Source organism: Chlamydotis macqueenii, chromosome 2 (genome assembly GCF_036417535.1).
Source record: "Chlamydotis macqueenii isolate bChlMac1 chromosome 2, bChlMac1.mat, whole genome shotgun sequence".
NCBI lineage: Eukaryota > Metazoa > Chordata > Aves > Otidiformes > Otididae > Chlamydotis > Chlamydotis macqueenii.
The window spans coordinates 161791842-162080199 of NC_141557.1; the positions used below are offsets into that span (position 1 = coordinate 161791842).

The 288358-nt window shown below is 43.9% G+C and overlaps 1 protein-coding gene across 9 annotated transcripts; it reads left to right on the forward strand.

Annotated features, from left to right (window-relative positions):
* The first annotated feature begins 254 nt into the window (after nucleotides 1-254).
* ADGRB1 (adhesion G protein-coupled receptor B1) lies at nucleotides 255-201466 on the forward strand. Of its 9 annotated transcripts, none has more exons than XM_086741346.1 (32): nucleotides 255-1138; nucleotides 41206-41364; nucleotides 50676-50783; nucleotides 56273-56437; nucleotides 57970-58134; nucleotides 61496-61660; nucleotides 64017-64181; nucleotides 68035-68136; nucleotides 69649-69755; nucleotides 71808-72002; nucleotides 73066-73134; nucleotides 75923-76031; nucleotides 76950-77093; nucleotides 80020-80095; nucleotides 84078-84180; nucleotides 85363-85406; nucleotides 113152-113293; nucleotides 132666-132769; nucleotides 133949-134044; nucleotides 140501-140603; nucleotides 144612-144762; nucleotides 149036-149105; nucleotides 156122-156188; nucleotides 160527-160612; nucleotides 166718-166816; nucleotides 174613-174784; nucleotides 175972-176067; nucleotides 178787-178841; nucleotides 182602-183281; nucleotides 184238-184273; nucleotides 186094-186198; nucleotides 200042-201466. In XM_086741346.1, the coding sequence occupies exons 1-32, from the start codon at nucleotides 391-393 to the stop codon at nucleotides 200237-200239; spliced, it is 4884 nt and encodes a 1627-aa protein (XP_086597472.1). In that variant the 5' UTR covers nucleotides 255-390; the 3' UTR covers nucleotides 200240-201466. The 9 variants fall into 9 exon arrangements, with proteins under 9 accessions (XP_086597472.1, XP_086597474.1, XP_086597473.1 ...); XM_086741348.1 differs by having other exon boundaries at nucleotides 178787-178826; XM_086741347.1 differs by having other exon boundaries at nucleotides 113155-113293.
* Nucleotides 201467-288358: the final 86892 nt, after the last annotated feature.

Consider the following 288358-nt stretch of genomic DNA (forward strand, 5'->3'; position numbering starts at 1 on the left):
CCAAATCTATGATAGGAATGGTAATGTGGGGCTCCATCTTCCTCCAACGAAATGTGCTGTGTGACCGGGAGTGCTGCGTGGATTCTCAGCCTTGCAAAGGGTTAACTAAAAATCAAAACAAAATAAAACGAAACAAACCACCACCAAAAAAACACCCCGAAATCTCAAATATGTTCTCTTTCTCTCCCCTCCTCCCCCTCTTCCCTTTTTTTTCCAGGTGTTGTTTATGGCCACAGGAGGGAGCTCAAATCCAGACATGGGAGGATTGGCTTAATTTTGGATCCAGAGCCTCTTAAACTCTCACTTTTCCTCTAAGCTGGTCCCTGTTATGTCCAGGATCTGGCGCCTGCTTGACATTTACTTTGAGTTCCAGAGGACCAGAGACCTAGGATGAGGAGCATTGGATCTGCCCTGAACCTGCTTTTGGTATCGCCACTCTACTTTGTGTGGACCGTGGTCGCTCTGGACCTGGCACAAACTCCCTGTACCACTTTGGTCCAGGGAAAATTCTTTGGGTATTTCTCCTCCTTTGCTGTCTTCCCGTTGAACTCCTCTCTCTGCTCTTGGATTATCCAGAACCCTGACCCTCGGAGGTACACCTTGTACATGAAGATTCTAAAACCTACTGGCGTATGTGACCACCAGCACATCCGCACCTACCAGTTCGACTCCTTCCTGGAGTCCACCCGCACCTACCTGGGCATGGAGAGCTTCGACGATGTGTTGAAGCTCTGTGATGGGTCCACTCGCTATGCCTTCCTCCAGTCCAACAAGCAGTTCCTCCAGATGAAGCAGACCGCACCACCAGGGGTGGAAAGCTGGCCCGTGCGGTGGAAGCCCACAAAGGTTCAGGAGAGGGACTTCTCGGTGGAGTACCTCGTGGTGGGCAACAGGAACCCTAGCAAAGCTGCTTGCCAGATGCTCTGCAAGTGGCTGGACGCGTGCTTGGCCATCAGCAGCAGCTCCCACCCGTGTGGTATTATGCAGACCCCGTGCTCTTGCTCAGGAGGGGAGGTCCTAGATCAGGCCAGTGAGATCCTGGGGCTCACGAGGAAGAAAGAAGATTGCTATAAGGATGGGATTTACTTGGAGAACTGCATGAGCAGCCCTAAGGACAGCAGTGGAGCGGAGTTCCTGGGTGAGTGGAGGGCAGCTGGGTGTGTTTGGGAGGGAGGGCTGGTTGGACTTTCCTCTCCTGGGTCTCACACTGTCCCCATCACTTCTGTACATCTGTAGATCCCTGGTATGAAAACCTCATTTGCTAAGTGATAGACAGATCTGATAACCCTTGGTGGCTCTTTACGAGCCTGGAATTCTAAAGCAGCTTCTCCTAAATATACCTCAAATTGTTTAATTCATTCCTGGGGCTTGTGCCTTGCTTGTTTTACTTCTGCAGCCTCAGAGCTGCTGAGGGGAGAGTCTTACCTGAGGGCAAACAGTTTTCCAACGTAATTACAGATGTCCTAGAAAAGGCAGGATCCAAGCTACCTCCTCAGGCATCTTGCACTCGGCAGCCCTATCAACCATTTTAATTCATGGGAAAAAAAACCTTAATTCCTGGGCTTGGTTCGAGGCGATGGCAACAGAAGGCACTCTCGTTTTTTTCTCAGCCCCATTTTCTTTCCAGAGGCTTTCAAAAAGAAAACTCACCGTGCTGCTTCTGTGGGGTTACTTGGTGTGTTGCTGAGGCTCTTTCCTAAGTACATCATCGGTGTTTTGATGATGATCTTGAGTACGGTATGGGCTGGAAATGGACCAGAGAGGTGGAAGAGACACGACAAAAAGGGCTACGAATAAGGGTGAGATGCTCCTGAGGTCTGATCTGGGCACTGGTCTGGGGAGGGAAATGCTCTTTGCAGAGATCCAACACCGGTGCTACGGTGCCATGCAAAGCAGAAGGGAATTGAGGGGCTCTGAAAGCAAATCCTTTATTTCAGTGCCTATGTCAGATCTGCTCTGATGTATTTTTTCTCAGCTCCCATCCCACCTGCCAGCAGACAGGTTATGTAAAGCAGAGGTGTGATGCTAAATAAGAATCTGGGCGGTGGGGAGGGGAGCCTCCAATTTGTTGAGGTTCAGACCTCCACCCCAGGGTCTCACCTTCTTCAGGGGCTGGACTGAAATGTCCTCTACCACTGGGAAAATGTTGGCATACATCTGGGTCTGGACTTTGCAGGTCCTACCTGGCTTTTTGCCTCCAACCAGGGGGGAATTTCTCAAGGCAGGGGGAAGGAGGCTAAATTTGCTTGTGGTAGGAAGGAGGTTACCAGGCACAGGTCCAACCTGTACAACGTGATTTTCTTGCAGCTGCAGTCTGGTGTTAGCTGAGAGATTAGTATATGATCAGGTATTAGTGCTTCCGTCAGTGTATTTTGGGGGAGATTTTGTTTCTCACTGATCTGTGAATCAATACATGAAGGCACACAGCCGAGTCATAAATCCTGTAAATTAGTTCTTCAGCCATGCCTCCCTCCTCAGCCACGAGCACACGGCAATATTCGCTCTCCAGATTTCAGAGATTTCTTTGCAGTGCCTTTTTCTCCTGCGTGAGCAGCTTGCGAGGAGCGTTGCATTGGCTGCCTCCTCAAAGTGATGCAAGCTTCGTTAAGTCATGTGTCACGCCTTGCATTTGCTGATTGGATGATTTATGCGTTCAACCCAAGGAGCGTGACCTTTTTCATTGCAACCAAAGGTGAAATTTGAGATAAGATTTTCAGCAAATCCTGAAGCATTCGAGCTTAATATTGGCTTTTGTAAAGATCTCTCTTAGTCCAGCTTGAGTGCTTGAATGTTCTCAGAAAATAAATATGAAAGAGGCTCAAAGGTGACTGAATCGAAATCCTTTTTGGGTGTCAAATATTTGTTGAGAGTGCAGATAATTTTTTTAGCTAGCTGCTCACATCTGCTCCATATTGAAGACACAGTATTGTCATCCTCACTGGTGGGATGCCATGGACACAGAAACAATTCTTGCAGGGTGCCCGGCCTCTCCATGTGCTTCTCTGTCTGTCACCGTGTCTGTTTTGATTTTTGCAAAGGCTTGATCAGGAAGATGGAGGCGAGATCCAATTTGGACAGAGAGCCAGCAATCCCTTAACAGCGTTTTGTGGGTGGAATATTTTGATAAGTTTCCCGATTTCCAAGTGCTGATGCTGGTTATCGCTGTCATTGTTGTCCTGATTGCATTTGTAGCATTTTTATTTCCTACAAGCCTTTTTTTTTTTTTTTCTCTTTTTTTTTTTCTGCTGCTTCCTGAGCTAAGTGTTGTTTCTGGACCTGTCTTGACACTTTCATCTTTGAACAAGGGTATGGGCGTGTGTTGTACTCGTCTAGTCTGATGACTTTCAAGGCACATAAAGAATTGCCTGATACCCAGATACCATCCCGAAATGTGGAGCCTGAGTTTTCCTGATGTACCTCTTCTGCACCCTGGATATTTCCGAAGGAAACGGGTGGGTGCAAATCTACAGAGATGATGCCTTGGAAGCAACAATGCTTTGGCTCCCAGTCTGTGGGTGAGATTGTTTTGAAAAAGTTCACTCCTCATCCCTGGGCACTGGTATACTGAAGGATGGAGAACACATGTACGTGGCTGCATGCTGGATTAGATAGTATGGGAAGACACTCAAGAGCAAGCTGAGAATAGATCTGTTGAGGTGGACATTGGTTTTGGTGGCTGAAGAGCAGAGCTGGGAAATGGACTTCTGCTACCCACCCAGATCACAGATCTCCTGGCCCTGACTGAGAAGTGGCCACACTGACCTCAAGAAACCTAACAGCCTGAGTCACTCACGGCCAATGATTTCACACTTGGTTCAGGTACATAGGGATATTTGTGGTCATTTACAAGGGACTTCACAAAGTAACTCTGCCAAAGTCACCCAGCCTTGTCTGCGGCGTCTATTCTTCAATGTCTGGAGGTAGGAGAGACCGCTCCAAATCTTCTTCCCTCTTTGCACTCACTGTCCCACGCACACATTGCAGAGGTTACAGCGGGTGGTGGTGGGGGTGGGAAAAATCTGTCAGGATGCAGAGGCGGCAGGAGGTATTTGGGTGTCTTGCTGCACATGGAGCTTGTCCTGGTGATCAGCAAGACACGCATGGAAATGTATTTGCAACAGCAGCCCACTCCCCACATCTCCCCTCCTTGCTGCGTCTACCTCCAGCTGCTACTCCGGGGAGGTTTGAACGGGATTTTTTCTGGAAGACAATTTAACAGGGGAAATATTTTTGGCCAGCATCAGATCTCCCTTGGCCGACTAGGGTAACATAAGAAAAAGGCAGAGACCGGTTGTAGGTCCTGATGTTTAGAGGTGAACTCTTTTTTAGGGATGCAAGTTGGGTCTCCTGGAATAGGCTCCCACATTGGTTCGAGGTAGGAGACCAGAGGGCTGAAGATGAGAAAGCTTCCTGAAACACAGACCATTGGGACTTCAAGGTCGGAAAATCCTTGTGATCCTCCCAGATGTGAGCTGGCTTCACTGTAGTCAGAGCAGTAGCTTTAAAAGGGATGCTGGTGTGACACTGTAATGAGAGAAGGTTAAATGTGTGCTTAAGTGCTGTGCTGAGTTACGCACTTAATGAATGTCTAATTAGTCTATTTCCACATAATGCGTTCCTGGAAGGCCATTGCAATGCTGTCACATTTTGGTGGCCTGAAGAGATAACCAGCATGCTCTGGTCCTTCTGCTTTTCATATTGCCATTTTGGATGTTAACTGCAAAACAGGATTAAAAGTGCACCCCTGAAATATACTATTTACTCCTTGGTAAAGTAGATTACTCCAGGGCTGGAGAGATTTTCATGATGAACGAGTCTGATTGGTTTCATGTCTCGGCCAGAGAATTTAATGAATTTATTCTAGCAAAGGTCTTGAAACTGAGATTTGAATGAAGTTTCTTAGTTCTCAAAAAAAAAACTGAATCAAGATATTTCTACTCTGAAGTGCTGGTGATTTTCCTGCCTTTTCTGTTAAACTTTTCCTTTTGTTTGCTGTCCCCATTGCTTCGAACAAATGTAGACTCTCCTTCCTCACAGGTGCTCATTGTTTCACTTCTATTTTGTTAGTGGTGTTTCACCTTCCAGTCCGTAGATTTTTTTTTCTACATCTGTCTACTGGATTAAGAAGTCATATAGCATCCATTCTCTACTGTTTGGAGAGGCATTTAAAGACCCATGAACAAGTTGCTGCTTAACCTCTCCCGCATTAAGTGGGGTGAACTCCATAAATCTCTCACTGCAGGACACATCCTCCAAACCTCAGTGGTTGCTGGGAAGCTTTGCTTCACACTTGGCCAGTTCTTGTGGCTGAAACGCGATGTCTCCTCAGTAGGGCTGAGCTTCTGCCTGGACTTATGGGTGAGTGACCTCTGAAGGGGGTCTGTGGTGTGGGAGAGGGGTCAGAGGCATAGGGACAAATTCATCAAATGCCATCCTCTGTGCTGCAGAAATCATGTTGTGTGGCATAGCTTTCCTCCCCTTGAATCTCCCCCAGGGCAGAAATAACTCAATAAATCATTTCCTGTGTTTGTGGTGAGCTTTAGTGACTGTGAAAGCTTGGAAATTGATAAAGAGCTGTGAGTAATTGCCCAAGGGCAGGATCTCAAACCTCTCCTTGACCTCTTCAGTTCCTTCTTAAAATACTGGCTCTGTTCCTCCAGCAAGAGTCCCTCAGGCCTAAACAACAGCTGAGCTTGCAGAGAAAAGTGTTTGGCTTTGGATTTGCCTCGGTTTTGAGTTTGCCAAACAAATGGCAAAGGGAATTGAACGGGTGCATTTTCGTTGCCTCTCCTTCCTCCTGGCATGGGCTTGCTGAGTGTGCTTGGGGAAGGTGTGCTCCTTTCCAGATCCTCGCTTTTCCATCTGTGTTTGCCCCTGCTGTCTAGTCTGCTCATCCTTGAAAGCAGAGCTAGGATACAGTGAGAGATCACCAGCAAAAAACATGGGGCAAGGAAGGCTCAGTTTCTGCTCACTTGTAAAAATTTTCCTATGTTACCCTGCTAAAAGCACTGGGGATTTTACCTGACATCTCCCCAGCTTAATTCCAAACCTACAGTGATCATCTAGTCCAACTGCCTGAGCAATTCAGGGTGACCAAAAGTTAAAGTCTGCCGTTAAGGACATTATCCAAATTCTTCGTAAACACTGACAGGCTTGGGGCATCCACCACCCCTTTATGAAGCCTGTTCCAGCACTTGACCAGCCTCTCGGTAAAGAAATGCTTCCTGATGTCTGATCTAAACCTCCCCTGGTGCAGCTTTGAAGCGTTCCCACGCATCCTGTCACTGGATATCAGGCAGAATTAAGCATCAGCATAAGATGTCCCAGGGTCCTCCCAGGGGCAGAGAAGATTTCCTGGGTCCCTGATACAATTTCAGCACTAAATTCACTCGTGCATGAGTCTGTATGGAGATGTCCTATTTGGAAGATGGGGCAGAGGCGGGGAGAAAAATGAGAAAAAATAAAGTGATCAGTTCCATTGTGAACCCAACAGCTTGTGGACATGATCACAATGCAGAAACATCAGCAATTACCATCCGAATGCATTATTGTTGTAGCAGGGAGACTGAAGGTGGAATTTACATCCGGTTGCCGAGGGAGTTTCACAGGCAACCTCTCTGATTATTGCTATGAGGGGGCTTTTATGGGTAATTTAATGAGTGCTAGCCTGGTGAAAGGCTCAGCTTTTCAGTGATATGTTTTGGTGTTGTTTGCTTTGCTTTTTTTTTTTTTTTTTAATTTGCATTGCATTTGCATTTGCATTTTTTAATTTTCACTGCATCCTCTTGTATTCAGGACCCATAGCAGCTGCCCCAAAATATTTTGTATGGGAATACAGGGTGAAATTTAGATGCAGGGAAATAAGGACGTCAGATTCAAAATTTTCACATCTGCAGTGTAATTTCACAACTGCAACTGCTGGATACGAGAATGAGGATGCTAATGTCTCAGAAGGGAGGGTGCACAGAGACACTCCTGGCCCTTTTCATCATCCACCCTGAATATCTGATGTATGTAGGTGATGGGAGCAGATTGAGAAATGGAAAACATTGTGGTTTCCAAGGGGAAATGGATCCATGGAATTTTTCAGCTGCCTGATTCATCTTTGAGATGCCTGACCTCCCTGGATTTTCTTCGCATTGAGCTCTCTGACTTAATGGATCCTGTCTCTCATGATAGATATAGTCCTGGGGTTTCTCCCAGGCTTCCTTGAAAGGGAGTTTTCCCTTTTTCAGTGCTGGTTTCCTCTATCCAGGTGCAGCTCCCAAAGACTTTGGGTGAAGCCAAGACTTAGTAGACATTGTGCTTAGCTAAGTCCTAGCTTAGAGACTAAATGACTTAGAGACTCCCCAGCTGCCTTAAAGATCTAGCAGACAACAGATCAAGGGAAAAAGGGCTCTGATTTTTGCCTAACAGGCTGGGAAGAGAGGCTTAGCAGTGTTAAGAGCTTATCTGTGAGTACTCTGAGAGTGGACATAGGCACTCTAAGCCACAGCAATCTCTTTCCATGTTGGGCAGTAGATTTCACGCCTCTTCTCAAGCATCACTATCACCTCTGCAAGTTATCTTTTCTCTCATATTTTCCTGTTCCCAGTCTGATAATCTGGGAAATTTGGAACATCTGTGATTGCTAATTCTGTCTCCTGTGAGCCCGTCATTGCCCAAGACAATACTGAAGCAAACTTGGGCTAAATAGGTTAGAAAACTGGTTTGGGATTCTCAGAAGGTGTTGTTTAGTGTGACTCTGTGGCCCTTCAGCCTGGAGAGGATTCAGCAACTGTGTGTCTCCGGGGTGGCTCTGCCAATGTCACCTCCAGTCATTGAATCTCCACATAGCACACTCATTTCTTGCGCTCGCTGCAGAAGGCAATCTGATACTGATATCTTACATTTCAGCTTTCCAGTCGGGTGAGACAACCAAGCTAGGAGAGGATGTCCTTTCTCATGTCATCAGAACTGCAGATCTGTTGAGTTTAAATATATTTCTTTTTCTTCCCTGGCTCTAGTTTTGATAGAGCAATAATTGCCACACACCTCATTAAGCTGAATGCTCTCAATAGGTCTGGAGTGGTCCGTGCCATTAAACAAACAGTTACTGGCTTGGGATATTCCCAGTGTTTAGAAGCAATAAGGAAGGGAAGAGACCTGGAGAGGTGAACGCTGCAACTCCAGTCTCCTGAAGAAACAAGGCTTCCCTGGCAGGGCGGCTGCTTTGTCCCATCATTTCTGGGGCACTTTGAGCTGTGTTCTCTCTGCAGCACACAGACTTCGATCTGCACAAACACTGTCAGCAATGGGGAACAGGCACAGAGAGAGGCTGGTGTGTTGACTCCTGTAAGGGCTGTAGCAGTTTGTGTTTTCATCACGACCTAGAAATGCAGCATCTAAACCTGGCTGACCACCTTCCTCACAGAAATGAGATGCTCAGAGTTGTCAGCCTCCCCAGACTCTCCTCTCGCATGTCTAGATGTTAAATTCTGAGGGTACCGTTTTTAATTGACCTGTAATTTAGCTAGCTAAGGCACATTAGGGACAGTCCAGACAAATGGGGTGGTGTGACTTGATATCAGTAATGGTTATAACAGACTTGATATCAATAATGTTTATAAGCAGACAGCAAGCAGCAGAGGAGCTGCTCAGAAATATGGTTGGCTTGCCAGGGAGATACTTGCTGAAGAAGAAAAGATGCAGGGACCAGGACAGTCCCCAGGTGACTATAAAGAGGTATTTAAAGAGATTGGTTTTCATGCTTCTGTGCTTTTGGGCCGTGGAGGAGCTCAGGAGGTCCCTTTGGGGAGCTTAGCCACCTGCCCCTGCAGACCCACTGCAGCTGAAGAACCGTCAAGGAGAACAAGAGACCTCAGGGGAGAGCCATGATGGATCCCACCAGCTGTCAGGGCAGGAATGGCTTTTATGGCTCAGCAGCTCGTGTATCCCTTGTACTCTTTGGGCTTTGCGAATAGTGGAAAGGATGAAGTTTGATTTCCTACTATGTGAAGTCCTGTATTCCCCTACTGTGACAACACAGTTCCTCTCATTGCTGCTCATACACAAATCCTTCATGATCCTCATCTTCCACCAATGCCTCTGGGCTTGTCCTGCTACCAGCACCTTCCTGGATGATGTGCCAAATAAACCAGGTAACTGCTGTACTAGCTATTTATTTGCTGAGTGGGATCGCTTAGGTTCACCACACACTCGCCAGAAACCTTCATGGACTGAGCATCTTTGGGGTGAGACTGGCCTCAAACATCACTGGTTGAAAGAATATACATATGTCGGGCAGACAAAAGCAATGATCTCCTTTCTTTGGGGATCTGTCTAGAAAGGAAACCCAGGCCAGTGTTTCAGTTTGTGTCCTGGGACTTCTCCCACATGGTGCCACTACAGCCATCAGGTTATCCTGGCTTTGAGGTTGCACTTTCTCTCCTGGGGTTGATGATGTTCTTGCACTGGGTGCTGGAGGCAAATGGACATGAAAAGAGAGAACTATCCAACCAGTATAGCAAGGGGAGAGCCAGAGCTTGCAATATAGAATCACAGAATAGTTTGGGTTGGAAGGGACCTTTAAAGGTCACCCAGTCCAACCCGCCTGGAAGAAGCAGGGACATCTCCAACCAGATCAGGTTGCTCAGAGCCCCATCCAACCTGGCCTGAAATGTTTCCAGGGATGGGGCATCCACCACCTCTCTGGGCAACCTGGGACAGTGTTCCATCACCCTCATTGTAAAAAATGTTTTCCTTCTGTCCAGTCTGAATCTACCTCCTTCTGTTTTAAAACCATTACCCTTTGTCCAAATATATGTGTTCAGTAACACACACAACACTGATCCATGGGGCTTGAGTCTCTCCAGAGAACAGCAGTGGGTTCTCAGAGATGCACATCAGCGCTTCAATGTACTTTTTAGGGGAGCAAGTAGCCCCTGACTCTGCGTGTTACAAATATGGGTAAATATGTGAAATATCTTTTTACTTATGTATCTAGGAATCACTCCATTCCTTGCTCCAGTATGATTTAACTTGTACTTCATTTAGCTTTTACTTCCAGCTGAATATGCTGCAGATCTAAACTGGGATAGGCAGAAAAAAGCAACAACCTCTTGTCCAAGCTTGCCAACTGCTTTTCCTCCTGGGGCAGGGGCCTCATTTCAGGTGGTGTGATGGGATGCATGATGGTGTGTGGCTGTGGGAGGGGAGCATCTCTCTGAGTGGAAGCCCTTTGAGTACAAGCCCACCAGGCTTTCCCATAGCTACAAGAATTAGTGGTTTCTTTAGCTAAGGGCTGCTCTGAAGTGTCTTCCTCGCTATGCAATGCCAGAAGCAGCTGGAGTGTAGGTCGCAGCCCTGGGGAAACATCTGGTTCACACAGCAGGAGTGGGTCTTGGAGCAGGGCTGGGTAGGTAGGGGTGAGCAGGAGGCCTTGGGAGAAATGCTATACACAGTGCTGGAGGCTTCAGAAGTATGTGAAGGAATATTTGTCTTGCACCTTTTCTCTCTGGTTCAAAAGAGAGCTCCTCTCGGTGAGAAATGGCTAGGGAAAGGCAGGCACTGTGCTCTCAAAGAAATGTTTTTTAGTACTTCAGTAGAAAAATAAAAGAAATGAAAAAGTGATGGGGGAGAGCCAGTAGCAGCGGTTATAAAATATGAACGGTGTAACTGCGTTTCCCTTGCTTGACTGAGGGCATGCATCAACACCAGGAGAGGAGGGAGAGGAGGAGGCAGCAGCCGGCAAGCGTCTATCCCTCTTCAAGGGTGCAACCATGAGCCTGTGGCACTCCCAGACCTATCCATGCTGTCACCGAGCTGTGTCCCACTGTGACTGCCAGTACACACCTATCAACATATCCAGGAGTTGAGACTCCCATGAGAAGCCCCATAACCAGATGCACAGAGAGATGTGGGTCATAGTGCTTCCCACTCAAGAGAGGCTGCAGGTCCATCGAGACCCACAGTGTGCAAACTCACTGCAGGAATGAGAGGCTGACTCATGCTTCATCCTTGCCATGTTTCTTCCAAAATGCACCATAAGATGTATCTGGGAACTGAGTGCCTCATGGTGCATCTCTGAAGAAGCTGGGTTTGTTTATACTTATGGGATCCTTCCTGTGAAAATTACAACTTCTGTTAATCCCTCAAGAACAAAAGCAAGCTGATGGATTCCTCAGTGTGACTTCATAGCTTGGTGGAAAAGGACAACCTACGTGTCTTGGCACTCAGAGAGGATAAAGCAAGGCCTTGCTTTGAAATTACAGTCATCCAAAGCTATCCCCAAGCCTATTGCTGGTGGGACATGCTTCCCCTTGCAATGCCCTCCCACAGCAAAGCAGTGCACTGCATGCGGCAGTCTTATCATAGAATCATAGAATCTTTAAGGTTGGAAAAGACCTCCAAGATCATCAAGTCCAATCGCCAACCTAACACCACTGTGCCTACTAAAGCATGTCCTGAAGTGCCACGTCTACATGTTCTTTGAACACCTCCAGGGATGGTGACTCCACCACTTCCATGGGCAGCCTGCTCTGTAAAAGCCTTCTGATCTGCTTAAAGTCCAGTACATGCTTGAGTGGTGTATTGAATCAAGGCACACCTAGGGATCAGCACTTCTTCCTTAAAGCTCTTTCTCCACTACCTGATGTGTGGCTTATCAACGGGAGAGCTTGCAAAGTCTATCGCTGCAGCATGCGCACTGCTTTTTGGAGGAGTTTTACTGGATGATTGTCGCTTTGGAGACTGTTGACTGCTCCTCAACATCTCCACTCCTGTCTTCCCCACATCTCAGCTCAGATGTGGGTACCTATGCACAAGGTCTGTGCAGCACATCCAGACTCATTCACATATCTCCAGTTGTGCACTGGTTTGTACATGCAGACATGTACCTCTGACTTCCATATGCACCATTGCCCTCTTGGTCTTGGGACCTGTTTCTCATTACACCAGGACCCTTTGATATGCTTTTGAGAAGCACAGACAGAACAGAAGCACAGAAGGTTGAGATGCTGAGCTTCATCTCACTATCGGCTCTTTTTGAGGTGTCAGAGCACTCTCAGTGCAATTAACAGTTGTGGCTGTTGTTTTGCAGGACTGTTGCATTGAGGAAGTCTCAAATTCAAAAGGCAACACTGACAAAAATGACATCTTTCCTTACCTCACATTATAATTAAAACTCCACCTATTTGCATTGGCCCTGCTCCTTCCCTCCATACCTTTCTCCACTCCAACCCTCTCGCTGTAAATGAACATCTGATGTCAGCTAGCGAAAAGGCATTCATTCAGAAATTAAATAATTGAATGCTCCTCTGGCAAAATGAACTTGTTCCTGCCTTTTTTGTTTTTTACCACTTTTTTTCTCCTTCTTATCCCGTGTTCTTTCTTCTTCCCTCTGGTGAGATAAGGCTGCCATTCTTGAAAGCCATTTTAAATATTCATGTTTTAATTAACAGACTTTATTGCATGAACTCTACATAAGATAATAAAAGGACTGCCTGAGGCACAACACATTTTTTTTGTTTGTTCTTGAAAGGGGACTAAGAAATAAAAAGCCTAATATGTTCCCTCAACAAACATTTGAAAGATACACAGAAATTACAGCCATGGGTCATTTAGCCAGTGGGCCCTCCATAATCCACGTGCTCCTCAATATCGCTTTATAATGTGTCTCTATAAATGTGGAGTATGGTATAAATTCACGTGCCTCTTGCAAGGACTTGTTCCTCCAGACAAGGACCAGCCTCTGCAATGGCCAGAGGAAGGCAGTGGTTTACATCCAGAGGATGTGCTGGTGGAGATGTAAGCAGAGCTGCAGCGACCAAGGACACTTCAGGGCTGTGACTGTTCGGGGCTGAATGTGATCTTTTGCTGAACCTGGAAACTGAATGCCTTGTTTTTAATTTGGATTATGGTTTTTGACAAAATAAAATAGAGGGAAGGCTTGGACCAGTCCCCTTCCCCAATATTTCTGTGTTGAAAAATGCAAATATTGACTACATTTCTGCAATGGATTTTGATTTAATTGAAGACAAACAAGTTGATAGAATGCATGAATTTGTGAAATGTCTGGTATTGCCAGTTTCGTATTTTTGCCAAAAAAAAAAAAGAAGAAAAATAACATTAGATGAAACTTCATTCTGTGTGGGTGTTTTCTTATGGTGCAGCACGCTGAAATTAATTTTATATTCTGAATGTGTCATCTGTACTGCGTGACATGGGCCTCTGCACCCAGTTTAGCTCTGGTCTTTTGCTGGGGTGAGGTCCTAAGGATGCTGGATCAGAACTTTGTAGGGAAGACTGTGTGCTCCTGCATCTGCTCACGACCTTGAAGAAATCAAAGCTTTTGTGCACATGGTGCACTTAATCTTGTTTTTATCCTTCTATTGCTGTTTCTTTATTCTGACTCAGATCTTGAGAGCAATTGGAGCTTTCTCAGAAAACAGATATACAGTGCCTAGCACCAGCACTCCCCAGCTGTGATGATAGGTCTTAGTAAGACTGAATATTTATAATCATAATAGTTAGTAAATACTCCCGTGGACACTATGGTTAAAGTTGGGTTGTCGATTTACTTCTTTTTTTTTAGGAAAAGAACCATTTCTTACAGGGTGACACCCTTGCACTGAGGCTGCTTGGCAGCTAGAGAAAGGGATGGTCCAGCATTAATGGAAGCAACTGGGTGGTGCAGAGAAAATATCTTTAGTCACCCAAAGTAGGCTTTCGGTGCTTCAGTGATAAACTATATTGTGCCCTGAGGATGTCTCTATCTATCACATTGATTACTCCCTTTGCTATATGCCTGGTACTGAATTCTTCCATCCCAAATCACAAAAGAGACAGAGTTCACAGTCAGCTGTCAAGGTGCGAAGATAAGGTCACTTTGCCTAGTTGAGTCGAAGGGCTCCGAATTTACACTAGGATGAGCAAGCACACAGGTAGGCTTAGATTAATAACAGATTGTCCGGTGAAGAAGTCTCCATTCTGCCTTCTGAAGGTGCCGTCACCTCTGTGATGCTCTGTTTCTGGAGGTGAAAATCTTGGACTGTTCTTGCCTGTATGAGCAAGTCAAAGTTATGATCTGATAAAGGATCCACACTCGTCTCTCGTACATTGGCAGAGCTGGTGGTGGTTTGACAAAGTCTAAAGGCAACTAAGCAGCTGGGGAGCCCAGTAAGAGTCCAAAGTGAAAATTCTTCCTCAATACTTGCAAAACTTCACTGACAGCACTGTGAGAGGAAGGAAAACCAAGATTCAGGCAGATCATGTAATGACAGGTCTTATGTATGTCTTGGGATGTACCATTGCATCACAGATCTCCAAGCTCAGTTTGATCATATCCTTCATTATTATGTCTGGGACATTCCCTTTAGTAACTGATTTCCTGATGTCTTTAAGCCATGAGCCCTGGCTCTCAGATCTGTTTTGAGTTGTCTGTCTGACTGTGAGCAGCACAGGATCTCAACACTTTGTGTCCCGTGTGCTGTAGTGACTAACTACAACTATCCCCAGTTGAGACATTCACATCTCAGCAAGTCACCCTGAGCTCCCTTCTTAGTCAACAAAGAGCTGCTCGAGATGGGTGGTGGGCATGAGAGCAGGCTTCATCCTATCCCAAAATAGACGTAAGAGGGAAGGAGTCAGGACCTTTAGCAAAGGGACTGGATAGTTGATTTGGAGGATGAGTGATCATTATGGATGGCATCGTATCTCAAGTGCAACCTTAGCACTGACTATGACTGAAGTCTTTGTGTTGAAACGGAGTACCCAGGTTACCTCTGATACAAACCTATCCCTGGTAAAAGCCACTTGACCTTGCTAGCTCCTCTCTATCCACTTTCCAGGAAAGGTTTTTCTGCAGGATCTATCTCTAGCAGCTGGAGTACAAAAGCGTTGCAGAGAGGATGCTAGTAAAGCCAGTGCATCCCAGAGTATTCCTCCTGCTGAAGCTGTCTCTTTCCCCAGCATTAAAGGAAACAAAGAAATCTCTCACAGGAACTGAAACAAGCCAACTCTATCAGAACTAAAATTAAAGTAAGTCTAAACCTTTGGGAGGTTTTCCATTTCATGGTTGCTGAGATCTGCTGTTACACCGTCCTCAACAAATCTTCAGATTATCCTTCTGCCTGCCCCATCTCCACAATCATGCCTAGTCCCTGCCCAGATCTTGCCTTCCCCACTCTCTGATTAGTCCCTTCCTTTCAAGCATGACCCCTTATTGAAAGGATGCCATGAGAAGTGGTCCTTGCCCACCCCCTCACATGCCTATCTTAATTTGAAGCTGAGTTTGGCCATGAGCTCTGGCTCACAGAGCAGATGAGATGTCTCTCCACCTGAGGTTCATGAGACACAACCCCGAGAGAAGGGTGAAGCTTGTGCTGGCACACCTGTGTCTGTTCACGCTTGGTTTGGACCAGCGTTGGAAGCCCGTTCATCCTCACTGCACATGATTTGCACACTGCAGGAACGGCTGGGACCAGCTTGCACAGACCCGTCCACCAGCCAGTATTATGAGCCTGTCTCTCTCACCCAGCCGTGAAGGTGGAAAGTCTGAATTGTGAAACATCATGGTCTTCTACTCCTTCATCCACTTTGAACTGGGAGGAGGAGAAACAACCATGCAGTGCTTGTGTTTTGCAGAATTCTGGAGCTGAGCATGATGCAGGCACATGCTCCTAACACCATATAGCCTGCACCCTTGGCAGAGAGACTGCCCAGAGAGCAAGGCTGAAGGTGGCCTGGTGGCAGTCTATGTGCTTTGACCCTCTTAGGTGATGCCTCCCACTGCTTTTTGAGACTCCTCTCCTCTGTTCTGAAGCCTCCCCTTCCTTTCTCAGCAGCACAGGAGGCACAGCTGCATGTGCAACCACCTGCAAAATTGGATGGGGAGCTGGCCCAGCTTAACAAGAAAGAAAGAATAAGTGTTTTTAATCACTCTAATAGGTAGATTCACTGCGTGGATCCACAAGCAGCCATGCTGTCACAGGAGAGGTGATGTGGGATGTGGGGTGAATGGCCAGGGGTGCAAGTTAAAGCCCGCACAGCACGTGGACCTGTATCCTTCAGTGCATTTCTGAGATCCAAGTGACCCAAACTCATCCTGAACTGGCCCTGAGAGGGGTGCTTTGGCCTCTCCTCCTCTCCCTGAATATGGTTTTGGTATCCCTCCAATGGATATCAGTGATATTGCAGTGGGTGGTGAGTAACTCTGCTCACTGATCCAGCTGAAAGCCAACTCCAGGAAAGAAAAACAGGGATGAATTTTAATTTGGATCCATGAGACGGCCCAAATCATGGTGCAACCACTCAGCTTTCAGAAAACGGGACACACAGTTCTGGCCACAGCCTGCCTTAAGGTCTGGTGAAGCTGCCTGCAAAGCCCCAGCTCTTGGCTCTACCCCTGAGTCTGAGTCACCAGTGATCCCTTTTGTTTGCATTTAGTGTAGATCTTGTTAATTGGCTGTTTCGTTTGTCTAATTAAACATAAGTGAAGAGCGGATCATTAAACAGGGATACTGGAGTCCTCTCTGAACAAAGCAGGTTTCAGTTGGAGGACAAAGCATAGGGAACAGGTTTTTCCTTTGCCCTTTTTACTCCAGATCTCCTCTCTCTGGTAGGAATGCTTTCCATCCCAAAGGAGCTTCTCTGCTCTTTTGCTGCCAAAGTTCTCCTCTCTTGGGTCCGCAAAGGATTTTCCGGGACAGGCCACAGCCAGAAGCAGTGAGCTGAACCTGGATGTCTTCCCTTTCCTTTGAAAACTTGTACGTGCCTTAGTATTTCTGCCTGAATCTTGCAGATCACCCCGCTTGGATGTGAAATCATCAGCGAGGTTGCAAGCAGCTTAATCAAGCGCCTTCTTAGATCTGTCAGCCCTGCATTACGCCAAGTCAGGGGCAATGGTCTTCAGGGTGCCCTGCTGCCTGGTTCTGCCCTGGCAGCATCATCCTTTTCAGGAAAGATGGGGGTTAAACGTTGCCTTGCTGGAGCCTGTCGCTAATATCTTGTGCTTGGCAGCGCGGTGACGTGGCCGCACAGCGTGACCGGATCTGTGGGCGACAGGAACAGATGGCATATGCTGTGCTGAAAGCAAAGCTCTCCCTTTGCTCAGGGTGTAAAGTGATGTTTTCTTTCCTGCAGGCCTCAAATCTGTCACCGGTGCGCCGCTTTTGGCCACCTTAGGACGTTAAAGGGGAGGTTTTGCTCCTGTGTGCCAATCAGTGCTGTGAAGCAGGGGATGTGGAGGGTAGATAGCATGGGGAGTTTGTCTAGGATGCTCTTCTGGGGCTCAGCAGGTATTTGGCATGAGTATGAGTGACCTGGCTTCAGACCTGCTTGGACTTCAAGGAGCTGAACTTGGCAGCTGGCCACTCAGTCTGGGACCTGCCAGAAGGTCTCCACCTCCCAGTGATCTGAAAGTACCTCGAATTTGGAAACCATTAGAGGTGGACCCCTGACTTTCAATCATTGTGACAGCCCCAGAAGATGAGTGCAGCTCCCCAAAGAGTGGAGGCATCGAGAAAGGGTAGGCAATGCATACGATAATGCTGCAGAGGCAGCTCGTGGTGGGCAGAGTGGGGTGGTCTGCAGTGGGCGTATGGAGCCAGGGAGAAAAAAAAAGGGGCTGGAGTGCTGGGTGAGAGGGTGAAAGCCAGGTGTGTTCATCTTTGGGGTCAGCCTGTAAAGCTTGGGAACAACAGGAAAGGACCAAACATCTGCCATGACCAGCTTAGGTCAACGCGGTTGTGGGGTCTCACAGAGAGAGACAGTTCTGACCTCCCAAATGCCACATCTCAGCCTAGGATAGAGGTTGCCATTTGGTTAAATGCAGCTGAGCTGCAAAAGGAATGAGTTTGTCACATTGAATCAACACAGCAGGAAAATAATCCCAGACCCCTGAAATGACACTGAACCTATGCAGTGTCCCCTCCAGTTCTCAGCATCCTGAGAAAACACGATCCCCCTCTTGCAAACCTGCTCCTGTGTCACAACCCATAAGGTTTCCCAGACCGGAGGGTGAGCTCAGGTCATGGGGAAGGGACTGGCTGGTTGAATTTCTTTTTCTCCAGGAGACAGGGTGAACGGGAGCGTGTGGCTTGTCGTCCCCCCTTGCTTTCTTCTGCTACATGCTGGCCCGAAGGGGTCTTTGCCTTTGTGTCCTCGTGTGGCCTGGTGGAATAAATATGAGGGGGGATGATGAGCCCAGGGAAGCTCTGCAGTGCCGCTTGGTGCCAGGGAGAGCTCTCCCTGCTTCCAACCTGGCGGGTAACAGGAGGGGAAACAGTTGACCTTTTTTTTCTGCTTGGTTGTGCCGTGCTCCTCCAAGCAGATGCTGCTCTCGCTCTAGGACACACAGGCGACCGGGAGCTAGAGTGTTCGAGCCAGGGCTCTGTAAACGTGGCTGCTCCAAGGTCATCACTGACGGGACCTAGCATCCATCCCTCTGCGTAGGACTGCCCGGATTTCATCCCCCGCAGTGCCTCTCCCTCACCCTGCTGTAATCACAAGAGGAGAAAGGAGCTTTAGGTGTCTGCTTATGTGTTTCTTCTGGGCAAGAAATGTAACCTGTCTGTGCCTCAGTTTCCCCACTTGAATAAAGGATTTAAACATCCTTAAGACTTTCAGATAGAGGTTAGTAAGAAAAAGCAATTTTTCTTTCTTTTTTTTTCTCTCTCTCTTTCTTGATGTCTTTTTCTCTTTCCTCCTTTCCTTTTTTTTTTCCTTTTCCCCTTGCAATTCCCTTCCATCCAGCCATGCGTGCTCACATCCAGACATGTCTACTCCCCTACCCAGGACAAGAGGACCAGAGAAGAGTCTGCTGCCCCACTGCCTCAGGGATGTGCCACTAGCTGGGTTTTTTACTGAGCCATTCCAAAGGCACGGGAAATCCAAGTGCAAGGATATAAAATCTTCTTTTCTTTCCGGAGTCTCAGATGGTTCACATCAGGATCTTTCATTCCCCTTTGAACCTTCCACCAGTTCTGAATTAGACATGGGGAGATATTTTCAGACACTTGAAAAGTTTTATCTAAAATTCCCTGCCTTTCATTTTTCTAAACCCATTAAAAATCTCCTCCTAATTCCCCCAGCAGTGACACGCTCCCTGTTCTTGTCTTCCTGCTCCCCTCCAAAACGGGTCTTGTGGGAATGTCCCACAGAGAACACTGAGTTCTAATATTCCTCTCTTTCACTAAAAAATACAGCAAAACAAGATGCTCCCATGGAAAATTTGTCTTTGGGTCAGAAAGTATTTACTGATTATAATAAAAAGCATCTTAAAGAACCCTTACCATCAAATACCTTGATGAAACCTCTTTGCTGTCGTCTGTGCTGAAGTCTTGGCTTCACTGGTTGTTAGATGACACTGGGGCTTTTTTAGGTTTTTTTTTTTGAGAGTTTGGGTGGTTTTTCTTTTCCTACTCCTGAGCAGGCTCTGAGAATAGAGGTGCTAGAAGCACGTCTTCAAATTGGAGATCCTGATAGCCCAGTGTAACAAAGTTATGGGGCAACGACTATGGAGCCTGGCTTTCCCCACGCCGCTGTGCAGTTGGCAGCTGGCGTGTTCCACATCAGAACCAGCTGCATTTTGGTGCTGGGTAGAATAAGCTTTACAGTCATCCTTTTAGCACAGCTGTGTTGTGTTCTGTGAGACACAGACAGATGCTGTTTAGTAAAAAATAATCTGATTTATCACTTATTAAACTCCTGCTCATCTTGTAAGGTCTTGGTAGCGCTTTCATATGCAGATCTTTAATTCTCACCTGCAGTATTGTTTCAGGATAGCTGGGAATTTGAGAAATGGTTTACAACTCCTACCTGAAAAGCACAGTCCAGATGAGGCCTGGGGTACTCTGGGTAGGGACTGTGGGTGTTGTAGATTGTGTGAGTTGGAGGGCTTGCCAGACAGAGAATGACTTATTCTTCCCACTTGTCTCAAATGTGTGATGTTCCTGTAAACTGATGCACATACAAATAGCAGTGATAACTGCTGAAAATGTGCGCCGTTGCTACAAACCCCTGGCATGACAACTACAAGTCTGCTTTCCATGTTCTCTCTTCCCCTTCTAGTACCAGGTCCTGTGGTCCCTCAGATGGGGTGGGGGTGCAAAAATCTAACTGAACAAATCTATCTTCAGAACAATCTGAAATGTGCTGTAACACTGGGACCAATCTTTTTTATTTAATATGTCAAGACTCAAGAATCAGAACCACCTTGGGACTCGCTAGTCCATCCCTAGGGTAGGAACTACTCAGCTCATCCCTAATCCTTACCCAGTCCATCCCTAATAATTTGTTCTTTAAAACTAGTGAGGGAGCCACCACATCCTTTTCAGAAGATTTATTCCCATGTCTTGTGGGTCTTTGGGATTATCAAAAAAGGGTACAAAACCCATCTAACTTGTGTCACTGTGTTGGCTCAGTCCTACACCACCAGCACTCTGAAGGCTCACTTCCCCCTTTTAAATTTATTAAAAATAAAGGTTTGTGTTTTAAGGGATGTTGGTTTCTCCTAGCTAGTTAATAGATACATGCTCCCACAACAGCTCCATCCCTGCCCTGTTTTCTGCTTACTTCTGTCAGTAGAGGAGCCTGAAGAGAGAAGAGCCATGGCTTGGGCAACCTTGGGTGCTTGCTGTGAGGTCACCACATCTCGAGTGCATCATTTTTTTCACAGCCTCCTTCGTGCTGAGTGCATCTGAAAGCTGACACAGCAGAAGCCTACCTTCCCTTCCATTAAATGATGGCTGGAGACTGTCACTGCTCTGGCGCATTAGCTGCCGAACTTAAAAAGGAACAAAGGAGTTATTTGCAAAATACATGTTGGGAAGAGATTAAACCTGACATCTCAGTTACGGAGCCTTCCCCAGGCAAGGAGAACATACAGAACTGAAATATGTTTTCCCTCTTCCCCGGCTGCTGGAGGAAGGATCTTCCCCTGAGTTACTGTTTTTTAACCCACTTCTGCAGACACACACTAAACAATCTCTCTTCCTAGTTAGCAAGGTCCCTTGGCACTCATCTTTCATGGTCATGATTTGATCATCAGGTGGGGATTGGGAAGAAACACCCTGTCTGCTGGCAGCTCTGCCTGTTGGAAGGAGTCTTTTCAAGTCTTGGCGTTACAGCAGCAAAGGAGGGAGAGGGATTGTGCTGGCTTTGTCATTGCTAAAGTCAGGAATAATAGCTGCGTTGCTCCAGCCAAGGGTTTTTTCATCCTTCAAAATATTTGGAGATGTATCTCATCTGACCTCCAAGGCAACACAGCCTCTCCTTCCTGCTGCACCTCTCAACTCCATCCGAGCTTGGGCAAGTGTCTGGACAGGGTGATAGTCACTTGATCCATGGGTAAGGGAAAAAGAAAGGATACTGCAGTAGGCTGCCAAACTTTTCTACCTGTGCTGGTTCTGGCTAGGATAGAGCTAGGAGCAGAACTTGAGCTGGTGGCCCCTATGGCTGAGGCACTCAGCTGGGAGAGTTTATTAATTAGCTAACAGCTGAGGTTAATTTACCCAAATTAGCCAAAGGGCCATTCCATTCCATGGGACATCATGTGCAGTATATCAGTGAGGATGGTGGTGAGGGGAGGCTTTTGCTACGTGGGAAGAAACTGGGTGTTGATATTTGTTGTGAGCCATTGTACTGTATTTATTTTCCGTCACTGTTTTGTTTTCTTCTGTTATCTCTCTTAAACTTACTTTTTATTTCATCTTAACCTCTGCATTTTTATTGCCTTTTGTTTACTAATTCTCCCTTGTGTCCTACTGGAGTGTGGGGGGAGTGAGAGAGAGACTGCGTAGTCTGGTCCCAATCGTGGTTAAAATACAACACTACCTTGCTCTAGAAAATCAGCTCTGATTTAAGGAAAATTATTGCCTTGTAGCCTTGATTGGCTAGCTCTTCTCAACTGAAGGAGCTTTAGTGAGGACACAGGCACCACAATCCTTATTTCTCCAACAGGTTAATCAGGCCATAGTGTGATGTTAAACAAGACAACCATTTCTCATCACTAGTGTCCCAGTTGGATGGTCTAAGTGGTGTTGGTCTGAAGTTGCTGAGGGTCATGTTATTGTGTGTGGGTCCTTGAGGGGGGAGGGATGGGGCAGACAACAGATGAATAGCAGGGGCAACATGAATCCTGGTGCCATTGTTCTGCCACAGTAATAGGTCTGTTACTCCAGACTGTCACCTACTTTGCTTGAGCCATTGGACCTGACTTCTAACACTTCAGACACCACTGGAGCAGGCAGATAAAGGATTTCTAACTTTATCAAGCTGCATTTCCCAGAGGATGTGAGTATCCAGCTGGTGCTAAGAGCAGACTGACTCTTCCTCATCCTGCAGATAAACTGTTTTCTTTTGAAATGGTACTTTAGAAGTCCTCTAGACTGCAGCCTGCCTAGGACATCTCACATGGGCCAGGGCAAATGCTTCCCTGCTCCTGAACTCTGGGCTTAGGGCCATCCTCAACCCCTGAGTGATCTGCTCCAACTCCCCCTCCCCCGGATCCACAAAGGTTCCCACTTGCGGATCGTTGTCTCCTTGGTAACTGAATAACATCAGATAAAAACAGACTGAAACACAAATGCCTGCAGAGCTTAAGCAGTGAGATGGGAAGGAAGGAGAAAGATGTGGGAAGCCTTGGTCTGGCTGGTGAGGTGCGTTATGCAGGCAGACCTACTGCCTCCACTGCTGCATGTTTTGTCCCAGCTTGTGCTACAGCTTCCATGTATGACCGGTCTTGCAGCACATCCATCCCTTCCCAACGCTCTCTTTTCAAGGAAAACTGTCATGTCCCCATACACTTTCTCTGCCCCATCCATTCCTGATGAAGCCCACACGTCTGTGGAGAGAACAAGCCTTGTCTCCAATTGCTTTGAGCCCTTCATGCTCCGACACAAAACTTTACTATGGGGTGCAGTGGATGTGCCCCAAAATTAAACCCAGAGTGTATGTTTGCTGCTAGCCCTGTGGCTGTGGGTGAAGGTTCTTCTGTGGGGAAATTGGTTGAGTATTTGAGTTTTCTTCCGCTCTCCGTGTTTGGTCTAACTTTGATCTTTCAGCGTCTTCGGCTGTTTACCTTTGCAATCATGTTTGGAAGATCTGCCTAATTTTGGCTTTAAATCAGTATCAATATTTCAACAGAGGAAAATAGTACAAAACAGTAAACAGTGAGTTTCCCCAGACAAAATTAATCACCCTGCTCCAGGGATCTTATCCTCTTTCCTACTCACCTCAGGTCTCCCTTCCTTCTCACCCATCTCTTGAGTCTGAATTTCCTCTTTCCCTATCCTGCCTGCCTCCTTTCCCTTTCAAAAAGACCCCAGCCCAAAGGTCACCTTATTGTCCCTGTCACCCAGACATTTAACATCTGGAACATCTGTCCCAAGACAGGGGAGAAAAAAGCCCTGAACATACTGAACTGGAATGAGTGTGCAACGGCCCGGTCTCCTCCATCTTTGGACGGGCTGGGCAAAGGGAGGGGGAATCTGATTAAAAGGCTGCTTTGCTTTTAGTTTAGCCTATATATATATATATATATATTTTTTTTTTCCTTGCAAAGATAGTAACGAGTTCAGGAGGTAAAAGACAGCATTGGCAGAGGTGGTTAGGAGTGCAGGGAACCAAAGTCCCAGCTCCTTCTGATGCAGTTCCTTTATAAGTAGCACCAGTTGTACTTTTGGAAGGACATCATTAGACAAGTATTTTCCCTCCAGTCTCTGGCAAAAAGTCAGCATTTGGATTTAAATAGTGCTTTTGCTACTGAACAGAAGCGTGTTACAGAATAGCTGCACAGAGATAAAGATTGCTTTAAGAGGGGATGGGGGGGAAACCTAACCTCACAGAAAGCCCAGCCCATCTCCCATGTGCTGTCAGCAGAGCAGAGATTATTTATGCATTTGAGAGTGTGCCCGCTGAGGTATAATTTACTGCTCTCGGGAGCTTCTGCTTGCTGGGGGTGGATTATAAGAATTAAAAATTACAAACATAAAACAAAACCAGACTAAAATGAAATATTACTCAGTGGGTGTAAATAATTCACGGGCAAAACAACCCTCCTGCGTCCCCCATCGATCTGTTTCACTCCACAAATATGAAGAGGAGCAATCTGTTGAAGGGGTGCCCAAAACAGAGTTTCCTCTGATAATGAAACCTTTCTCATAGCTGATCAAGGAATAAGAAAACACCATTCCGTGAAAAAAAAAAAAACAAAAACCACATGTTTTCCTCCTGTGCTCCTAAGCAGAGTATACCAGTAATTTAACCTGCATGTGCAGAGACAACCGAAGGACCCAGCAAAACCTTCTTTGGCAAATATTTGCTTTTCAGGACAATCAAGCTCATTCCCAAAGGCAAAAGCTGGCTTTTTGGGAAGGTTTTTGCTATGTTTGTGTTCTGGTTGGCCGTGTCTGAGGTTAGAGGTACTTGTGTGGCTCCGTTCTACACGGACAAGGCGTGGGAAGAACCTGCAAACCCCACATGAGCAATGCTTGGGACCATAATGGAAAAGGCAGCATGAAAGCTGGCCTTACTGCAGCCAGTTTGCTGCTTGAGAAGAAAGTTGACACCTAATGTTATCTCCTCTCCTCTGATGCACGTCCATACTTTAAAGATGACCACACTGAGAGATTGGACTAAAGCAGTTTCATCCGGGAGGGTTTGGCCATGTAGGAGGAAAATAATGAAGGAGGAAAAATGTCTTCAGTTGGTTGTATTTTCCTGGTACACATACATACAGGTATTTATGTGCAAAAGCATCTTTGGAGGCTTAGTTATGGTAGTAGAAAGCATCTCTCTGTTGTAGGACTTGTTCACAGACGGTGGTTACCTCTGCCCACCCAGAGCCATGCAGAGCCTCTGGAGCTGCAGCCTTTCTGTCCCAGCAGATCCAGCACATGCTGGTACAGTCTCCACAGTGGCTGGAGAAAAGGATGCATTTAAAGCAGTCTTTGTAAAAAGCTTTATCTTTGCAGTCTGTCCCCAAGCTGGCCGGAATTTGTATACACAGCTTAGTGTCCTACTGAGCTAATATATCCTGGCTTTCAGCAGGGCTTTCTGAGTGGTAGGAGAGCCCAGCATGCCAAGGCGGTGCATCATGAGTCTGTGGAACCACTCACTGCAGGACACTACCAGCAGTGAAGAGTCCATGGGTACAGAAACCATTTCAGTAGATTTAAGGAGAAAAAAAAAAATCCGTTTATGATGATTAAGAAATAAGGCCATCAGCTCTGAGCAGAAGAAACAGCTAACAGCACATATTTGGCTTGTCCATCAGCATGTCCATCACTGGTCCAAATGAGCCTCATTTACCTACAGCTTTTTTTTTTTTTAGCAGAAAACTTGATCTTATCTGATTATTTGTATTGCTCCTAATCTCTTCTAGTGTCTGTCCCTGCTAGCCTTTTTGGTTATGCTGGAGTTAGAGTGCTAGATCAGAGTGTTTTGTTCTGGGATGGTTTCATTTTGGGGTGATTTTTAACAGTATGTGCAGTTGTATATAGATGCATGAGAAATTCTGACAAAAGAGGCCCGGTTGGGGCAGAGAAACAAATTTTGGAATGCTTTATGGTAAAAACTCTGTCTCCCACACTGACATACTTATGGCAGGAAAATTTATTGTATCTGTGTGCTTGTTAACCATTGCCATGTTTGACACCTATCTCATGCACATCTCCGAAAAAGTGCAGTTATCTAGGCACATCTAACCACAACAGGGATCTTCTACGCAAAGGACTTGGTAGCTGGTCCTGCCTGGACTTACCAGACACTGGGCTTTCCTTAGTGCACACTTGGTGTCTTCCAATAATTCTTTTTTTTTTTTTCTCATTTTTTTTCAATTAGTTGAGGGTATTTCTCCACTTTGCTTTGCAGCCAGTATAGACGGAGAGAGGCTGTTTGCACTTGCAGGTGTAATTTGTCAGGTAATGTTGTGATACTGCTGCAATACATCTCCCCCCACTTCTTGGCAGCTTTGCCAAATTCAGCAGTTCAGAAATCGCTGCCCATCAGGGAAAAAAAAATTAGCAGACACTCTCCTGATTTCTCTGGCTCTGCAAAGCTCGTAAACTAGTATGAAAACAGTTTCCTGGAAGTCAGAGACTAATTCTAGAGACAAGAAAAGGTTAACTACTTCAGAAGGAATGGAAGAGCCACAGGAATTACTGTTTGGATACCTAAGGATGCTTAAAGAGCATTGAAAAAGGCAATAGGAAGAAAAGATAAGAGGAAAACAAGAAAGAAAATAAGACAGTGTTTGAAAGGAGAAGACACAGGTCTGGCTACTGGGATTATTCATTCTCATAGGAAACATAAAAGAGCTAAACAAGGAAAATGCCATGCAGAGATCACACACTGTTTTTAAGGACAGGCCCCTAGACATGATCCCCGCTGGCTAAGCTGTAACCCAGCTCCCAATCAATCTCTCCTTCCTGAAATGTCACTAACCTGCGCTTAAGTGCAATAAGACTTTGCAGACTAATTGAAATTCTGAGCCAGAGTCAGGAGACATTTGCTTCAAGTAGTGTTTTAATTGTCTGCTCCCTAGGCTGGTAACAGAATATTTTGCTCCTTGCATTATTCAAGGAGACACAAGAGCTCAACCTTTCCCTTTAGGTTAGTGCTCCTCCTGTCTTGGGTTTATATCCTGTTCTTTATTTGGCCTCCGCTCACGCATTACCTGCGTGCACCCTCAAGTGCCTGCTCAGCCAGGGATCAGAAAACCTCAACCACCCCATCTGCTTGGATGCAGCATTTTGATTGAACCTATTATCTAGAAATAGAGGCCAGCTGGGAAGTATGGGGCTGAAATTGGATCCCAGTGCTTCTGTAGCCAAGAGTAATCTTTTCTGTTAGACATAAGGGGGACTTCTTTCCGTGCACAAGAAGATACTTCCCCTTAAAACCTTCTGTGTGTTCTTTGCTGTAACCAGGAAATTACAGCCAGAACCAGGAGATTAGAGAACCAGGTCTAGCAGAGAAAGAAGGAAGACCCAAACTGTCTGTGGCCTTCCCCTGTTTTCCCAAGAGTGCCACGCTGAAGCCGTGTCTAGAAACTTGAGTGCGAAACCAGGTAGAAGTCACTGTAGTGCCCACAAAACATCAGAGAAGGCCAGGCATTGTCAGGAAGAAGGAAAATTAACATAAATGAGCATCCTGATCTTCCTGGTCCTGTTAAACTCTTGTTGTCCTTGGGTACGAACCACCATTTCTCTCTCCTGGTCCTGAAGGCAGTTTGGAGGAGCTGGGTGATCCATTTCACTATGAGAACTTGCTTGTCTTTCCCATGAGGTGCTGGGATCCTAAAAGGGCCCAACATGGACTCAGCTGTACCATCATCTATGGACCAGATTCAAGCAGAAGATCAGTCTTCCTTACCTGCCTTACCTGTCTTATGCTTATGTTGACCGGTACCATACCTGTCCGAAGTGTGTTTGGTTATGGTCCCTTTCTAGATGAACCTTTGAACTGAGGAGTCTGATGGAGTTTGGCCTGCACCAGGCTTAGTAAAATATGCACAGGATTGTTTCCGTCTGGGATCTATGTCTATAGATTATGGTCAAAAAGAACAAAATTTTTCTTTCCTCTCCCAGTTTCAGCACCCTCCTATGTCATCACATTCCCCATCATGATCAGAGACCCTTGCTAGCTTAGAAAACAGAGACAGAGGGAAGATAGCTCTTCTGAGATCATACATGAGACTTCTAGCAAGCCTGACCAGAAATCCTGACTCCTGTAATGCTGCTGATCTCTGCACCTTCAAAGGGCACAGGTCCCTGCAGACCTCAGACATCCTAGTTTCAACCTTGTCTGCAAGGAACACCTGGACACCATGTCCTCAAAGGAGACTGCCAAATGGATGTGACTGTGAGTCAGCAGACAAGACACCTATATAGAGCAAGTTCACCACCTGCCTGCAGCAGGCAGGCTTGTTCTTTTTCATTTTATACAGTTTTGGCTTGTGATTCCTGCTCATTTTAACCACTTACAGTTCTCTGCCATCTCTGAGTTATCTATGCTATGAGAGAAAGATTCCTCTGACCAAATGGCACCCTTAATATCTAAGGAGATCTTCTGATCTTCTTCTACAATTGACAGAGAGAAATGGGCATTTCTGGGGTGAGATTCATCTCACTCTAGGGCAAGATGGTGAAATGCAGACATGTTTTTACAAGGGCCTGTAGTGGTAGGCCAAGGGGTAATGGCTTTAAACTAAAAGAGGGTAGATTTAGACTAGATATAAGGAAGAAATTTTTTTACACTGGGAGTTGTAGAACACTGGCACAGGTTGCCCAGAGAGGTGGTGGATGCCCCATCCCTGGAAACATTCAAGGCCAGGTTGGCCGGAGCTGTGAGCAACCTGGTCTGGTTGGAGATGTCCCTGCTCCTTGCAGGGGGGGTTGGACTAGATGACCTTTAAAGGTCCCTTCCAACTCAAACTATTCTATGATTCTATGAAATAGTAGCCTACACTCTAAAAGTGCTTATTTCCCCCCCTTTAATTATGAAGTGCTGAGATAAACACATATGTACCAGAGACCTCTAACACTAGCTGAGATGTTGCTCATTCTGGCAATGCTTCGGAGGACTGTGTGTGCCCTTACAGTGAGCTCAGAATATAGATCAATCTGCTTCGCTCTTACTTTCCTTTAAATCTTGTTCTGCAGGGAGGAATAGCTCTCCTGAGGGTAGGAAATTCTATTTTATGTCAAATTTATTTGGAGTTCCTTAGAGCTCTGTTCACCCATCAACGCCCAAATGGCCCAGTCCTCCAGGCTGCAGAGAAGGAGGCATAAGTTATGCCTGTTATTAATGAGTTTTAGACTCAGTCTTCCTAATAAGATGAACTCAGAGTCTTTTTTTGCTTCCATTTTTTGGGTGCTGCTTCACCGATTTCTCTCTTTCATTCCCACACATTCCCACACTCACTTTAGAGAAGGACTGTGAAGGGAGAGCCTGAAGGTGACGGAGAACAGGGGCTGATAACACTGAGTTTAGCACACCTGGACAGACTCTTTTGGAGGGTGAAACCCCTTCCTCCTGCCTTTCCTTATAATTCAGCTTTAGTGACATCATTTGTTATGCTGAGCCCCTACCTTGAAATAGAGTAATGTGTGCTCTTAGCTTTCTCCCTCTACACCAGCAGACACGCTAACATGTCTAGCCTCCAAATTTGAACCCTTTATTTTTGATGTCTAATGTTAGACCACTTGAATACCCAGCACTGTAAATTTCTCGCAGCTTGGGTGGCAATAGATGGGCATCTACTCACCTTCAGATTGCTTCAGCCCAGGAAAACTTTATGGGACGTGCAAGAAGGACTGTGCTGTGAAGTTATGGAGATATACAGGTATTTACTGTCTACCAGGATGTGCCACCCAGGACACAGCGGGTTTGAACAGCAAATCTCAGATTAAGCGTAGATATGAGCTAGGTCCAGGTGTGCAGGACTAAAATATTTGTTTTGGTGACTGTTTCCACAGCTGGGAAGTGCTGGTGCTAACCGTTGTGTTTGGGTACTAACTAAAAATATCTCACAGATGTGTCATGGTCTGTACAGTCCATGGGTTGTGCCAGATCTACACTTGGTCTTACTAAATATTTGGCCAGTAGATGTAGCTCTTGGCTCATACTGATGTGCTCAAAAAAGATGTATCAACCTGAGACATTTGGGAACCCTCTGAAGCAATGCCGTGCAGATCTGTCCCTCACCTAGCATTCTACTTTTGGCCATCACAGACCATCCCACAGGACTACAGAGAAAAATAAAATACAACACAACTCCTCAGACAGCAGTCGCTTGTAATTGGTAGGTATAATCATTACCTGTTGTTTGCTTTGTGCTAAGTGAGAAATGCTGGACAAAGAGTCAATATTCCTAGGGAAGGTGTTGGATTGTACTTGTCAAAAAAGTAGTGTGGACAGCTGCAGAGAGAGAAATGGTGAGACTAAAACATGCTGAGGGAGGCTGGAGTCAAACAAGTATTGGTCTGGGGGCTGCGGAGGCTGCAGCTCTCACGTGGAGTTGAGCACCATGATCCTTTTGTGCTATGTGGAACAGGTGCCATGTGCCATGTGTATCTGATGACTTCAGATACAGGTCATGGAGAGAGGAATGGAGAGCAGGGCTGAACTCCTGGGGTTGTATTTGTGTGGTTGTTCAGATGGAATTTATCCACGTTTCTAGTTTCATGGAGTGATAGAGGAAAATGAATCACCTGGTGTACTGGCTCTCCATCCTGGATAGTCCTGGCAACCAATGGTAACCCAATCACTCCTGACTCCTCTGAGCACCAATGCTGACAAAAGGAGAAAAAAGATGCAGAAAAATCTCCTGCCGTCAGTCTCCATCCTGTGTTCGCGTACGGGTTAATTTCCACTCAAATCTGGGGAATGTGCTGGGACGAAAATAACATCCTTGGTCTGTTCAGAGTCCAGCCGTTTGTGCAGACAGCCTTGCAGCTCAGGGATGTTTGTCTGCATTTTCTCATAGAAAAAAATAGCTAATGCACCTGATGATTAACACTTAAGTACGGTCAATAACTTGTAAAGTAGTCTGAATCTGTGTATATCTGTTAATATACCCACTCTTCTCCTCGTCCCTCTGTGTGCACGTCTGCCTCTCTTGCTCTGTAGTACCAATCACAGCAGTATTTAGGCACTGCCTAATGCAGGCTCTTAGGATCAAGGACTGTCTGTGACTGTTTTGCCTGTAGAGTGCCAGTCCCAGGACAGCTCTCATCTTACTCAAGCCCTCTTAACACTGCTGGAATATAAATGGCAACTATGAAAAACAGAAAAAAATAATTTACAAATGCTTGGGTAAATACTGAGCCTTCATGGCATCTCCTCATCATTGCTGCTGATATAATCTCTCAATACTGTGCATTTCTTTTCTTAAGCAGGACCTCAGATCATGTCAGATTATGGGCATCAGGGTCTGGCTCAGCAGATTCAGGGTTAAAAAATGCTCATGGAGATGCTTCAGATGTTCATTAGGGAAAATGCTTTATTTTAGCGATCGTAACAGAATTCAGCAGGAGACCTCACCTGTAGCAAGGCCACACAGGACGTTCTACATCAATCTGTTATGAAGAACAAGAGCTCAACTCCTATTTAGTTTTCAGGACAAAAACCACAGCATAAGACCACAGGTCTGCTGCCTGCAGGACCAGGTGGAGCTGCATTTCCTTGTGTCACCCTGGGACTTTGAAGGGACATAACAGGCATGTGTGAGTAATCCTCTCTCTCCATTGATAGAAAAGATGATGACTTTGGGAACAGTTCTTTATGAATCAGGCTGAGAATTGCTTTAATCGTTATAATCCAGTGTCTCTAAGGGATCTGTGAGGGAACTGCTGGGCCTGCAGTTTGTTTTATAGTGCCCCATCTTCAGATTGCCAGCAACGACGCAAATGACTCTACGCACCTACCACACCTTAGCATCAATGTCAAAAAATCAATATTAACCTCTTAATTATAATGTTGATCAAGGTTGATGATATTGATTTCTTGCCCTTGATGCTAAGGCATGCTGCATACCAGTGGTCATTATCCCAGATGCAGAAGTGCTGCTGCTGGCTCCTTAAAGTATCATGAATCAATCTAGTTGCAGTTTTCATTTGGGTGCCTCCAATGGTTTGAACATATCTCTGCCTTCTCCTTGGACTGTACGTAGTGGTCTCAGTCCCTCATGGGACACACTGATGAACCCAATGACACTGACTGCAGATGTTTGGTCTATAATAAATCACCTTCACTCAGCTGCAGCCAGGATTCCCAAGGTGGATGTGCTCAGACCTCAGATTTCTGTTTCGTACTTTAAAAGCTGACAGATTTTAAAAGTTCCTTCACTTCCAAAATGCTCTGATTAACTTGGGCAACCAAGAGTGCTCAGTTAATGGTCAGAAAAGCACAGGCTGAGAGCAAGCAGAATGGTAATGTTCAGCATCAAATAAATAAAGGAGATCTTGCAAAGCCAATGAATGAAAGACTTCATGGCTAACTTCAAGATTTGTGATGCCAAGGGCCTGATTTCCTACTAAATGGCCCACTGTAATTGGTATCTCAGAGAAAAGAGAGATTTTTTTTTAGAAAATGACTAGCAACGGGATGCGAGGTGTTTCAGAGGCTCATAGCATACCTCAGATGGCCTTCAGAGGAGACCTGTGTGGAGGTGATACCTTTCGTTTCTCTGCAGTTCCATATTGTGTACAGGGAAAGATTTGCCCCTGTATGCTACACAGTGCCTGTGAATCGTGTGCGCACCCTTTATTACTGCTAAAATTTACCAGTATGTACAAACTCAGGGCAAACTCTGCCCAGGCCAAGGCAGCATCCAGTATAAATGTTAGGGTTTCAACTTAATCTGATCTTTTCCATCTTTCAGGTAATTAATACCTTTAAAGATTTCCATTTTTTTAAACACATTTGGGAAGAGCACATCCAGGAGGGAAATCTCTTCCCGACACAGTGGGGTTTGGAGTGGAAAGTTTCCCCCCCTTCTCACCATCGTCCAATCAAAGACCCCAAATCGCTGAAAAAGAGGAAGATGTCACATCTCACGGCCTATTTCATAGTTCTGTTTTGCTCCTTTGGGAGCTTAGGGTCCGGCAGAAGAGGCTAAAAAGCAGACAAATTCATCCCTCATCTTTCATTACCTGTCTTGGTGCAGTAACTCCATCACTTACTCTGGACACCTCACGTGCAGACATGGCACTACATTATTTCCTTCAGTTGTTGTCAAGGCTGAGACTGGATCCTACCTCACTTAGACTGATCCCAGGCATTAATCTATAATGTCATTCCTTATTCCAGTGAGAGTGGGATCTCTCTTGCCCAATAAAGGATCTCAGATGCTCACCAGTACAATGCAAAGTTCTAGTTCCAAGCAATCCAGTTCAGAAAACATGTCTCCCAAGGGCTGTTTTAACGATCTTTGGACAAGCTGGGTATCTTTTCTCAGCAAAGTGTCCTCCTGAGCTCCCTGGGCATGTAGTCCTTATTGACTCCCAACTTTGGCTTGCAGATAAACTCTTAGACACACATCAGCTTTTAATTCCTCTGGATTTTTTTCACTCACCTTGTCCAAGTGGTACATGACCTGACCATTCTGTCTATCCCCCTCTTAACAAGGAGACTTAATAAGAGATGGAGATAGAAACTACATGAAGAGGCAAGACTAAATCCTGCTCCCCTCTGCGATGGAAAACATGAACGATGTGTCAAAGGATGAGCTGGTGAAGGCAGCCTCTGCCGAGCAAGGCAGCCAGGATTAGCATCTTCCCACTGCAGGAAGAGCGTAACCGACAGCTCTGCGAAGGAGAGGACACCAAAAGCAGAAACGCCTGCTGACAACTTGCTTGTTCACCAGCCTTCCTCAGAGATGCACACACGCCGAGCGCTTTCATGTGGTTTTCAACCGCCTCCGTTCCTCTTCCAGGCAAAACCCTTATTACTGACATCTCTGTGTGAAGAGGGTTTGGCTGCACGTATCGAAATGTCATTAAATATTTGGTTTAATAACTGCCAAGGCGGCTGCCTCAGCATTGTGCCGGAGCTCACATTTCTGGCTCTTTCTTAGGAGCAGTTAGAAGAGCCAGGAGTGCTGTGAGCCATGAATAGAGTCTGCAGAGCAGCGTCTCCTTGGCAAAACTGCTCTGAGAGGGCACATCTGACTCCCGGGTTGTCCTCCCGGGTAATTTACTCTATGTCCTCCTGTAAGATGCTTACCTTAAGAAAATGTAAATCCTCTCTGCGCTGTACAGCAGATGCTCTCTGATATTGCGGACAAGCCTTTCAGCTTTTCAGCCCCTCCCTGCTTCATCTTGCGGAAACAATAACAGCGCAGCCCTGCCTTGCGCAGCTCTTGCAAAGAGAAAGACGTCGTAGCTGGTGGAGGACTGAGAAACTGCGGTCTTGGGGACCGTAGAAATCCTTCAGCTGGAAATGCTGTTCAGGAAACAAGCTGAAATTACATGGGACTTGCAACACTCTGGATATTACAACATGCCACTGCATTTATAGGTTTATGTAGTGCTCTGCGAGTGCTTTACATCTCTTCAAAGGTGAAAACACTTTTGATGAAACAGAGGCCCTTCAAACCAGGGCAGATGGAAAAAATTATCTTCTTTGATTTCCTTTTTGAACAAGCTTTTATGAAAATAGATAGTGACACTAGTATCAGGAATGGTTTCAATCAACTTGGGCAACGCAGTTAGATTTTAACGCTTTCATTTATTTATCATTGTAGAGAGGCACGCATGTGTCTATGCTAATACGTCCCCTCTGTGCTTTGCACCGAGGTCTGCAATAGCTTGAAGGAGCAAATAGTGTGTGAATTCGGCTCTGATGTGATTTATGCAGTATCAGAGAGGTTCGGGGCGGGAAAGCATTTCATTCCTCCCTGGTGGTGCATGCTGGATTTTTCTTCATAAGTCTGTTCTTTGATATTTTGCCTGCTCTGCTTTGAAACAAGTTAAGTGATTAGGCCTCTACGGCTTTCTTAGGGGAAGAGTTTTCCATGGTCTTATTTGATCTCCTGCTTCAGACTAAACATTCCCTTTCTCATTTCCCTGCCCACCTCCCCCAGTATTTCCACATAAATAATCTCTCTTTATCCCTAGAGTTTCATTTGCAGGGATTCGTGTAATAAGCACAGCTTTATGCTTGGGTTTCCTTGAAAGCTGAGCATTGTGGCCTGATTTCCATCCTCCTTAAGTGATTTGCAGAGCAAGGGAAGGTTGAAACTGGTCCTAATTTTTTGTCCAAATTGGGCCTCGTTACCTTCATTTGCAGGGGATTGCAAATGTTAATGGAAAACAATGACAGCTTTGGCCACTCAGCAGCCATGAAAAATCACATCACTCGTTTGAGTACTCAGAAGTGAGTGATCTGAGCAGCTTTTTGGATGGTGGTGGGGAATACTGGTTTGACCTTAAGCTGTCTGTGCTCTGAACACATCTCCATGAAAGAGAGTCATAGAAGTTAAGGTAAAAAGACTCCATGCAACTGGGAAAGCACCAGAAGCCATCTTGTTGGCCAAATTAGGTGTCTTTCCGCCCAATATCCTCTCGTTAGCAGTAACTGCCAAGGCAAAATATCACAACAAGACAAGCATACAGCATCCTTCTAGCCTCCAGCAACTTGCAAGCTAGAGACCTTCCGAGCAAGAGCTGCTGTCTTTGCAACTAATAACGTTTGGTGGGTTTCTCTTTCACGTGTTTCTCTAGCTACTTTCTGTACTCATAGAAATTCTAGTACCTTTTACATGCTCTGGCAAGCATCGTACATCTTGACAGTGCCCTATGTCTGTGAATCGTGCCCTTCATTGGTTTTGCACTTGTCTCCTGCTGGTTTCACTTGACACCGTTCAATTCCAGTATTGGAAAAGAAAATGAACGGCCATTCCCTGGTTACTTTTCGTTGGTCACTCAGAAACTTTTATTGCATCTTCATCATTTTGCCATCCCCACCACCCTTTCCATGGAGAAGAGTCCTAATGTTTGGTTATGGCTGTTGTTAATATACAGTTTGTCAGAGGTAAACACACACAGTACAGAAAGGATGATCCTGGCTGTGCAGGTCGATACCCCTGTCTAGAGTCTCCCTTCTCCTACTTGGTGGCTAGTCTAGCTTGAAGCTTGCTAGTGGTTTGTACATGAAGCAGGCTTCCCTTGCTCCACTCCTGAGAATCACATAAAAAGTTTTGTGGAATCTCCAGACTCTCATCCCTAAATTATCTTTTCTCTGAAGGACACTAATTCCTACAGACTATTAAGCAAGAGACCTTCTTGGTTTGCATGGCGTTCCCAAGAGTGTCTTTCACCATGACTCACAATAGTGACTTTCGCACCAGGGATCGCTTACTCTCCTTAGTAGGTACTCCTTGTGCGTGGTCCATTTTCACTCAGTAGATTACCAAGAAACCTTTGCCTGTTGTGTTTCTTTGATTATCTCTGTGTCTTTGTGTTTAATTAAATTTGCCGTTAGCCAGGCAACCTAACAAAGCTCATGACACACAGTATGGACAGTGGGCAGAAGGTTCTTATCCCCAGCCTTTTTGTTTTTCTCTAGATCAATAATGGGAGTGTCATGTCCGTACATCATTCATCAAAAGCTTTGATATCTGGAAGAGAAAGGCTGTACAGAACAGCTGGAATTAATGGTTTTGATTTTAGGGAAAGTAGGGGGTTGGTTTATATATTAGTGTGCATAATCCACAAAACAGCAAAGTGTTGCACAGGATTTGTTTTTGAAAGGGTGGAGAATGAACCACTGAAGCAATTCTGTTCGTCACATAGGGCATCTGGAGCAGATATCTTCCTGAAATATTTTTTCTCCTTTCTTCTACAGAAGTAGCAAACTGAATGCATGGCTCCCCAGGGAAAGATCACTGTTTTGTGTAATAGAAGGCTGTCTTCAAAATAGTCCCTTCTGGACTTGCTCTTTCCCAGTTTAGTGAGAAAGGACAGTGATAAAACCCTGTGGAGCATCTCTCTTGTTTTCCCCATTGTATAACAAATTCAACTTTGAGATGGTGTAAGACAATCTCACTCTTAATCTCCTTTCATCATCCTTCCCCCTATTTGCATAAAATTTTTTTTTCACTCATTTGCTAACTGCTGATGATTCTCAAGCCTTCAGATACTGTAATATAACGTCCACTACAAATATTTCCAGTGGTAGCACACAGAACTGTGGTGGCTTTATGTAGTCTTGTCATGTTTTCCAGACACAGGATGTCCTGGTCTGCCAAGTTTGAGAGAGCTGCCAACAAGAAGTGTCTGCAGCTGGGGTCAGTGGGAGGCTAAATCAGAAAAACCGAAATCGGAGATGGATATTGTGTGTCAGCAAAGACCCTTTTGCTGTGCTCTATTGATTGTTTTGTGTTGATTCCTTAGTTTTTGCTGTTGTCGCTGTCATCTAATTTAAGGCATTGCTGTTAAATTAAAAGGCATGATTGACTGACTGGCGCCTGAGACACATCACAGCTGTCAGCTGCAAAGATAAACTCCGGATTGGGATGCAAATCTTCCCAAAGATCAAGGGTGTTTGGACGAGGCATCTAAGCAGAGGTCTCTCAGTTAATTTGTAGTAGCAAAGACCTGTTCTTTTGGAATCTCTGCTTAAGATTCAGAACAAGAAATGCCAAATATGAGCTTGCCAGTTGACTCTGTCCATCTTGAAATTTTCTCCATTTAACTGTGGAGAATTAGAATGCATTGGGTCAGCCTAGCGTGAAAAGTAATTTGTTTTAGTACGTGATCATGATAAGAACTAACTGAGGAGGATCAAAAAGCCCTTTAGAAACTGGATTAAAGGCCTCCCTGAATGACAGTCTCCATGGCACTCAAGACAGTCCCGTGAGCAGCAGCCTCACATGGAACAGCCTCCTTTGCAAAACTCATGTTAGGAGCTAGGACTGTTCTCAAAAAATAAAAAATGCAAGATAAACTTTGCTATGTGATTGAGATGACAGCTGATGGTTGTGATGGGAGCCTCTGGAGCTGGAAGCATGAGCAACAGCTACTCAAATTAAAGGGAATGAAGAGCAAAGTGAGAAAGGTCTGCAGTTTTGCAAGGCTGTAGTCGAGCAAAACATTTCTAAGTGAAAACGGGTTGGGTATGTGACCTTCACAGAAGCCAGTGCCTTTGAAAAGCAAAATCCTTCATAAAGCAGTTGCAGCAGATTCATTATTTCTGGATTAAGGACAGATGGCAACTCAACCCGTATCAATCAGCAGGGTGCAGCAGTTTGTTGAGAGTTGATGAAATGGGACTCCAGGGGCAAAAGGGACTATCTGCAAAGGATTCCATTAACATTAGAGGGATTCTGTGTCGTATTTCAAGCTGGTTACTTGCTTCCCAGCGTCAGAAAGATCTCCTCCAACCCTATGCTTGAAAAGTAAGAAGAGGTAGAGCAGGGAATTGTGCAGCAGATGAGTGGAAAGGAATGTTTCCTAGAAGATGGGAAGTCCATGAGGGTTGCTGCAGCTCAACAAGTAATTCATGGTGAACTGAGTAATGGGGCATCTGTGCACCAATGTAGCGACAAAATCCCACTCGTGTCTCTTCTGCAGCATCTGCACTAGGCCAACTGTATCTGCATGTTGCCGCAGCTCAGCTGCTTCACAGCCATGATAGCTCATTCTCTTGTTACCCAGCCACCCCTTTCCACCAGCCAGATGCTTTCAAGTGTTGGACAGAAGAGCCAGGACTTTTTACTCATGGCACAGCATTTTTCCCCCCTCAAAGACAAGATGAGTGTAACTTCATATAATAGACCCGTAGCCGCTTGTTTACAGCACCAATAAAAAAGACAAATCACTTGAAACAGTGAATGACTAGACCCAGGAAAAGAAGGGAGATTTCAAAAGGTTTATCTGACAGCCAATAAACAGGATAAATAACATGCAGTATTTCATTTGTCAGGACATTGGGACAACCTGATGATAAAAAAGGACTGCTCCATAAAGTGGGGAATACCTTTATCTTGGCTATAAATGCCTGTGTTGATTTAATAAGTGCTCTGGTACTTCTCTAGCTTCTCTTTAGTACTCACAAATGGGATGGAAACTGAGGAATAAGGAAGTTATCTGTGCTAAACCTCATAGAGAGACTTCATTCCAGTTAAGCATTAGATCATGCTGGTTTCTGTCGTATTTTGACTGGTTCTCCTGTTTCTGAAAATAAGCAGTTTAAGAAGTCAAAGACTAACCTACACTATCCCCTACTCTTCCCTGCAATGAGACCAGGCAGCATCAATTTCTACATATTTTTAGGGGGTTAATGTCATCGTAACAGGTTGTGTCCTGAAATGCAGACATGTTTGAATAACCTGTCATCAAACTGGGAACACCATGACTGGCAATCAGTCTGATTAACCAATCTGTGTTTTGCTTACAAACACAATATAAAATAACCTTTTAAGACACTGGAGCAATTATGCATTTTGACTCAAAAAAATATCCCGAGCAAACAAGTTGCAAGCCTAACCAAGGCTTGTATGGAGCTGCTTTCTCCATTCCTCAATCTGCAAGGGAGTGAGAGTAAAGAAATATGTCATTAAAAGGGCAAGAAAAGAGTTGATTGGCTCCTAAAAGTGTCTGGTTACAGATACTTTAACGATCAGCTCAAGCGAGACATCAGGATACCTGCCATTAAGCCAAAGGCCTCTCTTGCAACTGAAACATAATCCGTCTGCCATTAGGAAATGGGAGAGACAAGCCTGTTTTCCCATTCTGTTCAGAAAATGAACCATCAGAGAAAGTTACTTTCAAGGGAAAGACAATCTTCTTCAAGGTCAAACATTTATTGTGTGCCAATAACAAGTCCATCCTCCACATTGCTGCCAGGATTTCTGAGCACCTTGCTGGCAGGTTCACTGGCCTGCGTTTCCATCCTGCTCTATTTCTCCATGTTGTTCTCTTTATTATGTGTTTAAGCAGCTTCCACTGCATTCAACAGTGTCAAAGTTGCTGAGCAAGTGTTTATTTTCACTCTGTCTCGGGAACAATAGTTAGAGGGCAACTAGGTTGGTGGTAGTAGAGTATGAACTCATGGCTTTATGCTGTGGAAGTGAATGAGTATCTGCCCACCCCTGTGTAATGGGTGCTGGTAAAGTCCCTATATTCTGATCTAGCACCTAGCTGGGCTGTTGAGGGCTTTTGGTTTTTTTTCCAGAAAGGGCTGATATCCTGCCTAGGGTATGTAGGGAGAAGCAGAGCCCACAGCTTAGAGGACAGCTGTCATCTCCATTGCCTCATAAACAGGGAGGCTGAGTCAGCTGAAATGGATCATTTGCATCTCTGAAATCTCTGGTGAGAAAAAGAAAAGAGGCTTTATTTCATTTTTATTTTAAAAAGCAGCATTTGTCTTTCTCACAATGTTTCCTCTCTTCAAAAAGCTACATCTTTATCTCATTCTTTCCCTGTGCCTGAGCACAGCACAAGGCTGAATTTCTTGGACCTGAAACATCTCCTAGGACAGCTGTGGGTAATGAAAGACACACTCATCTGAAAGTGGCCACCTCTGGGATGAAGGGCCACCTCTGCTCCTCTCCATGAGGTGGGCAAATGATGGGAGTGGAAGCAGCCACCAGCTGTAAGAAGCAGAGGCTTATTACAGCACAGATTTTAGCTTGCTGCATGTGACTAATGAGGAATGAACTGACCACTGAGGGAGATGACAGCTTATCCATCACTTGAAGAGCCTGGATGATACCCTGCCGTCTTTTTACAACTCGAAACCCAGTCTTGCTGGGCTCCCCGCAGGCACCCTGCCACAAGGCTTTGGACTGCGGGAGGCTGGCCAGATTCAGATGGTCTTCATGGTCCATCCTGCCATCAACGTTTATGGACATCCCACCAGGGCCAATTGTTCTTGGCAGCAAGCTGGAAAAATGCAGGGTGGAAAAGGTTGCCAAGGCTCAGCATTTCCCTTCTGCAAGTGGCAGGATCATCCCTGAAGCAAATGGTTTGCTGGCTCCATCAGTTTGCAAGGCTGTAGCTAGTGGTACAAAGCAGAAAGCTGCATGTTGCTGACACCAACGCTGAGCATGATTGGGAAGGGAAGACAGAAAAGCATCTTCAGTTTATGGTGCTCCCAGATTCCTACCCGTGGGTACTGCAAGGGTGCTGGAGGGGAATATCATTCCCCCACCACAGCTGTCCTTGAGAGTGGTGCTTCTCTGCTGCTGGTAGTATCTGCATTATGGGGAAAACGAGTGACCTTTTCAGGAGGAGTGTGTGGTAGGAACCCTACCCCTTTGTACTGTCTGCACATGGGCACATGTATTTGCGTGGGGGAGGAGGGAGTAGACACAACCTCACCTATGTTGAATGTGTACCGCGAAGTGTTTTTTGCAAGTGTCTTTTGGGGTTAGGAGCCAACAGGCAACAAAATGAGGAGAGGACCTCTTTGCTGCCGCAAGCACAAAAAGAGCTGAACTAATTAGTAATGGGGCAGGGTTTCCAGGAAGACAAAGTCCCTGTTTAGAGATAGGAAATAGTTAAAGATAAGTCAATAAAAAGGCAATGCTTCTTCTTTCCCCTCCTATCTCCTGACTTTCTGGGCTACTCTGTGTCTAGCCCTACTACGTTCAAAGACATCTTGGTTTTGGGGCTTAGCAGTGGGTACGTTGTAGAGTTTGCCAGACCAGTGTTGCCTCGGCTTCCTGGGTGCTGGGCTCTCACCGAAGCTGATGGGACTTTTTTGAATTTTGCCCAGGTGGTTGGAACTCATGGTCGGCTTGGGGTGACTGCACCAAGGACTGCGGGGGAGGCCTACAGACTCGCATGCGCACCTGCAAGCCCCTTCCCAATGAAGGTCTTGTCTGCGAGGGAGTCTTGGAGGAAGGACGGCTGTGCAATAGGAAGGCATGCAATAGTAAGTGGTGGCATGTTCTCTTGCACGCGCGGGAGCAGGTTGCTCTTCTCAGGAGGCGTTTGGCCTCATCGCCATAGATAATGAAGGATGCTCTAGAGGTACGGCAAAACTGCTGAAGGGTTTTGTTGGAGCAGCAAGCCCAGGGGAGCATGCAATTTCAGCTGTGCATGGCCCTGCCCTTTCTTGCCTGTCTCACGCTAAGCATGCACACACACACGTGCTAACACGTCTTTCAATGCACACTCCTGCAGATCCAGACCTTTAACCCAAAGAATAGGGGTTAATCTGTAAGGTTAACCATATGACCCTATATAAGCAGACTTACATCAGGCATTCATATACTGGTGACAAATCTGTTACCGATACAGCAAAATATACACTTTTGAAGACATTTATTTGACAGTTTGAGCCTCTGTCCCAAATAAATGAAGCATGCAGCTGAAAGATATGCTAATCTTGCTTCTTTTTGGCTTAGTTCACCTTCTCAACCAAGAGCAGTGTTGCTGTCCCTTTCTTTTACACAATTAAGTCTACATCGCTAAGATGGGGAGAAAGATCTGGACATTAGACAGACAAAATGTAAAGCCTGAGCAAGGCAAAGTCTTTGACAGATGCACTGCTCTCCTCCTGTAATACAGCCTCTTTCCAGGTCCTCTTTTCCAGAGGGCAAGGGACAGATCATCAACACCAGTCAGTACTCAGATCTCAATGGGTTGAGCTGGTGAACTTCTGACACTTTCATCCTCAGTTCCTCTTTTGCTTTAGAATCATAGAATCATTTATATTGGAAAAGACCTTGATCAAGTCCAACCGTTAAACGAGCACTGCCAAGTCCACCACTAAACTGTGTCTAAGCGCTACATCTATATGTCTTTTAAATAGCTCCAGGGACAGTGACTCAACCACTTCCTTTGGCAGCCTGTTCCAATGCTTGACAACCCTTTCTGTAAAGAATTTTTTCCTAATATCCAATCTAAACCTTCTAAACTATCGTTAGTTACTTGGGAGAAGAGACCAACATCCGCATCCCTACAGCCTCCTTTCAGGTAGTTGTAGAGAGCAATAAGGTCTCTACAGCCTTCTCTTCTCCAGACTAAACAATCCCAGTTCCCTCAGCCACTCCTCATAAGACTTGTTCCTCAGACTTTTCACCAGCTTTGTTGTCCTTCTCCGGACACACTCCAGCAACTCAATGTCTTTCTTGTAGTGAGAGGCCCAAAACTGAACACAGTATTCAAGGTGCAGCCACACCAGTGCTGAGTACAGGGGGACAATCACCTCCCTAGTCTTGGTGGCCACACTATTTCTGTTACAAGTCAGGATGCTATTGGCCTTCTTGGCCAGCTGGGCACACTGCTGGCTCATACTCCGCTGACTGTCGACCAACACCCCCGAGTCCTTTTCTGCCAGGCATCTTTCCAGCCACTCTTGCCCAAGCCTGTAGTGTTTTATGGGGTTGTTGTGACCCAAGTGCAGGACCTGCCACTTAGCCTTGTTGAACCTCATATGACTGGCCTTGATCCATCAATCCAGCCTGTCCAGATCTCTCTGAAGAACCTCTCTACAGTCAAGCAGATCAACACTCCTATTCAGATTAATGTCATCTCAAAACTTACTGAAGGTGCCCTCAGCTTAATCCCCTCATCCAGATTTTTGACAAAGATATTAAACAAGTGGTCCCAATACTGAGCCCTGGGGGATGCGACTTGTGATTGACCACTAACTGGATTTAACTCCATTCTCCATAGCTCTTTGGACCTGGCCATCCAGCCAGTTACCCAGCAAAGTGTACGCCCACCCAAGCCCCGAGTACCCAGTGTCTGCAGGAGAAAGCTATGGAAAACAGTGTCAAAGGCTTTCCTAAAGTCTAGGTGGACAACATCCACAGCCTTTCCCTCATCAACTGAGCAGGACACCTTGTCATAGAAGATCAGATTAGTCAAGCAGGACCTGCCTTTCATAAGCCCATGCTGATTGGGCCTGATGACCTGGTTGCCCTGTATGTGCTGTGTGATGGCACTCAAGATGATCTGTTCCATGACTTTTTCCAGCATCAAGATCAAACTGACAGGCCTGTAGTTCCCTGAATCCTTCTTCCAACCCTTCATGCAGATAGGTGTCACACTTGCTAACACTGAGTCATCTGGGACCTCCCCTGTTAACCAAGACTGCTGGTAAATAATGGAAAGTGTCTTGGTGAGCACTTCGGCCAGTTCCTTCACTACCCTTGGGTGGATCCCATCCAGCCCCATAGACTTATGTGTGTCAAAGTTGTGTAGCAGGTCACTAACCATTTCCCCCTGGATTATGGGGCTTCATTCTGCTCCCCTTTCCTGTCTTCCAGCTCAAGGGGCTGGGTACTGGGAGAACAATTGGTGATAATATTAAAGACTGAGGCAAAGAAGGCATTAAATACCTTAGTCTGTTCCTCATTGTTTGTCACTATGTTTCCCTCTGCATCCAATAAAGGATGGAGATTCTCCTTAGCCCTCCTTCTGTTGCTAATATATTTTTAGAAACATTTTTTTTGTTATCTTTTATGGTAGTAGCCAGACTAAGTTCTAGTTGGGCTTTGTCACTTCCAGTTTTCCCCTTGAATAACCTCACAACATCCTTGTAGTCGTCCTGAGTTGCTGGCTCCTTCTTCCAAAGGTCATGAACTTTCTTTTTTTTTACTGAGTTCCAGCCAAAGGTCTCTGTTTAGCCAGGCCGGTCTTCTTCCCCAACAGCTAGTCTTTCAGCACATGAGGACAGTCTGCTCCTGTGCCTTTCAGATTTCCTTTTTGAAGAATGTCTGGCTTTCCTGGACTTCAGGACTTTCCTGCCCTTCAGGACTGCCTCCCAAGGAACCTCTGTCAACCAGTCTCCTAAACAGGCCAAAGTCTGCCCTCCAGACTTGCTGTCCAAAGTAGCAGTTCTGCTGACCCCCATGCAAGAATCAAAAACTCTATCATTTTGTGATCACTATACTCAGAACAGCCTCCAGCCATCACACCACCCACAAGTCCTTCTCAGTTCACAAACAACAGGTCCAGCTGGATGTCTTCCCTAGTTGGCTCACTCACCAGCTGTGTCAGGAAATCTTCCATGTGCTCCAGGAACCTCCTAGACTGTTTCCCCTCCACTGTATTGTCTTTTCAACAGACAAGTGGTTAGTTGAAGTCCTCCACAAGAACAAGGGCTAGTGATTGTGAGACTTCTCCCATCTGACACTTCATCCTGGTTGGGTGGTCTATAACAGACTCCCACCATGATATCTGCCGGTTTCTTACCCATAAACACTCAACCTGATCATCAACATCATCAAGCTCTAGACAATCAAAACCCACCGTAACATACAGAGCTACAGCACTGCCTCTCCTTCCTTGTCTATCCCCTCTGAAGAGTTTATAGGCATCCATTGCAGCACTCCAGTTGTGCTAGTCATCCCACCAGGTTTCTGTGATTAGCTGAGCTGAAAGGGGAATGAACAGGAAAAAACAACAGCAGAAGCAGCTCATCCCAGCAAATGCAAGCAAATGGCTGATTATAATTATTCCCTTCTTTTTATTTCAAATTCATAGTAGAGAATGTTTGAATAACTAATCCGACTAGTCAAATAACTAGGGAAAGTTCAGCTGTCTTCAAAGGCAGAGAAGTATCTCCTGATAAGGGGAAGTTCAAATAGAGGAACATAAATTTATTCCTCTAATAAGGGCTAAAATGATTTCATACATTTTTTACCACTTCCATAAATTTAAGTCACGCTGCAATTAGGCTTTTTTTTTTTTTTAATAAAACCTTCTAGTATACTGAATTTCATCTCCTTGACTCACAGTTGCTGATTTCCCTCTGAGTTTCGCCCACACTAGGGAAGTTTAATCTATGTCCCCCACGCTTACTGGTGACTTTGGAATGATAATGCAGCTGTGGTTTGGGGCAGTGAAAGTAAGATGCATCCATCTGTGGGCAGGGACCAGGAAGCTGGACCTGAAAAGAGGTCCAGTTGTGAGGCCTGAGTGTGCCTGAATGAAGCCACAGGAAGGGTCATGCCGGTCTTGGTGGACAATGCTGTGAACGAGAAGAATATGGACATGGCATTGTGGGTGGGTAGAGGGGGCTTTGTGGATGTTGCCATTCTTTGAATATGGAGACACATGGGACAATAGGCAAAAATCTCTTTAGAGTGCCCCTCCCATGCTGGACAAACAAGGAGGGGACCCAGCTCCTCAGATTCAGGCCCTGGCAAATGTGCTAGAGGGATCTAACCTTTCTTGTCACCTAGCTCCTACCCCAGCTGGACGTTCTCCAGGTCCTGCCATCTTTCCTCTTCTGGAGCTGCCCCAGATAGACCTTCAGCAGGTCTCAGTATGCAGTAGTGGGAATGGTGGTTCTCAGCCTTTCCAAGAGGTGTGACCTCTGGCAGCTTGGTCACCGAAATATAGGTATAACCACACGATTCCCACAGTTGAGTTTGAAGACATCATCTGGAGGCCATAGCGGTGTTTGAAACCACAGCACAGGGATGGCTGAATGACTCCACAGGTTCCACTTGTACATTGGTTTTATGTTTTTCCACTCTCTTGGGTCACCATCTCTGCTATTTCTTGTAATGGAATCTCTTGCTTGATGATCTTCATCTGGCTAAATTTCCCCAGGGAAGCTTGTTTACTCAAGCCCAACAGCAAGTGAGCCAGGTAAGTCATCTCCATGGGCAAACCCCAAAGATGTAAAACACTGAAGAAAAACTGTAATGAAGGCTCATCCCAAACTGGAAAGTAAACTTTGTCTGGTAACAACAGCTTGGCTTAGACAGAGCCTTTTTTCATGGCAGCTGTTCAGCTCAAGAGACATAATCTGAAGGACAACATTCGGTGTTTGTTGTAACTCTGATTTTTCCTTGCTAGAGGCAAAGGACCTGGTGATATCCTCCTCTCTGGCACAGACAGGGGAGATTTCCTCCATCTGTTGGATTTGGCCAGGAGCTGCTGTTTTACAGAGGGAGGAAAAAAAAAGCCAACCTGACTGTGGTGGCAAGCGCTTGCAGAGAAGCTCTCCAGGTCCACCCCCTTTGGAAGGAAGGGGCCACCTGCCTTGCTCCGGTGGCCCCTCTTGGCTGCTCAGTGCTAAAAGCTGTCATTGCTCACAACCTGGCATGCAGAAGGTTCTCGTGGGGAGGCTGCATGGGCAATGTGGCAGGACAACATCCAAACCAGAGGAGGGATGTCATGGGCTTCACCCTGGCACTGGAATTTAACAGTGATGGAGAAATGCAAGAACAATCAGGCAGCTTGCATTTATTCCTGGTGAACGAAAATCGGCAGAGGAGCCAGCTGAAAACCTGCCATCCCATCTGGCAGAGGCAATGCTAAACCATCCCTGACATTTATGAATATGCAGATCGAGCAGACACGTCTCCTCTCAGCTAGGAAAGGGGTGGACGCATCCTGCCCTCAGATGCAGAAGTGATGCTGGTACAGTCCTATCCTATCGATCCGTGCTAAAATTCCAGCATCAAGTGAGTTCAAGATCTGTCCCTTCAGCCGTATAACTGTTAGTGGTGTGAAGAAATGCATGTTCCACAAGACACTCAAAAGACTGAACCTCAATCTCATTCTCTGCCTCCCCTGATTTTCATTAAAAATAGCCTTTTTGCTGCAACTATCGAGCTAAAATATCCTGTGCCTGTGTGAGAGCATCTTTATTCTACCTAGGCCAGGCCAGAATTCTTTGCAAGCTGGAAGAGCACCTTGTCCTATAGGTACTTGCTGCTCCTGGCAGGGACTTGACTCTGTCCCCCTTTTAATGGTGGTTCAGACATTTCGTATCTGGGAGTCACGCATTTCACCTAGTGACACTTTCACAGATCTCAGATGTTCAAACCAAAATTATTTGGGCCATTTCCTTACCTGGTGCAATTGCCATTTATCCAGAGGTCTCCAAAATGACTCTTTTCTATGTCTGCTGAGATCTTGGTTGTGAAGGGTTGTTAGTGATTCTGCACTTTGCAGTTTTACTCCTTTAGCAGCTGTTCAGCACTTGTCCCAGAAACTCCACAGCAAATACCTTTTCCTTCACTTTTGCTGCCCTCAGATACATTTAACTTATTTCAATTATTGGGTGTTTTTTTTAATAATCCCTTTCCACTCTTTGGTCTGATCCATCTCTTCATTCCCACCACCCCAGCTTGCTTCAATAACTTCCGTGATCCTGCTCTTTTCTTTGCCTCCTCTGTTGGGGAACAAGTATAGAGGGAAGAGTGTGTAGCTCTGGTGAGACATGCTTGAACGTTAAAAACTTGGCCCACAACAACGCAAACTCATTGCATTCAATATTTTTTCCATTGGTTGTGTTGCAAGGTGCTGTCTGACACATTACATGTTCTCATTAGAAGTGTTTGTCACCTGCTGCTTCTTCCCATTACTGCCAGTCTTGCAAGATCCTCCTCCCTACCCACATTTGAGCTATATTCTTCCAAATCTCACATGTTGCCTGCGCTTGCAACTGAAATATCTCCTTACTCCCTCCGAAGGGATTATGGGGGGCATCTAGCCCTCATATTAGCTTCTCCAAGGTACTGGTTATTTCAACAATGTGCCATCCTCATGACATTTATACAGCTGGGATGTAAATCAAGTCTAGGTTTTCCTTTGATCCTGGCATTACTCCTCTCCAATGACTCTGCTGTGGGAAGCGGGCTGCTGAAATCCAACAGTTCCCCACTGTCTCTTCATTTTTGGCCTCCACCCCGTGATGTTCAGGTGCATAAAACCCACAGCAAAGCATCGCTTGCATCAACTTTACCTTGTATGCAAGGGTCTTGGCTTCTCCCTGCTTTGTTTAGAATCACAGTTGATTTTTTACGTATAATCAAGGCAACTGTCAGGGTTAAATCTAAGCCGTGCTTTGTGTTACATGGAGACAGACCTACTTCTCTGCAACACCTTTTCCAAAGGGGAGGCATCCTGTCTGCTGCGACAGAATGACTCCAGCATGGGTCTGGAGGCAGTCTTTACTGAGGAAGGCTTGGGGAAAGATGGAAGGGTTGCACATTCAGCCACTAGACCTGATCACCTTTAATTAGGATGAGCAATAGCAGTGCAGGATTGTCATGTTCACCAAGGAGCAAACGAAATCGTACAGCTCCTTCAAGACCAGGATCAGGCATTAGGAGATACCAATAACATGAAGCTCAAATAACTGGTGAGAGGAGGTCGAGGATGCTGAGGTTGCATTTAAAAGATTTATTTTGCTATTTTATCTTTCCTGCTTGCTCTCTCTCTGTCCATCCATCCATCCATCCATGCTCACTGGCTGCTTCTGGGATATTCAATCTCAGGTTTTCCTTGTCACCTTCCTTGCTCTGAGCAGCTGACAAAGCCATCAAAGCTCCACATCTACTCCTTGTTTCCCAGCCCCTCTTTTTTCTTTCAGCCTGAACAAATCTCTGGGAAACCTTTGGGATTTACTGCAGATGGAGATTTTGTGTATTCTTGTGGTTTGCTTGCTTTCATGAAGGGGACTCAGATAGCATGAAAGTGCATGTGTATAGCCATGGTGGGAATGGAGCAGGGTTTGTGATGCGTCTAAAATATGGAACTAATTTAACCTGTCCCTTAAGCAAACTCAAGACATTGGATATTGGAAAGCTAGATAGAGGTTGGCATGTTTTTAAAATTGCATCTCACATGCAAGCCCCATGATTTTGTAGTTACTAGAAACACAGAATTTAGGTCCTTTTAATTCCAGTAAAGAGCCAAACAAAATGAAGGTATATGCAAATATCAGGATGTTTGTAGTCCTGATGTCTGACTTTCCTTCAATGATGGCAGGTGTGTGACTGCTCCATCCCATCCTCTCCAGCCTGCAACCAGTCAGTGCCGGGAAAGTTTGGGGGAGTTGGTGTAACCAGTTCCTAGGTTCCTTGCTTTCAGGCAACAGTAATGGGGAATAACATAGTTTCACAAACTAGATGGTCCTCTTCTATCAACCAAGCTGCTGAATATAAAGTCTGGCTCCTAGCAGGGACTCTCTGAATCATTCTTCTCCCTCCTCTGCTTTCCCTTTTTGGATGTCAATAAAGACTCCTGCCACCACACTGAAGCTTCATTAACCTTTATTAATTTTCTCAGAGTTCTGGGGTGAAATTTGTCACCATCATCTCTTGGCAGTTTGTACTTCTTGAAAAGATGTCTGGCTGTTTTACCTCCTTGGGGAGAAAGATCCTCTGTCTGGTACTTGCTGTTTGGAAACAAACTGGTTGCCAGATCACAGATTACTTGGGCTCAGCTCTGCTCTCTGTTATTCTGCATGACTCTGGCGGAGTCAGCTGAGCTCTCCTGACTTACAGCAGACAGTACTGGTGGGTGGGATTTGGTTGCTATTGCTTGGTGGTGCCTCTCTTTACTCGGGAGGGCACGTGTCAGGGTTGCAATGTGCCCAACACCACAGAGAATGGCAATTCTGGTTTCCCCTGTGGCAAATACAGGGCTGATCCACACGGGATGCAAATGCAAAGCTGGCAGAAATGTGGGTTGGGAAGTAACAGACGTGCTAGCTGCCAGTCAAGAGTTAAATGCCTTTATTTTACAGTGAATGCATTATTTCCCTTCTAATCTCAACATCACGATCTTTGGTGGGAGATTTTCAGTTAGGACACCAGGATCAGCAGCTTTACTCTTTCACCTGAGGTGGAAATGTGCCCAACCATAGCCCTGTTGGTACAAAAGTCATTTTGTTGATACCAGACTTTCATCTCTCCTTGTTGCTGGTGGTAGGGTAAAATCTGTGAAGGAGGCATTCTTTCAGTCTATCCCTTTCCTTTTCACCGGCCCTCACCTCGCTGCCTGACTCAGCATTTCCTGGTGATTCTACAGAGCATTGCTAAGTAGATATTGGTTGCAAGGCTGAGTTTTCCACCAGAAATTACTGCCAGTCATCACTGTAGATCTCAAAACACTTCTAGGAGTGACGAGACTCATTGTCAGTGCATCTGAAAGGGCTAAATCCTCCACAGGCACAGCAAAGAGAACAGACACCCTAGAAATTCATTGCAATTGATTAAAGACCAGGTGTAAGGGATCATATTCTGCATGGTCCCAAGTCTCACTGAGAAACAAGGGGTTGAACTGCCAGCCAGTCCGAGTCTTGCAGACTGGCTCGGTGCTAAAGCCTCAGGGATTGCCGGTGGCCAGGGGTGCTGGGGTTGGAAAGCAGGTGGTGATGTCAACCGAACGTTGCAGGTCGCTGTTGTTTATACGTGTAACCTTTGTAGTGAAAGATCTTGCAGAGTGAACCAAGGTGTATTTACATGACCCATTACCTTGCCATAGCCAATGGACGCTATAATTCCAGAAGCCAATCGCTGAGGTCCACAGATAACAGAAAGCGAGAGGACACTGACGAACTGCAGCACTACGGGTACCCTGCACCTCAAATAGGTAAGCTCTGACCTACCACAACAGCCTTTGGAGCTGGCACATTGCCTGGTCACTGCACTTGCCGGCTGGGCTGGGCTGATTGCATTGACTTACTTTGCTGTTCCAATGACCCTTTTCTTCCCAGGTTAGTGTGGGCTCATCCAACAAGTCACACACTGAGCAGATGATCATCACCCAGTTTGTTCCCATGCCATTGCTGTACAGGGTTTTCTGTTCTTGCCATTTGCCAGAGAATTCAAAAAGGGTTAGATGCAAAACTCTAACCAGATCATGCTTCTTACAGACTGCTTCTCACTACCCTGCCTACTTCTAAGTCACTGATTTGTCTGAACAGCCTAAACAGCCACGGTTCATTAAGCCAACGCTGATCTTACTGTGATATGGCCTCTTTGCTGATGTCCATGTCATGCCTTCCCATTGACCATAGGAGGAGGGGTGCAGGGTGTGATGGGGAGAGAACAGGACTGCTTTTCTCTGTCGCTAGGTCTTCAGTGCAGTGCAAGGACTTGTATTTGGTAGGTTCTACAGCAGGACCTTCCACCCTCCTGCAATAGGAGGGAAAAAAAATGTGTAGTAATATCAGAGAGTGTGATCTGGGAAGGTGGGAGTGAGTTGGACCTGGATGTATGCCAGGCCCAATCTGGAGATGTTTTGTGCTCTGTCTTCACAACTGCTGTTTGTGGCAGGAGCTCAACATATCACGGGGCTAAGGCAAAGCAAGGGGCACTGGTCACAGGTTAAAATTGTCGCCCAGTGAACTTGCAAAGAGTTTGTGCTCTAGAAAGGCTTCAGACAGGTGATTTGAGTAGTCAGAGCTGTGAAATAGGATATAAGGGAGAGCAGGTCATATTCTAGTGTAAATTAGCTGTGCTCCACCAAACTCAGCAGGACTTTGTCAGCCTGCAGCAGTGAGCAGCATCGGGAAGCAGCACTGTGGTGTGAAGGCTCCGGGGGTGATTGAGCAAAGGTTGGGTTTATGGCTTTCAACACGAGGCAGGAGATGGTCTGAATTTCCTTGCCACCCTGTAGGGAATTTGGTCCCTCTGGTGGGAGCAGCTCTCCTGCCTGCGGGATCACTGGTGGCTGGCAAAAGGGTGTTTGTAATGCTGTAACCCGATGAAGCAGCTGAGCTTAATCTCTTAGTCACACATGTCCAAATGGAAAGGGGAAGAGAAGCCACTCCAAGGCAGGTCCTGTGATGTCCTCTGTTGTTCCTGCTCTATCTGGTCCTGGGTGCTTCCCCAGTGCTTTGTTCCAGCCAGTAGCTCAGCCGTCATGTTTATAGCTTGGCATTTCTTCCTGCCATGCAGCTGGATACTGCATCTGGGCTCAGTGACATCTTTATTAACTCCCTGCCATCCCAGTCACTGCTGTAGTATGGCTGACTTGGGCTGTGGTATCCCTGAGTGCAGCGTGGCCTGGGACTCCCAGACAGAAAGATGTGTGTTGCCCTGCCGTGAGATTGCAACACTCCTGATGCTGTCCCAGGAGCAGCAACTGCAGCCAGGTTGTTCAAGCAGATCAGGATAGAAGAAACGTGAAGGAGAAGACGTTAAAATAGAGGGAGGTAGATTCAGATTAGATATTAGGAAAAAATTATTTACAATGGGTGTGGTGGAACACTGTCCCAGGTTACCCAGAGAGGTGGTGGATGCCCCATCCCTGGAAACGTTCAAGGCCAGGTTGGACGGGGCTCTGAACAACCTGGTCTAGTCAGAGATGTCCCTGCTTCTTGGAGGCGGATTGGACCAGATGGCCTTTAAATGTCCCTTCCAACCCTGGATATTCTATGATTCTGTGATTCTAAAGACCAGGTAGAGGGTGCAGAGCAGAAAGGGATTTAGAGGGAGCCTTTAGCTGGGAATACCAAGGCAAAGCACTTATCTTCCCTGGAGGAGTTTGTCGAGGATAAGCCATTTCACATCCACTGAAGACCTAGAAAAATAAGAAATACAAAAAATAGTTGATGCCAGCTGTAAGGACTAGGGATGAGGGGATGGCCCTGCCCAGTTGAAGACTGGTATTTTCTCCTGCCCGCCCTCGGCAGCCCTGGTGTGCAGGTCCTACTGGCCCATAGGCTCTGGCACAGTTGTGCTCTCAGCTGCGATGCTGTTGGCTGCCCACGTGTCTCTCTCAGCAATAGCTCGAGAGTAAGATCCAGCCCAGTAGGTCCCTGGCAAGGCCTCTCCCGGATCAGCCCACAGACTATGTCCAGGAGGTCTTTGCCAGCATCAGGATGTGAATGAAGAAGTGACTGCACATGACGAGATGTCAGATTGACAGAGAACACCAAAAAAAAAGGAATCCTGGCAGAGGGATGACAGCAACGTGCCGCTCCATTAGTGCCGAGGGAGGAAGCATCACAGAGAAACTGCAGGAACTGATGAGGACCTCGTAGCCAGCTGAGCTCTCTGTAAGGCCAGCTCAGCTACTCTCAGGGTTGGCCAGGCACTGGAAAGGATCCTGGATTGCTGTGCAATCTGTCTCCATGGAGCAATGCCCAATGTGTCTCCTTCTGCATCACCTGCTGGGCCCTCTCCAGCTGCAGGAGAGATGCTGCAGCTGGCTTTGTGTCAGCAGCAAGCCCTGCAAAGGGACATCTTCCCACTTACAGTGGGGTCCTCTCCCTTGCTAACTCCTTTGGGACATTCCTGTTCATCCCCAAGTTATACTAGAGCATCACAGGAATAATCAAAGGTCAATTCTGCAGTGACATGTGTCTACAGGCACCAGTCATGATGGAGGGCAGTGCGTGGCCCCGTGTCCTTTCTGGGGTGAAGGCAAATGTGGTGGAATATATCTCTGCCAGGTCTAATTATATGACAGTACTGAGTTTTACAAGGGTTCTTCAAACCCAATGAGCATGGCAGTCTCTTGCCCTTATATCCAAAAGCAGAGCCAAGATCCACTTCTGGGACAAATAATTGGAAGATACCGCATCCTGTAATTTGTATTTGCTGCAGTCTGACCCACAGGGGTGCAGAAACTCTTCTTATCCATAGTTTTGGTGATGGGCAATATTCTGCTTCTCCTGGGCAGAGAAGGAGAGAGGTTGTCCTGATGCCTGAGAGCATCTCAGAACGGGGTATGGCATGGTTTGAAAACCAGTTGAATTTCCACAAGGGTTGAGACCAGACTGGACACAGTGCCCCAGTAGGCTGAGACAAAATCATTAGTTCAAAATGACAGCAAATCCAAAGGAGCAACTAGCACTTGTAAAATAAACTATATTATGGATTTAAAAACCAGGGATCAGTGCAATATGAGAGATGGTAATTGCATTTACCCCTAGTCATAGATATTTCTACAGCGAAAAAGCAAAGGCCAAAAATAATAAAGAAGGGAAAAGAGGCAGAAGCATTGAAATTTGGTTCAAAGATGTCATTCATTCATCTAGTGGCACAGTAACTCTTGTCTGAATATGGAGATTGCAAAACCACAGACAGGTCTGAGTGAGGAGGCGGTGGGACGGTAGGTTCTCCAAGCCATGAGTTGCTAATGGAGGAGGCCACTGTGTCTCTGCAGGCTTCCCATGTCCCCCCTCTGGACACTCAGAAAGACAAAGGGAAACAGTGTTGAGCAACTTTGTCTTAATGAACCAAAGCAGTTACATCTCATGATAATCACTGCAATGGAATAAGTGAGGTAGAGAAGGACTCATCCTTACCTCCGCCTCTTTCTAAGTCCAGCTAGTAATGAAGGAATGAAAGTCTGTCCATTTTACATGAAGGATAGATCTTCCTCCACACTTTTCTCCTTCAACAGGCCTGCACATATTGATTCACAAGCCTTCAATTATTGGGCATAATTTTAACTACCAATTGCCTGAATGACTGGAGACGTTCGAAGTGGATGTACTGAAAAGCATAACACATAAAAATAACATAGACAACTACCAAAAATCCTAATGAGCAAATTGATGAGAGCCACAGACACTTGAAATCCTGCATAAAATTTCATTGCACGCAGAAAACTCCCCTTAAGGCATTAATAAATAAAGATACCACCTCGAGGAACAAGTCAGACAGGCATAACTTTAGGCAGTATTAAGCAGTTTGGTGGTCTCCAACCCTTGCAGTCCCCATCAATGTCCTGTACTAACATTGACTTTCAAGCAGCTGGTTTATGACCCTTACTGCCCTACAAACAGGCTGAGATGTCGAGCTGTAGCATCCCACTGCTAGAGTCTCTTTCATCCTCCATGATGCAGCTGGCCAGTCTAATATAGCATTCTTTGGGAATGGGGTGGTGGTATGAGAAAACATGTCCAAGTGCTGGAGGCAGCTCAGGCTGTGCCATGTTGTATGAACCCTGAAGTCATGCTTACCTGCTGCACCCAATGCCATGGTCCTTCTTATGTCATCTGTAGTCTGTAGATGTGTCTGGGATGTGACATGGTGCAGTCTGATGCTCTGGAGAACTTGTTGCTAGAAGGGTATGCCATTCTACTGTGCATCCTCAAAGATGTGCTGCTGTTTATTTGTGCCATATGCCTGTGCACTATACATGCCAAATGTTCCAGTCTACGTTTATCACATGTAATTGTTAGTAATCCATTAAAAATCTGAAAACTTAAACAATGCGGAGCTTAAACAAAAGAAAGAGAGTAAGCTTTTGTTTTCATCCCAGGGAGAAAGGCATTTTCTCAATGGTAGAGTAATGTCTGTGAAAATTAATGGAAAACTGTCCTTTCCCTGCCCATGTCACACTTCTGGTGACTCACCTGGAGGCTGTGGCCCAGCTGAAACACCCCTGGCGTAACTGTCTCTCTGCAGAGATGTTAATGACAAAGGGAACACATCTCATCGCTTTCCACTCCCAACTCTTGTTCAATCGGATACTTTCAGTTGCCTTTCCAATAGTGCCCCATCAGGTAAGCAGCTGATAGGGGCTTTATGATGCCCTGGAACAGTCAGCCTTGCTCTCTGTCACGTGTTCAAAGCAGATCCTCTCCACAGGTGAAGGAGATGACAGGAGAAAACTCTGTGGGACTACTTCAGCCCATGTCCTTCTCTTCTGTTTTGTCTGTTCCTCCTCTGCCAACCTGCATTGGTAGGGGCTGTGAGAAGGCAGGGAAAGGAGTTGAATCCTTACAACTACTCAATTTATGGATACATTTGCTATGTCTGTCTAATCACCGTTAATTAATTAGTACTGTTTCTGAGTAGATGCTACATATCCCAGCTCACACATTTCTGCACTACCTCATCACAAGTGGTGGAGCCTGACCTGCTCAGTGCCCCGATGCTTCCACAGTGTCCTTCCCTTTTTTTCTCTCTGTGTGTTACAGCTCTATGCAGTACTTCCCCAAAAAAAAAACCCTTTAGCTCATTGTGAACCTTTAAATTTTCTCACCTTGCACCCTTGCTGTCACACTGCACATCTTCACAGATCAGCAGCAACTGGTGAAGTACAACCTAGAAAGCACTGCCCAGGAGATCCAGGTACCAAGGATGCCACGTCCTCACCTTCTGCTCCAACCCCAACAGGTGACCCCGCGGCGGAGGAGTGGTCCCCGTGGAGTGTGTGTTCGACCACCTGCGGGGAGGGCTGGCAGACTAGGACCAGGTTCTGCGTGTCGTCTTCCTACAGCACTCAGTGCAGCGGCCCTCTCCGGGAGCAGAGACAGTGCAACAACTCTGCCGTTTGCCCAGGTAGGCTACGTGCTCCATGAATGCATGGGCAGGAGGGCAAGGGAGACACTCTGCACAGAGGATCGACTGCTGGTGGTATCTCTACTGTGATGTCTACTTGGAGGGAGACGTTTTTTGTTTCCTCTTCCTTCTCTTTTTACCCTAAAACCTCACACAGAGACCCTTGCTAGACCAGCTACCATTAGACCGGCACTTATTCTGCATGGTATGGACCATTCCGTGCTACCTAAAGGCCATGAGCATGGTATATCTGAAAGGTATATGCCCTTTGGGAGATTTCCAAGCATGGGGCAGACTGGGAAAGAGAAGTACCAGTTGACACTTTCAGTTGCTCAGATGCCAACGCTGGGCATACCATTGCAAAATCATCATTAAAAACTCAGATTGCTGGTATGTTTATGAATTGAACCAGCCATCGTCTCTTTTTTCATACTCTTCCTTCCACAATTTTGATGAAAAAGTGGACATTATTTTAAAGAATTATGCCATTAAACCAGATATGTTATTCACAACTCCTGACCAGTAACATCATTGTTCAGAACCGATTTTATAATGGTGAAGCCACCAAGTTTTTTCCTGTACTCTTCCCTGCATTTCCTCCTCTAGTTATCTGTTATCATGCAAGATGCCTGGTGACAATTGCAAAACATTAGATTTGAACACCCGTTCCAGATACTGTTGGGTCAGTCACTGTTAACAACTGATAAAGGACTGGAAAAGTACCTTTTTTTTTTTTTTTTTCTGAAGCGTTATTGATTTGGTGTTGGCTTCTCCAGCAAAGCTGGAAAGGATGAAGTCCCTTAAGAGACATCAGTACATTCTTGTAACATTTGGCCTCCAGAGATTACAGTGACTAACCTTCCATAAATAACCTGGCCAGATTAGATTAGATTAGATTGAAGAAGATTAGATTAATATAGATTAGAAGGCTTTAGATGTCTAATTCCAGGGGTTACCAGTGATGGCCTGAGCACTGTTTGAGCATGTTGCCCATCCAATTTTACTCTTCCAAGTCTCCCAAGCTTTGCCCCTGTGGTGTCATTCACGTATTATAGTAATTAGTGGACAGACTGCAGCTTTTCTGAGAGCTTGAAAATGCTGTAACCTTTGACAATTCAATGAGAAGATGTGTTGAGGGAGGGAAATAAGGGGAAGAAGTGACAAAATGATGGTGATTCTGCTTCCCAAAGGGTGGTGGGGTTTTTGTTGCTCTCTAGCTAATTGCATCTTTTGCTCAAAAAATATCATTTTCTCTTGGCTCAAAAATCTGAAAAATTAAGGTCAATTAAAAATGCATCGTGATTTGTTTCAAATAGTCTGGAAAGTAACAGACACTTGGTGTCAATACCAAAACATAAAAAAAATATGCAATATGCCTCTCGCACATTTTGAGTTGGTTAGTTCTTGGCCTTCCCACACTCATTTCTCATACGTTTCTCATTCTGAGTGGGAAGATGCTGTGCTCTGTGGGCTCGCTTACGTCTTCAGGTCTCCTTTGGAAAGGAAACTTACTTCTTCTGCTTTGATTGCAGTGCATGGCACCTGGGACGAGTGGTCTCCATGGAGCTTGTGCTCTTCCACATGTGGGAGAGGGTACAGGGATCGGACCCGTACATGCAAGCCCCCGCAGTTTGGTGGGAACCCCTGTGAGGGCCCGGAGAAGCAAACAAAGTTCTGCAACATTGCACTTTGCCCAGGTAAGGCAGTTAGAGATTCAAAGCCTTCCCTCCAGCAGGTCTCCCCAACTCTGAAGATGCCCACACATGGCTCATCAAGTGGGTCTGTAGCTACCTCAGCTGAATTGGCACACAGTCTGCACTGTCCCAACGATGATCCTCTGTAAGGAAAGGACACATTGGAGGAGCAACCTAGAGGTGTTTTCTGGGCTTATTCAGCTAAGCATTGTCTTAGGCTTGATTTACTCTGTGTAACAGTTTTCAGAGGACATGCTATATGGGATGGATCTGGACTGGCTCAGCCATCACTACTATTTCCAAGACCATCTTAAGCTTCTTATCTTTTCTCTCCAGTGAATGTTTTAAAGTTATTTTGCCTGACTGGGCTTGTTATCGTCCTGGCATTAATTAATAGTTTTACTTGTTGGCGATTAAATGCATTAATTCACTATATATAAATATTTTCCCTGTACTTGATCCTGCTTTGGGTGTTGAGATGGACTAAGAGATTCCTGAGAGCCTTCCATGACATATTTGAATATTTTTAACTACTTTTTTCCTACCCCTAGATTTCATTTCCAAATGTCACTCCTCAAGTTTTGCTTTGAAATATCAGAAAGAAATCTCACTGTGAAATGGCTTTTAACACTGGAAATCCACTTGAGCTCCTGTGGCTTCCTTCCTTCCCTTGGAGCAGACAGGCTCTGAGTTGATCACAGAGTCCCCGTTAATTTAACTCAGGGTGTCCTGGTGAACATGATCTGAACAAGAGGCAGCTCCCCAACACTCCTCTTCTCTCCCAGGGTAACATCCACTGACATTTTTCCAGCTTAATGAGAATCATTATGAGACATTATTACATCCCCAGAGGAGAAGAGGGGTTGTGGGAGTGATGAGAACTTTCTGAAAACATTTGTGAGAAGCCTCCTGGCATTTCCCACCTAGCCTTCACCCTAAGTAACTATCCTTGGATTTCTGGCTGTGGTCCAGAAGACTCTACTTGGAATAAAAACGTCCTAGGCACGAAATTGACTTTGTCATAAAAAGACAAATTGAAGAAGTCAGACCTGGCATTGCTTGGGCAATAAAGCATACCTTGAGTTAACATTGATCCATAATTAATTTAAATACAAATAAATATGTGAATACACTGCAGCGAACAAAACAGTGATGGAAAAAACAGGCAGCCCGACTGCAAGACTTCAGCTCTAATTAATGCCACAAAGGCAATCAGTGGCTTTGCAGAGCCAAATGAGCGCAGCACTGGGGGACTCATTGAAGCACAACAATGGATGCTGCTCAGCGCTTGTCACACCAGACAGTTGTATCACTTATTACCGCCCCGCTCTGAGGATTTATTGCTACAACTGATAAAAATGCTCTGCTGCAGGGACCACAGAGCTTTTTTTTTTCCTCCTGAGCAGTAAATATCACAGGCTGAGCCCCAAGTCCTCCAGAGAGAGAGAGAGAGAAGGGGGAAGACAATGCCAGTCTCTGCATAGACTACCCCAGCCAGACTCCAATGAACATTTTTTGATAGACTCATGCTGTGGTGTGACAATGGCACCGAGCAGTCTTTGCTGCGGCTGTGATGGAAAGCCCTCAGCATCTTGCCCTAGAGACATCTTTGCGTCAGCGCACATGGCTGGAGGTGCACCATGGCCATCTCTATTTCTCCATTTTTCAAATATCTTTGAAATTATAGTCCATAAAGAAGTACTCTCTCATCTCAAAGGAAATTACCTGTTCCCCATCCCTCACTGAATGAGCAATTTATGGATGTAGCTTTGGTAAATTCAACTCTTTTTTTGGTAAATGCAACTTATTTGGTAAATGCAACACTTACTTTGATAAATGCAATCTCACTTTTCCAACATAGGGAATGCTAATGAAGGTCAGATACAGTCAGTTCAATGAAACTAGCACCACTACCTTCAGCCAGAAAAGCCACACTAATTTATACCTGGTGGGATCTACTTTGTGCAATTTTGGATCATTTCTAGAAAGGAATCACCTGTCAGTCACCACTTCTTGCATTTTATCTCCTTGGGACTGACAGGCACTAATGTGATGCCTTGAATTTATGCACAATTAAAACATCAAGCTTGGATTACTATAAACATGAACCTTTTGGAAGTATCTTTATGCCTGCCTGATTTTTTCACACCTTCTGAGCTCACATGACCCTCTCTGAGTTAATAGTTGCTCATTTGGACGCTTTTGACTTTTTTTTTACGTGCTTGCAAACAAAAAGCTGCTCAACTGCAACGGGGATTATTCGGGGCTGTTCAAGTCCTTGCAGATTACTCAGAGCATCAGGTTGCATATATTTTTCTTAGACTGACAAACAGAGTCGAAGAAAATGAACTGCAATCTACAGCAACATGATTTGAGCCAGAATTCAGACTTTTCAGGGATTTGGGTTGTTTCACTGAGTGAGCGCTAGCAGCTAGTGAGAGCTAAACAGAGCACGGTGACCGCTGCTAATGAGAAAAAAGCTCTCCAGGAATAGCAGACTGGGTGATGGGTGTGTTGATCAGGGACCAATTAGGGTGCAACTGCTACACTTGGGAATGCCTCACACTGTGCCGTGCTAATAAGATGTATTCATGTTTCTCCCCAACCCCGTCTCTATCATAACCTCTCATCCTCCTCCCTCCTTTATTTAATTATCAAAGACACTGCTGTGTAGAGGCATATCAAGCGTGTCAGTGTTAATTCTGCCCTGAGAGAAGTACATTGACCACACATGCACTCTGCTCGTGGTTTCCTGTTGAGGCATACCTTTGCTCCAAGCATTTCCCAGCTAGCAGCGTGAATCCATGTGAATAATGCTGTGATTCATGTTTCTATGTGTGCTTTAATGCAAAATAGAGTATTTGGGTGCTTGAGAAAGTTCCCTCTCTGCAGACTTGTACATTGTTTTGGTGAAAAATAAGATCCCTCAAAAAGTGATGATTGAGCAGAATGGGAAATGGCATGGTAATGTATTGATTCCTTCAAAATTTTCAGTGAAAACATGATCCACGCTCTCTGTTTTGATGTTATGCTATAATTGCCAATATTAATAGATTTGATTTTTATATTATTATAAATAATTCCAATTTTTACAGTGTTAAGTAGAGTATGGACATAAAAATTGAAATGTTATGGCACCATAACCTATCTGTCAGAGGTTGCAAAGGGCAGTGACAAATTGCCATTGCCACAGTTGTCTGAACTTTTTTTTATCACCCTTGCCCTCTTTCGTGCTCTATGAGTCCATTTTATCACCCCCTGCCTCAGCCCCTTGTAGCCAAAGGCCAGAGACTTTTGCACATGCCTCCTTCCAGTGGGAGCGATTTTCACATTCAGTTTTGTTATCTCTCTTTGGGCCACTCAGTGGACGGCAACTGGAATGAGTGGTCGAGCTGGAGCTCCTGCTCAGCCTCCTGCTCCAACGGTACCCAGCAGCGGACGAGGGAGTGCAATGGACCCTCCTACGGGGGAGCCGAATGCCAAGGACACTGGGTGGAGACCAGGAACTGCTTCCTACGCCAATGTCCAGGTCAGCGACAAATGACTTTTTTTTTCTCTTGCGTCATCCTTCTCTGCAGTCCCAGGTAGGCTTTTGTAAAATCCTCTCCTATTTTCTTTGGGGAAGAGTTGCATAGTTTTCACTAGTAATGTAGGAGCAAGGAGGTTGTGGATCACACCAACAGGTCATGCAAGCCAAAATCTGCAGTTGGCAAAAGCTCCAGAACACCTCAGAGAGGTGAGTGACTACTGACAGGGAACTCGTCCTTCTAAACTTAGATATCAGTTTTCAGTACATAATTTAAAAACCCAAACTAAATATCAATGAAACCCTTTCAATGCCTCCACAACGCTTCAACTTTCCTTCTGTCTTTTTTTTCCTTTTCTCCTCTTCTCCTACCAATTCACCACTCCTAGTTATAGTTGAAGCAAACACAGAAGCAAGCACTATTGTGTCACAGCTTTGAACCATATCTACGACAAGGTCTGGCACAATGAAGCCTTTATTCATACCTGTCTAAGACTTGTCACTTACTTTACTCGTCTAGCTGTGAGTAATATTATAATAATCACAATAACAGCAATAATAATAGTAATAATTCCTACTGCTCCAGTTATTGTACTCAGCACCTTAAATTCAGAATAATCACCTTGTCTTCATACCATGGACCACGGGCTCCAGGAGAGCCATTTCATGCAAGAGAAGTAGAGAAAATTTAAGCAGATACCAGAGCACACCTAACACCAAAAGTCTGCATTTCTCAGACACTACAGAGGTGGATGTGTAGTTTCCTCCTTTCTGTGCAGAAGTCTTGAGGGAAGCCATTACAAAGGGACTAATTGGGTCAGCTGGTGTGGAAAATATTCTGACCTGAACATCCAGAAGCCTTAAAGACTGATCAGCAACTAATTTTTCTTGCCATACTTCTCCTGGCCCATTCCCTGGCTCCTCCTGGGTCCTCCATCCCTGTTAGACTGAGAAAGAGTGAACCCCTTGAGATGCAGAGAGTCTTTCTCCCCTTTTTGAGAGACCAGGAGCAGCCAGAAACAGCTCGACTCTTTGAGGCATGTCTTATAACTTGGTCAGGTGAGCAAGTATTGTTCTTTCCAGTCCACAAGCATAGAAGCCAGTAGCTCTTCAGCTAGGTATACCTGTTTCCTCAAAGAATGCCTATCCTCTCTCATAGCATCACCATCAGCATCAGAGCATAAGCATTATTTAACAGAGGTATTGGACTTTCCTATGCGGTGTTTAGTAGGTTTGAGTGTTTAAGTATCTCACTCCTTCTTTACAACTTATGGAGATCTTCAAAAACAACAAGAAACTAACTATTTCAGACAACTTTGACCCCCTGATTTCAGAGTGTGCTATCAAACCAATGTTGGTCATGTATTCCACTACATACAGTCTCACCAAAGAAAGCACCAGAGGTCAATGTCGTCCCTCTTCTTTGATAATTTTCTTCTACTTCTTGGAGAAGAAAAGAAGAATTCCTCACCCTCCCAAAAAGAGGTTTTTGACCCAAGGTGATGTGTCAGCTCCTAATTAAAACCCACATAGTAATCAGCAGACTTAGGTCCCTGTTCCAATTCTGTCACTGAGTTGTTGTTTCTTATCTGTGATGCAGCAGAGTAACGTTTCCCTACCTTGCAGGCTTGTTGTGCAGGCTAATTAACGTTTTTATAGTGCTTTGATAAATGCCATTGTTAATGTAAAAGAAGTAGCATTTTGATAAATGCCGTTGTTAACGTAAAAGAAGTTACGTTTCCACTGAATCTGTGAAGATGTTGGGAAAAGATACAATGGAATGAGACAACATCCTAAACCTGTTTCCAAGGCGCATGACATGACTGTGCAATTTTAATGACTGGAGGGAAGTTTATTTGAAGTTTCCTCATGGTTTTGTGCCCAAGGGCTCTGCTGATCTCTTTAAATCCCTAGGCCAGACCTTCTCTGGGAAGGTCTGTTTTCATACATACAACATTTTTGTACATCGCAACCAAACTCAAGCTATGGACTTTGGCTGGTAGATGTGGCCACCAGGCAGGTTGAATCCCTGCCCACCTGAAGAGCGTTCATGAGCACAGCCCCAAATCTGAGCCCGAGGGAAGAGATAGGGCTGCTTTTGCAGGGGATGAGGACAGTGAGAAGAAATACAAGAACACCCTTCAGTTATTAAGGGGCTGCTGGCATGGGAAAGAGCACACACTGGTTTCACGTCTATTGAGGATCAGACAAAGATCCAAGGCTGGATAGCTGCCATCCCACCAAGCCATACTCTACTCACCCTGTGTTCCAGTGCTCACCTTGGGACTTTGCCTCCCATTGCAGATTATGTTTGGGATTTGACAGGCTGTTTCTCTCCTCTTTTTTTTTTTGTCTCCAGTGGATGGGAAATGGCAGGCCTGGGGAGTGTGGGGCAGCTGCACCGCCACTTGTGGAGGTGGGACTCAGAGACGTGATCGCGTATGCTACGGGCCCTTCTTCGGTGGAGAGACTTGCCAGGGTCCCAAGGAAGAGTATAAGCAATGCAATGACAGAAAGTGTCCTGGTATGTACCCCAGACCCCTCCTGCTTTCCTTTGCATGATGTGGACAGGGATTTTGGAAAGAGCATCTTATGTCAGAGAGTTGAATGCAACAAGGAGTTGTGATCTAGTTGGATCCTGCTAATAAACCAGGCACAAGATGCATCTCCTGCTAATAAACCAGGCACAAGATGCATCAAGGGCTTGATTTAATTCTTGCCTGTACCAGCATAATCACGCTAATTTCAGTGAATGTTTCGTAAGTCTCACCAGTCTAACCTTTATGTTTTCATTGCTGTAGAGTCGTAAGAGGAAAAGACACACTTTTTGGTAGCAAAAACTGATATCAGAGTCTCGAGTCTACTAAGTAGTTGAGTATTGAGGATGCTACAGTGGTTTCCCACCCTTTACCTAGCCTCCGAGAGACCCACATACCACTTATAATTTTAAAAAAAAGATAGATATGTCTACATCTGTCAGAGCCTTACCAAACCTCACCCTCCTCCAGCTACAGCCATGAGAGCAGCATCCATTTGAGAAAAAGGGTGCAAAAGCTTGAATGGAGGACAAGCTGTAGGAAAACCTAGGGTTTAATGTGAAAAATAAGCAGGAGCAAATATTCGCAAGTGGGAATGTTTCCGTCTGTCTCTCACACAGTGTAAAGAGGCCAGAAAAAAGGCCTGCGCACCATTTTAATTTTCTGTCTCAGTCTCAGATAAAGTTCCTGGTGAAATTGCTGATGGGGAATCAATGGCCTATGTGATGTTGGCAGTCAGACTGCATTGATCGTAATGGGGCTTGATTTTTGTCCGAAAGGGTAATTAATTGTCTGAGTAGCTCAGTGAGAGACAAGAGAGATTCTGATGGAAGTATCCTGGCGGTCTTAATGGAAGGGGGTGTCTCCTTAAAAGACAGGCTGGAGCTCGGCATAGAGGGAGCCGTTTTGGTGCAGATGTTTCTAGGGGTGGATCTGCTATGTTGAGGGCAACTGACCCTCAGACTCCCTTGCAAACTGCTGAAGACAGAGATAAAAGCCAAAGCACTCCAGCGTGGAAGTTTCAGCCCGTTTAGCTGGAAGATAACAGAGAAAGAGGCTGTGTGCCTGAGACAGCCTATTCACTCTCCCCAGCTATGCTCTAATAAAAGGCATCACCTCTCCTTACAGGCTGTGCCTCTCAATTAGCAGTGGCGCGTGAGAGTCTCTTCTAACTCAGCCACAAAGCTCTCCCTCACCATAGAAAATCTTAGCACCGGGTTGTCTGGTGGTGTCTACAGAGCGACGCAGATTTAGTTCAGCTTCAGTGTGTGCCAGCTGGGGCCCTGGCAGAACAAGCCCAACCTTTTCTTCTCTTTCCGCAGGGGCTGATGCCTGCACAGTGCTCAAAAGGAAAAGGCATATCTCAGGGACTGAGTCCTGCTACAGTTCAAAACCAGAAGGGTCTCATTGCAGTTGTTAATTTGCAGGGGAAGGAAAAAGGTGGGGAGTCATCAGAGGCTAAAAATAAACCCACTCAATTTGTTCTCAAGAAAGTATCACATGCCGGCATGATTTGATTTGAACAGAAGAATTGAGCTTAATTGGGTCAGTTATTAAAATCTCCCAGTGCAAATAGGTTACTCTGGTAAAAAAGAATGTTGTAACAAAGCAACATCAAAAAGAAAAAAAAAGGAAAAAAAAAAAAAAAGGATTAGATTATTCTGTCCTGGCCTGAGAACTGCTTCTGCACTCACTGGCAAGACAACGCCAGACAATCAATGTGTTTCTAAAGAGCATCTCTGATCCACAGCATCCCTCAGCGGTCCCTAGGGAGACTGCAGGGGTGATGAGACTGGGAAGGTTTGACAGGTCAGAGGAGGAGGAAGGGGAGGTCAGAAGTGAACACACTCCCTCTCTGCTTTGTGATATGCACTGTTGTTTTGTAGTCGAGGTAGAAGTTTCCCACTGCATGCCCCAAACCCTCCTTTGAACCACAATTTGATGTGGAGAACCTGTGACTGTAGCCACAGCACTGGTCCAGGAGGCAGGAGGTTTTACACTCAGCTCCCTGCTCTGCCACACTCTCTGGGTGACCACATGCAGGTCACAACTGGATGACTTAATTCTCCTGTCCTACAGCTCTGTGTCAACAGATTGGGAATAAAACTGCCTCTTTTCCTTACCTACAGAACTCATAATCTGTTGGCATAGGGACTGTTTCTGCATACGTGCAGAGCACAGCAGGGATCCTGCTTGCCCTCTGGGATTTCATTACAATAGCAGTTTCTCAAAAGAGAATTTTAAAATAGGGGAAGGAACATCTGTTTCCAAGCAGAGAACATAAGTTGTTCATTATCGGTGTCTACTGGGGAGGAACTCAGTCTTTGAACTGCAGCTGGAGCTGGAGCCACACAGTCTTAGAGTTTGACTCCAGGAGCAGCAATGTGTAGGCAGCTTGGTGGGTCTTGCATGAGTCCTTCAGAGAAACAGGACTTGCCATGCCCATAATCTTAGGTTTGAGCCTTCTGCACAGCCAGGTTGGTGCTGTGGGTAGTTCCAGAGCAGCAATGAGGTCTGTATGTCCGTCACCAGGCATCTGTGTTGTGACGGAGGTCCTGAAATGGTTTGTGTAAGCATGTACATTGCATGGCCTCTTGTAGAAGGAAGCCTTCAGGGTCATCGCTGCCCTGCAGCTCCCTTCGGAGAACCATGAAAAGTCAAGGTCTTCCTCTATTTTTATGGCAGATTAACATTTTCCCTACAACCTTGGCATGCTTCTACTGGCATCACTGGATTCTGGTGTGGCAGTGCTTTTCTGCTTGGGAAGGAAGCTCAGTAGGCAGCTGCCAGGCCCCGTGGCTGGCTGGCTTTGGCTTTGTGGCTGCCTTTCCTGACCAGTTGCAGGCACGCCATCAGCTTCTTTTTTATTGGTAATTTTACACGCACAATAAATAAAAGCTATAGTCGAAAACCATTAAACATAATTTTTTCTCCCCGCGCCCCCCTCAAGAGTGATAAATAGCTTTAACATCATCCTCATGGCTTCCTTCAATTTACGTGCTGCACATAATGAGTCTCTCAGCACAAAGCTTTCCTGCAGTGAATGCTTTTTCCCAGGTCCCACCGACTCTGGGGCCAACTCGGCTCCACGCACAGACAGAAACATCTGAAAAACCTGCTTCCAAAAGAGCTTTTTTCATGATGTCTTAAAACACATTTTGCAGTCTCTTGTACTCTGTAGCAGTGTTTGGAAATGAGCTGCTGATGCAAATCCAGCCTGTTAGAGCTCAAATCTTCTTCCAGTGTCCTTGCATAAGATGGCAACAGACAGAGGGCCTGAATGAAGTCCGCCCAGGAGATACGTCCATTTTGGTTTTTCATCTGCTTATTGTTCTTTCCTTCTGTCTTACTCCAGCTTACTTATATTGAGCCTCATTTTAGACACATCCAACCATGAAGGTACTGACCCTGACGGATGGAAGGAGTAGAGTCTAGAGCCATGGAGTTCACCTACAAACAGGGAACATCTGCCCATTAACCAAGAAAAGAAAACTAGTAGGGTGTAGCAACAACAGCCTTCTTGCAAAGAGCTGCCACAAGGCAAAGCAACTGTGTTAGTGGACTTTCTTAAGTTGTTACATGCATATTAGTGAGCTAATCTTCAAGATGGGTGGACGCCCAGTTTTCAAACAGGCAGAGCAAATTCCAGAGAGGTTAAGTGGCTTTGTCAGGGCCATATGCCAAGTACCTGCGGAGCTGGGAGTTCACCTCCAGGCCTCCCAGCTTACATCACAGTGCTGTTCCCTCTAGAACACGCTCCCTTGTTTCTTCTTTCCATTCCCTTTTCCATGTCCCCTCTGAGGAGGAAGATTTACCAATGGAGTTTTTCCTTCCTTGTAGAGCCCCATGAAATCTGTGACGAGGAAAGTCTTGGTCCTGTGGTTTGGAAAGAGACGCCCGCTGGAGATGCAGCAGCTGTCCGGTGTCCTCGCAATGCCACTGGTAAGTATGACTGCATGCCTCAGCAGGGGAGCTAGCCCACCCTTGGAGTATCCTTCATCCTTTGCATCCTTTGAGGAGAACCTGGCTGTGGGAAGACAGGACAAGGAAATGAACTTCCCTCCCTTCACTGAGAGCTAAATGATCTCTGGGTTTCTGTGGTTCTTCACTGCTTAGCAACAACTTGGTTCATACTGGAGAATCTGAGGTAGTATCCCATTCACCTTCTGTCTAGTTCTGGGACATCTTTGCAATTAAGAGTTACGGTGTTATGTTTTCCCTATTATCTACAAATAATTCTGCAAAGCAGGTAGGGTTTTGTTAGAGTCCTGTAGACTTGGCCGTTGTATTTCTCTCCATTGCCCATAAAACAAGGTAGTATCTGAAAGCAAAAAGTCCAAATTGCATTGCCTGTTCACACTTAGGTGCTTTCTTCTCATTCTTTGAAACCATAGTAGCTCTCTAAAAATATCCTCAGGTGCTGAAGTTTATGATCTGACCATGGTGGTATGAAGTGATAGGATCTGGGCATCCAGATGTTATCTGTTGTGCCCATGGCCACATATTCCCCAAGGAGTGGAAAGCAATGCAGGAAAGGCTCCAAGAGACATGCTGATGGTGGAACTTGTCCTGGATGTTCCTCACTCTCAGGCACGAACAGAAATGGGGGAAGTGGTGTCAGCAATGAACATAAAGGTGTTATTTTGTTTGAGTGAAGTTGTCAGATATAGACAAACCCTGCAGCTCTCTAACTCACACAGCCTGGGACAGCCAGTGTCATCCCAAGTGCTAGCCTAGGAGAAGGGCTGTATCCATGGAAAGGTCACTGAATCATTTAGCAGTAGTGATGGGATTGTGGATCCAGCAAGGTCTGCTCCTCAGAGACCCTCCAAATGGCGGCATAGTAGTTCAAGCAAGGTGATTCCTCTCCCTTTCCTTCTCATTGGTATATCTGTTCCTCTGCACGGCAAAGGCTTGTGATTACCACTGCAAAACCCACTGTAGACTGAAGATAAGGAAAGGTCTGGGGGAGGACTGCAAACAGCTTTCAGAGTTTTTCGGTTGATGCAAAGATGGTGCTGTTGGGTATTTATTCTCCTTGAGACTGTGTAGGCAGCACAAGCCACTGCAGCTCATTTAGTTGCAAATATCAGACCATGCCACTTGGGGAGGCTCGTAGGACTTCCTGAGCCAGGAAGAAAGCTACCCTCCAGGGCAGCAGAAATCTTCTTTCACCTTGACTAGCTGTGTCCAATTTGTTAGGTTTTGTATTCATTCTCTGTTCTTTTTGCAGTCCTGACCCTCAATAAGAAAATGCAGGAGAAGGAAATAAAAAAATATTTCTCCTATAGGTTTGTATGTGTTGTTCAGGCATCTGCAGATGCCCCGGCTGCCCTTTGTGCTGATAGGTTTACCTACATGAATACATTGACCAGTATTTGGTGGCCTCCATGAAAGTGCTTGCCTTGTCATCCTGATGTCCTCTCTCCCATATTCATTTCTTTCCTCTTCCAGGGCTGATCCTTCGAAGATGCATTTTAGATGAAGAAGGGATAGCTTATTGGGAGCCTCCAACATACATCAAGTGTGTTTCTATTGATTACAGGAACATACAGATGATGGTAAGGCAGATCAGCTTCTCAGCTCAGCACGTTTGCTATCCCCCCAAATACCTGTTACACTGCAAGAATGACAAAAACGAAGGCAAGCAGTATTTCCACGTGAAAGGGAGATGCGAGCTCTGCCCTGCTTTTCCCTTACCATTCTTGTCTGCTTAACTTGAGATGCATGAGCACTCCATGGACAAGGATGGTTCCTCACTGGGTATTTTAATATCTAGGTTGGCAGAATCCAGGTTCTACCATGCCTTTCATATCACATTATCAGCAAGAATTGCTGTGACTATATCACTTTTAAGTGAACCACTTATTGTTCACTAGTATTAAATTCACTATAGGCCAGTCAGTTTCACCTCTGTGCCTTGCAAGGTCATGGAGCAGATCCTCCTCAAAAACACGCTAAGATACATGGAGTATAAGGAGGTGACTGATGACAGCCAACATGGCTTCATGAAGGGCAAATTGTGCCTGGCCAATTTGACGGCCTTCTATGACAAGATTCCAGCATCGACGGACAAGTGATGAGCAACTGATGTCATCTACCTGGACTTGTGCAAAGCATTTGATACTGTCCTGCACGACATCCTTGTCTTTAAACTGGAGAGACATGAATTTGATGGGTGGACCACTGAATGGTTAAGAAATTGGCTGAATGGCCGCACTCAGAGAGTAGTGGTCAATGGCTTGATGTCCAAGTGGATACCAATGACAAGTGGTGTTCCTCAGGGGTCAGTATTGGGATCGGCCCTTTGTCAATGACATGGACAGTGGGATAGAGTGCACCCTAAGCAAGTTTGCTGATGACACCAAGCTGCATGCTGCCATCGACATGCTGGAGGGGAGGGATGCCATCCAGAGGGATCTTGACAGGCTGGAGAGGTGGGCCCTTGAGAACCTCATGAAGTTCAACAAGGCCAGGTACAAGGTCCTGCATGTAGGTGGGGGCAATCCCAGGCACAAACCCAGGCTGGGCAGAGAATGGATTAAGATCAGCCTGTTCAAGAAGGACTTGGGGAGTGCTGATGGATGAGAAGCTCAACACGATCCAGCAATGCGCACTTGCAACCCAGAAAGCCAACCGCATCCTGGGCTGCATCAAAAGAATAGGGGCCAGCAGGTCGAGGGAGGTGATTCTGCCCCACTACTCTGCTCTGGTGAGACCCTATTTGGAGTACTGCATCCAGCTCTGGAGCCCTCAACATCAAAAAGACATGGACCGATTGGAGTGAGTCCAGAGGAGGGCTGTGAAGATGATCAGAGGGCTGGAGCACCTCTCCTGTGAGGACAGGCTGAGAGAGTTGGGGCTGTTCAGCCTGGAGGAGAGAAGGCTCCAGGGAGACCTTATGGTGGCCTTGCAGTACCTAAAGGGGGATTGCAAGAAAGATGGGGAGGTATATTCAGACTTGATATAAGGAAAACATTTTTACAATGAGGATGATGAAACACTGGCCCAGGCTGCACAGAGAGGAGGTGGATGCCCCATCCCTGGAAACATTCAAGACAGGTTGGACGGGGCTCTGAGCAACCTGGTCTGGTCAGGGATGTCCCTGCTTCTTGCAGGGGGTTTGGACTAGATGACCTTTAATGGTGCCTTCCAACCCAAACTATTCTATGATTCTATTAATTTCTTACAGTCTCCTGTGGCTTGCCTTAAAATCTCATTGACTTTATGAGAACCTCTCTCTCCTGTTCAGGGCAAGCTACAGTCTGTCCTAAAGTAATTCCAAACTGGTTATAAGAAAACAAGGTTTTGGGACAAATATCTTCTGTTAGCTGGCCTCGGGTTATGAATAGAATAACATCTGTGTAGTAGAATAATCTCTTGTGAACCTATACACAACCCTTCTTTTGCGTGTGTACAGAAAATTTTACTGCTGCTCTCCTACCATTTAAAAAATGTCAAGACTCTCAGGCCAGCAAAGATTGTCAGATTAATTTAATCTGCACTCTGAATTAGAAAGAAGGTCAAAAACCTTCCCCCAGCAATTCCTTCACTGAGCTCATTAACTCAGCTTCGACTGTCACACGTTTGTCATGTTTCTTTCTGTTTCTCAGACGAGGGAACATCTTTCCAAAGCTCAACGTGGGTTGATGGGAGATGGGCTGTCGGAAGTGCTCCACAACCTTGTGGAAATCTCTCAGGATGGGACCAGCTACAGTGGGGACTTGCTGTCCACCATGGATGTACTCAGGAACATGACAGAGATCTTCCGTAGGGCTTATCATAGCCCAACTTCTGTGGATGTGCAGGTGAGCTGAGATCCATATCCTGGAGACCAATGCTAGATTACAGTTGTATGTGCATGCAGAGGGCTTAGGGTTTGACTACCTCCTTTGTAGCTGACACAATGCTGATGGAAAGCAAGAGTATTTTCTGCCTAGGTCAAGTGTTGTTATGTGTTAAAAAGTCTCCTTTCAAGGTGGTTCTCCCTGGCTTGTAAAGGAAGTACTTGAAAGCCAAAGTCACTCTGAAATATTTCAACCCGATAGCTTTTTATTGTGGAGTCTAATTGATATGAGAACATTGTGTGGAAGGAATTGCAGTCTAATGACTAGAAGTAAGATGATCCTGCAGAGCTGAGTACCTGGATGTTGACATGAGAGAATGTCTTAATGGCTTCTCATCCCAGAGTTTTACTTTCAGCACTCGCTGAAAGCAACTTTCAGAGTGGCTACAAGATACACCCTTGGGATGGGTCGTCACCTCACGACTCGAAACATTAAACTGATCCTACAGGATCTGCAATGAGTGGTGAAACTAGAGAAAAAAAAAAACAATGGTCTTGAAATATCTTATTGCCTTCCTTCTCAGAGTGTGCTACAAAGATGCTACCATGCATAGCACCCTCTTGATTGGTCACTGCTTCTCTTGCCTGATTGCAGAATAAAGAAGAGGATCATAAGGTTTCCCTATGCTGGAAATAACAGAAATAGTAGAAAATAGGATAGGAAAGGATTTATACAAGGCAAAATCATCAGGTTTTAATTGATTTCTGACAGACATTTACCTGATCTCCTCTTAAAACATTTAGTAATGTATACAAGACATATTCCTTGTCCAATGTCTTATCAGATATAGTGGTCAAAGTGAAGTCCTTCAGAAGAAGGCCTTACTACAATTGGTTTTGCCATTGATATCCGTGGGGGCAGAGGCTTGTGAAATGCTGTGGGACCCTTTGGGAATGGGAACATGAGAGTCCTCTTGGAGCATGGTTCATTTTTTCACGTTCCTCGAACGTCACTGTGTCCTTCCTAGCCTCTGCTACATTTGGCTAACCACTTCTTTTTTTCCTCTTTTGTCTCCTTTCTCCAGAACTTTGTCCAGATCATCAGCAATCTTTTATCAGAGGAAAACCGGGAAAAATGGGAGGAAGCTCAGCTGGTATGAACCTTCAGTACCTTCCCTGAAACAAGGGAGGCTTTCAGCATAGGCTTAGGCCATGATAAGGGGAATTTCCAAGTGTCTGCATGACCTCCTAGCTCTTCTTGCCCTCAATGCATTGTGTGCAACATATATGTGTTTCAACCACAGGCCAAAATATATCTCCATCCACCAACACGGTTCATTTTATGATGAAAGAGACAGAATCCAGACATGGCCAGCTGTGGTCAGCTTTGACAGAGTTGACTGCCAATCAGCTGATTCATGCAACTGGTCATGCAGTTGAGCTCAGTGTCAGGCTGAGTCACATTTATAGAGTGACTCAGTGACCCACAGGATCTCAGCAATAAGCCAGAGTCTCTGCATGAAGAACAGTGAAAAACTGGGGGTGAATGGAAAGTTTTGGACAACTCTCAAAGGTCAGGGTGAGTTTGGAGTTGATAATCCTCCTGGCTTGCTGTAATTCTCCTCTTCTCATCTTGCCAGGATAAAGAAGTGGGATTACATGAATCCCTTCTGAACTCAGCCATTCTGTGACTCTGTGAGTCTGTCACCAAATACTCAGTTTCAAGCCTACAGGTGCATGTACATATTTCAGCACAGAGCAGAGGAGACTGTCAAGTTGTCATGACAACAGGGAAACCCTGTTGATCCCCACACAAACAGCTGCAGTTTACTCTCTATGGCAATTCATTCCCCCCCGGCTTTCCCTGTACAATCTGCTCTTTGCACCTATAGATACAGTCCAGCCTGCTGTCAGCATCACTGTAACCTGCATGAAGAATGGGACCATCATGGGGAGAAGGTTTGCCTGGCATATACTTTAGTGGGAACCGAGATGACAGCCGAACATCAGGGCTTTAGGACACAGAAATCTTCATTAACAGGCTGACAACAGATGTTTCAGCAGTCCCTGTCCTTTTCCCTCAAAGCTACTGGACCAAACATTCTGCCCAGCATTTCACAAGATTAACTAGGTCTTCTGAAACAAAATCTTCAGCTCCCTATTTGCTCACTAAAGGTAAACCCAACTTCATTGCAGTCTCACATCCCAGTGCCCTGTGGCCCTCCAAGCAGAGATGTTGTTCAAGGAAAATAGAAAACAAAACAACCCAGAAAAGTATTCAGAGAAGGGCTACCATGTTTTTTAGAGGAGATTGTCTTGGCTGGAATATGATAAAAGCTTGAAAGACAATGGCCAGTGTATCCTGGCCCCCTTAGTTTGCCCTTGTGATTTCAATCTGTAGTAGGATATAAAAATATACTGGTTAAAAAGAACTTCCTCACTCACTTCACCTCCTTTATGTGTACACCTTCTGTACTGTCGGGACTTCCTGATCTGATCCTGGTACGGTTTTAGTCTTACCAAGATTCCTTTGGATAGACAGAGAGAGGGACACACATGGCCACCCCTGTTCTCCTTGCCTGTACACTCAACCGCTCAGCCTTTCTTCTGCCTCCATCCCATCCTGCTGTCCTGCTTGTCCCCAGCTGTTCCTTGGGCTCTGCTCAGCCACCCCAGGAAGTCTGGGTTATGGTAAGGAACCAAAAATGCTATGAAAGTGATGGAAAAGGAAAAGAAGAGATCTAAGAATATGAATTGCTTTTCTTCAGCCTCTCGTGGTATTTGCCCCTTTAGGCAAACATGTTTTGAGGAAAAGGCAGGTAGTCAGCAAAGCTCATTTCAAGTGGATTATCTTTTATGAAATCTGTCACTGGAAAACTAGTTATTGTTTAACAGCCTTGTGTTAGCCTGGCAAAATACAGGTGAAGAAGAGTTATTGCCAATATCGTTATTATCGGGAAAACAGCAGGAAAGGAAAAAGAGACAGAGAAGCTCCAAGACAGCCCAGGAACAAGAAGACACAACTTTGTTATTTGGAGAGTGAGATGCTGCCAGCAAATCAGGAAAGCACAAAAACAAACCGTGATGCTGTTCTGGATGGAATTATTTGATCTAGCACCTAAGATCCAATGTTAGACCATGGACGTCCTTTGTGGTTGTTGTGGCTGGTGTGGCTGCTTTCAGTGGAGCGAAATTAACCATCCTGATGGAAGTAATGTTTTGTGGGCTCCCTCTCAGTAAGTAACATATATATATAGCTTCAGAAGTATCCCAAATATGTTTCTCGGGCCAAGTATCACAACACCTGAGTGCCAAGGAAGTCTAAGGCTTGGGAAATGCTGTCAGAACTGGACAAAGGCCAACGCTTCCATACCTCAACTTGAATGCATCTTCACTCTCTGGCACGGTGTCTCTGGATGTGCAATTACAAACACCTGTGGTTTGCTGACAGCTAAGTTGCACTAAGTACTCCAGTCAATGGACTTGTAAAGAAAGCGAAGATACACTAAATCATGGCTGCTGAGAGTCTGCCCTAGAGTGTTTCTCTTCTTGCATTAACTGCAGGAACAGGACCAGAATGAACACCAGCTCCAGAGGGACTTGTGGTAGTAGAGGTAAACCTAGGGAAGGAAAGGACATGGGCAGGTTATCTTCTGTTCCAGAGAGTCCCAGATATTTCCCTTTGCTTTGCTTTGAGATATTGTTCTCCACTCTAAGTTTTTTCAGTCTGAACACCATATTATTTCTTGCCCCTTTCTTTTTTATTTTTCCAGGATTCCTTTTAGGATTTCTCATTCCTCATTCTTCACAGCTCCATAATATTCCATTATATCCAGTGTATACTTGCAGTACACACGTGAGGACAGAAATTTTTGCCCTCAGAAAAAATCACACTGTGCTCATTAATATCTGTACTACTAAGTGTTCTCCCTTTCTCTGCAGATAGGGCCAAATGCCAAGGAGTTGTTCAGGCTTGTGGAGGATTTCATTGATGTCATCGGCTTTCGCATGAAAGATTTCCGGGATTCCTACCAAGTGACGGACAATCTGGGTGAGTTAGTTTTCACCCCCCGTGTTGGGCAGAGATCTCAGTAAGCTGTAAATACTGTGCAATATGTAGAACCTGGGCTGTGGGGAGGGAAGGAGGGAAGGCAGCTGGTGGTGGAACATTAAAAGGTCTGGGGAAAAGACATGGATGGTCATAAATATGGGGTGGCTTTTCTCCAAATAAGTAAGGGCTTCAGTGTGAAGAAAAGATATCCATGGAGAGATCTGAGAGATATCTATAGAACTATGAATGCAGAACAGATGATGAACAGGGCAGAATTAGTTACTTCCTTTTATTAGTATTCTTTTTTAACGTAAGAGCTGCACAGCAGCCAATGAAGCGATCAGGCAGCAAGCAAACAGCAGGCAGTATTTGATTTATGCTGTATGCACAAATCACAGCATGGAACTTGTTGCCAGAGGATGTTGCAGACGCCAGCAAGTACAGATGGGTTCATGATGGGATTAGGAAAACGCACAAAGGAGAAGTCCATTGGTGGCTGTTAAAGTTCATGATTTGGATACAGCCACTAGCTGAGGAAATCCTGCTGATTGCTGGAAGCTGGGAGGACAGACCAAGAGATAACTTGCTCTGTTCTTTCTCACACTTCTTCTCTAAGTATCTGCTACTGGCTAGATACTCCTAGAGACAGGACACTGGAGCAGACTGAAGTCTCTTCTGCCAGGTTCAGTGAAGACAGATCCTTTTCAATGAATGGAAGTATGGACCCTAACAGTCAGTGTCATCTTCCTTCATGCATAGACATTACCTCCAGATAGCATCACTCCTAGAGCTGTCAAGATCCAGCCTCCCTTGTTCTATTACCTGATTTCCCACTATTACCTCCAAAGGGTTTTTCAGCACATGGGAATTTATTTAGGCTGGTTTTATTTACTGATTTTATTTCTTGCTTCCCTCTAGTCCTCGGCATTCACAAACTGCCTGGTAATGCAGCAACTGACATCACCTTCCCCATGAAAGGCTGGAGGGGCATGGTGGACTGGGCCAAGAATTCAGAGGACAAGGTCACTGTCTCCAAGAGCATACTGTCTTCAGGGCTGACAGGTAGGCAGCACAGCCAGGGCACTCCAGAAGAAAATGTCTTCCTCATTTTCTGAAAGAGGTTCCTTCCATTTGGCTAGTCTTCAAATTCTCCTTCCAGCTCAGCTGTATTTGCTCACAAAATAAAAAAAAAAAAAAATTGACCATCAAAAGCATTGCTGAGTGCAAATAAGTCTTTCAGATGTGGCCTGATCAAGAATCAAACTTAAACTCCTTGTGAAAGTTCAGGGGCAGGCTTAGTGCCTGAATGTGGATGTATTCCTTCGCCTCAAAAAAAAAAAAGTAGCATATTTAAAAAAAGAGCAGGAGCTGGCACAAAAACTCTGGGCAACACTGAACCTACAAAAAAAATGGAAATGTCTCTGTGTCTCCTGGGTCACTCTGTCATTGATGCACATGGGTGCTGATTTGGGTCTACAACCCTCTGCAGGCTGTGTTGGGTGCTGAAATGAGTTTCTCGTTCCTCTCTGAACACACTGGGTTGCCATTAGGGGTAGTGAACAGCAGTTGTCTCTGTGGGTACCATATAAGAAAGGTTAACCAGCGCAAGAAAGGCAGATGCAATAGGGGCGAGGTTCTGCCACCTATCACCATGGCCACGTAGGCAAACGATGCTGTAGATGCCCTCCAAGACTGAATCCAGCCCTGACAGGGCCATCTAAGAGTAAGCAGCTGGGAGTCAGCACGTCAGGCTGAGCAACGATGGTTATGGGTCTGCTTCATGGACAAGCTTTGCAAGATTGTGGTTTTAGGGCAGATGTGTGAAATTTCCTCCCCTCAGAAACAAAATGCATAGGCATTTATCACCGAGGTCACGAGCTCCACAGCAGGGTATGGATATGAGCCCTAGTGTGGAGGCAGGAGTGCCGAGTGTATCAGTCAAGCTGGCCTCACCGCCAGATCTGAAAGGAAACCTGAAGGGTTCTGGGATGTTCTGCTGGATCGAGTCCCAGGAACCAATACACTTAAGGTGCTCATCTTCTGGCAGAGAGCCTTAGTGTTTGGCAGGATTGAGCCCTGTGTTTTCAAAAGCAGGACCCCAGGCTGGACCAATTACTGAGAAACAGTGTATTTTCCTTCTAGATGCCCTGGTGCTGTGTGTGGCACTAGCGGCTTTGAGAGAGCAAGCTGTTAGCTGCTGCATCAGGCTGTGATGTCCTCCCCTGGGACTGAGGCAGGAGACTGTGAGTTGTTTCTATCAGAAGACCTTTGGCCTCTTCTTGTCATACCAGGACCTCTTGTCACTGGTTTCTCTACTGGGGCTGGAAACAAAGCAGCCACCATTTCTACTTGGGGAATCTGAGGCCAAGAACAGTTAAGTGACATGCCAAAGGATAAACAGCGAGTCACTCGCAGAACAAGGATGGCATCCAGCACTCCTTGGGTTTTGTTGTGCCTTGAAGATAGCATCATTTTCCTGGGAGAAGTTGCAGCATGTTGGAAGGGTTATTACAGCTTGTTTGAGGATGTTGTAGATCCTTCACCTTTGGAAACTTTTGATCAGTTTTTGGACTAACTGCTAGCACCAGGCATAGGCAGAGCTGATACTTCTCTGGGGCTGAGGGCTGTCCTAGAGGTCTCATCCCTTTCCCCATGGTGCTGTTTTCAAGATTTCTATTATGAGCATCCTCACGTAGAGCTGTTACAGTCACCATGCAAACAAAAGGTGACATCTATGCCAAAGAATCAATTTCCCATTGGTCATTTTTGTATACCAGGATTAGCAGACAGCTGTATTATTGAAGATCTGTCCCAGACCAAAGCAGACAAGCCTCCACTTCTATTACAACCAGGATTCTTTGCCTTCCTGGCAGGGTGCTGTGCTAACTTAGTCTGTGGGGCTTAGGGTTTTGCTTTCTCACAGTCTCATAGGAGCACACACTACTTCTGTAAATGTCCTACTGCGTCCTCTGAGCACAAAGAGGGAAAACTCTCTTTGAAGGCAGCAGGATCCTTACTTGCATAGGGGTTCATAGGAAAGGCCAAAAGAGGCTTTCCTAAAGAAGCAGAGCTTATGCAATTGCTCTGCAAGCCTGTCTGTCAGTCTCTCCTAGTTATATTTTCACCAGCTATCTCGCTCAAGCCCAGTTTGACAAAAAGGAAGACAGACATGTAGAGTTGTGTCTGCCCTGCACTGATGGAGCAGGCGCGCTCTAAGTTCAGCTTCAGTATGAAACATCAGAGAAGCCTCTCCTCAGGGCGCTTCCCTAGGCTTCCTCAGCTCTGCTTTTCACCCAACCACTTGCTTTTCCTCCCCCTGAAAACTCAGCTGCAGGGCTGCCTCTGTCCCTTGTGTTTATTCCAGAGAAGTTCTTGCTTTTTGCAGCTGGGCACCGCGAGACAGAGGAGGAGAAGGTCAAGTGGCGTGCCCAGAGGTCACACAGATGATTCAAAGGCTCATTTGAGACCATGGCCCCCACATCCTCCTGAGGCGGTGCATGAGTTGTGGGGTTAGACGAGGCGCAGTGGGACATCTCCCCTTCTTGGCTGCCCTTGTCGGTCTGAGTGCAACTCTTCTTTCTGATGGCTCAATAACTATGGATGGGTTTGAATGCCTCTGAGTGGCTGCAAGATAACTTTCTGCCCTGTAGATTTGCCCACTCTGGTGCTGTCAGAGGGATTAGTGGCATTTATGAATGGGAGAGCACCAGGATGGTCATTAGGGATGAGTGAGCCTTGCATGAGGGCAGACTCTTGGGACGCTGGGTCAACCCAAAGGTGCCGAGCCCTTCTTTGGGACCGATGGAAACCCAACATGGTGACAGCAGGCACTACATTCCACTGTAGTTATGCTGATGTTGGCGATGCCCCAAAAAAGACCCCCCTCCATGCAAGATCTAATCCTGCACATGCGTGTCCCATGGAGACAGCTGACATCCCAATTGTCTCAGTGCTGTTATCTTCTTCCCTTTCCTTTGGTGTCCTGCAGAGACAGATGACTCCTCCGTCTTTGTGGTGGGGACCGTGCTGTACCGGAATGTGGGCAACATCCTCTCCCTCCAGAGGTAAGAGGGGCTGCCTTGGGAAGGCGAGCGGCTGGGAAATCACCAGGCTTTCCTACTCATCCCTCTGGCTGCAGACCCCTGGTCTTCCAGGGAAATAACAAAGGTCACTGGTTATGATGAGACAGACTGGCTTGGCAGTGCAAATATTTGGACCCTCATTAACTGATGCTACATGTTGAGGTAGGGCCAAGCTTGTGCGTCACAGACACCACTTGAAGGAGGGGCAGGAATGTTTTCTCCATCCATGTGCAGGGCCGTGCATCCTAAATATGAGGGTAGGCACAGTGTTGTCACCACTGCCACATCCCTGCCCGCCGGCTGCATGCCACCCTTTGCCCTCCAGGAGTGGATTCTCACACCGCCCTCCTCATCACAAGGGATTGTGGGGGTCTTGACAGATAGAGGATGCTCAGCTGCCCCGATCCTCCTAAGGAGGAGGAGCTCCTGAGGAGCTGCCAGCCACGCCAAGCCCTCCAAGAGCATCATGGCACAAGAAGGGTTCGGAGAGAGGAGAGGAGCGTAGCAGCACGCCTGGCTGCACATGTCTACCATGTTACTGGCTGCTGTGAACCGCCTCGGGCACCAAAGCTTTTGTGTTCAGCGCTCCCTTTCCTTTTCTTCGCTTCTCTCTCTTTCTCTCTTGCTGTCTCCCTCTTTTTTATTTTTTTTTCCAAGGCATTAAATTAAGCATCCTAAGGCACCTTCTAAATCTGTTCTGCACTGATTAGCGTGAGCCCATTTACCATAAACACCAGAGCATCTCTCCTCACCGATAATCATTTAAATACCTACAGATTTAACACTGGCAATGGCAAAAGAGCTCCAAGTGAGTGCAGAGAGGAATTAACAAGCCAGCCAACTGTATTCTGTAATATCCTCCATTACAGCAGTGGGAATTAGATCAGAAGGGCAATAAACATCATTGGCTCAAATGATCCAGCGGTATTTCAGCTTTCTCTGGCCAAGCAGCGAATGAGCTCTGATAACCAGCAGCTGCAGCAGCCACAGCCTCTGAACAGTTTTCCCATGGGAAGTTCTGATCTAAGATATTCTTTAATTAAAGGACGGTTTCTCTTAAAAAAAAAAAATCCAGAGTCCGGAATCATCTGGGGAGATTCAAAGGGAAAAAAAAAAAATATGTAAAAGAAGCAGCAGCACCTCTTACTTCACCACTGTGCAAACGGATACAGCATTAAAAAGGAGAATGTCTTTAAATAACCATGTAGCTGTACAGCACCTGCCTATGGGGTAAAAATATTTCTGACCACAAAGAAGAGCAGCTATTCCTGGGTACACACAAGTAATAAGGACTCAGATCCTGGGTTTGACCACATTGATTCAATGCAGAGTGATTTTTCCTAACAGAAAAAAAAAATGTGGATTTAACTCAGCAAACAGCAACAGCTGAGCTATTCCTAATTGTCCCAATTTACCTCCCCCAAGCAGCAATTCCTTATCTGAGCCACGCATTGCTCTGTCTCCTTGGATCCAGAGAGCCCTGTTGTTCTTGGCATCTGTGACAATTGAGATGGGATGCACATTACGCCTGATTTTTCAAGGCAGGGATGTGAACGGTGCTCGGTCACAGCTGGGCACTGCTGCAGAGGACGCGTACAGCAGCTGGAGAGTCAACAACACGGCGCCTGGCAGCCCCATGTACCAAACAGCATGTTTACAGCTGTTTGCACACTCTTTACAGCCACACAGGAGCCCTCTGTGCTTGTCTGACCTCCTGTCCAAGCCAGATCTTGATGTGTGTTGTTTTCTTCCCAGAAGCTGGGTTGTGACATGCTTTTACGAAAGACGACTCATCTTCTTCCTGAAAGATTCCCCGTGATGCTGAGTCCCTCACCTCCCCCGGCAAGCTGCTAGGATGCTTAATTACCTTCTCTGCTGGGAGACAGTCTCTTATTTTAAGGCTGAATTTCTCTGACTTTCACTTCCAGGCACTGGGCCTTCAGGTGGGCGACTGAAAAATCCCCTGCAAGCAACAAATTGTCAGACATGCCTTTAAAACAGAAAACTTTTGTCTGGTTTTCTAGCACCCAGATCAATTTTGTGTCTCTCCTTTGAACTCTCTCCTCATTGTTTCCCCATCTTGAAATGGAATTGAACCCAACGGTACAGTAGCGTCCTGACAAGGAGAGATGCAAAGAGAAGATGACTGCTTCATCTCCTTGTTCCCACACAGGATCACTTCTGTCCTTTCTGTCACAGCTCTTTGCACTGAAGTCAATCTCCCCGGGTACATTTTGGGTCACAGCTCCCCGCAGCAAAGCCTGTAGCTCTGCACACAGACCTTCCACTCTCCAAGCTCAGATGCCTTTCCTGGATGCACTGGGATGACTTCTGGTTGGGCTGTGGCTACTTGGCCATTAAGGAACCTTCACAGTCTGCACACAAATAACTTCCGTGTGCTAACGACTTGCCATGCTGAAAAATTAAATTTGTCTTCTGTTTTTCTTTACCGCATCAATCCTCAAGTGGAGTGCAGCCTTCAAAAGGATGTATTTCTGTCATCTAGGTTCCTCGTGCAAATATTCTACAGCACTGAGCCAAGAACTGACCCTTGCAGACCCAACTACTAATGAAGACGTGCGCTGGTGTTTACCTTTCAGCAGCTCCTGGTTTTGTTTTATTTACAGCTGCCTACATTTCAAAGCTTAAAGCTGATATTTACTCCCACTGACTTCCCCCTGTACTCTTCCTTTGTAAACTGATATTTGTGCTTTATTGTTTCCTTTTCTTTTTTTTCTTTTTTTTTTTTTTTTTAGGGAAAATGTGTTTTACTTTTTCTTTACCATGCTAAAACAATGTTGTTGTTCCCTCTGGTGTTGGTGGAATAGTGGCTTTCTGAGCATCCACTTACACATCCATGGACAATTCCAAGATTTTTCTATTTGGGGTTATTTTTTTAACCCACTTGCTGTTAAGCAAGGGCAAATCTTTCCATGTAATTCTTTTGTAAAAGAAAGATAAGACCCAGAAAGAAAGGTGAAAGATTTTACCAATGGCTGTAGACTGGTGGAGATTTGGACTGGGAAAAATTTTCCTTGGCCGTTGGTGCCAGAAGGGCTGGGAGTAGCCTGACGCTAGACTACCACTCTGCTACCAATTCCTTCATAGTAAACTTAGAGGGGCAGCGTTTTCAACTGCTGAGTGTGGGTAACTTTTGCTTTTTTACACGCTCAAGTATTTTCCTGCTGCAGAAACATCAGGAACTCCTGCATATTTAGATGTCCATGTCCAGGGTAGTGACTACAAAGGATTTGGCTTTCCAGGGAGCAGGAGCACTGGTATGGGAAATGTCTCTTCCATTATTGCCTCTCCCAGCAGTCAAATCTTCTAGGGCTGCCATATTTGTTAAAGTATTTGTCTAGGCTCAGACATTTAGACATCCTCATGAAGGGTCTGGCCTCTTCACATTTGCTTTTGATCCTCAGAAGATGGAGATACGCAACAGTGCCTCTAGTAGTGAACTGAACAGAATCACCTGCTGCCCCATGGATATGCTGTTAAAGTCCACCATGGCCCTGCCCAACATTTACTGCGGTGCAGATTACGCTAGCCTTTGAGAGAAAAAAAAAAAAATTGTTTTTTTTTTTAATTATTTATATATTTTTTTTGAAAGGACATGAAATGAGCTCTGTTTCTCATGTCAGTGACAGAAAATGGGTCCAGGACCATTTTATTACTGGGATCGATACAGCCTTTAAGTCCAATAGCTTCAGGGATCTAAGTGGTTGATAAAACGTTCTCATTCCTGGAGGAATAAATGTAGAGTGGCTGTGAGGGGAGATCAAAGGGCAGAGGATGGGGTCCATCAGTACTAAGTGTATTTGATGGTATTTTGAAGTAATGGGGCCAACTCCTTCTGCACTATGTACACTAAACCTTGTACCACCAGTGACAAATGCAGAGGGACTCACTGCTCATCTCCCTCAGTCCCCTTTAAAACATCTCTTTCCTCTCTTCTTCCTAGGAACGGCACTGTTCTGAACTCCAAAGTCATCTCCGTGACTGTGAAGCCATTTCCCCGGTCTCTCCTCACCCCCTTGGAAATTGAATTCTCCCACCTGTACAACGTAAGTCTTTCCCAGGAACATGGGCCATCCCCTAGCTTCTGCATAGCTGGAATGTGCTGGTGTAAGGAAGAAGGTGGTTTTACTGGGCTCCTGAGCTCTCTTTGACAGTGCAGGGCCCTTCCATCTCCCTTAACGCAGGCACTTGACTGCCGCCCTGAGATTGGGCTGATGTTGGTGTCCTGTTGTTGCTCCCTGCCAAGGATGCACTGCATGGGTCAGCCTTGCAAACCTTGCCTGCTCTGTGTTCCTTGCTCAGGCATTGCCAATGCAGGAGGAGGGCGACAGCACTACTTGCACAGAGAAGACAGGCATACTTGTCCAAACTCACACCGTTTCCTTGTGGGCCTGGTCATGGGAGAAGAACTATGCACTCGTTAAAAAATAAATTATAACAATGATCTTCCTTGAGGAGGGAAAGAAGGAGAAGAAAAGTTGTTTCCAACTTTGCAATGTCCTTTGAGATCCTCAGATAGAATTGGAGACATAAATATTATTCTTGTCATCAGTGCTTTAAAACACAGTGAAAGATCCCCTCCAGGTTCCCCTGCTCAACCCTAAACAGATATATATGATGGATATTTACATACCCCAAGGCCTGTTCTTTTCGTGGGTTTCAGATATCCTCCTGAGGCTCTCCAACATGAGTATTAGGCCCATCACGTCTTTGCTTTGGACCTTTCTGGAAGGATTTTCCATAGCAGTCTAAGACAGTTGCAGCTGGAGTCAGTGGTAAACCTCTTCCAAGGGGCTTTAAACACATCTCACCACCTTCTGCAGGGCTGTGGTTCTTCTGAGTATTGTCTCCCACAAAAACACATGCTGTATTTGATTCACTTTCCAGAAGGGAGCAGCTAAAAGATTCTGTGTGAGAGGAGGGAAGAGGAAGAAGAACACCATTAGGTTGAGTCAGGAGAGATGCAGAGTCAAATCCTTCTACAGTTGTGTTGATGAAGAAAAAAACTGAGGCCCATTTTAGTCTTGCCTTTCAAGCAAAGGGTGAAAGAAGCTCTTGCAAGGACTCAGATCTGCATCTCCTCATCATCAGCACCACAGACACGTCATGCTTAAAGCAGTGGAAGCTGTTCTGTAGAACCTGCATATTTCATTCATGTTGCTCCAAATGCCCCATAAACAGCACGGCACCGATTTGCTTCATTTTTTCCTTTTCTTCTCTCCTGGCAGGGAACAATCAACCAGACCTGCATCCTATGGGACGAGACTGATGGGTGAGTTCTGTGGGTTACTCTTTACTTTCATGAGTCCATTTGCTTTTGGGGATGAAATCATCCCAAATTTAGCAGTGACGTGTAAGTTTGTCGCAAACATTCACCCTCTATACTTAGTTTTTTTCTTGCGTCACAGAGGCATCCTTACTGCATTCTTACTACATTGTATTTTCTGACCAGTTCAACTGGGTCTTATATTTATAGATCTGAAATCAGGCATTGTCAGTATAACCCATGAAGGGCCCTGTGCGCCCGGAGCATCATGTAGCTGTACCAGGGAAACATCTCTCAGTGTCCAAGCAGGGATGTTCATGTGTGCTTCTGCTCACAGGAAGGGGTGTTTGGTACTTTGGACCCCAGCTTACATTTTGCATAAGTGGCTTCTTACTCTGACTCTTCCAATTTTGGGTTTTCCCACATGAGGAATATGTGAAAGGAGACCCAGAACTGTGGAGTCACTTGCAGATTGCCCTAAATTGAGCTCGACACAGCGGTGCTCAGCTGTCTTCAGTGCTCACCCCAAATTGTGGCCCATAAGGAGAGTAATGCAGACTTGGAGTCCCCTGTCCCAAATACAGCCCGCAGTGGTAAAGCAGGTGTTGTGCTGCTGTGATACCATAAAATACTTTCTGCCAGGATTCCTGCAGTGTCTGGTGCTGTTCAGGAGGTGTTGAGTGATGTGACAGTGGTCAGCGGGGAAAAAAGAAATCCCAAGTTACCACAAAGAGTCAGGACCATAAATCCCATATGGCAAGTAGTTGTCACAGAGCGTGTATCTTTAAAAAGAAAATTAAGTACACTCCGAAAGTGTGGTCTTAAATCCTGAGTGAGCTTGACAAGGATACAAAATGTTTGATTTAATGGTGTTTTTACTTCATTAACTTTTGTATCTGTGTTTGAGGACCAGCCTGACTTCTTTCCTGCTTACAGTCAGTTTCTCTCCTTGAGATCTCATGATTTGGCACTCTACCTCTGCATTTATTGTTATTATTATTACTATTTATTATCATTATCTGCGTCATCTGAAAAATGTTTCTATTCTTCTCCTTTTATGCTCCATTAAGTAGCGTATACACACATAGGCAGGCAACGTATTTGCAGCCAGCCTACTGTTCTTGTTGGTCTGTGTTTAATTTGGACTGTATGAGTGGATCCAAAGCAAAGGTGAAGAACCCAGAAGGACTCTCTGCTTGTGAAATCGCATCTGTGTTGTAGCCCAGGGCAGAACTGGTCCCTCTGGCTGGGATGCAGGAGCCCCTTGTGTGCTATGGTGACCTCACATGGCAGCATGCAGGTGAACCTTCACTAAATTAGTAAAATAGGATTTTATTATATTACCTATGTGCCAGAGAGCAGATGAATCTGTAGGTTAGCCCAGAGTAGAAGGTTGTGTATAGGCGGGCAGTCTCAGGAGGCTTGGATAGGTGCTGGCCTGCTCTGCTAAATCTGTTGTTTCTCCATGATGGAATGGGATTAGAGCACTTGTATATAAATCCATTTTTTTTCGGCAAGGAAAGGCAGAAGTTGTAACCAATACCCCTTCTGGTTTGCATACCATCTTGTTGTTCTTGACTATCTACATCCTAGAGAGAGGGTTATGCCTAGAAGGATGGAGGCATTTCCCTGCTATGCTCGCAGATTGATTTAATTAACTGTAGTCTGAGCGGGAAAAGAGCAAAATCCAGTTTATGCATGGTCGGATCTGAGGGAGACTAGTGGCATTCAGTTCAGCATCGTCACCTCTGTCTTGTCCTGGGAGGTCTGGCTACTCCTTACATTACTTCCAAGGCTTGGCAACTTGTTCAGCTGCCTGTCGTCTCTCTCAGAGCACAGGGTGTTAGGAATGCTTTCAGTCTTTAATCCTTGCAAGTCCGTGGCATCAAAGGATGGGATGGTAGCTAAGAGTTGAGCAGACAATTTCTTGGCACTGATGCTGTTGTTCAATTGTCGAAGATGGCTTCCAAAACCCCAACAGATTGGTTGTGCAAATGTTGCCGCTAAAACTCCGCTTTTGCTGTGTGTTGGGGTGTGTGTGCACACGTCTGCAAGTGTTTTCAACCAACATTTGCAATCTCAAGTGGCTGAAAAGTCCAAAATGCTGACGGCAGCAGATTTTGCTATGGGATATTCGAAAGCTAGATGTGATCCAGTGAGCTCTGGCAAAGGGAGCCCCAAAGCCATTTCAGCAACATTTTAAAGCTGATTTGCTACGACTGCCGCCTCCTGGGAAAGTGTAGTGAAAGGAAAACTGTGCAAACCCTACTCTCCAGGCCTGAGTGCTCACCTGAAGCTTGAATGGCGCTCTGGAGTTCTCAAGGTTTTGTATCACCGTTTTTGGACAATTGTTTCCTGTTTGGAGCAAGGATTTTGAGGTTACACCCTGTCCCTGTTTGTTGCCTGGTACATAGTAAAGATAAAGATACCGGTGATTCTAGGCCAGGTTCAGTCACATTTGTGTGGGTTCGTCTCTTTGATCCCATCCTTTCCTTCCCACCACCCCTCTCTTTAGATTGGAAGTTTTTCTCATTGATCAGTCTCATAAGACAGTTGTGCAAGTTGGTGAATCTCAGGAAATACCAAGGCTGGCTGGATAGGAGGACCTTCCCTACGTTCACAGCCATCTGTCTGAGGCTGGGGATCTTGGAGATCCAAAATCCATCTGATTCCAGTGAACCAGCCTCTGGATTTAACCCCTTGCAGCCAATGTGACTGAACAGGTTCAGAGGCAGGAAATCCAAAGCGATCCTCACTGAGAGCTTCTGCGAGTAACTGCAGCCACCCAAGCTTTCAATCCCATTCAAAAACATGCCACGGCCCTTTAAAGGACACTTAAAATCCATGGGCCATGAAGGGTTGAACTGTAAAATCGCAATTGGAACAGACAATTATCATGTGGGCATTTGCTTCCTCCAAGACAGAGCTGCTGAAAGAGGAAGAACCCCTGAGTGCTCATTCATTTGCATTTAGATAGATATTTAAGCTTGTAATATTAATAATGGATTTTTGATTTATTAATCCCAGCCCCTTTGAGTGACTGTTAGATTTGTGGGTGGCACCTCTCCATCTCTTTTCTCTTCCTCTTGCCCCAAACTCCTCACACCATGAAACAAGAGGGGAGAAGATCAGGGACTAATTTCTGTTGTGTTGGGTGCTGCGAGTATGATTAATGAGCTTAGCACTGGCTGGGTAAATTGAAAGTTGAAATGGGAGAGTGATTTGGGATTCTCTGGCTCTACTCCAAGGGTATTCATCTGAAGTAATTATTAGCTGTTTAGCCCTGCCGAAGTTAAAACCCAGGCTCAATCTGGTCTCCTGCTCCCTCTTTCTCCTGCTGGAACAGGACAGAGGGAGTTGATGGATGCAGTCATCTTATGCATTCATGTTCTTGTGCATCACCAGATTTTTATTTCTCGCCTGTCTTGCTCTGGTGCACGACAGGGATACCATGCGGCAAAGGGGCCGGGGAGACAGTTGCCAAAGTTTGCTGTTAGTGGTGGTAGCACTGCTTCGTGGCTGCAGGAGAAGATGCAGGGCTCAATAATGTTACAGAGCAGGACCACTGTCCCATGGGACTGATGAGTTTGTGTACTCAGAATTCCAAAGATGGATTTTGGCCTTCTTTGACCATGGGATCAGGTCAAATGGTGAGCACGAAAAGGAACAGTCACAAGCCATCAAGTGTCTGGAGAGACAACAAGAGATTAGGCTGACTGGCTGCTGCCACAGATCAACCCACAGACACCGGTGAACGCTAACTCTCCCCTCCAGCACACCCTGCCTTAGTGACAGCAGGGACCAAGCCAGCCAGCTGCGTCTTGTATTTTGGCTCATTAGTGCATGAGAGAGCATTGTGTCATGCCAGTGTGAAATCCAGTCCTGTACATGCAGAGGGTGAGATCCAGCAAGTCTGCATTGCCAGGGGACCTCTCATCACACAGGGAACGCTTGCTCGTACAGGATCTGCCTGGCTCCAGCCACCAACTGTTCTCTGCTTTTCTGTATCCAAGAGGATCATAATAACAGCTAGATATTGTAATAACTAATATTGAGAGACCTTCCAAGCCTTAAAAAATATTTGCATAAAAGCTTTTTGCTCTTGGAAGAGAAAGTGCCTCAGAGATCTGTGGTTTTAATTCAAGGACACTCTTACCTTCCCTTGGGAAAGATCATCTGTTCCAGTAATTAAAGCCTTTAACCTTTCTAGCTTAGGAAATGCAGACCTCACTGTTTAGGAAGGTGCCCCGTGTGCAGCAAGGTTAGGGATGGAGAACAAGATGAAGAGCACCTCAGCTAGCAGGGTAAGGCTGAAGCACATCCTCTTGGCTCAGGGCTGGATCTGATGTCCAGCTGAGGTCAGGCAGAAATATCCCCTGAGGGTTTGCAGCTGCACAAAGCGGTGTTTTATGATGCTGCCAAATGAAGTAGACTATCAATCTGTCCCCACTTGGAAACTTACAGCATCCTGAAATATAGCTCACAGATGCTGAGAACAGTCCTGCTCATGGACTCTTCTCAAGACAGGAACTGCTTGAGGTGTAGGGTGTATGTTGATCATTCAAGGGGATGGTTGATAGAGCTGTGTGGACCAAGAGCTGGCAGAACTGAAGGTGATCACACAGAATTGCAACCCACAGGGAGAGACCTGCAGTCTCGTAGTAAGTTTGTGGGGGTGTTTTTGTTTATTTCTTTTGTCTGGAGCAACCTAGAGGAGTCCCCCCCCCCAAGAAAAAACCAAACCATGCTAGAAGGAGGTATTGCCTGCCAGGGTAGTATGGTAGTTGGACTATTTGGGGTGTTTATGGTCCAGTCATCCCATGAGTCTTGCAGTGCAGCTGCTTTGCCTGAAATTCCTATTTTCAAGATGGGATGCCCAGTGTCTAACCTACAGAGTTCCAAGCTGTCTGAATTCCTGACTGCATGTCCTACATGATTACAGGAAACTCGTGCACTGATACATGGTGCAAAGCAGTGTGAGGAGCAGGACATAGTTAGGCTTCACGCTAGTTTTTGAAAGCCTCTGATGCACTGGATAAAGAGAAAGGCAGGAAGTTTTATTTTCTGTGCTTTCTGGGTCTTTAATGTGATCCCAGTCTTGATGGCTTCTCACTGGCTTCCTTTGAAGGGTGTGTACAATGAATCCATTTCTTCTACTACTCCTCACCACCAGAAAAGCATCATAGAGGAAGGATTGTATCTGCTGCATCCCACGGGAGATTTTTGCTCCTCACATCAGTTGATCCATCTCCCCAATGTCTTTTGAAGAAAAGTTTTCTAAAGTCAGGAAGCAGCTTCCTTTTTATTCTGTCCATCGCCTAGTGCATTACTGGCCCTGCTAGAGATGTAGACCGAGCAGTAACACAGCTTGCCTACAATGACAAAGATGGATGGGAGCTCCCAGATACAGAGGGAAGTTTGTTACAGCCCCCATGAGAAATCACAGCACTTCTCTCCTCTTTGGACCTATACATGACATACATTTTGTATATTTTCTATTGCAAAACTCCAGCTGGCAGTGGGGAAACCACATTGCCCATGACATGCCATTCATGTGATCCCATCCAGGGGTTTGCCAGTACCCTGGTTCCACGTCCATCGCCCTTAACTAGCATCCTCATTTTTATCTCCACCTGCAAATGCTACCTTTCCTGGATGCTCCTGGGGAGGCATTGAGGGGATGTCTGTGAAAGAAGGCAGCACTGGGCTTGCAAAGCCTGTCTGCACAGGGGCATGCAGGGAGGTTAATCTGAATACTCCCGTTAGTTCCCCTGTGTTAAAACCAGTTAAAAGTACCCCCTAATTCAGCCTGTCTGACTGCACTTGCAGTGCACAGCCAGGCAGATTGAATTATGGTCCCATGAGCCCCTTTTTAGCCCTGAATGAGAGCAGACAAAGCAGGGCTAATATGATGAAACCCAGTCACACTTCTCAAGCGTGAGGACTTAGTTTCTCTGCGCTCAACTTGAGCTCTGGGGCTGCTGGAAGTACCAAGCAGATTTGCATCCAGAGGACTATTTTCCCAGACATCTTCCTTGCCCCAAGGCCACCTTTCCCTGGAAACACCTTGTCACCTGGACTTCCAGATGCCACAGGACAGAGGTGGTCCAGTTCCCTGACAGCCCAAAGCAGCAGGCACAAGCTGCCAGCAGACCGCATTCAGGAGAGGAGTCACGCTTCTTTGGCCTTTGCTGAGCTGCTGCCCAGCAGTCAGCGTTGTTTGTGGGACTGGCAAAGCCAGGAGTTGGCTTATTCTCCAACGCTTTTCACAGAACAGGATGCAGGAGAAGCTGAGCAGCGTGATACAGGGCTTCTGCTGCCTGCCAACAAAGCATGGTTTAATGGTTTTCGACAGAAGGGAAAAGGGGAGAGGAGGGAGGATTCAGAGGCTCTGAATCAAACACTCAGGCTTTTCCCTTGCTTCTCTAGTAAAGAGGTCAAGAATATGGCTGGAATAAATTAATTCTCTTGACAGAACTGGCAGAAGCCACACACTGAGGCCTGGAGGATGCTCTCATTTGGAAGGGGCTTTGGGTTCAGTGGGGTGATTCCCCACTCAGTGCTGAACGTGTGATGTGAGCCAGAGCACCACGGGGTTCAGAATGGCTTGTGTGTGTCCAGACGTATGTGTGCTACAGAATTCATGTAAAGGCACATGTGCAAAATACATGCGAGGATATGAAAGGGTGAGCCTGTGGGAACAAATGAGTGCTGGTGTGGACGTGTCCATGTGGACATAAACACATGAGGTATGCAGGTATCTGCATGTACAAGGCAGCAGCACGTATGTATGTGTTTGTGTGTGGACAACACAGACTTACGTGTGCATTTATACTATAAAATACACATTTAAAAGCATGCAGGAGCTATAGTGTGTGCGTGCGGTGGGATGCACACACCTAGACCTCTGCACAGCATGTTGTGCGTGCCAAATTAAAGTCGCACGTTTTCCCTGCATCCCTGCCTGCTTTCTTTACTTACAGCTGTTTGCTCTGAAGCCATGATGTCCTTTACTCATGTTCCCTTTGCAGATGGGAGGGGATAAGTTTAGCAGCCTCATGCCCTTCTGCGGCCATCTGCCATAGAAGTGCCAGGCTACTGACGGCTTTTGGTGGAACATGGTGGAAGTCCAACTTGACTCCTCAGATTGATGTAAGGTCTCCAGGCGCACTCGCTGGTGCATTTCTGCTGCATTTCACCTGGGGCTTGTCTGTGTGGTACCTTGTATGTTCTGAGAATGTAATAACACAGTACAGGCAACTGTATGTGCTGGTGGAGAGCTCTGATTCACAGCTCCAGGCCTTTAAGTGTGAGGAAAAAAGGGAGACTGGGAAACTTGAAGTCCATCCTTGGTGTTCTTTAACTCCAATGACTCCATAGCCAACAGGGTGCAGCTTTGAAGCAACTTCAAGGCAGGCTCGGGTGCATGGAGAAGAGAAAACACCTGCACTACGGGATGCTCTGCACCCTCTGTGTGTAAACTTCAGAGTAGAGTCACTGTACCTCCGTGTACTTCTTTGGCTTTACTGGAAGCTGAAAGCTGCAAAGCAGCCTGTGCATCATATGTGGAAAGTGTGTCATGACCACAAGTATCTCAGGGTCAAGGTTGTCCAACGCACAGACCATCAGCACTAGGTAGATGCTGAAGCAGGTTTTGTCCTCTGTGTCTCTGTTAAAAACGCAATAAACAGTTTCCCCATCAGGATTCTTTGTTCAGCTTCCTTGCAAGACTGAGGCAAGTTCAGATGAACTTCTTAAAATATTTCATGTTTTAATTAATCCATGAACTGCACAGACATGCAAGCCAGAAACACAACAGCACCCATCATAATCACAATAATTTTTGGTTGCTAAGATTTGAGGGGCTCAGTGGATTGCCCCACAATGGGGATCATAACTGGTGGGGGCAATATTGTCCTTTCCAGTCCCAGATACCTTTCAGAGCTCTCCCTTTCATGATGGGAGCCCATGGGAAACAGTCAGGGTGCAGAGAGAGGTTTATGAGTCCACGTCATTGCTCAAGGGTGGGTAGGACTGATGGAGGTGGGGGAAGAGTGCTGAGAACTGGCACACTGTGAGTAAGGATGAGGAAATGTTGCCTCTATTTTTAAAGAGGAGGAAAAAAAGTCTTGTTTTCATTTTCACCTGACTGCTTGCGCACTGCACTAGGAGATGAAAATTTCTGCTAAAACAGCAGTGAAAAGAGGACACAGTGCCTGGGATACAGCCTTCGTCTAATGAACTTTCTGTGTGTCTAGGCAAATCAGTGTAAGCTTTGTGCCTCAGTTTTCCCTGCATCTCCTGTGCTAATAACATCAGACAGCTCTTCTAAATGTCATGAAACCTAGGAGCAAGGAGCTCCATTAAGTGAAAGTACGTAGCAAAAATAAGTATTATTATTTATCTCTGAGAACTGATTGTCTAAACGTGAGCTTTACGATTGAACTAGTCATCCGTGCAAGATGAGGTCATATCGTGTCAGCTTTGCCCATCACGCCTCGGTCGTCTGAGCAGCAGCGAGTACAGCCATGTGAATTTTAGTCTTCACGAAGCGGAATGGGTCCAGGAAGGCTCGGGGCGATCACTGCGAGACTGAGCACGTGACGGCACAGGACGCCAGCCCGTGCATCCCGTCAGCTGCCTGGGCTAATGGTGGCCTCTCAGCCCCGTGGCAGGGTGGATTAGCAAACCCATGAAGCATCCAGCCCACTCCAACAGCCGGCTCGATGGTGAGCGCGGCAGCTTCTCCCACCGGAGGGAGAACCGATATCTTGCAGTCCACTTGCTGATGGAGAGGGAAGAGCAGGGGCAGGCAGATCCATAAGGCAGGCAAAGAGCAAACACAATGGGCAAAGCTCTTCTCCCGAAGAGGACAAATCCTCTTTGCCATGATCATTGGAATTATTGGGTTCCACTTTAACCCTCATTCAGGAGCTGCAGAAAGAAAAATAACTGACGCAGCAAGGTCAGAAAGCCCCATTACATGGTATATAATGATTTTCAGACTTGTCAAGGCCCTTTCCAGAGCTTTGCAAACACTTTGATTCAATTACAGTAACGACCCTTTGGAAGATGTGTATTGATATCCCGGAGCTGCCCTCTGCTTTAGGCCAGAGCTACATCTCAAGGTGGTTTAATGTGCATGTGAAATATTGGTGGGATGGTGAGTCAGGCAGAGTCATTGCTGCCTGAACAAATTCACCCTCTGCCAAAGCCCGGTGCCTGGCAGGGTGACCCTAAGCCTGACCCAGAGAGAGTCTAGATCTTCCTGGGGTGAATTATGCAGGTTTGAGGACCGCCTTTCTTTCTGATGTGGAGGGAAACACAGGCAGCAAAGTGAGTGGGGAGTACACCAGTTCCCCTCAGCTTTTGGTGATGTATCCAATCTATCACCAGCGAGCCAAGGGGACAAAAGTGGAAGCGGTCAAAATTGCGTTGATGATTTATGGGCTGTCCTCAAAAACCTAAATAACTCCCCCACCTAATTTACAGGTAGGGAAGGAGAAACCAAGGGAGTGATTTATCCACTGTCACCAAGGAGAAGGAGAGCTGAGCCACAACTCAGTTCTCCTGTCCTCTCTTATGACTGTGCTGGTGGCTCTGAGTAAAAGTTAGCTATGTCCTGTATTGGGAGAATAGGGGCCCAGAGGAGGCAAGCATTCAGGAGAACGCTACTCTTTTTTTTAGCAGTGGATATTATTTATTTAACAGTGATTTTAGCTCAGATGTCAAATCTTAAGGAATGCTGAGCATCCTTCAAACCTCAGCAAGGCTCCTGATGCTCCAAGGGCATTCCACAGGATTTGTCCCAGGGATCATCAATACACACAGGAATATTTTTTCTGATTTCAGCCTTGATCTGAGGCTGCGGCACAAGTGCTGAAAATGGCTGTTTGCAGCTCTTTTGGCTGTCATCTGGGGTATCTTTGACTTCCATCTTCCATATAGGCCCAAATGAAAGCTGCAGAGATGTATCAGGGGCTGCTGCTAGTGGGAAGTTTGTTCCGTTCAGGTGGACTTTTTCCAGTCCATGTGTCCCATGCATGGGTTAAAATTGTACTGGGGAGCATGCTGACATTTAACATCACGCACCGAGGGACTGTTTAGTTACTGGTAGTGATGAGCAAGGCAGTGCACTGCAATGCAAATAAAAAAAAATCCAGGCAACTTAAAGAAAAAAAGTGTCTCTGGAGCTGCCACACACATGGCAATGCAAGGAGAGAGAAGGGAGCTCCCTGTGTCTAATACCGCAACACAGGGTCCTGGCTGGGAAAATCTGCCGTCAGCTGCAAAGTTACCTGGAGGGAAGGGATTTGTAATGCCTAAGGTGTAATTTACACATAGCAGCACATGGGGAGCCAGCGTGAGTGCTGTGTTAGGAAAGGCGGTAGCACACACACGGCTGCGGCTGTATTGCAGCCCTAGCATCTTTGCAGTCATTAAAGTCGTGCTGATTAGTCCCAGTGGAGAACCTGCTGTCCACCTCCAAGAGAAACAGCTTAGAGGGAGATTTAACATGCTGTAACTGAAACTCCTGTAACAGGGCAGGGGAGGAAACCACCTGCAGCTCAGAACTGGCATTGGTTCGACATGATGGAACAGATATACAGGAGACACTCGTGTCACACAAGGAATGGTATGGAGATGATGAACAGAACAGAACAGAACAGAACAGAACAGAACAGAACAGAACAAAATAGAATAGAATAGAATAGAATAGAATAGAATAGAATAGAATAGAATAGAATAGAATAGAATAGAATAGAATAGAATAGAATAGAATAGAATAGAATAGAACAGAATAGAATAGTTTCAGGTGGAAGGGACCTACAACGAACATCTAGTCCCTTTGCCTGACCAATTCAGGGCTGACCAAAAGTTACAGTATGTCATTAAGGGCATTGTCCAAATGCTTCTTAAACACTGACAGGCTTGGGACGTCAATCACCTCTCTCAGAAGCCTGTTCCAGTGTTTAACCACCCTCTCAGTAAATAAATGCTTCCTAACGTCAAGTCTGATATGATGAGGAGGTGCATGCCACCACAGTGTTCTCAGGAGTATTATGTTTGTAGGACAAAAGTTGTTTTGATTTTTTTTCATGCAGCTATAAAAAGAAATCCCAGCTTCCACCCCCTTTTCTTTGATGCTGCTGCATTTCTCTCCGCTCAGACATCTGTGTCTCAGAAGTATTGTTAGAAGTGGCATCACGGTGCTGGGCATTTCCCTGCTTCCCAGTTCATTTCCACTCAATTCATTCAGTTTACAAGCTCAAAAGATGCTTTTGCTAATTGCCAGCTCTGCCAGTTCCTCCTGGGATCTGGAAAGCAGCTGAGATTGTCCTGCCTGTTACATCTTCAGCAGCAGCAAAGAGCTGTTGTTGCAGTCTGTGAAACAGGGCTTACATGACTCCTATTACTGTCATGCCTAAGTATTTCACAGTCTTCAATGTGTTGTTATTGCAACTAGAGCTGAACAAAAAAAAATTCCTTTTCTAGGTCACTTACAGTTCTGAAGTTTCTTTAACATTTGCCTTTACCCAGATTAATCTTTTGGGAGAGTTTTGTTGAACAAAAAAAAAGGCAGGAGAGAGCACTGTCGGTCAAATGACAAACGTCACTTTGCTTTTGAGGCTTTCACAGTTAAGATGGCTCCAAAATGCAGCAACACTGACAGTAATTCTCAGAACGTTTCTGCTGCTCTGAAGCTGGAGCCACGTGGGGACCTGCTCTCAGGTCCCCTGAACACCGGGCTTGCAAGGAGCGATTTTGTTCTCCTGGCCTCCCTCCCAAGAAAGCCATCAGAAGAGGTGGCCGGGGAGCACTCAGCTTGTGAGCAGTGCTCCTTCACTCTGACATCGCTTGTCATCTCAGGAAAGAAAGGAAGATCGAACAGGAGGATGGAGTGGGAGCTGTCACATTCACTGTACATTTCCTGCTCAATTGTGTTACCCTTGGGCAGGTGAAGGCTGGGACGAGCAGCTTCATCACTTTGGTCCTAACCTGCCTGCCTACTTGCTGTTCAGTGCGTGTGGAAGACCTTGACTCACAAGCCAGCGATGCTGGCAGGAACGTTTGGATGAGCTAGGGAGAACACAAGAAGCCTGTACCAGCACACACCTTAGTGCTGTGGTTTCCAAACCTTTTTTTTTCTTCAGGACCACTGAATGTCAAACCAGATGTCTGGATCAACTTCAACCCCTCTACACACATGTACATGCACTTGGACACCCTTTGATCTCCAGATCTTCTCTCCCCAGGAGGTTCTCTTTCCCTTCTGTCTCCGGAAACTTCCTTCTCTGCAAAATCTCTACTGTTTATTCATAGAATCACAGAATGGTTTGGGCTGGAAGGGACCTTTAAAGGCCATCTAGTCCAACCCCCCTGCAAGGATCAGGGACACCTCCAACCAGATCAGGTTGCTCAGAGCCTTAGAGTAAAGCTGAACAACTCTCATTGCTGTTGCCAGTGCTCATTTGCTTCTCTCCTCTGGACATTCCCCTCTCCCCATCTTCCCAGCTGAGGTGGAGGAATCCCTCTTATTCACCCTCCACAAGCCCTGGCTGATCTCCTCCTGCTGAAATTCCTGGCTCCAGGTGCCAGCCTGGCATTTGGAGTCAACATCCTGGCAATGTGCAGCTCTGCTGAAGCCAGAGGAATAAAAACTTCTGGCTGGGATTCTGCATTTCATCTGCGATGGTGACACTAGCTGGCGTATTCCCATGTTCCTTACCTCCCCTGGGCCTTAGGAAAGAGCTTACCAGGAGTGTTGAGTGCATTTTGTTTTTAACACCTTAATACCTGAGATTTTAGTGAGTCTTAGTGGGGCTTCTGAATTTCCCAGCCTGGGAGCTATATTCCCAATCCTGCTCCCTCCAGGCTCTGCGGAAGGCTGAGTCCTGCAAGCCGATGCCTTTGATGAGCAGGAGCTGGCTTGCACTCTGCAAGGACGTTGCGGCGTAGAACTGGAGCCCAAGGAAACTGCACAGGTCTGCAGGAGGTACAAGAAGCAGGGCTTTAACGATCGGCCTGCCGAGGGGGAAGGCAATGATAGATGTGTTCGGCACTGCTGCGTGCGCATATTATTGTTGGGCAGGTTGAGGTGGATGGATCGACAGGAAAAAAAAAGGACACTTCACCCCTAAGACTGCACCTTCTGCTGTGCTATCAGCACTTTCTGCAGTAAAGGCCATTCCCGATCCTGCAAACCACAGGCAGGACAGCACAGACGTTTGCCAGTATAAATTGCTTTAGCCAGTACAGTCATCCTTTGCGCTGCCTTATAATTGGCAGGTATTTAATTTAGCTGAGGAGTATTTCCGCGTCTTCCTACTCAGTGGAAAGTCAGAAACTCCCTGTTGGGTGAGTACTCTGAGTCTCCAAAGCCTGTCACTGCAACTCAGCTGAACTTCAGCGCATAAAATACAGCTGAGCGTAAGTTTGCACAGATGCTGCAACATCTGTCCGATTTGGGGATGTCGGCTGAGGGCAGGGGTGTTGCCGGAGGTGTGAGATAAAGCCACTGCCTGGGTTTCTCGGGGAACACTCTGTCCTTTGTATTGTCCAGATGTACAGAGATAAGGTAGGATGGGGAGGAGGGAGGAGAGAGAGCTTAATGAAGAAATGTTGCTGGGAGGAGAGCGGTTTCCACCAGCCTGTATCTCCGAAAGCCATTTTCATTAGCTGGAAGTGGTTCTAAAAGGTTTTGACAGCAATCCCTCTTTGCACCAGTTCCAGGGGCTGGCGGAGCATTTGGTTACCAGCGTAGCTCTGGTTAAATACATTTTCAGCTGCGAAGCTGGGAAATGACTCCCCCTCCTCCCCTGTGACCTGCTTTCCCGAAAAAAGCGCAAGCAGACCCGCGGCGCTCCGCTTGGCACCCGCTTCTTATCCCTGCTCTTCGCAAACGCTGGGATGCTACGCCTGTGGGTCAAGGATGCCTTTTCTCCCAGCCAGATCCATTGGCAGGGGAAAGTGGGAATTAGAGCAGACCTCACAGCAGTCATAAAACCATTGGGCTTGCACGGTGGGGGGAAAAAATCTTCCAGCAGGAAAACCTCTACCAGCTTTGCAGGTCCGGAGCTTGCTTCGTGTTTCAGCCTCCCGCCAGTTTGCTCGGCTGCTCTCTGGTTTCACTGAGCTTTGCTGTGTTGGTGGCTTTCTGCATCCCCACATCCCCACTGCTGTCGTGCGCGTCAAATTGTGACAAGGTACCGTCCCCGGCAGCGTGGCTCGGGGCTGGAAGGCGATCAATGCATCAAGCCGCCTCGCTGCTTGCTGCTCTGCTCCCAGCTGAGCAGCGCAGCCCCTCGCTGAGGGATTTCACCCTCTCCCCCCGATCAATCCAGCTCCTGCCCACCGGGGAGCTGTTTACATTGACCCCCAGTGAGAAACCATCTGATCAGCACCCAGGAGGGCTGGGAACCAGTTGTTCAAGGAGAGGGGGCAGTGTGATCTTAAACATCAGCGTTTATTTATTAGCATTTATTTAGCCACCAGTGCACCAGCCCCCTCACCGCATTAGCATCATCTTTATTTCCCAGGGGTTTCCTCCTCTTCTGCTAATGTAAATCCAAAGCAAACTTTCTAGATTCCTTTATACACCCTCGTAAGTCAAGTCAGAAACCACACTGGTCCCACCAGAGTGGGATTTTGTGATTTGCTTTACATTTTATTTACCCACTCCCTCCCAAAACCTGTAACAATCTAACATATAATGTGAAAGGACATCTACAGCTGCTATAGATGCAGAATAGCGATGAGGAAGCAGCGAGCAGCGATGCAGTGTCCCTTGAACCAGAATCCAAATGACCTTCAGGAACGGGCAGATGCTGCTTTCCAGAATTTGAACTGGAAACAAGGGAGCCCCTCCACTCATTCAAGAGGCTGCCAGCCCTGCTTCTCTTGGCTGCTCTGCTTCTGTGAAATGCTCATTTTTGCGGAAAAAAGGAAAAGGAGGCCAAAGGGAAAGACAGAAGCAAAGGAAAGCACTGGCAGAGAAAAAAGTATAGCTAGCTGAACTCAAATCCACTAAATTTTCTTGTCTACACCACAGCGTCCCTGCCACTTGCCTCTTGCTACTGTCACCTGGCTCTCCGAACTCCTAATTGTTCCTCGGGCCTTATTCAGAGCTCACTGATGTCCAGCTGTAGGCTTGAAGGCTTCATTTTGATTTTGGTGTTTCCCTGAGATTCTGATCATGGGATCATTGCGCCAGTACCAGCAAGGCTCAAGGCTTGCTACGTCTGTCTGAGGACCAGGGTTGGGTCTTCGGCTAATGCAACCACGAGGAACCTGCTGTTATTGTGATCTGTATTGCCCAGCAGACCCTTATTAGTGCATTTGAAAGGCATGAAAAAAACAAATTGGGTTTTAAAAATGTTAATCTCACAACCTCCTCTCCACTCCTTACACTTACAAAAACTTGCAAAAATGAGGTCTTAGATGCTCCATTGCAAAATGCGAGTCGCCTGAGCTAAAAGGAGGTGGCAATGCAGAAGTGACCTTTCTCCCGGCAATCCCAGAGTGGCGATGTGAAATGGTCCAAACACCTAATGTGCCGTGATGGGATAAGTAGCTCCTGTGCCCGGCGGCTGAGCCGAAGGGTGACCTGCTTCACCTGCTTGCAGTTTGATGTAATTTGTTTAATTTTATTTTAGTTTAATTTGTTTTAGTTTAATTTGTTTCCACAAGGCCAAGCCCTCCTCAGAGGATTTCTTGCACCTCCTCCTCTTTACCTCAGTCAACACATGATTTTCTATTTTTTTAGGGTGATTGCCTTTGCTCTGCTTTTAATGCCTCTTCTCAGCTGGAAACACTGGAGCGTGAAGCTATCCAGAGTTCTCAGGTCTAGATATATCCATTACTGTGATCCGGTTGCATCTGTGAGGACTTTATTCTTAGGAGATTTGTGGGGCTTTCGTTAAGTGCATTGAAGTAATTTGTACCTTTAAAGGACTGCATCTCCCTCTTGGTTACGGTTAATCTTTAATCCAGCATCTTCATCTTTGCCTGCAGCACCTTAATTTGGCTTCTTGATTTAATTTCTTTTACCGTCTGCTACCTCCTCCTATTCCCAGCCCCTCTGTCATCTGCCTGATTTATTTTTCTTTGTCTCTTTATCCACTAGTCCTGCACTCAGCCATTAAAGTTCTCTGATTTAGGTTTCTGAGAAGCAGTGTACCCCGGAGCTAGTGTTTTGGTGGTGAGAGAGCCATCTTTCTTCCCAACCTGGCCCTGGGGCCTCCTGTTCTCTTTGAGACAGAGCTGGGACATCAGCAGCAGTGTTTGTTTGCTGTTCGGTGAAGTGCTGCTTATAAGTGGAATGATAGAATAGATCATAGAATGGTTTGGGTTGGAAGGGACCTTCAAAGCCCATCCAATCCAACCCCACTGCAAGGAGCAGGGACATCTCCAACCACATCAGGTTTTTCAGAGCCCCGTCCAACTCAGCCTGGAATGTTTCCAGGGATGGGGCATCTACCAGGTAGACGAGAGGCAGTCTGTGGCTCCATCCCTGACTTTGCCATGGAAAGTTGGGAAGAGTATCAAGATTGCTAGGAGCATTTCAGAGAAGGAGAGGCTGAAAAAAATGAGAGTACGAATGATAGGACATCTGGACCAGATCTGGGATTTGTAGGCTTTTCGTTTAGAGCTAATAACACACTTTCATCTTCTGCTTTCCTTTCAATCGCATGCACCAGAGCAATATTTAAAATCCCCAACTGGACATGCAGAGGCAAGCCTGCTGCCCTGTCACTGTCAGGGTGTGGTGTGACCAGCCATAGGACAACAGCATGGTCATGGCCACATGCCAACTAACCATCCTTCTGCTCCCCTGAGCTCTGGCTGAGAGCATGCAGGACAGCTCTGAGTCCTTCTAGGCTCCCTCAAGGTCATCTAGGAAGATGGAAGTGCTGAACTGCAAACAGGACACAGATGCTGCCATGTTTGAGGCAGCCTGACCATACCCTACAGAGGATGTGAGATGTCTCTTCCCACGTGTTTGTATTGCTCTCCTTGCCTTTAAAATTAGTGCATTTGTACATGCTTGACTATCCAAAGGGAGCGTTTCCAGCTTGTTAACTGCTGGCTGCAGTGTCTTACATTTATTTCGGCATCTGGTACGCTCAGCAAAAGCATTTACTACCTTTCTCCCTCCCACTCTTCCCAAGCCTCCTTCCCCATGAGACGTGAGCATGGGACCATGATGTCCAGGCGTAGAAAATGGTGTACGCTGCTAATGCGCTCTGTTCCTCTGAGGGTTTTCCCCGCAACGTTTTCAGTACATACGACAAGGCTGCTGCTTATCACTTCGGTGTGCTGAGCGTCGTTTTCTTCGTAACCAGGAAACCTTCCCGGTTTCTCAGAAATGGTCGTAGGATGACTAGCTGTTGTACAAGGCAGAGAAAGAGGATTGCCTGCACCACATGCGGGTGAATGTTGCATCATTTAATAAGCAGAAAAACAGAATATTGATCTTTCGGACTGTGGTCCAGTTTGAGTTTTCCTAGCATGACAAGTACTGACTGCATAACCAGCCACAACTCAGACATCTCATGGTAACTGAGAAATTGCAGCTGGAAAGCTGATATGAAAGCTGGGAGGGTAAGCTGAACATTTTTGTGTCCTACAACTGGAAGACACACTCTTTCTACGCATTTGCTAAAGCCCATTCAACACCGTCGTAGCTCCTGTTCCTGTTTTGCAAGACCTGCCGAAACATTTCCATACAAGTGCTCCAGTCAAGGACACCTGAGGACTGCCCCGGAGAGAACGGTCCTACAACGCCTGGATAAGCGGCTGTGAATGTCATGTAGAGGTGGGAAGGAGACAGATATATCACTCACTGGTTTCACCTTGTCCTTTGTTGGAAAGAAGCCCTGTATGATAATGAGACCTGCCATCATACTGCTCATCTTTCCATTCATCTGCTGTCCCGGTGGTACACTTCCCTCCACTCAGGAAAGTCAACTTCAAAAAGTCCTAACCTCTGTTTACGATACTTTCACAATAACTCCTGTTTTCCCCTTTTTCCCCAGATGACTCTGATACCTAATGAACTATTTATTGCTCTGGTGTTCCAGCGTAGCAGGAAAGCTCCAGTGGGTCATCTTTGCCCAAAAATAAGATTAGGAGGTATGACCTGTGCTTCTCGCATCGGATGGAATCCAGAAATGCTGTAATGATGCTTTTAGCTCTGGGTAGCAATAGCAAGTTCAAGAGCAGAGGCTAAAGCCTGGGAGGGATAAAACATTGATCTATTGTGGAAAGTAGTCCAAGGTCATCTTCTGCAGTCACTGACAGGTGAGCTGACCGGATGATACCAGTGCTTGCAGTGTAGCTAAATCTGAGAATGATTTTTCTTTTTTCTTAGAGCTATGAAACCACAGGATTATAGAGAGCTGTCGGCTTTTCTGTTTCTATTTCACAGGGTTCTGTAGAGGAGCTTGAAAATGTCATCCTTTTAAAGGAGAAAATCCTCAAGACAAAGAGACTTCAAATATGGTATTAAAAAAAAAAAATCATACTCCAAGCAAAATTCCTGGTGCTGTGTGTAAGTTGAGCAGTGATACTGTGGAAGACAGCAGATCTATAATTGTTAAGCAGCCATTGTAACTGGGGTCAGGAAGGAATATTTCTCCAGGTTCAATGAGCAGGAGCTATTGAACTAGTTTCCTCTGCAGCATGAATATTGTAACACCTCACAGGGATTTTCAGATTTGCTTCTGTTTTAAAGGCTAAGGACGCTAATAGTGTCTTTAGTTTCTCCATTTCTTCTCTACGGCCCATTGCAGGCCATAGTGTCAGGTCTTCTGTGTGAAAGCTTTGACATTAGCGGATTGAGAATTGTTCAGTGACTTACTGGGTAGGATATATGGGTCAGAGTGGCCCTTCTAGGGGTCCATCCTGATGAAACTTCTCTTATGTGGCTGCCTTTGGAAAGGAAGTTTTGGCAGGGAAGTACAAGAAAATCACAACTGCAGAGTATGGACCCAACAGCCACGTTCTCCTCTCCCATGCCACCCTTCCTTGTGCACTGGGACAGATCTTTGGAGACCAAGGCATAGTGCAAGTTTCATCTACAACAGATGATGTCTGCATTTCAGACCTTCCTCTGGAGCTGTGGATCAGGGATGTAAAGGGGGAGAGCGCTTGTTAATCATCAGCCACATGCTCTGGATTTTAAATGGCAGTCCAAAGCTCAGGAGGCTGCCGATGTTGGGAAGTGCTGAGCTTCCTCTCCGGTGGGATAGCATAGTCTTCTGATGACAGTCATTACAGCTCAGCGTCAGCTGTATTTATGGTGTCTGAAGAGATTATCTCCAGATAATCTTACGGGTATTTAGCCAGCCATATGCTTTATTTCAGTGGTAATATGTATTTCTTTGTGCGTTTTAACATTGTTTATGTTAATTAACTCTTCAGAGTGGATGCTGCATATGGGCTGTTTAATTTTTTTTTCTGGGGCTAATTTGCAGATAGTAAGTAACCTTGTCCCCTGCAAAATGCTCCAATTCAGTTAGCTATGATTATGAATTCACAGCTGGGAAAAGGCCTTGCTTTTAAACTCCTTCTAACTTTCTCTTCCTGTCCCTCCCTCCCCCTAGAAAACCCAAAAGGATCTGGAGAAAATCCCAAATATCCCTCATCTCCCATAGGTCATTAATAGTTTCTTAAATCACCATTGCCTTAATTTTACTTGTGTCTGTTTTGAAGTAAATCAGCCAAAACCACCTGGAATTAGGGGCCTTTGGAAAAAAAAAAATAATATTCCTGCTATGATTACATTTTCCTTGAACCAAGCAATCGGTTCAATAGTAGCCTTTTTTTTTTTCTTTTTTTCAATTTTCATTGTTTTTTTTTTTTCTAAGGACCTAATTTAATAATAGTTACTGATCTGATTATTGATTCTTTCCTACCAGCAGAAGATTGTTTTGTTCAATGCCAGGTCTATGCTGTCAAGGTAGAGGTGAGAAAATGTGTGTAAGTGCCAAACAAAACTCATAAGGAGACAGAGAAATCTCAGCAGTAGAGTACAAAGTTTTAGAGTGGCTCCAGAGACCTGGTGATTGTTTTTTCTTCTATGAAGAAAGCAAGGAACCTAGCCAAAAGATGTATGGATGTGTTTATTGAGTGGAAAACAATGTTGCTCAGTACTTTCAGGAGTGACTGCTTACTACAAAGACCTAGAATCGTAGGAGAGTTTGGGTTAGAAGGGATCTTTAAAGGTCATCTAATCCAACCCCCCTGCAAGAAGCAGGGACATCTCCAACCAGGTCAGGCTGCTCAGAACCCTGTCCAACTTGGCCTGGAATGTTTCCAGGGATGGGGCATCCACCGCCTCTCTGGGCAACCTGGGACAGTGCTCCACCACCCGCATCATAAAAAAAAATGTCTTCCTTATATCTAGTCTTAATCTACCTTCTCGTATTTCCCCTTGTCGTATTACAACAGGTCTTATTAAAAAGTCTGTCCCCATCTTTCCTAGAAGACCCCTTTAAGTATTGCAAGGCTGCAAAAAGGTGTCCCTGGAGTCTTCTCCAGACTGAACAGCCCCAACTCTCTCAACCTTTCCTCATAGGAGAGGTGCTTCAACTCCCTGACCGTTCTTGTGGCCCTCATCTGGACCCACTCTAACAGGTCCACGTCTTTCTTTTGCTGAAGACCCCAGAGCTGGATGCAGTGCTACAGGTGAGGTTTCACCAGAGCAGAGTAGAGGGTGAGAATCACCTCCCTCAAGTTGCGGGCCACACTTCTTTTGATGCAGCCTGGGATACGGTTGGCCTTCTAGGCTGTGAGCTAAATGACATTGATGACACTTGATTTCTTTGAAATGAGTGTATGAAAAGTGCTGGACAATCATTTATTGCATTGGAGCTTCAGTTTTCAGTTTGGGTTACGTGGACATCACCAAACTGGTTACTGTGTGTCTATCCTTCAAATTCAGAGATGCAGAAGTTCAGGAGTATAGGTTTTGCTCCAGTAAGCCTAGGCTGATTTGTTGGATGTGTGAGAAGTCTTGTAGGATTTTCAGTAGCATAACTGAGAGCTCAGTCTGGCTTTGAATCGGTGGATTGATCACAGAAAGGCAAAATTATCTCTTGGATAATAGGATGACCCTTGTGAAGCAGTTTTGCGGCTTTTATTAAATTCTTAAGAAAGTCTAAACTGACCAAGGCACGATTACTACTTTGACAGTGACAGCATCCAAAACTTCCTAAGTAGCTAGAGTGTTAAAGGTTGATTTTAGCCCTTAGTGTTTGATTTATTTCAGTGTTCACTTATCTGACACAAGATCCTTTGTGACTGTTTTAGCAGCCAATTAAATACATATCTTTTTTTAATCAGCTTTTTTTTTTCCAAAGGTGCAAGCCTTTTCATGTTCCCTTTCTGGGAACCATCCACTTTTTAATCCAACTCTGAGGTCCTGTGGAAACGGTGACTCTGACACATTTGCTGCAGCAAAACAATTGTACGTTTTTTTGTCCCGAGCTATTGTGCAGAGTCGAAGTGTTTGAAAGGCGCTCTGGGGCAGTCTTTGGCTGGAAATGAAAATTGCTTTTGGGAATCCCACAAAAAGGATTAACTTTGACTTCATCTCTGGTTCACTCTCCAAATTAATAATCAATCTGCCAGCTGGACCCGTGCCAAGCACTTCCATGACCTGCCTGGTTAACAAAAGGGGAATGGCCGATGTAAAGCAAGAGGTATCAGAAAACCAGAGAATCATTGACATTGGAAGAAACCTCTGGATATAGTTTATATTATTTAAGCCTCAAATATTCATCCCATTTTAAAAATCTCTTTCTGATCCATGCCTCTTTCCACAACAAGGCTCTCCATTTGTGCAAATTCCTGTTCAGAATGGCATTTCTATGTAAGAACGTTCTTAAGCATGTGCTTAGCTCCTATTTAAATCTACAAGACAGTGCTTAATTGCTTTTTCCCATCAAGTGCTCAAATAATGTTCATAGTCATGTTGTAACATATGGTGAAACATTTTCTTGTGGAACATCATTGGAATTAACACTGGAGATAAATCTGACCATAGACATTAGAGACAGAACCAACTTGTCAGGTTTCCTGCTAACCCTTCCAGTACAGTGGTTTTTACACCAGTCTGGCTTGGGGATTTCTACAATTCCTCTTTGACTGGATTGTAATCAGTCTGACTACACTGTTCTCGTATATTCTGCCCACATTTTCTTTTCAGTACAGTTCATCTTTCTTCCCTCCCCTCTTGAGACCACCTGGAAATAATTCTGCTTCCTTATTAGTGTACCTGGACTCAATATTTGTGAATAACTCACATTCTGCTCTTTTTCTTTGCTGCTGAGCTGTGAGCATGGGCTTTCCATTACAAACCCAGTGTACTTTTCTGCAGAATCAAAGGTTTTGCTGGGAAGGTGAAGACTCAGTACTGATCTGTTGATGAAACTTGCACACACGGGCATGCACACAGAAACACACACATATACCTCTGTTTAAGAACCTGTTCATTAAAATCCCATTTTCTTCAGCAGCTTTTAATCAGGTCCACAATGAGAGTATTTTGCATACAAATATGCAGTATGTCCTTTTTGTATTATCCCTTTTTTTTGTTGTTTGTAATTTGAACAAATCCCAGTGAAATAATCTTTATATTACAAAATTCAGCTATTGAATCTTTTAGGATTTGAAGTCTGTCCTGAACTACAAGGCTTTTGGTAATATTTGCTTTGTCTGGATGGAACACTATCTGTATGTGACCGAAACGCCCTCATATGTGATTCCCTGGACCATGGAGAGATCCCATTAGATATCTCTTGGTGGTGCTGAATGTGTCATCTGGAGCAGATGTTGGTGGACAGACTCAAACCTTCAGCAGCTGTTGAGTGGGATGACCCAAAATCACATGACTGGCATTTTTCAGGAGATTTCACATCAATATAGCTGTGATTTTGAAGCCTTCCAGTTGCAACTGAATCATGCATTTTCAGGATCTTCCCAACAACATGTGGACTAGAAATTAATTGTAAAATAAAGAAGCACAGGCTGAATCCAGAAGCTAGACTTGAATGAAGGTTTATCATGTCACGTCCACCCTGGGAACAAGGCAATTCTGGCACCTCTCCTGAGTGGCATGAGTGGAGCAACAAGCAAAACCAGATGACGTATCAGTTAGCCCTTGTGATGATGCAATGACCAAGAAAACTTTTTCTCAGGTCTCTGAGCTTAGCCTGCCTCTTACCGCACAAACAGTGAAAAGAGGCTGGTAACTCTTCTGGCATGTCCTCCTACCAGCTGATCATGTTTCCCCAACCCAGGTCCAACCCACATCCCAAAAGGGTGCAGAGGTGTTCTTATCAAAAGGATTGCAGGGCAAAGAGAATCGGTAATCAAGATTTGCAAAGAGGAAGGAAAAAATGAGAGAAGAGTTCTTCTTCTGAGGAGCTTAAAACCAGAGGAGTGGACATGCTCTTTGGAGCACGCAGCACCTGAATATTCTGAGTAGTTTAATAACTGGTAATAAACAATTAATAATCACTGCTAGTAATAAGGGCCAGATTTTCATTTTCTATTAAATGGCATAGTTGGACTTATTCTGAGGTGATTTACACCAAGTGTCTGACTCAGCATGTCCCATGGCACCTATCCTTTGTGTGATTTATAGCAGCTTTTAAAGCAAAAACTGGATGGCTTTTATCCAATTGATTTCTTTGAATCCAATTTTGATTCCAAGGGGATAAATAAGCAGGAATCAGACCAGGTCTTATAAAGTAAAGAAAGGGCAGCTACTAGAATTTCTTTTCTTTTTTTTTTTTTTTTTTTCCTATGTGCTCTTTCTGTATGTGCATCTAGAAATGGATATCAGACTGTGCCAAGCGTGACTTTGGCCCAGGATAGACTTTATTCTGATATTGCATTCACTGCTGTACTGTCAGTTTTTCTGCCATGAGAACATGAGACCCAGTGCAGCATCTAGGGAGTGTCATTTGTTTTCTGATACCTTTCTTGGGGTTTACTGTTTTGGTAGGCTTTCTGATTTCTTTTGCTTTTTTTTTTTTTTTTTTCCTTTTGGATGAGGTTACTTCTGTTGATGACGGCCCAGATCTGTCCTAGTCTACTCTGAAAGCTGGTAAATGGGTAAAGCTGGGTTTCGGAATTGAAAGTGATGTTAAGGCAATCATATTCACACATTTCAAGAGAGTTCAAATTGTTTGGGGACAGGGGGTGTACGTGTTTCAATGTACACATATTTGATGCTTTAAGGATGATAGCTTTAGGCATGTCTATTTGTTGTGAAAGCTTGGTTAAATAGAAAAAAAGTTAAGGATAATTAGGAGCCCTTTTAAGAGCACTTTTGTAGGTATTCACAAACCCATAAATGAAAAAGATAACCATAACACTAAAAAAAACCCAACAAAACAACAAACAAACAAACAAAAAACCAGCAAGCAAAGACAAATAAACCAATATCTACAAAAACCAGCAACAGTCTGTTTTATAGAGAAAGTAAAAGCTGTTGTAGAGATACAGATAAAGGATAAATTGACAGCAAGCGTTGCAAATTAAAAGCTTGAAGCAGATAAGAGAAAAAAAAGATGTAAGAATTTTATTGTTCAGGATTGTTAAAGTGAAAAAAGAAAATTAGAGTATACTAAAATCAAAACAAATTCTAATGGTATTTATTTGTTACTAGCTAGAAGTGACAGACTTTTTTATAATAATGCGACAATTCCAATAAACGCCTATGTTCTGTAATTGGAAGAGAGTCCGGTTACTTAATTCACACCCCAGGCTAATGAAATACTTTTCATTACACCGGCAGCTAGAAAACATGCAATACATCACCTAATAAAATAAGACTTTTTCAGAGAAACAAGATGGAGTAATTTTGCATGCAAGAGTTTTAAAAGAGCAGACTACGGCTAATTGGGGATCATTGCTCTTTAGTGAAAAAAAAAAAAGGTGGAAGTGTTCCCAAAATCTGGAGAGATGAGCATGTGTCTGTAAGCAGAACAACTTCGCTCCAAAGCCATCCGCCTCACATCTGTCTTAGGCACAATAACACACCATCTGATACGAGATTCAAAAATTAGGGGATTGTGGGTAATATTATGATTATAATTGAATAATAGCATACTCATTAAACACAGAGAAATTAACAGCAATCAGCTTACGGAAAACAGATCTTGCCAAGCTAAATTAATACTTTTTACGAGAATACATAACTGGTTGGTAGAGTCTGAGCATTTGTCATTATTTGTACACATCGTAAATAAGGCATTTGTCTTGGTGGCAGTGAATAAACAGAACGACTGGCTAGTGCAGGTCTTGGTATGTAGGTGGTACATATAGGGGAGAATATAGAATTAATATATCCTCTGAGATTGGCCTGGGATCTCTCAGTCCCTCCCAAGAAGGGTGTTGGCGCATTGCAGAAGGTGCAGGGAAAAGACCAGAGAACAACGCCTGATCCTGAGAGTGTCTAAGAGATGATGGGACTTAGCTCAGTGAAGAGCATGTGAAGAGCTGACTATCCAGGGAAGACAGAGTTATGTCCCGTCAGCTGGATGGACATACAGGAGGGTCCAGATGTTTAGAAAGGTCTGGATGGGCACCAGAAAAAAAAAAAAAACAAAAACCTCTTCTGGATTGTGGATTGTGCGTTGCTGACAACCTCTGCAGTAAAATTAGTTTGGCTTTATTTTTTTTTTTTTTACCATGGAAAGTGCTTTAATTCAAAAGAGAGATAATTTAGGGAGACTTGGTGTCACGTGTTAAACTGGATCCGAGCAGATAATCACAACAGAATCAACAGCATGTGTTGATGCTCTGTTACTCTGTTGGCATCCAACTGTTCTCTCCACTTTCTCGCAGAGTGGTTAGGGAGGTGGAGGGAGGCTCTGTCTCATTGCGTGAGGAACGTGTCAGTGTGTGCATGGAGTCGAGACCTTCAAAAAACTCCTCTTCAACTCAAGGCAGGTCTGCTGGAGTCAGCAGTATGGAGAAGTCTGGGCCATCTGTGGTACAGCTAAGGCTGCTGAGCAGCTTGGCTCCATCTGGAGCTGCCTTGAGCTTGCTGCTGGCGTTCTTGCCTAGGTCTCCTCCTCTGAGGATGGTCAGATGTGGAAAAGGGATATCTTACACCAATGTTCCTCCAGTGAAGGCATACGGCTCTTTTACTCTGCCTCCACATCCTGTCCCAGGCACCAGTGAAGTCCAGGTTATCCACACAGATTCTATCTTTCTCCCTGTCTGTTGCATTTCTGCACTTACTCTCCGCATTTGCACCCTGTACGTGACCACATTTCAGGAGAGTGGTCTGGACATGACACAGAAGCAATGGGTGGAAAGCGACTGTACTTTTTGGGTGATGACTGTATCCCGGCACATGAGGCAGAGCATGAGATTCCCCTTTTCCCTGGCTTAGCCCTCAGTGCTCACATGGAGATGGGGCTGCAGCAACTTTTCCCGATGAAACCATCTCACCTGCGGAGCTGAAGGTCAACTTCGCAAGGAGTCTTTCCCACCTATGACCCCTTCCCTGCTCTCCTGCTCTTCCCTAGCCTGAAAGGATGCCATGAGAAAGCAGAAACTCTGTCCCTTTTATCTCTTGAGGTCCCTCTGGCCATGAGGCATGGTCATCCTTGGCATGCCCAGAGCTCTGGGGTGTGGGAAAAGCCTGAGGGGGTTCCTGTCATGGCCTAAGGAGACCCTGGCCCAAGAAAGCTGAGGAAGAGGGAACAAGGGGAGAAGGGAGGGACAGCTGGAGGAGTAGCGAAGAGGAGGGGCTGGTGCCTGTGGAGTAAATGGAAGAGGTCTTGGAGGGTGGGGAAGTTGTGGGGGAGGGCTGGAGTCACATGTTGGGGTAATTTGTGTGAGGGAAGGGACAGGTGCACTCATGTGGCTGGGGAGCTCTATGTGGGGGGGTGAGATGGGGCACCTGTCTATATGGCATGTGGGGCAGGGGTGTGAGGGGGTATATGGGGTGAGGGATGGGGCAGTGGGGGGAGCGGGGTGTACATCAGGTCTGCGGGGCAGATCTATAGGGTTATACATGCATATATAGGTTACTCGGGACAGGGCTATAGGGATAGGGGGGGTGTAGGACAGGACTATAGGATTATTTATCCATATATGGGATGAGTGTCACAGGGCTATAGGGTTATGCATCCACACAGTGGGTGTGTGAGACAGGGCTATAGGGTTATACATCCACATATGGGATATGTGGGACAGGGCTATAGGGTTATACATCCATATATGGGATATGTGGGACAGGGCTATGGGGTTATACATCCATATATGGGATATGTGAGACAGGGCTATGGGGTTTATGGGGTTATATATCCATATATGGGATATGTGAGACAGGGCTATGGGGTTATACATCCATACATGGGATATGTGGGACAGGGCTATAGGATTGTGCGTCCATATAGTGGATGTATGGAACAAGGATATACGATTATGTGTGCATGGGATATACGGGCTGTAGTATTAGGGAGGTGTATATGGGGAGGGGGGAGGGGGACGTTTACAGGGGTCGGGGGCGATAGAGGGGTCAGAGCGGTGTGGCGAAACCGGGAGCGGACCAAGACCATGACCAGGACTGGGAGATCCATGTCCGGGGTTGGTGCTGGGATGGGGATGGGCGGGGGTTGAGGCGGCGGGGGGACGCGATGCCCGCTCCCCGCCCGCCCTGACGGTCGCTCTCCCTCTTCTCCCCCCTCCACCGCCCCGTCCCTCCCTCCCCTCCCTCCAGCAGAGCCTCCGCCTCCGCCTCCCCGCCCGGCGCCTGGTCCTGGCGCGGTTGCCGAACGGTCCCACTCGACGCTTCCCGGACCAAGTGCCTGTGTGACCGGCTCTCCGCCTTCGCCATCTTAGCCCAGCTCAGCCCCGACATGGTGAGTCCCGGCCGGAGGGAGGAGCAGAGGGGATGGAGGGGAACACGGACACACCGGGAACAAGGAGGGAAAAGATAAAGAGGGAGGGAAGGGAACGCGACCGGGATGGAGCGGAGCATCCTCGGCGTGCAGCTTTCGGGTACCGGCGCGGAGGGATGCAGGGGACCGACCCCAGCTCTGCTGCAGTCTGGTGTCGCCGGGACTGTGGTGACACATCGGGAGGCTTTTGCCTCCCCCTCCCCCTTCACCGCCGCCCTTCCTCTCCCCTTCCCCCCGACCCTGACCGCAGGGGTTTTTTTGGGGGGGGGGGGCAGGTTGCTTTTGCACTGCTTCCCCCCTTCCTCCCATCCCTCCGTCCCTGCGCCGTGTGTTTGGAGATGAATACCGCGAAACGCGGGGGGCGAGCAACCCCCGCCCGGCGCGTCCGCTCTCGTGGGCTATCCACGCACGAAATGTTCGCACGTGTCTTATTTTAGGGGGTGAGAATCGCCCCACGCCGCCTCCTTCCCCTCCGCAGCTCTGCAGCTCCCTCGTGTCTCCCTCCCCGTCTCGGGGTCCTTCTGGATACCCCACGCTTTTTTTTTTTTTTTTTTTTTTTTTTTTTGGTGGGGGTGGGAGGATGTCCCCACTCCGGAACAGGGGACCGTGGAGGGGAAGAGTTATGAAGTTTTGGCTGCTGTCGGGGACACGAAGCTAGTGCTGCGTCTCGGACAGAATCTCCGGAAAAAAAGTGTGAGATTCCTAGAAATTATCACCATGCCGCTGCACCCTGAGTCAGAGAGTGGGGTAGGTGCCAGGGCACCAAAGGTGACACCAGGGTGGTCAGAAGGGGCTTTGCGAGCTCCTCTCTTTCACTTTATGCTTTTAAATTTTTTTAAATTTCTTTTTTTTTTTTTTTAAGTAGTTCATCCCTTTTTGGACAGTTCCCAGGTTCAAGGAGCAAAGCTCCCCCTCCCTTCCACGTAGCGCTTCTCCATCTGCCTGAGCACTGGGAGTTACTGGGCCCTTGCAATTATTTACTAATTATGCCTTGCTTGTTAAATGCTGGCTTAATTCAGTGAAAGGGGAGGGGAAAGGAAGAAAGGAAGGGTGATGGTAAAGGGGAGGGGGGGGATCACATTTTCCAAGATGAAGGTTTGGTTTATTATTAGAAACACTAATGTATTTGGTCCACTAGTTACCATGGAAACAACATCTGCACTGAAGTGGTTTTAAAGACACAGTGTTGGTTGTGTTTGCCTGGGCCCCGTGCAGGCCCAGCCACGACAGGGTTGTGATACGGGCTCCGGGTTGTCGGGCAGAGCCGCTCTCGGGGTCCTCGAGAGAGACACTGAGCTTCTGGTCTCGGCAGAGATGCGCTGGTTGAAGGATGCTGGGAGGTAGGACCGGGACTGGGTTCCCACTTGGAAGTGGCCTGGTTGAGTTGATGCTGGCGTCCCTGCACTCATCTTCTTCCATGAGTTGTTGTCTCCTTGTTTTCCCAGCAGGCAGGCTGGGATCTGCATGAATATAAAGGGGCAGGGAGGTAGCCTGCTGACCTAGTGCTCTCCAGGAGTGGTACCCAGCCTTCTCTAGGTGGCCAGGCTGAGTTCAGACGAGCCAGCCTGGACACATCTCCTGTGACTCTGTACCCTGCTGCTCCTGTGAGCCTGCTGGGTTGTGTCCTGCCAGCAGCAAGGCTTCACACTTAAGCTACAGCAGCTTAAGTATCTGGCGCCAGAGGCTGTGATGACCACCAGGATAACTGATGGCTGAGCTTTGTCCCGTGCGGGAAGGACGCTGTGATGTCGTTGCAAGCAACCTAGTCCTGACAAAGTTTAGGGAGGCGGCATGGTCGGAGAAAACAAATTGTTATTTCTGCTGCAGGAATACTTCTAAGGCAAAGCCTGAAATTAAGCCAGCCCAGGTGGGCAGCTGAGCTGCTGGTGAAGGTCTTCTGCTGATCCTTCTTCTGGAAGTGGGCAGAGGACCCGGCAGTGTGTGAAGAGATTGAGAAATGTTCGACTAGGCAAAAGCAGAAGTTTCTCTAACGGAGGGCTAAGTCTTTACGTTCACACAGTGCTTGGTATTTTTTAACTAAGCAGCTAGGAAAAAAAATGGTTAATTTGAAGTGGCCAGATACTGCTACTCCCTCAGCTCAAGGTGTTTGGAGTGTTATCTGGATAACACAGGGTTAGTGTAAGCCCTTTATTAGCCATTCAAGTATTTTCACATCCGAGAGTGGGCTTGGCTGCAAGAGGATGCGGCTTACTTCCCCCTGGGCATGTTTTATTATATCTGCAACTAACCTCTCAGCTGGTCCTTTGGGGTTTGGGCCTAAAATTGCTTCCTTCGTCTCCTTTCCAACTCCACTGGCTGCTAGTTGGGTTGTATTTTCACTATTATGTTGTTTTTTTTTTTCCCAGCCTGGAGTCAACTCATGAGCATGAGGATGATTCCTTTGGCCGTACTGGGAGGAAAGCTGGGACCTGGCTTTCTCCTGAGTCGCTCCACTAAGCAAAGCCCAGGGTTTGTGGATGCTGTGGAGCATTGTTCACCTAGACTCTTGTGGTACCACCCTCGGTTTCCTGACTGAGTGTCATTCTGAGCAAGCCCACACTGCCTCCTTTCCCCAGAGGTGGCATCTCGTCATCATTGGTGTCTGCGGTGGTGACATTTATAGTGCAGTTTTTCATGTGCCTTTGGAGCTCTCAGGACAAGAAGCTCCGTTCGCCTGTGTCATTAATATTATTTATTGCTATAAATCTCCCTTCTGGAGTCTTTGGCCCTGGCAGTTTGAAATATTTGTAACCCTGGTATGGGTACAGTTTCTCTGCAGTGAAAAAGGACCAGGAAAGGCTGGTGGGGGGTGACTGTTGCTGCCCAGGCAGCTGATTTGGACTTGCCAAGGACAGAGTTTCCCAAAGCTGGGCTCTGAGAGTTGCTCATGCAACAGGGAAAGGAAGCATTTTTCCTTGATTTCAATTAAGCTAGGGGCTGAAAGTCCTGTGTTTTGAATTGCTTTTGGAGACACACATGGATGCATGCTCATGATGGAGCCGTTCAGATCCAGCTCAAAAGCTGGAGTTCAAATTTGACTCTTTCTCTGGGTCTGATTTCCCTTGGACCTTGCTGTTTCAATTGGACAGAGGCAGCTTCTTGCACTCTTTCAGCAGGATTCCTGTTTGACTATCATGAAAGATTAAAACTCCTTAAATTAAGGAACATAGACAAGATTTGGGAGGCTGTCTTTTCATTTTGGTATTGTATGGTGCTCAGCTTGACATGCTCTGATGCTACAATGCCAATAGAGAATAAGGTCAAAAGGAAGCTGCAGAGCCAGATATTAGAACAAATTTACAAATCATGGTCAGTCTGATAAAGAATCTTGTGGTGATGTTTTTTCACTGTTTCTTAGCAGTCTTGGCAATTTGTTGGAGATGGGAAGGAAAGAGAGCAGGAGCCTGAGGATGCACAGGAGAGCCTTTCACTCTTTGGTTGTCTTGTTTGAATTTGGGTCACGTTGTCTCTGCTGCCTATCAGCTCATGATCAGCCTTTACAAAGTCAATCAAGTTCTGAAGCTTGGTTCTTGCTGCACTTAGGACCATAAAAAGACCGTACAAATGGGGTTTCTGCCCTCTCGTCTCCTCCTTACTAGCCTCATCTGCAGAGATGAGGCTAATCGGAGTCGGGCGTCGAAGCCTCCCTCTTATTTCTAGCATTAGCGAAGGTTGAAAGGTGCTGGTGGCAAGAACTTGTATGGATGTTGTGTTTGTAATGTCCACAGTGAATTTTTTGAACGTCTTGTCTCCACAACGGCATTTACTGACAGGCAAGTGATCAGCTGGAAGGGTTGTACGGCACCTGTATATTTTTGTAGCGTGTGCTGTAGCAGACTAAACTACAGAGCTGACTTGGAAGGTTGAGTGTACGGAGCGAGCAGCCCTGACTCTAAGATATCCCAGGATGTTGCAAGAGGCTTTGCTCATTGTTACCTCCAGTTTGCATGAATGCAAGGCACCTTCTACGGTATGTTTCCTGTCCAAAGGGACAATGGCTTCTGAGCTCCTCTCTCAACTCACAGCATTGACTTCTTTTTTTTTTTTGTCCTGAAAACATCCCAACGTTGTGTGTGCAGCAAAGAAGAAGAAATTAATTTTACCCTGGGGAAATAACGAAGCACAGAGAGTAGACTTTCAGTGTACGCCTTGGCTGAGTAGGCTGTGGGAAGGGAATCAACATGCAATTCTGGTGTGATCTTGCTGTATCTTGAAGATCTTCCCTCTGAAAAGATTGATCTGTACTATGGGAGGTCTCTGTACCTCAGAGAGAGTGGGCAGACACAGCGGGGATTATTTTAAGGTCTTAAAACTCCTCACTTGCACAGGGAGTAGATCCAGATTTTCCCACAGCATCCTTTTCCCCTGGAAAAAATGTTGATGTTAATGAATTAAAATATTTTGTAAGGGTGTAGCAGTTTTGACAACATTTTGATGGAAAATTATAGCAATGTTTCACTCAGATAAGACTGGAACACTTTATTTGGAGATGATAATTTTAACATTTATATTCTACCATCGTTTATCACGTGAGATTTGGAGTCTGGATAAGAACAAAGCCTTTTGCATACCTTGAGAACAGCCAGTTCTCACGTTTACAGTAGTTTTTAGGTTTCATTAATAATGGTGGTGCTTCTCCTTCAATATTAACGCCTTGATTCAAAAGTTAGACTTTTCTGCTGAAGAGAAGTTTTCGATTTCCCCCAGCTTGAAGTCTTAAGACATCAAACCTCTGCCAGTTTGTACAGGGTGTCTAGGGAAGAGTTTATAGTCCGGCTTATCTGGGTGTGCTTGCTAGGCTACAGCCAGAGCTGTTTCTGTGCCTGTAAGCAAAATTGTGACCTTGGGCTAATCACTTCATTGTTTTCTGCTTCCGTTTCCCCAGCTGCAGCACCCTTGCAGGTGATGTCCCAGGCTGTGTGCATCCATATTTTTCCGACGCCCTGAGCCTGGAGGGTGCTACAGAAAGCACCAAGTGCTGTCATTTCCCTGACAGAGCATTAGGAGCCTTTATTTGCTCGGTTAGCAAGAGCCATGCCAAGGGCAAACACTGCTGAACTGCGAACATTTGGGCTTTTGAGGTCCAAATCCTCTGCACACCTCCTGTTCTTGCACCATTGGCATCTCTTCTTGCAGGCACCCAGTGTCTCCAGGATGCCGCTGTGTGTAGAGTGTTTCTCGCTGAGCTGATTGTGCCTCTTGCTGTGGAGTCCTCGAACAGGAAACGTTTCCTAAAATTCCCTGGGGATTTGTGCTCTTACTGCTGGACTCTTCCTGGATATGGAGAGACCAAAGTGGGAGTGACGAAGGGACACTCCAGCTGGACTTCTACCCCTCTCAGGAGAGCTTTGTGCTGAGTTTGGAGAAGGTGATGGTATACATGCTGCTGGGGATTTTGGGGGTTCACCCATCTCCTGCTCCACAGCCAGAGCAGCTGCTGTGTTTTCTCAGGGGTGCCTTTCCCTAAGGTCTGTGTAGGAGCAGGCTGTGATTCTGCAAATCACAAGCTTGTCTTTCCTTTGCTCAGCAGGGATGCTCTTTTCACTAAGCCCGGAATAGTTCCCTTGAGTTTCAGCAGACATTGATAGCATGGAGAAGACAGAGTACAAACCAGCTGGGCAGACAGTTTTCCCCTCCTACTCTCTCTTGTAATAAGATTAGGAAGTAGAGAGGACTTGTGGTGTCTTTAGATGGACAAATGGGCCAACCCACAGCCTAGCTGCCTCTGAAAAGGATTAAGTTATTCTTCAAATGTGACCTCTTGGCAGAGGGGGCTGAATTATGATCCCGCTTTTAAATGTTTGCTTTGTCATCACTGCCCTGAAGTCTGTCAGTATGCCTTGCAGAGTGAATTTGGACTGAAGCTCCTTTGAGTTTGGAGAGGACCTGGAGTCAATGTACGAATGATTTACGTTGGGATTTTAGAGGAAGGGGATTACTGATAGAGCTTATGATGCGCTCCAGGTGCCAGGGAGCAGAGGAACTTTGGTTTTGTCGTTTTGGTGGGAGATATGAATGGAGATTGCTGTTGCTATGTGCTGTACACAGATATCTAAGAAGGGACCCTGTCAGAAAATAAGCGATTGGTATTTGAACACATACAGGAAAGGAATCAGAGACGAGGGCGATAGGAAATCCCTTTCAGTTCTGTGCTTCTAGGAGAAACAACACTTGAATATATTAAAAGAACACAGGTAGCACGCAAGGTAATAACAGGATTTGGCTTAGCATAATAAGCAGCCATCCAGCATCCCATCTCCTTCACAGCTGTCTGTGGATTCAACTGCCTGTCGATTCAGCACCTAGTTCAGTAGAAATTCACAGCTGACAGCTTTCCTCCACTGAGTTTCTGCTCCGTGCTCGTGGATTCACTCAGGTCTTTCACTAACGACAAAACTCCGGGCAGTGAGATTGCAGCAGCGTGGGTCTGCAGCTCTTCCTCTGCCAGCCAAAGCCAGTGAGCTCCGTGCAGCCCTGGCAGTGACTCTTCTGCAGGCAAATGCTGCATCACCCTGTATCTCTTCATCTGAAGGGGACGTGGGAGAGGAACATGATCAAGTGGCTGAGAGCTTAAAAACTGTCGTGGGATTTAGTGAGTAATACTGAGCCAAATTCACCCTTCGGTGTAAAGGCAAGAGCAGCACTGGCATTAACCAAGTGACTCCAGGAGCGGACCAGGGCTGAGGTTAGTCCCGTGTCTTCAGCTGAAATTTAAATATCTGCCATTCACGTCTGGGATACTGTGTGTCCAGGTGTTCCTGAGGGGGTTTGGTGCTTATTTTGAGCTGCAGTGCTTAATGGCTTGTTGCCATGAAGGCAGCTTAGCAAGTGTGACAGCTGCCCTATTACTCAGCCACAGCTTATTGCTCTGTTAAAGGGGGTGTGGATGTAAGCCAGGACACCAGGGCCTTCCCAATTCCCACTTTTCCCTTTCCTGCAAGCTTGGAAATCAGCTCTTGGTGCATGCAGTTTTGAGCCATCCATAGCCAGAAATGTGAATGGTAAAAAGTGAGCAGTACCTCTGCGGGATGCTCTGCTCTGTGTTCATGCAGGATGACTGGTACGGTCCGTGAGCATGGGAGTGCGTGAGTATGTGTGTAGGAGAGGACAACGTGCCAGAGCTGCTCGGCGTGGTACCTCTATGCTGATGGTGAGCAGAGGTGAACTTGAGGCGGTTTGACTCTTTTCTCAAGGAGAAAAGGCAGAGGGGAAAGAGGATAACAGCCTTCAAATGGGTAGAAGGTAGCTGTGGAAAGGGAGTAATCTGCTTTCTGTGTTTGCTAGAGATTGGACTCAAGTTACAGTGTGAGATACTAAATTTAGACACAAGGGAAAACCTTCTGGCTGCAGGGATAGTCAAGCACTGAGAGCCTAGCTTCCAACAGCGAAGGTTTTCCTGAACATGCTGAGGATGATTTTGATGGCTTTGAGGCAAGAAAATGGGTGAACCGAGCTTGTCAGGTCTTTTCCCACCCTCTTGCCTGTGATTCTGTAAAACAGATCATCTTTGTGGCTGTTTCTTGCTATGTAAAAGACAGAAATGTGGCAGAGGTGTGGCACATTGCTGGGAGGTGGATGAGCAGATGGAGGCAGACAGGGAAGCTCTGGTGGGCTAGGTATTCGGAAAAATCACAAGGTCTGTCAACAATTGAAGAGACCGCCTTACCTGTCTTCCGAATTCAGCTGCAGCTGTTGATCCACTGTTATTTTATGTTCATCATGTGTTATTTGGACCACTGCATCACCTGGGAGGCTTAGTCGTGGAGCACAACTTCAATCTGCTCCACCCTGTATGAGCCACAAAGCCACCCCAACCCAAAAATAGATGAAATACAGCAGAAATTTCCAGCCAAAGTAGAAGGATGCTTGGATACGGGCGGGTGTGGGGGCACATATAAACAGCGCGAGGGCATTAGTCATCGCGATCCGCAGTAAGTGGTGGCACGTCTGCCGTTGTCAGGATTGTTTTGTAGGCATTGCACCAAGCAGGGTTTTACAGAGGAGGTTTAAAGCAAGAGCACTGGATAGCTTTCTAGGTGTTTTTGGGGGGAGCTTCTCCCGAGGCGGAGGACAGCGTGGGAGGCATCACAAAGGTGCTCGCTTGAAAATGGTAACAAGTGGGTGATGGAGGCAGAGTTTCACGGGCTCATCAGAGGCGGGAGTCAGCGCATTAGTGCTAAACGAGATTATCTTCCTTTTCAAAGCACTTCAGGGACTAAGCATGTTGTGTTTGAAGAGTCAGTCGAACTGTTGAGCGTTGCTTGTCTGTCTTATATCATTCTACACCCATCTCCATAATATTTTGGCCTGGAAAAGCACTTTTTAGGTAATTTTGGCAAGCTGCTTTACCACTGAGCCCTGTTGTGCCCTGCCTAAAGGTTTAGGTTGCCCTTGAATGGCCATACAGTGAGACGTGGAAATTAATTTTTTTTTTCTTTTTTTTTTTTTTACAACTACTGTCTACTCATTTAAACCAAAATTGAATCAATTTCTGAAAGGCTTGTGCCCTTCATACTTTTACTGTCTAAGAACAGCTGAGTGGACAAATCCACTGGACAGATTTTGGCAGTAATGGCAATCTTGAAGCAAAAATGGACAACATGTATGGAAAACAAATGTCAGACTTGTAATTATGAATATTTGAAACGTCCCTTTAACTGGTAAGACTATCTAATCAGGAAACTGGGATTATGCTGTGCCTGATAACGGTCAGTCAAGGCTAAGTCTGCATCTCAAGTGCTCACTAGCCATCTATCCTACTAACCAGGATACACAGAACATATTCAGTAAATCTGTGAAATCAAAATGACTATTCTTTTCCCACAAGCCAGACAACACTTTCATTTTTCATGACAAATTGTTCTTTTTGCTTTTTTAAATATGGCAGTCATGTCAGCCATTCCCCAGATGGGGGATATCTCTACTACTGGGGCCAGTTTTGATCTTGTTTGTATCAGCTCGGTACAGTTGTAAATCCAGGGGCTGTTACTGTTTTACTTCCCAGTCACTCAGCTGTGAATGAGACGGATATCAGGGCCAGAAGTTGATTCCTTGAGTGATGCTTTGAAATCACTGTCACATATAGAGGGAATTAGCACCAGTAAGTCCCAGTAACCGGATGTGTGTTGCACTGGGTGGGTAGAAACATGCTGAATGGGGAGAAACTCTTCAGTAGGGCCTGTTGTGAGAGGACAAGAGGTAGTGGTTTCAAAACAGAGGGAGGTAGATTCAGATTAGATATTAAAAAATGTTTTACACTGAGGGTGATGGAACACTGGCCCAGGTTGCCCAGAGAGGTGGTGGATGCCTCATCCCTGGAAACATTCAAGGCCAGGTTGGATGAGGCTCTGAGCAACCTGATGTGGTTGGAGATGTCCCTGCTCCTTGCAGGCGGGTTGGACTGGATGACCTTTAAAGGTCTCTTCTGACCCTGATGATTCTATGATTCTAAGAATCCCATGGGCTCTTCAGATTGCAATGGGAACAAAGCCGGTGTTATCATCATAATGGCATATAGGTCATCTGCTAAATGAAATCCTTTCATCTCCTTTTCAGAGATGAGCTCTAGCCAGTGAGCCCCTGAAAGTCTCTGAGAACTGATAATGAGCTGGAGACATCTTTGGCTTCAAGGTTGTTGGTGCAACTCTAGTTTGGGTCAGGGGCCATTGCCAGTGTAGGATTTTCAGTGATCAAACAGTGAGAGCCAGGATGCTCTCCCTGGGTCCTACTGGAGAGGAATCATAGCTGTAAAAGGACTGAATGAAGGCAGGGTTTAAGAGGTGTTTTAGGGATGACTTGTGCAGTCTTTGCACAAGTGTTCACGGCTCATGCTTTGAATGACACTTTTTCTTGAGGGCTGATCTAGAAGGACGAGGGTGCTAGAAGGGGAAAGGGAAAGCAGGTGTTTGTTCTCCATGGTGGTAGGCAGCAGGGTGATATGAGCATCTTTGGCAGAAGTCTTCCTCTGGACCCCGTGGCCTCTGGTGTTCCTCTGCTCCTCAGCCAGGTCTCTCCCAGGGGCGGGATGTGTGGGCATGGGGAAGACATGCGTTCCACATGCTGTGGGGAGAGCTGCCAGTCTGGCATCACTCACCAGCACGACATTGATAGAGTAAAACAAACAGCAGGCTGTTTTGGAATAATTTGGTGAAATGCTGTCACCTGGCATGGAACCAAAACACAGCTTAAATCAGGATAAACACAGTCTGGATTCCACCCTCATTTTCCATTCCCAGTCTGCCATGGAGTTATTTTATTTTAACTGTGTGTAAATCTCACCACATTTCCCTACAAGGTGCTCAGCACTGCTGCTGCGAAGCTACTAGAGATGAAGGCACACTTGCAAAACCAGAGCAAGATGGGTAACACAAGGATCAGCTTGCAGAGCACCTGTAGACTTTGAACCGATTTGTGTAGTACAGGGAAGGGACAATCCCAAGCAGAATGGAGCAGTAAAGAATATTAATTTTTAATGTGGTTAAAGCATGTGTCCATACCGTAAAATAATGCTAGTAGTAGTAATAATAATAATAATAATAATAATAATAATAATAATAATAATAATAATAATAATAATAATAATAATAATATTAGTAATAAATTCCATGGCAAAAATTGTAGTGCCATCCTGTAGTTGTCCCTGTTGTTCAGTTGTTACAATGCTCCCTGACTGTGTCTTGGCTTGTGCCAACTAACAATGTCCAGATGTGGTCCAGGGCATGGCATGGTCCATGAGTGTTCTACTAGGCAGTACGGACAAGATTCTTCTGTTCTGAATGGTGAGTTTGTATGACTGTTATCTATACCATGTCACTTCATCTCAGGGCAATGGTGTGGGTCCTAAACCATTTTTATTTGCTAGGACTGACATAGTGAGAGAGAATTTTGCTGCTAACCGCAGTGCCTGTGAGAGGGATACTGCACAATCTGATCAAAGTTCAATTCTGCCTCTGTTGTCTCAGGAGGAAAGAGCCTGTACCCGTAGAGGAATAGACTATTTTTATTATTACTAACTTTATTGTGGAAAATTGTTCTATTTTCTCTTCTACATACTTTAAAGGGAAAGACTGTAACAGAGCAAGTCTTACCATATGCATGAAACGCAAAAAGACTTAAAAACCAGACACTCCATCTGGCCAGCTCACAAACAGTTAAGCTAAAAGCTCTCTTCTCTCTCTCCTCCATACCTCCCCATGTTAATATTACACAACAGAGAATGAGATGCTGGTGCTTGATTGTCCCGACATACCCTTACGAACCCCCTAAGGCGTTTACACATATCAGAAATCTAAGCTGAATTAAGCTTTGGAAGAGAGATGGAGAGCAGTATTATTCTCTTCCATTTCAAGAGGGCCAAAATAGGCCCCTGAGAAGTTAAGGCCAGTGTTTGCAATCTAAAGCAGATTGGCTAAGAGGACTTTGAAAAGATTGGCTTAAATGGTGGAGCCGTGCACACTCAGTTGACCTGCAAGCACGCTGGGAATAGCCGCCCCCCGTGCTCCTCGCTGGCGGTCTCCTTGCTCAACAGATTGGCTCCCGAACAACAGCTCGCTCACGGCTACTCATCAGGGCCCCCGTAAGCAGTGATATCAGGAGCTTTGCCAAGCAAAATGCAGCAGGAAAGAGGCAGGGAGGGAATAAAACATAGTGTATTTTAAATTATGATAGTGAATATATTTGGGAACAGCTTTCTGGGCAGGTGGAGAGTGGTTCTCAGAGTTAATACGAGCCTGATCCATCTCTCCTTGACATCAAGACTGGAAATTGAGGCACTGAGAGTACAGTTTAGTAGTTTAAAGAGCGACAGCAAGCTGACCGTGGCGTTGACGACTGGCAGGTAGGTAATGCGTACTGTTAACTCCCGTAATTCCCTGCCAGCCTGAAGGAAATTATCCTGACAGTTCCTATTAACAAGCGGCTGCGTGACCACTCCTCTGCCCTGAGAGCTTCGTCAAGGCTGTTTACTAAACGCAGATTGCCATGTTGTACCTTAAGAGCAGACTCAATACTGAGTGAAGAGTTTGCAATTGTTAATAAATAGTAGCACGTTAAGATGTCTCTCTGGGTGATTTTTGCGTACCATAATTACACAAAATTGCCTGTTAGACTGGCCAAATTACGTAAAAGGGGGCCTCTGCTCTACAAATGCATTCCCAATAATGGGTGACTATTAGCTTTGACATGAGAAGCCTGTAGTTATGATACGAAGGAAGCAAAACAAGGCATTAATCCTCTGGACCTGTCTTGCAATGACATAGACTGGGAAGGATGTTGAGTTGTCCAGAAAGAAATTATGAGGGGATTATTTATTAATGATGCTCTTAAGCAATTTTCATACAGGGATATCAAAGTTCTCCTCAAAGATTAGAAGATGAAGAAGAGAAAGCTCTGAGCAGACCTTATTGTGGCCTTTTAGTATATAAAGTGTTATAAGAAAGACAGAGAAAGATTTTTTGCCAGGTTTTGTTTTGAAGTTAAATTTTTCCATAGCAGCTAGTATGGTGCTATGTTTTGGATCTGTGCTGAAAATAGTGTTGATAACACGGGCATGTTTTTGTTACTGCTCGACAGCGCTTACATAGCATCAGGGCCTTTTCTGCTTCTGAAACTGTTCCACCAGCAATAAGTCTGGGGGTGCAGAAGAAGCTGGGAGGGGACACAGCCAGGATAGCTGACCCCAACTGACCAAAGGAATATTCCATACCATATGACACCATGATCAGCAATAAAACTAGGGAGTTGGACGTTGGTAGGGGCTGCCATTGCTCAGGGGCTGGCTGGGCATTTGCTGGTTGGTGTCAAGTAATTATTTTCTTTTACATCACTTGTTTTTCTTGGGTTTTGATTTTTTTCTCTCTCTCTTTTTTAGTTTTGCCCCTCCTTTAAAAAAACACAAAACCCACAAAAATCCCCGTGTCTTCATCTTAACCCACAGAGCTTTTGCACTCTTACCCTTCAGATTCTACCCTCTGCCATCCTGCTCTGGGGAGAGTGAGTGAGCAGCTGTGTGGTGCATAGCTGCTTGCTACGGTCTGGTCCTTAATACCAGATCCTGTAGTGACAGGACAAGGGGCAATGATTTTAACCTGAAAGAGAGTAGGTTTAGATTAGATATTAGGAAGAAATTCTTTACTATGAGGGTAGTGAGGCACTGGGACAGGTTGCCCAAAGAAGTGTGGATGCCTCATCCCTGCAAATGTTCAAGGCTAGGTTGGGTGGGACTTTGAGCAATATGATCTAGTGAAAGATGTCACTGCCCATGGCAGGTGAGGTTGGATGAGATGATCTCTTAAATGTCCCTTCCAACCCAAGCCCTATTCAATGATTCTGTGAAAAAATGGCTTGGTGCTTTTTCCCTGCTCCTCTTCTTTGAGTTGAACAAAACCTGTAGTCCCTCTGATAATGCTGACCCACCAAAAAAAATTTCTTTCAGCTGTGGCTCAGTAGTGCCTTCACTGCATCCCAGCTACTGCCCATATTTTGTGGACCTTGTGTCCTGCTCATCCTCTCTCCCCATCTTGCAATTAGTGCAAGAAATACGTCTTGTGTAAGGTGAAAACTGAACCTTCCTTGAGCAGCTCCATATGTATCTATTGTTTTACCATGGGTCTCAACAACTGGCATGCCCTGGCATGGCAGACAGCTGGACATCAGTGCTACTTTCATTGAGCACTGCATGATGGTCAGAAGAGCAGTGGCTTACAAATGGCACCAGGTTATTCAATGGGTCTGCTCCTTGTGTGTGCTGGCCCCGCATCTGCTCCTTCTGTGGGCAAGTGCAAGGCTTTGTTCCTCTTGGCTCTGCAGTCCTTGGCGGTGGACACATACATCAGCTACACCTTCGTCAGCTGAGTTCTGTCAAGAGCCTGGTTCTTACCCAAGTGAAGGTGTCGTAGCATTACTCATTACCAAAATCCCTAAAAGATACTGATTGCTTCCCTTTGGAGTTGCTGCTATCCTTTTATGAAGTGGTTGTACTGGGGTAGAATATACGACTGGTGCTTTACCATGCCACTGCAGTATATACACGTATATACATAGGGCCTGAGCCTGAATGAGAAACCCAGAATCTAACCGAATTAAAAAAGAAAAAAAAAGGAATTTGTTTTTCAGGTGACGAGCACATTTACCTCCTGGTTATTCAGCCCTCCTCGGTTGCTTTTTTATAGCACTGACACACACTCCTTTATTTAGAAAGCTGATTGTTTTTGTGAGTACTGGTAAAAGCATTATTTTCCAGCAATTTTAACAAGCAGATCTCTGCTTTGACAACAGTTGCCCAGCCAGCAACAAAATCAATACAATGTGGCTTAAAAACCTTCTCAAGAATCGTGAAAAGCCTTTAGGCCAGTGACACTGTAAAATGGTTCCTGAGCAATTCTTGGAGTAAATGACACCCACCCGGTCTAGTTCTTTGGCAGACGAGTGGAGTGAGTCTCATTGCTTTGAGCTCATGACTTGTGAGGAGAGAGGGAGAGGAAGCTGGACTTGCTTGGTCTTGCAAAGAGAAATGTAAAGAGAAATCACAACTTACAGTTATCAGAGGGGCAATTACAAAAAAAGATAAAACCAAACTCATCTTGCTTGTGCTTGATGATTTAACAAAGGGAAGAGCCACAAGTTGTAGCTTGGGAGGTTTGTGTGCAACCTTAGGCAAAACCCCTGTGACTGGCAGAGTGGTGTGGCCCTGGAATGGTCACCAGAGGGATGGAAGCTCTCTGTCTGCGATTTTCCAAGGCTCATCTAAACAAACCATGGCCAACCTCATCTGATGTTAGTGATAGTCTTGCTCCAAGCAGTAAATTGGATAAGAAAGCTCTAGATACTCCCTGCAACTAGTACTTTTGACATTTTCTGACTTGATGAGTCTTTAATTTCAAATGCACAGGAAGTCAAGCTCAAGGCAACCATTCTGAAGAGTAAGCACATTTCTAAAAACAAACACAGCCCAGCACCCCAGGTTCCAACCTTGTATGTCTGTGTTTAATTCGGGAGCAAAATAAATGGTTTAATTTTTCAGCGACTTTATTTAGTATGGTGTTGTACCTATAAAGACTTTTTACAGCCTTTCTCAGTATCAAAGATGGAAAAAGCAAAAAGAACAGCTTGCTTGTAAGGTCTTAGGCAAACTGCATGGCATTAAGAAATACCATTTTTTACTTTGTTCTAATTGAAGCCTGTTTGACCCTGGAGCCAGAGCAGGGTAATGGAACAAGCAGAACTCTAATGAAATCACTTTTCACCGTGTTGTGCAGAAAGAAAGAGAAAGAAAGAGAGAAATGCAGAGAACGTAAAGGGAGAAGAGACAGATACATTAAAAGCAGGAAGAAAAGGCAGAATATGTGATGGAAAATGGCCAAAGGAAGGGCGGAAAGAAGACAAAGGAGAGAAAAAAAATGAGGGTGAAAGGAAAAGAAGGAAATAGAAGAGAAGAAGAAGGAAGCAAAGTGAAATTGTAAAGAAAAGGAGTGTCCTTCTGCCCTGCTAGGCAGAGTGATGAGGTGGTAGGACAGCAAGCAGCCCCAGGCAGTAGCACTCGTTATTTCCATCCCAGCTGATGTCATTGATTGCTTCTCCCCTCCCTTGTCATGCTTGGTGACAGAATTGCAGCACTTGTGACTCGTAATAACCTGCTGTATTCCTGCTTGACCCAGGCCAAGGTTTTCTTTCCAGCCTCAACCAGGCATGGCTTTGTCTGTATTTCAGGGTGCTTCTGGATGGTACTCATCAGCAGACACGGGGAGGTGGTGAGGGACAGGCCATCTGGGACCATCTCCAGTTCAAGCAAGTGGAGACCATGTTCATAGCCTGCCGTTTGCAGACAACCAGTTTTCTCCTCAGCTGTGGTGCTGGGAATCTCCCATAGGACTGATTTCTCCCTTACCTTGAGAATGTCTTGCTGTTTTTCTCTTGGTATCGCTATTTCTTTTTAAACTAACCTTGCTTTTCCCCTTTGCTCCCCTCCAAAGAAATTTCCCTTGCAAGACTCAGATTGTACAGCATCCGACCACCTTCTGTCAGGAGGTTTAATTAGTCAGAAGACATAAAACAAATGATGCTTTGTTTCCCAAAGGGAAGAATTGAGGGAGAGGGAAAGAAAGAGGGGGAGGACAGAGAAACCTTAATAATGAAGAAAGAAAGGAGAAGCTTAAGCTATGTAAGTCTAAGCCTTTAGGATTTATTACTCCCAAAGGAGTGAGATCCTGCTTTTGTTGCAGCCAGTGTGTTTTATAGTTATCCACCCTCATGATGCCAACAAAAACACCATCATGGCTGGACCAACCATCTCTTCTCTGTAGGAAGAAGGGATAAGCTTCACAGCGTGTTCTCAGGAAGAGTCCTTCCGGGAGGGCATGGGTTTTGACAAAATTTGGCTGAAGGATAAACAAGGAGGTACAGATCAGGGTCTTTTTCATGGGAAGGGCTGCAGATAGATACCAGCTATTTCCCACCAGTCTGGTTTCTACTTGGCTGGTCATCATTTGTGTAATGCCTTGCCAATGAGCAAACATCTGACCTAGGAATGGTCTAGTACGTGAAACTTCTTACTTAGCTGGTGGAGGATCTAGGAGAGGATTATGGGTGATTTAAGGAAGGGGATAGGGAAGGAGATGAAAGAACTTGAGGTTGTTGGCTGTAGAAGGATATCAGAGAGGATGTGGAAGGGAGGTCAGTTAGGCTTACTGTGTTGGAGATACAGGAACATAGTCTGCTTGTCTTTTAAAATCCAACCTCCATTTCTTCGGTTTCTCTTAGATGGGTTAGGAGAGAGTTATATGTTGAGCTTTTTTTTTTCGCTTTAATGGAGCTCCTCCCCCACTTTTATCCAGTTACCCATGAAAAGTCAGTGAAATGAGACCTACTTAAATCAAATGTCAAAATCGATGCTCATCCCAGGCCACCATTTGTGCGATGTGAACTCATATTGCCCTAAGCGGAGAGCAGGGAGAGAAAAAGGATTGGGACTGAACTTGGAGCGAGAGAGCAAGGAACAATTAATGTCTGAGGAGCTTGTGCTTTGCAGTGCATTTATCACAACCGTACTTCTCTGAGGTAGGGCAAGGCTGTTGCCTATCTGGGTTTTGCAAGGGGGGAGAACAAAGCACAGGTGGCAAAAGGAGAAGCTGTAGCTTCTTATAGAAGACTGAATCCCTCACTCCTATGCTCTGTGGCAGCACCAGATTAAATCAGAGGCTTCTGTTCCCAGAAGAAAGTCCCTTCCACATGTCAATTTCTAAGGAGCAGGATACGATATTTCAGCACTCATGGTGCCTGGAATATATCCAATTTAAATTTTGTTTGATGGAAGATGAATCAAAATGTTGATACTTTCATTGAAATATATTTCTGTTTACCTAGTTCCCAAAAACCTGCTTCTAACCTTCCACAAATATTTGGCAGGAGTAAATTCTCAGAGTGGGAATACAGTCACATGAGTTGATGTTAAAAATTGCAGTGATCCAAGTCTCCACAGAAGTTTAGAGGAAGAATCCACATGTGAGCTGTAGCATTTTCCATAAGCATTTTGGGAAGCTCGGGGCAGGGGGGGTGGGGTGCAGGACCTTGCAGTGCAGTTTGGCTTCCAGGCTGCAGCTGGTGTGCATCTAGTAAAGATCCCTCAATCAACCTGTACTCCTTTGGGTACATACACCAACTGGGCATTCGAGCTGTTGAATATGTCACTAAATTTTGTCTCAGATCCCTTAAGTTCTTGTGCCAGCCTTCTCAATAGCTCCTGTGGGGTTCACTGCAGCAGTATGGCAAAAGTTTTGTTCCTCATTAATTCCTCCCAATGAGATTCAAAATGCGAGAGGTGCCTGTGGTCAAAATACGCAAGTAAGGAGGATCTTCCCAAACCCTTTAGATTTCAGGGACAATTCATCTCAGATCTCAATATATCAGGGTTGTTTGTCTCTTCTTTGTGATGGGCTCTACGGAGGAAACCTGTACTGACTGTGGGCCTTGAGTCAATGGACATATGCTTGCTTTGCCCATGTGTTGAGCTGGCCAGACCCCATGTAAGCATAGCACTGAGACTTGCCTAATATATTTTGCTTTGCAGAAGGCTCAATAGCCCAGAACAGAGCTGCAGTAACTTCAACTTCGTGGTGTCCTGCTGATTGGAGGTTCAGGTTGAGGAGTTTGTGCCTGCCAACAAAACGGTGTAGACAAGTCCTTAGAGGATTGACTGTTCCATTCCCAAATTCATGTGTAATTGCCTTTTTTTTTTTTTTGCCTATACTAAGCCCTTGCTATGTCAGAAGCCATCTCATCTCCATGGCTGTAGTGATAGATGTTGGTAGGGTGCCAGTTTGATGACAGCCTTGACTGTGCTCCCACACCTCTGCATACTGCCTAATCGCTCCAAATAGAGGATTCTCCTGTGTCTGCTGCACAGTGGGTCTCTGCTTCTCTGCCTTCATGCCAGCAAAGATGACTGGTATGGAAATGAGAAACATGTCAGAAAAAAGGCCTGCAGCAGAGAAAACCAGGTGGGATCCAGATCCTCACTCTAAGCTGAGAAGAGGGGAAGTTTAGGGATATTAGGGATATTAATCTGGCGGATGTTAGCTAGTTACACAGTTAGTCACAGTTATGCAGAGAACTAGATTAGTAGAAGTTATACCATGTGTATTTGCTCTTGACATTGCAAAAGCTGACGATCAGTAGATCTTTTGTGTTCAGACAGGAAAGGAGAACCATTCCACGTCAGATTGTCCAGTAAGGACCCCTGTGTATGAAGAAATGCCTTATGTAGCAATGTTAAGAGTAGTGAAGTGATGGATGGTATGACTGGATGCTGGCTCCCTGGGGAGCCATCTTGGAGTTTTTTTGCTTGCTTTAGCTCCTCCTTTTCCAGATGGATGTTTGTATTTGGTAAAAGATTTTCACCTTCTTTTCATCCTCCAACCTGCATCACCACCATTCCCACAAGAGCTCATTTGTAATTACTCTAGCGTAGGCACTGCCTTCTGCTGTTGCCTCATTAATTATCTTCAAAGTTTCACCCTTAATGTGAAGGGCCTGATCCTCCTCTTGTTACCCACACCTTTTACACACCTGCCTTACCATGGATATCAAAATTGTAACCCAGACTTAACACTGGTGTGTGTGGGAGCAGGATCAGCTCCAGAGAAAGGCTGGGTTAACCGGAAATAGATTCTGGTCTTGTTTCCTCTTTATTTGTACGTGCAGTGTGATGTGAAGGTCCGGTGAGTCGACGCACAGACAATTAAGAGGAAAGTTCTTGTCATGAATTTGAGCTGGTAGCGTCGCTATGCATCTTTATTTTTTTTTTAAATTTTTTTTTAATGTCTAACTTTCTCTCTTTCAGAACATGGAAAAGGTGCTGGTCCCTTCTGTCACGTTAATTGTAGGCTGTGGAGTATCTTCGCTGACACTTTTGCTGTTGATTATCATTTATGTTTCTGTCTGGAGGTATGGCTTTCATTCTCTTCTCTTCTTGTTGGGGAAAGTAACTGTCTCTTGATCTACATGGATCCTGGAGGTTTTGCTCTCCTGCTTTGGGTGTCTGGCACCTGAGAAAGAACCACTTTGTAATGAGTGGGTCCTGCAAAAGTCATCACGGTGGCTTAGTTGGCATTATTCTTTCCTTTTAGTGCCAGAGAAATTAGTACAGTGAAATTAGTGCCATGACCCCATGTAGTCACATTGTTCCATTTTCAAAAGCTGCCTGCTGTTTTAGATGCCTTCGTATACCCCAGGAAACCTTGTTCATGGAGAGGTGGACGCGCACTGCCTCCTGGCAGGCAGATTGCTTCAAACTTTTCCTGGTTGGGCCTTTGATAACACCAAAACATCCACGAACTGTTGGGATAACATCTGGCCTGAAGAACTGACAGCACTTTTCAGGAGCTTAAGGATGATAGACTGCGTGGTCTAAACAACTCTCCAACCTCTTGGCTACATTTTGCCTTCAGCTTCAGATGCATATGAGATTCCTCAGTACATCCCATAGCAGAGAGCTCCTGTACACCTATAAGCTGGCCAGATGCAACCTTAAATTGTATCATTTATAGAAGATGAAGTTGTTTCATAGCAAATTTTTACTGAATGAAGGCCCACATTGGCCTATGGCCCTGTTAGGTATGTTTTGGTGGACTTTATAAGTTGGAGGACCCGAGGTGTGCAAGGGATTCTTCCTCTGTACTTCATTGAACAAGGTCTCAATTTGTACAATGAGATCCATGCCTTTCCTAAACACGTGACAACCATGTTGAGAGCTCCATGACTCTAAGCTAAATAAAACAAAGATCATCAGGACCAAGTAAATGCTTGTGAAATTGAAATGGAGTGGCTACAGAAAATATACTGTCTGGAAATTATTGATGACCCCTTTGGGAGAAGGGATCAATCTGAGGCTCTTATTTTGTCAAGTGATTCTTCTTAGTAGGGAAGAAAGGGTAAATTCAGTCCAGAGTTGTGAATTGAGATAACTTTTTCTACTCTTTGATAGAGGAAAGAAACAAGAGAGTAAAAAAAAAAAAAGAGAAAAAATGCAACTTTTTCTTTGTTGATACTGTGACAGTGCATAGTGGCTAGTTAATTATGGCAAGTGCTCTGAGCTGAAGACTGATCATAATAACATTTATCTAGAACTCAGGTTTTTCCGTGCCTGGGGTATCATTGGATGTGCTCAAGTCCTTGTCCTCTCCTGCTTTTCCTCAGGCTGGGCAGCACTGAGCAGCGCTGGTAGGTGACTTACTGGTGTCACTGGTGTCAGGATCAAGTGGAAAGTTAGGACAGAGGAGTAAAGAGCAAGTGTTCGAGACTCAGCCTCTCTTTCCTATCAGAAACGAGTTCAGGATCTGAAACCCAAGTTCAGACATGAGGTTGAATCAGTTTGGAGCACGCCATAGTCATTTGGAATAACATGTTGTGTTTTCTTCCAGGACTGTTCCCCTCAATATTTACTGTTATTGAGGACAGCAAAGTTAATTGCCTACCCTGTTTAAAATATACTCTTTTTAATTTCTTATTTCAGCCTTTCTGTTATAATGCCTATGCCCAAAATGATCAGCATGAATGGGGGAGACATGTTTATGGGAGGCTTGAATGGGCATTTCTGAGCTAGCCAAGGATGGCCATGCATTTCCAAGTGATCCTGAGACCAGCTATAGCTTGATTAAAGGGCTCTCTATCCTAAGTCTCTTTGTGTAAATATTTGTAAAGCATGATCAAGTGATCTCTAGAATTTCTCTCTGGTGCGCTGAGTTTGTTTCATTTCTTCTCTGTAGATCATGTTTTCATGTCTTCTAAACTTCACAGCATTCCTGTGGCTGAGCCCTGAGCACTCTGTGTGTCCTTTTTATTTTGGGCGTAGCTGCTGGACATGAATGTGCTGTCCTATTAATGGTCTCAGGAACATCATAGTCAAGTCAACACTGTCTCCTGGCTCCCACTTTGTTTTGCCCTGAATCTTATATAGTCTGTTAGACAACAGCTGGAGTAATGCTCAGAAGTGGGATTAGCTGTATTATTCCAGCTGTTGTTGCTAAAATATAGGAGTCGTATCAAAGTGGTCCTTTCTCACTGTGCAAAGGAGAAAATCCTCATGCTCTAGCTGCCTGGTCCTCTGTGGAGAGTGCTCACCAGAGCTCAGCTGTTTTGGGGAGCTTTGGCTGGGAAATTTCCCATTCAGACTTCTGGACAAAGGCTTCTGGAGCATGCATACATAGGCTCAGCTTGAGTATGAAACACTTCTGATGAATAAGCTCACTGAGGTTGACAATCTGGAAACTTTCCCAGAATTTTGCCCAGCTAGGGTTTGTTTATACGTAGGAAGCAGAAAGAAAGGGCAGTGGAGAAAGAAAGAAAGGAATATGGTACAGAAAAGGGGGGCAGAGTAAAAGGGAGGTGATCCCAAATTTGGGCTGCATATCAGAGAGGAAAAGAATTTACCATCCACTTCCCATTCAAAACCCCCAAATAATGGTTGCTTCTTAGTGGCACCTACTCAGCTGTCAGCATGAATGGCATCAACGCTTTTTGATGCAAGCGATCACTTCAGACACAGCCAAATTGGCACAGTCTCACTGAAAACTGGACGTTGCTTCTGTTTGACGGCTGTTGGTGGCCTGTTGGTGGACTCACTCCAGTTCCCAGTAGACAGATGGCTGCAAAAACTCTGCTGCAGATGGTGCATCTCTGGCCTTTTAGCAGCCTCGACAGAGAGGTCAGTGACACAGTGGACCATAGAAGTGGATTGACCTTGTCACAGCAGTAGCTGCCCTGGGTCACAGCTGGAGTCACGATCTGTTTGTGGACCACGTGCTTCACCACCCATGTGGAAAAAGAGAGGGAATTGAAAGAAAAAGATCTTCCCTCTTGAAAACTGACATGAAAATGAAAAAAAACTGGGGAGAAAAGGAACTATCCAAGGGTCAGAACAGGTGAAACGACTTGGTATCATGTCTCTCTAAGCTTTGCATTGTACTGCTTCTTTCAAGCAGCTCCTTGACACAGTAGGGTTTCAGGAGTGCCCCAGTGTGTTTTCCATCCCGGAACTCATTGCTGTTCAACGGCCTCTGGAGTCAGTGACCTTTCCATAGCATGGAGATCAATGCTTGTTATCGAATAGCTCTTCCACCAGCCCATTAGCATGTAGGGCATGGCAGATCCTTTTCACTGGCGGCAGCTGGATGAATGCTCTATCGCTGAAAGATATCAGTGTGAGCTTTTCTCACTCCCTGCCCATCAAAGCCCAAGAATTGATTTAGTGGTTGTCAATGAGCTCTCAAGGGGCTTTTAACACTTGCTGTAAACCCAGAAGCTCTGCCTTTGCTGGAGATGCTGAGGCACTCGGTGGCCCGGGTGGGAGGTAGCAGGAATGAGTAAGTGACTGTGCGGAGAAGAATGTGTGTACGCGCGGTGAGAAAGCAAGAGTGACTCAGTGTTTGCGGAGAGGAAGGAAGCGTAATAGGGACAGAGAGACAGACTGCAGGATTTTCCCACCTTCTCCATCTGTCTTGGTTTGCACAGGGCTTCCCCACATTCTGCAGGACCCAGGCCAGAGCAGAAATTCCCTAAATTTGCCGTGAGTTTTCCCCTGCTTTGGTGACTGGGTACAGCATATTTTGATAAGTAGGCAGAGTCCATGTATCAGCCAAGGGTTATCAAGACAGCACCGTGGAGTAGCTCTGCCTTTGCTGGGGATCTCTTCTCTGGAAAAAAAAAAACATCATGTTCTGTGTTTTTTCCCTCTCTGGTACTACTTCTTGACTTCCTTGGCCAAAGGTTCTGGATAATAATGGTGATTTCTTCCTGTGAAGCATCTTGCACTGAAGAAGAGAAAATGGAAGTGAAAAAGCAAGCATGACAGGAGGCTGACTTAGCATAATGGGGAACTTCTGATTGAGCTGAAGCATAACAAGGAAATGTTTGGTAGCCAGGTCAGGCTACCAAGAAGGACTATGGAAGCATTTTCCAGGAACACATGATTGAATTAGGAAGGTCAGATCTCAGCTGCATTTGAAACTGGTAAGGGATGTGAAATACATCAAGAAGAGTTTCTGTAAGAACATCAGCACCAAAGGATTACCTAGGAAAGTGTTGGTCCAGTGTTGAATGTGGCAAGTAGCCTAATGGAGAAGGACATAGGAAAGGTGAAATCATTTCCTTGTTCTACTGGCAAGGGTTGCTCCCAGTCACCCAAGATCCTGTACCTAGTGGCGGAATCTGGGGAAGAAAATATTACCCACTGCCAAGGAAGAGAGAGCTGAGGACGATTTAAATAAGCTGGATATTTACAAGTCCATGGGGCCAAATGGGATGCACCGAGGGTGTTGAGGGAGCTGGCTAGTGTCACTGTGGAGCCATTTTCTGTCATCTGGGGAGGTTCCTGATGGCTGGAAGAAGGCAAAGGATACACCCATCTTTGAAAAGGGCAAGGAGGAGCATCCAGAGAACAACTGGCTGGTCACTAAGCATACTCACAGCCCGTGGGAAGATTAAGGAGCAAGTAGTTATAAAGGTTATTACTAGGCAAAATGATGAACAAGAAAATGATTTGGAGTAGACAGTGCAGATTTATTGAGGGCAGATTGTGCCTGACTGACCTGTTTCCTTTTTGTGATGGGACAACTGGTTTCACGGACAGTGGAGAGAAGTAGATGTTGTTATTTTGATGTTACCAAGGCCTTTAACACAGTCTCCCACCACAGTTTTGTATCTAGACCAGGGAATTGTGCACTGAATTGGTGGCTTGTGAGGTGGCTTAATAGCTGGATGGAGTTTATGTAAATAGTGGTCAAAGATTTAAAGTCTACTCAGGAGCTGGTTATTAGTTGCGTCTGACAGGGGTTGATACTATGGCCAATATGATTTAATGTCTTCTTTAACAACCTTGTCAATGGGGCAAAATGCACCTTCAGTAGGCTTGTGGACAATGCCAATCTGGGAGGATTTCTATGCTGGAGAGCAGCACTGTCATTCAGAAGCACCTCAACTGGAGATACAGGCTGGAGAAATGATGCAACAAAGACAAATGCACAGTCCTGCACCTGGGACAGAATAACTGTATGGAGCAGGCTGAGCTGGGGGCTGACTGGCTTGATAATGCCTCCTCAGGGGAGGCTCTGCAGATCCTCGTGGGCAATGGTCTGGAAATGGATCAGCAGTGCACTCATGCAGGAATGGAGGCCAACATTATATTGGGCTATATAGGCAAGAGTATAGCCAGTAGGTGAAGGGAATTGATTATTCTCCTCTGCTTGACACTCTTGAGGCCACATCTGGAAAAGCAAGCCCAATATTGCACTCCCCCAATGCAAGAGATGTCAGCACATTGGAGCAAGTCCAGTGGATACACAGGGAGCTGAAGAATATTATGTAAAAGGAGGCAAAGAGAACAAGGCTTGGTTAGCTTGGAGAAGGCTATTAAGGACAAGTCATGGAGAAGCCAAACAACTTGCAGAGGTATGCAGTGAAAAGTTTAGAGGCACCAGCTGCAGCAGAAAAAAATCTGGCTGCATATAAAGGAAAATAATCCTTCACCATGAAAGCAGTAAAGCACTTTAACAAGTCATGCAATAGAGGTGGTAGCATTTCCGTTCTTGGTGATTTTCAAAACTTGATTCAATAAGACCCTGAGAAACCTGATCTGACTTTGAAATTAGCCCTTTTCTGGCTAGAGAATTGAACTGGGAACTTGAAAGGTTATCCCTCAACCTAAATTATTCTGATTCTGTGATTCTACACGTTTCATTCTTTGGAAGTTTAGCGATCTAGGGAACAGGATGGACTCTCAGTGCATGAAGGGGAGTATGGAGAAACGAGAGGCTTGCTTAAATGGGAGGAAAGTCTGAAGACAGCTGAATTAGCTCCTCTTACATTCACACACAGACTGTACTTATGGTCAACTCACTTCTTACCTTTTTTGATCAGAGGAGACTTTCGAAATGCACGCTAATGCCATTTGGATCTTAATGTTGCTACACAGATTTATTATGTCTTATTCCCACCAGGACAGAATCCAAATCTCCCTTTTTATCCCCTAGAAGCTTCTGAATGTAGACTTAATGTTTCACTTTGCACAATCAAAGCATAGATAGATTGATGGCTTAGTATCTTCCAGCCACAAATGGAATAGGATCCAGGTGATGCACAGCATTGTATTGAGCCCAATAAAGTGGGGGAATTTGGGATCAGATTGGTCATGAAAGGAAAAAGAGACTCATTTTGCGGGCAGTCAACCCAGTTTCTAGCTGAGTTGGAAGCCTAAATTTTGTAGACTGCTCTGGGGTGGGGTGAGTTTCTGGGAGAACTACCTTTAAACCAAATTTTCAGCAAAGTGTAAGTTCCTGTTACTTTGCATCAGTGAATTTTTGTATCCAAGAAAGCATATCCTCAATGTTCGTGTTTGTCTGAAGGTAAAACTCAGAGGGAAGTTAAAATCAAAGCTTTGCAGCCTTCAGTAGGTTTAAAGCGCAGATTTATCCTTGGCAGAACACATGTGTGTAGTAAATTTGTCCTGCTCACCTAGTTAGAAATTCAGAACTCTGCAGCCAAAGCACAACCAACTCACTCTTGCTAAAATTAGTTAATGAAATTAAATTCACAATATAAATAGTTGATGTGCTGGAATATAGGAAATAATCCTGCATTAGCCTCTGGGGATGAGATAGTTGATTAATAGATCTGTTTCTAATTTCTATAAGCATCAACGTCTACTCTTCACTCATTTGGTATTCAGGCAGGGCACTTGCCAAATCACTGAGATTATTCATGTGTATGAGGGTTGGTATGGTCAGGTCCTAAGTCAATCCTTGAGGATTTGCACTTTTGCAATTCACTTTTGATTTTATTAGGTACATAAAAGTGCCTTCAAAGAAATTTTCCTCCATAGCTAGTGGTTTGAATTAATTGGCATGCACAGACCTCAGTAGCAAGTCGGTGCTGTGCTGCACCTTGCAAATCAGAAATGACAAATAGCTTGCTCCTGCAAGGTGCTGAAGGCCTCCTAACTTGGCTCCCTAGTGTCCCGGAACCACAGCTGCAGTTACGTATTTGGCCTGGTTTTGAGAAGTGTTAAACTTCTCTGTCTGGGGAAAAACAAACAAACAAACAAACAAAACAAAACAAAAAAAACACCCCAAAAATAAAAAAGCCACAAATGCTTTCACTTCAGGACAGGTTGTTAGGTTAAACAAATGAGAATGCTGAACCACAAACCCTTTGTTGTGAAGGTGCATGCATTTGTAATCTGCTTTCATTGCCAGCATGCCTGTGGCTCTTCTTATTTGGGAATCTTTCCATGTGTTGCCTGTGTGTTTTCTTTTAAGCTCCTTTTCAAGTCCCCTTTCAAGTAAGCAGAGCTGAAGACGACTTGCAGCACTCTACTGTTTTAGGAGCGGGTCAGACTAGGGACCAGACTGGCCCCTAGTTTGTTGACTCACGCTCATAACTCCAGCATTGATGGGGAGGATGGAGAGACCTGTGGGCTAAACGCTACACCCAAGCTCTTCTCCTCCCCTTTCCCCTTGTTCTTGTCTGTTTAACGTACAAGATCTGCAGGAAATGGGCAATCTTTTACAGTGGCCTTCTGTAGAGCATGGCGCAGTGCAACCTACATCTTGTTGATGCTTTTCAGAGGTAACTTAATGCAAGTTGTAACAGGCGGATCTCCTTTCCCCTCTTTTCTTGCTCCAGGTATATTCGCTCAGAGCGCTCTGTCATTCTTATCAACTTCTGCCTATCCATCATCTCCTCCAATGCTCTCATCCTGATCGGACAGACCCAGACTCGGAATAAGGTAGGAGATCAGTTGAGCTTTGTTTGTTTGTTTGCTTTTCCCCTGATTTAGCACTGAAATGATCCATTCAGGCAGTGCTTCCTCATTTTTCCTCCATCTGTTAATTAGCAACGTGTCAAAGACACGACTAAACAGCGGATTTCAATTTTCTCTCTCACTCTCTCTTTGATAATTTGTCAGCATCCTCGGGGCTTTGATTAAAACCAATGTGATATTTTTGAATATCTGCCTAGAGTAGCTGGCACATGGCACAGTGAAGAAACATGGTTATTTGCAAAGCTTTAACCGTTTTATTTTCCAAAAATTACAAAGACAGACAGATTGAGAAAAGGCTTTAAAAAGAAAAATCCAACATCTCAGCTTTACATTTATTTCTCTAGCAACTTTTATACTCTGAGCCTAAAGGATTTGGCAGATGTTGATGAACACAGCCACAAACCCCAGTTTTTTGGGGGGTAGGAAGCGTTGCCAGATGCGCTGTGCATGCTGTAGAGCCGGGGGCTGCGAGGGACTCACTGCAGATCACAGTGTGATTCGAGTCTTAAAGGCAAGATGTGGACGTGGATTTTCAAGCCAGGTGCACTGGTTGCACGTATATGTCTTCCCACTTTACAGACCAGGCTCAAGAGGCACGTTACCTGTATGAATTTTACCCAGCTAAAATACTTTCTGCTTCCCCGTAGGCATCTGGCATAACAAACCACTGTCCATCATTAGTATTTTCCTGTTGAACATTTTCCTGTCTCCACAAGGGCTCCAACCATCCTAACTCCACTAAGCAGAAAAGTGAGGCAAGAAGCATCCTCCACTACTCCTGCTGCCAAAGTCGCAATCAGAAGTCAAAATTTAGTTTTTAATTAACAGTGACCAGTGACCGGTCAGTTTTTTTGAGCCCTACATTGGCAGCCAGAGCATACTGTCACTTTTGGAAGCCTTTCTACAGAGAAGCCCCAGGGTTTAATGAATCACAGAGACTCATTTCTATGGAGGACCCTTTGGGTGAGGGCTAGGTTATGTTTTAGGGAAAGATCTACACCTGCTTGAGTTGTAGGTGTGTAGAGAAGTGCGGTGAGATGCGGCAAGCCAGCCCCACGCCTATTAAACAAGTCCCCTTCAGAAACTAACTTCTCAATGCAGTGCTCTCGTTTGTGGTCAACATGGTTTTCTTGGGGCAAGAGGTAGAGAAAGGGTGAGCTAAGCTCTCACTTTCGCTGGGTGCGTTGCCTGCAACCCTAAGTTTGTGCTAGGAGCTTCTTTCCATAGGAAGAAATACTGAGGGGTGCTCAACATGGCAAACCATGGCTGGATGTCCTCTTCAGTTATTCTTCTTCACTCCAGGACAGAAGGTGGATGTCTTCACCTTCTCCCACCCCCTTCAGAGCCCAGTTGTGAGCCCAGGTTCTCCCTCATGCTTTTTTTTTCACATCACTCTGGGTGTGCACTGTCAGAACTGTTAGTAGGGATTCAAAGCTCCCGGCTGCGATTGCATGAGGCAGATTAGCTCTTCGCACATACATATGCATGGAACACCATAAATAGAAAGGTTATTCTTGGATTTCCACACAGCCGTCTAGTAAACAGTCTCTGGCAGGGAACAGAGAAATAAAACTATACAGAGACGAAGGAGTGTAAATTAGGAATTTATTCGCATTCAATTATTGATAATGGAGCATCTTAAAATGCTGGTGATTGATTTATAATTGCAGTTACTCAAGGAGAATTTCTGTGGTATTAGTTTCCCTGGAAATGCCAAATTCTCTCTTGATTTCCATCCGTGTAACCTCAAAGGCAAGATTCCACGCCTGGATTTCCTAAGCTTTTTGAAGATGAAAGGTCTGAGAAAAGGCTAAAAAATTATAGTCAGCAATAACGTGATACAAAAGAAATGAATGCTGCATGGACCTGACATATCTCAAAGGCACGGCTACGTGCTGCAAGGAAACAGATTTCTCCTGTTAGAGGAAAACAAGGGCTAATGGCCTTGACAGGCTGACAAGCTCTGCCAGATCTTTCTGCAGCAACTTGGGACATTATATCCCTGTGCTTAGGCCTTCCTGGAGATTTTTTTTTTGCTTACAAGGAAGAAAAAACCTGCAGCAGAGGTAGCAGAAGTAAGTATGGGCCTCCCCATCACCTGTCCAAGTTCACAGCCTGATTTCAGTTGAGGCAATGGGCTTATACTGGCCCAGCTGAGATGCGCTTATTTCTGTTGTGCTCCCCTCCTCTCTTCTCTGTTCCTTTCTATCAAAACTACCTGATTGAGAAAAAATAACTGGAAAATGTTTCTCTCTGGTGGAAAGTTGGAAAGCAAAGTTTTTCTCTCTCCTTTACAAACTGAACAGAACTGTATTGGTGCAGAACAAAATCAAAACTGTAAAATGAACACTGTCATAACTGATGTTAGACAAAAAAAAAGTTCTAAAATAACAGTCTCTTAAAATACATTCCTGTGTTTGTAACTATTTTATGTGGGCTGTAAGCTGATGAATAGCATCCACCTTTTTAAGATTCTTTTAAAATGTGAAAATTATTTGAAATTATCATATTGAACTGTGTTATTTGTACTGAACTGTCAACCAGAATCCATTTATAGGCAGAATACCAAGGATTTTGGTGTCAAATACAAATATGGAGCAAAAAGACAGTTCCTGTCTCAAAGAACACACAGTTTTACTTTTATTCACAACCTCTCATAACGTCGGTTTGTGCCAGTGTATGAATTGAGAGCAATCTGATAAAATCGTGATAAAAGACACTCTCTGTATGTGAGCGCTGTGTTAAAAGATGCTGGTGGATGAAAAAAGAGGAAGAATCATTGACCGTAAACCCAAAGTCCACGTTTCCTGATATAACTCAAAGCAGAGAAATTCTTCATTATAAACCTCCCCCTCCCCCTGCCCTGAATGCCTTAAGCCATTTTTTTTTCATCCAGAGTCACTTTAAAGGACTATTTGCTCTCCCTTCTCCTTAGGAGCCACTGGAGTTTCTTTCCATCATTTTCTCCTTGAGTACATTGATTCACAGTTTCCAGCTCACAGATGGTGGAAATTAAGCACAGCTCGGGCAGAGTTAAACAGAGCGGCACCAATTTGCACCAGTGAAAGATTTGGCCTCGCTGTGTTAAAAACAAAGACGTGCTTGTCAGCTTTCCAGTCCATCTCCCTGGCACTACAGGATTGTTCTTCGTAATGCATTTGCTTGTACTTTCACCAGTTTAATTTTAAATGGCTTAAGCTCCATACATTTCCCTTGACAGATTTCCCTACTGAGTAGTAGAGCTCACTATTATGAAATTCCTTCTAATGTAGTTTCTTTCTTTTTTTTTTTCTTTCTTTTTTTTTCCCTGTCTGCTAGTAGTTACATTGGACAACTATGTGCCACTCATGTTTGCAGTCCTTACCAGCCCCTGGCAGCCATAATTTCACTCTGTTCTCACAGCTTAACTCTTTCGCTCAGCGATCGTTTCCTGGCAGGGAAGCCATCTAAATTACCTTCCTCGGATTTCACGTCCGTGGCTGGGCTGCCAACAACATGGTGCTTTTCAAACCTTTCGAGCTGAGATTAGTGCACGGCTTACTACCTGCTCTGTCCTCCTCGAAAGGAGCATGGCAATGGTTTTGATCATTTGGAAAATAAATATATTGGTACCAGAAAGAAAAGAAATGCAGTAAGATATAAGAATATCTTACTGAAACCAGGAAAGTGCCAGGATGGGACACGGGCTCAGACTTCACCAAAAGTGTTAACCATGGGCTTATCTTAGAGCTCATGCTTAAGAGCTTTTTTTCCATGCAGCACTTAAATTTGATGAAAACGCTTTGGTGCTTTACTAGGTTGAAGCTTGTAGGGGAGACTTCCTCCTCTTAAAATGTCTTCTTGTGTCCTGATCCCCATGACCTTGCCTTCCAGAGCCTGTCTGGGAAGCATCTCCCTATGCCTTCTGCTCTCCTACGTACTGCTCTCCGCCTGCTGCTTCTCTCACGTGTCCTCCTTTCCTCCTCTCTCCAGGTGATATGCACACTGGTGGCGGCTTTCTTGCACTTCTTCTTCCTCTCCTCTTTCTGCTGGGTGCTGACCGAGGCTTGGCAGTCCTACATGGCCGTGACGGGCCGGTTACGGAACCGCATCATCCGCAAGCGCTTCTTGTGTCTTGGATGGGGTGAGGATCCGGGGTCTGCAGAGCAGGGGGAAAACACTGTCCCCATCCCAGGATGTGGAGCAGAGAGGGTCTGGGTGATGAGAAGGACTGATGCTCTGCAGAAGGCTTGGCAGAGGGTGCTTGCAACCCTTTTGGGGGTGTCAAGAAGGCCTGAGATGGTTAAAAACAACATAAGCAAGAGCCATACCTGCTGCCCAATGCACCCAAGGGTCACACAAAATAGATCAGTCAAGAGGTGTTGAATTTTCAAAGAGCGTGCTGGGGTGGTTTCTCCTGGGTTTGGGTTTCCTTTTTGCTGTCTCCTTTTCTCTCTCTCACTGTCTCCTTCCATGGGCAACCCATAGTGAAGCAAGCTCTGAAACCCTGTCTCCATGGCAGCAGGGCCTTTCGTAGACAAATAAACTATGAGACTGATGCAGATGCTTGTAACTACTTTTTATCTCTCTGCTTTTTCCGTATGTTTAATTTATTAGCCTTAAATGATGCATTCTGTAATAGAAAACAAACACAAACCCATAACATGAGCGTTCAAAGCAATACCAAGTGTGTGTTTGAAAAGAGCAACTGAGCAAAAAGTTACTCAAAAGCGAGCAGGCAAAAAAAAGAGAAAGGGAGAGGGAAAGCGCTGCACATCTGAGCTGTATTAGTGTCTCGTCTTACTACTGAAGTCAAGCATTTCACCCCAGGCAAAACATTTCTGATGCTTACGAAGAGCCCTGATGTGATTTATTCTGGCACATCAAGAGCCATCCTCTTCCCAGCACCCACATCTCTTTAAGTTTTCACTCTTAGCTTTTGCTTACGGTAGAAAATTTTGTTCTTGAAATGCAGAGTTTGCGTGTAGCAGGAGCACAGCCACATACTCGCAAAGCACAGGCTGTGTGTGCCTGTGTGTGTTGATGCGTCGTACACGAACACTCTGTGACTCAAGGAACACCAGGGATATGAAATGTAACAGACTAATAGCTTTTTTTAGGTACTGAAAAGGGTTTTTTTTTCTGATCTGTAAAAGCTGGGACAGATGGGTGTGTTAGCCAAGGGAATTTTGGATGAGCAACAATCACATTTGTAGTCTGTACAGATTAAAAAAAAAAAAACAAAAAACAAAAACACGCAAAAAAACCACCCTACGTGTGTGGAAGCATAATATGCATTGCTAGTAAAATGTAGTCATCTCTGAGCTAGGATGCACTGGCTGATAAATGATGTGTAATAACCATTTGGAATAGGTTAAGACAAGAAATGAAGAACACTCTTGCCTGTTAAGGCAGCAAGGGATTTTCTGATATTTAGCATCCTGCTAGACTTCAGCTGTAGAGCTGGAATTAATGGTACTTATAAGAGGAAAGAGGCCGAAAATATGTTTTAAAGAGCATAATCTGAAATAATTAGCACAATTCACTTTGTCATGGGTTGATTCTCCCCCTTTTCCCCCTCTGTATATTAGCATTTCTCTAAGCTCTTGTTCTAGATGTCTTTGCCAAGTTCTCAGCTGCTGTCAGCTGTGGCTCATTGAAGCTATAGTGGTTTTCATCAGCAGTGAGGTTTATTCTGTTGGGTTTTTTGTTCTCCTTTTGGGTATACAACTTTGCCTTTCCAGAAAAGAGGTTTTAGCAATTAGATATTTTTCATTATTTTTATTTACAAAAGACAGATAAACTGTTCCCTAGAAACAAGTCAGTCACCATATTTTGCCCCAGTAAAGAAGAAATAATGTTGTCAGTCTTTTTACAACCATGTCACGGTTTTCACAACTGGATTTTTAATACTGCCACAGCTCAGGCTTTGAGTGGATCTTCAGTTGTTCATAACAGCTATGGCTTTTGTAGTTATTGGCAAAAAACCTTTTCTAGTGGGGCACGATGAACACAAGACCTGATTCTTTTCTGACCTGGTAGTGCAAAACTCTTTGAAAAAGTTTTCTAATGCATTTACTTGGAATTGTGAATGTAAAATTCACTTTCTACAGGAAACTCCCAAAACCATGCCAGTGACTACGTAGCATGAGTAACTGCCTAGAAGGCTGATGCCAAACACACACCACGTGGAACACACCAGTTAGGACTAACTTTCTTTCAAACAATCGAAAAATAGATTAAAAGGTTTGTTGGTTTGTTTTTTTTTTCAATCTAATCACATCTAAGTGTGATTAGACCATTAACAACTCTCCCAAGGCAGAGTACAGCATCTCTCATTACGATGCTCTTTGACTTAGCTACCATGGCATGGCTACCACGGCATGGCTACCACCTTCAGTAAATGCTCCTTGTACAGACCCATTTTCAGCACAAGCTGGGGCTCCTACCCAGGCTCAATACGAGTCAGTCCCTGTAAGCTGACGAGTTCACAGCCCAAGTCTTTATTTCTGCATAATTATCACATCTAAGAGAAGTACTTTGCGAAGAACAAGCTGCTATTTTTGGCAGAGTCTCAGCCAGCTTTCCTCTTTCACAGGGCCTCTTGCATCAAGCTATGCTCCTGAAAAAGTCCTTTCACATGTGATTTCTTGGTGTGCTTGCCATGGGGTGCCATATTGACGGCATCATAGTGAATACAGCACCCAGGATCTATCCAGATGAGGTGTGAAGAAGACTCATCAAGATGAGCAATAGTCAATTAAGGAAGAAAAAAAAAAAATTAAAAAAAAGACATATCTTTCAAACCCACTGCCTGTTGGTTTTGGACTGATCAAACGTGAGCTGTGCTTGGAAATCTCGTATGGGAAGACAAGCACTTCCCTCTGTGATAACTCTCAAACACTGTGTATTCCAGCTAATTGGCCTTATACCTCTCAGCTGGCTGCAGACCCTCACTATTAATCAATTTTGCGATTATTTGTATTGCTGACTGACCACTTTGCCAGCAAGGTTATTGTTTGGATGCTGTGTCTGTACATCCCTTCAATCTACAGTGTCTTCTGCAGCCACCTGCCATGACCTCTACAGCACACGGATTAGGGTCTTGTCAAGAAGCGCTAATCCTTGTTGGCTACTGATCCTGCTAATTCTTAATGAGATTTGCACATCTTTAGCATTGAGACAGCTTAATTCATCATGTCACAAGGAAGAGAGCTATAAAAAGCCGCGCAGAGACCTCAGTAGCTGAAGAACCAGATGTTACTAGCCGATATCCAGGCATATCTTTAGGGAAAGGGGAGAGCTGGGCTGAGGCTAGTGAACCAGAAAAGTACCCAATCTCCTCTGCAGATCCTTGAGCAGTTTATCGTGGCAGGGATAAGAAGGATCAGAAAACTATTAGCAAGATGTAGTGTCTTTTGCTAGTTCAGATTGTGCCTAGGCATTCAAGGACCCAACAATTTCAGAACTTTTTTATGACTTTTAGCCTAATAACCAGCAGGTTGAACAATAGCCAGTAGGTTTTCTTTTTACTCCTCGCTCTAATTTTATGAGAACTTCTAGCAGTAAGATCAAGGCTGTAGCTTCCCCTCCTTATGCACCTGAAATGACATCCCATGCTAGCACCATTAGCTCATGATGCTATGGAGAGAAATTGTGCTTTGTACATTGTGGCGTCCCAGCCACAGACTAACCTGCTCATCCTTTGCGACACTCGTAAGTAAGTATGCCTTCTTGAGAGTAGCTGGTATATCTTAGTTTATTCCCCTTTTGGACACAAAAAGGGAGCAGGTATCCATCAAGAGAAAAAGCATCCTGGTTTGCAGAAAGACCTGATGTTCTGATGCTCTTTTCCATTGTTACTCAGAGGGACCTCCTGTGTTAAAGATTATCGCCCAGCAGGTAGGGGATCTGTTTGGGACAGGGGGAATTCAGTTTCCATATCCTTTTCTATCTCATTTGGGGCAAGACTTGAATAATGAGTTGTTCATCATACATTATGTTAAGAGCAAACATAGCCCTTAATCTCCTCCTTGCTAACTTCTTTGAGTTGGGTTGTGGTTGAATATTCCATCTTCACAAGTCACTCTTATATATTCCTGGCCAGCCTGTGTACTTAAGAATAAAATAAACATATTTTTGTGCATCTGCATGTACTGTCAGTCCCCACAGAACTGCTGAGACCACAGCAGGATATGAGCTGATTACAGCTGATGGCATTTTCTTCATTAGCAGAGGTAACAAGGGTTCATGCTTTTGGCTCTGAAGGTCCTGAATTCAGTCTCTGCCAAAGACCCAGGCTGGGACAGACGGTGCTAGAATAACACTGGGAAGAATGGGGTGCATTATGCAATTGAGTGGGAGAAGAGCTGCACATATGCTTAAATGACCAATTTTCTTTTGTTTCATTTCTGTAGGGCTCCCCGCCTTGGTGGTTGCCATTTCCGTGGGATTTACTAAAGCCAAGGGGTACGGCACCGTGAACTAGTGAGTAAAGCAGCTCTTCCTCCTTTTTCTTCCTGTCTTCCTCCATCCTTTTTGTCAAAATCCAGTCATGGTCCTGCAGGAGCTGTAGGAGCTAAATTCTGGCTGACGGCAGAGGGGAGCAAGGATGATGGGAGAGGAAGGAGCCATCCTGCCTCCTCATGTTATCAGCTGGCCAAGGTGGATTGTGTATTCCTTTAAAAACAAGTTCTAGGGACTAGATAGTTTTAGCTGTTGCATGTATGACATCACTTTGATTTAAGTATCTTAGAGATTTTTTAAATTTATTTTTTAGGGAGAAAAGCAGAATATTTAAAGTTTAGGATGCTTAAAAATTAAAAAATAGCTTTTGTGTTTATCTATTTAATAGTTTACTTGACTGGTCTCAGGTTTTCAAAATAGTGCAGCTCAGTTTTAGGCCACAGAATTAGCATAAGTTTTTCAAACCAAGGTTTTGAAAGCAATCTGATTTTCCCTGTTTTCCAAATTCCACAGGATTTGCCTTTAGGAAAATTTTATTTACGTGTAATGGGGCAAAGCAGGCAGGGTAGAAATAACAGAATAATACTGCAGAGGTAAAATATACATTAAGGCAAGACTGGAATCACTCGGAGATGAGCTTTACTACAACCTAAATTAAAAATAAAGAACAAAAAATAAAGTGTTATTTTTTCACTGCGTTATGAAAAAGATAGCTTAGAAATTTTATGCATAGTGGCAGCCAAAGGATAATGTTTTATGTAGCAACTGATTACTCTTCCCTACTGCAGCCCTTCCTGGCCAGTGGTTTGCATCCCACATGTGCAATGTTTAAGACAAAAACTAGAGATGTGGCCAGCAACAGATGAGAGTTTGATAGGTCCACTGAGAAAATGTCATGTGGGATAGCTGCTCTTTCTCAATTCCCACCATATTCTGCACACTGATGAGCAAATGGTCCAGGGTTTGCATTTTGATTTTAGGAGAGTATTAAAACAGCAGAGCAGCATTATCTGTTCACTTCGCAGTTGAAACTACTGCAATCTAAATGACTCTGCACCACAGAAGGCTCAGAAAGTTGGGTTTGTCAAATGCAAATCCACAGGTACAACTCCTGAAGCACGTGTGGGCATCAGGGTGTATTGGCTGTGCCTGTCCTGACTTGCCTGCCTCAGCTCCGGTGACTTGGCTTCAACGTGTCCTGGTGGAGAGGGATCCAGTGCTTGTTGTACGACTCAGAAGAGGACAACGCACAGCCTAGCTTTCAGACGTGCCGTTGAGATCCCAAATGCCCATTAGTGTTTCTGTGTGTCTCCTGTTTCTGTCGTTTTACTCCATGCAAGTCCATGAGAACAACTCATAATGAACAAGCATCAGGGGAATGGGAGGGAGGTCCTGAATATTTCTGCTTCCTTTCCTCTTTACAGACTGGTGGGAATTGATGCAAAAAGCTCGATAGCTCCTTCCTCATTAAAGCTTAAGGGCCACTGCAGAATTCTGTGGTCAATGTTGGCCACACAAAGGAGCCTGGGAGGGGAAGGGAGGAACGTGCAGGAAAGCACACCCTATTTCACTGCCCTATACCGCAGCTTGCCAACATGTCCCAGCCCCAGAGCAAAGCTTTTCCAGACTGCAGCCAAAAGGTTGTCAATGTATGACAAAACCTGCTGGACTCCTGCTTTGCTCTCAGATTGGCACACCGGCGAGGTGGCCAACAGGCTACGTTGACTTTCCATCGTTCCCAGGGGATGCTTAACCATGCTAGCTCTCCTCCTTTTGCTGCTAATCCTCTGACTCCTTTCAGCCCTAAAGACTCTGTCGCTTCTTCCATCCAAGGGCTGGATGCTGCCTGCCTCCCTGCCTGGCAGGCTGCCTGGGGGATGGCAGAGGATCCTGTGCTCCCAGCAGGAGCTCCAGCCCAAGTGACACCATTTCCTAGCTCTGCTGCCACCAAAAATAAGAGAGGGCCTTCGCACATTGGCAAGTCCAGTTTGGTCTTCCTTTTGTCTCCCTTCCATGCTGCAGCCCCAGTATGTGGTGAAGCTGGTGAGTCCCAGCAAAGTCATGAGAGGAGCAATGGTTTCTCTGAACCACAAAGACTCCATCAGACATTCCTAACGCTGCCATCTTGTAATTCCTGCTGGTGGCTTCACCAAGAGCCAGGGCTAAACAGAACTAACTTACAACCACACATTCAAGCCAATATCTGCCCCAAGCAGTTTCAATGTCCCCGTAGATGCTGGTTAAGCAGCCCCTACTCTTCTCCCACGCAGCAAGGGGCAAGAAAGTGCACACTGCTGCGCCAGGTGAACGGCACGGTGGGTTCACTAGCCATGATGCCAAGCATAAAAATGGTGCTGAGCATCACTGTAATGAGAGCTACATTTGCACATTTAGTACATTTCAAAACATGAAACAAACATTAATGTGGACCAAGCTAGGCAGGGTGCCCCAACAGACTGCAGTGCATTCACACTTTTCCCAGTTTTCCTGCTCAGAAGGCATAAAAGCTCTCTTACATGTAGGGAGGCCCTTGGTTTTATCTCTCCTCAAGAGCAAAGTCAACATTACACAGCAGTAATTTCAGAGCTGAACTCCAAAACGTGAGATTGTTCAGACCTAGATTTAACAATGTCTAATGCTAAAGGCATATAAACTGAATACAGACTTCGATCTACACTTGTCCCAGGATGTTTGTTGGTTTCTGGCCATTGCAGAAATGTGTGAGGGAGTTGTAAAACATGGAGTTAGAGCTTGGAAGCTATTTTAGCTTTGTCTTTAGTTGGTATAGGGCATGCACAGGGCATTTCAAATGGGCAGTGGCAGTCTTTCAAGACACAATGTTTCCATCTTGCAGAAGGAAGAAAAGACTTTACCCACAACATGTCCATCCCCGAGAAGCAGAGGACAAGAGCTGATGTGATAAACCATCATAGACATATAGGTCTTAATAGCATTTTTCAAAGGTTCTTCCAACCTGGCATTTTCTGGATCCTAAGAGCAGTACATTAGTACCCATTTGTTTTCTTGTGGAGATGGACATTAAGACAAAACAGGGCTCTGATATTTAGCTGAGCACAAGATTTCACACACTACATCAATTTTTTTCTCATCTCATTCACAGTGGTAAAAAAACCCCTGACATCTATAGGACATGGTCATGAAAACATTTTGGAGGCATCTGGAACTGTTGAAGGCATTGCAGCACGAATCTTGGTGTTACAAGACTCGCCAGGGCAAAGCTGGTGGAAAGGACAGTGTGTGAAATGCCTAATGTGTCTCTGTGTCACGGCGACTGAAACTGATCAGCTGCAGGATATGCCAAGGTGGCCAACTGCAGTGTACAAAGTTAAGGGGAGAACCTCCAACAGGGTGGTCTACCTGAGCCCTAAGCAAAATTTCACCCCACTTTGTCCTGTCTTTTTTTTTTTTTTTTCCACGTGGGATGAAGCTATTCTGTAATGATAAAAACACAATTGAGCAGCAGTATGGAGGCCTGTCCCATCAAGATGTGGTAGGAATTGAAGGGCTGGCCGTGTCTCCAAGCTGTAATGCAGAGAGATCAGAGACAGTGCTAAGTGAGGGAAGGTTGTAGATAATATTTAATATTTACTCCTTAGATGGCCAGACTGGGCCACCGAGTGGCAAGATAAGAACAGAGACAGAGGTTCAAATTAAAAATTGAATATGTACTGCAAGATTTGGACTGTGTCTCTATTGTTTCCTGAGTGGTAATTCCCCAGCGACTATTCACTCAGAGGCCTTTATTGCTCAGGACATTTCTTCTGGAGTGCTATGAACTCTCCATCTACAATGAGAGAAGGAAGACACAAGGGGATTTTTCCTTTTTCTTATCTGAACAGCATTTGAAAGGAGATTTTTCAGCTGTTTGGAGAGCTGCTGGGGTATGGTACAGGCTGTACTTCCAGTCTCAAAGAAATTCTTAGAGATAATGGAGGTCTAGTGGACCTGCCACTGGTCACCTCCTCGTATTAGGCTGAATGCCTGAATAATAACTAGCCACTACTCCAGGGACTGACTCTGAACCTCTAAAGCTTGACAAACTGCCTCCTAAACCTTGAACTGAGTAATTGAGGTTGTGCTACTGGTACCTAGGAACTCATATCCTTTCCACAAGAGAGCCGACAAAAAATTTTCTGAAAGCAAGGCCAGGACACAGCAAATTTCCAGGGGTCCTTGTGTGTCAATGCATCAGGGCTTTGGCCACCCACAGGTATCTCAGCAGCTTCTGTATTAATCTCTAAATTTGCACTGGTGGAACAGCCCTGATTCCCAGCTGCAGTCTTGGTTGTACAAATACGTGGCTGTTGTATTGGGGCTGCTTGATTTTGCACACATTTGAGGTGAGACCCTTTGCTGGCAGAGCTGTACGGTGTAGTCGAGAAGGTCTCAGTGGAAGTCTGCTCTTGGCAGGACCAAAACAAAAGCCATCCATCTCACGTCTTCGCTGTGGCAGATTCACTAAGGGATCAGATGTTTTGCAAAGAGGTCTTTCGTGTAAACACAAGAGCTGCTGTCAATCGGGGAAGCACTGCTTAGAAATAGCAGTTTGGAGCTGCCGAGCATTGTTAAGACATTCACTTATTCCCTTCCAGTGGTAATTTTATTTAAGAGATCTGTGAAGAGATCCCTTGGCAAGTGCTGAGGAACCTCTTAGTGAAATGCAAATATTTCTGTCTTGTAGGCACAACACTAAAAGCATCTCCGCTAGACTAATATATTTCTGGAGTTTGCTGTCGGTTCCCTTTCTTGGGTATCACTTCATCCTTTTCCTTCCCTTGCTGTCAGCCACCACCTCTGACAGCCTTGAAAATGCTTCTATTAAGCGCGGTGGCAGGGAGGTCGGGCAGTCAGAAAGGATAAGGACCAGTGCTCGGTGACGTGTGAACTCGCCTTCAGAAAGCCGAATGCTCGGAGGGGCAGAGGGGCTGCCAGGGACCTGACATGAACGAGAGCCCTCGTTGCATGAAGGTCTCACTGCTAACTGGAGTGCAGCTCCTTTCTTCAGCTGTGCTTTCTGTTGGAAGAGATCCTGGGAAAAATGATCTCAAAATTAGGACGGAGTAGTGGAGAAGAAGGTCTGGGCAAGGACTGAGATTTCAGAGCCCTCCTGGTTCCCCCTACCCTCTGCTTGCATTTAGGGAGACCTCCAGTTTTTGCAGCCCTCCAAAGCTTCGTTCTTAATCCCTCTCTCCCCAGCTGATTATTCGTTTTATTATTACAGCTGCTCCGACAGCTTGTGGCAGAGCAACTTACTATCAAGAAGAAATCAAAACTGATTAAATTAACACATTACAGGTTTAATTTAGAAATAAACAAGATGCAGGCCTCAGAGAAAAACAGAATGTCCTGCTTTTGATTTTCAACTTGAAATGCTTTTTTTTCTTTTCCTCTTTTCCCAAATGTTCTGTGCTTTGGGGTGAAAAAAATAACATTTTTTTACAAGTCAGAATTGATACAAAAACATATGAGGTTGATCAACAAAAATTGAAATGTTTCCAGGAAGGCTTTGTTTCCTGGGAGACTCTGAAAGGCAGCATCAGTTTGCTTCTGGTGCAGAATGGAACCATATTGCTGAGAGCACAGGCACGTAACTGAATTACTGCAGGGTTAGCTGGGTTAAGAGCTTTGAGAAAGTCCTCACTCCATTGTGGTTGCCTGCTCTTATCCTGTGGTAAAGGCATGGTATTTTACTGCTGAAACAGGATTACTTCATGGTATATTTTCTCCAGGGTACTACAATGTCACAGCAGGCAAACTTTCCGTAGGGTTGCTGACACAGTGTAAATTTGCATCCTCTCTTGCCCCGAAGTGTCTAGTTTATTTGTCCATGCTCTGAATTTCTGGATTCCCCACAAAATTGAAATTTCAGCTCCGGTGCTGCTGTAACTGTTCATGACTGTCACAGAGTCACAGACTGGTTGAGGTGGGAAGGGATCTCTGGAGGCCGCCTGGTCCAACCACCCTGCTGCTCAAGAAGGGTAACCTACATTAACTGTAGGTTATGACCATGCTCAGATTACTTTTGAATGTCTCTAAGGATGGAGACTCCACAACCCCTCTGCTCATCCTTTGCCAGTGCAGGGTCACTCTCACAGCTAAAAAGTGTTTCCTTCCTGAATTTGTGGTCAAACCTGAAAATCCCTGTTGGCTCTCCAGACACCCTGTTATGCTCAGCTCTGAGAGTGGGAGTGGGGCGTGATGCCCCCTGCCTCTTTTTGCTTGTTTTTTCTACACCAAGTTTGTTAGTATGGGGATATCAGTGTGCAGTGAGATCTGCATGTGACTGTATGGTGCAGTATGGCTCTGTGGTAAGCACCAATAGGGCAGACATCAGCACCTAGTCAGAAGACCCCCCTCAGTTTGTGTGGGCACCAGGCAGTTTAGGAGCCTAAATTCCATACGTGGTCAGTGGAGAAAGGAGAAGTCCTTCTCAGGTTACGTGGTATGAAGGAGAAAGAAGCTGGTTTCCAGAAGAGGGACCATACACCTGACATTCAGCTCATTCCTTAAGAGTATTCACTTAAGGAGTGCTGCGAATTCCCACCTCGCTGCTGTGTTGTAAAATTTCCCCATGGCAGCAAGCTCAAAGGGAGGATCCAGGGGAAGAAATGTGCTGCACTCCTGAACCCGAGCCCCTGGCAAGCATAGAGGTTAGTAAATGAGTGAGGGACAATTTCCATTGTTTCTACTCTTTTGCCTGAGTGAGTAGGACAAGAGTATCATCTTGCCAGCAACTGCTTCCAGGACCTGGTCTGAAACAGAGCACTATCATTAATTTTGCATGCATTCCTCTGTCGACAATCAAATGCCACTCTGCAGGCAGATCCCCAGGCAGATGAGCCTTTATATAAGTTCAAGAGAAACAGGAAGAAAAACTTGCTTGCTGTAAAGTCTGAGACTTTGTTGCCACGGGGTATCACCTCCCAAGATGAACTCTGCAGGAAAAGGGAAGCAAACATGTGTCTGTCAGCGATGCTAGCCACTGGGTAACTTTCTTTTCTCTCTTCATTTTCCAGCTGCTGGCTGTCGTTAGAGGGAGGTCTTCTCTATGCCTTCGTGGGACCAGCGGCTGCTGTCGTTTTGGTATTTAAGCTTGACTGAAAGCTTTTTCTTCTCTCTCTCTCTTTATCTTACAGTACTTTCCTTGTTCTTTCAACTCAAGAATCCCCTCTTTATTTACACTCGTGTTTTGAATAGCTTTCTCCTTCAGGAATAACGAGCAAAATGTTAGAAGCCAGCAATCTGGGATGGGTTTGATTCTGAAATATAATATGCCTCAGCTCTCAGCCTTCTGCCCCATCCTCTCTGGATTCCCTGAGACATCTCATTAATGCTTTACCTTCGTTTTGCCATATCTGCATGGAAGTGTAGGCTGATGGTGGAAAACTCTGACATTAACTCCTTCAGAAACTGAAGTTACTGGTTGCTTTCAGAGCAGGCTGTGCCTCCACAGCCAGCATTTGTTTTCAGTCTGTCCCAGATGGCCAGAGCATGTGAGCAGACTCCTTGTTTGCAGGTGAAATGGAGGTCTTCAAGTCAGTGCCAAGGGGGTTCTTTGTGACCCTAAAAATGTCATGCTTGCTTCTTGTTCAAAGAGATGGCATGGTTAAAGTGAACTAAACTCTGTCCCACCAGCTCATGCATGGTGGGAGTCTGTTCTACTGTCCCCTCACCCTTGACTCCTACATAGCACCAAAGCCAGGCTTGGCCAGTTATTACTTGAGTTGAAGGTGTCACTCAGGAGATGACACATCTTTCACCAAGCTTCCCTGCTGCTGACGCCTCATTGGTCATGAGAAATCTTGACTGTTAGGGTTCAAAGAATTTGAGAATTGCTAGTCCTTTAGGAAGTCCCTCCTGCAGCAATTTCAGATGGGTTTAATGTCACATTTGAGCCCCTACATGTAAGTGGCAGTCTGCCCTTTCTCCCTAGCCTAGTGTTTTATCCAGTGGAGGAGCTGTATGTCCTCTAAGACTCAAGTGCCCCGGAGGGTCCCATAGGAATGGGGTTGTTGACACTCACAATTTCTTTTTCGAATCAGGCTTATTATTTTTGCAGCGCCTGGGGGATTAACTGCCCTGCAGCAGGAGCAGGCTTACAGGAGAATAACTACCCAAAAGCTCTTGCTGCCTCTGTTCTCGCTGCTGTCACTGCATGTCAAACCACCTTGGTGCCATTGTTTCATCACGATGACAAAGAGACAAGCCAGCAGTTGCCCCTCCCCTATAATAAAGCAAAGTTCGTATCAGTTTGGGTCTTTCTTTGAGCCTTCGGGTAACAGTCAGCAAAGAGTGGGGATAAGCAGATGTTCACAGCAGCCAGTCATTAGATCTCTGTAGGCACGTGATAGTTGGATTTCCCTCTGTAATGTAGCTGATGGAGGTCAGGATCTTCTTTATAGCCAGGATGATTGACAGGAGCATTAAGTATCTTAGTGCTTTCAGATGAACTAACTCTTTGCCCCAGCAACATAACAGCTGATAGTTCTGGCTTAGTGGCTTGAGTGCTCAACAGACAGCAGTGATTAGGAGGGAGGGAGCTTTGGTAGTGCCCAGAGAAGGGAGAGTCAATCTGCTGCCTCAAGCCATCTTGCTTTTGTTGTGCAAACAGCAAGGGAAGTAATCCTTCAGCTTTCCTTAGCATTTTTTGAAGTGTGAGAAAAACACATGAACCTGCTTCCTTGGCATCTCAGTTTTGACTCACCATCGAAGCTGGAAATGGAGATGTCCTTACAGAGAGTCTACATGCCTAGCTTAGACTACCCGACTCATTGCTGGCTAAAGCGAGAAATGAATGCTGCCCAAGTTGGTATATATGGGGTTGGTATGAGGAGCTTGGGGAAGGAGAAGAAGCAGCATTGAAAGCCTTTTTATAAATGGGAACCTGTGAAAGAGATAAGTTCAATCAGTCGCCCAAATTCACACTGTGACTTTTAGCAGAGCCAGGGGTTGAACACACAGTCCTCAAGCATGCACTGTCCACAAGTTTGGACACTTGTCTGTTCTCCACAGGCTTTATTCTCTTTTCAAATTGACCATGCCAGCAATGGAGTTGACTACAGCTGGGCTTGTTACCTCTGCCTTAGCCCCAGGGGCTCACTCCTCCCAAGCCATTTAAGCATCTCTGTACTGCAGTTCTATCAACGTGATTTTCCTGTTACCTGTAGTAACCTTCTTCCTCCACACTCTCCCTTATTATTCTCCACATTGGAAAAAGGCCCTTGGCTTGGAGAGTACCTTTACTCAGAACAATATTCCTAAGACGGTTGGCCTGCAGCTTCAGCAATATTTGCAACTTGCAGTCAGTCCCCTGTCACTGAACAGCTGCAAAGATTTGACCTTCAGTCTTAAAAATCCCAGCAACCTGGAATGCAGAGCTGTTGCAAGCAGTTTTACTCACCCAGCTCAGCTGAAGCAGCCTGGTGATAACTGTGTGCAGGTTGAAGGAAAGGAGAGGCTCATGGCATGGTGAAATCAGGACAAAGAGTCATCAGTCATCAAGTACTGGTTATCTCAAGGGCTGAATCTCAAGCTCGTGTCTTTGCTTCCGGATAGCATCCCAGAGATAAGGAAGAAAAGATACACTGTATGTTATTAAGAGTGGCTGTGTTCAGAAGCCTGTCTACGTTATATCCCTGACTTTGTACAGAAATGGAGCCAGGACCAGAGCAGCGCGTTGATCATGATAATCAATGTGCTGGATAAAACATTTTTTATTTATTAAAACAACTGCAGAGCTGCAATGGCAGAGCTGCACTTTGTCATCTCCCCATGCTGTGAGGATACACACAGTGTTGTGCCCAGCCCCAGGAGTGATCCAGCCTGCCACACTTCATCCCCGTCTTTCCTACTGCCGTGCTGCACCTTAAAAAAGTCTCTTACACTCACTAGCCTCCAGCACAGTGAAGAAGGATCAGTGAATTGAAAGCGCTCGCTCTCTCCAAGCACATAACGAGGGTTTGATTTCCTGTTGATCCTTGGCTGAGTTACTGCGTCTGACTTGCCAGTGTGGTTTCTATGAAACAATACCATGGTGAGCTCTAGAAATGGACTCACAGCTGTGGAAAGTAGTCCACTGACCCAGCAGCTGAGGCAAAATAAAATAACTGCTATTTGTGAGATCTTCCATTTATTCCCAGCTGTGGACTCCACACCAGTGAGCTGGGTCGTGCCCTGCTGAAACCAGCAATCCAAACTCAGAAAGATTGCTCATTATTGAGGATGATATAGGCAATTAGATGGACGCTTGGTGTGAGTAGACATCTCCCTTCCTTTGGGCTAGGTGTTGTACTAGGTGTCTCTTAGGACCACCTCTCAAGGGCCTATTAAACTCACCGATGTTCTCAGTGTTGCACATCTCTGAATTTGGCCTTAAACATTTCCTTGCAAGCCCCACATGCAAAAGAGCGTCCAGCACATCGTTCTACCAACACCAGATGTTTCACTGACAGCAAAACCAGGAGAGTGTCACTTTTTTCCACCATCAGTGCTGTGCCTCCACGAAGAGGGTGGTGCTCATGTGTCACTAATGTGTTCACATTCGGAGGCTGCTGAGGTTCGGATGAGGTTTGTGAAAGAGATGCAGCTGGCAGCAGTGAAAGCAATCAGAAAGGCACAGTGAGGAGTTTAGGATCGCTTTGCAAGACCTCGGGTCTGTACAGCCTGTATTTCACAGTGAATATTTATACCTGATCGAAACAGACATCCGTGCTCTCACCCAAACAAACCAGACCAAAGTACTGCATGCAATTGTCCTGGCCACTAATTTTTTTTTTTTTAAATTACTAGATGGCTAATCTATGTACTGTGCCATCTGAAGTATCTCACAAGATATTCCACCATAGTAACTGATGTTTCTACTCACTCCAGTGCCCCTCCACCTCTTATTTTGAGAGCAGTGGTGCTGGTTCACCAAGCAAGAACTATGACAAGCAATGTCCCATCCTCTTAATGACACTGCTTTGGTAGGACAGACTCCAGAAGGCACTGTATCCAGTGGAAGACTCCAGTAGCCAGTGCCAACCCACTGCTCTCCCCTGCATTGGCCAATTTCTGTTTATATTACCCTGAAAAATTGTTTTTGTGCCTGGAGTTTGCCTCGCTAGCATGTATTGTGCTTCAAACAGCCCTGCAGCAATCTGAGCATTCTGCAGTCTTCTCCTGGTTCATAGGGACCTCTCCAATCTGCTGCCAGCTGCATTCTGCTCTCCTGAACTCACTGATGCATGGCCAGGGGAGGTGGGACAAGGTGGAGCAGGGACAGAAGGGGTGGTGGCCTGCAGAAGTGTGGCTGTGCTACCTGACTTTGGGAGAAATGGGAAGGACTTATCTTGACAAATGTTGGTTTTTTTTCCTTCTGTGCTAACAAGCTTGACCTGATCCACATGAGAACAAAATTGTGTGTTGTTTCTCTTTTGACAGGTGAACATGGTTATTGGCATTCTGGTTTTTAACAAACTTGTATCCAAAGATGGAATAACAGATAAGAAACTGAAGGAACGGGCAGGGTATGCCTTATCAATACATCTAAGTAAAGAATGAAGAAAAAAAAAAAAAACACACCCAAGTTTGTGATCAATAACCAGACAAGGAATGCAAAGAGAGATTGGAAATGCAAACAAAAAGCAAAAGCAGATTTAAACAAAATAAAAGAAAAAAAATAAAACAGTTGGTTTAATCTCTTTGCCTTGTCATTCAGTGCAGCAGAGACAAAAGATCCAAGAAGCAGCACAGTGTTGCTACAGAGGAAGGTTAGGAGTTCATCTCTTTGTTAAAATGGCTTCAGCCCAGGCTGGTTTATCCTCCAAAAGATTAGGGAGAGCAGAGTGACTCTTCTCATTGTCTCCCAGAGACAGCAGCTGGATCAGAGAGGGACTCATTGTTGAGTGTGGGACGTAGCATGGGCTGTGTAACATAGAAGTCATGTCTAACGGCTGGCAGGTGGCTGAGGGACAGCTAAGGTATGTGATATTTTTAAGGAAAAGGTCTTTGGAGTTCTAGCAGTGAATAGATTAGTAGATGAATGGATGTATAAAGAGGAACTGGTAAGTAAAGACATCTTTTTTGTTAAGAAAAATTTCTAGAACTACCTGAGTTTCTTTATCTTCTCCATAGCCACCACCCAACCTCCATTCCTGAAGCCTAGGGCCTGTGTTGCCTGTTTTCTTTGTAGTATAAATTGAAGAGCTGCCTCCACAGTTCTTATCACCCTGGTCTCACTAGGCGTTGGCTGGGATGGCAGCTACCGTGCAGGGCTCTCTCTTGGGTTACTTCCAAACTCTGTTGACAATGACTATTTTGTCATTGGCTCCAGCAGGGTAAGACCCCTGTTCATCTTTATTTCTAGAAACGAGTCCGTAGCCTGCTCAGACTTTATCCCTCAGATATGCCATCCTCCAAACAAAGGACAGAAATGGCATGCTAACACTCTGAGTTGAGTGAAATAGAATCATAGAATCATAGAATGGTTAGGATTGGAAGGGACCTTCAAAGGTCATCTAGTCCAACCCCCCTGTAAGGAGCAGGGACATCCCCAACTAGATCAGGTTGCCCAGAGCCCCGTCCAACCTGGCCTTGAACGTTTCCAGGGATGGGGCTTCCACCACCTCTCTGGGCAACCTGGGACAGTGTTCTACAACCCTCATTGTAAAAAAATTTTTTTCTAATATCTAATCTGAATCTACCCCCCTCTATTTTAAAACCATTACTCCTTGTCCTGTCACAACAGGCCCTACTGAACAGCCCCTCCCCATCTTTCTTGTAGGCCCCCTTGAGGTACTGGAAGACCGCTCTAAGGTCTCCCCGGAGCCTCCTCTTCTCCAGGCTGAACAGCCCCAACTCTCTCAGCCTGTCCTCATAGGAAAGGTGCTCCAGCCCTTTTATCATCTTCGTGGCCCTCCTCTGGACCTTCTCCAACTGGTCCATGTCCAATGCACAGGTCAATCTGACTGCTGATGTTAGTATGTTATTTTCCACTGCTTTACTTGGTTTGCTGTTGCAGCCAGAGAAACTATCTCCTTACCTGCTAGGAAAGACAGAGTTGTGTGCTCTCACTTGTCTGTTGAAGACATTTAATTTATCACCGTAGATAACGATCGTATTCTTGAAGGAAGAAGTTGTTTACAGAGACAAGGAGAGCATGAGCTATTCTGATGCCTTTGCACTACAGCTACAGGCAAAGCCTAAACCCTCAGGCGGCTGGTGGAGAAGATGCAGGATATACCCTGTCTATGAAAGTGGAGGGAGCACGGGTACCTGCTGCCCTGTTTTCTGCACTCCTGGGCTTCAGAGAGAGGAAAAGCTGCTTTATCCACTGCGTTGCTGCAAAAGCCTTGGGCCCTAAAATTGGGTCTCAGAGGGTAGAGGCAGAAAGTACAGATGAGGTTCAATATTCCTGTCATTGTGCTATTGAGTAGTTTTGGTGGAAGTGGTTTTTAATTGAGTGATGGCAGCGAAAATGAGGGTAGAAGCAAGCTCTTACCCAACCAGAGGAGAAACATAGGAACCTGTGAAGGTTCATGTTTTATCATTAGTATTGACATGCCCTCCGTGCAGAAAAGAGGGGAATCTCAATGCCTGAGCCCTACCATGGCCACAATAATAAGAGGAGACCTAAGAACGTTTGAATGACCAGAAGTATCGGTTGCTGCTAGGTTTAACAGGTACGTGAAGAAGTGACTTTGATGCATTGCTTAAAGCAGCTGCTAACAAGTGAGGGCTTTATTCTGGATGATGCCTTCTTTACAAAGAGAGAACTCAAGAAAATGCCCAAACTGCAGGCAGAGTCTGTAGCAAGATAATCGCGCTTGAAAGTCAGCGCTGAAATAAATGGTTTATTGGATTAGCAGAGCAGTGAGTTACTGTCTATCAGCCTCTCCCTCTCCAACCTAAACTGCACACAGACTGACCTTATTTAATACACAGCAGCTGGTTATTGATCACATTCCTAGCTGTACTTTGAAAACAAAACCTACAAAGCAAACAAAAAAAAAAAGTCATTTTTTTCTGATGTTCTTTGTTTTTTCTTTCTTTTCTCTTTTTCCCCCTCTTTCGTGTCCGTGTGTGTGTGTGCAGCACTTTTAAGCCTTCTCTGTGCTCAGTGATTTTGTTCTCCTTTCGAAGTGCACCCACTGAGAGCATGGAAGCACTTTTGAGAGCTCTCATGCCCCTTCCGTTTAGCTAGCCGCTTCTGGCCTGGGCTTGGGAACCGTGTTGGAAGGTAGATCTGAAGACAATCAGAATGAGTAACAGCCTTGGAGATGTTTGGATCTGAGGAGATGGCGTAAAGAAACCTTGTGTTTCCTTTAGCAGAGGCAAGAAGTATGGTTCAGTGTTGCAAAAAAAAAAAAAAAATAAAGGGGAAAAAAAAACAAAAAGGAAAAAAAAAAAGATCTGTTGACCACTAAGAGGAGCCCAGCACACATACTGCAGATCAATTGGCACAAATAAATCAGTGCTAATAATTCCCGCGAAATAACACCCGAGACACAATAGGTTTTGCCCTATACTTAGCAGAGGAAATTGTTATGATTACTGTTGTCACATCTGTCAGAAAAAGTTGACTTTCTAACGGCAATGACTTTATAGATATAGCACAAAACCAGGCTGTAGAGAGTTTGGGTGTGATTACCTGGAGAGCTGGAGAAATGCACACAACTGCCTGGACTCCTGTCCAGGCACAGGAGAAAACCATGCAAGTGTCTCCCAGCAGAACCGTCTCCGTTCACGGTCAGCTGTACCAACAGGTGTATGAGCTCTATGGACTATTGAATGCTACTAAAAACGAATGTTTTCATGTCAAATGCAGGAGCCTTTAAAATGAATTTTAAATTTATTCAGCCAGCATTTATTCCAGAAGCATTTGTGTGCTCACGCAGCCAGGGAAGAAGAATAAGACTATAGGGTATATTCACGAAGGCTAATTTTAGCCTTCTGAGTTTTATCTCCCTAGGCTTCCTCTGTAACTACTGGAGAGAGAAAAGGGCCTTGTTTAGTTGTTCCTACTTGCACCTTAGAGGACCTTTACTTCTTTTATCTCTCCATTGATTATAGAGAGGACTTGAGAAAGTTTGCTCTCTGTGTGACTGTCCTGGCAGGGTGTAATGGAGCTGGATTGTCAGTGCATAGAGAAGAAAGTAATTGGAAGGATAATAACTACATTAAAATAGGAACAGATTCGGATTGCCCTTCATCTGGGAGTGTTTCATGCTGGAAGCAGTGCTCCTGCTCTTTGGGCCATGCGTGGTGTAAAGCACTGTTCAATAAAAGGTGGCAAAGTCCACGCTCCAGTGAACACACCAGATGAGTTTGTGAGATGTTTGTGGATATTTAGGAAGCAGAAAAAGCTAAATTAAATGAATGCATTATTCACTGTGATTATTGCATTAGCTACCCTTTCATACATGCAGACACCAATATAAACCTACTTCAGAAATTCAATATATTAACAACCTCATGCCCCCAACAAGAACAAATTAGAATATAAATGTATCCACGTCTATGCCTACTGCTTACAACTTTCTGCATAAATACACCCAACAGCACTTACAGTTGTGTGTTATAGTGGTCTCCTGGCCAATTATTTGTGATTCAGTGTCATTCATGTTTTTTCTGGTATAGTTTTCCATCAAATTCCTCAAATCAATCTACTTTCTTTTTGCTGCCTATCTCTGCCTCTCTCTGTCTCTCTGCTTATCTGTTCTTTGTGGCTTATAGATCTGGGGATAAGCTGTCTTTTTTTAAGGGTCATGCACTTAATGCCTCTCAAGACCCACTTTATCTTTGGTTTAGCCATTGTCCTCACTAGATTTACACCATCCTTCCTGGAAGATACCTATCTATTGACACAGGAGCTAATTTTCTCTGTGTCTGAAGGCTGAAAGTTTCCATGGGATACCTTAGCCATTATGCTGGAATGGAGTAATGACTTATGTCACTGCAACTAATTGAAAGACAACTCAACAGCCACTTGAAAGTGGGAGACTAGGACGACTGACAATGCTGTGTTGGTGTTCATGGGATGTCCTTTTTGCAGTGAGGCTGAGCACAAAGCCGTAGAATTCAAGAAACATTCTGTCAAGTATCCTAATCTCTCTCTCAGGCAAAATACAGCTCTAAAACCTCAACATTTGGTACCTGCAAACATCGCCCCTCACCAGCTGCACTGCCATTGCCCAGGAATGACAGACATACTGTCCTTTGGTGGTGATGTTCATGCCTTCTCTGATATCAGGCGCTGCATGCAGATGTTTTGGAGACTCCTGCACACTTTTGAAGCCAGATCTGATGTATCTATGTGAACCAGTATGTACACACAAAATAGTAAATTCTGGGAAGGAAACAGCGCCCATGCCACGCTAATGTGGCTTCTGGGCACCTGACTAAGAGCTGGCTTGTCAGCTAGGTGGGTTTACACACATCAGCTTTTAAAAATCATGAAGACATACCCTGTAGAAGATCCCTGTAGCCGCTTATACCAACAGCCCATAATGTCATAGAATCATAAAATTGTTAGGCTTGGGAGGGACCTTTAACGACCATCCAGTCCAACCCCCCTGCATGGAGCAGTGACATCTCCAAGTAGATCAGGTTGCTCAGAGCCGCATCCAACCTGGCCTTGAATGTTTCCAGGGATGAGGCATCCACCACCTCTCTGGGCAACCTGCTCCAGTGTTCCACTGTAAAATTTTTTTTCCTAGTATCTAATCTAAATCTACCTCCCTCTATTTAGAAATCTTTATCCCTTGTCCCGTCACAACAGACCCTGGCTCTGTGGTTGATCCCATCCAGAAAAAGTGGGAGCAACTGTTGTGAATAAGTCTCAGGGTTTATCTCAAAGATGTTTTCAGCTCAAAAACAAGACCTGAGAGAAGAAATGTCTTAAAAGTAGTCAGCTAGTCCAGCTCCCTTCAGGACAGGTTGATCGTCTTACAAAGCACCTGAGCTCACGCTTAGCTTCCAGGACATATACAACCCCATTTGCATGTCCTTCATCACAGATTAGGCAACCAAGGAGTGGCCTATCTCCTGGTATTGTCAGCTGCCCTACAAGTATGCCCACGAGGCTGGGATTAGCACACAAGGGCCGCTGGATGAAATATATGATTTATCCCTTGCATTGCTTTAGGAAAGAAGATAAGCAGACATGGTCCCCACAGCCCTACTTCTTGCCTTCTACTGTACAACCCTGCCACCTTTTCTGTTTTGGAGCAAAAAGGCCAGTAGGGAAAAGAGCAATTTCTCAAAAACAAACCAAAAGAAGGAGACGGAGGCTGGGAGAGCAGCACTGGTTTCTCTTCCATGAGTACCAGAGAGAGACAACCTGAATCTGGCAAAACATTCACCAACACAGTTCCACCCTCTCCAGCAGCACCAACACACCTCTGAATGGTACATTTTCCCCATTTCCCGCATCTGGAGTGGTACAGATGAGAGATTTTATTCCTGCCTGTCTTTCATTTCTCTTTACAAACTGGGTATGGTTGGTTGGTTCCCCTTCTTCTTTCTTCCTTTCTTTCGTTCTTTCTCTCAGCTTCTCTTTCCCTTTCCTTTCTACGTTTGTGTTCATAAGCAAAGTGTTTTGTTTTGTTTCAGTCTTTTGGTTTTAATTGCAGTCAGATGGCAGTGCCCCTTTACGGCATGACGCTCAAATGTTCCAAGTGTGGAGTAGTTTCTTCTGCTGAAGTTTCGGCCACAGCCACCAGTAACGCCATGTTAGTTCCTCTAATTTCAACTTCTTTTCTTTCTTTCTTTCCACTTTCATTTTTTTTTCTTTTTAAAATTATTTATTTTATTTCCCTCTTTCATTTCCCTGCACTCACCAGCCCTTGTTTGTTTTTGTCTCCTCATGTCCCTACCCAACTCCCCATATCCCCAGTTCTCCCTGAACTCATTCTGTGGGCCATGAGTAGCGTAGGGCTCCTGCAACATCCCTGGAGCAAAAGCTGATGTGCTGGATCCTGAAAAGCTCTTTATGACATGCCTAGATTTAAGCATGTGAGCAGCCCATGGAAGACAAAGGGACATTTCATTTGTTTGAAGCTGGATATGTTTAATGCCCCTGAGTTACTTAGTTCTTGGAGTTACAGACTTACAGGTGTGGTTCCCATTAATTTTGATGGTAGATGAGGACCTCAAATTCCAGCTTTGTCAAACACTTAAGCATGTGCTTGAATTTTTTACACCAGAGGCTGCAGAGCATTAAGTATGATTTAAGTGAGTTGGCGAATAACCTCTAAGTGTTTTTTTTTTTTCTGTTATAAAAGGCTAGAGTTAAGTTTAATACCTCGTAAGGCTGTAGTTCTGATTTGATAAGTGTTGACTGCCTCTTTTGGACCCCTAAAAGCGTTCGTAATTAGTTCTCAAAATCTTCAAGTGTTTCATAGCTCTGAGTTACAAAAGTCAAATGCTGTTAAATCTCTTCTTAGATGCAGACAGTTAGAAAAGGTTAAGGTAGAAGGGAGAGCGATGGGAAAAGGTTTGTCTTTCTTCCTTCCCTTTTTGAATTTTATTATCTATATTGTTTCCAAGTGATGCTATATTTTGTTTTCAAAGTCTAAATTAATAGATGTAAAATGTGTGAAAAAAATGGTCTCAGATCTAGACATTTGCAATTTGAAAACTCCTACCTTTAATTAATCTAAACAAAAATAGGCAGCTGAGTGCCAAATCTCAAAACATAGAAATGTAAAAGAAAATAAAACCAGAAGATTTTTCTCCTTTTTTTTTTTCAGAAAACTGAGCCATTTGTATATTATTCAAAAGAGTTTAGGGAAAAAAATGTATATTTCTGAAAAACAACCAATTGTCCTTAGAAAAAGAGAGCATACAATCACCTCTATTAAGTGCTAGCAGTTTCTATGAGATGCAAAAACTAAAAAATATCTCATTTATTTTTCACTGCCTGAAGTAATTTACTTACCTTTTGCAACAGTGCCTAGCTGACATGGTGAGATGGCATTGGTCCAGACACGTGTACCACAAGTCTGGAATTAGCAGGTCACTGCATTTTGGTTTCCTGCGACTGCAGAGGAATGCTAAACCAGCAGAAGCTTTGCTATTAATAAATTAGACTGTTAAATAAGAAAGGCTTTCCGTTCACAGCAAACTCATTTAAAAAGTAAAACAACCTCAAATTCTTCTCCCGTATTTTCTGACACTGGTCTGTCATAAATCACATATTCTGATTCATCTTCAAATTAGAATAAAAGGGGATACGAAATCCAGATCTCCTACTTATCCTGCTTTTCTAATTTAAATGGTTTAACAGCAATTGAATGGCTCTTGTAAGAGGATATTTCTTGTTTCCCAGCAGATATAATATCTTCGATGATAAATTCTGGTACTGATTTTGTTGTTTGTCTTGAAGTGTCCTACGCTCTTGTCCTTGCAAATGGACCACTGAATAATGCACAGATCTGTTCACTCAGCCCTCATCTACCCTTGTCATCCACTTCATTCTGCAGCTGAACTGTTTCTGTTTTTCTTCCTACAAATCTGTTGTGAATGAGGTTGTCCATAAAGCAAAGTCCTGATTATGCTTCATGCCACTGCCACCATTCTGCTGGCCTTCATCCCAGACCTCAGACCAGCTTTGCCATTCAGTTTTGAAGTCTTCTACTGTAAATCAGATGCCATAAGGATTCCTGGCTCCTCTCTGACCTGGAATTAGCTATAGTTGTTTAGTAAGGAGCACATCAAGCATGTTCCTGCCTTGTTCCTGCTGAGGTTGCTCGTGCCCTCTCCAGCTTACCTCCCATAGGTTTCAGAGGCTTATTTCTAGGACAGCATAGCATGAAAGGATAGATCCTTTTGTCCATTTTTCTTGGCTTTTGGAAATCATGGAAGCATTGAGCAACTCTGTGTAGTATTATGTGTGTCTAAGAGAGAAGGGGTCAGAGAAGGGGATGTGAGACTGAGGGAAAACACAGTAAACCACTGATGGGAGACTAGATAGTAATCATGACACAAGTGGAAAAATACGCACTGAATGTTGTGCAATGTCTTGATTTGAGGAATGATAAAAAGGAAAGCTTTGGTGTCTATGACCTGTTAAGAGTTAGCTAGACTTGACAGGTGTGACAGGGTGACAACCCTTTAGGTTGTTCTGGAGAAGATGCTGGGCATATTTTGCAATTGGAAGACGTCTGTTCCCACATTTCCTTCCCTTTTTTTGCTGCCCGTATGGTAGCCTCAGCCTGTGAATTATTGCCTTTTAATTATTTTTTCTTTGCTACTTATTAAAAACTTTTATTTGAGACAGGCAAAAATGTCATGTCATTGCTTGTGCTTGCTGTGAAAGAGGACATCCACTGCAGGTACCAGGGACTGCTATTGGCTGGGTGGCTGGATGGATGAATTGATGCATGGAAGGAATTCTTGCTAGGCAGTGTGCTGCAAATATAGACTCTCAGGTTCTGACCATAGGGAAGAGACCAGTACAAGATTAAGGCTCTCATATTATTTATTCTTCTTGCAGGCAACCAACCCAAGACTCAATATCAGGGACTCCTCATGATCCTTCTCATGCATCATCCCTCTTATGTCATCAGAAGCTTATATGTCAAATCTCCTACCTAAGAGATTTGCTCTTTTTCTTGTCTCAAAGTCATTTCTGGAAGTCTTAGATGTCAAATTTTCTGCCTGTATTGTAGTTCTAGGACTAATGTGAATCAATATTTCCATGCGTGGATGGTTTTATGAAGGATATTTTTCCTCAAGAGAGTGTTGTACTCATAGGTCAAGGAATTTGAAATGATATCTTCACCTGGGGATAAGACTTGAACCCTGCAGATCCTTATTTGGGCTGTCAAAGAACAACTTCCCTTTTTAGAGGTGAATAATCAAGCAGTCTGCCCATAGCTACTCCGTTATCTGCCTGTCTCATTTAGAGGCGTTTGATTTCCTCTTCCCCTAGTTGTATGGCTCAAATTGCAGCAACTGAGAGAATAATCACCTTTTGGAGAAAATAGAAATAATATATTTTGTGTTTCTGTGTTGCCCGTGCATGGGAAGAGCACGCACAGTGCCCCCTCTTTTCTAGTTAGAGATTTCCTGTCTTCGTTATACAGACATTGAGTTAAAGAGAGTTTCTCTGAAACGGTCCCTAAAATTGAGGCAACATTCTTGCTTTTAGGAAGAATAGAAGTTAGAAGACAGACAAAGCACGAGAGAATGAATAAAGTAAATCCTCATAGTGTGGTTTGCCTGTAGCAGAACTGCTGTGACGTAGGAATAGCACAGTCTTCAGAATAGTGGAGCAGCATGTCTCTCTGTGCAGCATGTAAGGAGCCATCCATTGTCTTATGTGCTGAGTTTGCCTACCATCTTCCTTTTCAAGGCCCCTCTCCAGGAGCTGCTTTCTGAATCATAAAGTTATTTTTCCTCTGCTGCTTTTTTAGTTTATGGTACTGACTGCACTGTCACTGTTGAGTAATGGGAAAAATTGATCACTTACCTGTTTGTACTGGTCCTCTACATCTTCTTTGACATGTACTGTGTGTCCCCTTGCACTTGTCTTTTATCAGGGTGCAGGCCTCCTGATCTTTCTTCTTGTAGATTTTTGTTTCCAAAGCCATTTTTTTTTACTCTTTCCATTGCTATCCTCTAAGCGCCATCAGTTTGTCGTGCTTCTGAATGAAGAATACTCTCAAGGTTCTCAGCTAGCTAAAGAACAAAACCATGGCTACTTTTTGACATTTTGACCAAAGGCCATCATCTGCTTGTTGCCAGAGCTTGGTCTGCTGTCTGCTTCCATAAGGCCAAGTCTTTGCCATGCTAGACAAAGCTGTGGACAATATTATCGTGTGGCCATGTTGTCACACGTCATTGTAATTATATTTGGCTGCACTGTGCTATGGGATTGCCATATCCCAAAGTAATGCCCTTCCTCTGCAATGCAGCATTGGGTGGTGAGGAGGAACAACGTGACACTGCAGTTGTACTGCTGAGTAACATTGTCATGTCATGGTCATCACACAATAAACCAGCATCATGCTCCCACAATGCACTGTAATGATCTTCCCTTGATGTTGCTGTCACTCATCATGAGTGCTGTCATGTATGGGACAAGTAAGAGGATCTGCCAGCTAATTCCTTTGTCTTGAGCAATAAAAATCCTGGATTCATTGATCATAGCTAATACATAATGAAGAGTCATTAAGTAATCAACAATGTCATTATATAACAAATCATGATTTCATTTCACATCACGTGGAACAATAACGTGAAGTTTCTTAGGTCCTGTAAGGTATTTTGGAATATTTTAAGGATGCAGACCAACTCCTAAAAAAGGGACAAATGGAAAAGTGGCAGAAGTACGAGATCTGCTATGAATTAAACTCATAGCAAGTAGAAATAAGTGCAATATCACATGAAGCCCACTTATCTTCCTCTGAGTTTTCTTTTGAAAGTTCAGGTTTGATATTATTTTTTTTTAATTTAACTTCTTTTTAATTTAATATTTCAAAAGCTAAGCAGAGCTCTGAAAGTGAAATTGCAGTAAGTCATATTCCTATGACCTGTTGCCATCTGCTGCCTGAGAATAAAGATTAGGCATTAAGTGTCAACCAACATTTCCATAATGTTTGTAAGGAATGAATATTGTTGAGAAGGCATCTGCGAGGTGAGTCAAAAAAGAGAGCAGAAAGACCATACTCTTAGCTGGTGTAAGTCAGCACAACTCAGTTGGGAAAATCCTGATTTACTGTAGCTGAATAGTGGCGTAATACTGTTTTTATCATCTGAGTTGGAAGGGCAGATTATGTTTTCACCATCTGAGCTGGAAGGGCACGGATTTAAGTGGTGATTTAAGGTTGCTTATGTTGGGAGCAATAGTGAAGTCCACCAGGATGTCTCGACTCAGAGGAAAGTTGAACAGTTTGCCCATATGGGCAAAGGGCAAGGGACTAGGAAGCACTCACTGAGTCAAGCGTGAAAACAGTAGGAGCTCTGAGGAAAGCCCACTGTAGTTATGGATCATTGCATCTGTGCTCAGGATAGCAAATAGACTCAAGCAGTGCCTTGTTAAAGAAGGGTGCCTGTGTATTTTTTTAAGCAGATTTTTAAGCTAATGGATTGAAATCTAACCATTTGCTAAAGATAAATATAATTCACCTCCTCAGCAGCATCCCTTACAGCCCTAAATCCACATCTAAATCTTAGACCTGGATTCAAACCATTGTAAATCTGCTGTTGCAGTTCTTTTCAACAGCAGAGAGCCCATCCAAATTTAGACGGCTGATTCAGACTCGTACACAGGTCAGGTCCATTCTCAGATGTGGTTGCCTGGTTTCTTGTTTGCATGCTGGTGGTAGTAACATGCATGTATGTGTGTATTATGAGTATTCTGGGAGACTAGATAATTCCAGGAAGCAGAGTTGTGTGGTATAGACCTTTTCTAGCAGCCTCTATTGACTTTGCTGGTTTCCAGCAATCACATTTGCAAATTACCACTGGAATGACTTCATCTGCCACGCCATGCATCAGGCACATTGTGTTTGTTGATACTTGTGTGAAAGACACATCTAGAGTGACATGTTATAGAGCAAGCCTTATCTTTCCATTTGACTTTTCTGCCTCTCTGATTTTTTTTTTTTTTGCTGCACTTACTGATTAGCCAGTTTTATTAATGCACCACTGCAAATGATAGCAAAAAGAGATTTCAGTATAATGAGGCAGATTTCAGGGGGCTGAGGGACAAGTGGAATAAAAACATCTGTTTAGGAGTTGCTTGGTTGAGGGCTGTCTGGCTGTTTTTGGGTTTTTTTTTTCAAAAATACTTTGAAATCCTAATTCATATTAGACATTAAAGAACATTCAGTTTGTCATCCTGTATAAAATTACAGGATGTCAGATTGTGTCATGGCCCTTACCTTACACAGAAGTCTCATAATGGTTGTTTTAATTGAAAAAAAAAGTATATTCCATTTACCTGCTCCTCCATTTGCCTTACATAAATTACATTGCTTAATAATACCAGCAAGAAAAACATCTGAGTCTGGAGAGGTTGTAAAAAATATTTGCAATTAGTGTGTTATTATGACTATAAAAATACCCTGTCACTTCAGGATATGGTAATTACAGCAGAACTGAGGTAACAATCCTTGAAAAACTCTTAACCTGAAGCCAGGGCCTTACATCCTGATGTTCATACCTGTGTCCAAGCTCCAGCTTTGTTCAGGTAAAACTCTCACTGAGGTCTGTGAGAGCGATACCTGGATAACCAGCAAGTAAACATTATTAAAAGATTGGTCATATATTTAAAAAAATGGTAAGCAAGTCCCATGTAAGTACTGTAAAATGTGTGTCATGATACATGTACCGTAATTTATTGTGTTGCCTGTATTTGTTTGTTAGTACATAGTCCGAGGTTTTCAATGCAGGAAAATCTTGAAGCTCAACTTGTTATTCAGACTGTTCCTATGCCTATTCTTATTTGTTAGATAAACACCCACAGAGAAATTCTCCTGGTACTCTTGGTGCACCAGTGCTGCCAAATATATAGGATGACTGACAGCTTAAACTCTCCCTAGTAAGCTGTTAAAATTGCTTGGGACACTTTTTGGTCAGAGAGTTGAATGACTAAATAGTCCATGGGAACAGAGCTGCTTCCTCATTTCTAAAGCTATCATTCATAGATAAAGTGGAGGTTCATGGGGCAGTACTTGTATTACACAAAACTGTTTTGTCTGTTTTTCTGTCCTGTGAATTAAGAAGTGGCTTGAATATTAAGTTATTTTAACCCAGAATGTCCACCCAAGAATAAAATTATTTGCAACACTTGCTAAATATAGAAAAAACTGCATATATTTTCAAAGCATTCAGCTGGGGAGATCATACAAGAAAGCTGAAAATTTTCTGTTGACAGAAAAATTGGGTCAGGTATCAGCTCTCCTGACGTTCATTGATGTAATATTGTAGGGACCATCAACTGTACAGTAAGGGAGCGTCAGTAAAGTAGTAGTCTCCGCATCAGCTCTATGCTTGTCCAGTTTAGTCACTTGAAACAGTGACACATGTCCCCAGTGTTGGTGTCTTCCATGTGCTGTGGAAGTCCAAGTGTCTGTAACCCAAATACCAACAGCCATCGTGACAAACAAGTCTCTGCTGCAACTGTTCCCCTTCCCTTTGGCAACCTTCAGTTATTGTATTTTGTCTCCCCTCCTTGGGAAATGCCATTGTTGTGGAACTGTGGCATAGAGTGGGAAGGGCGCGAAACGGGGAGTGAGGTGTCTGCATCCTTCCTCCCCACCTCGAGTTTTATGCATGACTGCACCATTGAAAAGTAGTCCCTCCCGTAGAAACGTGTGTCACCTGTTTTGGTAGCGTGAGTGTGCAAAGCACCTTCCTGCTTCCCTGTGACGGGGACTCAGAAGACATCTAGCACAAGTATACGTTTGCTGAATAAGCCTTCTGAAGCCCCATGGGATCAGGAGGCTGAATTAGCATCCCATGCGGAAGCAGGCGAGGCTGAAGTGGAGCTGAATTCTCTTTTCCTCTCCCTTGACAGGGCATCCCTTTGGAGCTCCTGCGTGGTCTTACCTCTCCTGGCTCTCACCTGGATGTCTGCAGTTCTGGCAATCACAGATCGTCGGTCAGCACTTTTTCAGATCCTTTTTGCTGTCTTCGATTCATTGGAGGGCTTTGTCATCGTTATGGTCCATTGCATCCTAAGGCGGGAGGTGAGATGAATGAGTCGTTCTCTTTTATATAACGACCGTACTTTCCACAGAAAACGTATGAAAAACATCCAGTCAGCCTGCTAGCTTCTCTAATCCTATGAATTTTTGCCTTTGTGTAGACAGTGAGCAAAAAAATGACCATGATAGTATCAGTTAGAGGGAAGGAGGGATGAATCAATGGTTTACGCTGAGTGTACTGCAGAGTGGAATTTGGGGGACAGCCTTAAATCAGCTAACATGTCAGATTTTGCTTGTTTAACAGAAAAAAAAAATAGTATTTCCAGAATGTTTACACCTCATCTTCTGAAAATTGAATATTAACAAAAACAATTTGTTTCTTCAATTTAAAGAGGGGTAACTTGTACCAAGATTTACAGAAGGATTGTACGTTGGCATTAGTGCCTAGATGTTCGAGCTAGAAAGTAAAGCTAGCAATAATCAAGCAAGGAAATTGAGTAAATTATCTCCAGCTTCCCTGTGGAGATTTAAAATGGTAAATTATATGAGGGAAGAAAAGGATGAATCTTTCATGGTTTTTTTTTTTACTCTTTTTATCCTACTGAGTGGATAGACTATTAATAACAGAGACAGGAAGGGTTTTTTTTCCAATATTCATTTTATCGTCTTATAGCTTAAATTAAGTAAAACAGATTAATTTCTTATGTCAGACCAATGAAATCAATGGAATTACAACACTGGCTTGGCTGAGACTGCTTCAGCTAATTGCATTATGAATATGGGCCTGTATTTAACTCCCGTTGCAGTCAGTGGCTTTTCTTTTCCATTGATTTCAGTGAGTTTTGGCTCAGATATATATTACAGCTGATATAGGATCATAATCAGACATTGTAGATCCCAATATAATGATTTATGCAATGGCATCCACCATAAATGTATTACAAGCTGCAAAATGGAAGACATTTATATTCTTGACGATATAAATCAAGCAACTAGAAGTGATCAACATGTAAAACCTTTGAGTTATTCTGTTAGCATGTGAGATATGAAACATATAAACTGGTTTAAATTAATACGTGAATACTACTAAAGTAGGATCCATGTTCTTATAAGCTATGAAGAATTTTTTTTTTTTTTTTTTTTTTTAGTCCTCAGCAGAATTTTATATGGTTTGGTATTTCTGTCTGACTCCAGCCTTCCAACCTTTGCAAATTCATTTGTTTCTGCAGGTCCAGGATGCTGTGAAGTGCCGAGTAGTAGATCGTCAGGAAGAGGGCAACGGAGACTCAGGGGGCTCATTTCAGAATGGACACGCTCAGCTAATGGTAGGGAAAACTACCATCTAGTCTATTATTAAAGGGACCTATGGGCATTTTTTATCCGTAACTGATAAACAAAGGGCTCTGTCCACCACAGATTTTGCAATCATCACTCTTTTTTTTCCTTTAAACCCGCACTTATACAAATGTAGCACCTAGCATAACTTCTTTCACAAAAATATGATTACATTTCTTTGTAGTATTAAGAGGCTCAAGCTTATGTAACAGGTTTTGCAAACATCCTGGTGAGATCCTTTCTTTTCCAGAAAATATGAAGTAAAAAGATACCTCCCAGGTCTTCCAAACCTTTTCATTCCCATCACGCTGCCCCGTCTTAGCTGGAGATAGGAGGTAGTAGTTTAACACTGTTTTAATCACAGTGTGTCTTGTTGTAGACATTATTATAAAGATGCCATCTCAAAGGGTTCTCGTTCTTTCAAAAGCACGCTCATTTACATTGCTTCACTGGGAATGTAGTTTAAGTACTCTAAATCTTGGTTCTGTTGTCTAAGTCCTTTACAAACACTCCAGATAAGGCCGTAGAAGAATAAGCTATGGGGAATATTCTGCTTCAGTGTTACGATGTAGGTAATATAAGAGGCATTTGATTTCCGAAGTTGGGGTAAGGAGCTCAGGATAATCCCAAGATTTGAATAAGTTCCAAAAATATCTCATTAATGTTAGGCCTAGATCATAACCCACTGCTGGTTTTTTTCCCAGTCACTCCTGTGCTAAGCTAAACAGCTTGTGCTTGGGTACAAGATCTCATTTCAAACAGCAAAATCTTTAAATCAAGACATCAAGGGATTCTACCACACCTCACAAGCATTTGTTAAAACCAGGTGCCTCATTTCTAATTTAAATGCATAGTCTTCTCATTTTCAGACTTGGGTTCTTGCTATGCCTATTTACGGGTAATTAGAAAGCCCCTTGCATGCCTACTACTTTTGTTCCTTCAGTAATAGACACCACAATCATATCCAGTCTCAATCTTCCTTCCAATAAGATAACACACTGAGCTTTTTTATTCTTCCTTTGTAGGACATTTGCCTTCAAGTTATTTATATAACCCTTTTCCACCTGCCCTTCAGACTTTCATCACCCTTTAAAAATGCGGATGCTATATTTGTTATTCTATTGTCACCAACCCAGGTGCTATATTCTGAAGTTTCATATTTTTCTCTCTCTGTATAACTCCCAGTTTTCATTCATTATCAACCACCTTGCAAAATTCTGTGTCAGCTACAAGTTTTTTAGCAATCAGATTACGTTTACTTCTGTGCTGTTGATAGATATGTTGAGAAGTAGAGAGCTTAGAATCAGTTTCTTCACATTCAGGCACAAAAAGCTCCGGAATCTAGATGTGAATGATGACTTCTCACTGATATTTTTAGAGGAGTGCAATGTTATTTTATAGCAACCGAATTGTACAATAACCAAAGAAATCAAAAGCTTTGCAGGATGGCATTTTTGCCTTTACCTTTTCCAGTGATCTCCGAATCTGCCCAATGAGAATAACCTTAGCTAAGTAGAAATGTTTTCCACAAAATACTATTGACTGGTATTAAATATAAACCTATACCTTATTTGTTTATATGTACTAGTAGAACTAGTACAGGATGTTTGGTTACATTTTTCTGGAACTTCTATCATGAAAATGAGATTGTATCTCTCTGTGTCATCGCACTTGTCCATTTAAATGTTAGCTCAGTCTTATTTCTCTTCTATTCTTTTCAGATTTATTTGATATCTCAAATAATTTACTAAGGAATTATCAGTCAAAAAGGTTGAAATAATTCCTCAACAAGTTTTTCAAAAACCCTTGGATCTCAACCCATCAATATTAAAGTTTTTATCCCAGGGGATGAGGATTTTTTTTTTTTACAATCTTATTAGTATTGAACTGGAATGCATTTAATCCCAGTAATACAAATATATTAAGTGTCTTCTTTCTGAAATGATACTCGAAATAATTAGTGAAGTCTTCTACCTTTTGCTAGTCTGTGGCCTTTCCATTACTCCATGAAAACTTGTGACCCACTGTGACTCAGTGTATCCAGTTCTTTGAAATGTCATCTGCTAAAAGCTTTAGGAAGAGAATTAACTCATACTGGGAAAAAAAAAAAAAAAAAAAAAAAAAAAAAGAGTTTCATTTGGCTGTACAGATCACTTGAAAGTTTTTCAGCTTTTGTGCCTGCAGGGACCATTGATTCTATACGCTGAGTTTCAGAAGCAGAGACTTGTTTCCACTTCATGTAACTTGGTGATAGATCACAAGAAAGCTCAGTGGGTATGGAGTGTTCTCAGTGGCATCCCTAGATCTTTTTAATGAGTGGAGGGGAATCCACTTAGACGAAGTGCAACGCGATATATCCAAAGCAGATCAGGCCAGGAACCTGTCCCCTGTTTTATAGGAATGTGCGTAAATGTGTTCCAGGGAGATATTTTAATCTAGCAGCCCAGGAATTAGTGTATGGACAAGCAGATGAACCCAGCTAAAAAGCAATGTTACAGCTTTACACTGCATGAGGCCCAAAAGTTACAGGCGGAAAAAAAGTGATCCGTTTGACATGTTTCAGAGACCAAGCAAAACATCTGTCCTCCACTCTTCTGGCAATGGTTGTGTCTGCTTCACTAATTAAAGTGGGGGTTTGCATTTTCCAAATGGCTTTCTTTCCTACACCACCTCCTTTTGACCACATCCTCTGCATTCTCTGTCTTTCAGACCGATTTTGAGAAGGACGTGGATATGGCTTGTAGATCAGGTGAGCACATCACAGGTGAGAATCAACAAGTGACCTGGTTTGGGGATTGAACTAGGCCATTTTTTTTTTCCTTCCTGTTTTGTTGGTGTGTGTCTTAGTGACTTGCATGTACTTGTGTGGGCTGCCCTTACTCTTAACCTTGGCCAAAAGAAAGCAACACTCTTAACTCTCCCCTATGCTTTGCTCATTCCGTTTTCCCGTAGCTCTCTTGGCCTTTTGACTAAGATTAAGCCTTGCCTCTGAGGTATTAGTTCTCACCTACAGCCCATGTAACACAGTGGCAGAGAAGAGTATCAAGGAAGAAGAGGTCGGATCCATTTCTTCCTACTGTGATCCTTCTTTGCTTTAGCAACCTCTGCCCAATGGGGTCACACCAACCTCAGACAGCTCTGTGCTGAGATGAGGTGTCTTTGAGAAGGTCTGGAGTCTGGAGACCCTTCCCACCACTCCACCTGGCTCCGTGCACACCCCTTGTAAGCTGCCTCTACATATGGAGGTGGGTCAGGTCCCTCCTCCTTTGCCTGCACCTTTCTGCTGTGTGTTCAGTCACACACCTTCATTTTTATCTTGAAGATCTGCATGAGTTGACAGTTCCTTTCCCCAATAACTCCCTTTTCTCTCATTGCCCTGTGGATGTCTGTGCTGTCCTTTGCTACCTGTTCGTCTCTGCAGGTTTCGTCCTCTCCTGGTCCTGGCATGCCTGACCATTTGGCTGGGGATTTTTTTTTCTTACCCTTTGTAGATATTTAGGCTTTGATTTACCCTCCCAGACTTCTCCCAAGCAAGAGAAATACCAGCTTGCTTGGCACTTGCATATAATTCATATCTTCCAAACCAGGATCTCCCCTAGACAAGGACAGTTCATACTATGTGTTCAGTTACCCTCATGGGAAAGCTTCTGTCTGTCTTTCTTTCTTTCTTTCTTTCCTTCTTCCTTTTTCTCTTCTTTCTTTCTTTCTTTCTCCTTCTCTCTTTTTTCTTTCTTTCTGTTTCTGACCTTCTCTTTTTCTATACACATCTACCTGTCCCTTTCATTTATCTTTTTATTTATCAATCTATAATTTATTTATTTGCTTCTAATGCATTTATCTATAATTTATCTCTTTCTCTCTATCTTGCAATCACTTATTTATCTCTGTCCTCAGCTGTCTGTCTTGCTGTACCTGTTATTTATGTATTTCTATCTCTATCAACATTTATCTCTGTCACTGTGTTTCTGTGTATTGTCTATCACTGTCACTATCATTTATCTGTCTAATATCTATCTATATCTTATTTATCTTTTCCTGTCCTTCTCTCTGGCTCATTCCCTCTCCCTATGCTTATCACAGTCACAGTGTATTTATCTCACTTATACCTGTGATATCTTATTTCATGGTCTCTTTCTGTCCATTTATCTCTTTTCAGGGTCCGTCTGTTTTTTTTCTTTCTGTTTCTCTGTCTCACACTCTCTAATATAATTTCTAGCTGTCTTCCTCTTCTCATTTGTCTTCCTCCTTCTTTTTTGACACTGAAGAACTCAGTTCAAAAAATGCTCATGTGAAAAAACATGCACGTGAGACCAGGTCTCAGTGAACGTGCATCCAGGCTGGCTGTTGGCACACACAACCAACTACACAGCCAGAAGCCCACTTTGTGCTGGAAACCAAGGTAGACCCTGGGGTCCTACAGTAAAGGAGCCTTTCTGGATCTGCTACCGAGCGTCTTGCTCCCAAATCGAGCTTCCCAGAGGAAAGGAAGGAGCTGATTGGCTTCACATTACTTCAGGGCAGAAGACCCTGGATCAACAGCTTGCTAAAACAGCCTAGGCTTCTCTTTCTTTGCCAGCATACAGCTATACAATTTGTTTGTTGATGTCTGCCTGAAGATATATTCCTTCTCTGATAAAATTCTGTTAGTTTGCACCAAGCAGAGTAGTTAATAATAGTCCCCATTTCAGAGACATTTCTATATGATGCATCATCCTATGCATTCTGATTATTGAGTAATGAAAAACAGAAATCTGTCTGTTGGTTTCTGGACAACATTTCTCCTGGAGGCACCAGCTCTCGTGTTATGGCAAATTGGAGATATGCCTGATACTGCTCATAACCTCCTCACTTGAATTCACTGATAGGTTTGGGTCCATGGCTCAGTGTTAAAAGCTCACTCTGCTCCATGCTTGGAGATTGCCAGGTGCAAACCTCTCCAAATCTACTTTCTGCAGCTGGCATGAGCATGGAGAAGAGCCTGAATCAATAAACCTTACTGACACTCCCAAGTGAAGGCTTTGACTTCAGGAACATCTCCCCACAACGTATGCTATGAATACGCTGTAATGCTTTGATTTATCCTAGCATGTCCTCTAGCAATGTCAAGACAACTGTGCCTCCCATAGTTACACCCAGTGCATTTAGCTTTAAAAGCATTTTTTAATTTCTTTTATTCTACTCGATGTCCTTGTCATCATCCTGCCTTGCCTGCTCCATAGCTTTTGAGGGGAGCTTTGCTCTTCCAGCACCCATCACTCCCAGTATCAGGTGGTAGAAAAATTAGTATGTCTTCAGTCCCATGGGATGGGACTGTCCCCAGTCCTGCCTCTGTCCCAGGTGAAGCAGCTGAATAGTATCAAGTTACCCTGAAGATCATTGTCTCTGGTCTATTAAGAAAAAAGTAGGTCAAAGGATCCTTTTTTTTTTTTTCCCCCTTCTGAGATGGATGAAAGGGGAATATGCTTTTATTTCTCCTTTCCTGTGCTGAAATACTGGGTAAGTAGCCTTCAATCCCGCACCACTTTGCCCCTGGCCCACAGTCTGTGATTTCCATCCCCTTGAGGCATCAAGGCTGACGTCATTATCTTCCTAAAGTTTTTGTTGCAGCCTCTAGTCAATTAAGCAATAGATTCTTATGCCTAGAAAAGGAGCAGATGTCTTGTTATGGGCAGCGTTGTGTGGGAATGAGTGTCTGTGTGTCCTTTATATACCTCCTAGGCATGTTCACCTCGTCCTCGGTTTAAGGTTTTCCTCTCCTATTAAGGAATATTCATGGCACTCCTTTCTCTCCTCAAGGGAAATTGAGAAACACTAAATAATTAGCTCTTCACAAAGGCTTGGCATGATTACTAGAATGTGAGCTTTTTGGAGAGCAGTTAGAATTATAACAAAATGTGGTGTGTTTTAAAATACTGAATTATTGACACTGAAACTGTTCCTGGAAAAAAAGATCAACCTGAAGCGTTTGGAGCATTTAAAACAAATGAAAAAAAAAAAAAAGAATTTACATTTGAAATCATTGATAAGGCTCCATTTCAACTACTTTCTGAATAAAAATAATTTTTATATGAGAATAATCTTTTATTTTAGGCTATAGGCTAGTAATATGTATTATATATATACACATATACTAGATGTACTAAATATATGGGCATGTATTTGCTTTTCAAGATACTGTTATTGATGTGATAATAAGTGATGGTTTAGTTTGGAGTTTTGGCCATGATTGTGTTGGGAAATTTGCAGCATAAAAAATTGTTTCAAAATCAGAATTTTTTTTTTTTTCCCTCCTTAGCTTTAGCTTTGCCTTTAGTATCGTGGATATATATTAAAAAAAACCACAACCAACCAACCAACCAACCAAAAAAACCCAAACACCTAGTATAAAACACACTGTTCTGCCAGCATAGCCTCTTTCTGAGAGGTCCAAGGGAACATTATAGCATGGTGTGACTGTGGTAGGTGTATTGATGTGTTAACAAAAACTTAGGTAGGGTGCTAAGGATACTTGTCTGTCTCCTTAGTGCTGAATAAAGACATCACCACCTGCAGGACCTCAACCATCACAGGAACACTGAAGCGTCCATCACTACCGGATGAAGAGAAATTGAAACTCAATCACCAGAAGGGGTCATCAAACTTTAACAGTCTTCCAGCCAATGTCTCCAAGATGCACCTTCAGGGCTCACCTCATTACCTGGGGGCCATCAACCTTAATGAGTTCAGCAATCACAGTCTCACTCTGAAGAAGGACAAGAACCAGCCACCTAAGTCCATCTACATCTGTGATGGGGACATCTTCAAGAAGCTGGACTCAGAACTCTCTCGGGCACAAGAGCAAACGCTGGACACCAGCTATGTCATTCTGCCTACCAACACGTCTACCTTACGGGCCAAACCGCCCAAAGACGAGAGCAAATACAGCATCAATATTGACCAGATGCCCCAGACACGGCTTATCCACCTCAGTATGGCTACTGACCCAGGCTTTGTTGTCAAGAGTCCTCCACGGGAGCCTGTAACCCTGACATGCACTGAGGTGCAAGGTTCCCCCATGATACAACAACAGCAACAGCTGGCTCCACAAAATATCTCCAATGAGTCACAGATTCCCAACAGCCTGTGTGACACAGGTGACTCAGGGAACTCGGGTGTGGTGTCCAAGAGTGAGACCGTCTCCACCCTCTCCATGAGCTCCTTGGAGGTGAGTGTGTGAATTACTGTCTTGTTCTCAGGCCAGAATGATGCCCTGTCCTCAATATTGGCCATACTAGGTGTTTCAAGAGAAGCACCTTAGGCCACATGCAACCCACCATGAGAGGTTACTGACATGTAATACCACTTTGTAATCTAGTGTTTAAAAACCCTCATGACTTCCACAGACATATTCCATCGCTGGATGGACTGTCTTTAGCTCTTTAGGCAATGCAAAGTCCAATCAAAATATTAGCTTCTCAAGGACTGTTTGTTTTAATGTAAGGAACATGACTTGGCTTGCATTACCTTTTCTCCTGTTCTCTGCCTCTGTTTCCCATTTTGATGACTTCAGTCATGATATAGATGAGAAAACCCTATTGACTGCAGGTGTAAAATGTCCCTAAGACATGCCCCTCAATGCTTTTAGTATCAGAGGTGTGTTAGAAGTTTTGTATAAGCACAGCTCTCTCCTTCTGACCTGTAATAACTCATTGCATATACTAGCAGTTCTTCCTAGACTATAGATCTTAGGCTGATGCCTGTCCTGGTTTTTGCACTTCTCAGCATCTGGCCCTTTTCTTGCCTATTGTCAGAGAGCAGGTCTTGGCCATTGCTGTCCAAACTTCAGTCTTGGATGACTGATGCTCAAAAGCTCCATTAGATGAGTTGGCTGAGCCTTTCTGCTTTCCATTCTGTGAACCATCTGCAAGCTCATAACTAGGATAGAGGCTTGAATTGGCCAAACTCCCATGCTCAGTGCATGCTTAGCCCTCCTTGGTGACAGGGATCCCTCTGAATGGCTGGCACTTTCCCTCATGAAGAGCCAGAGAAACACATTAAAGGTGTAGGAAGAAGGAAGAGGACTCTCCCTGTTTTATCTAATGTGTGGTTCAATTTGTGCCCGCTCACCAGCATCAATCCCTTACTAACCTTCACCCATCTTTTTTTCTTTTGAATACACAGAGGAGGAAATCCCGGTACGCAGAGCTAGATTTTGAGGTGAGTGCATCCCTTTCTCAAGGTGTTTTTTAATGGGTAGGACAAGAGAAAGAAATGCTGCTTTTCTTTCTGGCACCTTTGTAGGAGTGTTGCCTTTGCCAAAGAGCTGCTTCAAGAGTTTAAAAATGGAGGATTAAAAGAGTTGTGCTGGCTGCCTAGTAAGGCTTACTCTGTGCTGCTAAACAAATGGATGATTTATATTCGTCCATGTTTAATTTATGGAGCAGCTTCTGTGTAAACATTTGTAAATCAAGATCCTGTAACTCCTTTCCTGTGAGCAAAATGGTTACAGAGTTAATGGAGCTGTAGGTGACGACACCACATTCCTGTTTGGGAAGCACAGGTATATTTGATTGGTGGCCTAAAATGCCTTGCGTTTCCCACAAGATCTGTTGCTTAACAGAAAGGAAGCTAATATGTCCCCACTGTCACAACTCATTGTCAGCTATTAATGAACCTCACAGAATCAGCTTGGGTGGAAAAAGTCTATAACGTACAAATAAGACCAGGGGGCTGGAGCACCTCTCCTGTGAGGCCAGGCTGAGAGAGCTGGGGCTGTTCAGCCTGGAGAGGAGGAGGCTCTGAGGAGACCTTATAGCAGCCTTCCAGTGCCTAAAGGGGGCTGATGGGAAAGATGTGGAAAAACTATTTAGTAGGGCCTGTTGTGCCAGGACAAGAGGTAATGGTTTTTAAATAGAGGGAGGTAGATTCAGATCAGATATTAGGAATTTTTTTTTTTACAATGTGGGTGGTATAGTACTGGAACAGGTTTCCCAGAGACATGGTGTATGCCCCATCCCTGGAAGTGTTCAAGGCCAGGTTGGATGAGGTTCTGAGCGATCTGATCTGGTTGAAGATGTCCCTGCTTCTATCAGGGAGGTTGGACTGGACGGCCTTTAAAGGTCCCTTCCAACCCAAACCATTCTGTGATTCTATGAAGGGAAATGTCTATCCTCACACCTGAAGCATAGCCAGTCCTCCACAGAGAGAGGATCTACTGAGAGCTAGTGCTGCTATCCTATATCCAATCATGACATCCTTCTCAGTAGAGCTATCCTTTCCCTTCAAAGCCATTAGCTTATTCCAACAGAGTCACCTTAATGCTAGAATCACTTCAGAGCTCCAGATTGTGAGCTTGGTCTGAAATTGAGGTATGATGGGTACACCTAAGCTGATACTTCAAATTTGTCTCAAACTATTTGAGCCACCTCTGATTATATAGTACTTGACAGAGCACAAGAAAACCAAATTCAACATGCTTTTACATGCAAGGGAAAGTTCTTTTATAAATTGATCCTGCCTCTCCTTCTGGGCAGTAGAAGGTAGAAATGAAAGCAGAACAGCCAAAATACAAAGAAAAGGAAATTATGGAATAGTTCCCAATGGAACTTCTCATATCAAATCCTACATGTTTGGGTAAGCTCCGAACACATTTGTGAAGGAGGCACAGTGAGAACAGAGTGGACATGGGCTCAGGTATCAGTTAAAGAAGGTCAGCAAAGCTTCCTAGGTCAAACTGATATAATATTGCCAGTCAAGCACAAATTCTGCAGTACAAACAGTTGGCAGTTGCAAGATTAGGGTAACGGTAAGTCAAAACATTAGTATTTACCAGTTTCTCCCACCATCTCATCCTGAAAATAAAGACATTGCTACACTGGGTCCTCAGTGAACGTTGAAGATAGTTTCAGCACAGCAGATTGCACCTGCAGGGAGATAGAGGAAGGTTTTAATAATGTACATAACTATGAGGGGAAGACATTTTGTTTCTGTACATCTGAATAGGGTTTGCTGACCTGTGGCACTTACGTTTCTTTCAGAAAATCATGCACACAAGAAAACGTCACCAAGACATGTTCCAAGATCTGAACAGAAAACTCCAGCATGCAGAGAAGGAGAAGGACTCTCCAACAATGGACAGCAAGGTTAGTCAGACACTTACAGAACCATCTTCTCCTGGAGCTATTTAGTGTCAGCAGCAGCACAGCGAGAAGCAGGAAAGTTTAGGAGCCCTCATTGAATGCCCTACCTTGATTTTCCATCCATACATGTTGCAACAAGCACATGTGCACGACACAGGGCATGGAAAGTCACAGAGGTACCACTAGCTTGTCTACAGAGTGATCAGAAGCCCAGAAAGAGAATGTCTGTCCTCATGTCTGTTCATAGTGAATGGAGTCTCTGTTGTCTCGTTTGTCTCTGTTCCCTGTGTCCATGTCTGTTCTTTGCATCCCTGTTCAGGTCATCTGCGAGTGCCCCATCCATCCACTCGTAGCTAGGAACTGGAAACCAGGACAACCTTGAGGAAATCAAGGTGGAAAGGGGAGAGGGCAGAAGGACAACAGGAATCTTCTATCCCACTTGCAGGGTCTGAGTTGGAAGCCAAGGCAGCAGAGTTGGGCATGATTATTTAGGAAAGCTGCAACAATGGGGTTTAAGCTGTGATGGTGGCAGTACTTTTTGAATACCGCATGCTAATTAAATGTAGCATGAGAGCATTTGTGGCAGCTGATCACCACATACGTGGCTTTCCTCGACACGAGCAAAACGCCAGGGCAAGAAGAGACTTTAAGGGAGGCAGGTTGAGGGACAAACCTTGCAGCCTTTCAGAGGGGCAGAGATTTGTTACGAGAAACAGATATCTGGAACCTGTGTAGTAAGTGATGTGGACAAAAATACACAAATAACGAAGGGTAGGCTGATGGCACTTCGCCCATGTCTCAGCCCATTAAACCTACTGGGCAAGAGCGAAAATGTTGCAAGGAAGTATAACTGCTGCAGCAGAAGGGAAAAACAAGTGGCAGAGCCAGGCTGGGAGTAAGAAAGGAAATTTGGGTTATGCCTGCACTCAGGAGAGGGTCTATTTATAACATTCTTGGTCATTTGCAAGCAAAGTCAGATCCACGATGCACAGTTGACTGCAGAGTGGCCAAGGTGGCACTAGTGGGGCTTATTTTGATGGGACTCTGTTAGAGGCAAGACCAGAGCTCAGAGAGTGACTGAACAAGAGGTTTACTTTGGTTCTTTGTGAAAGGAGAGCACTACAGAGCCTTTGGTCTGCATTCATATCTCACAGCATTGCTATGCTGAGCTCCAGAGGTGTGGTCCCAGAAAATCCTACTTCTATTGTGTGTGACCAAGTGTCATTATGGGCCATCCAGTGTTACAGAATGAGAGGGACAGTGACTCTAGCAGGCAGATTCAGATCAAAGAAGCCTGTGTTGGCCCAGAATCCCTATGCGTTTCACTGAATTTCGTCTCTCTGCTTCTCTTCTATTACTTAGGTATGATGCAGCTGTAAAATCAAAAATGCTTAAATACCATCTAAAAGCTAATCTCTGGTATGTTTGCAGGAGGGTTTTATAGATTTAGATGTTTTGAGTATTTCAGAGATGCATCTATGTAGAATTAAAGTTGCCAGTGTCAGCATCAAAGAGCTTTGAACTGTTGGAAAGTAGTTGTGAAGGCGGCCTTTGCTTATTGACTGGATCTTTTTAAAGTCATGATTTTCCCTTGGATGTAACCTAAGAGGGGGAGCTTGCAAAGATCACTATTGGCAAATCAGTAGTGGATATTGGTTTTAAAACATCCAAAACTGTACAAAGAAAAATAAATAGCTTTCTTCACCACTTTTTCTACCATTTGCTTCTGAGGATCCCACTGGAAATTATGCCTCATCTTCAGTTTGCCCTGAGAAGACAAACTGTGGATACTAGGGATTAAAGTAACAACAAAAGAAATTTTTCTCTTTTATGTATGTTTAGGTTATAAAACGATGGAGTATTTCTTCTGGTGGAAGTGATAAAACTAACGCTAGCGTAAGTCTGGCTTTCATTTTGCATTGAAGAGCATTGTAGACCTGTCCCGAACCTTTCCATGATGCATGAATCCAAACACATTCCTTCACCAGTAGGAAACTCCTTGCCTTGTGGGCATGAACAAGGTCATGAGGATCCTGGAATACCCTTGAACCCTTTCACACCTAGCATCATAGAGCAGAAGGGATGTTTACTGGGTGTAGTCCATCTGCCTGCATTGCTGTATCTTTGATTTCCTTTTTAAATACACAACCACAAAGTCAAGCTACAAAGTCTTTCTCCAGCCCTAGCAGTTTCCCAGCCTATCCTGGCAGCATGTCCCATTGCCCTTAGTCCTTTCCAAGATACGGTCCTTTTCCTAATCTTCTTGCACTTCTTCTCTCCTCCTTCAACTCCAAGGTCAGAAAGGTGCCGCTGAGACTTGAACTAAATGTCTGCATAGGATAGACCTCCTTTGGGAATTTCTTGTAGTGGTGCTGGCCCTTTTTAGGGATTGGATTGGGTTTTGGTTTTGATATAAATGCTAGTCCTCTCAGTACTTCAGTGCACTAGCCAAAACTGACTACCCTGTTGTACCAAATAGAAGAATGGGAGAGTACCAAATACAAGAATGGGAGTAAGAAACAGATCTTCTGTCTCTTCAGGAAGAGGGTTTGAAAATTCAACCATCGCAAGTGTTTACTGTTGAGAATTTCTCCAGCTTCAGTGGTAAAATATGATTTTTAGGGATTTTTAAGGTGTGTACCAGCACGTATATTCCTCCTCTCTAAGTATCCTGACACATTTAGACTTTGGATAAGTATTACTGCAGCGTACACTTGAAAGATAAAGAACATTGCCCTTTGCCAGCTGTCCCAGGGTAGTTACTGGCAGAGCTGGAAACATAATCAGGGACTCCTGCATGTTTGAGCTGTTGAGCTTTCCTCCTTTACAAGTTCCACTTCTGAAAGGCATTACTCATATGAGAATGACCCAATCCCTATCAAAGGAAGGCTTGACAAATGCCTCTGGGCTTGTCTCTCATCCTGCAGATGTCAAGACAGGTTTGGGGGTGGATTCTGCTTTCACTTCACCCAGTAACCAAGGTGTCCTTCCCTGGCATGTCTCTTCTCCCTCACTGGAGGGCACTGGGTGGAAGCAGACATGTGATCATAGAATCATAGAATCTTAAAGTTGGAAGAGACCTCCAAGACCATCAAGTCCAACCATCAACCTAACACCACCATGCCTACTAAACTATGTCCTGAAACTAAACCATGTTGCAAATGTGAACCTTGCCTGATGCAAGGCAATATGTAAGATTGTTGCTAGCCATCACATGCCAATATTCAAGTCACAACAGCTACAGCAGAGATCTTGAGTCTAATCCGCATCCTGCTGACTTTAGGGTGTCACCACCGCCACCAGTTGACTTGTCATCAGCTTACTAATAAGCAAAGTTGCCAGGATGGTATGTCAGAGGTAGGCAATGAGGAGAACCAGAATACTGCCTGGAATGCCAACCAAGTCTGAATCTTGACAGTATTCATTGAATTCCCAGGAACCACTGTGGCATTGTTGTGTGCTGCAGTTATTTTGCTACAAACCAAACCACACTGCTAAGGCAAAACTAACTTGAGCCTCAGAGTACAATAATACAGATTTTCCCCTTCTTGGGTAACAAACTTGCATGTTTCCATGGGATTTTTTTTTCAGTTTATTACATGAAATCTATTCCATGTGACATGGACTTTCTTATATATGTACCTCAACTATAAAATAGTCCCATTGGAAGCACGTTCAGATATTTCTGATTAAAATCACATTGTCCAGAAGGATGCATGTTCAAAGTATGCAGGACCACACACCCACCTGCATTCAAGCCCAGGCCACGTCACTGCTGCAGCAGAGTAAAGGGATCGCACTCATTTGTTGCATTATGAACTAAAAAAAGCTGTAGACACTATTATCCAAAGCTAACTTTTCAGTGCTAGGGAATTAGGATATTAGTAGACTGATATACAGCAAGATCTGATAACTGCAAGTTGAAAAGTCAGTTTTTTAACACACAAATATATCTCTGTATGACCTTACCATGGACTATGGTAAATTTTCTCTCTCTTGCAGTCTTCAATTTCAGATGAGACAAGGAAGATGGAGACGATTTTTGAAAAATCAGCCCTTGCTCAAAATGAAGTTACAGAGTTATAGGCCAGGCTCCTTTGCTCCTGTTATGCTGGATTTTGGGACAGATTATCTCAATCCACCTGAAGGGACTTTGAATCTAAACAGAGTATCTCAGGACCAGCTGGGCTTACTTTGCTCATCCTCCTCCCAGATGACCAGCCTATGTGCAGTGGTTGCAGACTGTTGCCCTTCCATTTTATCCCAGACTGAACTGGAAGCCGATTTTGACCCTAAGCAGAAAATTGAATGAGCTGTGTTTGTTGAGTATTTATCTCCTGGACAGCTTATTTGCAGCCAGAAAACGTAAAAGGAACCAAAGGTTTGGAGGCAACTGCTGTAGGATGTGCATCAGAAAACCCAGCTGTCCACACCATGCGTCCTAAGCGATTAAAATTAAAAAAACCTCTTGGTGTCTGGGATCCACCAAGCCTTAATTTTTAAAGTTATAATAAGTAGTCAGTGGCTTCCACCTGGATTGTAGAGTTCTCTTCATAGCAGCTTTAAGGCACATTTTGCTGCCCAAACCAATGCATATTGAAACATCAGGTTAGTACTGACTCGGACAGCAGAGTTCTTCCTAACCCCATCACTTTGAGTTGTTCTTTACCTATCAAATAGCTAAAAAAAAAATAAATAAAAAAAATCCTATTGTTGGAAACCTTGCTCCAAGTTTGTTTCTCCATTTAGGAGTCTGCCCTTTACCTGGCAGACTGTAGGCACCAATATGCAATTTTTTCCCCTGCTTCCTCCTAAATACACAACCTTCCCGAGAGGTGAAGAGCTGAGAGCTCGCCACATTAAAGCAAGGTGATGCCTATTTTCAAGCTGCTTTGTACCTCACAGAAAATATTTTCCTGCGCAGATCTGTATTGTCAGGGTAAAGCATCTCCAAAACTGCTCCTCCCTGTGAGTTAATTGCTAAAGAAATTCCATTGCTTGGGCTGGACACTGGGAGGGGTTCACATGCTCTGCAACAGCATGGTACGAAATTGGAGGCTTTGCAGCCTTTAAAGGAAGGGAAGGCTTTGTTTCTTCTATGCTTAGCGCCAGCTTTGAAAGCAATGGAAGTGACACTCCTGCCTTCCCTCTCGGTAGGAGTCCTTTGATCCAGCTCCATTAGAGAAGTTTGAATCGCATACATATTCTCTCTTCTTGCCAGCATCTGGCTTTGCATTCATTTTTGCAGCTCTTTACTCGTGCCAAGGTCAGCAACAGCCGTGCTGAACGGAGCTCTGCAAATCTCTCAGATTTACTCATTCTTACTTATTAGCCTCTTGCTACATTCAGCTCTCCGCAGCTCGAACGGCTTTTGCTTTGGCTGGAGCCCTGTCCGGGAGCCCACATGCAGGACCTGGACTCAGTCTGTACCTCAGCTCTCAGATTCAGTTCCATCTCTCTGTCGCTTCAGAAAAAGCACTTGCTTCAAAATCCATTGGGGAAAGATTAACAGTTTTTTTCTGCCTTTCTATGACTTTTTCTTATTTCCTTCTAGACAGTGTTTCTGATTTGATTACTCACCTTTTCTTCCTAGGTTGAGATTTTTTTCTTAGCTTTCCAGTTTGGACACCTGGAGGATATACCCATTCCACTTGCTTTGGCATCTAACAGAGTAGTGAAAAAAAAAAAAAGGAATATTGATCAATATTGCAGCTCATTCCTACTCAGGGCTGTGTCTACCTGGCATGCTCTGCTGCATGATAGAATTAATTTCCTTGCTTGCTGACTACCTGTCCTTTCGCTAGCTGACAGCGGAGCCGGCAACCCTGCTCCCAGGTAGGAAAATTTGGCTCCTGTCCATGGGAACCTCTTTGCAGGGATGGTGGTGGTTGTGTCAAACCTCATGGAGGCTCAATCCTCACTGAGGAATTAGAAAATTGGGAGGCTCCTGACTCCTGCTGTCTGCTGTGTGTCCCTCTGCAAGGGAAGCTCCACTTATGGGTAAGGTGTGCCCTCTGTGTCATGTTTTTAATCCTCTCTGCACTTCTTAAAGGCTTTAGTAACTGGTGAATTTTAAAAGACCAATTAGGGTAACCTTTATAGGGAGGGATGCTACATAAAGTATAATAATTGCTGCAATAAATTCTGTTATGAAAATGACATCAGACCTTAATTCATGTAGCCATAAACCATCTGTCAGCTACCAGGTGCCCAAATACACCATCAATGAGAAGTTCACCTCCTCCTGTAGATCATCTGATACCTCATGTCCCAAGTCTTGGGCATCAGTTACTCTATTGCTTAGAGAAACATCTTATCCCCCGTATCCCCTGTAGCAACAGTCAATTTCTGTCACGCTGTTTGCAGCTATCAGGTGCTCCAAAACCATGCAGTGGCCACCTACAATCGAAGATCCTGGTTGTTTAGACTGGTTAAGAAAAGGACTCTATAAAGAATCATACTTTGGGTGCTCTTGGTCCCCTCCTGGAGTCCCTAGGTGTCCCTGTGAGGCATGGGGCAGCCTTGAATGATTTCAGCATTTTGGGGAACACCCAGTTCTCTTTGTCTGCCAAGTGGAGTGGGGTCTTCAGTAGACCATAAACATTGTCCGAAAAAAGGATAGTATGTTAACCAGCTAGACTGAATACAATAAAAGCCTAGAAAATATCCTATTCCTCATGCTTGTGGGACCACAGGCTTTCTCTTCAGCTTTCAGGCAAGGGATTGTTTATGAATCAATGCAAAGAGACGCTAAGGGTCTATGAAGGACCTCCTTGATTCAGTGTCTGTTCACCTTCCACTCTGCCTGGCCTCACTAGACTTTGGCTCACAGCAGCACCTACAGGTTAGACCATCTGAACTTCAGAGACTGCAGAAGAAGACATGTTTTTATAACCCAGCAAATGCTAGATATTTCAAATTTCCTAACTGATTTCCATCAATGCAAGTTAAAACCACAAATTGTTTCTTCTTTTTTTAAAAAAAAAAAAATAAATTCTGGACAGTCAGCCACTTCCTTTTAGTTTGCTTTTCTCCTAAATGAAAGAAAAAGTATCTTTGCAGTTCAGTAGCATAAAATGAAGGAACTGCAGCTACTTGTTTCAAACAAAGAAAGGAAAATTTATCATTCTGTAAAATAACAAGACAGCTTTCCCATTTTCTAATCACTTTTCATTGACATTGATCCAAAGATGGATTAGACAGTGTGAGCTACATTCATCTTTCAGATTCCCTGCTATATGTTCTGAATAACTTCATTCTAGTCCTAGAGTCATCAATGTCATGGGGAGAGACCATTTGGGTCATGAAATATCCTTCAAATTGACACTTGAGGCAGTGAAAACAGCATGGGAGTAGCTGGTTCTAGGGGTGTTATCCCAGAGTTCTCTGTAGAAAGCACTGAATTCCTCTTCAGGTTATTTAGGGTAGCTATAAATTATTGGGTATTAAAAAAAAAAAAAAAAAAAACCAAAGAAACAACCAAACAAAAAAAAAACCACAAAACAAACACAAGGAGATGCAGCTTATCAGCTTGCACTTCTCATCATTTTTGACTGAAATGTGAAACAAAAGCTGTGTCTTAGTGCAGGCAGTCAGTCTTCTGTGCTATATTTATGCAGTACACTCACACCGCTCCTAAGCAAAAGAGTTGCACTAGGACTCTCCAGGTACTCTGGATGAAGCCAGCCTGCACCCCTGAAGGCAAGACAAAGCCAACATGCAGAAGAGCTCGTGGCAGGGAGATGCCTCGCTCCGCTACCATCACCTTTCCATAGACACCATGAGTCCAGCCCAGGTGACTCGTTGCAGTCTGCCACAACCAGCTTTGGAAGGAGAGGGCTGTGTGGATTGTCTCAATGGTCTTTGATTCTGTCTTTGTTAGTGATTTGGAGGTTATGTTGGCACTGCATCTTAAATGCCTTTTGTTCCAAATCCTCTCCATCTGCTGTAAAGATGTGCAGCCAAAATGAAAGCCACAGCTGAATGAAGGAGACTCCGAATGCCACCAGGCTGATGAAGACCTCCAGTTTGCCCTGTGCAGCAGGTTTTACCCCAACCTTGGGTCTGGATGCTCCCTCCCTTCCCATCCTTCTGACAGAGCAGTCTTCTCCGCCGTCCTGGCACCAGGCAGGAACCGATAAATATTTCCCCTCCTCCCCGACGGCCAGAAGCTCACGGGCTGTGTCAGGCCAGAGTAATGGCTCTGTCTCTGTGAGTTACTGGCAGTGCAGCCTCTGCTGCTTTCAGCTCCTGTTTCGGGCCATTCCTGGCTGTCTTTGAGGCGCCAGGCCCTGGGCCAGCACCGGCGCCTTTTACAGCTAGATTACACAACCCTCTCTTCAGGTTTTTTCTTCTTTTCTGTGCATAGCTAGGCTTTCCCTCCTGTCTGCAAGAATTGCTAAGACCCCACAGTGAGGCTGGAGGAAAATGCCAGAGCTGAAGCATGAGCCCAGTGGCTATTTCTATATGCTGTTCAAGTGGCCAAGACCCAATAAAAACCTTTTCCATATGGAGGGAAAGAAAAAAGGAGCTGTTCCCAGGACCCTGCTACCAATTCCCAGGGTGCCTCTTGCCAAGGGGAGAAGATTTTGTTTTGTCTCCCATCATTGCCAGAGCTCAGCCTGGCTGATTGCATTTAACCTGCTCAGAAATCCAACCGAGCACTGAGTTCTTCTGCACCCATGCTCAGCTCACGGCTGTGCATGCCGCTCTGTGAGCTGCTGGTGCACCATGGTGGACAGCCAGTACATCCCACCCCAGAGATAGCACCTCCACTCACAGCATCACTAAAGAAGTCTAATTCTTGTCTGAAAAGTGGGGAACTAAAAACAAGCCTTCTCTCTCCATTTGCTGATCTCACAAGGGTCCTTTTCATCTTCTAACTGTATGTAGAACATGAGGTGCACAAGTCCATAAGACCTGATGAGATCCATCCACGTGTCCTGAGGGAACTGGCGGATGAAGTTGCTAAGCCATTGGCCATCATATTTGAGAAGTCGTGGCAGTCTGGTGATGTCCCCGATGACTGGAAAAGAGAGAACATAACCCCCATTTTTGAAAAGGGGAAAAAGGAGGACCCAGGCAACTACAGGCCAGTTAATCTTATCTCTGACCTCTGGCAAGGTAATGGAGCAGATTCTCCTGGAAGCCATGCTAAGGCACATGGAGAGCAAGGAGGTGGTTGGTGAGAGCCAACATGGCTTCACCAAGGGCAGATCGTGCCTGACCAATTTGGTGGCCTTCTATGATGGGGTGACAGCATAGGTGGACAAGGGATGAGCAACAGATATCATCTACCTGGACTTGTGCAAAGGTTTTGACACTGTCCCACACGACATCCTTCTCTTTAAACTAGAGAGACACAAGTTTGATGGATCGACCACTCAGTGGATAAGGAGTTGGCTGGATGGCCGCACTCAGAGTGCTCAATGGCTCGATGTCCAAGTGGAGAGCAGTCACGAGTGGCGTCCCTCAGGGATCCGTGTTGGGCCTGGCCCTGCTCAACATCTTTGTCGGCGACATGGACAGTGGGATAGAGTGCACCCTTAGCAAGTTCGCCGACGACACCAACCAGTGTGGTGCCATCGACACGCTGGAAGGTAGGGATGCCATCCAGAGGGACCTGGACAGGCTGGAGAGATGGGCCCATGCAAACCTCATGAAGTTCAACCAGGCCAAGTGCAAGGTCCTGCACCTGGGTCATGGCAATCCCAGGCACAAATACAGGCTGGGTGGAGAACGGATGGAGAGCAACCCTGAGGAGAAGGACTTGGGAGTGCTGGTGGATGAGCAGCTCAACATGAGCAGGCAATGTGCCCTTGTGGCCCAGAAGGCCAACGGCATCCTAGGCTGCATCAAGAGGAGCGTGGCCAGCAGGTCGAGGGAGGTGATTCTCCCCCTCTACTCTGCCCTGGTGAGACCCCACCTGGAGTACTGTGTCCAGTTCTGGAGCCCCCAACATCAGAAGGACATGGACCAGCTGGAGGAGGTCCAGAGGAGGGCCACGAAGATGATAAGAGAGCTGGAGTACCTTTCCTATGAGGACCGGCTGAGAGAGTTGGGGCTGTTCAGCCTGGAGAAGAGGAGACTCTGGGGAGACCTGATAGCAGTCTTCCAGTACCTCAAAGGGGCCTACAAGAAAGATGGGGAGAGGCTGTTCAGTAGGGTCTGTTGTGATAGGACAAGGGGTAATGGTTTTAAAATAGAGAGAGGTATATTTAGATTGGATATTAGGAAAAAAAAATTTACAATGAGCGTTGTAGAACACTGTCCCAGGTTGCCCAGAGAGGTGGTGGAAGCCCCATCCCTGGAAATGTTCAAGGCCAAGTTGGATGAGGCTCTGAGCAACCTGATCTGGTTGGGGCTGTCCCTGCTCCTTGCAGGGTGGTTGGACTGGATGGGCTTTGAAGGTCCCTTCCAACTCTAACCATTCTATGATTCTATGATTCTATGTAGACTTCTTTGGAGTCACTAAGCCCGCCACAGTCATAGCTAGACAACACATCACACTGATAAACTAGACAGAAACAACCATATGGGGTCAGACCCAAGGCCAGTCTGGCCCTGCCTTCTCTCCATGGTAGAGTAAAAAGCAGCCTGGAAAAATAAAAGAGCAGCGCAAGCAAGTGGTAGTACATCTTCAAAAAGATCCCCAAGCCTCCAGTGTTCTGTGCTGACCTCCTGATGCCTGATGGTGTCACTTTACTTCATAAAATGATGTTGCTGTTGTCAATGTTTCCACATATTTTTTTAGAACTTTGGAAGATTTCAGCATCAACAGAGAGCTGTGGAAAGGGGATCTGCAGTTCGGCTGGGCACTGTGTGCAGGACTGTCTCCTGGGGTTCGCTCGGGGCCAGGCACTGCTTGGTACCTCATCACGCTCTGTGGTTCTTGTGTTGGAAGAGATGATCCCTACCATCTGTAGTCCGTTCCTACCAACCAGAAGCCACTAAGAGTTTCACAGGCCTCTTTCACATCCATCCATAATCTCTTTTCAAGGCTGAAAGTTTGTAGTCTGTGTAATCTTTCCTCCTACAGAAAATGCTCAGTAACATTGTTCATGGCTGTAAACTGGTCACCCTTATCACTTCCCCAATATCCTTTTTATCAGGAAGCCCACAGAGTGCACATAATATTCAAGATGCAGGTGCAGAGTGGAGTTATGCACTGGCATAGTGATGTTTTCTGTTCCATTCTCTCTTCCCTTCTTACTTTATCCATTCTTAATGATTCACATCATTTATTGCCTGATTTTTATCCCCCTTGAATAATTAATGTAACCCTTAGATCTTGTTCCCCAGTGACAGCTCTGATCAGAGACCATTGCTGTAGATGTGAGCTCATAATTGTTTAGGGTTTTGGGGTTTTGTTTTTTTTTTTTTTCCCCCAATTTCTGTTCCCTACGTGGATTTGCAGCTGCTCTCACTCAGTAGCTCAAAAGCAGCCCATGACAAGAATGGCTCTGGTGTTTGCCAGTCACGTTCAGTGTACATGATCAGACCTGACTGCATCCTTACAGTACAAAGGAGAGGCTGAAGGTCAGGAGTGTGGCAGACAGAGGAACTGTTAAAACATAGATTGGTTGGGAATAAAGAACCTGATGCTGAAGGTGGCCGTAAATAGTGCCATCAAAGAAGGGCTTTCATTTGAGGGAAAAGATGGAATTATTTATGAACTTCATGCTTATGATCATTGTGCTGCTCTCTGTTAAATAATACAGCTGTGGACATTGGTAACTTTGAAAACTTGTCGTGTTACAGCAATTGTGGGAGAAAACAAAATGTTTTCTATTGAAAAGAGCTGTTCTGACCAAGGTCTTTTTTCTTCACCTTTTGGAAGACTCTTAGTTTTATTCCATTTTTTGTTCTATGTGTGCTTTTGTCTTTGTGTGTACCTTCTTGCTGCATCTTCTCATGGCAGACTAATGGCCTGCAAAAACACTGTAGGTAGAAGTTTCACTTCAGGAAGTCTCCAACTTGCCTCATTGAGACATATATAGAGATAAAAATGTTTCAGGTTTTAGTTGCAGTTGTTCTTAGGTAAGTTCCAAAATAGATAATGGAATAAGCCAACATTTAATCACCTTTTCTGTCATATTAGTATTAATTGCCGTTGTGTTACGTCATGGAATAAAGTAAGAATAGCACCAACAGCATAAGAAAAGCTGTGTGTCATACAGCTTAACGAAAATCTCGGCTGTAAATTTCAAACACTGGAGTGTTTTACATTCTTCTGAACAATATTTTTCCCAAACTTGATTTTTTAAGCAAACAATTCTCTTTCAAATGACTTTTTAAAAGTTATTTTTTCTCCCTTTAAATTAAAATAAAGATAATTTCAGAATGTTTTCACTTCACATTGAGAAGACTAGATTTACCTGCTTCATATATTTGCCACTGCTTAGCTACCAAATGACCTCACCCAGAGCCTTCTCCCTGTGAGCAGCTACAGGGATGCAGGAGCAGCTTCAAACATATCTTATTTTTGTATTAAGGGTGAAAGTTTGGAAAAACAAAATTCATTACTTGGGTGATGTGATGAAAGCTGTCCCTGTAAGGATAATGCTACAGCGCCTTATCTATCAGTGTTGCAGTATGAAGGTGGAATGAACAACAGACTGACTTATAAAAAATTTCTTAGGAAAGGACAAAATCAGAAGTGAAGTCAAGTGGATTAGCATGTAGCGGATGGGTATTTATGTTTCCTATAGGGCTACAGCAATCTCTGCAGCATCCTGGAATGCAATCATGACACCACAGTCTACGTGTGGCTTCATCTCCCCTCAATCAATACATTTTGGCGACAAGCATCAAGCTGTGACACGACTGCATGTCATCTGCATGTCATCTGCATGTCTGTCTCATCGTCTTCTCCCCAGACTTCTTCTCTGCTTGTTGTCATCCTCTACGCAGCTGCCCTTCCTCCCACTCTTCCCACTAGCTGCCACTTTCCCTTTGGCAGGTGGCTCAAAAGGGTTCTGTGCTCCTGTCACGTGCAGGGGAAGCCTTTTCTCACCCAGTGCTGGAGTGTTTTGTGGGGATAATTAACTATGAAAAGCATCACTCTTGGTAGAGGGGAGAAGCATAGTGGAACAACTCATTTAAAATCTTTGCATGGACTCCCCTTCATGTACACGCTGAAGAATACACCCATTTTGCAGAGCCTCGCCTCTCCCCAGAGTTTTATCTTGGTGCATACCAGCAGAAACATTGAAAGATACTCTCTGGATTGATAGCCATGGCGGGATGGTGGCAGGAGACTGGGCTAACAGCAGTCGATAAAGCCCTGAAGGCTTGGCGTGGAGTTGATGGAAATGCTTTCAGTTTCAGAGCTGACAATCCAGCCCATCAAACAGCATGGGTTCACTGGCAAAATAGTTAGCAAGTTTTACTCCAATTAGGTAGCCTAAAAATAGCTGTGCTACATGAGGAATGTATTCGCATCGATATAAAAATGCAGTCAATTTATGTTCAGAAAGACCTCATCTGTATTTCTATGTGAGGATTTTCTGTAGAAGGAGGAAAAGATCTTAAATTCTCCAAGCCACATTCAGTTTTTGAGTGGAAATGTAAAGGTAGGGGGGAAGATAAAACCAGAAATATCTAGACATGAGGTGATATTGATAGAAATGGGGGGAGGGAGGGAAGTTTATATTTTCTTTCTGAAACAGACAATTTGCACACCAAGTGCAATTTTAATTGAAATTACACTTTATTTTGAATCAGGAATTTCACATAAAATTTTGCCTTTGATATAAGATATGAAGGTGAAAAAATCATTGCATAGGCACTAACCTCTTTTTTCTTCTTTCTCTCTCTCCTTTCTCACACTTTCCTCCTCTTGCAGCAAGAAAAACAGCAGACACCAAACAAGAGACCCTGGGAAGGAATCAGGAAAGTCCAGTCCCCACCATCATGGGTTAAAAAGGACATCGAACCTGTGGCACAGTCTCCCCTAGAACTAAAAACTGTAGAGTGGGAGAAAACAGGGGCCACCATTCCCCTGGTGGGACAAGACATTATCGACCTTCAGACAGAGGTGTGAGTGGAAAAGGAGGAAAGGGACTTTTTTTTTTCCTGAAAAACAAACAAAACAAACAAAACAAAACCACGTTTTAAAGAAATGATTAAATTAAATCGGAACCGAGTGAGAGGAGTGTTTGGTTTCTTTTGAAACCTTTGGTAAGAAAGAGTAACTTTTGTATTGTTCTCAGCAGAGAGGGGGAATATTACTTTATAGAGTATAGTAGCTGTAGGTTCAGGACAACACGAGCTTTCCCAGGTAGGACTGGAGAAGAAGTGAACCTGGAAGAGAGCGAGGAGGAGGCAGAGGGTGGGGAGGGTCTGCAGGGGACAAGCCTTGCCGAGATGCTTTCGGGCTGCTGCTGCAAGCGGGGAACCTTCCTGCTCTGCCACGGGGAGGTGTGGAAGGATGCCCAGCAGGCACCACAAAGGGTAAAGAAGATCGGAGTTGTTTGGGGACCACAAGAGGGGACACCTGCGGGAGCCTCGCTGGGATGCCGTCTGGTTGTAGATCTGGGTGGGAGACCCAACTTTAAGGGTGGCATCCCTTGCCGATCCTCGCCACCTAACTCTCCCTCACCAGCTCATTCGAGAAAGAAGGAGATGAGACACACCAAGCAGTGGCCGCGAAGACATTCCCACTCTTATGTGCCACATTGTGACCTGGCATTGTGGCACCCCTGCAGCGGGGTCCCCACCGGGCCCAGAGCGGGAAGTGGTGGCATCATCTATGGCTTAGGGGGAGAGGTAATGTGGGGCTTCCTCCTCTCATCCCTCCAGAGTGGAGCTTCTCTGTGCCCTAAGGAGTGGGACAGATGCAGGAGGAAAGGACCATCTCCAAAACCTGCTCACCCCAACTCCAGGGAGAGGGTTGAAGGTGTTAGAAAAACAGACCAACAAGAAGAATGTAGGTCATTTCATTGACTGTTACATAGATAAACTCTGCACGGGCCTTGCGAAGGTCCTCTTGGCCTCATCCTTTTTTTGTTTTCTGTTATTTTTCCTTGCTTTCGGACTCAGATATATTCCAAGCTGCCCCTCCCTGGAAGGCAGAGAGAGAAAGAGGGAAAGACAGATCCGCCGATGTACCTGGAGATATTTGGTATACAGAGATGTTGCCTTAGGACATTGAGACAAACTGACAACATGAATAACGTCCACTTGGAAACAAACAAACAGACAAACAAAATAATCTATTTTTTTCCTTCTTCTTTTCTTTTCTTCAATAAAAAGAGAACTTGAAACCCGAGACCTTTCTTTTCTTTGGCTCTTGTCATTTCGAATACAAGTTCTGTGCCGTAGGACTGCGCAGGCATGGGGTGAGGATGCCACCTGCTGAAGGTGGAAGGCAAGTTGCTCCGTGGAAAGTCTGGGATGGTGGGAACACACACAGCCCCTTCACTACTCACTTGCAATGTTTTGCTTTGCTTTATTCAGTTTGGGCTTTGTTATTTTCCCTTCACTGGCTCTTCTCCTCCCTGCCCGCTGCCCAGAGCCAGCAAGCAGGTTTGTGGTCCTACAAGAAGGAAGAGGTGGAGCTGTTCAGGAGAGTAGAACATTCCTCATCATAAAATGCTGTCTTTTTATTTCACCATGAAAAAAATAATAATGATTTTTTTTGCTAAATGTTTCTCAAGGCTATTTACAAAAAAAAAAGTTTATCAACATTTCACCCCAAGAAGTGCTGTGCAATATTTATATCATTAAAAAATATACCACTGACATTACATGCAGACTTAATTTTTTTTTTTTTTTAAATCATTCCCAACACTGTCTCTCTGATGTTTGGAACAACTTTCCCAGCTTTGGAGATGTGCAGTGGCAAACCTCTGGTTGTGAGTGGCCAGATTATGCCAGACAGCAGTAAAATTGATCACAGCCTGAGTTATTACTGTGTGTTTGGGTCTCTTTTAAAAGAAAAAAAAAAAAAGAAAAAAAAAAACCAAAACACAAAACCAAAACATTTTTAGGAAAAAGCTAGCAATGCATATAAGAGGCAAAACAATCACTGGCTCCAGTTGTGCTTCCCCCACTGAGAGATGTTGCTTGACGTGCAAACATCCCTGCTTCAACTTTTCTTTGGGTCGCCTGGGTAACTGATCTTTAAGGAAAGTGGCATTTACTTTGCCATTAACTGTACAATATGAAGGATGGAAAGAAAAACTTAACAAAAAAAAAAAAATCCAAATAGTTAAAAAATAGGGAAACTGATTACTTATAAAAACTGTGATATTATTGTTCAATTTTAGATTATTCTATGAAACAGGAAAGCACAAAGGCCTCCCTCAGATGCCGGGTTGTATTATATTGTAATTATTATAATTACACATTATGAATTTTAGCATACAGATATCTTTCTACTGTGTTTTAATTATTTTCTCTTTTATTTTTTTTCCCTTCCCCTGCCCAACCAAGCCTTCCCTTTTCTCTCCAACCTTCCCCATTCACCCATTCACTCCAGCCAACTTGCAGGACATTAACAGTGTTATGTAATTACAGAGATAAATGTTTGTTTAATAACTGTTGATATTCGACTTTCTCTGCTCAGCTCCTCCGGTTAATTCTGTTTTCCCATGCCCTGCCCTGCCCCATGCCACGCCTTCCCATCCTTCCTCTCTATGTTTGTCAACTTTTTTTTTTCTGTACAGTTTTCAGAGCACAAAATGAATGTGTCTTATTTCTAATAAAAGAGGTGTAAAATCTAGCGATGTCTGCTTTTTAAAAGCGCCCCTGCCCGCGCCCCACTTGTGGTTTGCATCGCGCCTGGGTGCTGGGAAAACACCTCTCCTGGACCTTCGAGCTGCCACCTTGGCTCTCTACTCTGGAACAGCCATAGCCCAGGGGCAAAGTTGACCCACAGGTGCATCTTTTGCTTTTAGCTTCATACCTTCTTGACACCCTGAAACATACGTCCCCTTATAATGCACATTTGCAGGGCACGAGGAATTCCCTTTTCTGTGCAGTGCAGCCTGCTTTGCTGAGGTAGCCTTGATGCCCTCTTCCCAATAAATTATGTGAGGGGGGCCAATATTTGACACACATAGAGCAGTGTTACTGGTAGAGGGAAGTTTCCTATGGGACCGGTGTGATGCTGACGCTACCCTGCCTGCATGCCTGCAAAGCCAATCACAACCTCACCTGGATTTCCCTGCCACCTCCTGCATTACCAAGCAGGCTGCAAGGAGGAGCACGGTTCTGTGCACGAGGGGGTTAAGGTTATCACTCATGAAAGATGACAAGAAATGAATTGAGCTTGGGATTATTCACTTCCTTGGCACTTACCCTTGAATGGCTGAAATCCTCCAGTAAGAAAATGTGTCCTTATCTTCCTGACTCTGCTCCATCACCTGATTGACAGTTTTTAGGGACCGCAGGAGACTTAGGAGTATGACAAATCGGAGCCAGGGTTGCTGCTCTCCAGAGTATTGATCCAAAACAATCATGGGCCAGTAGGTCTCCAGATATAAGGACTTCTCTTGGCCTGGCTGAAATTAATCGGATATCCTGAAACATCTGGAATGATTGCAGAGATGTGGGGCTGACGGGATGCTCTTAGCCTAGTCCCTCCATCCTTGAGCCACGATCCAACCCTTCTCCAATCAGCAGTGCCTGATGGTGAGTTCTAGGCCTTCCTCATCCTTCCTAGAGGAGTGTTCTCACCCGACATCTCCCATACCATGATCTTATAGAGTCAGAAGGCAGAAAAGAAGTACTGACCACCAGGCATCCCATGAGGTGATGAGTTAGGAGGGCAGGAGAGCCCAAACCTTGAATCACAGCCCTAGAGATGGGTGAGGAGATCATACTACTTCTCATCAAAGGCAACTGGAAGGAGGGAGCACTTGTCTCTGCTGTGTTCATAGGACTGTAGATAACAGCACTGTCAGATGTGGTTGATGCAGAAGGTCAGTGTATGTACAGGTGGTTTCAGTTTGCACTATTATAATGTGGTTATAATGTGGTGTAGCTGCAAGAGAATGTCACAGGATAGTTCAGCTTGGAAAGGGCCTCCTGAGGGCCTCCTGAACTGTCCTATGACTCTGTGATCCTGCCTTGCAGCCACCTCAGGTTATAGCCACGGCCCAAACAGAGAACACTTGGGCATACTCCATGATCTTGCAAGGAAGAGCACAGCCACGCTGTAGCAGTGGATAAATGGTGCATTGCACATGTAAGAAATCATACTTCTTGGATGCTATGCCGGGAAAACATGGCTGTGCTGGAAAATTGAGAAGAATCTGAAAACTGAAGAAAATGCAAAGCATTTCCCCTGGGCTGCCCATATAGGAAAAGGCCCATATGGAGCAAGACACTGTTCCTGGAAGACTTGGAACTAGGCCAGGAGGTTACTCTCTGTGGTTCATCTACTTTGTGGCTGAAGGGAGTGCTTGTGCTCACTATGCTACTATCTGAGGTGTCCAAGATGAGGTAGGACGAGCTTGAGCTGAATATTTGTTTCTGAACTCCTTTTGTGCGAAGATTTAAACAGAGAAGAAAAGAAAGAATATGACTGTTGGGTTTTTTCTTCTTATTTTCCCCAACCTGCTCCATGCAGGAAGAGGTCAGTGCCTCCCCAGGGACGTGTCTGCTTTGCAGCTTTCAAGCAAACAGAAAACACCTTCAAAGTAGCTTTCAACAGCCTCCTGAGTAAGGAGTCCTCAGGGGATCCATGAGGAGGACCTCTCCAGGTGCTGGCTTTCTCAGATCTATTTTCATTCATGATTTTGCCCCCCAAAAAATCTTTTATGTATCTGAGCCTGAAAGCTCCTGTATGCTGGCAAGATCATTGGGTAGGCCAATTTCATACCAAGCCTTAAAGATGACAGCGTGGAAGGCAAGTACAGTTCCTAAGCTGGGGCCATGAGGGACTTCATGTTGGATGGCCAAAATCCTGGCCTTAAAACCCTGAGAATCATTTTAGAACATGGTGGTGATTAGCACAAACAGAAAAACTCACTGCTGATTGTATGCACATTATGTTTGAGTAATGGACATCACTCATTACATTGGCTCATTAGCAAGTTGAGTAGCTGTTATGGTAGTAATCCAAAAAAGAAGCCCAGGGGAATGAGACAGGTTTCAGTCACTCTTCAGTCTCTTTGCTGATCATCTCAAGAGAAGCCAATCACGTAACCTGAACAGCCTTCCTTCACCCTAACAACTCTCTAGAGCTCTACAACATGGTGATAGGCCTTGATCATCTCCTCCTGGGTCTCAGAGGACACTATAGCTTTGGCAAGTTAGTGATAAGCAATGTGGCTTCTGAAGACAGCATTTAGCCACCACAACAGTCTGAAGAGCTTGTGGCATCTTGAGAGAGGAAGTCCCAAGGAACTCCCCTGTGGAGTTTGCAAGAGCCCTTTTAACTGCTAAATTGGGAAAGAAGGGACAGATGCTGTATTTTGGGGTGAAACAGAGGGCAAACAGGAGACTCAGCCTGTGGAGAGGAATCCTATGTAAGGTTTGAGTGGATTTGTTTACTTTCTCCGCTTGCAGATTTTGTTTAAGAAATAACCAAGTGCAAGTGTGCTGCTCTCAGTTGTTGCACCCTGGCTTACGCTAGATGACTCCACATCTGCAGAGACACACCAGGGCTGAGTCCTCAACACCACCGCTTCCCATTTACTTTAAAGGCCTTTAGGTAAAAGGCCAAATTTGAGGAAAAGGGAAGTCAGTACCATGAAATTTTCTACCATATAAATGCCTGCAGCTGCACATGAAGCAGTAGCTGAGGTGTTAAACACTCATTGGTTAGAGGAGGTTAAAGTTTAAAGGTTTAGAGCATCCTGCAGAAAAGAGAATATCACCAAGATATTGCTTCAGTTAATTCACTCAGATTCCTGAAGGAAAGCAAATACCTGCCTGACCATCAAAATCAACGCGTCCCAAGCAGTGTCAGTAGTGACAAGCGTTTTTCTGATGAGATTAGGAGTGCTTTAACATTTTCACATGCCCCAGGAGTGCTCAGTGTGTAAATATAACCCTGCGCTGAGAAGCCCTACCATGTCCTACACAGTGCTCACAAGGCAAAATGCCGTTATGTGATGCAAAACAGCAATCTGACCCTAAATCTCTGCCACATGCACACGCATACACACACAGACATATACATATATATTCACACACATCCCTATGTATACACCCACTGCTCCATAAACACATAGGTAAACAAACATAAATATACAAAAACATTAAAAATGCATTGAGACAGGTTAAAAATAGTTCATACTTATATTTCAAACTGTCTTGAAAAAGACACTCAGACAGCAACTATGATTTATGTGAGGAATGTGCCCAGTGGACTCCAGAAAGAGAATGTGAATTAAGAAAGATGCAGCAACTAATTACCTGCAGTAGCATTTCTCTGATCTGCGTATCGGCAAGGGCTTTTTGCTGGGTTTTGCTTATTGATTTTTGTTGTTGTTTGTTTAGTTTTGGGGTTTTTTGGCCTCTATTTATGACGTGATGTGTTGGTTTTGTTTAGTGAGAGGGAGCTTACAGTAGCAGCTTCTGTAAGAAGCTGCTAGAAGTTTCCTCTTTGTCCAGTGGACTCGGTCGGGCCTAGGGTGGACTTGCTGCTGGCCAAGACTGAGCCAATTGGTAGCAGAATGTCCCCTGAGATGCCACTGAGACAAGGTATTTTAAAAGGGATGAAAAAAAAAAAAAGAAGAAGAAGAAGTGAAGAAGCAGAAGTAGAGGGCAGAGAGGGGGAGATGCAAGCCTTGTGGGCCTTGCGGCCTTCATCCTCCGGCCTCCCGCCGGGCAGCCGATTGGGTCTGACTCGTCCCAGCCTGACCACAAGAAAGTGAAGAGAGCAGATGTGAAGAGAACCTGAGAGGTGTCTGCCTGAGCCAGTTGTAAATAATTTCTTGTCAGAGGAACAGCTGCAGATGCCAAGGTCAGTGAAGAAGGAGAGGGAGCAGTAATGTGGCTCCTGGCCAAGATTCCCCTGCAACCCACGGTGACGACCATGGTGGAGCAGGTTGTCCCCCTGCAGCCCATGGAGGCCCACGGAGGAGCAGAGATCCCCCTGCAGCCCGTGGGGGACCCCACGCCGGGGCAGGTGGAGGCCTGAAGGAGGCTGTGGCCTGTGGAGGCCCCGCTGGGGCAGCCGTTCTGGCGGGACTGCACCCTGTGGAAGAGATGACCCACACCAGAGCAGTTTCACGAAGGACTGTGGCCCGTGGGAGGGACCCCACGCTGGCACAGGGGAGGAATGCGAGGAGTTCTTCCCCCAAGGAGGAAGGAGCGGCATAAAGTGACGTGTGATGAACTGACCATAACCCCATTCCCTCTTCCTCCCTGTGCTGCCTGGGGAGGGGGGAAGGAGCTAGAGATCACAGAAAATGAAGTTAAGCCTGGGAAGAGGGAGGGGTAGGGGGAAGTTGTTTTTGTTTTCTTCCTCATTGTCCTGCTTTGGTTTTATTAATAATAACAAATAACTAATTTTCCCCAAGGTGAGTCTGTTTTGCCTGAAAATGGTAACTTCAGTGATCTCTCCCTATTCATATCTCAAACGTTGAGCTTTTTCTTATATTATCTCTCCTCATTCTCTCGAAGGGTGAGGGAAGTGAGTGAGGGACTGTGTTGCTTGGTCTCGAGTGAGGCTAAACTACAAGACGTGGAAAATTAATTTTTCAACCAAGCAGACTGGTAACAAAGTCCAGCTTCAGGAAAGGAAAAGAAAAGCAGAACTGCATTTCTTACCTGATCCTATGGGACTGTCTCACTTTTGCCTCCAGCATGTCACCAGCCACGAATGAACTATTTAATTCTAAATTCAGCAAGTTGCTATCCTCTTGCAGAGGTCAGGACAGGCATGAAAACCACAGAGCTCAAGGCACAGAGGTGAAAAACAAGCTTGGGTTCTTGTTTGGGGTAGCGCCACAGGAGATGACGTGAATTCTGCCATGGAGCAGATACAGAGCAGAGACTCCTGAGATGGAAACTAAGTTTCTAGTGTTGTCTCAGGCTTCCCTACATCATAAATGCGTTAATCTTTCCATGTTTTGACTTATCCAATTTGCTGGGCATCAGTGGTGGTACCCGACACGGCCACATTTCCCTATGTGTCCAGCAGGTTTTGCAAAGTGACCTGCTGCTGTTGCTGGCACGTAGCTTTTTGTGGTACGCAGCAGAATGGAGGCATTTTTTTTCCCTCTAGTAGAAAATGTCAGCTTCAAAGCCACAGAAATTCAAAATTAAAACACAACTCTTTGCAGCAGCACTTTGACAAGTGACCTCTCCAGAGGTGGAGCAATGACTGAAGAAAGTAATGCAAATGTTGGGAGCGATTTGAAAACAGGAGAGAAAGAAGGAGCATATTTTTGTAGTAAGCAAGAGAAGTGCAGGGGAGCTTCTTTTCAGAAGAAGTAATTAACTTAAAAGGCAAATTGTCATCTCCTGGTCTATGTGGGCTGAGGGTTTTCAGGGAATGGACAATCAAAGGGTCGCTTAATGTATATCAGGAGTTTCTTGGCTTTGATCAATTGTCTGAAATAATTGGCAGCTTCTTCACTTTAGCTCATCTTTGGACCTATCATTAATATTGTAACTCAAGCTTTGAGGCCTCAGCCAGCACAGACTTCCATCATTCATGGGTATTTTGCATTTACATGGGAAATAAAAGGCCATGTCCTCTTCAAAGGGCTGGCAAACTGTTTGAAATATAGGAGCATAGGGTAAAGGCAGAGAGGCTTGAGTTGAGCACGGAAAATCCAGCAGCAGAGGGAAGAGCTAAATGTTGACCATCTGATTGTTCCACAGATGCCCTTTAGGTCAAGCCATGCTACCATTCGAGGTACTGAATCCTCTCACGCAGTTTTGCCAAATTTTCTGGAAGAAGTCAAAGGCCTAGAAGAAATTGCTGCGTCCCAATTGATGCACATGAAATAAGTTATCTTCTAACCTGAGATGGAGAAGGGTTGGCATTTCAGGGCTGATATCTATGGTTGATTAATGAAATAAAGTGATTTAAAATCTTGGCCTCATTGATGCTCTCAGTCCAGCTAAGCCAGTATGGCGCAAATTTGTTTCGTTTATAAAAGTCTGTGTCAGGCAGGGCTTTGCACCCATTATAAGAATCAGTAGATACAAAGGGAAATAGAAAATTAATAACACTACATAGATAGTCAACCAAAGAGTGCTTTTCTGTAGTAATTTATTATCTTCCTGTTGTGATTTAACCCCAGTCAGCAATCAAGTACCACACAGCTGCTCACTCACCCTCCCCAAGGTATGGGGGAAAAAATCAGGAAGTAAAGAAAACATGTAGGTTGAGATAAAGACAGTTTACTGGGATAGCAAAGGAAAAGATAATTTATACATATATATATAAAATAATAATAGGAATAATAATAGGAATAATAATTTTCTAAAGGGGAAAAATAAAAATAAAAAAAATACAAAACAAATTATGCACAATTTCCTACCACTCGACAACACGATGACCGATACAGCCCATCCCGAGCAGCAATCATGGAATGAAAAAAAAACCCTGTAAACAATCCTGGAACAGTTCTGAACAGTGAGAAAAAAAAAAAGAGCCAGCTCACTGGCTCAGCCCCGACTTAAGTACTGACAGTGATGTTTATGGCATGGAGTATTCTCTTTGGCCAGTTTGGGTCAACTCTTCTGGCTACATCCCTCCCAGTTTCCTGCACTTGAACATTAGTGAAACCTGGAAAAGCAGACAGTGTCCTTGGTCTCATGAGCAACAACTCACAACATCAGTGTGTTTATCAACATTCTTCACATCTGAAACCCAAAACACATCAGCTACTGAGAGGAAAATTAACTCCATCCTAGCTGAAATCAGGACAATTCCTTAAATAAAACATCTGATTTCCCTAAGCTTAGAACTGTAATCAGAATAATTTGCCTATTCTCAGCAAAGTGTCTCATGGACTACTACATTGTGTTATTGGTGGAGAAAATAAGAATTCATGTGAGTGATTGATAAGGAAGGTGTTGGGGGTAAAAGACTATGATGGGAGTAGAGCATGAGTCAATAATCATGTTCCTCAATTAAGCTGAATAGTTTGTCTTATTTAATATATTTGTTTGAAGACTTGGAGCAAAAAAAAAACCATTGTCTTTCCCAATAAAAGATTCAGAGGCAAAACTTTGAGGGACATTGTCAATACAGAGAAGAATTAAGACATCATCCAAGGAGAACTAGATGCCTGGTGAGAGCAGAGAGAGGAACGGAATAACATTTCATAATACAACGCACACTGTCAAGCTAAGTGCAGAGCTCATGCTGCAGCCTGGGAGGCTCAACAGATGGAAGCGACAAGAAAGAGAGGCTTGGATGCATTCAGGACAATCATAAATCAGAGAAAAATAAAATACCAAGCTTGGAGAGGGTACCAGGAAAGATCTTCCCAGCAGCAGTAAATAAGAGGAGATGTCATTTTACAAGAACCTGGTGAGATTCCTCTGAACCATTGTGTACGTCCAGGCACCAAGGGGTCCTGGGGCTGCCCGAGCTCCTGGTGCCTCCTCGGTGGTGAGACCAGTGCAATCAGTCACGCACAGTCAGAGAAGAAGGATTCAGACTGAGAAGGACTATTCAAAAGCTCGGAGGAACCAAGACCATGCAGTCAGGCTGAGAGACACTGGCTCCTTTAGTCTAAATCATGTCAAGAGGTTTATGACTGTTGCTGATGACTGTTGAAGGGAAGCAGGGAACAGCAAAAGAGAACAAGAATTCTTTAACCTAAAGGACACCGGTGGCATGAGTCTCTGATTATAACGATAAAAATTGAAAAATTAAGGGTGGGAGTTAAGAGTGTGGTTTCTAAGCATCAGGGTGGCAATTCCAACCAAGGGGGAGAGTTGGGGAGGTAGTAACTGGAGCTGATTCAGGAAGAAGACACATTAGAAGAGAAGGGTGTTAGAGGTGGTCACATCCAGTGAGCTATAAGACACGTCTTTCCTCCTGCCCGAGCACAAAAGCTGTGCAGCTCTGCATCCCCAAGTCCAGACGTCAGTGGAGGTGAGCAGATATTCTGAGCAGATGTACACACCCAGAGTGCAGACACAGACAGCATGGAGCTCACTGCCTTTACCAGTACCCCATAAACACACATAACCTTTGCATAAACATGATCAGCATGGATGGCTCCACCCTATTCCTCCTCCCCAGCTGACCAGGATTGAAGCTGTAGGGATATTCACACTCAGCATTGGTCTCTCCAGCAGCTGGGCTTACTCTATTCAGCAGCTGGCCCTCAGGTCCCAGTCCTCTCCAGTGTCTGGCACCAGGACTGGTAGCCTCAGTCTAGCAGCTGGCACAAAATCTCCAGTCCACCTTGCAGCTCACTCTGTTCACACACAGGCTCAAGATAGAAATAATGGAGTGGATCAGCATAGAAAATCATTAGGAACAACACCTGGTGAGACAGAACACTGTGGTGGTCGGGAGCAGGGTCAGACTACAGCGCCGTGACCTGCAGCCTGCGAGAGGTGAATGTCACTGTGCCATCTTTGCTGTTTGTTAAGCGTTTACCTCCATTTCTGTTAATGTAGGATTTAATAAAGTTACTATGTTCAAAAGAGGAAAGTGGTCAAAATTCACCCAAAGGACATCTTAAATACCCGTAGGTCCAGTCTAGAGACTCAGCAGTGGGTTTCTGCTGTCCATGCAGGAGTAGTTCATACTGGGGATCTCTTTGGGTGCCATAATTCACAAAAGCTGACAGTAAGAAAACATCCTGGGCAAAAATATATTGAAGGAAGGGTTTCTGAGAAGAGATGGGACTGTCTTTGGAGGTAAAAGTGCATGATTGCTCTTATTCCCTTTTTTTTTTTAGTATTGATTGCTATAAAATTGGCTAGGAGTCTTGGAGTGTTAAAGACTGGTATTAATTAATCCAAGCAACAACCTTTGCATACCAAACTATCTTGTTTTCACCAGCCTGTGGAAGTCCAGCAGTTGTGAAAGATTGACTGTCAAGAAGAGGACAGACTTTCTTTTCAAAGTAACTGAGCATTTTTGTCCCACTGCAGAATATCTAGTGGTGTTGCAGGAGACCCAGACTCACAGTCCTAACCTCTGTTAAGAAAACATTATTGTTTATCTAAAACTTTTCAAAGACATCTTTCCTTTGGGAGATCAGAATGCTTTTTTTTTTTTCTCTGGTCCCCTGGGATTCTTCCAGCAGAAGACTGGAAATAACCCAGGACCTTAGTAGTCCCATTTGCTTTCCAGCTTGTCCTCTGGATATGTATGGGCAGGCTCCTCCCAGATTTGCCCCATTCAGGTACTCACAGACTCTTTCAAAAGCAGAAAAGGGATCTGAAAAACAAGCAGTGCTGTTTCCTTGTCCCAACTTGTCCTTCCAAGACACATCTCTGATCTATGAAGAAGAAAATCAGGGAACACTGGAGGACAGAGTGGAAAAGAGGAAGGGATTTTTAATTTTATTTTTACTCTTTTTTCTTTCCCAGGCTTGACTAACTATAAACCTCTTTAGAAACACTCCTGCTGAACAGGTGAGGGGCTGAGATGAAACAGCAACTTAATCCATGGGGTGAACTCCATCAATGATCCAATTACTTAGGATTTGATGTCTTTTGTGTCTCAGAGTCGACAATTCCCAGCCCTTCGTGCAGAGATGGACAGCATTTCGCACCAGTGAATTTAGGATGGGAGGAGGCATTGGAGGAGACTGCCTTGATTTACAAACGAAGGCGATTAGCATATAAATTGGTACTATAGGTTAGTGAGCAGTGTAGCCTTGCCGAGTTGAATGAATCAGCAGGGCTGAGTCTGTGGGAAGGAGGCAAATTAAAGTCTCTGCTCGTACAGCTCACTTCAGAGTGCCTGCAAGAGAAAATGAAAGTAATTTTTTGTGTCAACTTTATTTATCTTTGATTATTTTTCACTTGCTGCTGCTTTAATTTCTCCCTTCTTCTCTTTTCTTCTGCCTCACTTCTCTCCCTTTCTCAATCGCTTGCTCTCTGATGGGATCCTGCACATCTGTCCTGCACTGCAGATCCTGGTTATTTCTCATGTAACGTGAGCTAGCAAAGCCAGTGCATGTCTTCTTTCTTCTTTTTCATGGATGTTTTGTCTTTCTATTCCATCTCCCTTTATCTTTTATTCTTAACCTCTCATCTTTTCTCATTATCTCTATTACTTCTTCTCCTGTTGCATCTCTACCTCTCCGTTTTTACTGTTTCTCATGAGAAAATAAGCAAAAATTCCTGGAGTAAAATGGCAGTAACAGCTGAGGTGGATGGTTTCCCTGCACATGCTTCTCTCTGTGCTTGGAAATGGCTCTAACAACATATGTCTTTCTTTTTGAGCTCTGGAGGACAAATGCAGTAGAAGTCAGGTACTTAACTAGTCTGATGATGGGTATGTCCTTTGGGCAGAAAGACAGACATGGTAGCTATCCCAAATTGCAGGATGTTATGGTGGTGGGTCATTGCTGTTCCTATCGTCCAGCTGCCTCTTCTCAGCCTTTGCACACATACTGTAAGCCAAACCACCAGGACTGGTGCAATCAGGGAATCACTTTCTCTTGGTCCCATCCTGCTCCAGGTGTTTTCCCTTTTCACCCTTTACTTCATTACTCACTCTTTACTCACTCTCCCTTGAAACAAGCTCTTCTTATGGTACCTTTATTTGACTTAGCAAAGGAGAAAAATCTGCCCTAGTAGGTGATCTGGGAGGGAAGGGAAAACCCTTCACCCTGGCCTTGGCTCCCGTTCCTATTTCTAGCTTCTTTCTGCAGGGATCTATCCCTTTGCCCAAGTGACCATGAGGGAGGTAGGCACATTCTTACATTTTCAAGCACATTTGCAAGGGATACCAGCCACACCACATTCAAAACTGGCTGTGCGCACTGTCACAGCTCAAAACAGCTTTTGTGTATTCAGTGCAGCAAAGAGTGCAATCTTCCACAGATCACCTGCCTTGAATGATATTATTGGCTACTAGCAATTTTCTAAGTAGAACTGCAGGTTCCTAAACATACAGGTGGGAGGGGACGTCTGGAGGTGTCTGGTCTTATCTACCTGTCTTTCCTGGGGAGCTCATAGTGTCCATCGCAGGACTCAGTCCTGCAAGCTGTCTCCTCAACTATCTGTTTTTTGAGGGATGCTGTTATTGTGCGGCAAAGGGGACCAGACAGCAGAGCTCTGTCTCCTCTGCTTGTTTGCCAGGCATTTGTGCACAAGCATGGGAAGCAGATCATTTTCATTTTCTGACCTCTTTTCGTTTTTCCTGGGTCCTTTCTGTCACCCATCACAGTATCCTAGGTACTTACTACCCTGATCTACAGTTCCCTCAATCAAGTGCCAGCTGTTTACCATTGTACCCTGAAATATCCAGTTTAAAGCTGTCCTTTCCACAATGGTAAGATTATTGTCAAAGATGCTCTCACTCCACATTGTCAAATGAGTCTGATCTCCTGTTATGGGTCTTGGTTCCTGAAAGAGGGACTTCTACTCTTAAAACACAAGCAGTGCCTGCTTGGGTTTTATAAGTAAAAGGATCATGCTCTTTTTTTAGGAATCAGCCTATTACAGAAAACACAACGAAGCTGTTGACTGCAGTGGCCCCAAGAAGCTACCAGAGTAACTAGTCTTCTAGCTCACTAAAGGGTACAGACAATGCAAATGTCCCAGGGCTTGCACACATGTCTATTCTGGCTCAATCAAAATGATGTAATTTAGGTTGTCCCTTAAGAAATACAGATATAGTGGTTAATGCATTTAAGCCTCAAGTCATGCTTCAGTTTTGCAAGAGGAGTTTGGCTGTTGGGCTCCATACACTGCCCTAGAAGAAGTGCCTTGCTCCAGGAGTTTTATTTTTATACACACTGATCAAAGATGAACTTAGATGAAGAAACAAGAAGCTCCCATCGCACTCATGTACATTCATATTTAGTCACTGTGGGCAGCAGCATAGAGCAGGGAGCATGTCTCCAGGCTGGCTTATGGGCCACAAGAGCATCTTCCTTCTCTCCTAGCTCTCTTCTGAGTAAGGTGATTTAAAAAGAAAAATTAGTTTAATAAAGAGCATCTCACTGTGTGATATACCAGCCTTGGGGTAGCAGTACATTTATCTGCACACATTACGGGTTTAATTTGGTCCATACAAAACCTACGGAAAACCAATTAAAAAAATCTTATTAAACAACCGCTTGTCAAAAAAAAAAAACAACAAAGTTAAATCAAGCCAGGGAGATGAACAGAGCTCCTGGGCTCTGTCAGATGGGGGACAGAGGGAAACTGTGTGCCAGCTCCCTGTGTGGTTTTAATTTGTTGCGTTGTGCATACATGTTCGATGGAGAGAACATCTATATGTGATGTGAGAATGGGTGAATCCATTAGAGAGGGCTGAATGGGAAGGTACTGCAGAGAAAAAAAGAACAAAACTGCCTGTACAATGTTGAATTACAGCTGCCCTTGACTAAGGTATTACCTTCACCACATGAGTACAAGCTTTAAACAGGACTTTTTTTTCTTATCAAAGCAGGTGGGTTTTTTTTCCTACCTCCAAGTGAAGATCAAACAAACGGATCTGTTTCTCCTTTCATTAATTTTTCATGTACAAAGTCCCTGATATAATTACTCACCCTGAAATAAACCACCTCCTCCCCGATCAACTGAGTTGTAAATATTGATGTGGAAGAAAAACTGGCAGAAATGTTTCCTCTGAGCATTCAAAGGCAAATGAGTTGTAAATACAAATGCAACCAGCTGACAGTTTCCAGAGCAATGGAAAGACTCTTGCTTGGATTTAGTGATCAGAGCCCAGGTGGTGCGACAGGATTCTGGGCTAGCACAGAGGTCCTTAACGCAGGACTTTTGGACAACTTGCCCTTTTGCAGTGGTTCTGAATCTCAGCCTCAATGCTCTGAGCAGATAACTTGTTATGAGATTCAGTGCAGCCGCTGGGACCTAAGCTGATGACTCCAAACTCCCTCGGTAGTCCATGGAGAGCTAGTCAACCTTAGCAACAGAGTCTGGAACATCCCAGCATAGACACTTAAAATACATCACTTGAATCAATTACCAAATGCACCTTTTTCTCTTTGTGTGCTCTGAAAGGGGTGACCAGGTTGAAGGAGACTAATTGCAATTCCTGAAATGTAGATGAAATTAGTCCACCCCTACCTTCTAATCTCTTCACGATCAACTCTGCTTTTCGGTAACTATGTATTGCTCAAGCTGGTTCAGAAGAGTGGAAATGACTGAAGAAGAAACAGGGTGCTAGAGAAAAGAGAGGGTTTTTTTGCCTTGAAGTGTCCAACACTTCTAGAAAAACAATCTGATTGAAAATTACAAAGACTTTTCCCTCAAGGAGTCAATATTTGCTCTCTTATTAAGAAAAGGATGTAAAGCATAATGCATGATGGTATCAATTCCTGCCAATACTCCAGATGTAGAGTAACCTTACCGGGATGGATTCTTCAAAGTACAGGAAGGAAAGAAACAGACTTCTTCTAGCAGTTTATACAGCTTGACTTTTTGCTACGACTTGAACTGGCTCTATGTCTTGCAGTTTTAGTCAGTAGGTACTTGGAAATGGTGTGTCCAGAAAAACAGATAATGGAGGACAATCTAATTACCTGGCAGATTTTATCCATTCCCTTGGTTTTCTGAATTAAAATTGTAGAAGTAGAATATTCATCACAACTTTTTGAAGACTGAGGAGGATGCACTAGTCAGCTGGCTGAAGCTGATCACTCTGTGCTTCTTTCCTGGTTTCACCTATGGGGTTAATTTTCCTCTCGGTAGCTGATGTGTTTTGGATTTCATATGTGAAGAATGTTGATAAACACACTGATGTTGTGAGTTGTTGCTCATGAGACCAAGGACACTGTCTAGTTTTCCAGGTTTCACTAATGTTCAAGTGCAGGAAACTGGGAGGGATGTAGCCAGAAGAGTTGACCCAAACTGGCCAAAGAGAATACTCCATGCCATAAACATCACTGTCAGTACTTAAGTGGGGGCTGAGCCAATGAGCTGGCTCTTTTTTTTTCTCACTGTTCAGAACTGTTCCAGGATTGTTTACAGGGTTTTTTTTTCATTCCATGATTGCTGCTCGGGATAGGCTGTATTGGTCATTGGGTCATCGAGCGTTGAGAAATTGTGCATCATTTGTTGGTTTGTTTGGTTAGTCGGTTGGGGTTTTTTATTATTATTGTTGTTGTTGTTTTTCTATTAATATTACTATAATTATTACATATATATCAAATTATCTTTTCCTTTGCTGTCCTAGTAAACTACTTTTATCTCAACCCACAAGTTTTATTTTTTTCCCAATTCTGTCCCCTGGGGAGGGGGACGGACATTGAGCAGCTGTGTGGTACTTGATTGCTGACTGCAGCTAAACCACGACAGCTTCTAATAAATACATGATTTCCAGGCATGCATTTTAGTGAAACGAGGGCACTTCAGCTGGCTCTCATACTTACAGAGGGATCTGCCAGGACCATATTTTCATGCTTAAAATTGGTACCAGCAAGCAATTAACTGATGAGGTCATGGCATTTCTGTAGCGAGCAATATGATCCATACTTGGTTTGTTTCCTCTTTGGTAAATCCAAGCTCAGGATTGTTGGCTGCATAGTTCATGTTTCTGTAGCAGACATGTTGCTTCATAACTTTCCCAAGATGCATGTGGAAACCTAACTGTGAATCTTGTTTTTCAGGTCACAGACACTGTGATCCATCTACACAGAAGAGTTTCATTTTACACTGGATTCTCAGATAAATGGTCCCTTAAACTGAATAAAATTTATTTTGCCAGCTCTTGATGCCCATACCTTGATGCTTAGTTCAAGGCATAAAGATGTGTGTTTTCAGCACTAGAGGTTAATGTTAGATCAGGTGAATGGAAAAAGTTATTTATTCATCCCGCACATCCCACTCCAGTGCATCAGGATACAATTTCCTTCTCAGCTGCACTTTGAAACCTGGTTGAGCCCCATGTGGAATTATAGTGAGTCTTCTGGATGAAGAAAGACCTAGGTACACTCCAGTTGCCAATACAAATGTTGGTTAAGCATCAGGTGATATTTTTCCTTATCTATTGTCATTTTAGTAGAATGCTCCTATGGCTTCCCTGTAGCACTCCCTTGCCTGTCCCCTTTTCCCAGCTGCCCATTATCCCCCCAAATAAATTACAGTAGCATATAAAAATTCAGGAAAAGCCACCACAGTTTCTGAATTCCAGTATAGGTGTTCTTAATAAAAAGTAAAGCCAACAAAATATTTTTTCTTTTTTTTTTTTTTTTTTGTAAATTCCCCTTGTTCTACAATGACACCATTTCTTTCAGAATGCATTAAGATTTACCATCTCATTCTCTAGCAGTTTGTTGCTGGGTTACACACGGGAGAAAATTGCTTTAACAAGTGCCTACTAGTAAAGAGCTCTGCAGATGATGTGGCAAGAAAGAGCATTAAACGAACTCCCTTAAATCTTATGAAAATTTTAGTGTGAATGTAAATTTCTTTTTAAAAAAAAAAAGTTACATTAAGAACCTTACATAGAGTGAGAGGGACAGCTGCTCTAGCAGCTTTTGTATGTTGGAGAAACTGAACTTTATTATCTGTTATTTCTGTTGAAGTGTAGGAAGGAAGTTCATACACCTATGTAGGATCTCAATAGAGCTTTTTTTTTTATTTCTCAAACCTTCTGCCTTGGTATACTAAGACACAAGTTAGTCCTATGTAAGGGATCTGTAAGATGTTGCAAAGGATCAGCCTTTGTGTTTCTACAAATGCAATGTTTTGAAGGTACTCTGGGGAGTTTGAGTTATTTTTATTTAGGTTTTTTTCACTTAGTGACAAGATGACTGAGCAAGGTCTTTACGACAGAGCTTTCAAAACACCTTTTGGTTAAACTCTTCCTGACTATATCTGCATGGAGGGTTTGGGCTTTTGTTTCATTGTGGTTTGGATTTGGCTTTTTTTTTAAACTAAATTTTAAAAGAAATCGAGAAAAAGTGGATGCCCAAAGGGATCAAAATTGTTCTTTAAATGGTTTGAATTGAATGGAATTAGGTCATTCCTTTCAATCAATAAATAAATTAAGTTATACACTGTGTGGTATAAACACATTTTGGCAACACCTACCTAATTCCTCCTTTCTAAAAGAAATGAGTTTTTTTTCAGTTGGACTCTAGTTGAAAAGGCTTTTCTGAAATACTTTAGCAACCTGAAACTGAAGCAAAACATTCAATTATAAGTGAAGAAAACATGAAAGTAAATCCCAAATTCAATCAGTCTAACTTTCAGCTTTGCACCAATCCAGCTGAAACAAACCCACTTCTTTTTTCGATTCAGATACTGAACTCTGACTCTCCCAGCGGTAGCTTTTCTAGGAGTAGCTTTTCTAGGTAGCTTTTCTAACTTTTCCTAGAAAAGTTGCCACTGGGAGAGAGTGGATGTTTAGTAAACATCATTATCAAGGCACATCTATTCATGCTTTATGTATAGGGAACTTGTTTTGCAACAACCTTGGAAAAAAAAGTGCCCTATGTCTCTCAGTGACACTCCATCCTGCAGCAGAGATGAGTCTTACATGAAGAGCTTAAGCTTATATTGATGAAAAACTTGGCCTATGTGCTTCTAAGGACAATTCTCAGAAAAATGAAGTCCTGGTTGTTGACTGAATATCTAGAGAGTACTTTGTCATAGGAGCAGTCAATTGAATCATGGCAAACAGGAACAATTCAACTTTTAATGGCTGTCATTTGTTTTCATTTCTATTTCAGTAAATCCTAATAAAATTGAGAGCTTCATTCCAAAACAAGGACTACCCAGCGTGATGTAATAGCAGCAAAGATGTAGAGTCCCAAAAATTTGCTTTACTGCAGTTTTTGGTGTTAGATTTCAAACCCATTATTTCTCAGAGAAAATATCCTTTCCTGCACTATGAAAAGTAGGTGGGAGACTGTAGTGTCCATACTTGAAAGTAGAATCATAGATTAATTCAGGCTGGAAGGGATTCAGGAGGTCTCTAGCCCAACCTACTGCTCAAAGCAAGGTCAGCCGTGAGGTCATACCAGGCTGTCCAGGTCTTTATTTAGTCAGGCCTTGGAAACCTCCAAGGATGCAGACTCTCTTTGAATAACCTATTACTCATTGTGGAACAGTTTATCCTTATATCCACTTCGAATTGTCCTTGCTTCCACTTGTGGCTAATGCTTTGTTCTCCCTCCACGCACCCCTGTGAAGAGTCTGACTGTCTCCTTGATAACCTCTCTGTAGTACAGGAGGCTGCTGTTAGGTGCCCCCCAAAATTGTTGTTTCTCCAGGCTGAACAAGCCATGGTCCTGCAGCCTCTGTGCACAGGGCAAGTGCCCCAACCCCAACCATCTCAGTGGTCCTCCACTGAATTCACCACAATTTATGGATGCCTTTTCTGTATAGTGTTTTCCTTCTAAAAAAAAATTAAATTTCCTTAAACAGTAATCTTTAACTGGAAAATACTCAGTTTGTCTTTTTTTTTTTTTTTAATTTGTTGTCATGATTTAACCCTGGTAGGCAGCTAAGCCCTACAGAGCTTCTCACTCACTCCTCCCTCAGCGGGAATGGGGAAAGGAATCTGAAGGGCAAAAGTGAAAGTTTGTGGGTTGAGATAAAGACAGTTTAATAAATAAAGCAAAAGTTGCATGGACAAACAAAGTAAAATAAGAAATTCATTCACTACATCCCATCAGCAAGCTGATGTTAAGACATTTCTAGGAAAGGATGGCTTCATCATGTGTAATGACTACTTGGAAAGAGTAAGATCAGAACTCTGAATGTCCCCACCTGCCTCTTTCTTCTTCCCAAGACTTTATTGCTGAGTATGATGTTATATGGTATGGAACATCTCCTTGGTTAGTTCAGGTCATCTGCCCAGTTGTGTCCCCTCCCGGTCTACTATGCACCCCCCAATATATTCACTGGGGGGCAGACTGAGAAACAGAAGGTTTGATGCTGTGCAAACACTGCTCAGCAAATGCTAGAACAGTAGTGTGTTACTAGTACTGTTTTAGTAAAAAATCTGAAATATAGCCCCATATGAGCTTCTGTGAAGAAAATTAACTCTATCCTAACCAGGCCCAGTACACTGGTTAAAGGGGATTTTCAAGCCAAGTTGTCCCATGCAAAGCCTGCTTGGATGCTGTGTCTAGAGCGATCCTGTGACTAATTGTAGAAACTCATCAATGGGACCAGTTCCAAGGAGGTTGAAGATGCTCACGTGGTATTTCTTGAACATATATTTATTGTTTAAATAGGTGCCTGAACACAGCCTTCCTTACTGTTTCATATCTTGCAGAAGTATCTGCCACCTTCATGATGGACTGGACTTCATCACCAACTGATCAAACACAGACATGGGAGGGGTACCTGAAGAATCAAAACCAAATCAAACAGGAGAGATTATGCCCTAATTTCTACAAAAGTCTAGTCAATGCATGGAGAAATACCTGGCACTGGAAGAGAGGGCCATGTCAAGAAGGGAAGGTGATGAGATCTCCCCTGCCCTTTCTCCTCATAGTCACCCCAGCAGATGTTCAACAAGGTCTTGTGCTATTGTAAGTCAATTAAATTAAATTACTGACTTGTAGCTTAAAAAAAAAGTACATGTGTTGCTATCAATAAACAAAGAGTTGAATACATCTTTTGGTGTCTGTTGTAGTTCAGCCCTGATCGGGACCAGACTACGCAGTCTCTCTCTCACTCCCCCCACCCTTCGAGAGAATAGGGGGAGATAATATAAGAAAAACGGGTAGAGGTTTGAGATAAGGACAGGGAGAGATCCTTAAAGTTACTGTTACGGGCAAAACAGGCTCAACTTGGGGAAAACTATTCATTTATTACTAAAAACAGCAGGAGAATGAGACAGGGAACAAGATAACCTCCCCACACCCCTCCCTCTACTACTTTCCCCTCCACCCTGAGTGGCACAGGGGGGAAGAGGGAATGGGGGTTGTGGTCAGTTCATCATGCGTTGTTTCATGCTGCTGCTTCATCGCCGTGGGAAGAACTCCTCACATTCCTCCCCTGCTCTGGCGTGGGGTCCCATCCATACACCACAGTCCTTCGTGAAACTGCTGCGGCGTGGGTCATCTCTTCCACAGGGTGCAGTCTCTCCAGAGCAGCTGCCCCAGAGAGGGCCCTCCACAGGCCACATCCGCCTTCAGGCATCCACCTCCCCCGATGTGGGATCCTTCATGGGCTCCAAGTGGATCTCTGCTCCTCTGTGGGCCTCCATGGGCTGCAGGGGGACGACCTGCTCCACCATGGTCATCACCACAGGCTGCAGGGGAATCTTGGCCAGGAGCTGCATTACTCCTCCCTCTCCTTCTGAACTGACCTTGCCATCTGCAGCCATTCCTCTCACAAGAAAAGTTTTTCACAACAGGCTGGCAGACGCCTGTCAGAATCTCTTCACATCATCCATCTCATCTCCTCTCCACTTCTCGCAGCCGGGCCAGGCCGAGTTGGGCCCAGTCAGCTGCCTGGCAAGAGGCCAGAGGGTGAGGCCTGCAAGGCTCACAAGGCTTGTGCCTCCCCGCCTCTGACCCTGCTCAGCTGCTTCACATCTTCTCTTTTTTTTTTTTTTTTTTTTTTTTCTGTTTTCCCCTTCTTAAATACGTTGTCGCAGAGGCATTATCATGGAACATTCTGCTACCAATCAGCTTGGGCTTGGCCAGCAGCGGGTCCATCCTGGGCCTGGCCGAGTCCACTGAAGGGAGCGACTTCTAGCAGTTTCCTACAGAAGCTGCCACCTTAGGCCCCCCCCTCACTAAACAAAACCACAGCAGTGTCAAAAGTCAATATCTCATTCTCTCAGTGGAAAGGAGAACACTACAGTGGCAGATAAAATCTTTTGTAATCAAATGATAAACAGTAGCCTGATATTTTGAGTTACTATGTCTTACTACAAGCTCAGAAGGTCTAAGAAAAGTTTCAGATGTATCTAAACAGATCCCATCGAGATGACACTAGCATTTCCTCTTGCATCAGTGCAACTCAGATGGGGCAGATTGCCTGATAAATCGATAATCCATAAACACTGTATCTCATACAAATTGGTCCAAAAAACATTAAAATATTTGCCCAGCTGAACTCACTAGAAGCAACATGTATTGCTACTTGTTGGTACTGAAAGAGGCAATTAAGATGCATCTCAGGTATTGGCTTGACTTGTCTATTCTTACCCTTCTTCCATTATTTACAACTACATAGCATTTGCAGAAAATTCTGCTACATTAGGATTCACATCTCATTGCAAAGGCAGGTTTTCACCCCATCCTTTGTAAATCAGGCTTGCATTGGCTCTATGTGAAACGTATTATATATCATGCTCATTAACACAGCATATGAACACATGGCTGAGAAGATAAGACACTTCAAGAAGAGGAGAAATGCTGAGATGGCAGGCTGCCTTCTGTAGAAAGAAATGTCAGTAAAACTTCAGCACAATGAGATTCTTCAATCATCTTCCCCAATAACCCATTCCACTTGCTAACTGTCCCTCTGAGTCTCTCTCCCTCTGTCTCGTGTACGGCATTTTGAAAAGTCACAGCAAATTATAAATTTACACAAAGGTTACTGAGCCATTCAGTAAAGTCCAGGAAGGCTTGAAAAAATTTATTTTATTCTTCTTGCATTAAGTATAGGTTGTACAAACATTACCAATAGAGGCAATACTCGGAATTTACCAGTCGCAAATCAGTGAATTATTTCATCTCCTTTAACACATAATATCTCCATCTTCCCTAAGTTTTGTTTTAACACACAGTATCTCCCTCTTCCATAAGTTTTCAGATGCAGAAAAGGGAATACTTAATTCCTTAAGTAGAAAATGGATGCTGGCATTTCTTCCAAGGGTTCTGTGAGGACGTTTCAAGCACAAAACCAGCAGTTCTGGCTTTTAGACCTTGGGTTAGTGCTGCATTCACTTCCTTTGAGGTGATTGATTTTTCTGTCTATAATTTCCTGGTACATGCTGTACTGCATCTTTATACCTAGAATTTGTTGGTGAATGCTTGTTATCACTGGTAGCCAAGGAACTGGAGCAGAGTTTAATGTGCCATTTGTTGTTTTCAAAGTGCTATTATTGCACTGTCTATCAGTGCCTTCATATGAGGCTGAGGTATCAAAACAGCAGTGGTGCTTTGCAGTAGACGGCACTGATTGCAAGGGGCTGTGTGTTTCCATCCTGTATCAAGCTGTATAGTTTCCAAAACCATATTGAGTTGGATTGGGGTTCCCCCAGTGATATTGGTAAATGAGAATAGTCCCTTGGTAGGCGAGAATAGACTCTGAGATATTGGGTTATCAAGCGTGTGAATGTTCCTCTTACATTTCCTTGATAAGTTTGCTTCTTAAATTAGTGACAGTTTCCTGGGTTTATGAATGAGTAAAGAGCCTGAAGAGTGTTTGAAGTTTCAATGGAAAGAAAGAGCAGAGGGAACTGAAAAAGAAAGATAATTGCTTTCTAACTTTTCCTTGTATGAAACAGATATTTAGCATTTGAAATAGACTCCCATCTCTGTATTTTCTTCATTTTACAAAAAGAAAAAAAGCTCCACTGAAACATTTACATAGTTCAAAGCACTGAGTGACTTGAGACATTTCTTTTGGACTTGACAATTTTTTGTTTGGTTTCATTCCAAACAGCAACATAAATATTCTTTTTAAGAAAGTGCCAATAAAGCCACAAACAATTTTTCATGCTGTGGTCTAGCAGACACATGCAGACACTGCCTCCCCAGCTGCCTCCCTGCTGGGACAGTCCCTGATGGTAGTTCAGATCTACAGACTTAAAATGCATCTCAATGACAAAGAAACACCTCTCACCCTTCAGGCATCTCTGAGCAGTATTTATTCTCTCCAGGAGTTAACTGTTACTTAGGGGAAGATGTTGAACATGTTTATAGGCGCACAAAACAACATACATCTGAACTTGAGGTATCTTGCATACTGCGATGTCCATTCATGTGTTGGCAGAGGGGAAAAGGGCAATTATTTAGTCCCTGTCTCAAAGCACAGATGTTTCATCCCTAGATTCCTGCCCCAGTCTGTGAGCAAAGGCTATCGCTCAGAAAGATCAGTGGTTATTAACCATCTACAAACCCAGGACATCAAATAGCACCTTCTGTAGACTCTGTGCCGATCCTGCTCAGATTTTAGCAGGCAGTGGAGATGCACACACAGCTGAGTACAGGTTTTGGAAGTGCAAAGACAGAGGACTCATTTGAGTGGGAAGAAAAGTGGTTTTGTTCACAACCTGAAGGAGTCTGTGCAAACTCGGTTAGATGAACATCAGGAGCACAACCCCTACTAGGAGATGGAGGAGCCAGGCTTTCTGCACTGGAGTCTGTTCTTGAATCTGGAATGGTCTGTGGTGAAATACTAAATCTACCTGCCATAAATTCTCCACCCCCTTCTTTTTCCCTTTCTTTTGCAATTGGAAGTGGAAACTTTTCTCTCTTGCCGTCCTAACATGCACTACTGGGGTAATGAAGTGCATGAGAGACAACCTGTCCCTAAATATTTTCCTGTCTGCTGCTAAGGGATGAGCAAAAGAACTAACTAGGAGTGTAGATTAGCAAAGCATCTTACGGACTTTTGCTAAAAGGTGCTGCAGATTTGCACATTATCATTAGAAAAAGTCTAGTTTTTACATATCATACCCAGATACACAGAATTCCTGAAAATGGGAGTGATTGTGAAACAAATGATCAGTTCAGACATCAACACTTAAAAAGTAAGCTATTTTATAAACAATATCTCCTGTTCTTATTGAATGAGGAACGTACTTAAATAAGTAATTTCCTGAGGACTTCCAATTAAAATATGGAATATGTGGAGTTACCTCATCCATCAGTGAGAGCGAGACCTGTATTTAGCAAAGGTTAAACTCACCTTTGCTAGTAGGAGTCAAGATATTTCAGCAGCTGCTCTTCAGGAATATTCATGGGGAAGACATAAGAGCCTGAATGTCTATTTGGACAGTCAAATGTGCTTTGTAGGAGCATATGGCATCACTATGTAACAGTAAATAAGAAAAGAAAGGAAGAAAGGTCAAGTTAGTCCTCCAGAATGGTCCAGGAAAGGCCATTTGTCTTGGCCAAAATTCTTCCTTTGGGTCAGGCAAAGACTTCAGGCTACTTCTCCTACCTCTCTAGTGACTTCTCCACTCTTCAGTCAAAGAGAAAGAGAGAGAAAGAGTTCTTTTTTTTTTTTTTCCTCAATCAAAAACACTGAAATGCATGAGTTACTCCTGGAAAGGACAGGAAGATTTTGAGATAGGCTATTAACATGCTTCATAGTGTGGGAAAATGATTTTGCATTCAGTTGTAGTTGGGAGTTACCCTTAGTTAACTCTATGCTCTTCCTCATCTGCATGCTCTTACCCCTCACAAGAGCCACCTCTGAGCTAAAATGGACATTCCAATCCATATCTGCGGAAAAGCAAAAGGAATTGTGAGATGCATGACATAAAAGGCAAATTGTGCCTGCATACCAGGAATGGCGTGGTCTTATGTTGTCATGAAAACACTATGTCCAGTAAAATGTTATTTCATTGTGACTGAACAAGGGGATACTGCTGCCTGCTAAATCAGCTTTACTACAAAGCCATTTGGGAAGAAATTCTACATGAAAATACAAGCTGCTTCACTGATAAATGCTAAGCAGAGTTTAGTACACCCAGTTATAGCTAAAATTTCAACAGATGAGATTTTCCTTTTTTTTTTTTTTTTTCCTCCTGCAGTACTCAAAACACTGGTTTTGGCTATATTCCTCAGCTCCGACTCTAGCAATCATGATGATACAGCACAGTGAGAAGGCTGGGACAGAAATTAAAAGAAAGATATGGGGGCGCAGTAGAAAGGGAAGGAATCTCCAAAGGGATATAAAAATGTAAATAATAAATGTAATCTAAATCGTCCTCTTGGGCTGAGTCATTTGAATAAAGAGAAGCTGGGTCATGTAAGAAGCAGTTGGAATAATCCTCTGGGAACTCATGAATTAAAAGCCATGGCTTTTGATGCAACAACACTTGGCTCTAATTCCTGGTATTTATAGATTTTTGTTCCTATGTCCCTCCATTATTTTGCTAGCTGCTGAAACAAGGTGGGAAGGGAAAGCTTTCAGTTGCCTTTTTACCCGCAGGACTGTAGCATTTGAATGAGCAGCTGTTAAAAGCAGAGAGAATCTCGGAGATTCAATTGGCTTCTAAATTAATGGCTTTTATAGAGCTAAAATAAGAGACATCATTTCCAAGCAATGGGATATCATATGGAAAAAAAAAAACTGAAATAAGATCTGAGGTAGCCATGAAAGTGGAGAGGACAATTTTGTTAGGACCTCAAAATTGGGCTCAGTTCAAGTCGTTCTGGTTCAGAAAGCATCCTGCCAAATAAAACACCTCTGTGGATTTGGTCTGTGCTAAACTATAAGACAAGGTGTAGCAGGGTGATGCTGTCTTTCAGTTGAGCTACTTCATTCAAATTAGGCTGAGAACAGAGATTTCATGAGTCTTCAAGCCATATACCACCTCCTTTGGTGTACTCTGTCATCAGTAAGAGAGACAGACATTTAGAGGAGTGTTTTTGATCAGAAATCCAATTCACCATTGAAATTATGACCGTGACCTCTGGTAACTCTGCCTGCAGGGATCCCACACTGATGCAAAACCCCAAGGCAAGCTGGTAAATGCAGAATCTGACCATGCAGAAAGCACTGAAAATTATTCTTCAAAAAATAAAAGCAAGACCTCTACTTCTCAGTTTCTCCTTTTGAACTAAAAGTTCTATACATGTTTATAAACAAGTTTAAAGGTACATTATGTAGGGTATTTATCCCTATGGGATGGATCAGCTGTTCCACAAAGGCCCTCATAGTTTTTGGTGCCCTTTTAACTTTTACGTAGAATTTAAGACATGATAGATTTCTGAATATATTAAACCCCATTACACAGGGAAGAATAATTCACTTTATCTCTACAGCATGCAGCAACATTGTGATTCCTGAGATGTGGTTGCTATAGGTCTCACGGTTTACAGCTCACAGATACTCAGTTCACAGGCTAATTCAATAAGCTGATCTTCATAATGAAAGTTAGTCTATCCATACCTGTCCTAACAGAAGATACTCTACATCTGCAGATATTTTTATCTGCCTCCAAAAATCCTCACAATACGAGGAAACACCTTAGATCGTTAATTTTCGCCTCTTATTCTGAACCAGAAAAAAAACCATTTTGTCCTTATTTTAAAAAGTCTTCATCAACGGTCTCCATTTTGCCCATGATAGCTCAAAGTTTATGTGAAGAAATTGGCAGGTCTGATGAAAGACCATAGACTAACTTTGCAAAAGTGCACCCCAAGTCTGTAATTCTTTGTCACAAAAAAAATAAAGGAGAAAATAACACTACTTCTGCCTTCCCCCAGCATTTCTACTGCCTCAGCAGGTGTACGATGTGCAGGAAGATCAGGCAAAGCAGGAGATAAGCAACATCGTTGTGATGCATTTAGAAGACAAAGATGTTTTCTGGAGAAACACAGGGCACATTTTGGGCATCGATGTACCACAGATGATCATTGCAGTACCAATGAACACTTATCTCTGTAGACATCACTAAAGAAATTTGGTGAAGAAAGCCTTTGGAGTTATGGGAATATTTGTGGTCCTGAATCTTCTATTCCTGGATCTGCTCAATTATGCATTAATTTGGGCTGCCGCAATGGGCTTAGTAGGCTCAGCAATTCTTCATTTATAGAGCTTCAGTTTTGTGCCTATAGCATTGGCTTCAATGTTTATAATGTGAATGATAGATCTAGCTTCAAGAATAGGCTTGATTTATAACTCTAACCCTGCAATATCCAATATACTCGCCCTCCCTGTGTTTCCTCACCGCCCTTGCAGACAGGGTAACAAAGGAGAAGGCGGCTACAGCCCTGTTAGATGTGCCCGCAGCCATTTGCTCCAGCAGTTACATCTGGAGTTTAAGTACTACAGCTTCTCCCATAAATAAAAGAACAATATTCTGGCAAGTTAATTTCACTAAACTTTTGACCCTCAGCTATTGAAGAGAAAAGATCTTTAATATGAGGCAGTAGAGGGATTATGTGATTGCTGTACTGAAGATGTTCAAGGGAACAATTAATCCTTTCCTCTGCATGGAAACGCTGTGATTTAAACACACCGAGAGGTTGGGTTCAGCTTGTTTTCTCAGTGTGAGAAGACACACAATTCTTGCGTTATTCTTTGGCCTCTTCTCTGATAGTATATCCCACTGTTGTGAATTATTTCTCATTTTAACCAGGCATAACAAACAGCTTTATGCTGATATTTTTCCTGATATTGATTGCCTGGAAAACAAGTGTTTCTCCATGGCCACATTTCCCCACAAATTTTTCCGTCAGGCTTTTCAGAAGGCAGCAGACTGCAGTCAAAGGCATTTGTCCAACATATCCATGATTCTCTTAGAGTAGTTTTGTCTTTGGTGAAAAGATACTTGTAAGACAGACTTCAGGGTTAGTGGAGTGGCTGAGACCTTCAGGAATGTCATTTCAGTTTCCAGGCTTGCTGTAGTTAACAGTTTTCAATAGGGAATAGGGATGTTTCTATGATGCATTAGCTCTTTCTCTTGCCACCACTAACGAGAAATGCCAAATTACTTCTTCACAGTGAGAGCTGAATTTGAAAGCTGGCCTAAGCCTGCTGCAAGCCATAACCACACACTTTTGGGCCAGGTTGCAGGTGAGACTCAACCAGCAACAACTGCTGATGGAACAGACTGTAATACATTTGTTGATCTTGAGGCTGAGCCTAAGGTGCATGCTGCATGAACAAGCTCTTGAGTCCTGAAAGGGATCATATTCAGTAGGTCCAATAGCTCAGATTTAAAGACCTCAAGTCCTGGGTCTCATAGAAGGCATTTAACTGATTATGGTTTGGATTTGGGTGCAGATCTGGATTTGGGAGTAAACTCAGACAAAGTTTTAATATGCATCTTCCTTGTAAGGCTCCTGCTGCTGTTTTGGGTGAAGCTTCTGTGAAGCTTTGACACTCAGCCCTGGCAATGAATTGCTCCCACTTCTTCAAGACATTCCTTATTATAATGCTTTCCATATGCGTAGTGCTACTGTCCTCTATTATTACTTCCATGCACTCTATGGTTCCAAGGTTCATCAATTATCACAAAGATGTCAATGTTTTAGGGACCCTAAAAACCAAGAGACATCTCTTGCCCTGGAGACCGAAAGGCTGAGACAGAATATTCCCTCTGGGCATGAGGTTCTATTACTGTTTGTGTCTTTAAAGAATAAAAGGCAGAGGGATTCCCAGGTATTAGCTAAACAGGGACAAAAAGAGAGGTCAATGTGAATAGACTATTTATTTGATTATTTGATTAGTTTCAGTAGGTACATACAAAACACGATTATATCGTTTCCTTTTTGGTTTTTTTTTTTTTTTTTTTTTTTTTTGCAGGTTGAATGTACAGGTGGAAGTGCAGATCCTGCTATAGCCTGAGTTCCATAGCTTTATTGTGGGGCAGAGAATTCAGGGGGAAAAAAAAAATCTGCAAATGCCATTTCTGAACTTTTAAGACCAGAAATCTGCTGTTATTGTCCTTGTATTAGGTAACCAGGCTCAAAACTCTGAAGTTGGTCTGGGGAAATGGTCAGTGTGAAACATTTATCTGACACATTTCTTGTTTGCACAGGCATAGTCTGACTGCATTTAGCATCTGTATTTGGACACATACCTCAGCCTCTTAAAGTCCACTTTCCTATGGGTAAATCACTAAACTAAGCCTGTGGAAGAGACTAGAGAATGTCATCAGAGTCTCCAGGGAAAGCTGCAGTACTGCCACACTGTTCCTTGCATTTTTTATTTTCTTTTGCTTAAATATTTATTTTTGTGAATGCTTGTTATTTATTTCCTGACTCTTTGTGTACACTCGCATACACACATGCACATGCATACTTAATTTCATTTAAATGCTTTTTATTTGTTTGTTTATTCCATATTATCTTTTACTGCATATGATTATGTAAAAGACAGAACATGATGGTGTTTTAAGGATAAACTCTACACAAAAATCTAACTCTGCTTCTGTCTGTGTGTGTTGTAAAGTCCACCCTTGTGTATCTGAGTTCCTACAAAAGGTCAGTGCTGTCAGTAAACAGCACTGGGAGAAGGGGTTGAGAATGGTAAGATGGCAGACAGATATGGGAAGAATGTGAATCACAGAGCAGAATCATAGAATGGTTTGGGTTGGAAGGGACCTTTAAAGGTCATCTAGTCCAGCCCCCCGGCAAGGCTCAGGGACATCTCCAACCAGATCAGGTTGCTCAGAGCCCCGTCCATCCCGGCCTTGAATGTTTCCAGGTATGGGGCATCCACCGCCTCTCTGGACAACTTTTTTTAAAAAAAAGATATCTCTTAGCAAAACCGAGAATCAAATAGTCTTCTAGGTAAGTCTGTATTTGTTGTCACCTCTATGCTTCTGTACAATACATCTCCATGAACTGCTCTCTGAGATCACACTCATACAGCTTAGGAAAATAGACTCTAACTCCACTCAGTGGAGCTTTATTCCTCGCTCTTAATTTAAAACATTCTCTACTTTCCAGTGGTGGGACTAACAGAAATCTCTTGCCTTTGCACTGCTCTACCAATGAAGTTTCCCTGGATATTTTAGCCCTGCTTGTGCCATGCAAACATGCAGTACTTGTCTGTTTGGATAAGATGATGTGGAGTTTTAATATTTCAGACTGGATCTCTGGCAGAAAAAAAAATAAAAAGAACTAATGCATTAACCGAAAGCTTTCATTCTGCTTGAGCAGTCTTTCTAGCCAAATCATAGCAGAATGAAAACAACAAAGTTGCCTACCTTTGAAAAACAGACCCTTTGTATTAGAGCATCTAACTCAAACTGTCTGCAGTACTACTCTTCTGTGATTGCAACTGGCCACAAGCAGGTGTTTTATAACGGAACTGACCAAACCAGACCGTGCTGTGACTTTTCCTCATCTGATGAGGATTTATGAATCACAGCTGAACAGCTGCCTGCTGATAACGGAGCAGGGCATTCAGGGCACGTTCCCAAGTTATTATACTATTGTTTCAAAGGAGCTGCCAGAGGGTTAGTCAGCCTAGATCCAATTAAGATTGGGGTCAGTCTGCTTACCCATGGCATGATAAATGTCCTGCTGTGCTGCACCACCCCTCCAAAGATTGCCAGGATATACATTCCTGAGAGGACTTTGTTCACATCTGATGCTCGTTTGCTTGTCACTAGTCTTTGCCCTCAAATGGCTCTCTTTTTGAGTGTGACTTCATTAGAAGAAACTGGAAAGGTTTGAATTGCAATGGAGAATATGTGCTTTAGTAGACTGCATTGTCTAATTCATTTAGTCAATGCCCACCAGTCGTTCACTTGATGGTTCTTCAGGTCAGAGGGTGGGAAGGGTTTCTGCTGAAGATCAGCCTCTTTGGGCTCCATCTGATGCTTTTTCCTTTGTTTGGTGGTGGCAGCACCTCCGCCTCTCCAAACTGCTTTGCAATGATAGTCTTTTGCATCCCTGCTTGTGATCAAACAACATTTAGGGAAGCAATCCTAAAAACAGGATTTTATTATTCTCAGTGTGCAAGGTGCAATGAAGGTAGATGTAATGTCTCCTTGCCTGTGACCTGCAACTAAGATCTAATCTGAAAAAAGTGTGAACACATTAAAAAAGACAGAAAAGGTGAACCCTACTACTTAGCAGGTTTATTATGTTGGCCTCAGTATGTGGCTTTGATCACTCTCTCTGGAGCACAGGTCCCTCAACAGCAAAGAAAGTCCCTAAGCCAGTCTTTAAGAGAGTTTATGTAGAGAAATACCACTCTATAACCATCCTAAGTGTTTATTCTGACTGTCATCAGAGACAGCTTATACTTCTAGATGCTCTTTTAGCCTGACTCAGGATAGCCATCGCATTTCTGCTGAAGGTATCTATAAGCACAAAAGCTTTCTGGTCCCCAAGGACTGTACAGGGGCTGTGTTGGCCCATTATTCCCTGATTTCCCTACAAGTATGGAGCAAATTCAATTTGATCACAAACACCAGCCACCCCACATCTGCATGGTGAAGTCTATTCTGAATAAATACATAACAGCCCAACTATTAAGACTTCTCCAGCTGTACACTGGCAATATTCCTCACATGCAAATATATTTGTTTGTCTTAAATGACAGTTTGGAACAGAGATCATCAGACTCTCATTTTTAGCCAATTACCCAGCATTTGCTTTGCCCAATTTGCATGGAGAACAACCTATTATTGCTCTCAATCTGGGGGGAATTGTTTGCCTTTCGCAGACTCACAAGCTGCAGATGGAACCTAATTTTTTTGTAAATATGTAAAACAATAAAGCGTGGAGGAAATGGTCTATCTGCGGATGTCAAGTAGGGAGAGAGCAGAGAGCACAACGCCATGAAAATGGTGGCATTGATTATTGCTCATTAACTATGAAAAAGACTGAGCCAGTGTCATCAAATCTCCTGTTACACTTAATTGCAAAGCAGTACTTTTAATGTCTTACATCCTGTCTCTGAATTCTAAGGGGTCTCAAAATTATTGAGCCCTTAATGGAATTCAGGGGCTTCATATACTGTGGTTACTTTTTTTTCTATCAAAATGGTGCACACTTTTAAATAACTTTTACTCCTCAAACTCATTTAAACGCTTACCCTCACCTTAAGCAGATATTTTAATTTCTTTCTCACACCAAAGTTACCCAGTGAGTACTGTCAGCATGGGCATCCTAAAGAGGACTAACATTTCAAAAAAAAATGGCTAATGATTGGGAGGATTTTCTTGTGGCAGTGCTCAGCTCGAAGGACTTTCAAAAGAGCTTTCCAAAATGTAAGCAAGTGTCTTTTAAAATAATCTCTCAAAGTGCAGAGATCAAGATACAGAATCACAGAGTCATTTAGAAGCTTAACTCCCATTTACTTCAATAGAAATTAAAATACCTCTATGGGTCTGGTCTGTCTCTGACTTCTAAAACTTCAGTTCGTTCTCCATTTTTAGCTATGCTTTCACATGTATTAATGAAGGAGGAATTTGTCTTTGATTGGATGGTTAAAAACTAGAGTCAGGCAAATTTCTGAGTTCTAGTTTACTTACTCCTGTGTTGTTTCCAGAAATACCTTAGTCCAGCCCTATCAGTTGCATTTTTGTAGCCAAGTCATAACAGTAACAGCAATTCAAAGCATGCAGGATCCAAATTACAGTGGCCTAGTGAGGGTGAGGATGTATTAGGAGTGTTTGCTTTGGTGGAAATAATTCTCAGAGTTGTGGAACATAGTCCTATTCCTGGCAAATATATGTAAGAAACACTATGTGTACATCTCATCACCCAAGATCAAGAGAAAAATAATATAAACTTGAGAACAAGAAAGTGGAATTTGAGTTCTTTCAGGGGTTGAAAAGATCAGCTCTTGAAGAAGAAAAAAAAAAAGCTGGCCTTATTCAGGTCAAGGGTCTATAGCTATCACATATAAGAACACCAGAAGCATTGAACATAGAAGGAGAACAACTACTTGACGGGAAAGTCAATAGAGGCAGAAGAAAAAGGTCTACGTAGATCAGAAATAAACTTTGACTGGAATTATGATTCTTACCACAGCTTCCTGTCTTGGAAGGAAATCTGGACTTAGAGAATCAGTAGAAATCTGCTACGGGGCAGCTGGAAAGCAAGACAGTGTACAGGGGTCCCGTCAGGAACCCAGGGCATTTTGTGTTTATACCTAGATGTGCTCTGACGAACAAAGTCATTCAGCTACATCGCCGCAATTCACAGTACAGTTTTCTTCTTAGTGACTTCAATACATATTACAGCAGGGTTCAAAGAGCCTTCAGGATCCTTTACAGTGTCAGAAGTAAGTGAGGTTCATTAAAACCCACTATTTAGAAACAAAATAACTCTACAGATTTCAAACTATAAACCACGTGATAACTAGTAAGGTGTAAGGGGGTAAAAAATCATGTTCTTTACAGGTGAGGTTATTTACCATTGCCTGCAAGGGTGCTACTTTTTGGCTTTTCTCTGCATGGGAGAGGAGTAAAAGTTGGCGTCACATAAATACTTTGTAGGAAAGAGCACATTCCTGCATGACCATCACCACCTTGGTAATGACTTAGACTCGGGACTTCCAGAGGTACCCATCTGTCTGTGACCACTTTGCTGAGCAGATGCCTGGAGTCAGGAGTTGTAACAGATAATTCTTAATGGATCAGTTGTGTCTTGCACCACATTGGGAATCTGGCAAATGGATCTTTTCTGCTACAACAGTCCCTCAGTGGAGTCCCAGTATTATCTACTGGCAGCCACCAGAGACCTGGACCTGTCAGAGTCTCAGACTGAAGTCCTGAGGGATAACAGCTTAACCCTTGTTTAACTTCTAGAAGGCATTTTATGGAGGTAAAATAGGTAGACATTCAATTGCTTTAAACTTCTATTAATAGCTAGATAGAAAAGCAAGCTGGATTCATCCTACAGCATTATACACCGAGGCATTCCATGAGGTGTTTTATGCTTTCAAGGACTAGCAAAACACCCTGAAAAAAAAATTGTCAAGACACCAGTAAAGATATGAGCATGTCATCCTCTCTTCCTCTTATGATGTCTGCTGTATCATGTAACACACCCAACATCCATCTCAGTTGAGTATTAAAGATGAGGAAGAGTCACTCTGCATTATCACAGGGGTTCTTCCTGCTCTTAAGTAAGAATTACAAAATAATAGATTACGGAGGGGTTGCAACCACTATACATTATGTAGTACCTGAGGACCTTTAACTAATGTAGTCTTTAAGACCTGGGGTTCTACTTTTACAATATAAAGATCTTCCTTAAAAGAAATCTGCTCAGCTCTAATGAAATGAGCAAAGAAAATAATGCGTAACTGTAACCTGACATTGATGACTTATATAACTCTTTAATAAACCATCTATAATACACTAACTCTTTAATAAACCATCTGAAATACACTCTGTGAGGATATGAATGACATAAACAACTCTTTAGTAAGTCACTGATAATGGGAAGCAAAATGCTTTATCAGGAAAGAAAGAGTCATGATTTAACATTATTTGAGGGTAGTAGTATAACTTGCAAGTCTTTAGAGTGCATCCTTAGAAGTATATTAATTTCTAAGAGCTGTCAGCTGTGGTTCAGTTTAATTCTTATTTTTTTAAAAAACAAAAGAATTATAATGTTGCAATACAGGTTTTTGTTTTTAAAAATAATAAGAACCTTTACTTATATGCTCATTTTCAAAATGTTATACAGCCTGCCACTCCTTAGCAATCTGAGGCAGCCTATAATCTAAAATCTTAGCAAATAGATCATAATTGTTGGTTGACAAGACAAAAGAATGTGATTATAATTAGAGGAGGATGATGTTTTGTGATTTCTAAGCTTTTTATTGAAAAGGTTTCATACTTTGATTCACTTCTGTTTATGCGAATATGCCTGTCTTTTGTAAATGGATACTTACTTTTTATCATCTCTTTTGCTTCTTTATGTCTTTCATTTACTTATGGAGGATTTTTTATGGCTTTTTTTTTCCTGATGGAGGGGTGATAAACACTTTTTATAATGTCTTCCTGTTTAGTCATAAAGCAACTCAAATAGCTTTATCTGAGGGGATTCTCTCCCCTTTTTCTGACACAGAATCATAGAATGGTTTGGGTTGGAAGGGACCTTTAAAGGTCATCCAGTCCAAACCCCCTGCAAGGAGCAGGGACATCTCCAACCAGATCAGGTTGCTCAGAGCTCCGTCCAAACTGACCTTGAATGTTTCCAGGGATGGGGCATCCACCACCTCTGTGGGCAACCTGGGCCAGTGTTCTACCACCCTCAGTGTAAAAAAATTTCTTCCTTATATCTAGTCTGAATCTACCTCCCTCTATTTTGAAACCATTACCCCTTGTCCTGTCACAACAGGCCCTGCTGAAGAGTTTCTCCCCATCTTTCCTGTAGCCCCCTTTAGGTACTGGAAGGCTGTTATAAGGTCTCCCTGGAGCCTTCTCTTCCCCAGGCTGAACAGCCCAAACTCCCTCAGCCTGTCCTCATAGGAGAGGTGCTTCAGCCTCTCTGATCATCTTCGTGGCCTTCATGTGAACTTGCTCCAACAGGTCCACATCCTTCTTATGTTGGGGGCTCCAAAGCTGGACGCAGTACGCCAGGTGGGGTCTCACCAGAGTGAAGCAGAGGGGCAGAATCACCTCTCTCAACCTGCTGGCCACTCTTATTTTGATGAAGACCAGGATGTGGTTGGCTTTCTGTGCTGTTTGATCACGCTTGAGTTGTCATGTACTGCTGTGGTAAGTGTCATGTGGGGGCCGTGCATCTTTTACAGACATTTCTAGATAGAATTGTATTAGCAAACCTGAGTTGTGCTAATTTTATAATGACCTACGTTCACATTAATACAAAACGACACTCTTGTCTTGGGTAAGAAGCAGCTAAACCTGCAGGTTTCGTGCACTCAGCAATCTCCGTATTATTTTTTTTGGCAGTCATTTGGAACATAAAAGCACTGTTATTGGAGAAAACCAGAATCCCCTCTGAGCTGGTATCTGAAGCCCCTGCAGTGACCTCAAGTATACCTACATTACTGTCATTAGCCATGAAGCACAGGTGATGGGATTTCACATTGCCTGAGGAATGTGGTGTGGATGTATTGAAAACAATGTTCAATAGCAGATGCCAAGGAGAGAATTTAAAGGCAGAGAGAAGTACGTTCCGACATGCCACTCTATCCTCCAGAGACCTCTGGAGTCGGAGGTGATGCTATTGTATTTAACACTCATCAGTTCATTGACTGTTTTTACATTAATCTAATCCATTTTTGAAGACGTGTAAATAGTTAACAACTATTATGTCCTATGCTGAGAACTCCTGTAGGTTAAATTTTTGCTGTATGAAGTATTTTCTTTTGCTCAGTTTGAGCTATTCCATATTCCACTATTTCCATTTCAGAACTCCCAATAAGTCTTGCTTTGTTTTGTTTCGTTTTGCTTTGTTTTAAAAAGATAATGAATAAACAATTGCACCCTTTTTGAGACTACTCAAGACTTCGTAGACCTCTGTCAGTTCCCAACGGTCTCATTTTCTGGGATGATGAAGCCTAATTTATTTAGTCATTCTTTGCAGGGAGATTGTTCCAGTTCTGTGATAATCCCCATTACCTTTTTCTATATCTTTTCCAATTTTATTCTGTTCTGTTAGAGACAGGGGAATCACAAAGGCACACAGTAATTAGTGAGTGCATAATAGATATGTACTGTGGCTTAACTATGAAAACAGATCATTGGAATTGCCAAGATACAGACCATTGCAATGCCTACTTTTTGTATTATTCCTTGTGGTTATCCAGTGGGCTCCTCCTTGTCCTATAATGGGACTGTAAATATCCTGAAGACAAAAGCCATCATTCAGTATCCTCCTCGGTGCCTGGCATTAATGAATCTGTCATTGGATTAAACCTGAGACCAAGCAACTAGTGCTGTGTAAGCAACACTGCTCATGCATATCCCTTTACTTTGTTTTCTAGATCAATTCTAGATAAATTCAAAGATTCACCTCCTGCACTTCACTGTCAGATTCAGCAGTGATCTTCCCTCCTCATTCAATTAACAGCCTCTACTTTATTTCTAATTTGAGTCTGTCTGAATTCAGCTTCAAGCAACCAATTTTGGTTCTGCCTTTCTCTACCCAATTAAACAACCTTTTATTACCTGATATTTTCTCCCCGTGAAGATATTTATGCATGCTAATGAATGTTCTTTTTACTAAGCTAAAGAGGTTGAGTTCTTTGATTTTTTTTTCCACAATATAGCATTTTTCCAGTCTTCAAATCAATTTTGAGGTCCTTCTGTACACGCTCTGGGTTTTATTCAGCATCTTGTTTAAAGATGTTGACAGCAGAACTGGACTCAGTAGTGATGTATCAAGCTGTGATTGTTAATTCTGGATAGATGTCTTCTTGGATCACATTCCACGACACATCTGATTTGGATCAACATATGATAGCAGGGAGATTATGATGGCTTTAGGCTGGCTTTGGGAAGACAGACAGTATCTGACCCAGTATGATGCTCGAGAGACAGAGAGATGACCCCTTCCTTTCTCCAATATACAATCCTAATACAGTCCATCATTGTGAACTGCAAAAACAACAGGATCAGTGCTTTTACACCCTATGGAAACGTTGGTTTTGGTCTAATACTGCAAAATTTCAAGTGTGGTGCATCTCATACGTCTCATGGTGCATCTCATTTTTCCACAAACTATATTAGGAGACGAAATAATCCCTCAGGCCTTACTTAGCTGGAATCTCCTGTACATAGCCAAGAGCTACATATTGGATAGAGGTTTCTATCATTTCTCTCAGTGAGTATGTGTTTTATCTCTCTTCAGAATGCCTCTAATGTCAGGCTAAGGATATTTTACTACTTATTCTGCCAAGATCCCTGGGACATGATCCAGCTCCTTCCTGCTGCACAAGTCACTTGGATCACCTAGGCACTTAGGGAATTCCACTGAGATGGGGAAATGCCAGCAATTTCTCTTAGGTCTATAAGGATATCAGCCCTTGCTCAGTAAATGAAGATGACTACCTCTTCCCAGCTATTCTGAACAATCTTATAATGTAGATTTACAAGCTTAGGTGCCAAAGAACCAGGAAATCAGCAAACACATGTGCCCTTCCAAATAATCCTTGATCTGCAAAGGGCAGCTATTGAGCTGATATTTAGATATAATTGGCCAGCTCTGCTTGGTCCCTGGCTCAATACGTTTAGGCTGTTGATTTTTGTTCTTGGACAATTTCAACTAAGCTTAGTCCATTTGTCTGTACAAGATCTCCTGTTTGGCAAAGACTTCTTCTGCTAGTAGGACTTGGATGCACTCAGCTCTCTGGGTGTGCATTTGAGTGGTCCTGTATTGTCTAGTCTTTGACTGTTCAGCTTGTCTTGATGTCCCTACTTGCATAGCTGAAAAGCTTGAGGTTTCCAACAGCAATGTTAGGACATCTAGGTTCAATACTATGAGCTTGTAGAAGTACAGTGGCACTGGGTTCATCTTCATGTATCTTAGATTAATAAGTTGTAGCTGTAATTATTATTTAATTTTACTGGGAGGCTTTGGGAAATGCAGCGCAGAGAGGTTTGTCATCTATGCCTGTTTGTTGCTTGAGGCAGGAGAGTTTGGAAGAAATAATACAGAGGAAACATGGCTGTTACACCAGGAAAAAAAAATATACATAATCAGGAAATCTGCTTTCCAAACAGTTCAGTGACCATCCTTCAGTGACCCTCATCTCCATGGTTGGGGAAATGACTGACCAAGTTTGGTTTCTTTGCATCTGCAAAGAAGAAGAAATCACTTTCAGTGAGATTTGCCTTTTTTTTAGAGGATTGTGGATAGTGGTAGGAAAAGGGGAGATAGATAGGATTTCATGGTTCATATCCTTTTTAATAACACCCCATTCTATATAGTACCTCTATAGGGCCTAGCAAAACTCTACAGACTGAAAAAAAATTACGTATAAAGTACAGTGTCTTGGGTCTCAGTGGTCTGTTTTCCTTCTTCCTCTCTACTTGTGCACTCATACATCAAATGGTTTAATGTGGAGTGAAGCTAACGATCTCCATGCACCAATCTCTCGCTTGTGCTCAAAGTGTCTAAACGGGAAGTGGCTTTGCACTCATGCTTCAGACAAAGGCCTTTTGAAGCAATTGCTCATGTGAACAGCTGGATTCAAAACCTGTGTGGCAGAGTTTTTATGATACTCTCCCTTATTTTGTGATCAAAAGTCTGAAAGGCAAGCTGCAAATATCACTCATCATTATTTATGCCAAATTATGTTGAAGGACAAACAGATCTTTTTGGCTTCAGACCTACTCCTTTAAGTTTACTCTGGATGGAGAACAAGAAGAAGAGTCTTTCCTTGAAGTTATATTTGAGCAATATTAAAATACATTTTGAGAGAATAAAACTGCAGTGAAAATAAGCAAGCATTTTAGCCCTCACTAGTAGAGTTCAAGCAGCTGACAACATTTCTGAGTGGCAGAAAAGCTAATATTAAGAGAACACATAAAAGTGAATCTGCTCTAATCTCCTGAACAGATATTTTTGAAAACCTGTTTTTCAAAAGTTTCCAAGTACCCACCTCACATTCAGTCTTCTCCACAGCAAAATGAAGCTCTATCATCTTGAGTGACAGATGGCCAGTGGAAAAGAGATGGGAAGATGACAGTACAGAGAGCAGCAGCTGAGAAGGACTGTGAGAGGATTGAGGTGGCCAGACTGTGCAAGTGCTCATATGTCAGTCAATGTCTTGACCTAAACTGATGACCCTGCCAGGATATCACTGAAATTTCAGCCAAAAAAAAAAGATACAACTTGGAGCAATTATTTTTATTCCATTCCAGAGAATCATGAATTAGGGGAGGCAAGAACTGGTCAGAAGTTATGCCTACCATTTTCTGACCAGCTTGGAACTATGAATGACAATAGACATACAATAAATCTGCCTTGATGATAGCATGATCTTTTGTTTCTTACTGTTGATCCAGGTGTATGAATTCAAGCTTCACTGTAGTTTTGCTCTGAAGGTGACCATTAGATAATTGCCTCTGAATGGGAAACTAAAAATTGGCAGATATTTGCTATTGCAAATTGGGCAGAAACAGGTCACCTTCACCCTATAAATGCAAGAAGCCACTTGGGCATCAACTGGACTTCTGGGCTGTTTGCAGTAGCTTGTGAAAGTATTTTCTTTCCTCGCAGGAAAGAGCGGTTCCATGAAGCATTTTGCCAACACATTTTTGACCTATGTTTTCTAGAGGGCATAATGGAAATCATTGAGAAGAGGGAAATGAGATCACTTACTTGAGAGCTTGGTTCTAGGTAGCAGTTCTCCTTGGTTAGCCACACATGTAATGCTTCACTCAGTGCCCAACAAGTCTAGGACCTTGGCCTAGGGCGGCTTTTTACACAACAATTAAAAGCATCTGATGGCAGATGGAACCATCTGCCAGATAGAACCTGAAGGGGGTTAAGGGAAAGGGGCTAAGGCTCCCTTCAGATAGGAGGGTTCTTAATCTTGATGCACTACCTGGAAACCTGTTCGATCATAGTAGAATATACCCTGCAAAGCAAAAAAGATAGCCCTAATGTGCCTGCAAAACCATGGTCATCACTCAGGAATTTATTTTCATTGCTGATTTTTTAGAATTTCACAAATTGAAATGAAGAGTGTTAAGAAAAGTGGTATTCAGGTCAAGACAGAAATACCTGAATGGCGCATGTCAACAAGTAGCTTTCTACCTGTGTGTTTGTATCTGAACTCACAAGAGTGAGGAGCTAATCAATACAGCCAGCAGGCTTGATCTGACTGTCAGATACCCAAGGATATCACAAATGCCAGTAGATATCTATGTTTAGGCAACTCGATCTTATCTATGATGCCTGTTTCAGGGTGAACTGAACTATTGTTTGGGATCCTCTGGCTCTGTTGTTCAGGTCCGCATTGACTGAAGCTTGGATATCTGACATGCATGTTGATAACAGCATAGAGAAACCTAAGTAACCATGGCTTGTCCTAGAGCTGAATCCCACTGACCATGTCTTCAAAATGCTGTCAGTATTTCCTCTCCTGAAGTCTTAAAAATGTTATAGAAAAATATTCAAGCAACACCTTTTTTCCTGTCCCCCAGTATTTCTCGGATACTAAAGCAAAGACACTCTCCTAAGGATAAGCATTTCCAGTCTGATCTTCTTCGTGTCCAAGTTATGTCTTAGAGAGAACACCACTGCAACATCTTGATATTTTCTGATTGTATTTTTTTTTTTTTGTATTTTAATGACTGAAAGTGAACAGGGCTTTGTCACATGCTTACAGTACTATCTGGAGAATTGGAATTTTGGATTTAGCTTCCAGCTACAGCAAAAATGCCCTGGGTGGCTTTTGACAGGTCCTTTAACTTCCTTGTCCCTTAAATATTAATAGATAAAATGGAGGCTATTTTTCCTAAGGCAGTTGAGCTGAACGCACTAATGACTGTGAGATGTTAAAGTAATGGAGGCATTTGACAAATGTGAAGAATGATGCTGCTGTTACTAGTGTGATGGATCAAAACTTCACTTCAGGTTCATTAACTTCATCTTTTCACTTGTCAGGGTATAAACACACTATTTTTGGCAACTCAGATTCCAAAGAACTCATTATTAGTATTTAAAGTCCGTCTGAAATTAAAAAGTAGATGGTGCAGGGGAGTGAGGTATTTTTTTCCTGCTTTCTGTAAAATCTGACATTGTGAAAATTACTTGGCACCGCTGTATAAAGCAAACACAGAAGTTTGCCTCGGTGACAGGAAAGACTATTAAGGGGTACAGCAGAATTTGAGAAGAGTAAAAGCAAACTACCTTTGCAAAACATCCCTGACAGAATTGGATTTTGGATGAGACATGGCTGGAGCTGAACAGAAACTGATAAACATGGCCAACCCCAGCTGATTCTTCTGAGCCATTTGTGATATCTCTGCACTGAGGACCAGGTTAAGTAGCTTGTTTGCTCTGCTGGTGTGCCCTACAGTAGATCTATGTGCTTATGCCATTGTCCCTGAGGTAGTAGAAGGTCTTCCCTTAACATACTGTGGCTTTGATAAGAGCTGGGTAGAGGAGTAGACTGGCTTCACTGATCCTGTGCTAAGTCTCCAGCAAAAGGTATAGTGAACCACAGTTGGTTTTGTACTGGACAAAAGATCTGTGTCTATTACCTAAGTTGTCCAATACTTGCATATATCAGCATGGAGAGTTGGGATTTCACTCTCTTTAGCATGAAAATTTTATTCCATTTTAGAAGGATTCAGAGAATTCGAGACATGTGGAGGATGAAGTACCTCCTAGGCAAGTTTTTAGTATAGATTGCACTAAGCACACTAAAAGCAACCCATGGTCATTGTTGACAGAGGTGATGGATTGAGGTGCCTCAGGTGAGCCACTTTGATAACCTCGGCAACCCTGACTTCTTCTGTGGCTGTGCCAATACAAATCATAGAATCATAGAATGGTTTGGGTTGGAAGGGACCTTTACAGGCCATCTAGTCCAACCCCCCTGCAAGGAGCAGGGACATCTCCAACCAGATCAGGTTGCTCAGAGCCCCAGCCAACCTGGCCTGGAATGTTTCCAGGGATGGGGCATCCACCATCTCTCTGGGAAACCTGTTCCAGTGTTTCACCATGCCAATTGTAAAAAATTTCTTACTTATGTCTAGTCTAAATCTACCCTCTTTTAGTTTAAAACCATTACCCCTTGTCCTGTTGCTACTGGCCCTGTTAAAAAGTCTGTTCCCATCTTTCTAATAGGCCCCCTTTAATTAACGAAAGGTCACAATAATATCTCTCCAGAGCCTTCTCTTCTCCAGACTGATCAACCCCAACTGTCTCAGTATGTCCTCACAGGAAAGGTGTTCTAGCCCTCAGATCATTTTTCTAGCCCTTCTCTGGACCCAGTCCAACTGTTTTTCCTGCGCTGCTTTAGGAGATACATAACAATGAATAAAATTTGTGGGATGTTTATGGATAACTAAACATTGGAAATCCAGCCTAGGGTTATTCGCTCCAAGATAGGGTGTTGTATACTGCTGTTCACCACCCAGCTTCTCTTCTGAAAGTAGAAAGTCATCCTGTAGGCTCAATTAACAGTATCGTTTCCTGGTGTTTACCTGTCTGTCTACATTCCTCATTAAGGTCTTGTTTTATATTTCATCTCCCATTCTTATACACTTGGCAGCATTTTTTTTTACTTGCTTTTTTAACCAGTGTAGCAAAAACTCTGCTCCACCACAGTTTTGCGGAGAAGTTACGATTAGAAACAAAGATCCTGTTGTGTTTTTCTAGCAGCACTGAAGGGTATTTGTTCTTGAGCTTCATCCCAGTGAAGGAGAACAGAGAACTGCAATACATATGCCAGCTTCTCTCACAGAGAGGAAAATTCACTGCTAGGTATTTGTGCCCTTGGCGAGATGTTTCATTAGCTTATATGACATCTATCAGTGGCCTGTCAGGGCTAGGGGAGTTTTAGATTAAGCTGGTTGGCTTTGCCCTGTGATGGGTGGAGATGCTCTTTCACTTCAGAGCAGCAGGGAGACTGGAAACAACTGCAGGGTAGCAACTCCTCAGACTGATCTAGCTAGATCTGCCAGCTCCCTTTTCTCCATTGCTTTTCCTAATGTCTCTTCTGGCAGAGGTAAAAATGCTCTTAATATCCACCAAAGATATGCCATGTTACTCTGATGACAAACATATATTGTTGTAAATATGACTATGTCATAAATATGACTACTGTCTGATGACAGGAATTATTCTATGATTCTATGATTCTGTGACAGTGACCTTGCAGTGATTTGGGAAAGATCTAGATGGTCATAATTCAGTGTCATCACAGTTTTTTACTCAACCTGTCTAAGTTTCAGGGAGAGGCAGTGTCTGAACTGGTTTTCTTTCCAATAGCATTATAAGGTGAATTTCCCACTGGACTAATTACGGTGAGTTGTGGTGCTGCCATTTTCTCACCATAAATCATCCTGATAACGAGAGAGGTGAACGAAGATTCTAAACCTTGGGCTCATGTAGGTTTGATGGGGATAAACCCATCAAAGGATTGTGAAATTTGCTGTTACAAAGCTGCCGCGGAAGAAACATGTAATTAAAAACACTCCCCGGGAAAGAATATAATTTAATCTTCTTCACATAACCCACCATTAGGACAGAAAACACTACAAAAGAAGAGATCTGAATCACAGATAAAACAATGTCATTTTCTATTGTGTGATTTGCTGGAATTCCTTGTAATAATTTTACACTTGGTATTGAATATAGGGTCAATTATTGAGACTTTTAAGTGAAAATTGCCAAGTTGTATTTTAGCACACATGACATTTCTGTTGTGCATGTGAACCTCTTGAACTTTTGTTTTCCAATATACTCCCCAGTCTCAAAAATATATCATGGTTTCAGAGACAACAGGGGACTTAAAGCATGATATTTTTTTTTGAGGAACACAGGATTTATTAAACTCAATTAGATTGTAGTCCATTTCTTCCTGTAGCTTGCCTGAAGCAATGAGTGAATTCCAGTATTTCAGAGGCAAGTGAAATTACAGTGAAAGATGAGACATGGGAAATTTTCTTAACAAAATTTGAAGTTTTCTTACCGACCTAGAACTCAGCTCTTGCTACATGGAAACTCCAGAGACAGCTATGAGTCCTACACTGAAATTTAAGTCAAGTTTTGATCAACCTCAGGATGAAAATTTAAGCTGTATTCAGGCTAAAATGAAGGGACAACTCTCTCTGGCTTTTAAGGATGTGATATTAGTAACATTTATTAAACATATGATAGCAGTGTCTTGAGGCACTAGCCCTGGTCAAAGCCTATCTAGTCTCCACACTGTATATAATAAACCACAACTTCTCTTCTGGGTTGCTCTGTCCCATCATATTTTCAGCAAAGAGGGGAAGAGTCAACAAAAATATACTATTTTTATCAAATATTAGTTACTCCTTATTCCACACTCTCTTAAAAAAAAATTAAAAAGAAAGAATTTTAAAGGGTTGACTCTCTTAAACTTAGTTTTTTAGTGTCCATCTTCGTGATGTGAACAGGAGAATGCTGTGCTGCAAGCCATAAATCCCACAACAGGGGTAGGACAGTCACCAGTGCTATACTCAGCATAGCTCTTGATTTGGGACCAAGTCTGATCAAACCCAGATTTAGGATGACTGAATGACAAACTTGTTTCCTACCAGATGTAAAGCTCTTAGCAGCTAGATTTGTGACAAACACTAGATGGACTGTACTCATGAGTGACAACTTTATCATAGAAACCTTCAGCTTCTGGGATTTTGTTCATGTCATGGTCCTGGTACTGTCTGAAAACCCTGGTTTGGTTTAGAGCACCACAAGTGTCTCCAGGTGTCACAACAAGCAGTGACGACTCAGATGAGCACAAGACATCCCACTGCAGCTGTAGAGAATGTGCAAGATCTCAGTGCTGAATCTTTCCTGATAAACTGTATTTGTATTGCTCTGAACAGCCAAAGGTAACAGTAGAGACCTCTTTTCAAATTACTGTTGATCCATGGGAGAGTTTTCTATGAAACCTGACTACAATATCACAAGATGTGGCTGAAGTTGAATATAATTAGAATAGTAATGACAACTAAGAAGCAGCTAAGTTTTCACTCAGTTTTGACCTGTCAGTGCACAATCATGATGGAACAATAAGCACAACATTTTAAAGTTTTTTTAAAAACATTTGCAGCTCTTCTTTGCGGGCACGGAAAGCATAAAAAGAAAGTAAAATGAATTCTAAATCTTCAGGTAGACTTCTGTAGCATTTCAACATATCAAGAATATGGACCAAGTACTTCATATTATCTGAGTTTCCTTGATTAATGAATACCTTGTTTGAATAATTTGATCTTTTATTCTTTCAAACATTTCGGAAACAAATTTTGAAAAACAAAAAGCGAAAACTAAAAAAAAAAAACCAACCAACTCTGCTGAATATTTCTACAGACAGACAACCAAGAGAGAAAAAATCTGAATCTCTCTGACCATACACTTCTGCACCTGGGCTAGTCACCCTCAATTTCTTCACAGACAAGAGAGTCATATGCTAAAAGTATCTGTTTTGTCTTTCCTACTTTAAATATTTACCTGGAGAGTCTCCAGCTTTCCTCTATACATCCACATGAGAGGTTCATGTTGAACAAGTTCTGCTAATTTATAACTTTGCAGCCCTGCCGGCCTTGACACCATGAACGAAAAGGGAGACAGATCCAAAAGATCATCTGCAGCAGTGGAGTTGCAGCTGTGTTGGGGCTCATTATGACTCATAATCCATGAGAAAGCAGTAAAAAGAAAGAGTAAAGGATCCCCATAGAAACTCACTCTCAGACGAGATCCGCCCCTGGTGATGCGAGTCTCCTGTCGCACTTCAGGGGAAACACTGCTGGCTTCTGCCTATCCTACCTTTAAGGCAACTGGTGTCAGAGGAAGCTGGAGGAGATACCTGAGTTTTGGGGACTAGTGGTCATACACAAATGGTGCCTGGAACTTGTGAAGACACTTGGTCAAGACATAACACCATCATAAATTATGTAAACTATATTTCAGATTACTTGCTTGAAAGGGAGTGCTGCAATTACCTACTCTGGCTTCTTGCCTGCTGAGACAGACAGGAAATAGGATTTCTCAGCACTAATTTCTGCTTCAAGTCTAATAGTCATGCTAATACTAAAGCTTAACTTTTAAATAAGAAAAATCCACTATAACATGGAAAAAAAAGAGTTCTTCTTGATTTGAGAGTTGCACAGATAGAGAATCCATCACAGCATTAGTTAAGCAGATTAAATAGTTAATAACACAGTGTTACAAATGTATTCCTTAATTTTTTCTCTAAATTAGAGCTGTGCAAATAATTGATATTTTGGTTCACTGGGCAAATTAAAAATAAGAAAAAAAAAGAAATTGATAATGAAAGAAAACATTTTGGCATGAATGAACTCTTCAGTTGGTAAACTAAAACACTGCTATGAAGGTCTGAAAAATGTGACGTCTAATTACAGTAGCACTGCAACTGTAGCAATGAGGGACTAGAGAGTGTGACTGATGAGCAGAAGATAATGGTCTAATAGGCATGATGTGCACAGTCCCTCAAAAACTAACAAAACCCTATGTGAGACATCTGTGGGATCGTGTAGAGGACAGACACACCAAGAAATGTTTGAAAGTGGTATTTAAAGGTGAAGAATATCCAGTGAACATGTGGCTCTGCTGGTGATTGAATTTTTCATGCATGCTTTGTGCATGGACAAGGTAATTAGCTGGCTGAATTGCGCACATCAGGAGATTGCCAGCAGTAGGATAAAGCATGATACTAAAAGAGGAACCTAATCCTCTGGATGTGGACTGCTGGGCAGCTGGACCCTGCTGCGTGATGGCTGGTTATTAGCACATGGCATTTGTTTGCTGTCTGTTGTACTGCACTGAATGAGAAAAGTGCAGGACAAATTCAACCTTGAGCCCAGGTGTGCATTTAGAAGAGATCTAGGCTTAGGCTGGGAGAGATAATTAGAGACAGTCACTGGAACAGGTAACAATTTCCAGTGTTTGAAGCGGATCTTGAACAGAGCAGCTAGCTTTATGTTTTATTTCTCTCTCTTTTTTTTTTTCTAATTAAAAAAAAAAAGAAAAGAGAAAAAAAAAAGACATTTATATTTTGCAATGGTTATTCTGTAATCCTATTATTTTTCCTAGACCGAGGAATGTAGATTTACCAGAGAGACTAGTGGAGGTTCCTTGTCCTCCATCCTTCCCTCTTTGATGATATTCAACCTATGTACATTGCTGCTTCTATGGTAGAGAACACAAGAACTGGTGGCTTTTTCCCTCTCTGTCTGTCTCCTCCAACAGATGCATTTTGGTTGCATCGTACTCTGTATATTTAGGTAATATCAAACAGAAAATGTAATCCGTTTTCTTAGAAAATGATGCTTTTCTAGTGATAGTTCCAAAAAGTTTTTAAAATGTTATCTTTCAAAGATTTTTAACTGATTCATTGGCAATTTCAGACAAGGGAAAAAAAAAGTTCTTTCTTCTGTTCTGTATTCTGCTGGTTTCTGTTGCTGAAGTTGTTATTCCTGTCCTACTGTCATGTGAAGGAATCTCAAGATTGCTTGGAAGTCAGTGATGATTACCCTTCCCCTTCTTTTTTTTTTTTCTTCCTTTTTAAATATAGCCCTTTAGACTCATTTATCTCTTTGGAAGCAGGTACAAAGCAGGTCAAGAAAAACAGTAAATGCGATGAATGGGAAAATCTCCAGCAAACACACACAGTATCTTTTCAATATGGTGAAACAATGCCATGACCAGGAACTTTGTTATACTCAGAAATGACAACTTTAAAACCAAGCTCAGAAATGGAAACATTTCATTCCTTCCCTAGCTGTTCCTCTACCTATGTTCTGAGTGTGTAATGGATGTCTTTGGGGCCAACATGCCATAATTGAATGAAATACCTGTAAAACACACCAAGTAAAAAGTCATAACTTGAGCTGAAGGGCTAGAGATCTCCAGAAAATATAAGTAATATAATAAATGAATAGAAAAAGGTAAGAAATACTCATTCACCAAAATCTAGATATATTTTCCAGATGTGCCAGACTGTGCAAGGTTTTGTGCTGCAACAAAAATTAAGACATATTATAATTAGCAGATAAAGACATAACAGTCACCAGCAATCCTCTTGACACCATCCGGACTCTATCAGCCACAGTAATATATTCATGGATTACAAAAATAATTTAAATTACATTCCCATGTAGTGGATGTAGGATTTGTGAGACTACGTTGCATTACTCTCAGATTTTTGGACATATCTGGTTCTGAACAAGGGCGGATAGGGAAGGAAGGAAAGAACTGGTTAGACGTAACAAAAAATAATAATGAAATCTGATATCAGAGCATTGTTGGAGGATATCGATGAGATGAGAAACAAAGAAAACTGGATATTGGCAGGTGAATCCCTTGGTTGTTTTGCTAGACTAACTGATCTACCAAGAGCTCCTCATATCCAAATACAGCGTGGTCCATCCAGGCAAGTAGGTGTCAAAAACAGTGGATGGATCAAGAGATGGGACACATGGAAACAACAATTGTCTCCTTCTGCACAGAGTAAGTAAGGAATCTTCAAGGGACTGAGTGAAGAGGGCAGGTAGAAAAGGCTGCATGTGGGATTAATCACAGTCAAAGACCATATCCCAGGAGTAATATCCCACAAGGTGCAAAACAGCCAAAAATTTGCAACATTTTTTCCTAGAGCAGAGCTATGGAGAACCACTTGGCCACTTACTGAGCGTGGAGCAGAGATCTATGAAGCTCTATCTATTGAAGGAAAGTGCAATTCCCTAGTAGCATCCACTACTCCAGCTGCTTCCTGAAACTCATGTGTCAGTTTGCTGTTCCAGATGACCCTTCTTTCTGAACAACCTTTTCACACAATGTGAGTAAACCTGGTCTGATCTCAACTCTTCTTCTTGAGAACAAGAAATATTGAGCTTTAATGTGCTTCTAAGAAGACTCTAGCTGGCTTGAAGGGACCACATTTCTGGCTACTCCTTGGTGTAGTTTGGGAACTGAAATGTTTTCTTTACTCTTTGTGTAGATTGATTTATGAACCCGAGGCAACTTTTCCAGCAGTTAATTGAAACAAAATTTGGCAAAGAGCTACTAAGAACTTCCCACTTTTTTTTTTTTTGGTCTGTTTCTTTGGTTTTTGTTTGTTTGTTTTGTACACACTGGCACCTCCAGGAAAGTTGTGTTTATCAATCTCAAATTCAGAGACTGAATATTTGACTCTGGGTTACTGGAAATGCTTGCAAGAACAGGTGACAATTTTGACTTCATTGGAAGCAGAAGGCAGTACTTACGAAATAATCACATTTCAACATGAAAATACTTGCTGTATCTCAGAGTGATGTTACAGATTAACATAAGAACAGATGCTCTAGGGAAGACCAAAAGCTCGGTCTACTCCAGAGTGTTGTCCCCTGCAGTGAGCAATAGCAGATGCTCAGAGCAGAGCAAAAAAGCTGATGCCTCAACACTGTACTCTCCCAGCCTCCAGCAAACTGCCCTCTCTGTAATTTCCAAGTCAGGGATTATGTCTCTTTGTTTGAAAGCGTTTGATTAAATTTTTATTTGTCGTAGTTTAGTCCCACTCAGGACTAAGCTACACAGTCTCTCTCTCACTCGTCCCACACTCTGAGGGAGTGGGGAAGAGATAATATAACAAAAAAGGCTCCAAGTTTGAGGTAAGGACAAAGAGAGGTCATTGAAGTTACCATTACAGGCAAAACAGACTTTACTTGGGGAAATCTATTTATATCTTATTATTAATAAAATCAAAGCAGGACAATGAGGAAGAAAACAAAAACACCCCTCCCTCTTCCCTGGCTTAACTTCAATTATCTCTACCTCCTTCCCCCACCTCAAGCGGCAGAGCCAGGGAGGAGGGAATGGGGGTTATAGTCAGTTCACACGTTGCTTTATGCCACTTCTTCCTCCCTGGGGGAAGAACTCCTCACATTCCTCCCCTGCTCCAGTGTGGGGTCCCTCCCATGGGCCACAGTCCTTCGTGAAACTGCTCCACTGTGGGTCATTTTTCCACGGGGTGCAGTCCCTCCAGAACAGTTGCCCCAGAGCAGGCCCTCCACGGGCCACAGCCTCCTTCAGGCATCCACCTGCTCTGGCGTGGGGTCCTCCATGGGCTGCAGGTGGATCTCTGCCCCTCCGTGGGCCTCCATGGGCTGCAGGGGGACAGCCTGCTCCACCATGGGCTGCACCACGGGCTGCAGAGGAATCTCAGCCAGGAGCAGCATTACTCCTCACCCTCCTTCTTCACTGACCTTGGTGTCTGCAGCCGTTCCTCTTAGAAGAAATTCTTCACAACCGGCTCAGGCAGACGCCTCTCAGGTTCTCTTCACATCTCATCTCCTCTCCACTTCTTGCAGCCAGGCTGGGTCGAGTCAGGCCCAGATGCCACCCGGCAGGAGGCCAGAGGGTGAGGCCTGCAAGGCCCACAAGGCTCGTGCCTCCCCCTCTCTGCCCCTGCTTCTCCTTCTTCACTTCTTACTAACTTTTTTTTTTATTTTTCTGCTTCTTAAATATGTTATCACAGATGCAGTATCACTGATCATTCCATAATCTGTTGGTTTGACCCTGACCAGCAAGAGGTGCGCCCTAGGCCTGGCCAAGTCCACCAGACAAAGAGGAAACTTCTAGCAGCTTCTTGCAGAAGCTGCCACTGTGCCCCCCGCAAACAAAACCAACACAGTATTTCACTGCATTGTGGATTTGCTGGAGGAGTAACTGAGCCTATATGATCCAGGCTGTCAGATGAAAGCAGTTATCCCTAAGTCATGACTCTTGGGTAAAACACTGCCCATAAACCTTGTGAGCACTAGACAGCCTGTGAATAGAAGAAATACAGATGTTCAGACCCACAACAAAAAGCAATGGGAGTTTGTCACCAATGTTTAGGAGTTTGTGACTAGCCAAGGGTAGGGGAAGGATGAGTCCATACAAATAGATCATTCCAGTGGCTTTATTGATTCTCAAAACCTATTAAAATGGTAAAAATTTACTTGGGAGGAAAAAAGATCTCTGAAAATCCCTACTACCACCTCAGATTTTAAGAGCATGCAAGAGGTACAAGTTACTCTTTTTTTTATTTGCAGTTAGACACAAAGCTGTATGAAATTTACTGTTTGGCTCATTACAACTCAGTGATTTAAAATTTCTAGGTTTGAGCAAACCTATTTCACTTGTTTCAACTCTCTCAGAACAAGACCTCTTTAATTGACTGAACAGTGGCACACTATGTTCTACCAGTGATTTATACTTTTCTAATTAAAAACAAAAAAAAAGAAAAAAAAAAAAACCTGCCAAAATGAAAAAGAGAGACACAGATCCTGGGCAGCCCAGTATCCTGCTGAAACATGCCAGATGCTTTGGATTTTTCACACTCTTGATTTTTTTCTTGACATAGATTGGGCCCAATATTGTTAATTCATAACAAGAACATTTTGTTTATTAGGAACATGCAGTGAGTTCTAATATGAAGTCAACTGACTGACAGTGGCTGAGAAATTGCACAGCCTTTTGGATGATGTACTTTCACAGATCAAAAACCTGTGGAGTATGTTCTGTATGGACAATGTCCAAACAATTCCTTGGTCAAGACTGAGAGGTCCCTGGAGAAAAATTTGATGCCTACTGATTTCCAGGACTCCATTTCTTCATGAGTCTTAAAAGAGTTCTAAAAGGATGGGTTGGTTACACTGATTTTGGTCAGTGTGTCTTTCTGCCCTTATCCTCCACATGATGTCAAGTAACGATGAGAATTCATGGAATCATAGAATTATAGAATAGTTTGGGTTGAAAGGGACCTTTACAGGCCATCTAGTCCAACCCCCCTGCAAGGAGCAGGGACATCTCCAACCAGATCAGGTTGCTCACAGCCCCGTCCAACCTGGCCTTGAATGTTTCCAGGGATGGGGCATCCACCACCTCTCCGGGCAACCCGAGACTGTATTCTACCACCCTCAGTGTAAATAATGTTTTCCTTATATCAAATCTGAATTTACCTCCCTCCATTTTAAAATCATTACCCCTTGTCCGGTTACAACAGGCCCTGCTAAAGAGTTCCTCCCCCTCTTTCCTGTGGGCCTCCTGTAGGTACTGGAAGGCTTCCCCTGAGCCTCCCCAGAGCCTCCTCTTCTCCAGATTGAACAGCCCCAACTCTCTCAACACGTCCTCATAGGAGAGGAGCTCCAGCCCTCTGATCATCTGCGTGGCCCTCCTCTGGACTTGTTCCAACAGGTCCATGTCCTTCTTATGTTGGGGGCTCCAGAACTGGACACAGTACTCCAGGTGGGGTCTCATGAAAGTGGAGTAGAGGTGCAGAATCACCTCTCTCGACCTGCTGGCCATGCTCCTTTTGATGTAATCCAGGATACGATTTGCTTTCTGGGCTGCAAGCACATGCTGATGGCTCATATTGAGTTTCTTGTCCCCCAGCACTCCCAAGTCATTCTTCTCCGCAGGGCTGGTCTCAATCCATTCTCCGCCCAGCCTGTATTTGTGCTTGAGATTGCCCCCACCCACGTGCAGGACCTTGCACTTGGCCTGGTTGAAATTTATGAGGTTGGCACAGGCCCACCTCTCCAGCCTGTCAAGGTCCCTCTGGATGGCATCCCTCCCCTGCAGTGTGTCGACCACACCACACAGCTTGGTGTCGTCCACGAACATGCTGAGGGTGCACTCTATCCCACTGTCCATGTCGCCAACAAAGATGTTAAACATGGCCGGTCCAATACCGACCCCTGAGGAATGCCACTTGTCACCGGTCTCCACTTGGACATTGAGCTGTTGACCATCACTCTCTGAGTGTGGCCATCCAGCAAACTCCTTAACCACCGAGTGGTCCATCACTGAATTAAATCAGAAGAACAGGATGAAAAAAGTTGCCTGCTCCAGTCCTCCCCGGCCCCGCCTCCAAATCTGTTGCCTGCAGAAGTGAGAAGTAAAGACTCAGTCTGTCTACTCGAGGCATTTTTTACAGGACAGAACCAGACACCAGACAGACTAGTCAAGTGCCATGACTTACCCAGGTTGATGTTGTCAGTAATGATAAGCAGGTTCTGTGTCACACTTTCAAAGTCTGGATGCAACCAAACGTCACTCAGGGATAGCTTGATAGCCCTTCGGCAGATAACCTAAAAGGATCTGTGAAGATCAAGATGTAAAGATATACCTGATCACGTCCATTAGCATGGCCAGGACATAATAAGGAATTGACGCACCTTGCGATCCTATGAGGGGCTTGGCAGCTGTTTGATACATTCAAAAGATATGTTCGGGTGGACTTCCAATCCTGTCCTTAAAATTAATCTTCTTTTTTGAAAGTGATGATCTGTTTGTAACAGCATCTGAGAGAAATGAAAAAGTAGAGGGTGAATTGGAGCAATTTGATATGCATCTTCCATGGGCTTTTCTTGGAATATGGAGGATCTGAAAAACAAGATGAGTATTGAGTCTGGAGACACAACAGAAGGAAAAAAAAACAATTGAAGAATAAACCAATTAATGTTGACCTCTCTGAGCTGAGATTTGCATAGAGAGATATCCTAAAAGGCTGTGGAAACTGGCAGTATACTATGAGTGTAAACCAGTGCAAAAGACTACATTTTAGGGGAAAAAAAGAGGCAGATTACGTCTTGAGCTAATCAGTCAGCGAAACAGATACGGAGAGTCTCCAGTTTTGCTATTGCCTTTTCTCACCACACAGAATGCAATACCAAGAGCCTAGACCAGTGAAATCCCGGCACGGATGCTTCTGCCTAGGGCAACCTGAAAGGAGGTGATGCCCTATTTGAAACACTACCAGGAAAAAAAACAGAGGTCAGCATGCTCACTTGGTGTGTGGTTTTACTCAGAGAATACATAAAAGCATCAAAAGACTCTGCTTATTTCATCCGGACCACTAAATGGCCAATACTAGAGGAGTTTCAATCGTTTTGAGACAAGCTCTGCAGTCTACCAGGAAGTATTGATTACAGTAAATTGTGTCTCCTGACAAGCTCGTTCAGTGCCAAGTCAATCATGAACGAGTTTATGAAGCTGTCTCCTCCACTTAGGCTGCCCAAAATAGTCCTCTACGATTTCTCTGAAGGAAATGAAAAAGCAGGCCTGCTGTAATATCTAGTGCGTCTTTCTGACAGAGAAGAAATACAACATAGCTCTGGATTTACCATGTGAATTCTATTGAAACCAAGAACTGAATGTGAAGCTGCCTAGAAGAACCCAGCCAGGGAGGGTAACCTAATCCAATCCATCTGTGGACTGAGGAAAGAATTTGTCCTCCCTACGAAGAGGACATCCACAACCCCCCTTTCTTAGTTGGAAGCGATGTTGGTAGCTTATAAGAATAAAATCAGATGCTTATGGGAGTATCTGAGAGTTTCAGATGCCACCAAGACTGATGGTTTCCTCCACTGTGAGACTTCATATCCTGGTGCTCTGTGGACAAAAAATATCATACTGGTACAGCAGCTGAACTCATCACCTGCTAGGAAAAGATTTAAGAAACTCATGTGGAAATTAGATGCCAAACTCTCCTTGATTTATGTAATGATATGCAGCCTCTTTGAGATGAAGACATTATTTTATAGTCCAGATTGGTCCATTCTACCTAAATGTAATCTCAATAGCCATGGCCTCTCTGTCGTAAAACAAAAATTCAGTCCAAAACAACAAAAAACCAACTCTACCTGGATTTTATTATGAGGGGAGGTTTTGCTTTCTTTCCTATGACTGAGGTCTTTTATTTCTTCTCCTTTTATTCATCATCTCCTTTCATCTTTGTTTTCTTTTAATATTCCAGAACAGGAGCAAGTAAATGGTCACATTGTAATTTAATAATTCCTTGACAGCTGTCATTCTGACTCAGTTAAGAGAAAGGTACCAAAATCCTTGCAGATATTTCAGTCAGCCATAAAATTACAATCAGATTCTGGCAGGCTGAAAGGAATTGGGTGTGAAGAGTGGAGATTTGTAACTCTTATGTCTCAATCTGCATATATGGAAGTGATAGTCCTATTTATACTCCCTAGGAGAAGAGGTCTCAGCAACAACTCCAAAGAGACTTGCATAGTGGACAAGTTTTGTGGCTGCCCCTCTGCAAAGTGGTGCACTTTGAATGATTTTCCTATCTCAAGAAAGTGTGGCAGCAGTGAAATTCAGAGATTAATTCTCAATTGAAATTTGGGTAATAATCCTTTCGTCTGCCTTACCATCCTAGAACAGCTGCTTGAGACCCTTTCCCATTTGCCTGAGAAAGTGGCCTTTCAGACAGCTATCTTCAAAATCCTGTCTTTCCTAAAGCAACTATGTTCATGTTGGAAAGTGAATGTGCACATGAGATGACAAATAATTTTTGCTATATCTTTTCTCAGAAATCCAGTCTTTGACTGTTATGACTGTGGGGTGTGCCTTAAGTACGTGCAACACCATATGTCAAGAAAAAGAGTTGCTATATCCCTTCCTTTCTATAGCAATAGGACTAACACTATCTCCCCTTCCCTTCTTCAACTAACATCTTTCCCCATCAGCATATCCCTCTTCCTCACATGACAGTTGAGTTAATATGAAAATCATGGTCCTTGTTTTAAACTGGTTGTGTGTTATGTGATTATCTGCTTAAACACTTTTTCTGTCGACTCTGTCAACTCCTTGACAGTTTGGTTTTTTTTTTTTTCTTCTCTCCCCTCAGATTAAACAGAGCGAGTATTTTGCATTTTCATGACGAGCAGTTTCCTACAGTCTGGGAATCTTTACCAGGTGCAATAAATGGACTCTGTGATCTTAAGGGTCTTTTCCAACCTAAATGATTCTATAACCAGTTAAGTCCTACCCAGCTTTCTATATGTCTCTTTCTCTCACTTCTCTTCTTCCCAGTCAAACCATTCTAGTCTGTCTGCCCTTGAAAGCACAAAAAATATAATAATGTTTGTAGTGTAACTACCAAGGCTGATAAGGTTTGCTTTATGGCTTCTGGTCTTACAGAATGGTCTCCAAGTTGCAATCAAAAATTCACATGATCACTTGAAGAAACTGAGGGAAGAGAGAGATGTTGGAAATATTTCAACTAACAATGGAAACAACTGACAAATGGAGTTTTGCTCTTGTGTTATTACAGAGTAATTATAAGAAGCGAGTTCTACTGTACTGGCTTTAAACATGGTAATAGTGCAAAAATTCATATACTTGCCTTGAAAGTGCAATCCAAGGGAGTCTCACCTGAGTGATTTTGTCTGTTCTGTCACTGATTCCTTTCTTTACCAATCAAGCAACAAGACCTCATCTTGCTTTTATTTGGTGAATATTAAACTAAAACTTTCAGATTTTTTATTTTCCTTATCAAAGATTTGGAAACCAAAGACAGGAGTAGGAAGCCTCAGCCTTGTCTTTGGATTCCATTTCTGTATTAGATGTACATCCCTCACTGTGAACAGTAATATGCTTCCTTCAGCTAACTGCCATTCAAATGCTCCCGGCGTGTACAGCATGTGCAAAGCAGCATGATTTGACACAGAGGTCAACAACCTTCCCTGAGTGACACACCAGACTATTTTCCTTTCATAAATTAGAGATGAGATGAGATGGGATACGCTGGAAAAAAATGCAGCAGAGGCCAATGAATACAAAATGATGAAGATGTGGCTGGTCTGCTGGTGGCTGGCACTTGCATTTCTGCAAAGCAGTGGCTTCTGTTGGGGGTCCACAAGAGCTGCTGCAGATATGAAGTGTGATCTAGTGCTTAGATCACCACTCTGGGATGGAGGTTTTCCCTCTAGGTCTCTGGCATGTGTAACCTTCGGTAAGTCACAATCTTCCTCATGTAGCAAAATTGAAGGTAGGACACCACATTGAAAAGAAGTTGCTTTCTGTGTTTCTCTACAAGAATACATACTATGTCCTTCTCTAAGCTAATCATTCTAATCCAGGAATATGAAGATCACAGGTCCAAACTCATGGCAAAACTCATATTTGTTTGAGAGTAATTACATTTTCTGGTTTTATTTTCCCCGTGGAGAAGAGCTGGGTGCACTCACTAAGTTTCTGTATGATTGAATTTTACAGCAATGTTATCATTGGAGGTCCAATGGTCATAGTGTGGTCAATGGGTATGAAAGTAAGGCAAGATCCACCACACATGGAATCATTAGGGCTGGAAGGGACCATTAAAGGTCATCTAGTCCAACCCTCCTGCAAGGAGCAGGGACATCTTCAACCAGATCAGGTTGCTCAGAGTCTCATCCAACCTGGCTTTGAATGTTTCCAGGGATGGGGCATCCACCACCTCTGTGGGCAACCTGTTCCAGTGTTGTACCACCCAAAGGTGGCACCACCACACAAATAAGGACTTTACCAATACATGGAGGTGCAAAAATACCAGCTTCCTGCATCCAGGTCATTTCTATTCTTTGAAATTCAGAAATGAAAAGATTGGCTTTTACTTTCTGAATGCCAGTCACACAAAGGCAGGGCCATCTAGTCAAATGCCAGAAGAAAATCCCATTGAGCATAAACCGGAACTTATCAAAGAAGATGATAAAATAATTGAAAACACACACTAAGAACAAATTGACAAACAAACAAAAGAAAAAAAAACAGAAAAAGAAGCTCAGGTTTGGTTTTTTTTTCTGTCGAGAACAGTTGTAAGCAGTCCATTTTTCACATTTCTGTGACTAGATTTGAACAGCAGAGACTGAAAGAAGAACGTATGTTGTTTTTGGACAAGGATTAGCATAGTGAATCAATTATTGAGGAATCTTTAATAATAGTAGTGAGTGCTTTTTTCATCCTTAGCTTTCAAAAATGCTCAGCGCATATAAGAAAAAAACCAGCATTTCAAGAAGCTCACAATGGGATTTTAAACTGTGGTGCCCTGGATCTATCACTTTTCTTGCAGTTCACATCCCTGTTGCATATCTCCATCAAATCCTTGAATAACTTCTGCTAATAAGAGAATATTCTTCTCTTATACTATGTGATTCACTTTTTACCCCTGAAATTAACATCAGGGAACTGTGTTTCTTCTTGTTCTTAGCTGGTTTTAACCACACTTCAGAGTCAGGTCAGGTATAGCCATCTATCCCTGGTTCCAGAGGAATTGTGTTTTATACTTCAATCTGTGTTTAACTCCATATCACAGATGCACTTGGAAATGTAAAACATAATGCCCTTCTACTGTAACAATTATTCTTTTAGCATTTGTGAGTAGGGGCATTGCTAAACTGGCAAGCAGATCCAATATAGACCTTGATCACAAAACACAGAAATTTAAAAATACTTATTTCTCATAACATTCAATATCTACACCATGTACACACACACAAATGAGGCTGACGGTGTCCACAATCTATAGAAGACCTATGGAAGCTCCAGGAGCTAATGTTTTCAGCAATATGGTGATGGATAATTGTCGTAGTTCAGCCTATCCACGTTTGGCCACTGGTTAGGTAATACTGTTTCTGCTTTCCATTTAGATTGCAAAATGTCTTCTTTTCAAGAAAAAAAAAAAAAAAAAAAAAAAAAAAAAAAAAAAAGCATATTGAAGACTAAGAAAGTAGGACTTGGAGATGCTGAAATATCTCACTGCTTGGGCTTTGAAATCTGTAAAGTTTGACATGCTGCTAGACACCACCATTTTCACATTACTACAGATAGTCTGTTCAGGAATAGAAAAATGCACAGGTAAACAGGAAGTACTTCTCCAGATACATCAATCAAGCCACTGCAAATGTTTATTGGCAGAAACATTCCAAATTTGCTGAAGTGAAGACTTTCACTAATATTTGAAGATACTTATTGCTTGCTCCAGTTTCAGACCTGAAGCAAATTAAAGCAAAGACTGAGTGTGATATTGCTTTGGTCCTCACAGGTCACTTCAGAAGTGGCCCCTGCTTCACATTGAAAGTCCTGATGCAGATCCGCTGAAATCGATGAAGGTCTTTTCATCCAATTAACTGCACTTGGTGGCAGACTCAGAGATCTTTTTGTTACAGACAGGTCAGCACTTGGCAACAGTGTTAATATACCTGGGCTAGCAGCCAAGGATTCCTGTTTTTGCTGATGTTGTATTGAAACCTTTTCCCTGATGTAGTCAATGTATTCCTTGCCTCGGTGATTTTCTATGCCCCAATGCATGGACCCACTATCTGTGATAATGTACAGATGCTCCTCTATGTCACCATATAAATGTAAAAGTTCACCTGTGTGCCATGGCCTTCACTAGATACAATAATGACATGAAAATTCTTGTGTTTTTTAGTGTGGTAGAAATTATGCCAGTAAGTCTGGAATGTTTGTCTATGGCAGTATCATCTTCCACAATGCCTATGTAGGTTCAGATGGAGATGAGTGCCTGCACAGCTGTTACAAGATGTGAGCATTCTCTGTTAGCAAGCTTCGTTCTTGAACAGAGCTGCACAGCTTCTACCTGTTTATTTTCTTCTGTCCAGAAACCTGAGGCTGGAGACTAAGGTGACTGCAGTTTATTTCAAAATCTGTTAGGACTCAGGCACACCTGATGCCCTCATCTTGCTTGTTTCTCTTACCAGGTGGTGTCTTCCAGGTGGTAGATCACATCCAAAATACAAAGCTCGTTAGCCTTGCTCAGATCTGACGTGAAGGTAGGCACTGAGGAAGGTACTATTGGATGTTGTACAAGCTTTTCAGTACTTAAAGGAGGCTTATAAAAAAGGTGGGGACAAACTTTTTAGCAGGGCCTGTAGCGATAGGACAAGGGGTAATGATTTTAAAATAGAAGGAGGTAGATTTAGACTAGGTATAAAACAGAAATCTTTTATGCTGAGGGTGGTGGAACACTGGAACAGGTTGCCCACAGAGGCGGTGGATGCCCCATCCCTGGAAACATTCAAAGCCAGGTTGGACGGGGCTCTGAGCAACCTGATCTGGTTGGAGATGTCCCTGCTTCTTGTAGGGGAGTTGGACTAGATGGGCTTTAAAGGTCCCTTCCAATCCAAACTATTCTATGATTCTGTGTTACTGGGACATGTAAAGGAATCTTCCTCCCACAGTGTTTTCTGAGGGTTTTTGCATTGATTCAAAAATATATTTGCTGTTCTTAAAAGTCAGGATAAATTTTGTCTCTGGGGAAATGCTCAGTGCTGTTGGGACCTGGCTACACTGCTGAGATTTCCTGAACTCTGTGTAGTTTCACTCCTTTCTGCAGCTGGCCAGAGCACCTATGAAGAGAAGATATAGATAAAACAATCAACTGACCAAAGAATCTTTGTTTAGGATTGGCAGTAATGACTTGGCAGAGATCGGTTGTTTCCTGGCATGTCCTCCTACCTACCTGAGCGGTTATTTCCTTTGAGTCACCTTGGACTTTGGCAATTGAAGCACTCCTATATATTAGGTAGCAAGACTCTATATAGCTATTTCTTTTTAAGTATGAGTTCGACTGAATGACCTTAATAGAAAACTGCCAACAAAAGCACAAAAAAAAGTTTAATTGAATTAAGTCTAAATAATATGATCTTGAAGTTTTAACACATGCTTATCTATTGACATTGTCTCGCAGTTAGAATAAAAGAACAAAGTCCTTGTCCTGCTCTTCTGCCGAGCAGGCAAATTTCTAATATATAGCAAAAGGAATCTGAAAGGCAAAGCCTTCATATAATCTTTTATCCAATATTGGAAACTAAACATCAAAGGTACTACTAGTGAAGTGTGGAAACAGTCATATTATGGGGAGTTTGGTGTCCAGCAAGATAGTGTACAGGGCACATATTCTTCATTTCATGTATGAGAGTGGCAAAAGCTGAAATAATGTCCTATATAGATTTTGCTGGAGCTGTTCAGCCTGGAGAAGAGAAGTCTCTGGGGAGACCTTAGAGTGTCTCCATTACCTAAAGGGGGCTGCTAAGAAGATAGGGAGAAACTCTTCAGCAGCGGCTGTTGTGACGGGATGAGGGGCAATAGTTTTAAAATAGAGGGAGGTAGATTCAGACTGGACATCAGAAAAACGTTTTTTACATTGAGGGTGGTAGAACACTGTCCCAGGTTGCTCAGAGAGGTGGTGGATGCCCCATCCCTGGAAACATTCAAGGACAGGTTGGACGGGGCTCTGAGCAACCTGATCTGGTTGGAGATGTCCCTGCTCCTTGCAGGGGGGTTGGACTGGATGGGCTTTGAAGGTCCCTTCCAACCCAAACCATTCTATCATTCTATGACTTACTCTGCTAAGTACCCACCTTGAATATTTTAGCAGCTCCAAATGTCCTCCTTGTTCAGATAGGGTATTACATGACATATGTGTGGTATAGCGTGCCTGAATCATTCTAAATATTACATATGACAATCTTTAACTGTACTCTTCAGCTCCATACATGTCATCTTTCTAGTCTTTTCCATAAGTGATATGTGTCCCTCTTTTTACTGATATAAGATCATAAGCCTTTAGAGTTGTTGGATGAGGGTTTACTGTTCACCGTCTAAAATAAACAAAATGACACAACTCTTAAAAGAAGTCGTCGTTGTGGTTTAGTCCCAGCCAGCAGCTCAGCCCCACACAGCTGCTCACTCACTTCCCCTCAATGGAATGGAGAAGAGAATCAGAACTGCAATAATGTGAAAACTGCTGAGTTGAAATAAAGACAATTTAACAGGTAAAGCAAAAGCTGCACATGCAAGTGAAGCAAAATAGGAAATTTATTCACTACTTCCCATCAGCAGACAGATGTTTAGCCATCTCCAGGAAAGCAGGGCTCCATCACACATAACAATTACTTGGGAAGACAAACACCATCACTTCAGACATCTCCCCTTCCTCCTTCTCCCAATTTTTATTGCTGAGCATGATGTCACATGGTGTTGAATATCAGTTGGGGTCAGCTGTCCCAGTTGTGTCCCCTCCCAGCTTCTTGTGTACCCCCAGTCTACTCCCTGGCAAGGTGGTGTGAGAAGCAGAAAAGACTTTGATGCTGTGTAAGCACCGCTCAACAATAACTAAAACACCCCTGTGTTATCAACATTGTTTCCGGCACAAATCCGAAACATACCACAATGCAAGTAACTATGAAGAAAATGTAGTCCATTGCTGCCAAAACCAGTACAGCTGTAGATTTGAAGAGCTGCTCGAAAGGATTTTTTTTTCTTGCAAGATGGTAGATGGGTTCAAGCCATACTTTGAGGCTGCATAAACACTCAGAAAAGTGTGATGTTGCAGTGATGTTGCAGATCATTAAATAGAGAAGCTACAACGGGCTCAGATATGGAACTTAAAATTGTTGGAGGATGGAATGAAATCAAGTATGTATCATCTCTGCCTGTTCTGTTCTTACTCTTTCCCAGAAATCCAGATTTGACTGATGTTGGAAACAGGTTACTGTGCTTGGTCTGAACCCATTCCTCTGCCCTTATATTCTTATGACTCCAACCCAGGCTGATAGAAACATACCTATGTGAATATATTTGCCCTGATGAGATAGTTGAAAGTTATCCTTTTTTTTATGATTATTTTCAGTAGCAATTGTGGGGAGCTGCTATTTGTTAAAACACATATTCCCCCATGCCATTGCTTCAGAGATGAGGAAGTTGGAAATCAAATAATAAAATTTAACACGAGGAGATTATTACAGTCCTTATAAGGACTTGGGGGAAATTATTATGCAAACAGATGGTACTCTGAAAAAAAAATGTTAAAAATACTTGAGATTAGTTTGTCTGGATGATGAAAAGAATCAATATTAAAGGAATAGGGAGATATAATGATGCTAGAGAGAGATGAAACAATTTTTTAAAATTCCTCATGGATCTGCAGCATTCCTAGTTTCTTCTTTCTACTTTTTGTTTTACTTTCTTTTTCATTTAAGATCTCAGACTCCTTTAACAATGGAAAAAATGCTGAAGTTTTATTAGACAATGGAGATTGCAGCTATCAGAACAGGCTCTACTTACTCCCTGCCTGAAGTTTCAGTTGTTAAGGTTTTGCATATTTTTTACCCTCTGTGCTTTTTTACAATCAGCTTTCCTTACTTGCCTCTTTTCTTATACACAGCTTGAGTAGTCATCTGTAACAGCCGCTGATAATGCTTGGCTATCAGGCTAAAACCATTTGCAACAGCTCAGGGGTGTGATGTCAAATTGCAAAGGGTAATCCCTGGTTTCAGCTGTAATCCTGAACTCCCTTATCTCCTACTTCTATTTTCACTGGATGGAGGAGGACAGAGCTCTCCTTCCCTAGCTGAGGACAGGATATTCAACAGGGAAACCATTCAGTCAGAGAGATGATCTTCTAATAGTATAAGATCAGAAGGAAAAAATAAAGTAAATGTCTGTTCCTACTCAGTATATAACAGGATGAATCTCAAGTACAGGTGTTTGACTTATTCCCTGGACAGTAGAGTATTACCTGCACAAACTGGATGAGGAATGAAGGCTAAAGTCAAAACTCCTACTAATTACAAGAAACTTCAAGACACAGCCGTTAGATCCAAACCTGCAACACAGTATGAGTGGTTTGTTACTGAGCTGGCTCAGGAATACCTCACGTAGCCTCATGGAATTCTCTGTCTCACTGGATGCTGCTGATGATCTCTCTTTCCATCCATGTAATCTTCATTTTATTTCTCTCTGTTTCCATGCTTTCTAGCTGAGCTCACCTTCTTGATCTAATTCCTAACACTTTCAGCTTGAGAGGAGAAGATTAATGTGCACCTTTCCACATCTATATGTGCACATCTTTCCCATCACTGGACATCATAGCAAATTACTCTTGTGGGCATACAACATCTACCTTTAATCAATTTCCACCAAATTAATTTCTACAAGTGTTGTGTTATTACTAGGGAGGGAGATGAACAAAGGGAACGAAGACAGACAGAAAATCCCAGGACACCAGTGCCTTGCTCCGAGAGGCAAACATAATTAATTGTAGTGGTTTAATTTCTGCACCTTCTGCTTGCTTCCATGTCAAAGCCCAGGTGCCTTAACGGGCATGTTAATTAGTTCTGTGTTAGCAAACGGAGACGCCATGATTGTTAAAGGCGTAAAACTGCAAATACAAAATGCTTTTGCCCTGAGCCAGCTGACAATTACGAGCCGTATTTAAGCAGATCTGTCAGTAATACAAAGATCTGATGAGAATAAATGTCACAGGGTCCAGGACTCACTTGTTCCTTTGGGTTCATGTCATAACTCATTAGTTATGACCTGATGTTATCTCAGAACAACACGAGACTTTTCCATCACTGGCCTGTCATTGATTTAACTTATGGCTGTTTCCTAAATCAACATAGACTGGGTGGGAGTGGAGGGAGCATAGCCAATGTCTGTATATAAGATTTGCTTGGTTTTTTTTTTAATTAGACTCCATGTCCATCCTGGTTGGTGGATTTACCTAATTTCCCACTGAATTTTCTTCTGTACATAGCAGATATGAAACAGGGACAGACATTTCTTTAATTCTCTTTATTCTCACCATAACCTCATAATTTGGAGAAATATCACTTTTGTTAGCAGCGGGGGAACTGAGGCAGCAAGCTTTTCAGGTTTTTTTGACACTGTTCCTACAGAGATTCTCTGGCAAGGCAATGAATTGAATCTATACCCTGTTTACTCTTGATACCATGTGAAATACAAATCCATTGATCCTCTTTCACACTGAACAAGCCATTCACAAGAACATCCTTTCCGAAGCACAGGCAAATGAAACAAAAAATTGTTAGAGGTGACATTGCCCAGCTAAATTTTACTTTAATTCAAAAAGACTGTACACTGGTAAAAAACAAGAGCACCTACTACAATGTTAAAATACATTTTCCTAAAGTCTGGGTTTAATTAGAGAAGCTGAATTGGCATACATGGTATGAAAAGGGAATCTTAACCAGTTCCCAAGTTTATTGGTAGAGTAAAATAAACTGAGAATCTAATTCACACTTTTTAATATCTCTGCTTTTTATGCTACCCACTGATTATTCTTCAAATAAAACCATAATTGAAAAGGAGAAACTTCTTTCTATATTTATACCCACGATGGAGTAAAAGCCATAGAAGTTTTAAGGCACCCTATGCTGAGACCCTACAGGCTTTTTCATGGTGAACTCTCCCATCAGTATGGAAATGAAAACTTCAAATTCATTTTGTTGTCACAAAGGGAAAAAGTCAGTCTCACAGCATTGAGGCTTTATGAAGTATGCAGAAATTTACTAGCTGAAAGCAAAACTAGAATGATGTTATATATGTTCCAAGGATAAAACATCCCCTTGGAAATGAGCAATTCAACCCTTTGAAAATCCAAGCAAGGGCAGAAGGTATCATATGGAAATCTAACATTGTAGTAAAAAAATGGAGAAAATGCTAGTGCCATCTATTGGCATGAAAACATAAAGGTGAAAAAGAAGCTGGGCTCATCTGCATATATCCAAACAGGGACAGAGGAGACTGTTTGTTTTAATCACATCAAGTTAAGATATTTGTAAATACACAGTTTCATGTTTAGTCTTTTTAATGATGTTATATTTTGGGTAAATATGTTGACTTTAAAATTAATCACTGTTGTAATCAAGCTGCAGCAAAAGATGGGGATTTGAATGTAATGGGAATTAAGAGTCATTGCTGAGTGGATAAATGCTGGCACACTGTCTAATGCTCTTAAGCAGGTTTGCAATGTCATCACAGACTGTATCCGAGCTGGTTCAAATTTCCCATGGAACAAAAGGTGGAGGAATCTTTATTTCCTAGATATTTCCTGGCTTCCCCGATCAGCTGCAACCGGGAAATATTTTCATGCCTGTATCTGGACTGATGTAAAGAGAGATTCCCACTCATAGAGGGTCAGTAGGGGGCAACCAGACAAGATGGGCATCTGTGACAGATGCCCTCAACCCCTTAACCAAACTAGCATTAGTTTGGTACAGGGACCAAAGGAGGTAAAGGCCTGAGCCATACTCAGGTCAAGAACTCCTAAAGCTTCAATCCGTTCTCTGAAAACTCACAAAGGAACAGAGTGACACAGTGACCATCGAGGCTTATGAGCTTGGAACACCAGTCATGGAATTAATACACTAATAGTGAGTGGCTTTTCCATGACTCATCTATCAAGGAACACAGAAAGTTGCGGGTACATGGAGTCTCATGCACACCTTTCCCATCACATGTTATTTGACTACATATTTCATAAATATGACAACCTAAGTGAACCTTCTTTGAGCTCTCCCTGCTAGGCAGTTCGGCTGCATGGCGGTGATCTCCCCTTCAGCTAGGACACCTCTCCAGGTTGCTCCTCCAGGCAAAGAGACCTTTTGCCAACAGCAGATCTTTGGTAAGCGACCAATATCACACACAACCTTGTAGTATAGTAACTTTGATTTATGCTGTGGTAACTTTGATTTGTGCTTTGGTAACTTTGATTTTGTCTTGGTAACTTTGATTTGTGACATAGTAACCTTGATTTTGTCTTGGTAACTTTGATTTGTGCCTTGATAGTTTTTAATTAATGTTCAAATGATTGTGCCATATAGTAATAGAGTGAACCTTGCCATCGAACGTCATTAAGTCACACTTTTACAGCAACATATCAAACCCACTTTTGCTAATACCTTTGACAGTGGTTCTTTCAATGATCTAAATCACCCATTCATGACAAATACTCTTCAGTAAGGCCTGTTGTGATGGTTTCAAAATAGAGGGAGATAGATTTAGATTAGATATTAGGAAGAAATTTTTTATAATGAGGGTAGTAGTACACTGGCCCAGGTTGCCCAGAGAGGTGGTGGATGCCCCATCCCTGGAAACATTCAAGGCCGGGATGGACGGGGCTCTGAGCAACCTGATCTGGTTGGAGATGTCCCTGCTTCTTGCAGGGGGGTTGGACTACATGGCCTTTAAAGGTCCCTTCCAATCCAAACTATTCTATGATTCTGTGATTCTATGATTAAATTGGCATAGTCGATAGGATGGGATGTAGTATCACTGATTACTTATGGAAGCATGGAATAAGTCCGAATCTCAAATTCTCAGAAGAATGACCTTGCGACCACTGGCATGACTGGGGTACTATTGAAGAATAAATAAATTTAGCGAGAGGAAATACTAAAAACAGTAAAGAAAAAGGATTTTTTTTTGTTTGATGCTAGGCATCTGTCTGGAAGCTGCCTGTCAGAATAGGAAAAGTCATAATAGCTAAAGACAAGATCTGAGAGAGGAAATATAAGGTGGGAAGGCATCTGAGTTATTACTGTCCCTGCAAATGGAACAGCTACCAGAGCAGTTGCAGGAAGAAAAGGAGAAAACACACAAGTTGGAAGAAAAGATCAAGATAATGCTCACATAGTCTCCATATCCCCTAGCTCCATGAAAATTAGGAAATTAATAGTTTCCCCAGAGGGTTGGGGAACAGTTGCAGACGTCCTGATCTAGGAAAGAATTACAGCAACTCATGAGTGTTTTAGGATACTGAAGGAAACATGTACCTGGATTTTCTATCATTGTTCAGCCACTATACTCACTTTTACAAAGAGGAAAACAGTGGAAATGGAACCCAGAACATGAAGAGGCACTCAAAACTCCAATGTAGGAATTAAAGACGTACCAGTCACTGGGGCCAGTACACTGCCATGACCCTGTTATAGCAGAATGGGTTTTTGCACAACATGGTACTTATTGTAATTTATTCCAGACTGGGCCAAGCAGGCCAAAAAAGGCCTTTAATTTTTAACTCAATTGCATTTAAAGAGACAGAACAAAGATATTCCTAGTGGGAAAAGGGATTTTTATCTTTAGTCTGAGCAGTTAAATGAGTTGAGCCACTAAGGGGTAACTCAGCCAGAAAAACCTTGCTGAGACAGCATCTGACATTGAAATTCAAAGTGAATATCTCATTTTGGTATCAGGGAGGCTAGATTAGCATCAAATGATCCTCAAATATTCAAATTAAATTTAATCTCTCTCCCTACATTCCCTTTTTGTCAACAGGATAAACCAGATTCCAGGTGCCTGGCTCGTCATTTGGCAACCCAGGGCTGTCCCAAGCCAGAATGAAGGATCTTAATTAGGGTATCAGACTGTTGAGCTCTCTGCCTTTGGAATACCAACATGTGGGCCTGCACTCATAACCCACCTCAAGATAATAACAGGATGAGAGGCAGTAAGTGAATGATGCATGTTACACTGAGGTCAGGCTTGCTAAAAGCAGGAGTACTTTCCTCCCAGGTGGACAGTGTGTCTCTGGAGAGCAGGAGAACGGGGACAAAGAGGTACTCCTCAAGTTCTCCTTCTTTACTGTACTACAAAAAGCAACACAGAGTAGCACACAGCCAGATGCCCTAAGAAACAAAAACCTGAGAGATCTCTTTGAAGGAACACTAACACCTGTAACGCGTAGCCATGGTGGGATGTCCCTGCAACCACTAGGTTATTTCAGGAATTATTATGTCTGCAAGTAATTGCTTTCTAAAGAAAATTACAGTGTTTGATATCAAAATCCTTTGGTTTTGGAGAAAGAACTCGATCTCAATTATTGCATCCATTACTAATGAAAAGTTAATTAATTACTACATCTTAAAGATTCAAAGGACTTTGGGACATAGTGTGGAGCATTGAAGTCATCCATGAGTTTTTATATGGAGCCACTATTTTCTGAGGGAGACAACACTTATTTTTTAAGAGTGGCTTAGATGGAAAAAAATCTGAGCAATGCTGAACATCTTTTCCCTACACAGGTTTTTCCAGTGAATAGATGCCTTTGTGGTTAGAAATGTGAAACTGATCTCCAGCCCGCGCACATATCCAACTTCAATATCCACCTGTTTAACCCTTGTGTATTCTACATAAGATGCAAAGTTTCTAATCTTTGGTAACTTCCACACACCTTCAGTTGTTTTTCCCAGTGGACATTCAGAGCTCCCTGCTGTACATTTAATGTCATATAAAGTTGATCTGCCAGGTCATGTGGCACGAACTCCTTAGAAAAGAAACCCTCTAAATCAAAAGTGGATTTTCTGAAATGTTCACCCTAAAGACATCCTTACAGATAGTGATCAGGTAACTTAGAATCATAGGATCATAGAACGGTTTGGGTTGGAAGGGACCTTCAAATGTCATCTAGTCCAACCCCCCTGCAAGGAGCAGGGACATCTCCAACCAGATCACGTTGCTCAGACCTTAATCCAACCTGGCCTTGAATGTTTCCAGGGATGGGGCATCCACCGCCTCTCTGGGCAACCTGTTTCAGTGTTCTACCACCCTCATTGTAAAAACTTTTTTCCTAATATCTAATCTAAATCTTCCTCCCTCTGTTTTGAGACCATTACCCCTAGTCCTGTCACAACTTCTTAGTTTTCTACTTGTTAAGGCAAAAAGCTTCAAAATCTCCCACTTTGAGATGGACTTTACAGACTTTCAAATGGCCCAGATACTCAAAGGTTTATGTTCTCTGTTATATCAGCATTTTGCTTTTCTTTGAGATGGGACCCTTACAGCTGCTTCTGCCATCCCAATGCCTGGGAAAAAAAAAGACCATAGTTTCATTAAGACTGAACTGGCTCAAGCCAGATAAAATTAAAAATTTCAATGTTCTCAACCAAACTAAAAAAAAACCACCTTTCTCCCCCAGCAAAAACATTCATGCTTATTAAAAATCTAGGAAATGTAAACAACAACAAAATAAAAGCCCCAATCCAATCAAATTAAAAAAAAATAGAATGTCATTTATGCAAAAATTTTTGAGTTAGAAGGGCTGACCTACCTGCTCTGGGCATGCTGTGCCAGCCCGAGCAGAAATGGTCTTACCCTGTCTCCTATCTCTCCCCAGCCTTGGCAAGGTAGAACGGTACATTTTTATGCATCAAGTTTCTTACCAGCATTACATTCCCAAGATACTGAAGTAGCCAAGGATCATGGGAACACTGGAGAGACTCTCATGCTCATGCATGAATGCAAATTCTTACTGCCAAGAAGGATGATGGGTAGGAAGATAATTCTCCATAGAGGTCATCTTGGAAGGATATATGCTATCAGATCTCTACAACAGTGCTGGAGGTACTCAGTGCAAAGGAGTTCTCAAGGGTCACTTCTGTCCTGCCGGCAGAAAGACAAAGACAGACTATATTCTAAGTACCTTCAAGTGAAAGACAAGGCTTGGAAGTGGGCAAAGTCCAAACGGAGATCAGAAATAAAACAGACAACTCTTGTGCTGAGGAGTGGGGAAGGACAGTCAGGCAATGAGGGGAAATAAACATGGCTGGTATAAAAATCCCTCAGTTGTACTCATCTTGAGTATTGCTTGCAAGTTCCCTCAGCATGCAAGTTCCCTCAGCGTGCAAGTGGCAAGAGAAAGCTCATATACCGTGTGTGTTGAGAGAGAGAAAGGAGAGAGAGAGAAAATTAACACAACATTAATCCGGACCATGGCATGAAGGTCACCCCACAAACCACTTCCTATGCATGGTAACCTTCTCTGGAAGATGGGCAGTGTAAAGGGAGAGCTACAGAGGTGATGGTGCCTTGAACTGGGGTCAAGTATCTTAAGCCTGGCTAAAATTGTGTCATCTCTGTATTAATCAAGGCAGATGCCCACTGGGACTGTGCATGAGTAGAGTTTCTTGAAGGTTTGTAGTCCCTTTTAAGCACCTATTCTCCCAGAGCAGATTGCATATCTAGTGTGGCAAGAAAGGACGTAGAAAATATTTAGATAAAAGATGGAAAATGTCCTGGAGCAAAACAACTGTCGTATATGCAGATGAGTATTTTGGGAAGTGCCTTTAGCATGACTTCAGACCACCAAACCCTGTGTCTGAAGAACCACTCTTGTTGCAGCTCTGCTCTTTCTTGCCTCTGCTGTTTGGTGTCTTCGTCCCTCATGCTCTCCATCTCATCTTTTCGTCATCCGTAGTTGCACATCTCATTTACCACGGTCTCCATGCCTGGTGAGCGCCTAAACAGGAATTATATCTGAAGGCAGCTGGGATGCAGATTGCCAGTGTTTACACACTGATGTTTAAGTGACCTTTTGAAATCTGTGGACATGAATTTTCTATCTCATTTCCCACGGGAAAATATTTACACATTGTTGAATGGGCTGAGCTTGCTGTTACCATGTTGCTACTGTGATTTACAAAACAGTACCAGGAAATAAAATAATAATAATAACAAACCCCAGCATTTGTCTGAATTGGAGCCTGAGAGATGAACCGTGGGAGCCTGGGGCACTAACATCAGAGTACAGCATGTGGCATTCACCTCCCACTCACAGATCTCTGCCTGCTGCCTGCTCCATCTCAGTTTGTGGTAATTTATTCATACACCTTTGGAAAATAAGATTAAACCCTCTCATAGTTTGCAAATATCCAGGTTAAAACAAGGCAGTTGACAACTCTCTGAGGAAAGGAGGTTACTGGTAAACAAGAGTCCTTAATTTATGGATAAGGGAGAGATTTATAATGCATTTCTTGGTACAGAAGTGGAGGTGGGAGAGAGGAAGGGAGGGTGACCTTTGCGCTATCTTTCCAGCACCATAAAATTTCATATCCTCAGAGCACCAAAACAGCCTGAAGATCAATGTGTTTTTTCATCCTCTTCTTCACCCTGGTTTCTGTCAAATGTTAGGAAGGGGAGAGGTAAGACTGGAAGAAAGGGGAAAAAGAAATTACAAGCATAGCACATTCAGTGACCCTTTGTCTGCTGCTCTTGACAAGATCTGAAGTGTGTTTGCTTGGTTGTACCAAGCGGTGAAAGGGAAAGAGTGGGAGGAGTTTTTCTGCATAGACTGAGAAGGGATATGGCATTCATTATTAGCTGGAATTTGAGATTAACATGTGAAACCAAGAGCTTGAAGGTAAACAGATCTTCCTGGACCTGCAAGATGCTGCTATATTACAGGTATCAAATATTTATTTGTTAACTAATAATTACTATATTTTTAGTATTTGTCACTTAGTAGTACCGTGAAACCTGAGTAATCTGGAGACTTTGAGGCCATGGCACCATTCAGAGGAGGGAAGTCTGTGTTACAGCACTGAAGGAGTTGTTGCAGCTAGGACATATTACTTGCTACTGCTGCTTAGTTTATTTTATTTTTTTCTGCTCCATGTAAAATGCATATTTTAACATCAAATAGTTTGGGTTGGAAGGGACCTTTAAAGGTTGTCTAGTCCAACCCCCCTGCAAGGAGCAGGGACATCTTCAACATAACTTAAAGGAAAAAGAAAGCAAAAAGAGTCTTTACAGTACAGGCATTGAACACAATGTTTTGAGAAAGCAAGTTAATAATCTACAAAGTCACTCAGATGATTCAGTTTTCAATACTGGGGTCCTGCTTCAGCAGGTCACATCTGCAGTAGATGAATCAGAAATTACACAGATTTCCCCATATGTCAGGGCATAAATTACTGTCATGCAGGACCGAGTCTCCTGCTTCATCCAGCTGCTGTGAAGCCCTGGTTATGAAACATGAGATGAGCCACAGTTGTCCAAGGCTGGTTTATGGGGTCCTCATGCTCTGCCCAGTCTGGATTAGCCCCTGTGTCTCACAGCTTTCTATGTCCACTGGTTGGAGGATACTGCTTGAATCTGCTGCTAATTAAGTGAATTTCCTTCAGTTCCTGAGAACATTCAGCTCCCTCTGCTTACACAGCTCACCAAAATGAGCTCACCCCCGTCAGATATCTCATCACCTTCAGCATTCAGTCAAGGTGACAACATGGAAGTCGTATAACTGTGATTAGTGCCCGAGGGCTGTTTGGTGGGACCACTCTAGCTGCTGGTTGGGTTTGTAACCACCAGGCTCATCCTTTATGTCTTCTGCTTGCTGGCTCATAACCCAAGGATCAATCTGTCCAGGAGGGTTATGTATGAAAAATGGGGCCATGAATAGACCAGAGAAGAGCTTGCTGATCTCCTCTCCTAGAATTCCTGTGGTCCTCCCTGGTGACAGAGAATTGGCTCTGTCTTTTCTCCATCTAGGTAAATTAAAGCTGACCAAAATCTATAGAAAAAGAAATAATACTGTTCCTTCTTGAAGTGGGCCCCACATGCTCAAATTGAAAGAGCAGGAGCTACATGAACCTCCATGATTCCTGAAGGAGTCTGAAAAGCCGCTTTTGTCCTGCTTTTCACAGGTATGTAGGTAAAATTTCTTAAAAGGCAATGTCCACATCTCTCACATAAATGAAGCAGGGAGGGAAGTCAAGGGCTTCTGACATAGCATGTACAGAGGTCAGAAGTATTTTTTTCCTTTATGTGTCTCTGGGCTGAAAGCAAACGGCATACTTTCAATTTCCAATTCAACTCTGACCTAACTGAAGGGCCTGATCCTTGTTCCTTCCCAATATTGAGCTCAGATGGTGAAACTGTGACTGCATGAAGGCGTGGTGGGAGGGAAGGGAAATCTCCTAGGGCTGTGGTGGAAGCCAGCAGTTCAAATCCTGCATCAGGTTTCACCCTGATCAACCCATCTGCAGCCAACAGGGTTCCTGCAGGGACAAGAAAAGCCTAGTTTGTCCTCAAAAGTCCTTTCTGGGCCCTAAACATGGGAAAGATAACCTCTTTTCAGCTGAAGGTACTTCTGCAAGCAACTGTATGGTGAGTCCTACTTGGTTTGCCTTTTAATTCTCCAAAGTTGCAGTCTTCAGATGGTTTACACAACTTTTACTCAAACAAAAAGAGAGATGCATGCTTTTCCCTTTCCACAGCAGATAAAGACCTAACGTACATTGGTATTTCACCTGGGCATTTCTCCAGCCACACCTGAATAGAAAGCACCAGACCCACCCAACTACCCATTTCAGGAGGTTATTTGAGGAACACAAGTTAATTAAGTTATACACAGGCGCTGTTGTAAAGAGCAAGGCTCCAAGGCTGAGAATTTATTCAGTTTAACAAGGTGCCCATTAGACACGGAGGTTACATGCATACAGCAAAGCACTCCTTGTAGCCCACAGCGAGCAAAGCAGTGGAGATGATGGATTTTAGGACTTCATCTTATCCTGAAACAGATGGCTACTCTTGGATCAGCCAAAGGAAGCACACAGTTAATTGCTCTGACTCTATTGACTCCATCTCCACTGCCCATACTGGGAACCCGATCAGCTGTCTCAGATGAAGATACCTGTGTTGTCGACACCCGAAGTTAAGTGTCTACACAGGGATCTTACCCAGAAAGGTCTCAGGACTTAAGCAACTGGTGGCATCTGCCCAAAGGAGAGTGTAACCTAAAAGAGAGAAGGCAGACTGAGAATGTATGGGGACACTCAAGATGCACAGTGTGCCTAAATTCAGGGCAGAATTATGAACAGACTCAGTGGCTTCTCTCCCCAAAGAAGCTGGAGTGGTGGAGATTCAATGAACTCAAGCTGCACTAAGTCTGGGTTTGTACCAGATATTCAGCCCAGACTCCTTGTGCACTCCAACAAATGAAAGCAGAAACAGCAGCACTGAAGAACAGCTTTTGGAGACTGTCCACATTTGAGATCTTAAATAATGAGGACCTATCCCATTTATCATAACAGTGAGTGACATCAGAGGCACAAGCAGAGCAATAAAAAGAGAAAACAATAAATCCCATTCTTTATTTGACAGTGCTCACAAGTATTTCAAATTAATCTAAATCCCCAGATTTGGGGCTTGACTCCTTCCTATTCAGAAAGAACGCTTAAACACTTGTTCGTTTCCCATTGAAAGAAATGCAATGTAGGTAGCCACTCAAAGTTAAAAATAAGATTAAATGAGTATGTGGCACTTTGCACCTCTCTAGAGGAAATAAGTGGGGCAATCACCATTCCTGTTAGCAAAAGCAACATGCATCTTACATGAGCTGAATGTCTCTCTCTCTTTCTTTCCACCTTTGCAAGCTATTGTGGAAGAGCCTAAATAGGGCACAGAAGAATCTAAATAGGGCAAAGGAAAAGTTTAAGCTGGAGAAAGGTTGATTTAAATGGTCCCCTGTTGCTGTCTTGCTCTAGCTGTGGTGCTCTAGCCAAACCACCTGGAAGAGGAAGAGCACCTCCAGCTTTCTGACCAACAAAGGCCAGAGTGGAGAGGCAATCCTGCCTGCAGGCTGATATCTGTCACCTTGCTCCAAGGTCTAGAAAGTGAACAGCAGTTGAAAGTCCCCTCTTTGCTTTGAGTTCTTATCTGGGAGGGACTACAGTGAGGATCTTTTGCTATCTGAAGCTGGGCTATACCTGAACCCAGCCACAAACTGAAAAGCCATTTCTCCATAAGTTTTGTTTTGAAGCCTTGTGAAAAGAGGGTCCATACATTTTGAGAACATTTGTGCTAAAGACTAATGACTTTCAGTAGGAGAAAGCCTCAAAAACTGGACTTAATATCCATTTTAAATTTACTGACAACAGCACAGGAAGGTTTCCTGGAGGTGGTGAGCCAGGTTCTAAACAGTATTTATAATCTTCTCAAAACCAATATTTTTCTTAAAGTTACTTTCCTGAAGGACTTATAAGATGAAGGAAAAAACAGTGGCAAAACACCTAGAGAAATGTGAACCTTCATTAATATATGTAACACTCCATGAAATGTAACTTCTGTTTTTCTTGTACTGAGCATTTGCTTGTATTTCCTAAAAAAAAAAAAGTCTGTCTGCGGACTGTTAGAAAGTTTTTTCCCCAAACAAGTGGAGAAACCTCTGGGCTCAGAGAATTCCCCAAGATGAAACCAACAATCCGATGCCTTGTTATGCTGTGCAAATTCTAAAACTCCCTCAAGGGAAGAAAAAAAAAAAGATAATCTAGTGTTGTGGTTTTGTTTAGTGAGGGGGGGCCTAAGGTGGTAGCTTCTGTAGGAAACTGCTAGAAGTCGCTCCCCTTTGTTCAGTGGACTCAGCCAGGCCTAGGGCAGACCTGCTGCTGGCCAAGGCTGAGCCGATTGGTAGCAGAATGTCCCGTGATAACGCCTCTGCCATAACGTATTTAAGGAGGGGAAAAAAGAAAACAAAAGAGAAGAGAAAATGTGAAGAAGCTGAGCGGGGGCAGAGGCGCGGAGGGGGAGGCGCAGGCCTCATGGGCCTTGCAGGCCTCACCCTCTGGCCTCTTGCCAGGCGGCCGACTGGGCCCGGCTCGGCTCGGCCCGGCCCGGCCCGGCCCGGCTGCAAGAAGTGGAGAGGAGATGAGATGGATGATGTAAAAAGGTCCTGAGAGGTGTCTGCCAGCCTGTTGTGAAGAATTTATTGTGAGAGGAATGGCTGCAGATGCCAAGGTCAGTGAAGAAGGAGGGGGAGGAGTAATGCGGCTCCTGGCCAAGATTCCCCTGCAGCCCGTGGTGCAGCCCATGGTGGAGCAGGTTGTCCCCCTGCAGCCCATGGAGGCCCATGGAGGAGCAGAGATCCACTTGGAGCCCATGGAGGACCCCACATCGGAGGAGGTGGATGCCTGAAGGCGGCTGTGGAGGCCCCACTGGGGCAGCTTTTCTGGAGGGACTGCACCCCGTGGAAAGATGACCCACGCCGGAACAGTTTCACGAAGGACTGTGGCCTGTGGGTGGGACCCCACGCTGGAGCAGGGGAGCAATGTGAGGAGTTCTTCCCCCAACCATGAAGCAGCGGTATAAAACAAGGCGTGATGAACTGACCGCAACTCCCATTCCCTCTCCCCACCCCATGCTGCTCAGGGGGGGAGAAGGTAGTAGAGATAATGTTAAGCTTGGGAAGAGGAAGGGGTGGAGGAGGTTTACCTTGTTGTTTGTCTCATTATCCTGCTGTTTGTAGTAATAAATGAATAGTTTTCCGCAAGTCGAGTCTGTTTTGCCCGTAACAGTAACTTTAAGGATTTCTCCCTGTCCTTATCTCAAACCTTGAGCCGTTTTTTCTTAAATTATCTCCCCGTATTCTCTCGGAGGGTGGGGGGAGTGAGAGAGAGACTGCGTAGTCTGGTCCCGATCGGGGCTGAATTACAACATCTAATAGTTATTTAGAGGAAATAATTTCCTATATCCCCTTCTCTGTGGATCCTGCCTTCCATGATGGACCTCTGGGATGCTCTGCTCTCTATAGCAGGAAATCCTTTACTTTGTGGGCTTTGCAGTTCAGGTCTGTTATCTGAGCTCAGGAAGGACTTAACTACAGCTTAGACCAACCTCATGAGCTAATGAAGGCAGCAGTGCTGTGCTGATAGTGCTACCTGTGACTTACATGAACTCTTGTTTCTGTCAATGGTGGGCCATGAGTAAGTTTGCTTTGTGGCTTGCTTTCTCTCTCTTTTAAATAGAATAATTCAGTCCAGACTTTCCTGATCAAAGACTGACATAAATTTGCAAAAGTGCACCTCAAGCTCTCAGCATAATTATTTTAAGGCTGTTAAGTATTCCCTGCCACTCATTCTGTTGCCAGTTTCCTTATCCCTTCCTGGTGCATGATGATGGAAAGAAAAATTGATTTTAGCTCCCCTCTTCAAGTCTTAGATGGAGCTAGTAGTTGACAAGGAGCTAATTAGCCTTTCCAAGGTGAACACAACTAAGTCAGTGGAGGAGAAGAGAGATGAAGGGCTATTTTGAATGACAGCCAGAAGTGACAAGACAACCGAATAGGGAAAGGCTGCAGCACTTTCTTACTGCCCACAAATTTTTCTCCCACTTAATTCTTCAGTAATTCAGTGCTGAGTTCAGAAAGGCACTGTCAATTAAACAACGCCTTGGCAGTGCATTAAATTGCAGATACTGCTCATGGCTGCTCAAATCAAACTTTCTAGCAGGTAGAAACATCTATCTGGAATCAGCAATTCTTAAATATCTCAGGAAACAAAATATGCTCTCTCAAGGCTGAATTTTGAAGATGGTAGCATCTGTAAAGCGATTAAAGTAAGAGTTATGGGGGCTTGTGAGATCCTAACTTGAAGGAAACCAATACACATTAATACAATGAACTGAGATTTTGGAGATGTATTTGTTTAGCAGTAATTTTCCTCATTTCTTCTGAACATTAATACAACTAGGGAATTAAACTCAGGAAAAACTGATACCTCCACTTTCTCCCAAGATAATTTGTGGAGAAACATAAAAATGCTTCCATGAATATTGTCAGAACAGAAACTGATTTGTGTTTGAAAGATTTTCACCAGGTCTATCATCAACATCTTTTCCACTAGTGCAGAGGTGAAGTCTGGAGCAGTGGCCAGGAGTATGGAGACCTGGAGTCATTTCCCAGTCACACAGAAGCTCCTGATATCCTCAAAAAAAACCCACCCTTATCACTCCCAAAACCTATTATAGCCAAATGAGCAAACCAGGAGAATTTAATGGAAAATTGTACTATAAGACTTTTGATGCCTCTATGTGCCCATTGTTCTTCACAATTGTTGTCCCTGTGGCATTGAACACAAGTTCTAAAAAGTTTTGAATCAAAGTTTGCCCACCAACATGTTACTGTCCCACAGGAAAGTCTGTTTGGTACCTTTCAATCCCCCCAGACAGTTTTATCCCTTGTCCACACTTCTGCTGCTTCATCTGCAAGATTGGATTTGTTTGCAAATCAGCAGCTCATTCTTTAAAACATCTGGGCAAATATGCCTGAGCTTTTCTTTGTCTTCTGGCAGAGAAAGGTAGGCATGTTCAACAACTGGCACAGACCCTCTATCTGTAGGTTGTGTTCACTCATTCATTCTTATTTGGGCCAAAGAAAGAGAAGCAGGAGAGGTTTCCAAAATCCTCATCTTTGTCCACAGTTGTACTTGGTCCTTATCCTTGAACTAGTTGTTACACTATTTTTGTACTGCGTTGTCATTCCTTGACTATTTCACTGACACAAGGGAGTTTGTCTCTCAGCTATCAAAAAGTATAGAATCATAGAATGGTTAGGGTTGGAAGGGACCTTTAAAGGCCATCTAATCCAACCCCCCTGCAAGGAGCAGGGACATCTCCAACCAGATCAGGTTGCTCAGAGCCCCAGCCAACCTGGCCTGGAATGTTTCCAGGGATGGGGCATCCACCACCTCTCTGGGCAACCTGGGAGAGTGTGTCCACCACCCTCAGTGTAAAAAAAAAAAAAATTGCAGTAGGGGGACACTGTCTTCATCCACACTAATCCTCAGTGCCCACAAAACAGTAAACACGGTAAATTAAGCCTAGAGTGGGTAAACATTCAGGCTGCTCGGTCTGTAGAAGGTAAGGGTCCTCATCTCACCAGCAGTCTCACAGGTGACCCACCCTTAGGATCCAGCAGCTCCAGCAGAGAGCTGTTTAATCTTATTTCTACAGTATGTGCCAGGGAAATACAAACACAGAGGATGTCTGGCCGGCTGCCAGCCCACTTCAGATGACAGGACACATATGGAACTGAGAGTGACCATACTGAACGCTGCAGCATAGCTGCTCTCCCTAATTGCACCATCTGTGCAAGTGCCTTGCAAGCCTGAATACACTTGTTCCTTGTTCCACTGCACAGGGACAGCTTTTGAGCTCTGCTTGGACAACTCAAGGAGCTGTTCTGGTCCAGACACATCTGTAAGACTGACAAGGCTGGAAGCATGTGGCTTGGATGGGTGCATAGCCTGGGGTTAACAACCAGGATACAGAGGAATGTGTAGTCAAATTGGTTGCTCCCTGGGTTTCCATCACATGCCCATGGAGGAAGAGCTTGGGGATGTGATTTCAGGCACTTGTCCTGTTCCTGACAATCCAGAGGGTAGAAAGGTGAGAGAAGAGGTCACGTGGCCTTGCTCAAATTATTATATCTTGGTGCTCTCTCTCAGGGTTAACAGAGTGTATACATATATATATGTGTGTATTTGTTTCACTTGGGGAGTTTTCATTTTCTGCTTACAACTTTGTATATTAATTTCATAGAGAACAGCAAAAGATGGCATCTAACCAGAGACCTTTTCAAGATGGAGGGAGCTTGTTTACTAAGTCCTGCTTCTATGTCTTTGCTCCATCCCCTGAGGAAATATTCAGGGCAAGAGCCCCAGGCTTGTGTGAGCCTGGAAATTCAGAGAGCTTCTGAGAGCCCATCCCATCCTCAACAGCCCTGAGCCTCTACAAAGCTGATGTCCTCTGTAAGTCTTCTGCACTTAATGCCTACAGAGGGCATAAGGGGTCAGTATTTGACCCTCTCTGTTAAACAAGGCAGCAGTACTACATGCATAAATCAGTACATAAATCAAGCCTTGTCTTTCCTCACTCGTATTGGATAACAACAATCACCAACTACTCTCCTTGTGTTTGTCTTCAGACTCCAGCTCCTGTCCCTCCAGAATTCATTCCCTAGTCTCCTGTTTCCTCTTATTCATTGCTGGAGGACAGATTAAGTCCTTGTTTGAATGGAGAAAACTGGTTGGAGAGGAGATACAACATCACCACATCATAATTAAAATTATCTGGAACCACAGTGTCTGTACTCGGACCTCAGAGTGCATGGGAGCCACAGTCAGTCACACACATAAAAAAGCAAGGCAATATCACTCCTGAGATGCCTCCAAACTTGCTGTATACCTGGTTCTGCTCCTTAAGGTCTGAGGCACACCTGGACTTCCTCCGTGTTTCAGGCAGGATTATCATTCCCCAGTCCTACACATTCTACTTTCTCCTTAAGCAAGTAGCACTCCACTTGGTGGTCATTTGCAGTTTCATTTCTGACTGTGCACACTGGCTTTAAATTCATGTCCTTCATCTGCTATAAAAATGTCTTTGCAGTCTTTCTACCTCCTTAGGATATCTTTTTTCCTTTCTTCTTTTCACTACTAAAAATGGATTTTCCAATCTTATCTTCTACTTCTTAACATCTTTCACCAGTCTCTTATTCTGAGCTCAAGCTCCCACTGAATTTGCATTCTCCGTGGCTGCTTAAGCTATAAGTAACATCCTTGTACTAATCTCCACAGACACCTATAGCTGCTTTGGTTATACCTTTTGGTATGTAAACTTTTGTTTTCCTTTAAAACCCTGAAGACCTAAGAGATTGCAGATCTTACAGTATCTCCTCAGCTTTACACTATAGACTTTCTAAATGACATTTCCTTATAATAAACTCTTCTAATCACAGGGCTAGACACAGGGTTATTGGCCACACAACATAGCTACAGCAGAAAATATTGTAATATCTGTTGAGTGCATGCAGAATGAACAAAAAACCTCTGCCACAAAAACCTTTCAAACCAGGTCCATAAGAGAAAAGATGACAGATGCTGGTAGATGGCTAAAGAGCACAATAAAAAAGCAAGCATATTGGTCAGTGTCCTGGTTTCAGCAGGGATGGAGTTAATTTTCTTCTCAGTAGCCGGTGTGTTTTGGATTTTGTGTGTGAAGAATGTTGATAAAAACATTCTGATGATACGAGTTGTTGTTAATGAGACCAAGGACACTGTCTGGCTTTCTAAGTCTCGTTAACATGCAGATGCGGGAAGCTGGGCGAAAGACAGACAGAATAATTGATCCAAACTGGCCAAAGAGAGTATTCCATGCCATAAACGTCATGCTCACTATATAAGTGGGGGTTCCCCATGGGAGGGGGTATTCCGTTTCTGTTCGGACATTCTTTTCAGGTATCTGTTCGGGCACCCTTGGCATTCTTTTCTTCTCCCTTGCTTGCTGGCATCGTTCCCTCTACCTTGCTAGCTTGCTCTCCCCCCTTTGCTTGCTGCTCGGTGTTGTTCCTGTGATCGCTGCTCAGGACGGGTTGCGTCAGTCATTCGGACATCGGGTGGTGAGAAATTGTACATTGTTCATTTTGTATATTTTGTAGATATTAATATCCTTATATCCTGTTAGCTTTGTAGTTTTTAGCATTTTTAGTAAACTGTTTTTATCTCAACCCACGAGTTTTCCTTTCTTCCCAATTTCTCTCCCCCGTCCCACTGGGTAGGGGGAGGGTGAATAAGAAACTGTGTGGTGATCCGGGCTGAACCACTCTTCCAAGCACATCAGCTGCTAGTACTGATGGCAAGTCCTCTTCCCCGTGAGGAGGAATGAACTCTCATCTTCCAATTTCATACACTTGAAAAAGCTCCAACAGAGGCTGAATGTAGGTATGTAACTCTCCTTGTTTCCAAGTCATTTTTTTATTCAAGGTCCCATCAAAGGCAAGTAATTTGGGGGGAAATGTATTTTAAAAGATACTTTAATACCCTTCACTAGTAACCTGGCTAAGGCATGCTGTGAATGGAGCAGCCATAATGCTCATTTTAAGACCCAAACTAGGGAATACTTACTGGTTGCTGCAAGCCGTCAATGCTAAGGTGACATTTGCCTGGTTTATTCCAACATGATACTCCTTGACTTTCCTTGGTTACATCTTTACATCACAACTATTCCCTGAAAATTTTTGGCATCCTACTTTATTGAAGATGTGCTAGTAAAAAAAGTGGATAGAACTGTTCACATTACTTATATAGAGTGCTTTGCTGGATTTTATTCCCATAAAGACTTCTGTTCATAGTAAATGATCAATCTGCCTTGGTACAGACCTGAAGAAATCAACCTAAGATTTTCAGTCATCTATAAAGGAAGGCAGCTCCTAGCCAGCAGGAAAAAGACCCTGCTAAAAAAAAAAAAACAAAAAAAACAGATTAATAAATATTTAGATAGAAGATGGAAAGCTGATAGGCCCTGCTGTCCATTTGGAAAGGCAGTTCAGCTGTTACACCCATCACTTAATACTAATAGTTTTTTGTTGTAGTTAAGTGTAAATGTCTTGAGTCACCCTAATGAACAGATTGCAGTTTGGATCAGTCTGTTCACTACGAAAGAGATACTCTTCAAGAAGCTCCACAAATAGTTGCTTTAATGAAGAAGTTTGGTTTCACAATGGTAGAAAACAAGCATGTGCTGCAGGAACCCCTAGTGACTCTAGTCAGTGGGAGAATATCCCACAGTCTGAGAGATCTCCATTTTTATTTTTACGTTAGAAGCGAATTTTATCTTACTGGGGCCATTCCATCAGTTTTACTTAAGGCCTTGATGGTGCTCACCTCCAGAGCTCCTGGTTCCTAGGAATCAGGAAGCCCAGAGGTGCAAAATCATTTCAAACTTATCCATGAATTTTGGCTCTGCAGGCACAAAGTTTATCTCCCACATTCAAATCAGTGCAAGTTCCAGCTGTTTGTAGGGCTCCACCTTTATTAGACTGTCTCCTTCCTGTCCTGGAAGGGTAACATCTGCTAAAACACCTACATCCACTTGGATTTTAGGGGAAGGTTAAAAGGATTTAAAGCATCTCAAGTCAGTAGGAGCAAGATGACAAATCTTGAGAAAGATTTGTGCAGAGGAAAGTAATCAAAGGTTTTCAAATCATGCTACAAGTCCGTCTTTCTTGTTTCTGGTAAGACAAGTGATACCTGAAAAAAACCTCATCAAATAGATTTTGCCTCATTTAGCCCCTCTTTGAATCTCTTCTTTTGGTAAGGGCTACCAGAATAACCTTTTTAATTCCATTTTCAAATACATGCTCAAGATTAATTTGGCCAAATGAACCAAAACTTTCTGCCACTTAAACCAAGATTGCTAGTGCCTCCCTCTCTCCATGCAATATTGCAGGTGTGGAGGTAGAGGGAGGAGGAATCTGATCACACATCAGTCACTAGAGTTTTTGGAGGACAATTCACTCACCAGTTTAGGCACTCTTAGGAGCACAGCAGCACAGACCTCAGCATTGAAAACCCAACAGCGCATTCTCATTTTAAAGCAATTCAGAAAATTTGATCAGCTACCCCTTTCCCCAGAATCTGTCTCAGCAGCCTATTCAGTCCAGCCCAAGCACATATTATGTTTCTGTCAAAGCATCCCAAGATACTTATCCCTCCTCATGTCTTTTCTTTCTCTGGTGCAGAAGATAGCAGCTGTATGGTTGCATTCCTTGCAGAAAAAATGAAAGCTTTGGAGCAAGGTAACCACTAAATCAACAGGATTTTATCATACCTGCAGATGGAACAGCTCCAGCTATTGACAACTGCAGTTATTTAATGAAGCAAGGAGTTTCTATTGATTTTGTGACTGCAGATGGAAATTAGAAGGCCTGTTATAATTAGCCCTAAACTCTCCTATTTATTATTGAAAACAGTCACATTTGTTAGAATCACTGCGGTTGGAAATGATGGTGTGGCTGCCACCTTGCACGCTGTGTGTTGATAATTCAGGTTCAAACCTACATCAAGGTAACAAGGTGGGGTGGAGGGATCATTTTTTTTCTTTGACAAATGCTCTTATGACAGAAGAACATGCCTCATGCGAGGAAATCTTAACTGATTATAGCATGGAAATACACACTCAAGGCACAGTGCTGTAAAACCCACTGATTGGGATGGATACTAGAGAGCAGCCCCAACCTGGATCTCAAATGGCTTGTGTAAGCAATCTGACTGCACGAGGAACTTGCTGTAAGTTGCTTGCCACAGGCATGTGGCTTGTCTTTGCAATGCTACCTCTGGCAGCAAAGGCAAGGCTTCGTTTTATGATGTCTTTCTCAGTGAAAGGGATTCACACGTTTGGCATGAGTAGTGGGGAGAAATGTCTTTTGTGGGGAAATAAATGCACGTACTCCACGCTGGTTGTATAGACTGTCATAAGTGGAGGTGAAGATGACCCTTCAGATGAAGATACACAGAAACACTCTTCTTGGCAATTCTGAATCACCCCTGTCTTTGGCTACCTCTTGCCCTTAACTGTGGGAGACTGGGCTGCCAAATCAGGACTGTGGAGATTTGCAAGGGGAGCACTCTGCATCTCTTCACTATCTAGATAGAAGACATTTCCCTCAATCACATTTAGACAGTGCTGGTAAAAATGCCGTAACAGTTAGGGTTTAAAATAGGAATTGATAGGGTGTAGGACAGTGTCTCACCATCCTCACAGTAAGGAATTTATTCCTTATATCTAAGCTAAATCTACTCTCTTTCAGTTTATAGTCATTACCCCTTGTCCTATCACTACATGCCCTTATCAAAAGTCCCTCTCCAGCTTTCTTGTAGGACTCCTTTAAGTACTAGAAGGCTACCTTGACCTAAGAAAGGAGCACAGCTTGATGTCAGAACCATCTTTCATAAGGGGAAGAGGAAGATATAGATCTAAGAAATCTTCAGGTCACGCTTATAGATCATGTGGGCTAATTACTCAGCCTCAGGAAACAGTTGAGATACTGTAGGTATTGAATAATCAACCAAAAGTTGAATTATCGGTAAATACATTTTCCTAAAGATGCTTTACTGCTTTAGTTTTCTTTGAATCTTCCATTATTCCAAAATGGCTCCATTAAATCTTGTCCAGTGATAAAGCTTACTCTGAGCAATGTGACTGCACTAGCCATGGTACTCCTTGGCGGTGACAAATCTGTTCTCGTGGCTCAACTGACATGTTGTTGGAGCATCTAGTGGAACGTATGCTTCCATGAACCTCCCCCACTAAGCAGCCAGAACCTGGTGCAGCAAATGGCAAAACCTCTTTGGCAAACAGCAAGATGCTGATGAGAGAGTAAGATCCTGATCCTAGCATGCAACTCAAGCTCCTATTACCTAGAGTCATCAAACTCTCCTGTCACCATGACATCTCCAAGCAACCTCATTTCAGACCTAGGAAGAACTTTGCACTCTTGCAGCAAGTTGCTGTTCTCAGGGACTTGAATTTATTCTCACTTCATCCCATGATATCCATGGTTTCACAGGCACTGTGACAATATCTTCTTGGGCAAGAAAATTGAAAATTGTACAGTGCATCATGTAACCAGACAGAAAGAAGAAAAGAGCAATTATGCAGACGCAATTTAATACTGAATTCTAGTTAATCACTTGGTTTTTTGTGCATGCATAAATGCCAAAGAATTCTGACACTATACTGTGAGATTAGGATATGATTACTGTGGGGAAAAAATGATTTAGTTAAATTCCCATGATTTATACATCCACAGGAGAGATTTCTCAGGGACCTGAACAATGGCACTTTTCTGGACAGCACAGGAACCATCTCAGATGTTTGGGAGGTGAATCAGGTGAGATGGTAAAGGGGCT

Excerpts from the sequence above, each read along its gene's own strand:
- ADGRB1 (XM_086741346.1), top strand. The coding sequence starts at position 391 with ATGAGGAGCATTGGATCTGCCCTGAACCTGCTTTTGGTATCGCCACTC. Across the intron at positions 72,003-73,065 it reads CAACTTCTGTGGATGTGCAG|AACTTTGTCCAGATCATCAG; the intron begins GTGAGCTGAGAT and ends TCCTTTCTCCAG. Across the intron at positions 183,282-184,237 it reads TCTCCATGAGCTCCTTGGAG|AGGAGGAAATCCCGGTACGC; the intron begins GTGAGTGTGTGA and ends TTGAATACACAG.